General features: G+C 34.3%; 8 protein-coding genes across 14 annotated transcripts; 4 read left to right on the top strand and 4 right to left on the bottom strand.

Annotated features, from left to right (window-relative positions):
- Positions 1-24,218: 24,218 nt before the first annotated feature.
- Positions 24,219-53,336, top strand: LOC142239694 (odorant receptor 45a-like). The gene is made up of 5 exons (XM_075311478.1): positions 24,219-24,564; positions 24,621-24,807; positions 52,410-52,887; positions 52,952-53,107; positions 53,171-53,336. Exons 1-5 carry the CDS (start codon positions 24,219-24,221, stop codon positions 53,228-53,230), a joined length of 1,227 nt encoding a protein of 408 aa, XP_075167593.1. The 3' UTR covers positions 53,231-53,336.
- LOC142241057 (uncharacterized) lies at positions 27,840-30,013 on the bottom strand. Its single transcript, XM_075312799.1, has one exon. The coding sequence runs from the start codon at positions 29,060-29,062 to the stop codon at positions 28,211-28,213; it is 852 nt and encodes a 283-aa protein (XP_075168914.1). The 5' UTR covers positions 29,063-30,013; the 3' UTR covers positions 27,840-28,210.
- Positions 53,337-128,877: 75,541 nt separating the features above from the next.
- On the bottom strand, positions 128,878-193,044 carry Ack (activated Cdc42 kinase). 2 transcript variants are annotated; one of them, XM_075313675.1, is made up of 7 exons: positions 192,898-193,044; positions 191,913-192,641; positions 141,167-141,675; positions 140,442-141,112; positions 139,384-140,385; positions 131,043-132,359; positions 128,878-130,023 (listed from the first exon to the last, which is right to left on the bottom strand). In XM_075313675.1, exons 3-7 carry the CDS (start codon positions 141,620-141,622, stop codon positions 129,924-129,926), a joined length of 3,546 nt encoding a protein of 1,181 aa, XP_075169790.1. In that variant the 5' UTR covers positions 141,623-141,675; positions 191,913-192,641; positions 192,898-193,044; the 3' UTR covers positions 128,878-129,923. The 2 variants fall into 2 exon arrangements, with proteins under 2 accessions (XP_075169790.1, XP_075169791.1); XM_075313676.1 differs by lacking the exon at positions 191,913-192,641 and having other exon boundaries at positions 192,898-193,021.
- On the top strand, positions 134,553-136,648 carry LOC142241847 (uncharacterized). 2 transcript variants are annotated; one of them, XM_075313678.1, is made up of 5 exons: positions 134,554-134,837; positions 134,999-135,162; positions 135,225-135,581; positions 135,645-135,778; positions 136,248-136,648. In XM_075313678.1, exons 2-5 carry the CDS (start codon positions 135,058-135,060, stop codon positions 136,519-136,521), a joined length of 870 nt encoding a protein of 289 aa, XP_075169793.1. In that variant the 5' UTR covers positions 134,554-134,837; positions 134,999-135,057; the 3' UTR covers positions 136,522-136,648. The 2 variants fall into 2 exon arrangements, with proteins under 2 accessions (XP_075169792.1, XP_075169793.1); XM_075313677.1 differs by having other exon boundaries at positions 134,553-135,162.
- Positions 193,045-194,828: 1,784 nt separating the features above from the next.
- sotv (exostosin glycosyltransferase sotv) lies at positions 194,829-197,423 on the top strand. Its single transcript, XM_075310193.1, has 3 exons — positions 194,829-196,444; positions 196,501-196,660; positions 196,728-197,423. Exons 1-3 carry the CDS (start codon positions 194,989-194,991, stop codon positions 197,227-197,229), a joined length of 2,118 nt encoding a protein of 705 aa, XP_075166308.1. The 5' UTR covers positions 194,829-194,988; the 3' UTR covers positions 197,230-197,423.
- A 1,716-nt stretch (positions 197,424-199,139) lies between these two features.
- Positions 199,140-210,881, top strand: bgcn (benign gonial cell neoplasm). Its single transcript, XM_075313918.1, has 4 exons — positions 199,140-201,266; positions 205,119-206,081; positions 209,755-210,481; positions 210,554-210,881. Exons 1-4 carry the CDS (start codon positions 199,328-199,330, stop codon positions 210,696-210,698), a joined length of 3,774 nt encoding a protein of 1,257 aa, XP_075170033.1. The 5' UTR covers positions 199,140-199,327; the 3' UTR covers positions 210,699-210,881.
- Fak (protein tyrosine kinase 2 Fak) lies at positions 210,776-226,699 on the bottom strand. Of its 3 annotated transcripts, none has more exons than XM_075313921.1 (19): positions 226,676-226,699; positions 225,583-225,761; positions 225,083-225,510; positions 220,980-221,257; positions 220,810-220,919; positions 220,476-220,747; positions 220,120-220,396; positions 217,293-217,517; positions 217,087-217,219; positions 216,888-217,020; positions 215,460-215,601; positions 215,185-215,389; positions 214,983-215,125; positions 214,764-214,915; positions 212,923-213,374; positions 212,755-212,865; positions 212,560-212,674; positions 212,348-212,497; positions 210,776-211,287 (listed from the first exon to the last, which is right to left on the bottom strand). In XM_075313921.1, the coding sequence occupies exons 2-19, from the start codon at positions 225,602-225,604 to the stop codon at positions 211,126-211,128; spliced, it is 3,510 nt and encodes a 1,169-aa protein (XP_075170036.1). In that variant the 5' UTR covers positions 225,605-225,761; positions 226,676-226,699; the 3' UTR covers positions 210,776-211,125. The 3 variants fall into 3 exon arrangements, with proteins under 3 accessions (XP_075170036.1, XP_075170034.1, XP_075170035.1); XM_075313919.1 differs by having other exon boundaries at positions 226,459-226,689; XM_075313920.1 differs by having other exon boundaries at positions 226,488-226,689.
- Positions 226,700-245,120: 18,421 nt separating this feature from the next.
- alpha-Catr (alpha-catenin related) lies at positions 245,121-265,269 on the bottom strand. 3 transcript variants are annotated; one of them, XR_012722979.1, is made up of 8 exons: positions 265,093-265,247; positions 263,870-264,041; positions 263,594-263,774; positions 257,578-259,160; positions 257,175-257,486; positions 256,907-257,113; positions 253,417-253,483; positions 245,459-245,581 (listed from the first exon to the last, which is right to left on the bottom strand). XR_012722979.1 is itself a non-coding variant. In XM_075311079.1 (7 exons), the coding sequence occupies exons 2-7, from the start codon at positions 263,894-263,896 to the stop codon at positions 245,465-245,467; spliced, it is 2,427 nt and encodes an 808-aa protein (XP_075167194.1). In that variant the 5' UTR covers positions 263,897-264,041; positions 265,192-265,269; the 3' UTR covers positions 245,121-245,464. The 3 variants fall into 3 exon arrangements, 2 of the variants coding, with proteins under 2 accessions (XP_075167194.1, XP_075167193.1); XM_075311079.1 differs by lacking the exon at positions 253,417-253,483 and having other exon boundaries at positions 245,121-245,581; positions 265,192-265,269; XM_075311078.1 differs by lacking the exon at positions 253,417-253,483 and having other exon boundaries at positions 245,121-245,581.
- Between the last annotated feature and the right edge of the window lie 4,005 nt (positions 265,270-269,274).

The following is a 269,274-nucleotide window of genomic DNA, read 5'->3' as shown; positions in this document are numbered from 1 at the left end:
TTTCGTATAAACATACATATGTTTAGAAAAGTCGAGAGAGCGAGAGAGAATAATTCTATTCTCTCTCTGATCGAAATCGCGTCGAAAATAGAAAACGAAACAAATCTAAAGATATGTAAAACTGTAAGTTTAAATATGACATATAAAAGTATAGTTTGGTGAGCAAGCATTCATGCACGCGGAGAAGGAATATGATCACCTCAAACATGTTTCAAGAGCAAAATGTTATTTTTGTATGGTGACCATGTAACATATTTGTCACTAAAATTTTTTATTTTATTGTCAAATATAACCTGCTTGCCGAAACCAGATACATGATTTCCGAGAAAATAACATGGTTGCGAAAACCATGTTAGATGGTCATCACCCAAAAATAAGATTTTGCTCTTAAAACATGTTTGAGGTGATCATATTCCTTCTACTAAAGACTGTCTTCCACAAACGAATTACTTGGGTTGTGGTAAAACATGCCGATGGCACGACATCTTAAAACTCCTTAATATCGTCTTCTAAATTGGAAGTTAGTCCATACATGGTATATATTCGGCAAAAAGGCAGATTAAAAACCTACATAATTCAGTTCTTGACCGGTATGCATTTTTGCGCGATAAGAGAGAGGCAGAAGTGAAATATGGAGATAAATACAATTATGAACCTAGTGGTCCAATTTTTGTGTAATAAGTACCAAATTTTAACAAGATCAAAAGAAATTTGCTTATGCTGGAAGAAGTAAAATCTAGGGATCGGCTTATCTGGGGGATATATATAACTATGGATCGATATGGACAATAGTTATATATATATATATATATATATATATATATATATATATATATATATATATATATATATATATATATATATATATATATATATATATATATATATATATATATATATATATATATATATATATATATATATATATATATATATATATATATATATATATATATATATATATATATATATATATATATATATATATATATATATATATATATATATATATATATATATATATATATATATATATATATAATCCCTCATATAAGCCGATCCCCCGATTTCGCTTCTCTAAGCAAATTTCATCCGATCCGGCTGAAATTTGGTACATGGTGCTAGTATAGTATTGGTCCATATCGGTCCATAATTATATATAGCCCCCATATAAACCGATCCCCAGATTTTACCTCCGGAGCCTCTTGGAGGGACAAAATTCATCCGATCCGGTTGAAATTTGGTACATTGCGCTAATATATGGCCGCTAACAATCATGCCAAAATTATAGTTATATACACCCAGAAAAAAGTGACCCCTTCTTTAAGTTAAAATGAACTCATTGTGAAGAAAGTTGAACTTCGTATAGCGCCAAAGACATTTTTATTTGTTTGAACGATGTGATTTTCGTAGAAATTAGGAATAATGCATTCCATATATTAGTTAACATTTTCCTATATTTATATACCACTATACTACAGAATGAAAAAATTTAACTAATTTGAATTCATATATGGAATGATTTTATTGAAATTTTTTCATTCATTTCGACAAATCTTACACATTTGTGGTAAAACTTTTACTTCATAATTAGAACTGCTTACCTTTTTAAATACAATTTTATTTATTTCTATAAGCAATTTTATCTTCAATAAAAGACATGTTTTATTAATATATTGAATATATTTATTAAGAATCAACAGCATCGAATCTCTTTGAAATATTAGTTTATTATTCCACTATTTCCAATTTCCGTGTGATATTATCAACTGTAAAACGCACTTTTTCTTCTTCTTGTACTTTTCACTTTTAATAAGTTGCTGCCTAACGATTTTGTCCTCCTTTTACAATTTCAATACCTACAAATATAAAAAATCATAAAACATTTTTGTTGCAAAAGGTTAGCGTCACTGAATATTACCTGATAATTGAAGATTCCAAAATGAAGACAAATGAAAGGGTTGTTATTCTGCTGGTGTTTTCTTTCTTTATACACTATCACGAACATTGATAGATTTATTTAAAAAAACGAAAATTTTTCTCACTAATTTAAAATAACAAATATTTTATATATTTTATTTGTTATTTATTATATTATTTTACCATATTATTTTTTAACAATCTCTCCGTATACCAAAACAACGCGATTCCAACTAAAAAAACAACCGACGCGCAAATATATCGATTACACCCACGCGCAAACACATCGATTACGATGACAGGTATCGATTACAGGTAGACAATAGAAATTTAGGAAAATTTCCTATATTCTAACAAGTGTGTTTCCTTAAGTTTTGAAAGGATTGCATACTTCTTAGTACGAATGAACTAAAATATTTTTCTATGCCAAGTGTTGTTCGTATGTATGAAAAACTTTCTATTATAAAGGAAGTCGCAATTATCATTTTATAAGAAATTTTACTAATTTTGAGGAAACTTGGTTTTAGTTCGGTTTTTGTTTATTTTTACGAATGCTTTGTTATCGGTGAATAAAATTTTCTTTTTCAGTAGTAAATTCTTATACCCAGCGAAGAAAATAGTATGAGTAAAATTCCATGCCTTATTCTAGTTAATGAACTATTCCTAACTGCTTACAGTTTAGGATTTTTTTACTGAAACGAGTAAATTTTATTATTTTTCATAAAAATTTACCTTAATGGAAATAAAATGGATAAACTATATTGATGAAAATTTTTTCCTTTAGTTTCGAAGGCACTTTTTTCTGGGTGTATAGCCGATCCCCAAAAATAATCTACCAAAAGTTTATTTATATAGAAAATTTTGTCAAAATTTTATTACTATACTAAATTTTGTCAAGGTTTTATTTCTTTAGAAAATTTGGTCAAAATTTTATTTCTATAGAAAATTTTGTCAACATTTTATTGCTATAGAAAATTTTGTCAAAATTTTATTTCTACACCCAAAGAAAATTGGACTTCTAAAATCAAGTTTCAAATTCTTATTTTTAGCCTGAATTGGCACTTAAAATTTTAAGTACGCAAATACTAAGTTATACTCATATTAAGCACAAAGTGTGCTTGTTTGTGTAATTCAAGTACTTAAAGTGTGCATTAAGCTTGTTTTGGATTAAAACAAGAAAATTGTTACTTAATATGCCTCACTGACTTAGCTAATGAGAGCACAAAAAAGAGTTTTGTTCTCCTCGATGCTCTCACCGATTTTCAACCCCCAAAAACTTTTTTGCTTGTAATGGTAGTGGCTTCCATTTCGTTTGCTATCTTAAGTCGACTATGGCTTAAAATAAGAAAAGTTTAACTTGATATTTTTATCGTTACACGTTCAGAGCATCGTCTGTGTTTGGTTGCTTTTGATTTGCTATCCTAAGCCGAATCTGGCTTAACATAAGAACATTTTTACTTGATACTCATTTATGAGCACATTGGAATGCAAATTAAAGTTTTACTCTCCTTGTTACTCTTACAGATGCTTTATCATGTATGAAACATTGTGGGTGTATATTAGTGTAAGTTTTGATTTCGAATTTGTGTTTTTGGCGTCGCTTGCATTATATATGCCAAATTATTTTAGTATTATTGTGTGCTTAGACCCTAAGTGACAGTTAAGTAGCTTTATAAATTATGAATAAAAAAAAGTTGAGACAGCATACAAATATTTAAAAGGTAAGTAAAAATTAAGTTTACACCCTCAAAAAAATCGCTTCTCTAACATATGTTCCAAACATATTTTGCAGGAAGCACATATATTATTGGATACTGCCGAAACATTAATATGTTTGTTTTATGTGAGCATATTATATGTTTGGAAGCATTTTGAATCCAAAAATAGTATATGCTTGGAAGAATTCCTCAAAGAAGATTGTGCTCATTTCCTCAGATAATTTTCACTTCCACGAAATTTTTGAGTTCTTCGCATCTTTTTCTGTAATACAAATATGCTGTTTTTATACCCACCACCATAGAATGGTGACGGGGGTATAATAAGTTTGTCATTCCGTTTGTAACACATCGAAATATCGATTTCTGACTATATAAAGTATATATATTCTTGATCAGGGAGAAATTCTAAGACGATATAACGATGTCCGTCTGTCCGTCTGTCTGTCTGTCTGTTGTAATCACGCTACAGTCTTCAATAATGAAGCAATCGTGCTGAAATTTGGCACAAGCTCGTCTTTTGTCTGCAGGCAGGTCAAGTTCGGAGATGGGCTATATCGGTCCAGGTTTTGATATAGTCCCCATATAAACCGACCTCCCGATTTGGGGTCTTGGGCTTATAGAAATCGTAGTTTTTATCCAATTTGCCTGAAATTTGAAATCTGGAGGTATTTTATGACCATAAAGAGGTGTGCCAAAAATAGTGAGTACCGATGCACGTTTTGGTATAGCCCCCATATAGACCGATCTCCCGATTTTATTTCTTGGGCTTATAGAAACCGCAGTTTTTATTCAATTTACCTGAAATTGGAAATCTAGAGGTATTGTAGGACCACAAATACGTGTGCCAAAAATTGTGAGTATCGGTCCATATTTTGGTATAGCCCCCATATAGACCGATCTCCCGATTTTACTTCTTGGGCTTATAGAAACCGCAGTTTTTATTCAATTTACCTGAAATTGGAAATCTAGAGGTATTGTAGGACCACAAATACGTGTGCCAAAAATTGTGAGTATCGGTCCATATTTTGGTATAGCCCCCATATAGACCGATCTCCCGATTTTACTTCTTGGGCTTATAGAAACCGCAGTTTTTATTCAATTTATCTGAAATTGGAAATCTAGAGGTATTGTAGGACCACAAATATGTGTGCCAAAAATTGTGAGTATCGGTCCATATTTTGGTATAGCCCCCATATAGACCGATCTCCCGATTTTACTTCTTGGGCTTATAGAAACCGCAGTTTTTATTAAATTTACCTGAAATTGGAAATATAGAGGTATTGTAGGACCACAAATACGTGTGCCAAAAATTGTGAGTATCGGTCCATATTTTGGTATAGCCCTCATATAGACCGATCTCCCGATTTGGGGTCTTGGGCTTATAGAAACCGTAGTTTTTATCCAATTTGTCTGAAATTGGAAATCTAGAGGTATTTTAGGACCATAAAGAGGTGTGCCGAAAATGGTGAGTATCGGTCCATATTTTGGTATAGCCCCCATAAGAACGATCTCCCGATTAAACCCCTTGGGTTTCTAGAAACCGTAGTTTTTATTTGATATGCCTGAAATTGTAAATATTCTGGTATTTTAGGCTCACAAAAACGTGTATCGGATTAAGTTTTTATCGGTCCATTTGGTAATGCCTCCATATAGACCGACTTCACTTCTTGAGGGTGTAGAAGGTGCACTGATCATGAAAATTGCTTGAAACTCAATGTAAAATTTCCAGATTTTACTTCTACAGATTTAAGATTTCAAATCAAGACGTTATTTTATAATTTTCTTGCACACTTACAAGAGATGTTAATGATTCCTCTAAAACTCAAACAAAAATGGTTCTTATAAATCCAGAATCTGATATAGTCTTCATAGTCTTCATACACACAAAAAATTTTTTTTCTGATTCAATCACCAAATTAATTGATCCAATTAAGTTTTTAATTGAAATGTCTTCAATCACGAAAATGATAGTATCAATCACAGTTTTAATTGGGCATAGAAAAAATTCTTGATTAAAAAATTAATTGATTTTTTCAGCAAATTTCAATTAATTTTTTAATGATTCAATTAAAAATTTAATTGATGTTGATCGCAAAACTCAATTAATTTATTAATTAAAAAAGGTAACTATTTTTAATTACTTTCTGAATTGACTTAGAGTTTTTATGTGGATTAACAAATGATTGTTTGAAATACATTTTTAATTAAAAATTTTAAAAAAAATCAGCAATTTTTTTAAACTGAATTAGTCTTCCGAATTTGATTAAAAAGTTAATTGTATCAATTAATTTTTTAATTAAAAATTTTAAATTTTTCAATCATTGGCTTAATTAACGTAATGTTTCTATCATGATTAAAAAGTTAATTGTATCAATTAATTTAATAATTGAAAACATTTTCAACTTCAATTAACTTTTTAATTGGAAATATTTTGGTGATATTTTTTTCTGTGTAGGTGAAATCTTTAAATTTATCTTCGGGAAGTGTCCTCAAGTCCTCAAGCCCTCATGAAATTTCAAAGGAAACCCTAATATTTGGTTCATGGTGGTGGGTATTTAAGATTCGGCCCGGCCGAACTTACTGCTGTATATACTTGTTTTTTTTCAAATGTCTATTCTCTGGGTTCCGAATGTCTATTTTCTTTATTCCGAATACTCATTCTAATATTCAAATTAAATAATATTTAGACTTAAGCATATTACATTTTTGGCCTTATCATGAAACAGTTTTCCGAAACTACATACAAGCGGTTTCACAGAAATTGCTCTCATTTCATTCTCGCTGCGTTATGTTGATTTCTTTTTATTCAACCCTCCTGGTTTCCATCTCTATTTCTTTCTCTATGCTAACTCTCTCTCTCTCTCTGTCGCTCTCTGAATAAAGTATCACAACATATATATGTTTACTCGAAATTTGTAAATTTATATATGTATACATTCACACATATTATTTTTATGAAACATTCATGCCCCAAACATAATATATTCTAACATATTAACATATGTGTCCCAAACATTTTGTGTTAGTTTAGGAACATTACATGTTTGCACTTAAATATATTGTGTTTAAAAATTGTGCCCGAAACACATTTTGTTTATATCGGAACATATGAAAAACATATTTTTCTAACAGTGTATCAGTTTAAAATGGCTACTTGTCAATAAATATGTATTTCATCATATTTAAATTGATTCTGCATACATCTATTAATAAACGTAGCGTCTATATACTAACAAAAAAATGTTTGTCATGCCGACTCAAAAGTCATCACATCGTTTTATAGAAATAATTATTTTATGTTTTGAAATATATTTAAATATACAATAAAGGGTGATACGGTCAAAATTTGGTCAAGGGAAAACGCGTGTAAATCGGTGAAATCGTTTATTTAAAAAATCAAATTAAATTTCTTTTTCAAGTTCAATTAGTATAAAATTCAGCAAAAATATTCAGTTAGGCTTTCGCTTTTCCAAATCCGAATTGCCGGGCCTCACGCTTGACACCTGCCATCAGATTTTGTACAGCCACCTTGTCCACCTCCTTCGCCGCAGAAAGCCAGTTTGCCTTGAACTCCTGCTCGTCCTTAGCAGTTTTTTTGGTCTTCTTTAGGTTCCGCTTGACAATAGCCCAGTATTTCTCAATTGGGCGGAGCTCTGGGGTGTTGGGAGGGTTCTTGTCCTTGGGAACCACCTGCACGTTGTTGGCGGCGTACCACTCCATGGCCTTTTTACCGTAATGGCAAGAAGCCAAATTCGGCCAAAACAGTACGGAACAACCGTGTTTCTTCAGGCAAGGCAGCAGACGTTTATTCAAACACTCTTTCTCGTAAATTTCTTGGTTGACAGTCCCGGAAGCTATGAAAATGCTGCTTTTCAAGCCACAGGTACAGATGGCTTGCCAAACCAGATATTTCTTTGCGAACTTTGACAGTTTTATGTGCTTGAAAATATCTGCTACCTTTCCCCTTCCTTTTGCCGTATAAAACTCCTGTCCCGGAAGCTGCTTGTAGTCGGCTTTGACGTAGGTTTCGTCGTCCATTACCACGCAGTCAAACTTCGTCAGCATCGTCGTGTACAGCCTCCGGGATCGCGCTTTGGACGTCGTATTTTGTTTATCATCGCGATTTGGAGTCACTACCTTCTTGTAAGTCGATAATCCGGCTCGTTTTTTGGCTCGATGCACGGTTGTAGACGATACACCCAGCTTATTTGCGGCATCTCGGAGAGAGAGGTTAGGGTTTCGCTTGAAACTACCGGCAACTCTCTTTGTCGTCTCAGCGGCTTCCGGTTTTCGATTTCCCCCTGATCCAGACTTCCTGGCTGTCGACAAACGTTCCCCAAACACTTTAATTACATTTGTAACGGTTGATTTGGCAACTTTTAGCGATTTTGCCAGCTTAGCGTGTGAGTAGCTCGGATTTTAGCGATGCGCGAGCAAAAGTTTGATACGCTGCTCTTCTTGCTTGGGCGGCATTTTGACAACTGAAGAGTGAATTCCAAAATCAAAATAGGAGCAACATTCTACACACACACACACCTTCAAAATGAGGGGTGTTCAGGTTTTTTAAATGCAAAATTGAAATTTTGACCGTATCACCCGTTAATACTTCTTGTTTTACAACCTGTACTTAATACCAAGGTCTGGAAGTGGACATCCATGCGGAAATTTGTGATAATAGGACGACGCAGCTCCCAAAAGTTAAACAAACGAAACATCAGAAGTTATCAAATTGACAATTTCGTAAAAGGAGTGCTTGAACAGAGCGCCAAAGGGTTTGGTCGACATATGTAATAAGTGGAGGAAAACTTACAATTTAAAGCGACAAAGACTACAAAAGTTGAATTCCTCTGAGTTTCTTGCTTCCTGGCCCAAGTTTACTCCATGCATGAACTGCTGATTTTGTAAATAAAAAGACATAAATATATATTTTTAATATTTTATATTATTTTGTATATATTTATTTTTATTAATAACATGTATTTTATACTTGAATCAATTACCTATATTATAAATCTATGTAACTACTTCTTCACCTAGGTGTATTATTTGTATAATGCAGTTTCTTATTTTACATATTTTACTTTTCATTACAAATGTACACGCTCACAAAAAATCGCTTCTGTAACATATACTCCCAAACATATTTTGCTTCAAGCATATATATTTTTGGGTATTGCCCAAACATTTATATGTTTGATCTCTTCCAATATATAATATGTTTGAAAGCATATTGGTCTAAACAATATATGTTTGGGTAGTCTAAGTTCCAAACATTTTGTATTTTTGCATCCAAATTCAATAATGTTGTCTTCCAAAAAACAATATGTTATTATGTGACCACATAATATTTTTGGAAGCATTTTGCACCCAAAAATATTATATGCTTAAAAAAATTCTCCCAAACAATATTGTGCTCAAAATTTTATTTATATATTTACAATCATAATGAATTATGAAAATAAACAGGTAATATAGGTGCTAACAACATAGGTTTTCGACCTGAATGCTCAAAATTTTGTTTCTGCACAATTGTATATTCCCCCACATCTTTCTCACTTCCACGAGATTTTTTAGTTCTTAGCACCTTTTTCTGTAATACAAACATTGTAGAAGAAATTATTCAATTGTATAATTTTTTTATTTTAATTTTACCTTTTGCCGGACGGGGATTCGAACAGCGGACCACACAGTTTGTAAGGATCAAAGAAGTAGCTGATCAATTGCCCAAGGAAAAATAAAATGTTAATTTTGTAATAACAAGCAACAACCACCAACTTAATTCAATATCGCTCCCTGTTAAATAGCGCTCCCTGTTAAATAGCGCTCCAAGCTACTAAACACATATATGTTTATAGGCTATTTCTAAATTAATATATGTTTGCATCCAAGCATATTATATTTACAAACATTTTATGTCCCAAACATAATATGTTCTAACATATTAACATATATGTCCCAAACATGTTATGCTAGTTTATGAACATTATATGCTTGCACTCAAAAATATTGTGTTTAAAAATTTGTGTTCCAAACATATAATATTTATAGCCAAACATATGCAAACCCGTCTTTTTCATCCGTGTATGTATCGATATAAAAAAGAATAATAAAAAATATTTTAAAAATAAATGAACAAATTTTTACTTAATGGGATTAAGCGCACATTGAGATTAAAACAAGTACAAATCACACAAAAATCAAGCGCATACACGCTCACAAAAAATCGCTTCTGTAACATATACTCCCAAACATATTTTGCTTCAAGCATATACATTTTTGGTTATTGCCCAAACATTTATATGTTTGATCTCTTCCAATATATAATATGTTTGAAAGCATATTGGTCTAAACAATATATGTTTGGGTAGTCAATTTCCAAACATTTTGTATTTTTGCATCCAAATTCAATAATGTGTCTTCCAAAAAACAATATGTTATTATCTGAACATATAATATGTTTGGAAGCATTTTGCACCCAAAAATATTATATGCTTAAAAAAATTATCCCAAACAATATTGTGCTCAAAATTTTATTTATTTATTTATATATTTACAATCATAATGAATTATGAAAATACACAGGTAATATAGGTGCTAACAACATAGGTTTTCGACCTGAATGCTCAAAATTTTGTTTCTGCCCAATTGTATATTCCCCCACATCTTTCTCACTTCCACGAGATTTTTTTGTTCTTAGCACCTTTTTCTGTAATACAAACATTATAGAAGAAATTATTCAATTGTATGATTTTTTATACCCTCCATCATAGGATGGGGGTATATTAACTTTGTCATTCCGTTTGTAACTCATCGAAATATAGCTCTAAGACCCCATAAAGTATATATATTCTGGGTCGTGGTGAAATTCTGAGTCGATCTAAGCATGTCCGTCCGTCCGTCCGTCCGTCCGTCCGTCTGTTGAAATCACGCTAACTTCCGAACGAAACAAGCTATCGACTTGAAACTTGGCACAAGTAGTTGCTATCGATGTAGGTCAGATGGTATTGAAAATGGGCCATATCGGTCCACTTTTACGTATAGCCCCCATATAAACGGACCCCCAAAATTTGGCTTGCAGACCCTCTAAGAGGAGCAAATTTCATCCGATCCGGCAGAAATTTGGTACATGGTGTTGGTATATGGTCTCTAACAACCATGCAAAAATTGGTCCACATCGGTCCATAATTAATTATAGCCCCCATATAAACCGATCCCCAGATTTGGCTTGCGGAGCCTAAAAGAGAAGCAAATTTGATCCGATCCGGCTGAAATTTGGTACATGGTGTTGGTATATGGTCTCTAACAACCATGCAAAAATTGGTCCACATCGGTCCATAATTATATATAGCCCCCATATAAACCGATCCCCAGATTTGGCTTGCGGAGCCTAAAAGAGAAGCAAATTTCATCCGATCCGGCTGAAATTTGGTACATGGTGTTGGTATATGGTCTCTAACAACCGTGCAAAAATTGGTCCACATCGGTCCATAATTATATATAGCCCCCATATAAACCGATCCCCAGATTTGGCTTGTGGAGCCTCTAAGAGAAGCATATTTCATCCGATCCAGCTGAAATTTGGTTCATGGTGTTGGTATATGGTCTCTAACAATCATGCAAAAATTGGTCCACGTCGGTCCATAATTATGTATAGCCCCCATATAAACCGATCCCCAGATTTGGCTTGCGGCGCCTCAAAGAGAAGCAAATTTCATCCGATCCGGCTGAAATTTGATACATTATGTTGGTATATGGTCTCTAACAACCATGCAAAAATTGGTCCACATCGGTCCATAATTATATATAGACCCCATATAAACCGATCTCCAGATTTGGCTTGCAAAGCCTCAAAGAGAAGAAAATTGCATCCGATCCAGCTGAAATTTGGTACATGGTATTGGTATATGGTCTCTAACAACCGTGTAAAAATTGGTCCACATCGGTCCATAATTATATATAGCGCCCATATAAACCGATTCCCAGATTTGGGTTGCGGAGCCTCAAAGAGAAGCAAATTTCATCCGATCCGCCTGAAATTTGGTACATGATATTGGTATATGGTCTCTAACAACCATGCAAAAATTGGTCAACATCGGTTCATAATTATATATAGCCCCCATATAAACCGATCCCCAGATTTGGCTTGCGAAGTCTCCAAGAGAAGCAAATTTCATCCAATCCGGTTGTAATTTGGAACATGGTGTTAGTATATGATTTTTAACAACCGTGCCAGAATTGGTCCATATCGGTCCATAATTATATATAGCCCCATATAAAACGTTCTCCAGATTTGACCTCCGTAGCCTCTTGGAGGAGCAAAATACATCCAATCCGGTTCAAATTAGGAACGTGGTGTTAGTATATGTTCGCTACCATACCAACCATACCAAAATTGGTCCAATCACACAAAAATTGGTCCTATCTGTTCATAATCTACCAAAATTTTATTTCTATAGAAAATTTTGTCAAAATTTTATTTTTAGAGAAAATTTTGTTAAAATTTTATTCGGTTCACAATAAAATTTTCATCATTATCAAAATTTTATTTCTATAGAAAATTTTGTCAAAATTTTATTTCTATAGAAAATTTTGTTCAAATTTTATTCGGTTCATAATCGTGGTTGCCACTCGAGCCAAAAATAATCTACCAAGATTTTATTTCTATAGAAAATTTTGTCAAAAGCTTATTTCTATAGAGAATTTTGTTAAAATTTTATTTCTGTAGAAATTTTTGTCAAATTTTCTTTCTATAGAAAATTTTCTCAAAATTTTTATTTCTATAGAAAATTTTGTGAAAATTTTATTTCTATAGAAAATTTTGTGAAAATTTTATTTCTATAGAAAATTTTGTTAAAATTTTATTTCTGTAGAAAATTTTGTCAAAATTTTATGTCTACTTTGTCAAACTGAATTTTATACGTATTGGATCGATCTTTTTTGATTTAATATATACCACGTATGGACTTACATTCAATTTAGGAGATGGTGTTAGGAGGTTTTAAGATACCTTGCCATCGGCAAGCGTTACCGCAACTTAAGTAATTCGATTGTGGATGGCAGTGTTTAGAAGAAGTTTCTACGCAATCCATGATGGAGGGTACATAAGCTTCGGCCTGGCCGAACTTACGGCCGTATATACTTGTTTTATTTTAATTTTACCTTTTGCCGGACAGTTTGTAAGGATCAAAGAAGTAGCTGATCAATTGCCCAAGGAAAAATAAAATGTTAATTTTGTAATAACAAGCAACAACCACCAACTTAATTCAATATCGCTCCCTGTTAAATAGCGCTCCAAGCTACTAAACACATATATGTTTACAGGCTATTTCTAAATTAATATATGTTTGCATCCAAGCATATTATATTTAAAAACATTTTATGTCCCAAACATAATATGTTCTAACATATTAACATATATGTCCCAAACATGTTATGCTAGTTTATGAACATTATATGCTTGCACTCAAAAATATTGTGTTTAAAAATTTGTGTTCCAAACATATAATGTTTATAGCCAAACAAATGAAAACAAGCTTTTTCATCCGTGTATAAAATAACATCGAATACGGTTCGGGATTAAATCAAGTACAGATCGTTCCTGAATCAAGCATAGTAGGATTATATTCAAGAATAAAAAGATTGATCCAAGCCTTCAATCCGCTTAAAACAAGTTCATTTTGGCTCAAGTTAAGCGCTATTGGGTTTAATGTAAGCTTAAATGCGGATTGAATCAAGTACAGATGAGGATTAATCCTTTCGACCCCGAATTTTTATAGGTACCGCAAATTTTTTTTTCTTTTAATCATGTTGAAGTCATTTAAGAAGCGTCTAGCCAAAATTTCGGGTCGCCACGCCCATTCGTTTAGGCGGTAGAGAATGTTGCCTGTGGGCAACTTTGGGCAATTATGACTACAAAATAGTTTGTTTTGTAATGATAAACGTATTATGTTTTATTGGATTTTTGTTAAGTTTTTTGTTATTTTACAGTAAATATATACTTAGATGCGCGCGTGAGTGGAATTTCAATCACGCTCAAACACATTCACGAAGAAATATTTTACTCACGCACGCCATGCGGGTAGGAACTCACGGTCACGAAATGAATTCACGAAATGAAAAGTCATACTCATGCACGATCACACATGAACAACGTTTATGTCTCACGCTTTCGCACGATTCACGACAATTTTCGTAATTCACGACAAATCTCGTGAGTCACGAATATTTTCGGAACACGACAATTTTCGTGGCTCAATAAAATTCTGGTTATTAACGAAATTTCTCGTGACTCACGCTATTGTAATCTTAAGCGTGATTAAATAAGTAAGGGTGATTAAAATCTGTGTGCTTGAATTTAATCGTGAAAGTGAATTTGTTCGTGATTGTGACTTTTTGTGTCTGTTTTACCGTGAGTGTGAATTTTATCGTGAATATGAATTTTATCGTTAACGTGAATTTTATCTTGAGCGTGAGTTGGATCGTGAAAGTAAATTTTTATCGGGAGCGTGATTTCGGAGAAAGTTTACTCACTCACAATCACGAACACAATTTGATTTTTACTCACGCTCACGCGCCACACATTTTTCTTTAATCCCGTTCACGCATATTCACGAGATTTCGTTTAAATTTCATTCACGGCTTCGCGTGAATCACGCGTGACTCACGAAAATGTTTTGTTTTTTTTTTTTGTTTTTAACCCATGTGAATTTAACTGGCGGTGTAAAAAACCAAAGTAATATAAAGCGCCAATATTCGTGGTAATCGACTAGTATGTTGCCAAGAAGTGGCTTCCTCCCTTTTTACGATTCCTTCCAAATTCCCCACTGCACTGCAGATATGTTTTCCACATCATCGCCGCATTTCTCGTCACTGGGACATCCCAATTGAAGTTCAAAATTTTTTCAAAATCATTGTTTTTCAAACCTTTTTTCTCCAGGCCTTATGTTCAAAAATATGTAATTTTACTACCACAATTGCCCAAAGTTGCCCACAGGCAACTTTTCAATTTTAAAAATTTCTCATCTGTTGTTTTTTTACAATTCTAAGATTTGACTTCCAGAAATATTTTATTTGACATGAACTACAATAGATTTAATAAAAACTTTCAACATTTTAGTTGTAATTTTTGAAAAAAGTCACATGTATAAAAACCTCTTTTTAAATTCGCAAATATTTTTTTTTTTGAGGTACGTGCGTATTAATGAAATTTTTTTTGGTAATTGACAACCAAATTAGCTGATTTTTCATTCAACTTGAAGAAAACACTTGTAGCTTTCGATACCGTTACAGTTTTATGAACAAAAACAAAAACAACGCTGACAGTGAGTCTCAAAACACAAAAAGTTGCCCACAGGCAACTTTAGGGTCGAAAGGGTTAAATAGAGTTTCACTAGGCTTCAATCAAGCACTTCCCGTACTTAAAACAAGCACAAACACGATTGAAAATTTCTAAAATTAAGAAATCTGTACTTAATATTTTCGGGATTAAATTAAGAATTTTCTTCTTGCATTTAGAAAATCCGTACTTACCGTACTTTTGACACCGCTACGGCTTGAATCAAGTAAACTTTTCTCTATTAATTTTTTGGGTGTATAGAAAATTTTGTCAAACTGAATAATATACGCATTTAACTTACAATTTAGAAGACGGTGTTAAGAAGTTTTAAGATACCTTGCAATCGGCAAGTGTTACCGCAACCCAAGTAATTCGATTGTGGATGACAGTCTTTAGTACAAGTTTCTGAGCTATCCATGGTGGAGGGTTCGGCCTGGCCGAACTTACGGCCGATATACTTGTTGGTAATAAAAAATATGTATTGAAACCTATATAACTTTTGAACTAATTATGATATCGTTCTGGGTTTCATTGCTTTTTGCAGTGAAAATTATTTGAAGAAATATTGCTGAATATACCATTCCCAAAATTTGTATCAAAAATCACAAAAAATCCCCAAAGTGGGGGCCATATGTTAAAAAAGCGCCATTTTTGTAATTTGAATATTTCCAGAATCGAATTACTTGGGTTGTGGTATCTTAAATCGTTTTCTAAATTGTGAGATAGTCCATACGTGGTATATATTAGACAAAAAAGGTATGTGTAGGTAAGTCTACAAATAACATAATTACGAATCGATATGGACTTTTGCACGGTACGTAGGGAGCCAGAATTGAAATATGGGGGTCGCTTATATGGGGGCTATATACAATTATGAACTTGATATGGACCAATTTTTGTGCGATTGGGGATCGATTTATCTGAGGGCTATATGTAACAATAGACCGATATGGACCTACACACAAAAAATTATCACCAAAATTTGTTCAATTAAACACTTAATTGAATTTGGAAACGGATTCAATTAATATGTTAATTGATTCAATTAATTATTTAATCAAATTCGAATAAAAACCAATTAAAAAAGTGATTGATATTTGTTACGTTCCCAATTAAAATATTAATTGATTCAATCAATTTGTTAATCAATGCGGAAATAATTTTCAATTACAAACGTGATTGAAATTTTTTCCGTTTCCAATTACACATGTGATTGATCCAATCACCTTTGTGATTGAAACTGAATAATTTTGAGCAATGGAAAGAGCGAAAAGAGAACAAGAGAATGGGTATTTATTTAACAATGTATGATGGAGAGATCAGTCTGTGGAAGTAACTCGTAATGAACGGTTGGGTTTTTGTTTTTCGCGTAAATTGAAAAACATGATTGGCGACATTCTGTCTGCTGCATTCAAAATGTGTGCATAAATATTTTGAACGCAACAACAAATCATAGCAAAGGGTTGAAATAAATAAAGTGTGCACAACAAACGATCACGTGGTAAAGGTGTGAAAAAAATATATGAGAGAACGCATTTGAAATTACCTGTGTTTGTGTTTTGTGGTATTGTAAAAATGGAAAACAATCTACGTTTATTGAAGGTAAGAAATTGTGAAATGTGAATACGGGTTTCCATTGAAGCCTGTTTACATTAAACGGACTAAAATAATATATTTTTTTATTCATTTCTTTTAGTGACCAATTTTATTTTGTGAAATTTACCAATCAATCCCATCAACTCCATCATTTTATCAAATATATAAGAATATGTTTGCAACAAAAAAGTGGGTACCGTCTTGATCTTTTAAAATTATAAATTTTTTTCACTCCTAGTTTTCTTAAAACCAAGAGCGGTATGGGTTTGTTGGAAGATTCACCTTGAAGTTGAGAAGTGGCGTTGGCATTAAATTGCATTTTTGTTTTACCTGCCTTTTTCAGTTTGAACCCAAGTAGAGAGCAGTATATCTGATATATAAACTAATGAGCTGAATTATGTAATGGTAAAAAAGTTCTTTCTTTTGGATTTAAAAATATGAAAAATATCCGAAAATAATAAAAATATGTATTTTCCATTTATATTTTTTTCTATTTCCAGAATTTACAAAGTATCATCAATATAATACCAAATACTACATTGTTTTCCCATTATTTTTGTCTTTCATTGGTTCAAATTTTAATAGACGATTTCAATGTGTGGAAATTTTTGAAAGGAATTGTTACTAAAATTAAATTACCGAGCTTCTTAATACACCTTTTTATGCTAAAAGACTACAACTGCAAAAGAAGATTATAAATCTGTAACCTGGAACTAAGAATTGAACTTGATATTCTAAAATTAAATTCGAATTATTCTAATTTAGCTTACAGGCTGCTGAATTATTGGAAATCTAGGCGCATCTACATATTAGAAGGAACATGTTAACATGGTTATTATTATAAGGAAGATAATGATTTATATAATTTATTTTTTCACCCTATAGTTGTTATTGATAGTAATTGTATTTGTAAGTTATGTTAGAACAAAACATAAATGACAAGAACCTAATTTATTTGTCTATTGCATAATTCAAAAAATAATAAAATATTGAATATGTTTTATAAGAAACACATATTTTCTTTTATTTCAAATAAAACTAAATACGATTTTGGGGTCGCAATATATAAATTTTTTGATCGAAATTTATAGCCAATTTCAATTAATTATTTAATTGAATGAATCAAATAATTGATTGGTTTTTGTCGCGAAATTAATTAAAGTTTTAATTGATTCAATTAAAACTGTGATTGAATTTTATGTTAAAAATCAATCACGTTTTTAATTGATTCAATCACACAATTAATTGATTCCGTGACAAAAGTCAATTAAATTTTTAATTGAAAATCGTGTTGGTTTTCAATCAAAATGGGTGATTGATACTATCATTTTCGTGATTGAAGACATTTCAATTAAAAAAATGATTGAATCCGCAATTTTCGTGATTGAAATCAAATTTTTTTTTTTTGGGTCGCAATATATAAATTTTTTGATCGAAATTTATAGCCAATTTCAATTAATTATTTAATTGAATGAATCAAATAGTTGATTGATTTTTGTCGCGAAATTAATTAAAGTTTTAATTGATTCAATTAAAACTGTGATTGAATTTTATGTTAAAAATCAATCACGTTTTTAATTGATTCAATCACACAATTAATTGATTCCGTGACAAAAGTCAATTAAATTTTTAGTTGAAAATCGTGTTGGTTTTCAATCAAAATGGGTGATTGATACTATCATTTTCGTGATTGAAGACATTTCAATTAAAAAAATGATTGAATCCGCGATTTTCGTGATTGAAATCAAAAATTTTTTTTTGTGTGTAGTTAGGCATGGTTGTTAACGGCCATATACTAGCACAATGTAGAGGCTCCAAACCCAAATGTCGGGATCGGTTTATATGGGAGCTATATATGATTATGGACTGATATGGACCACTTTTGACATGGTTGTTAAATATCATATACTACCACCACGCAAGGCCGTATTCAGAGGGGGGGATGAGGGGGATCAAACCCCCCCGAAATGAATGAATATTTTTATATAAATAAATATATATTTTTAGCTGCATAGAAAAATCTTATCGAAGATGTTGAAGAAAAGCTGGAGGTTTTATTTTGAAAAACGCTTACCTATAAAACTTGCACAAATCATAGAATACTAGTTGAAAAGCCCGTCAAACGACGGTCGAAAAAAACAACTTGTTTTTCTTCTCGCACCACAAATTTCATTTTTGGAAAATGTATTTCTGCTTTTTATGTGTGTTTGTTGTTCTTTTTTTGTTGGCGCAAAACCTGCGAAAAGAACCTGCCTAATTCAGCGATGGAAGCACTTGGAGAGTGCAATAAAGAGATATTTCCAAACGTGCATATTCTTTTAAAAATTTTGGTCACTTTGCCAGTTACTCAGGGATGGAAAATACAATTTTTAAGAAAGTACAAAAAAGGTTTTTTTTGAGCGGAAAGGTACTTTTTGCTAAATTTCAACAAAAATTTCACTGGAAGATTATTGTCAAGAGACTAAATTTTAAAGAAAATAAAATTTTGACAAAATTTTCTATATAAATAACATTTTGCAAAAATTTTGTATAGAAATAAAATTTTGCAAAAAAATCTGTAGAAAAAAAATGTTGCAAAATTTTTTCTATAGAAATAAAATTTTGCAAAAATTTCCTATAGAAATTAAATTTTTACAAAATTTTCAATTGAAATAAAATTTTGACAAATTTTCTATAAAAATAAAATTTTGCAAAAATTCTATATAGAAATAAAATTTTGACAACATTTTCTACCGAAATAAAAAATCGACAGTATAGAATCGCATTCTTTTTTCGACTAAAACATTCTTGAGGTTCAATAAAATCCTGTTTTGACTATTAGCAAATAAGGTTGATAAAGAGTTTCGCAAAATTTTAAAATATTTTGTCAAAGCTATTGTACCATAAATCTGATATCGACTCAAAAATGTCTACACAAAAGGTACTAAATCATTGGCGGGGGTACTACGGTACTGACCGGGGTGAAAAAGTATTGAAAAAAGTACTATAGTACTGCATTTTCCATCCCTGCAGTTACTACGTGAATGAAGAGATTAAAGACGTGTCTTAGAAATTCGACTAGCGAGAGTAGACTCAATGGATTGGCATTAATGTCGGTTCATCGCCGAATAAATGTGCCGACTGAAGAAGTCATTGTTTTATTTGCTGCCCCAAAAGCCCGTCGGCTCAATTTAATATTATAAAACAAGTAAGGAAAGTCTAAAGTCGGGCGGGGCGAAAGATATATATGGGAGCTATATCTAAATCTAAACCGATTTCTTCCAAAATCAATAGGTATTAGAGGTGTGCACGTGACACGAAATTGTCGTGACTCACGAAAATTTTCGTGACTCACGCGTGAGTCACGCTCATGGCAACGGCGTGAGTGTGCGTGAGCGTGATTAACAAACCAAAATGTCGTGCGTGAGCGTGAGTCACGAAAATATTATCTTCGTGAGTGTGCGTGAGTAAAGATTTACGCTCACGAAAATAACCCCGCTCACCAACATAAAACGCTTAAGAGTTAAATTCATTTACAATTTTAGTGACACTTGGGATGTTAAGTGTGTAATAATGCTCTCGATTTTAATAATGCTCATGTTTTCAGACACGTCGCTAAGGTAAATTACTCAAAAAATTGTTCGTGAGTCACGGCATTTTTCGTGAGTCACGATATTTTTCGTGAGTCACGGTATTTTTCGAGAGCCACGACAATTTCGTGCGTGAGTGTGCGTGAGTACAAAGTTTCTTTTCGTGAGTGTGCGTGAGCGTGAGTCCTCCCAAACAATATCGTGCGTGAGTGTGCGTGAGTAAGATTTTTCCGTCGTGAGTGTGCGTGAGCGTGAGTAAACTGTTACTCACGTGCACACCTCTAATAGGTATCTATTCTGGGCCAAAACACATACTTGTGCCAAATTTGAAGTCGATTGGACTAAAACTGCGACCTAGACTTTGATTACAAAAATGTGTTCACGGACAGACGGACACGGCTATATCGACTCAGGAGCCCACCCTGAGCATTTTTGCCAAAGACACCATGTGTCTATCTCGTCTCCTTCTGGGTGTTGCAAACATATGCACTAACTTATAATACCCTGTTCCACAGTGTGGCGCAGGGTATAAATATTGTATACATACCTATGCATAAATAAAATTTTCTACACATGAGATTATATGAATATTTTTTTTTTAGTTGAACCCCCCCCCCCCGAACTAAAATCCTGGCTACGGCCTTGCCACCACGTACCAAATTTCAACCAGATCGGATGAATTTTGCTTCTCCAAAAGGCAACGGATGAATTTTGCTTCTCCAAAAGGCAACGGAGGTCAAATCTGGGGATCGGTTTATATGGGGGTTATATATAATTATGGACTGATATGAACCTGCATGGTTGTTGGATACCATATACTAACATCACGTACCAAATTTCAACCGAATCGGATGAATTTTGCTCTTCCAAGGGGCTCCGGAGGTCAAATCTGGGGATCGGTTTATATGGGGGCTATATATAATTCTTGACCGATGTTGACCAATTTTTGCATGGTTGTTAGAGACCATATACTAACACCATGTACCAAATTTCAGCCTGATCGGATAAAATTTTCTTATCTTAGAGGCTCCGCAAGCCAAATCTGGGGATCGGTTTATATGGGGGCTATATATAATTATTGACCGATGTGGACCAATTTTTGCATGGTTGTTAAAGACCATATACCAACACCATGTACCAAATTTGAGCCGGATCGGAAGCAATTTGCTTCTCTTAGAGGCTCCGAAAGCCAAATCGGGGGATCGGTTTATATGGGGGCTATTTGCAATACCATCCGACCTACATCAATAACAACTACTTGTGCCAAGTTTCAAGTCCATAGCTTGTTTCATTCGGAAGTTAGCGTGATTTCAACAGACGGACGGACAGCTCAAATCGACTAGGAATTTCACCATGACCCAGAATATATATACTTTATGGGGTCTTAGAGCAATATTTCGATGTGTTACAAACGGAATGACAAAGTTAATATACCCCCATCCTATGGTGGAGGGTATAAAAAAGTATATAAATAAAATTGTGACGACAAAAAAATGTAGGTACTTTTTTCGAAAAAAAAAAATCAAAATTCTGTATTTTTCCGAAATTCCAAATTGTGTAGTCCACATCTTTTAATCTAAAGCACCTAGAGACACAATTTTTATACCCTGCGCCACACTGTGGAACAGGGTATTATAAGTTAGTGCATATGTTTGCAACACCCAGAAGGAGACGAGATAGACACATGGTGTCTTTGGAAAAAAATGCTCAGGGTGGGCTCCTGAGTCGATATAGCCATGTCCGTCTGTCCGTGAGCATATTTGTGTAATCAAAGTCTAGGTCGCAGTTTTAGTCCAATCGACTTCAAATTTGGCACAGGTATATGTTTTGGTTCAGAATAGAACCCTATTGATTTTGGAAGAAATCGGTTCAGATTTAGATATAGCTCCCATATATCTTTCGCCCGGTATGGACTAATACGGTCCCAGAAGCCAGAGTTTTACCCCAATTTAGTTGAAATTTTGCACTAGGAGTACAACTAAGAGTGTAGTCAAGTGTGCCAAATTATGTTGAAATCGGTTCAGATTTAGATATAGCTCCCATATATATCGTTCGCCCGATTTACACTCATATGACCACAGTGGCCAATCTTTTACTCCGATTTAATTAAAATTTTGCACAGGGAGTAGAATTAGCATTGTAGTTATGCGTGCCAAATTTGGTTGAAATCGGTTCAGATTTAGATATAGCTCCCATATATAGCTTTCGCCCGATTTACACTCATATGACCACAGAAGCCAATTTTTTGCTGCGATTTAGTTTAAATTTTGCACAGGGAGTGTAATTAGCATTGTAGCTATGAGTGCCAAATTTGGTTGAAATCGGTTCAGATCTAGATATAGCTCCCATATATATGTTTTTCTGATTTCGACAAAAATTGTCAAAATATGACTCTAATTTTCCTAAACTTCTAATACATATATATCGAGCGATAAATCATAAATAAACTTTGGCGAAGTTTCCTTAAAATTGCTTCAGATTTAAATGTTTCCCACATTTATACCCTGCGCCACACTGTGGAACATTACTACACCCTCAAAAAAATCGCTTCTCTAACATATGTTCCAAACATATTTTGCAGGAAGCACATATATTATTGGATACCGCCGAAACATTAATATGTTTGTTTTATGTGAGCATATTATATGTTTGGAAGCATTTTGAGTCCAAAAATAGTATATGCTTGGAATAATTCCCCAAAGAAGATTGTGTTCATTCCCTCACATATTTTTAACTTCCACGAAATTTTTGAGTTCTTCGCATCTTTTTCTGTAATACAAATATGCTGTTTTTTTTCAAATGTCTATTTTCTTGGTTCCGAATGTCTATTCTCTTTATTCCGAATACTCAATCTACTATTCAAATTAAATAATATTTAGACTTAAGCATACCAAATTTTTGGCCATATTATAAAACAGTTTTCCGAAACAACATACAAGCGGTTTCACAGAAATTGCTCTCATTTCATTCTCTCGCTGTGTTATGTTGATATCTTTTTATTCAACCCTCCCGGTTTCCATCTCTATTTCTTTCTCTATACTAACTCTCTCTCTCTCTCTGTCGCTCTCTGAATAAAGTATCACAACATATATATGTTTACTCGAAATTTGTAAATTTATATATGTTTACATTCACGCATATTATTTTTATGAAACATTCATGCCCCAAACATAATATATTCTAACATATTAACATATGTGTCCCAAACATTTTGTGTTAGTTTAGGAACATTACATGTTTGCACTTAAATATATTGTGTTCAAAAATTGTGCCCGAAACACATTTTGATTATATCGGAACATATGAAAAACATATTTTTCTAACAGTGTAACATTGTGTTCCACCCTAGTGCATTAGCCGACTTAAATTTTGAGTCTATAGATTTTGTACAAGTCTATCAAATTCTGTCCAGATGGAGTGATATTTGAATGTATGTATTTGGGACAAACCTTTATATAACATATAGCCCCTAACACATTTGACGGATGTGATATAGTATCGAAAATTTAGATCTACAAAGTGGTGCAGGGTATAATATAGTCGGCTCGCCCGACTTTAGACTTTCTTTACATGTTTCTTCTAAAATGTGTAGAATTTTGTAGGAAATGCTGTTAAGAAAATCAAACATGATTTCCATGATCACGATATAAATACAAGAATTTATTAAGCTATGGAAATTATTCCATTGGCATAATCCTCCGTTAAGGTAGTTTGGGATCACACTTTGCACCTAAGTTTCTACTCGAAGGATTTTTTTTTGAGGAGAAACTAAATGCTTTCCAATCTATAGTAATTCCAATAACCTTGTATCAGTTAGACAAAACGTATATTTCTACAAAACTATCAATGACAATAGAATGGGAGGATTGTCAATACAGTCATTATAACTATAATAACTATTTGTGGAAAATCATTTATGGGAGTTGCCGGAAATTATCCCTTTTAGTAAATAAAAGAAATATCCAAATCGCTCAATTAGACAATAATTGTTTCCTTTATAAATAATGGACAGAACTCTTATATAAATGTTGAATAGATATGGAATAAAATTTAGTTGAATTTAAACTGCATTGTACTACAATGGCTTCATCTTTAGCAACGGATACTCTGAAACCAAATCCAGCCATTAAAAATTATTTTCATATACAAAGAATAACTTTACAAGCCGTAGGAGTTAATTTGACTTCTATTAAAAATCCTGTATTTAGTAGATTTTTACTTTGGGTTCCAAATATGATTCAGCTCATTTTATGTTGGCCCATGACTCATTATGCCCTACAACATTTGGATGATTTGAACAAATTTACCGATGCTTTAGCCCCTGTTTGGCAAGTGGTTATGGCTGTCGTATTATTACTTCATTTCATTTGGAATATGGAAAATGCAATTAAATTATTAATTAAAGTTTGGATGTGGAATTTTCAAGGTATTTCAATGACAACTGAAAAAAAATAAAATATCTGACCGTTTGATTTCTTACAGTATCTGATGAAGAATTGAAAATAATCCAGAAAGAGAATCATCGGGATTATCTCCTTTCTCTTACATTTTACTGCATAGTTTGCACGACGGGAATAATGGCATTGGTAGCTCCATTTGTAGTAGCTTCTTACTATAGCTGGCAAGGTTTTGGTTTCTGGGAGTATCTTGATACACCACTAAAAGCAGTGTAAGTTTTCAATTGAATAATGTCTTCAATGGTCGATAATATGACCTACAATTGTGCACTTCATTCTAACGATTTTAGGCTATTCGACATTTGCAAAAGTAGATTTTTCGACGATTAAAAAATGGGGTACACAGAAAGAAGAGTTTTCTTTTCTGGGGAAAGAAATTTAAGACAAAACGAGTTTTCTACACTGAAAAAAACAGTGAACCCACCAGGAAGAAAAATTTCGGTTAATATTAGAAAATTTTGAATATTTTTAGAAAATTTTAACTAAACAGTATAACAAACGCTGGCATCACGCCGATGTCATAAAAATAAGTAAATATTTTGCGACAAATTCAAGAAAATTTATTAGACATAATTAAGTTTTTTCACTTGTTAAAGAAAATTTTGTAGTTTGAAGGAAAAAATTGGAGTTCAAAATTGCAAGAATACGAAGTTCATGATGAACGCATTTGCAGTAAAATTTACAAATTTCAAGAAATATTGAACTATTTTGTGGAAGACACGAATTTAGTTAATCTTTATCCTTCATTTGTGTATATTTTTTTCCTCGGTTTTAGTTAATTTAACTAACGTACACAAAAAATTATTAGAGTAGAGGAAACTTTCTCCAAACATAATAATTCCATGAACTAAAAGAATGTTAAATTGGCTTTAGTGAAATAGAGAGTTCACTTTTTTTTGAGTGTAGTTAATTTTTAGTTAATTTTAGAAAAATTAGATACATTTTAGAAACCTTTAACTAAACTTTATTAGAAATGCAGATGTCACGCCGATTTCACAAAAATATGTTAATAATTTTCAACAAATTAAAGAAAATTTATTAGACATTATTTTTTATACCCTCCATCATAGGATGGGGGTATATTAACTTTGTCATTCCGTTTGTAACACATCGAAATATTGCTCTAAGACCCCATAAAGTATATATATTCTGGGTCGTGGTGAAATTCTAAGTCGATCTAAGCATGTCCGTCCGTCCGTCCGTCCGTCCGTCTGTTGAAATCACGCTAACTTCCGAACGAAACAAGCTATCGACTTGAAACTTGGCACAAGTCGTTGTTATCGATGTAGGTCGGATGGTATTGAAAATGGGCCATATCGGTCCACTTTTACGTATAGTCCCCATATAAAGGGACCCTCAGATTTGGCTTGTGGAGCCTCTAACAGAAGCATATTTCATCCGATCGGGCTGAAATTTGGTATATGGTGTTGGTATATGGTCTCTAACAACCATGCAAAAATTGGTCCACATCGGTCCATAATTATATATAGCCCCCATATAAACCGATCCCCAGATTTGGCTTGTGGAGCCTCTAAGAGAAGCATATTTCATCCGATCCGGCTGAAATTTGGTACATGGTGTTGGTAGATGGTCTCTAACAATCATGCAAAAATTGGTTCACATCGGTCCATAATTATATATAGCCCCCATATAAACCGATCCCCAGATTTGGCTTGTGGAGCCTCTAAGAGAAGCATATTTCATCCGATCCAGCTGAAATTTGGTACATGGTGTTGGTATATGGTCTCTAACAACCATGCAAAAATTGGTCCACATCGGTCCATAATTATATATAGCCCCCATATAAACCGATCCCCAGATTTGGCTTGTGGAGCCTCTAAGAGAAGCATATTTCATCCGATCCGGCTGAAATTTGGTATATTGTGTTGGTATATGGTCTCTAACAACCATGCAAAAATTGGTCCACATCGGTCCATAATTATATATAGCCCCCATATAAACCGATCCCCAGATTTGGCTTGTGGAGCCTCTACGAGAAGCATATTTCATCCGATCCGGCTGAAATTTGGTACATGGTGTTGGTAGATGGTCTCTAACAATCATGCGAAAATTGGTTCACATCGGTCTATAATTATATATAGCCCCCATATAAACCGACCCCCAGATTTGGCTTGTGGAGCCTCTAAGAGAAGCAAATTTCATCCGATCCAGCTGAAATTTGCTACATGGTGTTGGTAGATGGTCTCTAACAATCATGCAAAAATTAGTCCACATCGGTCCATAATTATATATAGCCCCCATATAAACCGATCCCCAGATTTGGCTTGCGGAGCCTCAAAGAGAAGCAAATTTCATCCGATCCGGCTGAAATTTGGTACATGATGTTGGTATATGGTCTCTAACAACCATGCAAAAATTGGTCCACATCGGTCCATACTTATATATAGACCCCATATAAACCGATCTCCAGATTTGGCTTGCGAAGCCTCAAAGAGAAGCAAATGGCATCCGATCCGGTTGTAATTTTGAACATGGTGTTAGTATATGATCTTTAACAACCGTGCCAGAATTGGTCCATATCGGTCCATAATTATATATAGCCCCCATATAAAACGTTCTCCAGATTTGACCTCCGGAGCTTCTTGGAGGAGCAAAATTCATCCGATCCGGTTCAAATTAGAAACGTGGTGTTAGAATATGGTCGCTAACAACCAACAAAAATCACACAAAAATTGGTCCATATCGGTTCATAATCATGGTTGCCACTAGAGCCAAAAATAATCTACCAAAATTTTATTATATAGACAATTTTGTCAAAATTTTATTTCTATAGAAAATTTTGTCAAAATTTTATTTCTAGAGAAAATTTTGTTAAAATTTTATTCGGTTCATAATAAAATTTTCATCATTGTCAAAATTTTATTTCTATAGAAAATTTTGTTCAAATTTTATTCGGTTCATAATCATGGTTGCCACTCGAACCAAAAATAATCTACCAAGTTTTTATTTCTATAGAATATTTTGTCAAAAGTCTATGTAAATCTGCAGGATTGGTAAGGGTTCTAGAGAAATGGAAAATGGAAGCTGGTGAATCTGGTTCCCCAAAAGATTGTACCCAAAGGTATAACTCAGCAAAATCCAATCCAATGGTCGAAATATGGAACGGAAAAAATGTAATCGAATAAAGGCAGGATTAGCACGGGAAGCAAATTCTCGATATAGTAGTTGAGCGGTTCTAGGATTTCTTACCAGTGTTGTAGTGAAAGACGGATAAAAGCGAAGGTTTTTTCAGCAAGACGGAATTCAACTTTATTGTTTGAAGGTGTTAACAAGATTGATTTAGTGATACTTCAGTACGCCATTTCAATGTATTGTACATAGGTAATTTAACGAAGTAGATAAGTTTTTTCTTACGAACTAAACGACCTCTGCAGGTGAGGTTTTTTACAGAGATGGGAAACGTTTTTCACATGAACATTTCCGCCTCCTCTTGCAGTAATGCAATTCTTAAAACAAAAATTAGGATATATTACTTTACTTCAATAGTTGAAATTAAAAAAAAAAAAACTTAAAAAATTGATTTATGCGTTAATGAAATTCAATTTGCAAATTTGGTAACTTATGAGACATGTGAGAAATGGTAAATAAATTGATCTAAGCGGAACAGGAACCGGAAAGGACCCATCCAAAAATGGTGTTTAACGCAACGGGTAGACCCGAGTTACTGGTGATTAATCCAGGCTGAATTATTTTAGAATATATATCTGCGCCAAAGACCAGCGCAAAGGGTCCACTTTTGTAGAATTGAGGGTCGGCTAATGTCAAGTTGGGAAATTTAGATGCGGTCGATTTTGGCAGAGATTTCTTTGGGGTGTCCATAGAAATTCGATTGTTGACAATCATCATTGCTTCCACGGATATGTAAGGAGGTTGCCGAGATCGAATGGTTACGGGGCATATAGTTTCCTCACCGAGTGTCGTCTTCGGAAGATTGAGATCTTCAACTAGGCGGTATGAAATTTTGCTAACGGAAGTACATTGGTCTATAACTGCCCTGACTGGGTGCCGTTTGGTGCCATGTAAAACTTCGACTATTGCGGTAGGAAAAAGCGTTGTTGAGTTGGGGCTAGTTATAGACTCAAGACTGAGAGTTTTCGGAATAGTTGAAGATGACTTCCTTCTTGATGTAGATCGGTCAACACGTAACTGTTTTTCACTATGGAGGGGAATCTGAGTATGGCCTTTTTGATGGATATGCAACGAGGAATGATGATTGCCACCACAGTGTTTGCATCCAAGTGATGAAAAACAGGATCCGGAAGAATGTTTATGGGCAAGGCAATTGGTGCAATAATTGTGTGAAATGACAACTTGCAATCGTTTCTCAACCGACATCTTCTGGAACTTTTGGCATTTGCTTAGACCATGGACACCCTTGCAAATCCTACATGAATATTGCCTCTTAACATGGTGGATCTTCGTAACTCTGCTTTGGACGGAAGACATTCTGTAATGATAGGGATTGATATTATACGAATTTTAACATGGAGGAAGAAGTACAATTTTCACAAGGGGACGAGTAATTATTCCTTTTGCCGTCAGAATATCTACTACTCGAACTAAATTATCTTTCCCTGGATATATTTTCGAAACTCTTCCCAATTTCCATTCAGTCGGAGGTAGGCAGTCGTCGCGGATAACAACCATGGAACCTACTTCGATATTTTTCTGAGGTGTTTGCCATTTCATGCGTTTATGCATTTCCTTTAAGTACTCATGCTTCCATCGAATACTGAATTGTTGGCACAAAGCTTTTACTTTACGCCACCGGTTCATAACGGATAGATTAGTTTCAGATTCAGATGGCTCACATACGGAAAGGATCGGACCACCAGTTAGGAAATGTCCTGGTGTTAAGGAGAGCATATCGTTTGGATTTTCAGACATTGGGGAAATCGGTCTAGAATTCAGGCACGCTTCTATTCGGGCTAAAATTGTCGAGAATTCTTCAAATGTAAATCGATGATCCCCCGCTATCTTTCGGAAATGCTGTTTAAAACTTTTTACCCCAGCTTCCCAAAGACCGCCCATATGCGGAGCTCCAGGTGGAATAAAGTGCCATGAAATTTCTTGATGAGAGAAATGAGAAGAAATAGATTCTCGCGAACATCGGATTACATTTTGTGCAAGTTCTCTGGACGCACCCACAAAATTTTTGCCATTGTCTGAGTAAAGATTTTTCGGACAACCACGGCGTGAAACAAAACGATGAAATGCTGCCAGGAAGTCTGGAGTCGAAAGGGTGGAAGTAATTTCTAGATGAATGGCTCGAGTTGCGAAGCACACGAAAATGCAAACGTACCCTTTTGAAATGAGACGTGAACGGCCAGCATATGCCTTGATGTCGAAAGGACCAGCAAAATCTAGTCCTGTATTTGTAAACGGCCTGGAAAGCGTTGTTCGCTCAGGGGGTAGAGTGCCCATTAACTGCTTCTGGAGTTTGTGTTTCGAAATGACACATATTTTGCAGTTATGGATTGTGGACTTTAAAAGGTTCTTAGCTTTTGGAATCCAGAACTGAAGCCTTAGCATTCGGAGCATTAAATTATTTCCTCCATGTAATGTGATCTGATGAATGAATTTGAGCAACAATCTCGAAAAATTGGAATTATATGGTAATATTATTGGATACTGCTCGTTGTATGTTAGACTTTCAGATCCAGCAATTCGACTACAAACTCGCATAAGGCCAGTGGAGTCTAGGAACGGATTGAGATTCGAAATCGAACTGGACGGAGGAATGACTTTTGATTGTGTTAGATTTTTATACTCATTCGGATATGCATATTTTTGTGCCAGCATGATTAAACTATTCCTAGTTTTTTCAATGTCTTCTCTTTTCAATTGAATGGGGTCGGATGAGGGAGATATTTTGCGAATTTTGGAAATAAATTTGTAAACGTATGATAATACTCTTAGCGCTCGTCCGAAAGAAGAAAATCGAGCTAGAGGATCATCGTATTCACGAAAGTAGGCGAAATGAGAAGAAATCTTTTTCTCCAGAAGATTTTCATCGATTTCTTCGGTTATTGAATTCGGCCATAGGCTTGCGGAAAGTTGTAACCAGGAGGGACCACGCCACCATAATTCGTTCTCGAACATTTCAGACGGATATGCTCCACGGGATGCTATATCAGCCGGATTGTGCTTGGATTCGACATGAAACCAATTGTCAACATTGACTATTTCGGATATTCTAGAAACACGGTTTGCTACGAATGTCTTCCAAGAAAAAGCAGGCTTTTTTAACCAGGCCAGAACAATCATAGAATCGGTCCAGCAAAAGATTTTAATATTAGGGAAGGGAAAAATCTCCATCAAGGACTCAATAGCATCAGCAAGCAAAACTGCTCCGCACAGCTCAAGACGTGGAATGGAAATAGTCTTGAGAGGAGCAACTTTTGATTTTGCCGTGAGCAAGTGTATTTGAACGACACCATCAGGTGTTTCAGATCGAATGTAGATTGCAGCGGCATAAGCTTTCTCGGATGCGTCGCAAAAACCATGCAACTGCACCTCGCAACCGGGTTGGTATTGAACCCAACGAGGAATTCTTATTCTCTCAATGGACGGATAGTTTTCTAAGAAATTTTTCCATGTCGCTAGTAATTCACATGGTATAGGATGGTCCCAGTCGACCTTGGACGACCATATATCTCGCATCAACAGTTTGGCTGTAACGATATAGGGACACAACCACCCTGCAGGATCGAACAATTTCGATATCTCGGATAATATTTGTCTTTTCGTCGGGGATTTGGAGGATTTAATTGCCTGAGCGTGGAAATAAAAGTAGTCGTTCTTGGCGTTCCACCTTACACCTAAAGTTTTCGCCAAACTACTATCGTCAAACTGAAGGAAGTCTTCGTTAAGCAAATATTCCTTTGGTATAGTGCGGAGGAATTCTGTGGAATTTGAAGTCCATTTCCTCAACGAAAATCCAGCGGAATTTAAAGCGGATGTCAGTTCTGTCTGTGCCCGAATGGCCGAAGAAATATCATGACTTCCGGCTAGGATATCGTCCACGTACATGGAAGACATAAGGATTTGACTGGCCAATGGAAAAGTATTTTTCACATCAGTAGCCAGCTGCTGTAAAGTGCGAAGTGCCAAGTACGGAGCACAATTCAAGCCGAATGTTACCGTTTTCAATTCGTACTCACGTAAATCTTCGGTCGGATTATTTCGATAAATAATTCTTTGAAAGGGAGTGTGTTTTGGAGCCACGGAAATTTGACGATACATTTTTTCAATATCGCTGTTAAAAACGATTTTGAAAAATCGCCATTGAAGCAAAAGACTCGTTAAGTCAAGTTGCAAGGAAGGGCCACAATGAAGGACGTCATTCAGACTGATTCCATTTGAAGTCGGATTTGAAGCGTTAAAAACCACTCGAAGCTTCGTTGTAACTCTGTCGGGACGGATTACGGCATGGTGAGGCAAATAGTATCGATCGACATTTTCAAAAGGATGGGAGAGAATTTCTTTCATATGACCTAGTTGCAAATATTCACTAACAACTTCGTCATATTGATTTTTGAGTTCAGGGGTACGAAGCAAACGATTCTCATTACGGAAATACTGTGCAATTGCATTTTTCTTCGAGTATCCCAGTTTTAAAGTCTTTTGAAATTCTTCCTTGAATGGTAATTGAACGATATAGCGCCCAGACGGATCCCTTTCTGTTGTTTGGGAATATAAGTTTTCGCAAAACCTATCTGCTTCGGACATATACTTCCTTTTAGGAAGGTCTTCCACCTCAAAAAATTTAGAAATTTGTTTATCCAAAGCCAATTCATTGAAATAGGAAACGATTGTGCGAAAAGACGAAATGTTTTCGGATTGAATTGGCATTGGACCAGTCAAAATCCAACCAAATATCGTTTCTTGGGCCATAAGGGACCCACAAACTTGCCGCTTTATTCCGTCAAGCATGACTTGTGGAATGAGATCGGCGCCAATTAGAACATCGATATAAGATGTTTTGAAAAACTCCGGATCAGCTAATTCGATATTTGGCAGATGGGAAAACATTTCCATGTTTGTCGAAAAGGTTGGTAACGATGAGGTGAGTTGTGGAAGTACAATGGCAGTAGTGTTAATAGAAATTTGGGAGTTAATTGGAGAACTTATACACAGATTGCATATTTTTTGAGAACGTGCTGAAATAGAACCATTGAGTCCAGAAATATGGGCCGATATTTTGTTGGCATTGAGCTTGAGAAGTTGGAAGAAATGCTCGGAAATGAAGGAGGCCTCAGAGCCCGAATCGAATAATGCTCTTGCCTTGAAAATATCGCCTTTGTGTAGAACATGAATAATAGCAGTCCCTAGCAACACTTGTCTAGAACTTGTAGCCGCGAACGACTGAACAGATTCTTCTCCGTTTTGGTAAGAGGATTCGGAAGTGGACTGTATAGCTTGAACGGAAGAACCGGATGTCGAAGCGGAAACGGAGTCGGTTTGAGGATTAGTTGAGGATGTACACAATAACGTATGATGTCGTCGCTTACACTTAAGACAGTTAAAAGCGCTTTTGCAATCCTTCACCGCATGATTCTTTGCAAAGCAGTTCAAACAAAGTTTGTATTTTTTTATTAAGCCCATTCTGTCGTTGTAACACATGTTTACGAATTTCGGACAAAGTCGGATGGAGTGTGATTGATTTGGACAAAGTTTGCATAAAGGAACTGCAAGGCTATTTTGATACGAATTCACTCGTTTTGGAGCGGAAACCTTTGGGGCTGTCACTTTCGGCACATTTTTGGGAAAATCGTTTGGCTGCGAATTAGATGGATGATCACTTAGATCGAGCACCGTCTCCAATGTTTGATAACGACGAGTTAGGAATTCATCGAGCTCTCTCCAAAACGGGCATTCTGTCTTATTAACCACAGATTGTTCCCATAAGGATAATGTGGTTTCTGGAAGTTTTGTACAACACAGATAAACGAATATCGGATCCCAAGTCTGAATGTCTATATTGTACAACTTTAAGGCCGATATAATCCCATTAATTGTATTTTGGATTGACTTTATGGAATCTCCGGACTCGAGGGGAATTTTCTTTAAATTGAATAGGACCCTTAGCTGACTATTAATTAATAACCTTTTGTTTTCATAACGGACTTGGAGAGCCTTCCATGCGATGTCAAACCCCTCATTGGTCAACGGAGCCTTCCGAACAACTTCTCGAGCCTCATTCCTTGTTTTATTGTTTAGGTGAAAAAGCTTTTCAACAGGAGATAATCGTGAATTTCGGATATATATGGCCGTAAAGAGGTCTCTAAAAGATGGCCAAGAGAGGTAATCACCGTGAAATAATTCTGTATCGCACGGAGGAAGATGTAAAGTGGATGTCTCATGTCGGACTGAAGATGATTTGGAAAGTGATTGCAAGGATTGCTGAGATTCAATTGCCTCCCCTATTTTGGACATACATTCCACATAAGTCATATAAGTAGTCCGCTGTCGTGCTCTAATAGTCTCAAGATCGGCTCTGGCATCCTCGTCTTTAGAAGCCATCAGTTCTTGAACACTTTCTTCGTATTGAGGCTTAACTTGTCGCCAAATGTCCCGAAGTTCCTCCCTGTGAACTTCTAAGGTGTGGATCGAAGATGTGTTAAGAGATTCACCACAAATTTCAGCATTGAATATAATCAAGGCGTCCGAAATTTGGGTGAATTTGGTTATAGCGGACATTTCTAATCAGAAACAAGTAATACGAAAATGGAACCTCACAAATAAAGAAATATGAGGGAAAATTTAGAACAGAATTAAAAAAAAAACAAAAATTATGGAAAATATATACGAAGAGTGGATAAGAACCCGTTTCTTTTATATAAAATCGAAAGTTACAATTGAGCACCTTTCCAAAACGATAACTGTGACAAAGTTTAACAGAGTTGAAGGACTTCAAGGGTATTTTTGATGTTCGATGACAATTATGAAATAATCCGAAAGTATTTTTTAAAATAATAATTGACTATTGTGTATGAACAGGCGAAAGAAATCCAATATAAACTTTTTATCCCCCGATCATAAAAAAAAAAAAATTAAATTCTCTTTTTTTGATCAGAAGATTTTAATTTCAATTTCCCGAAAAATATTTGATTTGTTTGATCCGACGATTTTATATTAATTTCACAAAAAATAGTCAATTTTTTTGTTTTTTAATTATTAAGGATTTGTTATTTTTTTTCCAATCAATTTTAGTAGATTGAACTCCCACAACGGGTACGAATTACATTGGTTTCTTTTCCTCACGTGATATCTGGAAAATTTTGCTGAAATTTTGAATCGCATTTCACGATGAAGGAATTAATTCTGGAAATATTTTTTCATTTTTGAATAAAAAATGAAATAAAAACTCAACGCCGGACGTACGTATTGGAATATTTCTATTTCCTATATGTTGAATATCAATTTTAATTGGGAAAAGAAACGTTTGCATAGGCAATAGGATATGAGAGACGAAAAAAAAAAAAAAAAAAAAACAAACAAATATCGAAACCTCTATCGAAAATTCTAGACTCTTTTCCTTTGAGTGTCACACACGGAATTGATTTTATGGCACAAGCCAATAACAGCTTAGTAGAACTTTGGAAATTTAAATGTTTCACTCGAACTTGGGTTGGAAATTTTCCTGATGTGGAAATGTTATTCCATTTGGCGGAGTAAACCCTTAATATGGGACGGACGTTTTGGAGTAGGTCAGGTATTAAATATGAAATTTCATTCGCAGAAAAAAAATTCGAGAATGAACAATAATAACATAAGCAATTGTGGGTTAGGAGTAAAAAAAGATTAGGTATCAAATCTTCCACACGAATTTTAAATCATCATTAGCTTTTTCGAAATAGTTTTTCTTTGAGTTTCAAAACTCAAATTTTAGCAAATTTCAAAAATTTTAAATTTCAGTTGAATAGTCCATTAGAAGTTCATGTATGCCACATACAATAAAAACAATTTACATCCAAGTCGGAATTAGGTATTATGTAAACAAATTTCGAAATATATTTCCCCTTTTTTTTGGCTAGAAACTGTTCCGTATTAGGGTTTCGAAGCAAACCAAAACCGAAAGAAATAACAATATTAGAAATTGTCACTAGGTTTCATTACCAAATTTACTTTCACTTCTCGGAATTACACAGTGTAGGAAGGGAGCAAACTACCATACATGAAGCTGGATGTAACTTGATAGTTTCTCTTTAGGTGCCGACAAGGAGGCCCCTCGTAATAACAATTTGGGAACCACTGCTTTTAAAAAACTATTCTGTATATTGGCAAATTAAATTTTCATAGCACGATCTTTCTAGTCAGACAAATATATTGGGAATTAAATTCGCAGATTTGTTCAAAAAACTCACTCCTTATACATTCACTTCACCTTCACTGGGACCCTTTTAAAGCAGATAATTTATGTTAGAATTCGGGACCAATGTTTTTTATAATAAATAAACTTAAAGAAAAAGACCAAACAACATATAATGCAGTTTTTTTTCTCTCACTGACAATTCGTGCCTTATGATCCAGTTATGCTGTAAATTCAGCTCGTGTTCCCAATTTCACTGCAAATTATTCACAAACCGTCGAATTTGTCGTATTTCTGCTCTATTCACTTTTGGGCGATTATCACGAATTTCTCCGGATTTTTGTAGAATATTTATCTTATTGTTATTTCTCTTTTAATAAATACAAAAATTAATTTCTTCCATCACCTTCACAAAAAACGTGACATTATCGTTCTCTCGGTATTACTTAATGAGATTAACTACGCTGCTATATTTGCTACCAGAAGTATGGAAGGGGAACTTGCGAGAGGTTGAAGTGTTATACGGATCAAGAGAGCTACTTATAACATAAATATCCCAGTGAGCAACAAATTAAGGGGCAACGAATAAACTGTGATACATATGTTCTCTGTGGAGGGGAAGTCTATTGCTGTGTAGTGATACCGTATGACGCTTCTCGCTTGAAGCTGTAGCTAGCATACGCGTAGGGGAGTAGCAATGGTATGACACCTTTGTTTCTCACTGATTGGGCAATGGTTTGCGGAGAATGTTATACCTACTGCATGTTTATATAGCAGTTTTAACACCAAAAGGTATCGAAGGGGAAATGCATGTGGGGAATTCGAAACGAACACTGCGCGATCAGTGGAGAAAACTAGAAAAAAAAAAAAATCAAAAAGGGGAATTGCTAGAATTTGAGTTAGGGAAATTTGAAATTTAGTGAGAGCGGACAATATGATCTATATGTATATATAGATTAATGAAGTAACGAAAAAAAACTTGAGCAATTTTACATGTGATTTCTAATGATCGTTTTGGTTTTATTTTCCCTTATTTAATATTTGTATGACAAACCTCACCTTTTTCAAGGTGAACTTTAACGGAGGAGAAATTTAAGTGTGGATAACCTAAGTCTTGGATTTCTGACACAAAGCACTTATTGAAACGAAGATTGAATCCTTATCGAAACACGGAATTAAATAATGGACAACAATAGAAAGTTGGGAAATAGGTTTGAGTTTCTGACGGACTTTTTTTTTATTGATTTTCCTTATGAAAATTTTAAAGAGCACTTTTCCTTTAACACACAAAATGGTATGGTACTCACGGAAATTTTCCTTCTCTTTCGTTTGGGCGAATTTTACCTTTACAGCAATGGAATCAAATTGGACAGGATTACTTAGTTTTCTTTCAGGATATCCAAATCCGGCTCGAAGGACCTTGTAAATCTGCAGGATTGGTAAGGGTTCTAGAGAAATGGAAAATGGAAGCTGGTGAATCTGGTTCCCCAAAAGATTGTACCCAAAGGTATAACTCAGCAAAATCCAATCCAATGGTCGAAATATGGAACGGAAAAAATGTAATCGAATAAAGGCAGGATTAGCACGGGAAGCAAATTCTCGATATAGTAGTTGAGCGGTTCTAGGATTTCTTACCAGTGTTGTAGTGAAAGACGGATAAAAGCGAAGGTTTTTTCAGCAAGACGGAATTCAACTTTATTGTTTGAAGGTGTTAACAAGATTGATTTAGTGATACTTCAGTACGCCATTTCAATGTATTGTACATAGGTAATTTAACGAAGTAGATAAGTTTTTTCTTACGAACTAAACGACCTCTGCAGGTGAGGTTTTTTACAGAGATGGGAAACGTTTTTCACATGAACAGTCTATTTCTATAGAAAATTTTGTTAAAATTTTATTTCTGTAGAAATTTTTGTCAAAATTTTCTTTCTATAGAATATTTATTTCTATAGAAAATTTTATTTCTATAGAAAATTTTGTTAAAATTTTATTTCTGTAGAAAATTTTGTCAAAATTTTATGTCTACTTTGTCAAACTGAATTATATACGTATTGGATCGATCTTTTTGATTTAATATATACCACGTATGGACTTACATCAATTTAGAAGATGATGTTAGGAGGTTTTAAGATACCTTGCACGCGTTACCGCAACTTAAGTATTTAATTCGATTGTGGATGGCAGTGTTTAGAAGAAGTTTCTACGCAATCCATGATGGAGGGTACATAAGCTTCGGCCTGGCCGAACTTACGGCCGTATATACTTGTTACTTATTAAAGAAAATTTCGTAGTTTGAAGGAAAAAATTGGAGTTCAAAATTGCAAAACTTTCTTTAGTGCCCTACAAAGTTCAAGATAAAAATGTACAAATTTTAAGAAATTCTGAACTATTTTTTGTATAATTTGTATACCCTCCACCATAGGATGGGGGGTATATTAACTTTGTCGTTCCGTTTGTAACACATCGAAATATTGCTCTAAGACCCCATAAAGTATATATATTCTGGGTCGTGGTGAAATTCTGAGCCGATCTGAGCATGTCCGTCCGTCTGTTGAAATCACGCTAACTTCCGAACTAAACCAGCTATCGACTTGAAACTTGGCACAAGTAGTTGTTATTGATGTAGGTCGGATGGTATTGCAAATGGGCCATATCGGTCCACTTTTACGTATAGCCCCCAAATTTGGCTTGCCGATCCTCTAAGAGAAGCAAATTTCATCCGATCCGGCTGAAATTTGGTACATGGTGTTGGTATATGGTCTCTAACAACCATGCAAAACTTCATCCACATCGGTCATTAATTATATATAGCCCCATATAAACCGATCCCCCGATTTGGCTTGCCGAGCCTCTAAGAGAAGCAAATTTCATCCGATCCGGCTGAAATTTGGTACATGGTGTTGGTATATGGTCTCTAACAACCATGCAAAAATTGGTCCACATCGGTCCATAATTATATATAGCCCCCATATAAACCGATCCCCAGATTTGGCTTGCGGAGCCTCTAAGAGAAGCAAATTTCATCCGCTCCGGCTGAAATTTGGTACATGGTGTTAGTATATAGTATCTAACAACCATGCAAAAATTGGTCCACATCGGTTCATAATTATATATAGCCCCCATATAAACCGATCCCCAGATTTGACCTCCGGAGCCTCGTGGAAGAGCAAAATTCAACCGATTCGGTTGAAATTTGGTATGTGGTGTTAATATATGGCCTCAAACACCCATTGGTCGAAATCGGTCCATAATTATATATAGCCCCCATATAAACCGATCCACAGATTTTACCTCCGGAGCCCTTTGGAAGAGCAAAATTCATCCGATTCGGTTGAAATTTGGTACGTGATGTTAGTACATGATTTTTAACAACCATGCCAAAAGTGGTCCATATCAGTCCATAATCATATAAAGCGATCCCGAGATTTGGTTTTGGAGCCTCTTGGAGGAGCAAATTTCATCCGAGTCAGTTGAAATTTGGTACATTGTGCTAGTATATGGCCGTTAACAACCATGCCTAACTAGGTCCATATCGGTCTATAGTTATATATAGCCCTCAGATAAATAGATCCCTAATCACACAAAAATTGGTCTATATCAAGTTCACAATTGTATATAGCCCACATATAAGCGACCCTCATATTTCAATTCTCGCTCTCTACGTACACGCAAAAAAATAATTCTTTCCTCCCAAACGAAATTTTAGACAAACAAAGTTCGTTTCTCATTTGCTTTTCGCTGTAAGAAAGTGTATTTGGAAGAAAAGTATATGCTTTTGGTGATAAACGTTTATTCTTTTCCACGATTTCATAAAGACAAACTCAAAACATTGGTTTCTTGCTAATTGCATTGTTTTCTTGCTAATTGCATTTTCCCTTACATCTTTCTCACATCCACGAGGTTGTTTAGTTCTTAACACCTTTTCCTGCAATACCAACAATGTAGAAGAAATTATACGATTTTATAAATTTTAAAATTTTTTTTACCTTTCGCCTGGACGGAGAATCGAACCGCGGACCATGCACTTTGTAAGCCAACACACTAACCACTGAGCTATGTACCTGTTATGGACATCAATAGATAAATATCCATATAAGTTATATTTATATAGCATAGCTTGCGGCGCCCACGAACCAAATAAACAAAGTTTATTTAACAGAAACAAACATTTAGTTTGACACCGTGGAGCAGTGGTTGCTACGTCCGACTTGCATGCCAAGGGTCGTGGGTTCGATCCCTGCTTCGACCAAAGTTTTTTTATTTTTGTTTTTTTTTTTAACATATATTCCAGATATGTTCTGAAGATTCCGAAAAAAATGTTCAACATTACATTGTAGTATATTAAATTTTGAACTGTAAAATGTGTCTTATTAAAGACCTAAAGTCAGAAAAGAACAGTGTTTGATATAAACGAAATGGACTGTGTTGTTGTTTCCAAAATAACTTTTTTTATTGAAAAAATAAAAATTTTGTAACAAACGAATTTTTTTGGTGATAAAAGTTTAAAATTTTCGAAGCAATTCAAAAAACCCTAACAAAAGAAAAACGTTTTCGGTACACGTTTTCCAAACTTTTTTTTTTTGCGTGTACCGTGCAAAAGTCCATATCGATTCGTAATTATTTGTAGACTTACCTATACATACCTTTTTTGTCTAATATATACCACGTATGGACTAACTCACAATTTAGAAAACTATGTTATGAAGTTTTAAGATACCACAACCCAATTAATTCGATTGTGGATGACAGTCTTTCGTAGAAGTTTCTACGCAATCCATGGTGGAGGGTACATAAGATTCGGCCTGGCCGAACTTACGGGTGTATATACTTGTTTCCTCTGTCTTACTTAAGTAACGTACGCAAATAAAAATATTAAAGTCATAGAAACTTCCTTAAAACGTAATAATTCCATGAACTACAAAAGAATTAAATCGACTTTAATAAAATATAGGGTTCACTTTTTTAAGTGTGTATATAGTGTAATGAACCAATCAAATGTCGACTTGAATCGATTTTCAAAAAAAATCCAAAAATTAATTTGCCGATTTCAAACAGAGTCTACGAATAAACTGAAAGGGTCTTTTGGTTGCGCTTGTTGTCCGGAATGAGCAGTTTTCTTACGCCCAAAAACTTATGCAGGAAAAATTACGCAAAGAAAAAAACGTTTGGGAAACCTGTATAGAAAGCGTTTTTCTTTTGTTACAGTTTTTTGAATATCTTCAAAAATTTCAAACTTTTATCACAAAAAAAAATTGTTACAATTTTTTTATTTTTGCAATAAGAGAAATAATTTTTGATCCTAATCAAAGACCATTTCGGAATATGTGTAAAATTCCATTATTTCCGTTTCCAAAAGTTGTATTTATACCCTAAACCACATAGTGGTCAGGGTATAATAAGTTTGATCGGCCAAAAAATGTGCCTACCAGAAATATTGATTTTAGACCCCATAAAATATATACCGATCGACTCAGAATCACCTCCTGAGTCGATCTAGCGCTTGGTGTCCCTCCGTCCGTCCGTCCGTCTGTCCATGTATTTGTTGTTCACAGGATTCCGGTCGCAATTATTAACCGATTTTGATGAAATTTGGTACTTGGAACGAACGCTATTGAATTTGGAAGAAATCGGATCAAATTTAGATATATCTCCCATATATATGTATCGCCCGATTTCGACAAATGGGGTCACGTTGCGCGTTTTTTTCAAACGGATCGTCACCAAATTTGCCAAAAGGTAATCTTTTCCATCGCCCTTCAAGTCTACAAAATTTTATCCAAATCGGTTCAGATTTAGATATAGCTCTCATATATATGTATCGCCCGATTTTCCCAAATTTGGCCACAAAACCTTTATTTATCAACCGATCTTACTCAAAGTTGGCTAAATATAATCTTCTATAGCACTAACTATATGTACAAAAAATCATCGAAATCGGTTCAGATTTAGCTATAGCTCCCATATATATGTACCGCCCGATTTTTCTATATTTGGCCATAAAACCCTTATTTATCAACTGATCTTACCCAAATTTGGCTAAATGTAGTCTTCTATAGCACTAACTATATGTGCAAAAAATCGTCGAAATCGGTTCAGATTTAGATATAGCTCCCATATATATGTATAGCCCGATTTTCCCAAATTTGGCCATAGAACCCTTATTTATTAACCGATCTTACTAAAAGTTGGCTAGATCCAGTCCTCTATAGTACTTACTATATGTGCAAAATTTCATCGAAATCGGTTCAAATTTTGATATAGCTCCCATATATGTATCGCCCCATTTTGAAAAATTCGCCCTTATAACCTTATGTTTGACCATACAGGCCTCATTTCGTAAATGATCTTACTCAAATCTTGCTCAAGGTAACCTTTTGTGGTATTAATCAAACCCGCAAAATATTATGCAAATTGGTTAAGATTTAAATATAGCTTCCATATATATGCATCGCTCGATTTTCCCAAATTTGGCCATAGTAATCTTGTTTATTAACCAATGATACTCAAATTTCAAATTTTGATGTACTAGCCGATCGTACTTATACGTACTTGTAGCTCTTACATAAGAATATTGCTCGATTTTTACAAATTTGTATTTATTACCCACACTAATTTAACGATTTTCTCTTTTTTAATAATGGGCTCAATATTAGTGGCATACTAGCTCCGTAGGCGCAATATATACACATCCAGTGTTGCTAGAAGTAGGGGAAATTCCCTATATGTAGGGTTTTTCTAATATTTAGCGTCTTTAGCGTAGGGCCACAGTGTAGGACATTTTCACTCAACACAATTTGTAATAATTTTAACATTTTGGTGGCTCTAGAGGAGGAAATTAGAAGCCGGCAAGGCTTGATCTTTGACAATGTGTGGTAAACTTTATTCCTGTAGAAAATTTTGTCAACATTTTATTTCTATGGAACATTTTGTCAAAATTGTATTTCTATAGAATTTTTTTCAAAATATTATTTCTATAAAAAATTTTCTCAAAATTTTATTTCTGTGGAATTTTTTTCTCAAAATTTTATTTCTATAGAAAAATTAATTACAAAAATTTGTTTATAGAAACTTTGTCCACAATTTTGTTTTTATAGAGATTGAACAAAAAAGATTACTAATTTGGGTAAAATTCTACCAACTGTGGCAACCGTGGTGGTAATACAAATTTATATTCTAAGTTATATACGATATAATAAAGTACTTAGAACCATTTTTGTTTTGTAAAATTTTTTAAATTTAACGAAAAATATAGTAGGGAAAATTGTTTGGGAATGTATAGGAAAGTAGGGAACTTTTTTTGTCCTTGTAGGGTAAGCCGAACATTTTCCCTGGACACATTGACTATGAGCTATAGTCAGATTGACACAAAGCACCCATAGACATGTACCCCTTAATTTTCTTAAATATGCAACTGCGGTTTATCTCCCAGACCTATATGTTACCCCACAAATGCATATGATTACTAATTCTGTAATGGTGGTTTAGGGTATGATATAGTCGGCCCCGCCCGACTTTCTACTTTACTTACTTGTTTTAAAAATGTATTCAACTAAAGGTACGTTTGTTCTAGATAAAGTTTCTTTATATCGGCACGTGGTCGCCAAAAACTATACTCTATAAATATAACTACTTGAATGTATACGTTACTTGTGTGTTGATGGCTATATCGATATTTGTCTGTTGATGACGGCTACAAAGCCAGTGGATAGCTTACAAACTGTAAGGTCCGCCATTCGATTCTCTGTCCAGGCGAAAGGTGAAACTTAAAAAAATTATCAAATCAAAAAAGGGTGCGAGGGAATATGCAGAAAAATAAAAACATATTTTTGAGTTAGTCTCTATGAAATTGCTTTCACATACTGTAAAAGAATCAACGTTTATCACAAAATGTATACACTTTTCTTCTAAACAAACCTCCTTCCAAATGGGAAACGATATTAGTGTGTCTACAATTATTTTTTTTACGTGTGGATATTTTGAAGAGTCTAATTCCCAGCTATCCTGCCGCACCTTCACTGCACGGCCTTATACACTGTTAGAAAAATATGTTTTTCATATGTTTCGATATAAACAAAATGTGTTTCGGGCACAATTTTTAAACACAATATATTTAAGTGCAAACATGTAATGTTCTCAAACTAACACTAAATGTTTGGAACACCTATGTTAATATGTTAGAATATATTATGTTTGGGGCATGCATGTTTCATAAAAATTATATGTGTGAATGTATACATATATAAATTTACAAATTTCGAGTAAACATATATATGTTGTGATATTTTATTCAGAGAGCGACAGAGAGAGAGAGAGAGAGAGAGAGAGTATAGAGAAAGAAATAGAGATAAAAACCGGGAGGGTTGACGAAATATATCAAATTAACACAGCGAGAGAATCGAAAGAGAGCAATTTCTGTGAAACCGCTTATATGTTGTTTCGGAAACTGCTTTATAATAAGGCCAAAAATTTTATACGCTTAAGTCTAAGTATTATTTAATTTAAGTCTAAATATTATTTAATTTGTGTATATTATAAAATTATTTATGTATGTTTATACTCGACCCCACTTTCTTCCTTTGTTAGAGTTTTTGAATTCCTTCCAAAATATCAAACTTTTATACCAAAACCAGTTTTTTATTACAAAATTGTTATTTTTGCAATAAAAAAATAATATTTTATCCAAAAGCTCAGTCCATTTCGTTTATATCAAGCACTGTTTCTGCACTGTTAGAAAAATATGTTTTTCATATGTTTCGATATAAACAAAATGTGTTTCGGGCACAATTTTTAAACACAATATATTTAAGTGCAAACATGTAATGTTCTCAAACTAACACTAAATGTTTGGAACACATATGTTAATATGTTAGAATATATTATGTTTGGGGCATGCATGTTTCATAAAAATTTTATGTGTGAATGTAAACATATATAAATTTACAAATTTCGATTAAACATATATATGTTGTGATATTTTATTCAGAGAGCGAAAGAGAGAGAGAGAGTATAGAGAAAGAAATAACTTATAACGATAATTGTCTTCTGGTGACTATAACAGCTACGTAGCTCAGTGGTAGTGTGTTGGCTTACAAACTGTATGGTCCTCGGTTCGATTCTCCGTCCAGGCGAAAGGTAAAATTTAAAAAAAAAATTATAAATTTGAATAATTTCTTCAACATTATTTGTATTACAGAAAAAGGTGCCAAGAACTAAAAAATTTCGTGGAAGTGAAAATTATGTTAGGGAATGAGCACAATCTTCTTTGGGGAAAATTCTTCCAAGCATATAATATTTTTGGGCTCAAAATGCTTCCTAACATATAATATTTTCTCATATAACAAACATATTAATGTTTCGGCAGTATCCAATAATATATGTGCTTCCTGCAAAATATGTTTGGAACATATGTTAGAGAGGCGATTTTTTTTGAGGGTGTATACATTGCGACTTTTTGTTACTTTCACATCCTTTTTCGTGGCATCTGGGCAAGGTTGATCAAAATTCGATATACGTTCTTTCTAGTTAAACCAATTTTTGGCAGGAAAAAATTTCGATGCCCTTTCCATTTTTCTAAAAAAATGTATGGGAATGCAATCAAAGTGGTGCAATAGTCAGCATGGCCGTCTAGCATATAAATGATCCTGGATTCAATCCCAAGTTCAACCGAACACTAAAATGTTTTTCAGCGGTGGTTTTTGCCCTCTCAGTAATGCTGGCAAAGCTTCTCGAAGTTGTTTTCTTGTAATGTGAAATACCGTTCGGACTCGGCTATATTGAACTCCTTGACATTGAACTAAACATGGAATCCGGCAGCACCCAGTGAAAAGAGAGAAATTCACCACTGTGGTACAGCAATGGATTGAATAGTCTAAGTGACCCTGAAATAGCGTTTTGCCGCAATACCTAACCTAAGTTATTACATGATTGCTTGATAGGTTAGGTTAAAGTGGCAGCCCGATTAAGATTCAGGCTCACTTAGACTATTCAGTCCATTGTGATAGATAGATGATTGCTTGATACTTTCACATCAGGCGCCTTAGACAAATTACTTATCTTCGATACACAGTGGAACAACAAATTTGGTTGGAACGACGGAATTCATTACCAAACTCCTTAGTAACAGTAAGATCCAAGTTGTACCAATAGAATAATCCGATCAATCAGATTGTGAATGAGACAACCAAAGTAACAATTGTGTTTTATGGTGTCTGTTATACTCTCAAACAAATATTCTTCTCAAAATTCTATAAACGCAAAAATAATACGTTGTTCCCAAATTAAATTTCAGACAATTAATTGTCTGGCTAATTGCATCTTCCTTCATATCTTTTTCACTTGCACGTGATTAATTTAGATCTCACTACTGTTTTATGTAAACAAAGCAAGCAATTAGAAACCACCCAGCAAAAAAAGCGTCGCCACAAAAGTAATGAAAATGTTCTTTTTGGATCCGGAAGTGGTGCAAAATTGACGCAGAAGCGATGAATTTAACATGGGTTTGTCATAGGGCGGAAGTCCTCCATTTCAACAGCCGTTGCACTGAATTTGCACGACTTCTTTAGGTGTGATCCGAATTCAATGGTTTGGATGTAAATTAAAAAATTCTGTGATATTTTGTCAAATAAATAATTTTTATAATTTTTTATAATTTTGACCTCAAATATTTTCAAAACTTCATAATTTTTTAGCATTTTTTCGACAAAATTTAAATGATTTGTACCATTTTATGAATTCTTACTCTGTTTTTAACCTATTTGAAGCAAAAAAAGGTAAAATTACCCATTAAAAGTATGAAAAAACAAGTTAGAAAAATTTTAATCAAAAGAACTTCCTGGTTAGTTAAAATAAAGAACATCATTGGAAGTGCATCTCCTGGAAGTGCTTTTAAAGTTGTGCCTTTGGAAGAACTTCCAAATTTTTTGCTGGGCAATATTCGATTTTATAATTTTTTTTCAAAATTTATCTTTTATCCAGACAGAGAATCGAACCATAGACTATACAGTTTGTAAGCAAACACACTATCCTCTGGACCATGTAGCTCTTATTGTTATCAACATACTACGAGTACTATCGCTGTACCCACCCTACGGGAAATGGAACAACCATAGGACCTGTACAGGACTAGTCCCTGGTATGTATGGACCAGTCCCAGTTCTGGTCAAAACGTAAGGAAGGGACCGGTCACTTTAACACGGGTTTGTCATTGACGGGATAAATTTACACTTTAGGACACGTCTTGGACTCATTCCAAAGGACATGTCCTGGAACAATTTAGCAGGAGCTCCCCATAGACAGGTCCTCAGAAACCTCTTACGGACAAACTCTTAGAAATCTGTTTTATTTTGGGCAGCCGAATCGCATTCGAAATGAAAATAATTTTTGAAATATGTCGCACAATAGGTTATTCTGATAATTTTATTTCACTAAATGTGTAGATCCAATAAGATTTTAATATCAAGCGAGTACGGGAATCAATAAATTACGACTATTTCAAAATAGCAACTAACTGGAGCTGCGGTACCAGTTCTGCGATAGGTCTATCAGTGGCAATTTGCACCAATTTCCCATAGTGCAGTTATATTTATAGACCAGATTTTATAGATCAGATTTTGATTTTTAACTTCATGAACACATTTAAAAAAAAAGAGATCGGAAAAATATCAGTGGGTATAGAATTATAAAGCAATTTAAATTAAACAAGTATATACGGCCGTAAGTTCGTCCAAGCCGAATCTTATGTACCCTCCACCATGGATTGCGTAGAAACTTCTACGAAAGACTGTCATCCACATTCGAATTACTTGGGTTGTGGTATCTTAAAACTTCTTAACATCCTTTTCTAAATTGTGAGTTAGTCCATATAGGTAAGTCTACAAATAATTACTGATCGACATGGACTTTTGCACGGTACGTAGAGAGACAGAATTGAAATATGGGGGTCGATTATATGGGGGCTATATAGAATTATGGACTTGATATAGACCAATTTTTGTGTGATTGGGGATCGATTTATCTGAGGGCTATATGTAACAATAGACCGATATGGACCTAGTTAGGCATGGTTGTTAACGGCCATATACTAGCACAATGTATCGAATTTCAACTGACTCGGATGAAATTTGCTCCTCCAAGAGGCTCCAAAACCAAATCTCGGGATCGCTTTATATGGGGGCTATATATGATTATGGACTCATATGGACCACTATTGGCATGGTTGTTAAATATCATATACTACCACCACGTACCAAATTTCAACCAGATCGGATGAATTTTGCTTCTCCAAAAGGCACCGGATGTCAAATCACGTAGCAAATTTCAACCGAATCGGATGAATTTTGCTCTTCCAAGGGGCTCCGGAGGTCAAATCTGGGGATCAGTTTATATGGGGCCTATATAAAATTATTGACCGATTTCGACCAATTTTTGCATGGGTGTTTGAGGCCATATATTAACACCACGTACCAAATTTCAACTGAATCAGATGAATTTGGTCTTCCAAGACGCTCCGGAGGTCAAATCTGGTGATCGGTTTATATGGGGGCTATATATAATTATGGACCGATGTTGACCAATTTTTGCATGGTTATTAGAGACCATATACTAACACCATGTACCAAATTTCAGCCGGATCGGATGCAATTTTCTTCTCTTAGAGGCTCCGCAAGCCAAATCGGGGGATCGGTTTATATGGGGGCTCTATATAATTATGGACCGATGTGGACCAATTTTTGCATGGTTGTTAGAGACCATATACTAACACTATGTACCAAATTTCAGCCGGATCAGATGGAATTTGCTTCTCTTAGAGCAATCGCAAGCCAAATTTGGGGGTCCGTTTATATGGGGGCTAAACGTAAAAGTGGACCGATATGGCCCATTTGCAATACCATCCGACCTACATCAATAACAACTACTTGTGCCAAGTTTCAAGTCGATAGCTTGTTTCGTTTGGAAGTTAGCGTGATTTCAACAGACGGACGGACGGACGGACATGCTCAGATCGACTCCGAATTTCACCACGACCCAGAATATATTTATTTTATGGGGTCTTAGAGCAATATTTCGATGTGTTACAAACGGAATGACAAAGTTAATATACCCCCATCCTATGGTGGAGCTTATAAAAATAAAATTCACGAAAATAGCGAAACTATATCACTAAAAAATTCCGTAGGTGTATTTGAAATTGTATTTGGCATTGTGGATCTGCCTTTAACGTCAAATTTGATGTTTTTCAGCGTTACGGAGTAGTGAGTGTCAGAAAAAAACGTGTTCGCGTTATGCGGTGTTCACGTTGCCGCGAGTGCACTGTATTCCAAAAATTTTCACAAGATTTCGAGGGAATATTGACATTGCATACACTGAAAAAAAAGCATACTCGGTTCCAAAGATTTTGTCTTTACTTTAAAAAATTTGGTATTGATTCCGAGCCAAAGAAGCGGAGAATACAAGTAAGGATACTTTTAAGACACAATTCTCTTTTAAATTTAGGTTTTGTGTACTTGCTTCTAGGAAGCAAATTTTAATTTTTCGCTTTCTCAGCTTTTTTTTTCATATGCTATCAAAGTCCTTTAAAAACGAGTTAACGGCAACTTTATTTTCCAAATTAGGACTCGACTTCCAGTTGAAATTATGCTATGTTTGAAGTAAAAAACTTCTTTAAAATAAAGATTTGAAAAACATGTCCTATATTTGAACGATTTTTTGCTTTGTAGTCAAGATGCAAAAAGACAACAAATTTAAAGACAATTTCATTAAATTTAAAGATCTTTTCTGAATTATTAAAGTCAAGTTGACCTTAGCCCATAAATTTTTTCTTTCATGTTAAGATACCCATTTTTAAGTCAAATCACTTAATTATAAGGTCAATACGACTTCATTGAAAAGTTTATCGACTTTTGGACAAGGAAAATAACTTTATTTTAGAGAAATGCGTCTTCTATGCTAAGCAAAATTTGTATTCGTATTTTAAAGACATGAAATCTTTGACCTCACGACAATATTTTTTTCAGTGTAGTATTATATTAGATTTTTAGTACGAAATCTTATAATGTGTTTTATTTACGGCGTGAAGCCAGAAAAGAACAGTGTTTGAGATAAACAAAATTAACCGTGATTGTGAAATAAAAATATTTTTTTTAATTGTAAAAATTAAAATTTTTAAACATTTTTTTTGTGATAGCATTTTGACTTCTTCCAAGACATTCAAAAAACATTTTTTTACAAACGCCGATATCAAAAAATACAAATACAAAAACAAAAAATATTAAACATAACTAATTTTTTCACTTGTTAACCCTTAAATGCACAAGATCACCAATTCCTCCGAAAAAAATATATAATATGCAAAATGATAAAACAAGAACATTTGCATACCACATTTTTTTTTTTTTTTTGAAAAAAAATATGTGGTTTTTTTTTAAATAGTGGTTGTATCTTCAAAAAAGGGTTAAAGAAAATTTCAAAAGAACAAATTGGAATTCTTAATTGCAAAAAGTCCTTAGTGCCATACGGAGTTCAAGATGGGCACATATGTGATAAAACAAGTATATACAGCAGTAAGTTCGGCCGGGCCGAATCTTAAATACCCACCACCATGAACCAAATATTAGGGTTTCCTTTGAAATTTCAGGAGGGCTTGAGGACACTTCCCGAAGATAAATTTAAAGATTTCACCTATGAGGACTATATCAGATTCTGGATTTATAAAAACCATTTTTGTTTGGGTTTTAGAGGAATCATTAACATATCCTGTAAGTGTGTAAGAAAATTTAAAATAACGTCTTGATTTGAAATCTTAAATCTGTAGATTTTCACCCGAGAAGTAAAATCTGGAAATTTTACATTGAGTTTCAAGCAATTTTCATGATCAGTGCGCCTTCTATACCCCCAAGAAGTGAAGTCGGTCTATATGGAGGCATTACCAAATGGACCGATAAAAACTTAATCCGATACACGTTTTTGTGGGCCTCAAATACCAGAATATTTAAAATTTCAGGCAAATCGGATAAAAACTACGGTTTCTAGAAACCCAAGGAGTTAAATCGGGAGATGGACCGATACTCACCGTTTTCGGCACACCTCTTTATGGCCCGAAAATACCTCTAGATTTCCAATTTCAGGCAAATTGGATACTTCGGATTCTAGAAGCCCAAGAAGTAAAATCGGCATATCGGTCGATATGGGGGCTATACCAAACCATTGAACGATACGGACCATTTTCGGCACACCTTTTGATGGTCCTCAAGTACCTCTAGATTTTCAATTTCAGGCAAATTGGATAAAAACTACGGTTTCTATAAGCCCAAGGCCCCAAATCGGGAGGTCGGTCTATATGGGGACCATACCAAAACATGGAGCGATGCTCACCATTTTTGGCACACCTCTATACGGTTCTAAGGTACCTCTCGATTTCCAATTTCAGGTAAATTGTATAAAAACTGCGGTTTCTATAAGCCCAAGAAGTAAAATCGGGAGATCGGTCTATATGGGGGCTATACCAAAATATGGACCGATACTCACAATTTTTGGCACACGTATTTGTGGTCCTACAATACCTCTAGATTTCCAATTTCAGGTAAATTGAATAAAAACTGCGGTTTCTATAAGCCCAAGAAGTAAAATCGGGAGATCGGTCTATATGGGGGCTATACCAAAATATGGACCGATACTCACAATTTTTGGCACACGTATTTGTGGTCCTACAATACCTCTAGATTTCCAATTTCAGGTAAATTGATTAAAAACTGCGGTTTCTATAAGCCCAAGAAGTAAAATCGGGAGATCGGTCTATATGGGGGCTATACCAAAACATGGACCGATACTCACCATTTTTGGCACACCTCTTTATGGTCATAAAATACCTCTAGATTTCAAATTTCAGGCAAATTGGATAAAAACTAGGATTTTTATAAGCCCAAGACCCCAAATCGGGAGGTCGGTTTATATGGGGACTATATCAAAACCTGGACCCATATAGCCCATCTTCGAACTTGACCTGCCTGCAGACAAAAGACGAGTCTGTGCAAAATTTCAGCACGATTGCTTCATTATTGAAGACTGTAGCGTGATTACAACAGACAGCCAGACAGACAGACAGACGGACATCGTTATATCGTCTTAGAATTTCTCCCTGATCAAGAATGTATATACTTTATATAGTCGGATATCGATATTTCGATGTGTTACAAACGGAATGACAAACTTATTATACCCCCGTCACCATTCTATGGCGGTGGGTATAAAAAATATGTTCTGAACCATTTTATTTGTGTGTATTTTTTCCTCCATTTAACTAACGTATAAACAATTATTAAAGTCAAAGAACTTTCTTATTAAGGATAAATTTTAACTAAAACATAATAATTTCAACGAACGAAAATAAAATAAATTTGGCTTTAGTGCCCTGGAAGGTATACGTTTTTGTGTGTAACAATAATTTGTTCAACTTTCAATGATTGTAATATTCCTTTATTTTAGATATTTTATGGATCCAAAAGCATCCTTATTGGGATACATGGTTGCTTACTTATGGGACGCTATTGCTGTTTATGCAGTTTTCTATTGCACTCTTGCTGTAGACACGTTGTTTTCATGGCTTACTCATAATATCTGTGCTCATTTTCGCATACTAGACTGTCGATTCAAATCAGCAGCAGCCATTATTACTTCGATGCAAAATTCGGATTCGTTATCTGACTTGAATTTCCGTAAAGCTCTCTCCAATTGTGTGAGCTATCATCAAAATCTCATCTGGGTAATGGATCAATTCAATGATGTCTTTAGGATGATGGTATTTGTGAAGTTTGCCATTAGCTGTATACAATTGGCATTTTTAGCTTTTCAATTTGCCCGTGGAGGCGATTTGGCTGGACAAGTGTTCCATCTATTTTTCCTACTTTCAGTTTCATCTCAATTAATGTTGTATTGCTATGGTGGTCAAAGGCTTAAGGATGTGGTGAGAAATGTTATAAAACTCGTGTTTTATGAGTCAATTGTTATGAATTCTCTTACAATTGTAGAGTTCAGATGTGGCTTCTGGTATTTATGAGTATTTCCAATGGGAGGAATTAAGCATTAAATACAAAAAGTTATTGTTGATACCTTTGGTGCGAGCTCAAAAGCCTTGCGGATTAACAGGAATATTTTTTGTAGCTGATTTGGAATTATTTTTATGGGTTAGTATGGTAATAAACCGTTTATAATATTTCCTCAATAATTTTTCCAAAATTCTATTACAGGTTTATCGAACTGCAGCATCCGTTATCACTATGTTAATGACCTTAGCCGATGAAGAATAAGAAAAGGACTATGAATATTTATGAATTTGTTGCTGAAGTATTCAACAATCACACTATTCCCTATAAAAAATAAAAAAAAATGACAGTCAGCAAGATTTCAATGAAATTCTAATGTTTTCATTCAATATTTTACCACACAGAAAAAAAAGTGTCTCGTAAATTTAAGAAGATTTTTACAATAATTTATTACAAGAATTTTCCAGAATTTTAGTTCATTTTTCGTATCTTCAACGAAAATTAACTACTCGAAAGGAAATTTTACAAATTCTAAATAGCAATCGTTTAGTTCATGGCCTACAAAATACGATGGAAATTTCCTTAAAAAATTTCTTAACTGGTAGTTAAAAATTCGTTTGTCATGCTATAAAACTACTTGTGAAATGTAAAGTATTTTCTAAATAATAAGTGCAATTTACTATAAGATTTTTTTGTATGAGAAAATATTTTTTTACGAAAAATGAACTTGAAAGTGGATAGGAATTTCTTACTGACAATTCCTATAGTTAATAATTGTTGGTAAAAAATTACCCAATGAAATATTTTTCGTTCACATGTAATTAAATTTATAGACATTTTCGTCAAAAATGGTAGATAACATCTCATGAAAATTTTGCAAATTTTAAGTTAAACGTTTCATCGTTCATAAACTGGTGTGCCTTTACGAATATTATTCTTAGAGTAAATTGTCAGCAGATGCTATGAACTAATGCATAGTACAGAGATCTTTATCGGCATAGTGGAATGTGATTAATGTAAAGATGATGTTACTTGAGTTTTGTTGTGTATACATGAGCGTGGGGTTGTTTTTATCAAAGATAATAAAAGAGGAAGATGGGAGATTGGCTACTGAGCACATCAAACCATTTACCACATTAGTTTAATACTCGAACCAAACGCGTATACGACAAGTATTGACATAGCATTAAAATGCAAATAAAAAGAAATTAAGAGTACGAAATAAATTTCCATAAAGGGGAAAATGTAATTTTCTTTGTTGTTGCCTAAAATTTATTATCATTCAATTCATTAATTCAATTTCATTAATTTCATTAAGAAGAATTTCATTAAGATTCATTCAATTTCATTAAGAAGATTACATTTTTCATTTAAAAAATAAAAACGAAAAACAGCTAAAAGATTACAAACATGTATTAAACTAATCTGGCAAATGCAACATTTGGTATGACGCAAGCCAATCTCCCATCTTCCTCTTTTATTATCTTTGGTTTTTATTTTTGTCCATTTAGTGGTTTGTGTGTGTGTGTTTGATATTCGCGGATGGTTTATTTGGCTGGATGAGGTGTTGTTTTCAATAAAGGCACATGTGTTTTTGTTGTTGTAGGAATGTTTTGGCTTTGCTTGGTTTTGTTTGGCATGCTTCAGTTGTATAGTTGGCGTTGGCGTGGGCTGTTGCATCTTTTTAGCTGGTATGCAACAAGGGAATATAAAGACATGGAATATTTTGGATTTTTGAGACATATATTGGTGTTTGTTAATTAAACCTTTTAAATGTAAGTTATATTATAAGTGTTATATTTTATCAGTAGTTTAGAAAAAAGTTATTAAGAATATTTAGGAAAATATGTTGAAAGTGTATTGAAATTTTTATTATTCTATGTAAAAAAATAATATTCAATTCCAGATGAATTTGGAAAATTTTTGTTATATCTCAGCGTATAGTTTATTCATAAATTGGTAAGTATTTTTTAATATGACTTTCTTTTAAAAAGAATTTTGGAAACCAGTTTAATGTTTTTCTTTGTTGTAAAAACAATATTTAATTTCAGAGCAACTCCAGATGGATTCGAACAAATTTACAAAAATAGAGAATTGGTAAGTTTTCTTTTAAAAATTGGCTTTATTTCAACTAGAATATTTACGTTTTTGTGACCTTTTTATTATCAAAATTACAGGTTTTTAATACCTTATTTTAGTATTTCTTTAATCAAATTTTTGGAAACCAATGTAATATTTTTAATGTTAAAACAAATATTTAATTTCAGAATAACCCCTTAAAAATTTGGACGAATTTTTAGTACTCCTTTGCCTGTAATTTAATAGTGAATTAGTAAGGATTCTTTAACTTTCTTCTAACCCTCGACAGTCATCCTTATTTTTTGTACATTAACGTCATCCTTCGTCATTTTGACTACGGCTGATTTCAAGACGCTATAATTTTCATCGTGAGCGAAAAAGTGAACCAAACTTGAATTTATTTTCTTATTCAATTTGATTTAAGTAGTGTAAAACAAAAATTCATAAAACGGTCGAATTAGTATAACTTAAATTTACCATTTCCCAATAGACTAAAATGTATTTTAAATTGAAAATGAAATTACGTGTCGTCATTTTGGCGAATGATGACTGTTTAGGGTTATCAAGAATATTTGGTTTTTTATGCATAACTATTATTTTTTTTTCATTAGATTTTTTGAAAATCTATTTAATAATTTTATTTAATGTAAAAAATAAATATTTAATTTCAGAGTAACCCAAATAAATTTGGACAACTTTTTATATTTTCCCTCAGCGTACAATTTAATAGAGAATGGGTAAGTTTTATATTAAAACTTTGGTTTTCTTTCAACTAGAATATATATTTTATTATATCCTTCACATCGATAACAACACAGTTTTATGAGTTTATATAGAATACTCCATTATTTTTCTATTTGTTTCAGGTACAAATTTTATGAGATACGTTTTCCAAAGAAAAGTTGAATTCTTTACACCATTTGATAAAATACCCCCAAATATGGTAAGTTACAATCTAAAATGAAGAATTAAAAATTATATTTCATTACATGGTGTTCATTTTTAACAATTTTCATTATTGTTTCCATTTTTTCCAGCAAGATATGTGAAAAAATTACCTACGATGAATAAAAAAAGGATAAGTCAAAATGTCCAAACAGCGGGTTCAAATGAACTACTCTCTGTTCCACGTGGTCATAATTTTTATTCACAAAAAACATTGTATTAAGAACTTTCATCATAAGTTTTTATAATAAAGTACTTTTGCTTAAAGAAAGTTTAATTTTAATATATGAAAATTTTCATAATAGTAAAACGGTTTGTTGTTCCTTTAATTATTTAATTTCTCTGTACTGTGGAATGATTGATTTATTTATAGTTTAGTCGTCGACATTTTAAAGAGACTGTTAACCAATTTTTATTATCGTGTTTCCCACAAAATAAGCAAGTAAACCAAAATAATACTGACTTTTTAACTTGGTAGGGGTATATATGTAGAAATGAACTAAACTACAATGTTATAGATGAACTAAAATTTCAGAGAATTATAAACTAGACAAGTTGAAAAAAATCTTAAGGGCTAAATCATGGTCAATATTACTACAGTTTAGTTCATTTTGCATTGGAAAAGGGTTCACTGTTTTTTCAGTGCAAGTTTACACAATGCTCCGAAAATTGCAGTTCGGGCAATTCTTAAATATCCACCACCATGAATCAAAGATAATATGTCAGTTTCCTTTCAAAACTCCTCATCGTATCGGCTTACTTGAAAATATATATAATTTCAGAGAGTTTGATGTCAGATACTACGTTTCCAAATCAAAAAAAAATTGCGATTTCTACACTGTTAGAAAAATATGTTTTTCATATGTTCCGATATAAACAAAATGTGTTTCGGGCACAATTTTGAAACACAATATATTTAAGTGCAAACATGTAATGTTCCTAAACTAGCACTAAATGTTTGGGACATCTATGTTAATATGTTAGAATATATTATGTTTGGGGCATGAATGTTTCATAAAAATCATGTGTGTGAATGCAAACATATATAAATTTACAAATTTCGACTAAACATACATATGTTGTGATATTTTTTTCAGAGAGCAACAGAGATAGAGTATAGAGAAAGAAATAGAGATGGAAACCGGGAGAGTTGACGAAAGATATCAACATAACACAGCAAAAGAATCAAAAGAGAACAATTTCTGTGAAACCGCTTGTATATTGTTTCGGAAAACTGTTTTATGATCAGGCCAAAAATTTGATATGCTTAAGTCTAAATATTATTTAATTTGAATAAAGAGAATGGACATTCGGAACCAAGAGAATAGACATTTGAAAAAAAGCCTGTGTTTTCGCCTTGAGAGCAGCATTTTATGTATGTGTGGACATGTGTTTTGTTTATCATTTTGGCACTATGGGCACAATTTTTCGTTAAAAGAAAAAAGGGGTCTTCATAAAAATAACAAAAGGGCACTATACTCTTTCTAGAGTTGGGACAGTAAAATAAAATAAGGAGGAAATAGTGAAAAATTACAAAGTAAAATGTATAACAACAAAGTTTAGTTCCTCCTTATTAATAAGTAGTCCACGAGGAGTTGACGGACACCTTCAAATATAAAAGCGGGCATTAAGTTCGAGTTTTGCAGCTAAAACAATTTAAAAAGTTTATTTTCTTTAAAATGAATTATTAAAGAAAAATAAAAGGCATTTTAGAGCGATGTTGTTAAATGCTAGTAAAAAAGTGTTCACGCCTAAATAAATTTATGTTTATATTATAAAATTTTTTATGTATGTTTATACTCGACTCCACGTTCTTCTTTTGTTAGAGTTTTTGAATTCCTTCCAACAGATTTTGTTACAAAATTATTATTTTTGCAATAAAAAAATAATATTTTATCCAAAAATCAGTCAATTTCGTTTATACCATGCACTGTTACTGACTATAAATCTTTAATAACCCACATTTCGAAGTTTCATTATAAAAATTTAATATAGTATAAATATAAATGTGTAAATTAAAAAAAAAAAACAAAAAAAGTGTTCGGTCGGAGTAGGGATTGAACCCACGACCCTTTGCATGCAAGGCAGACATGCTAACCACTGATCCACGTAGCAAACAAATGTATGTTTCTGTTAAATAATGTTATGTTTGCATGAGCTCGTGGGCGCTGCAAACTATGCTATATAAATGTAACTTATAACGATAATTATCTACTGGTGACTATAACAGCTACGTAGCCCAGTGGATAGTGTGTTGTCTTACAAACTGTATGGTCCTCGGTTCGATTCTCCGTGCAGGCGAAAGGTAAAATTTATAAAAGTGAATAATTTCTTCAACATTATTTGTATTACAGAAAAAGGTGCCAAGAACTAAAATATTTCGTGGAAGTGAAAATTACGAGTATGTTAGGGAATGAGCACAATCGTCTTTGCGAAAAATTCTTCCAAGCATATAATATTTTTGGGCTCAATATGCTTCCAAACATATAATATGTTCACATAAAACAAACATATTAATGTTTCGGCAGTATCCAATAATATATGTGCTTCCTGCAAAATATGTTTGGAACATATGTTAAAGAAGCGATTTTTGAGGGTGTAGAAGAACAAGAATTCAAATCGTGAGATCGATCTTATGGGGGTTTAGCAAAAGATAAACCGATACACACAATATCTTACACATACACATAAACATTGGGATGTCTACACCCTCAAAAAAATCGCTTCTGTAACATATACTCCCAAACATATTTTGCTTCAAGCATATACATTTTTGGGTATTGCCCAAACATTTATATGTTTGATTTCTTCCAATATATAATATGTTTGAAAGCATATTGGTCTAAAAATATAATATGTTTGGGTAGTCTAAGTTCCAAACATTTTGTATTTTTCCATCCAAATTCAATAATGTTGTCTTCCAAAAAACTATATGTTATTATGTGAACATATAATATTTTTGGACCCAAAAATATTATATGCTGAGAAAAATTTTCTCCCAAAGAATATTGTGCTCAAAATTTTTTTTCTGCCTAATTGTATATTGCCTCACATTTTTTTCACTTCCATGAGTTTTTTTAGTTCTTAGCACCTTTTTCTGTAATACAAACATTGTAGAAGAAATTATTAAATTTTATAATTTTTTTTCAATTTTACCTTTTGCCGGACGGGGATTCGAACAGCGGACCACACAGTTTGTAAGCCAGCAAACTAACCACTGGGCTACGTAGCTGTTATGATCATCAAGAGATAATTATCGTTATAAGTTATATTTATATAGCATAGCTTGCGGCGCCCACGAGCCGATGCACACATAACATTGTTTAACAACATAACATTGTTAAACATACATTTGTTGGCAGCGTGGAGCAGTGGTTGGTCGTCCGCCTTGCGTGATAGGGGTCCTGGGTTCGATCCCTGCTTCGACCAACACCATTTTTTTTTAAATATATTTTTTAACATATATTCCAGATTCGTTCGGAAGTTCCCGAAAAGGTGTTCAGCATTACATACTATTATATTAAATTTTTACTACGAAATTGTAAAGTGTGTTTTATAAAAGACTTAAAGTCAGAAAAGAAAAATGCTTGATATAAACGAAATGGACTGTGTTCAAATCAAATATTATTTTTTTATTACAAAAATAAAAATTGTATAACAACTAAAGGTTTTTGTATACAAGTTTAAAATTTTCGAAGAAATTCAAAAACTCTTACAAAAGAAGAACGTGAATTCGAGTATATAAAAATATTTTTCCATCGAATCCTAAGGTTAACGATAACCATTCAAAAGCACATTATATTTAAATTCTAAACAGTAATTTTACAACAGCACATACATTTATTTTGGTGTGAACAATTGTTTGCTAGCATGTAACACCATTAATTTAGAAATACAAATAAATATGAATTTTTATTAACGAATAATTTTGTACTTAATTTAATTCTTAAGGCCGGTATAAATTGGTATTATCGTCTTAAAATGGCCACACCCAGAAAAAAGTGCCTTCGAAACTAAAGGAAAAATTTTTCATCAATATAGTTTATCCAATTTATTTCCATTAAGGTAAATTTTTGTGAGAAATAATAAAATTTACTCGTTTCAGTAAAAAAAATCCTACACTGTAAGCAGTTAGGAATAGTTCATTAACTAGAATAAGGCATGGTATTTTACTCATACTATTTTCTTCGCTGGGTATAAGAATTTACTACTGAACAAGAAAATTTTATTCACCGATAACAAAGCATTTGTAAAAATAAACAAAAACCGAACTAAAACCAAGTTTCCTCAAAATTAGTAAAATTTCTTATAAAATTATAATTGCGACTTCCTTTATAATAGAAAGTTTTTCATACATACGAACAACACTTGGCATAGAAAAATATTTTAGTTCATTCGTACTAAGAAGTATGCAATCCAATCAAAACTTAAGGAAACAGACTTCTTAGAATATAGGAAATTTTCCTATATTTCTATTGTCTACCTGTAATCGATACCTGTCATCACAATCGATGTGTTTGCGCGTGGGTGTAATCGATATGTTTGCGCGTGGGTTGTTTTTTTAGTTGGAATCGCGTTGTTGTGGTATACGGAAAGATTGTTAAAAAATAATATTGTAAAATAATATAATAAATAACAAATAAAATGTATAAAATATTTATTATTTTAAATTAGTGAGAAAAATTTTCGTTTTTTGAAAATAAATCTATCAATGTTCGTGATGGTATATAAAGAAAGAAAACACCAGCAGAATAACAACCCTTTCATTTGTCTTCATTTTGGAATCTTCAATTATCAGGCAATATTCAGTGACGCTAACCTTTTGCAACAAAAATGTTTTATGATTTTTTATATTTGTAGGTATTGAAATTGTAAAAGGAGGACAAAATCGTTAGGCAGCAACTTATTAAAAGTGAAAAGTAAAAGAAGAAGAAAAAGTGCGTTTTACAGTTGATAATATCACATGGAAATTGGAAACAGCGGAATAATAAACTAATATTTCAAGGAGATTCGATGCTTTTGATTCTTAATAAATATATTCAATATATTAATAAAACATGTCTTTTATTGAAGATAAAATTGCTTATATAAATAAATAAAATTGTATTTAAAAACGAAGGTAAGCAGTTCTAATTATGAAGTAAAAGTTTTACCACAAATGTGTAAGATTTGTCCAAATGAATGAACAAATAAAATCAATTCCATATATGAATTCAAATCAGTTAAATTTTTTCATTCTGTAGTATAGTGGTACATAAATATAGGAAAATGTTAACTAATATATGGAATGCATTATACCTAATTTCTACGAAAATCACATCGTTCAAACAAATAAAAATGTCTTTGGCGCTATACGATGTTCAACTTTCTTCACAATGAGTTCATTTTAACTTAAAGAAGGGGTCACTTTTTTCTGGGTGCATGTTTACCCTTTTACTTTTCTTTAATCATTTCTTTTAAAGAAAATAAACTTATTCAATTGTTACTTTGGATCTTTCCCAACCATGTTATAATATAATTTACCGGAAAAAATTGTAATGTAAAATGAGAAATAATTTTAGCGGCAAAACTCGAACTCAATGCCCGCTTTTATTTTCGAAAAAATCCGTCAACTCCTCTTGGACTATTCATTAATAAAGAGGAACTAATCTTTGTTTATATAGATCTTTAAAATTAATGAAACTGTCTTTAAATTTGTTGCATTTTTGCATCTTGAGTACAAGGCAAAAATCATTAAAAAATAGGATATGTTTTTCAATAGTTTATTTTAAAGACATTTTTTACTTGAAACATAGCATAATTTCTACTGGAAGTCTTGTTTTTAACGGACATTTTATAGCATATGAAAAAAAGCTGAAAAAACGAAAAATTGAAATGTGCTTCGTAGAGTCAAGAACACAAAACCCCATTTAAAAGAGAATTGTGTCTTAAAAGCATCCTTACTTGTATTCTCCGCTTCTTTGGTTCGGAATCAATACCAAAATTGTTAAAGTGGAGAGACAATCTTTGGAACTGGACATGCTTTTTGTTCAGTGTATAGTGCCCTTTCGTTAGTTTTTATGAAGATCCCTTTAATTACCTTTGTTTGAATATATTGACTTACTCGTCCTACGTTCCGATTTGTTTTGACGAAACAAAAAAATTGTGCCCGTAATGCGAAAATGATAAACAAAACTCGTGCTCTTTTTTTTTCAAATATATTTTATCTTGGTTCCGAATGAATTTTCTCTCCGAATACTCATTTTAATATTTTACTTAAGCATATACAATTTTTGGCGAAGTCTTATATCACAACATATATATGTTTACTCACAATATGTAAATTTATACTTGTTTATATTCACACGTAGTATTTTTCCTATATTTAATGAAATTTTCTTTGTGTATATATATTTGTAATGCGCCAATTGGTTATTTTCATTATTTTACTTCCAGCATACACTTTGTCTTTCTTTGTAAACACATATATGTTTATGGGCTATTTCTAAATTAATATATGTTTGAATCCAAGCATATTATATTTACAAATATTTTATGTCCCAAACATAATATGTTCTAACATATTAACATATATGTCCCAAACATATTATGCTAGTTTATGAACACTATATGTTTGCACTCAAAAATATTGTGTTTAAAAATTTGAGTTCCAAACATATAATGTTTATACCCAAACATACGAAAAACAGTCTTTTTCGTCCGTGTAAACGCTCATTAAGTCAAATTGGCAGATCGGTCGCTTAAGTGGGGGCTATATACAATTATGAACTTGATATGGACCAATTTGTGTGTGATTGGGGATCGATTTATCTGAGGGCTATATATAACTATAGACCGATATGGACCTAGTTAGGCATGGTTGTTAACGGCCATATACTAGCACAATGTATCAAATTTCAACTGACTCGGATGAAATTTGCTCCTCCAAGAGGCTCCAAAACCAAATCTCGGTATCGGTTTATATGTGGGCTATACACGGATGAAAAAGACTGTTTTTCATATGTTTGGCTATAAACATTATATGTTTGGAACACAAATTTTTAAACACAATATTTTTGAGTGCAAGCATATAATGTTCATAAACTAGCATAACATGTTTGGGACATATATGTTAATATGTTAGAACATATTATGTTTGGGACATAAAATGTTTGTAAATATAATATGCTTGGATGCAAACATATATTAATTTAGAAATAGCCTATAAACATATATGTGTTTAGTAGCTTGGAGCGCTATTTAACAGGGAGCGATATTGAATTAAGTTGGTGGTTGTTGCTTGTTATTACAAAATTAACATTTTATTTTTCCTTGGGCAATTGATCAGCTACTTCTTTGATCCTTACAAACTGTGTGGTCCGCTGTTCGAGTCCCCGTCCGGCAAAAGGTAAAATTAAAATAAAAAAATCATAAAATTGAATAATTTCTTCTACAATGTTTGTATTACAGAAAAATGTGCTAAGAACTAAAAAATCTCGTGGAAGTGAGAAAGATGTCGGGGAATATACAATTGGGAAGAAACAAAATTTTGAGCATTCAGGTCGAAAACCTTTGTTGTTAGCACCTATATTACCTGTTTATTTTCATAATTCATTATGATTGTAAATATATAAATAAATAAATAAAATTTTGAGCACAATATTGTTTGGGAGAATTTTTTTTTAAGCATATAATATTTTTGGGTGCAAAATGCTTCCAAACATATTATATGTTCACATAATAACATATTGTTTTTTGGAAGACAACATTATTGAATTTGGATGCAAAAATACAAAATGTTTGGAACTTAGACTACCCAAACATATATTGTTTAGACCAATATGCTTTCAAACATATTATATATTGGAAGAGATCAAACATATAAATGTTTGGGCAATACCCAAAAATATATATGCTTGAAGCAAAATATGTTTGGGAGTATATGTTACAGAAGCGATTTTTTGTGAGCGTGTATAAAGGGTGATTCTTTTGAGGTTAGGATTTTCATGCATTAGTATTTGACAGATCACGTGGGATTTCAGACATGGTGTCAAAGAGAAAGATGCTCAGTATGCTTTGACATTTCATCATGAATAGACTTACTAACGAGCCACAACGTCGAATTTTCAGTGAATGGGCCCTAGAAAAGTTGGCAGAAAATCCGCTTTTTTATCGACAAATTTTGTTCAGCGATGAGGCTCATTTCTGGTTGAATGGCTACGTAAATAAGCAAAATTGCCGCATTTGGAGTGAAGAGCAACCAGAAGCCGTTCAAGAACTGCCCATGCATCCCGAAAAATGCACTGTTTGGTGTGGTTTGTACGCTGGTGGAATCATTGGACCGTATTTTTTCAAAGATGCTGTTGGACGCAACGTTACGGTGAATGGCGATCGCTATCGTTCGATGCTAACAAACTTTTTGTTGCCAAAAATGGAAGAACTGAACTTGGTTGACATGTGGTTTCAACAAGATGGCGCTACATGCCACACAGCTCGCGATTCTATGGCCATTTTGAGGGAAAACTTCGGAGAACAATTCATCTCAAGAAATGGACCGGTAAGTTGGCCACCAAGATCATGCGATTTGACGCCTTTAGACTATTTTTTGTGGGCCTACGTCAAGTCTAAAGTCTACAGAAATAAGCCAGCAACTATTCCAGCTTTGGAAGACAACATTTCCGAAGAAATTCGGGCTATTCCGGCCGAAATGCTCGAAAAAGTTGCCCAAAATTGGACTTTCCGAATGGACCACCTAAGACGCAGCCGCGGTCAACATTTAAATGAAATTATCTTCAAAAAGTAAATGTCATGGACCAATCTAACGTTTCAAATAAAGAACCGATGAGATTTTGCAAATTTTATGCGTTTTTTTTAAAAGTCATCAAGCTCTTAACAAATCACCCTTTATGATTATGGACTGATATGGACCACTTTTGGCATGGTTGTTAAATATCATATACTACCACCACGTACCAAATTTCAGCCAGATCGGATGAATTTTGCTTCTCCATAAGGCACCGGAGGTCAAATCTGGGGATCGGTTTATATGGGAGCTATATATAATTATGGACTGATATGAACCAATTCCTGCATGGTTGTTGGATACAATATACTAACATCACATACCAAATTTCAACCGAATCGGATGAATTTTGCTCTTCCAAGGGGCTCCGGAGGTCAAATCTGGGGATCGGTTTATATGGGGCCTATATATAATTATGGACCGATTTCGACCAATTTTTGCATGGGCGTTTGAGGCCTTATATTAACACCACGTACCAAATTTGAACAGAATCAGATGAATTTTGTTCTTCCAAGAGGCTCCGGAGGTCAAATCTGGTTTATATGGCGGCTATATATAATTATGGACCGATGTTGACCACTTTTTGCATGATCATTAGAGACTATATACTTACACCATGTACCAAATTTCAGCCGGATCGGATGAAGTTTGCTTCTTTTAGAGGCTCCGCAAGCCAAATCGGGGGATCGGTTTATATGGGGGCTATATATAATTATGGACCGATGTGGACCAATTTTTGCATGGTAGTTAGAGACCATATACTAACACCATGTTCCAAATTTCAGCGGGATCGAATGAAATTTGCTTCTCTTAGAGGATTTGCAAGCCAAATTTGGGGGTCCGTTTATATGGGGCTATACGTAAAAGTGGACCGATATGACCCATTTACAATACCATCTGACCTACATCACTAACAACTACTTGTGCCAAGTTTCAAGTCGATAGCTTGTTCCGTTCGGAAGTTAGCGTGATTTCAACAGACGAACGGACGGACATGCTCAGATCTACTCAGAATTTCACCACGACCCAGAATATATATACTTTATGGGGTCTTAGAGCAATATTTCGATGTGTTACAAACGGAATGACAAAGTTAATATACCCCCATCCTATGGTGGAGGGTATAAAAAAAAAAAAACTTTAAACCAAAGATCCAAAATTCCCATAATAAGTATTGGCTTATTCTTGAAGTTTTTTAAGCCATAGATTCAATATCTCAGGAAATTCAAAGATTATTTCTTTAAATCAAATATGTTTTTTTTTTACTTTTATGAAAATTTGTCTTACTTCAAAGGCATAGGATTTTAATGAAGGGATGGACGATAATTTCAAAGTTTCGTAACCCAAATTTAAACTATACAAATTTTCATCTAACATTTTCCAGTAATTTAAAAATTATTTGAAACAAACATAGCCCAAACAAAGCCTGCCCGGTTCCAAAGATTTTGTCTTGGGTCAAATCGGTCCACTTTTACGTATAGCCCCCATATAAACGGACCTCCAAATTTGGCTTGCAGACGCTCTAAGAGAAGCAACTTTCATCCGATCCGGGTGAAATTTGGTACATGGTGTTAGTATATGGTCTCTAACAACCATGCACAAATTGGTCCGCATCGGTCCATAATTATATATAGCCCCATATAAATCGGTCCCCCGATTTGGCTTTCGGAGCCTCTAAGAGAAGCAAATTTCCAATCCGGCTGAAATTTGGTACATGGTGTTAGTATATGGTCCTTAACAACCATGCAAAAATTGGTCCACATCGGTTCATAACACTAGCCAACAGTCGTTTTGTGAATTGGTTCTAGCATAATTTTTCTCATTGATATTGACCTACTAAACACAAAAATGAGTTTTAAAAAATTTTCTGTCGATTGGTTTTCGAGATACAAATTTTTTAATTTTTGGAGGTACACTTACAATTTTGAGCATATCTTTCGTCTTCTTTGGCCTATTTGATCCTACTACTACTCAAATTAAAGAAAATTGAGCCGTCTACAACTCGTTCTCAGAAAATTTTCAAATCGGGTAAGTAGTTTGGATGTTGGCGGCTTAAAAAGTTAAAAAACGGCGTTTTTTTAGTAAAATGTGGCAGAAAAAAACATATAAAAATTCATATAAAATATGAAACCCGATGCTAACAGCAATAGGTCAAAATCAATAGGAAAAAGTATGCTAGAAACAAATCACAGAGAAAATTTTGTTATTTGTGACCTAGTGTAATTATATATAGCCCCCATATAAACCGACCCCCAGATTTGGCTTGCGGAGCCTCTAAGAAAATAAAATTTCATCCGATCCGGTTGAAATTTGGTACATGGTGTTAGTATATGGTCTCTAACAACTATGCAAAAATTGGTCCACATCGGTCAATAATTATATATAGGCCCCATATAAACCGATCCCCCGATTTGGCTTTTGGAGCCCCTTGGAAGAGCAAAATTCATCCGATTCGGTTGAAATTTGGTACGTGATGTTAGTATATGGTATCCAACAACCATGCAGGAATTGGTTCATATCAGTCCATAATTATATATAGCCCCCATATAAACCGATCCCCAGATTTGATTTGACCTTCGATGCCTTTTGGAGAAGCAAAATTCATCCGATCTGGTAGAAATTTGGTACGTGGTGGTAGTATATGATATTTAATAACCATGCCGAGATTTAACAACGATCCCGAGATTTGGTTTTGGAGCCTCTTGGAGGAGCAAATTTCATCCACGTCAGTTGAAATTTGGTACATTGTGCTAGTATATGGCCGTTAACAACCATGCCTAACTAGGTCCATATCGGTCTATAGTTATATATAGCCTTCAGATAAATCGGTCCAAGATCACACAAAAATTGGTCCATATCAAGTTCATAATTGTATATAGCCCCCATATAAGCGACCCCCATATTTCAATTCTGGCTCCCTACGTACCGTGCAAAAGTCCATATCGATTCGTAATTATTTATAGACTTACCTACACATACCTTTTTTGTCTAATATATACCACGTATGGACTAACTCACAATTTAGAAAACGATTTAAGATACCACAACCCAAGTAATTCGATTGTGGATGACAGTCTTTCGTAGAAGTTTCTACGCAATCCATGGTGGAGGGTACATAAGATTCGCCCTGGCCGAACTTACGGCCATATATACTTGTTTTTTCTCGAATAGACATATTTCGTATTCTCGGGGTTTATATTTGAAGCTGTCGGTTTAGCTCGGTGATATGATGTACAATACCTTAGACTCAGCCCTCCTTTAGGCCTAGCAGATTAGGATGTGATTTCTTCAAATGTATTATATATTAACATGGTCTAAGTAGAAGACATGATCAAATTCTCCATTAAATTCCTCGGGGGTTTATTAGAATAACTTTGCCTGGAACTGCAAAACAATCGTCATACCTAACATGAGTTACCATGGTATCACTTCTCGTTCTATGGTCTTCAGGCTCGGAAAATTTGGTGTTACCATGGTTAGGTTAGGTTACCAGGTATTAACCGATCTTTTTAACTTGTAGCACAGGATTAAGGGTTCTCCTTAAACCATCAAAATATTTGATACCATAAATGCACGGCCATGCTTACATTTTTAAAGCAGCATTGAATGGTATTTCAATTTGAATTAAATTTGGCGATAAAAAAGTAGAAGTTGTTAATATTAATATAATAAATTTCAAAGAAAAACCTAAAGAATTCCCAATCACGTTCTAGTTAATGAAGGCCTACCAGCTTAGTTAAATATTACACATACCAATCGCAAAGAGAACAATATTGGGGGTACACGCAAAAAAATAATTCTTTCCTCCCAAACGAAATTTTAGACAAACAAAGTTCGTTTCTCATTTGCTTTTCGCTGTAAGGAAGTGTATTTGGAAGAAAAGTATATACTTTTTGTGATAAACGTTTATTCTTTTCCAGGATATAAAAACAATTTCATAAAGACTAGCTCAAAAAAAAAAACATTATTTTCTTGCTAATTGCATTGTCCCTCACATCTTTCTCACATCCACGAGGATTTTTAGTTCTTAACACCTTTTCCTGTAATACCAACAATGTAGAAGAAATTATACGATTTTATAAATTTTTAACATTTTTTTTTACCTTTCGCCTGGACGGAGAATCGAACCGCGGACCATGCACATTGTAAGCCAACACACTAACCACTGAGCTATGTACCTGTTATGGTCATCAATAGATAAATATCCATATAAGTTATATTTATATAGCATAGCTTGCGGCGCCCACGAACCGAATAAACAAAGTTTATTTAACAGAAACAAACATTTAGTTTGGCACCGTGGAGCAGTGGTAGCTACGTCCGACTCTCATGCCAAGGGTCGTGGGTTCGATCCCTGCTTCGGCCAAAGTTTTTTTTTTTGCTTTTGTTTTTTTTTTTTACATATATTCCAGATATATTCGGAAGATTCCGAAAAAATGTTCATCATTACATTGTACTATATTAAATTTAGAACTGTAAAATGTGTCTTATTAAAGACCTAAAGTCAGAAAAGAACAGTGTTTGATATAAACGAAATGGACTGTGTTGTTATTTCAAAAATAACTTTTTTTATTGAAAAAATAAAAATTTTGTAACAAACGAATTTTTTTGGTGATAAAAGTTTAAAATTTTCGAAGCAATTCAAAAAACTCTAACAAAAGAAAAACGTTTTCGGTACACGTTTTCCAAACGTTTTTTTTCTTTGCGTGTAGTATCCGACATTACTGGAATTAATGAGGTTGTTGGGTATTTTGATTTACTAGCTTAAGTGCGTTTTGAAGCCACGAGTGCTGGTGGTGATTGGGTCTTAAAAATTTATTACAACGTTTCATATTTAACCGAAGCGATTTAATTAACAAGCTATCGATCGATTTATGTATGACTTTTTGTGCTAGTCTGTGCTAGTCGTTCCTAAAACATAAACGCACTTTTTATTGAAAAGCTCTATTTACCAGTTATAATGGCATTGGCTCGCTTAGGCTTTTTTGTTTTTCCTTTTTTACTGCACAGTGGAGTCCAATGGGAAATCTCCCGATAGAATTAGAATGGAAAACATTGAAAGCATCATAAAATTGTATTTGCTTTAACACTTTGGCAACCGACGTCCATTACAGGGCACATTCTAAAACGACACAAAACCGTTTTTCGATGTTATTTTAAAGTAAAGTTGTAATCTAAATACAAAAAAAAAAAACAATTTTTATAAACTTTTTTAACAATTAACGAAAAATACGCAATGTTGAAACCATTATTTTACTATACGTCTCTAGTAAATGGACATTCCTACAAAAACTATAGCTGATATTAGATTCGTTTTTGTATTTTTTCTCAAACTTCGGCGGATGTTATAGGCCAAAAGACGTTGTTTTTCGTAAGGTCATTTAGTCACAATTCAAGAATCCAATTTTCAAAACAAACACACAAAAATAGTCTTCTGATTCAATCACGAAATTAATTTATCCAATTAATTTTTTAATAGAAATGTCTTCAATCACGAAAATGATAGTATCAATCATAGTTTTAATTGGGCATAAAAAAATGATTGTTTGAATTGAATTTAAAAAAAATGTCCATCACTTTTTTAACTGAATTAGTCTTGATTAAAAAGTTTTTAATTAAAAATTTTAAAATTTTCAATCATTGAATTAATTAACTTAATATTTCTATCTTGATTAAAAAGTTAATTGTATCAATTAATTTATTAAGTGAAAAATTTTCAACTTTTTAATTGGAAATATTTTGGTAATATTTTTCTGTGAACTCAGATAGATTTTTAAATAATTGAGATAGGCCCTCAAAATGAAATTTTTTTCTACATGCTATTACTACAAGTAAAGAAAGAAAAAACATCTAAGTTTTAAAGAAAAAATTATAGCAACGATATATATATTGCTTGTTAATTTCAACCATTTAAGCTTTGAAAGAATACACTTGTTGTAATGACCAGCATCTGACTTTAGTTTTCTGTCTAATTTTACTCAACAATGTTTTAAAGGCTACTTTTTCAAAATCAATTCAATTTCTGATTTTATAGACTAGGTTCCACTGTACGATATTCACCCGTCATTTATGCCGGTGGTGTTCAATTTAGCTACATGGCCTGATAAAAATGGTCATCAAGACATTTTAGACGCGGACGAATGGACAGACTACGTTATGTGCGTACGTGCTGATGAAGTACGGTTCAATCTTGACAGCCATTGCCACCATAGCCACAGTCATGGAATATGGTCAACAAAGAATGTATTGTCCAAGTATTTGGTCAGTGACTTTTAGTCATTGATTTTCGTTATTTAGTTTTCCTTCAGTATGTTCGTCCAATGACATGTGCACAAACAGACACATATTCACCATGTAGAGATTTTCAATTGACTTTTTGCCCTGCCTTCTACCAAATGGCGAAAAGCCCAAATAAATCATCGATAATAATTATCAGGGGTACGGTGTTGAAAGTTTTGTTTTTTGTTTTAAGTTTTGTAATGACAACAAACAACCGAGTACGACAACTAATTGTGGACACTGGTGATAGGAAAAAATCTTTGATGTTCTAACTTTGAGGATTGCATCATAGATGTATACAAGTTTTAACATTGGAGACTGAGGGAAAGAGACGAAAGGAATCTCAAGTGTTCAAAAATTGTTGCTTAAGAAAAATTCTTAAAGTTTTGGGTAGAACGTGTAGACATTTCTTAATTGATTGACCCAATGACCATACTCAGTTTGTTGCTTAAGTCTTTTGTTTCTTCTTTTTAATTTAGCAATTTAATGATAATTGTTCAGCTGTGCAGAGAAAATGCTTTTATGCTACAATTCTTACGAGTATAGTATAAATAGCTAACCTACATTTTAAAGTTTTTTTTTAAATTTATTTGTTTTTGATGCTGAAAACCCTAAACATGAATTGAATGATATCACTCTTGATATACGTAAGCGACATACTACATAGAATAAGAGCAACATGAGAATATCGCTAAGCCCTAGCAGTCCTGTTGTCTCAAAATTTGCTGGACAATTAGGATCATATCAACAAGTAAGTAGTCTACGACCACATCAGGGCCGGCTCTGGGTGTTAACTACGAGTTTTTATGTCGGAGAGACGGTTGCAAGCTATTGAAACCACAGAACATATTTCACACACACACAATTGTTATACAGATGGTTCACGGATGTGAAAGAGGATAGGTTGGAGTATATGCGTGTTGTACCCATACACCGAAATTCTACTACATCTGTCGGACCATGCGCACAGGCAAAAGGATTATCAACTGTTACACTTACCACTGTAGGATTTGAATATTGTGGGTTTCATTAAATCGCAATCTAGTATACTGAATGTCAGTCAGGCTTTCGTCGTGGTCATAGTTGCGTGACTGCACTGGTTGAAGTTTCGGAGAATATAAGAAGTAATCTGGATGATAGTAAGGTCAACATTTTGGTATTTCTAGACCATTCCAAATCATTCGACGCGGTGGACCATCCAATGTTTTGTATGAAACTACAGAATTTCTTTAGTTTTCTCCATCAACCACACGATTAATTGGGTCATATTTGGCGGATAGTTCTCCATCAGTATATACGGGGCAGAGGTGTCCCACAGGGATCAATTCTTGGTCCTTTTTTTCCTATGCATCATTGTAAGATTAAAATGTATACAGATTATGTACAAGTATATTTGCGAAGTCCGAAGGATAAGATACACGAAAACGTTGCGAGACTTAATGATGATCTCAGAAGGATACATTGATGGGCTACTGCTAACGGACTTCTTTCAAACCCTCAAAAAAACAAAATGTCTTCTAATTTAGAAAAGATCGATTAATATTACACAAGATTTTGATATACTCATAGCTAGTCGGAAGATTGAACTAGTGAAACGAGCTAAGAACCTCGGCGTAGTCTTTAACGATAGTTTAACCTGGACGGATCATAGTAAAGTACCATAGGGCAATTTTACGCGAAATTGAGGCCTTTATGGCATGCACAGTTTTACACTCCAAAGGGAATCAGGATACTGCTTGCGAAGACTTTTCTTTTGTCCATCCTTCTTTATGCTTGTGAGATTTTCGCTAATTGTGACACAGTCAGCCATCGTAAGTTGATTATTACGTTTAATAGTGAGTCCCCGGTCTGACACATAGATGGCGTCGCTAGTATTAAATGTATATTATTTTTATATAGTACCAACCTTCAAATGATTCGTGTCAAAATTTGACGTCTGTAAGTCAATTAGTTTGTGAGATAGAGCGTCTTTTGTGAAGCAACTTTTGTTATTGTGAAAAAAATGGAAAAAAGGAATTTCGTGTTTTGATAAAATACTGTTTTCTGAAGGGAAAAAATACGGTGGAAGCAAAAACTTGGCTTGATAATGAGTTTCCAGACTCTGCCCCAGGGAAATCAACAATAATTGATTGGTATGCAAAATTCAAGCGTGGTGAAATGGTTCGTCGGTAACCACATCATTCAAAAAAATCCACAAAATTATTTTGAATGACCGTAAAATGAAGTTGATCGAGATACCTTAAAGATATCAAAGGAACATGTTGCTCATATCATTCATCAATATTTGGATATGCGGAAGCTCTGTGCAAAATGGGTGCCGCGCGAGCTCACATTTGACCAAAAACAACAACGTGTTGATGATTCTGAGCGGTGTTTGCAGCTGTTAACTCGTAATACACCCGAGTTTTTCCGTCGATATGTGACAATGGATGAAACATGGCTCCATCACTACACTCCTGAGTCCAATCGACAGTCGGCTGAGTGGACAGCGACCGGTGAACCGTCTCCGAAGCGTGGAAAGACTCAAAAGTCCGCTGGCAAAGTAATGGCCTCTGTTTTTTGGGATGCGCATGGAATAATTTTTATCGATTATCTTGAGAAGGGAAAAACCATCAACAGTGACTATTATAAAGGGTGATACGGTCAAAATTTGGTCAATATAAACTTGACGTATTTCTTTCAATTTTGCATTAAAAAACCTGAACACTCCTCATTTTGAAGGTGTGTGTGTAGAATGGTGCTCCTATTTTGATTTTGGAATTCACTCTTCAGTTGTCAAAATGCCGTCCAAGCAAGAAGAGCGGCGTATCAAAATTTTGCTCGCGCATCGCGAAAATCCGAGCTACTCGCACGCAAAGCTGGCAAAATCGCTAAAAATTGCCAAATCAACCGTTACAAATGTAATTAAAGTGTTTGGGGAACGTTTGTCGACAGCCAGGAAGTCTGGATCGGGGGGAAATCGAAAACCGGAAGCCGCTGAGACGACAAAGAGAGTTGCCGGTAGTTTCAAGCGAAACCCTAACCTCTCTCTCCGAGATGCCGCAAATAAGCTGGGTGTATCGTCTACAACCGTGCATCGAGCCAAAAAACGAGCCGGACTATCGACTTACAAGAAGGTAGTGACTCCAAATCGCGATGATAAACAAAATACGACGGCCAAAGCGCGATCCCGGAGGCAGTACACGACGATGCTGACGAAGTTTGACTGCACGGTAATGGACGATGAAACCTACGTCAAAGCCGACTACAAGCAGCTTCCGGGACAGGAGTTTTATACGGCAAAAGGAAGGGGAAAGGTAGCAGATATTTTCAAGCACATAAAACTGTCAAAGTTCGCAAAGAAATATCTGGTTTGGCAAGCCATATGTACCTGTGGCTTGAAAAGCTGCATTTTCATAGCTTCCGGGACTGTCAACCAAGAAATTTACGTGAAAGAGTGTTTGAATAAACGTCTGCTGCCTTTCCTGAAGAAACACGGTTGTTCGTACAGTTTTGGCCGGATTTGGCATCTTGCCATTACGGTAAAAAGGCCATGGAGTGGTACGCCGCCAACAACGTGCAGGTGGTTCCTAAGGACAAGAACCCTCCCAACACGCCAGAGCTCCGCCCAATTGAGAAATACTGGGCTATTGTCAAGCGGAACCTAAAGAAGACCTAAAAAACTGCTAAGGACGAGCAGCAGTTCAAGGCAAACTGGCTTTCTGAGGCGAAGAAGGTGGACAAGGTGGCTGTACAAAATCTGATGGCAGGTGTCAAGCGTGAGGCCCGGCAATTCGGATTTGGAAAAACGAAAGCCTAACTGAATAGTTTTCCTGAATTTTATACTATTTGAACTTGAAAAAAAATTTAATTTGATTTTTTAAATAAACGATTTCACCGATTTACACGCGTTTTCCCTTGACCAAATTTTGACCGTATCACCCTTTATGGCGTTATTGGAGCGTTTGAAGGTAGAAATCCCAATTCTATATCTGTTTTCTTGTCCTCATATACCGGAAAATTGTATGTTAATTTAAGACCTTGTGTTGTTGTGCATGTACACAAACTTCCTTAGAGCGAAAAACAAGAGGTGAATGAGGTTTGTTTGTCTAAAATTTAGTTTGAGAGGAAAGATTTTTTTTGTACAAGAACACTACAGAGCAATTCGAACGAGACCAAAATATCTGGTACCAACTTGATGTCAGGTAGGAGCTACAATAAAAACCAATTTTCGCATTGTTGTGAGAGAGCCAAATTTCAGCCTCCGGTACTTAAAGTTTACTGTTTTATCCTCAAAAAATAGAAAATTTTGCCTCAATGATATTAACTCCGTTAGATATTTTTAGCAAATGAAATGAAATCATTAGACTCTGAGTTTAGGGAGTTAAACTTGTTAAATTTTGAAGAAATTTTTGATTAATTCTACTCCCAGCCCAAAATTTCACATAACTCGAAGTACAATTTTTGACTCTGCGGTCATATGAGTGAAACCCTTGCAAAAAATATATATAGGAGCAATATATAAATCTGAACCGATCGCAATCAAATTTCGCACATTTTACGTTACTATTAATTAAACTCTTTGAGCAAAATTTGAATCGAATCAAAGCGAAACTCTGGCCTCTGGAGACAATTAAGTACGCGTCTGGCGAAGGATATATAGGGAAGCTATATCTACATTAGAAGTGTACACGTGAGTAATATTTTACTCACGCTCAATTTCGTGTCACGTGCACACCTCTAATCTACATCTGAACACATTCCTTTTAAAATCAAAGAGTTTCAATCCTGATCCAAAATATGTACTTGTGCGCAATCTGAAGTCGATTGTACTTAAACTGGGACCTAGACTTTGATTACAAAATTGTGTTCACAGATAGATGGACGGACATGGCGGGATCAACTCAGAGGCTGGGCCTGAGTAATATCGCCAAGGACACCATGTTTCTATCTCGTCTACTTTTGGGTGTTGCAAACATATGGACTAACTTATCATGTTCCGCTAAGTGGTAAAAACAGCCACATACATCCGATAAACCATCAAAAAAAATAATTTTCTATTTTTTTACGAGTATTAAACAAATAGTTTTGTTTAGTTTTTACCAAAAAATACGTTTTATTTTTATATTATTTTCATTTTCCGATTTTTCTGAAAAAAGCGATAATCTTTCTTGGAATTTTATTGGCATCCTCTGCTATAAGTGGTTCGATATGGCACATTTACAATACCATCCGATCAACATGAATAGCAGACACTTGTGCCAAGTTTCAAGTCTATAGCTTGTTTCGTTTGGAAGTTCAACAGACGGCGGATGGACAGATATCGCTACACGGATGAAAAAGACTGTTTTTCATATGTTTGGCTATAAACATTATATGTTTGGAACACAAATTTGTAAACACAATATTTTTAAGTGCAAGCATATAATGTTCATAAACTAGCATAACATGTTTGGGACGTATATGTTAATATGTTAGGTTAGGTTATGTGGCAGCCCGATGTACCAGGCTCACTTAGACTATTCAGTCCATTGTGATACCACATTGGTGAACTTCTCTCTAATATGTTAGAACATATTATGTTTGGGACATAAAATGTTTGTAAATATAATATGCTTGGATGCAAACATATATTAATTTAGAAATAGCCTATAAACATATATGTGTTTAGTAGCTTGGAGCGCTATTTAACAGGGAGCGATATTGAATTAAGTTGGTGGTTGTTGCTTGTTATTACAAAATTAACATTTTATTTTTCCTTGGGCAATTGATCAGCTACTTCTTTGATCCTTACAAACTGTGTGGTCCGCTGTTCGAATCCCCGTCCAGCAAAAGGTAAAATTAAAATAAAAAAATCATACAATTGAATAATTTCTTCTACAATGTTTGTATTACAGAAAAAGGTGCTAAGAACTAAAAAATCTCGTGGAAGTGAGAAAGATGTCGGGGAATATACATTGGGCAGAAACAAAATTTTGAGCATTCAGGTCGAAAACCTATGTTGTTAGCACCTATATTACCTGTTTATTTTCATAATTCATTATGATTGTAAATATATAAATAAATAAATAAAATTTTGAGCACAATATTGTTTGGGAGAATTTTTTTTAAGCATATAAAATTTTGGGTGCAAAATGCTTCCAAACATATTATATGGTCACATAATAACATATTGTTTTTTGGAAGACAACATTATTGAATTTGGATGCAAAAATACAAAATGTTTGGAACTTAGACTACCCAAACATATATTGTTTAGACCAATATGCTTTCAAACATATTATATATTGGTAGAGATCAAACATATAAATGTTTGGGCAATACCCAAAAATGTATATGCTTAAAGCAAAATATGTTTGGGAGTATATGTTACAGAAGCGATTTTTTGTGAGGGTGTACATGGACTGAGAATTTCACCACGACCCATAATGTATTCGATATATTTCGATATGTTACAAATCGAATGACAAAGTTAATATACTCCCATCCTACACTGAACGAATAGTTTTCTTTTCTGACGAATGAAATTTTAGACAAACAAAGTTTTCGTTGAACGCTAAAAATTTTCTTTAAAGACGAATAAAAAATATTAGAGGGGATCGTTTTTATAAATTCAGGTTTATTTACTCTTAAAGAAAACAATTTTTATGAAAAGGCAATTTCGTTTGTCTTAAAAATCATTCCCGAGGAAAGTATGTTTTCTTTGGGTGTATGGCGGGTATACAAAACCCAACCGAGAAACTACTGCTCCCTATATTAAACTGCATACATTTTGACGTACTTGCACATTATTCATTAACATTCAAATGTCCTAATATTTAGTTAATTATATAAAGTCAATGTTCATTGTACACGCAAAAAAATAATTCTTTCCTCCCAAACGAAATTTTAGACAAGCAAAGTTCGTTTCTCATTTGCTTTCCGCTGTAAGGAAGTGTATTTGGAAGAAAAGTTTATACTTTTTGTGATAAACGTTTATTCTTTTCCAGGATGTAAAAACAATTTCATAAAGACAAACTCAAAAAAAAACATTGTTTTCTTGCTAATTGCATTTTCCCTCACATCTTTCTCACATCCACGAGGTTTTTTAGTTCTTAACACCTTTTTCTTGTAATACAAACAATGTAGAAGAAATTATACGATTTTATAAATTTTTAAAATTTTTTTACCTTTCGCCTGGACGGAGAATCGAACCGCGGACCATGCACTTTGTAAGCCAACACACTAACCACTGAGCTATGTACCTGTTATGGTCATCAATAGATAAATATCCATATAAGTTATATTTATATAGCATAGCTTGCGGCGCCCACGAACCGAATAAACAAAGTTTATTTAACAGAAACAAACATTTAGTTTGGGACCGTGGAGCAGTGGTTGCTACGTCCGACTTGCATGCCAAGGGTCGTGGGTTCGATCCCTGCTTCGGCCAAAGTTTTTTTTTTTGTTTTTTTTTTTTTTACATATATTCCAGATATGTTCGGAAGATTCCGAAAAAATGTTAAACATTACATTGTAGTATATTAAATTTTGAACTGTAAAATGTGTCTTATTAAAGACCTAAAGTCAGAAAAGAACAGTGTTTGATATAAACGAAATGGACTGTGTTGTTGTTTCAAAAATAACTTTTTTTATTGAAAAAATAAAAATTTTGTAACAAACGAATTTTTTTGGTGATAAAAGTTTAAAATTTTCGAAGCAATTCAAAAAACTCTAACAAAAGAAAAACGTTTTAGGTACACGTTTTCCAAACGTTTTTTTTCTTTGCGTGTATCACGTGTTAACATTTTCATATATATATATATATTTTCATAATTATGACTATAATTAAATCAACTCACCAAACACCCTGTTTGTGGACCGTATTAATTTAAAATTTGTAGCACTTAATTCATGGTTATACTCGAAGCGCATCCGACAAACAAAATAAAGTTACGAATTGCATTATATCATTGACATTGGGTCAAGGGGTTAATCTTTCTTGCACCTCTTACCACAAAACAACATCAATGAGTTTGTTTCTTAAGTCTTTTGTTTTTGGTCAATAGTCAGCAACGCTTGTCACATTATTACAATAGCAATACAATTTTACTTACGATTCGTGTGATTATTATTTAAATATATTTCTTTTGATAAACAATATGATTTGTTATGTCACCCAAGTCGTGAAGATGGAAAAAATGTAGCAAACAGATGTAGATAAAAGTTGAAGTTGGGCAACGTGAGAAAACTTAATACACATTTGTATTGCTCGATGCCACTCATACACAAATGAAAACGATATCAAACATGTTGTATCGAACGCAAGAACTCCCTAGCAAAACTCTTTTCGCGAACCATGCCAAATGTGCTTCAACGATATTAAGAAAAATGCATACAATTACAACGATACATGCATGTTGATTTTTGTTACACTTGAACTATTTGTGAAAATATCCATTGACCATAAAGGCTTGATTATGAGGAAAATATGGAGCTCCAAAATCGAGTTTAATCAATTTCAATTTTCACATCCATAAAATCTTGGCATGCCAGTTGATGATTTTTCTCTCGTATACGCATAAAATACGTAATACTCGTAACATTGAATTACAAGCAATTCCATGATTCATTGTCATTCAGGAAAAGAGTGAGTGGTCGTTATGATGTTGCTTTCGTTTGTTTCTTGTCTTTCACTATGCTACAATGAGTTACTTGCCCCAGACTGATGGTTACGAGTTAAAAGATTGATGTTATACAATAACCAACAGCAGAAGTTATGGCAGTTGCCAAATAGTTATGGGTACTAGCATGAGAATGGATGCTGAAGAGGGTCAAAAAGTAAAACATAAATATGGGAAAAATTAATTCATATAGGGTTAGGTTGATAAGAGGAACCAGATCTTCTATGTATTTGAATTAAAAATTTATTTATTTATTGTTTATTTTAATCATACATTAATTACGTTAATTATTCAATCATAATAAAAATCAATCAATTTTTAGTTGGACCGATCACTTTTTAATGTTTTGTTGGTGATTGATAATTTCTGTGATTACAATATCAATTAAATATTTATTTTAAATTAAAAATTGATTTTAAATTAAAAATTACCGTGATACTGGCAGTTTTCCATCGCGTCCAAATGAGGGCGAAATGAAACCATAACAACACCAGAAATGGTCCGAAAAGGAAAGGCCAGATTTGATCGACATCCTGCCGCAGTGGTAGAAAACACATATGTTAGATGAAAATATCACGAGAACGGATGGAACACATATTGAAAAATGAGCTTGGTGTAAAGTCATTGAAGTTCCAAAAAGTGCAAGGGCTCACCGATGTACAAAACAAGTTAGACTGGAAATAGCCAAACGAAGGCTTGCACGAAAGTGGTCAGTTACCGAATTTAGTTTTCTGTTATGAGAATCCATTTCAGTTTGTGAACAAACAAAACGATATGATTTACTTGCCAAAGAGGTTAGCTAAAAATGTACACCTTTGGATTGGCCAACAGATCTCAAACAGACAAACATTTCGGCCGCAGGACTCAGCACACGTCAACCAAAATGGCGTTAAAAGGAACTTCCTCGCTTCATTTCTACCGCGAAATGGTCACAAAAACCTCCGGATCTCAATCCGTTGGACATTTGCGTCTGAAGCGGTTTGGAGAGTAAGATTAACACTCAAAAATATTAAAGTCTTGATCATCTCAAGTGGCGCTTCGCTGGGAAAGATCCCAAATGCTGCAGAGCCACATTCGTGTAGCGTGTGATGGCTTCGTCGGCCGTTCGAAGGCCATAAGTCGTGCCAAAAGTAACCAATTCGAATAAATCTAAACTTATTCTAAAATTTGATGTTATTTTGATTTAAACAATAAAATTTAAAAACAAGTATATACGGCCGTAAGTTCAGCCAGGCCGAATCTGAAATACCCACCACCATGAATCAAATATTAGGGTTTCCTTTGAAATTTCAGCGGGGTTTGAGGACAAATCAAGCAGAGCAGTTAAACCAATACACTTTCCGGAGATAAATTTAAAGATTTTACCTATGAAGACTATATCAGATTCTGGATTTGTAAGAACCATTTTTGGGTTAGAGGAATCATTAACATCTTTTGTAAGTGTGCAAGAAAATTATAAAATAACGTCTTGATTTAAAATCTTAAATCTGTAGATTTTCACCCGAGAAGTAAAATCTGGAAATTTTACATTGAGCAATTTTCATGATCGGTGCGCCTTCTATACCCTCAAGAAGTGAAATTTCAGGCAAATCGGATAAAAACTACGGTTTCTAGAAACCCAAGGAGTTAAATCGGGAAATCGTTCTTATGGGGGCTATACTAAAACACTGAGCGATACTCACCATTTTCGGCGTATCTCTTTATGATCCAAAAATAATTCTAGATTTCGAATTGGATAAAAACTACGGTTTTTATAATCCTCTTTATTGTCATAAAATACTTCTAGATTTCGGGCAAATTGGATAAAAACTACAGTTTCTATAAGTCCAAGAAGTAAAATCGGGAGATTGGTCTATATGGGGGATATACCAAAACATGGACCGATACTCACCATTTTCGGCACACCTCTTTATGGTCCTAAAATACCTCTAGATTTTCAATTTCAGGCAAATTGGATAAAAACTTCGGATTAAAGAAGCCCAAGGTAAAATCGGGAAATCGGTATATATGGGGGCTATACCAAAACATTGACAGATGCTCACCATTTTCGGCACGCCTATTTGTGGTCCTAAAATACCTCTAGATTTCCAATTTCAGGCAAATTGGATAACAACTACGGTTTCTATAAGCCCAAGACCCCAAATCGGGAGGTCGGTTTATATGGGGACCATACCAAAACATTGCCCAATGCTCACCATTTTTGGCACACATGGTTCTAAAATACCTCTAGATTTCCAATTTCTGGTAAATTGAATAAAAACTGCGGATTCAGAAGTCCAAGAAGTAAAATCGGGAGATCAGTCTATATGGGGGCTATACCAAAACATGGACCGGTACTCACCATTTTTGGCACACCTCTTTATGGTCATAAAATACCTCTAGATTTCAAATTTCAGGCAAATTGGATAAAAACTACGATTTCTATAAGCCCAAGACCCCAAATCGGGAGGTCGGTTTATATGGGGACTATATCAAAACCAAACAACAAATTTCAGCATGATTGCTTCATTATTGAAGACTGTAGCGTGATTACAACAGACAGACGGACATAGTTATATCGTCTTAGAATTTCTCCCTGATCGAAAATATATATACTTTATATAGTCGGAAATCGATATTTCGATGTGTTACAAACGGAATGACAAACTTATTATACCCCCGTCACCATTCTATGGTGGTGGTGTATACAGTGTAAAGAGCCAACCAAAGTATTTTTGGTTCAGAAACGAGACAATTTAAGTTCTGGGATTCAAATCTTCGATACAACTTAATCCTGTTAAAGAGCTCTAGGACCTCCTCATGTTAGCAACATCATTGTGTCCCGTATGGAAACACCTATAGAAATATTATGTCCAGTTATTTGCTGCAACATTTATTTATTTTTGACCACAAATGTAAGAGTCTTTTTACTGGCCACCATTATATGCAGCATCTGATGCAGCTCCAAGCAAAATGTGTAGTACTGATACCCGTCTCGAAACCAGTTTCTAACGCACTTTTTTCCAGAAGATGGATGGATGACATCAACTACCACTAATCGTATTTTACCGGTAATAATGTTTACAAATAATGACTGTGCATCAAAAAACTTTGGTATTGCATGATGTTGGAGTGGCAAACAACACCATGCGCGGTTAAACTGTTCTTGAGTATATGGTTATCTAACTAAGAAGACAAATGAAAATGAAAGAAACAACTTTCCTTTTAAATTGAGGAAATAAACTAAGAAAGAAGTTTTGTATTTCTCATTATCAGAAAAGTGCTAAAATTATTCTAATCAAAAGAAGGAAATTTTACATCGAACACATTAACGAAAATAGATGGAACTGAAAAGAATTCATTATTTTAAAATTAAAACTGGCCAATAGTACGAGAAGAAATATTATAACCCCAAACCTGTTTCAAGAGTATAACATTCTCTGGGTGTACATTTCAGATTCAATTAATCAGAAATAAAAACAAGTAAGTAAAGTAGAAAGTCGGGCGGGGCCGACTATATCATACCCTAAACCACCATTACAGAATTAGTAATCATAAGCATTTGTGGGGTAACATATAGGTCTGGGAATAAACCGCAGTTGCATATTTAAGAAAATTAAGGGGTACATGTCTATGGGTGCTTTGTGTCAATCTGACTATAGCTCATAGTCAATGTTGCCACGGAAAATGTTCGGTTTACCCTACAAGGACAAAAAAAGTTCCCTACTTTCCCATACATTCCCAAACACTTTTCCGTGCTATATTTTTCGTTAAATTTAAAAAATGGTTCTAAGTACTTTATTATCTTAAAACATGAATATGCAACGTATATAACTTAGAATATAAATTTGTATTACCACCACGGTTGCCACAGTTGGTAGAATTCTACCCAAATTAGTAATCTTTTTTGTTAAATCTCTATAAAAATAACATTTTGGAAAAAGTTTCTATAAACAAATTTTTGTGAGAAATTTTTCTATAGAAATAAAATTTTGACAATAAATTCTATAGAAATAAAATTTTGAGAAAAAATTCCACAGAAATAAAATTTTGAAAAAAATTTTTATAGAAATACAATTTTGACAAAATGTTCTATAGAAATAAAATGTTGACAAAATTTTCTACAGGAATAAAGTTTACCACACATTGTTAAAGATCAAGCCTTGCCGGCTTCTAATTTCCTCCTCTAGAGCCACCAAAATGTAAAAATTTTTGCAAATTGTGTTGAGTGAAAATGTCCTATATTGTGGCCCTACGTCCCTACAAGACGCTAAATATTAGAAAAACCCTACATATATGGAATTTCCCCTACTTCTAGCAACACTGGCTGTGTTGATATTGTACCTACGGAGTTAGTATGCCACTAATATTGTGCCCATTATTAAAAAAGAGAAAATCGTTAAATTAGTGTAGGTAATAATTACAAATTTGTAAAAATCGAGCAATATTCTTATGTAAGAGCTACAAATACACTAGCGATCAAAACCGAGTGCATGTTTACGATATTTTTATTTAGGGTGTCAAAAAATTTTGAATAATAGACGGATCATTTTGAAAATTTCAGGGAATGCTATTTATTATGTTAGTAATAAAATTTAGCAAGCAGAAAAAAATAAACTTAACTAGAACTAACAAATTCACAGGAAAAAATAAGGCAGCAGTATTCACTCAGTTTTGAACGTATTATTAGTAAGACAGTATATGTTTGGTATCAGTACGGAATCCACAATCCTTTGTTTTTAATCACTTTTTTCATACGTCTAGGCATGCTTTCAACTATGTTTTGTATGATTTCACTTGGAATATTTTGCCACTCTAATTGTACTCGGCTCCAAAGTTCTTCCATGTTACTTGGCGCTCGTTCATACTGCGCCAATCGCCTCTTGACCACAGCCTATAAATTTTCGATAGGGTTGAGGTCTGGGCTTTGTGCTGGCCACTGCATTAACTCAAAGTTTTGTTCCAAGAGCCAGCGTTGCACAATTTTCGCTGTATGCTTTGGGTCTCCGTCTTGCTGGAAAACCACTTCCTCTTCAGTGTAGGCGCTTCTATCCACAAACTCCTGTAAATTTGTTTGGAGGATACGGAGATAGCTCTCCTTGTTCGTTATCCCTTCAATTTTTACCAGTGATCCCAAATGCCAGATAGAGCTGGCTTTTTCTTCTTAACTGCTGTTTTGCAGCTTTTGTTTCGTATTTGACGTAACATCAAACGGGCATCTGAGTCATTTAACAGCCTTGGGCGACCACCAGAATTCGGCACAGGAGCAACATTTCTTCGTTTCTGTACAGCTATTACGGTGCGTTCACTCACGTTCAGTTCTTTAGCAACAACACGTGACGATTTTCCACTATTAGGCAAGGTGAATATATTATTTTCCACATCTATTGCGATTTTTCTCATTTTTTTAATTACTTTATTTTAACGCACATTAATCTCCAAAATTAACGAACACAATAATACCGAAATTCACTGAAGAATACTACAAGCAATCAAAATGCCCTACATTTACCTAACGGTACATTTCCATATCTTTGGAAATGCGTAACCTACTTATCTTTCAATTTAACAAAGCGTTCAAAACTGGGTTTCCATATATTTTTGCTGCAATTCGCTGGTGTTGCCATGTTTATTTTTTTTCTTCGTACATTATTATGTTGCATATGTAATGAAGTATAAGCGCTGAAAATTTCAACGAAATCCGAAAATTATTTAAAATATATGACACTAGAAGTAAAAATGTTTAAAATATGCACTCGGTTTTGATCGCCAGTGTACGTATAAGTACGATCGGTACAAAATTTGAAATTTGAGTAACATTGGTTAATAAATAAGATTACTATGGGAAAATCGAGCGATGCATATATATGGAAGCTATATCTAAATCTGAACCAATTTGCATAATAGTTTGCGGGTTTGATTAATACCACAAAAGGTTACCTTGTGCAAGATTTGAGTAAGATCAGTTAAGAAATGAGGCCTGTATGGTCAAACATAAGGTTATTAGGGGCGAATTTTTCAAAATCGGGCGATATGGGAGCTATATCTAAATTTGAACTGATTTCGATGAAATTTTGCACATATAGTTAGTACTATAGAGGACTGGATCTAGCCAACTTTTAGTAAGATCGGTTAATAAATAAGGTTCTATGGCCAAATTTGGGAAAATCGGGCTATACATATATATGGGAGCTATATCTAATTCTGAACCGATTTCGATGATTTTTTGCACATATAGTTAGTGCTATAGAAGACTACATTTACCCAAATTTGAGTAAGATCGGTTGATAAATAAGGGTTTTATGGCCAAATTTAGAAAAATCGGGCGGTACATATATATGGGAGCTATAGCTAAATCTGAACCGATTTCGATGATTTTTTGCACATATAGTTAGTGCTATAGAAGATTATATTTAGCCAACTTTGAGTAAGATCGGTTGATAAATAAAGGTTTTGTGGCCAAATTTGAGAAAATCGGGCGATACATATATATGAGAGGTATATCTAAATCTGAACCGATTTGGATGAAAATTTTCAGACTTTAAGCGCGATGGAAAAGATTACCTTCTGCCAAATTTGGTGACGATCCGTTCGAAAAAAAAGCGCAACGTGACCCCATTTGTCGAAATCGGGCAATACATATATATGGGAGCTATATCTAAATTTGATCCGATTTCTTCCAAATTCAATAGCGTTCGTCCTTGTGCCCAAAAAACTCCCTGTACCAAATTTCATCAAAATCGGTTAATAATTGCGACCGGAATCCTGTGAACAACAAATACATGGACAGACGGACGGACGGACGGACGGACACCAAGCGCTAGATCGACTCAGGAGGTGATTCTGAGTCGATCGGTATATATTTTATGGGGTCTAAAATCAATATTTCTGGTAGGCACATTTTTTGGCCGATCAAACTTATTATACCCTGACCACTATGTGGTTTAGGGTATAAATATACTTGATTGAAAACTGTAATTGTAAATTCTACACTCAAAAAACAGTGACCTCGCCAGAAAGGAAAATTTTGGTTAATTTTAGAAAAATTTAACTAAACTATATTATAATCGCAAATGTTACCCCGATTTCACAAAAATAAATGAATATTTTTTTCGAGAAATTCAAGAAAATTTATTCGACATAATTTTTTTTTACTTGTAAAAGAAAAAACACACAATTTTTAAACACAATATATTTAAGTGCAAAACTGTAATGTTCCTAAACTAGCATGTTAATATATTAGAATATATTATGTTTAGGACCAGAATGTTTCATAAAAATAATATGTGTGTATGTAAACATATCTAAATTTACAAATTTCGAGTAAACATATATATGTTGTGATATTTTATTCAGGGAGCGACAGAGACAGAGAGAGAGTATAGAGAAAAAACCCGGGAGGGTTGACGAAAGATATCAATATAACACAGCGGGAGAATCAAAAGAGAGCAATTTTTTTAAACTGCAATTTTGTGAAATTGCGGAAAACTGTTTAACGTGTTCATTTGTGTTGGCTATGCGCCAAAAATTGGATATGCTTAAGTCTAAATATTATTTAATATGAACATTAAATTGCGTATTCGGAGTAAAGAGAATAGACATTCGGAACCAGGAGAATAGACATTTAAAAAAAACAGCATGTGTTTTTGCCTTGAGATCACCAATTTAAATATATGTGGACATGCGTTTTGTTTATCATTTTGGCGTTATGGGCACAAAAAAATCGGAACGTACGACTAGTAAGTCAAAATATGTTAGTATGTTCGGCCAGGCCGAATCTTATGTACCCTCCACCATGGATTGCATAGAAATTTGTACTAAAGACTGTCATCCACAATCGAATTACTTGGGTTGCGGTAACACTTGCCGATAGCAAGGTATTCTAAACACCGTCTTCTCAATTGTAAGTTAGTCCATAAATTCAACCGTCGAACGGAACGGACGTTTTTTCAATAGCGGTTAAACTCATCGTAATAGGTACCTACTAAGAATTTCAAGTGTGGTGGGATATTAAACCACCATGCAGCGAAATTCCAAGTCATCCACCTGGTTGCTGACTTCAAGGCCCAGTGGACGGGTATCGACTGGAATTATAAATCTGGGCAATGACCAAGAGTTAGGCCCAATTAGTCGACCTGTAGACGGGTCGACAGGTGGCGACACTCTGACAAGTCGAACTTTTTCTAAGGTAACGACATCAAAAGGAGGTAATCCCTCACGAAAGAGATTCAAGAAACGCAGCAATGCTTTGTTTATCCTAAAGAAGTTAGGATCAGTCGACCCAAGCACGCTGTCGGCTAAACAAAGCGATTCCTTAAAATGGGCTCAAGGAATTCTTGAGACTGGAAAAAGGGAACGATCGCCGGATGAGCTGCCATCCTCCAAAGGGGATCAACGATCGTTTGCCTCAGTTGCTAAAGACAGCCTTGTGATGGCTATCATTAATAAAGGAGGATAGGACGGTATGCTTCCAAAAAAGGGGGGAAATTGAGAATGCTCTGTCTGTAGTTGACTCACAGGTGCTGGAAAAGTTTCCCGGCCCAGATCCTCGACACCAAGAGGCTGGTTGGTATCAAGGACGATTTAAGCTAGTCGCATTTGAGGACCAGAGGTCTATAGAATGTTTTAAAGCTACTCTGATACTAATTGGTGAAGTTTGGGAAGGAGCTGCTCTAGAGTTAGTCGAGAAGAAAGACATACCGGCTAGACCTAGAGCACATGCGTGGGTACCTGCAAACCCTTCTGACCCTGAATGAATTTTAAATAAGCTGAAACGATGCAATCCAGATCTTCCAACAGCTGATTTGAAGGTTGGCCGTTTGGATGAAGTGGATGGACCTAGACGGCATGCAGTGTTTATATTGAACACTCAGTCTTTGCCACATCTAGCAAAGTCTCAGTGCCGTGTATGTTATGGCTTTCATTATATCCAAATGTAGGCATATAAAAACGATCAGCTAAAGAAATGGACAAGCCTCTGTCTGAATCAGAAGTAAGCGGATACTCTTGCAAAGTCGAGGGAGATACCAAAGTTGAAGACATGGATAGATACCGTATGCGTGAGGAGGCTTCTACTGCCTCAGAACTAACCAAAGTTGAACCTATGGTTATTGCGAGAGTCACCGAGATCTCTGAAGAGGACATTCTTGATGACTCAATTGAAGCGGCTGATGTGACGGTTGTTGAAAATTTCGATGGTCCTACGGATCCTCCAGATAAATCTTCATCATTGTAAGGATGCATGTGCTGCCTTAAAAGTTCTCCTGATGAAAGGGGACATAGACATAGTTCTTATTCAAGAACCATATGTTTATAGAAACAAAATATGTGAATTAAGTACTCCGGGGTTCAAACTATTGCAGTATACTGGTAATGATGTAAATCGAGCCTGTATAATTGCTAAAATCCAGCTTAAATTGTTTCTGCTTCCTTCAATGTGCAATGCAGACACTGTCGTTGCCAATTTAGAAATAGCCAAATGCAAATATTGGGTATCTTCGGTCTACATGGGACATGACAGGGAGATGCCTCCATGTGCCGTTAAGACCTTAGTTGAGGAGTCACTGAAAACAAAGACGAAACTCATTATGGGATGCGATGCGAATGCGCATCATAGTATATGGGGAAGTAGTGATACTAATGCAAGGGGAGAGTCGCTAATAGAGTTCATTTTGCGTACTAATCTGGTAGTTTGCAACAAGGGAGATGCCCCAACCTTTGTCACTAAAAACAGGCAAGAGGTTTTGGACATCACCTTGGCCTCGCAAGAACTGAATGAAATGATATCTGAGTGGCAGGTTTTAAGTGAACACAGCTTCTCAGATCATCGCTACATCAGTTTCAAATTTGATGTTCATACCACCAAGACCATATTTCCGACAAATGTTAAGAAAGCTGACTGGAATAGGTATAGGGAATCGTTCAATATGATGATACCGGAAATACCAGAGACAAATACGAGCACTGTGCAAGTTATCGAACACGCAGTGGAGAGGATTACTAAGGCCTTCAACATTTCACTGAAAGCTGCATGCCCTAAAGGAAAGCCAAGGGGGAAAAATCGACCACCATGGTGGTCTACGGAGTTAGGTAATATGAGGAAATCGTGCAGGAAGCTCTTTAACAAAGCAAAGTCCACCAGAACTCCTGTGGATTGGGACGCTTACAAGAAGAATCTGAAAGGATACAAGCGAGAACTGAGAAAGGCTCAGCATAACTCTTGGAATGATTACTGCAGCAGCATTGAGAATACGTCCGAGGCTTCCAGACTACGGAAGGTGCTAGCATCCACGAGCTCCGCTCCAGGTTTCATTAAAACATCGGAGGGCAATTGGACAACGTCCAGTGAGGAGACGCTGGAGGTACTATTGGACACACATTTTCCCGGAAATCAGACGGTTGAACCATGCACTGGCGGTGCCACAGTGGCTCAGCGGTCGTTTCCTATCGAGGAAATGTGTTGGTAAGTCCAGGTATCTTTCTCAGCACTGCGGAGATCTTGATGAACTTAACAAGGCCTTCGTTAATGTTCCGACCATACCAATTGATGTTTCCTTTTATGGTAATAGTAATAGAACAGCGGACGTTTCTGATATTTATGGCTCTTTTGAATTTCGATGTGTCTCATATGATGAGGTGGTTATTAGCTTCTCCAAAGTGAAGTCTAACGCCGTCGGTCTTGATGGTATTGATCCAAAATTTATTAGGATCATACTTCCAACGATTTTGCCTTTTGTTACCCATTTTTTAATACGATTTTAACCACAAGTATGTACCCCACTATGTGGAAACATGCGAAAATCATTCCGGTTCCCAAATCTAATTTGGATTTCCGTCCCATATCTATACTCAGCTACTTGTCTAAGGTTTTCGAGAATATATTGCACTCTCAGATGTCAGAATATCTTCACCGGGAGTCACTGTTGACTGGTAGGCAGTCTGGGTTTCGCCCGGACCATAGTTGCATCACTGCCCTGGCGGAGGTTTCAGAATCGTTGAGAGGAGATATTGATGACAACAAAGTTGGATTTCTTGTACTTTTGGACCACTCAAAAGCGTTTGATTCTGTTGATCATCAAAATCTGGCCATGAAATTGAGACGTTTCTTTAAATTCTAATCAATCGCATTGGACCTGATTACGTCGTACCTTAAGGACAGGATTCAAACAGTTTATAGTGGAGGCGATAGAACGGGACCTCTACCTGTATATAGGGGTGTACCACAGGGGTCCATTATAGGTCCGTTATTATTCTCACTATATGCCAACGATCTCCCCCTACAATTAGAGCATTGCAAGACTGTCATGTATGCTGATGACGTCCAGGATTTCCTGAGCGGCAATGTTAGCAGTATCAGGGACACTGTAGAGAGGCTTAACTATGATCTTAACCGTGTATTTAATTGGGCGAAGGCTAACGGATTATTGCTGAACCCTACTAAATCGAAATGCCTTATAATACACAGGAACAAGCATTTCCACCCACATGCGCCGGATATTATTATAAATGGTCAGAAGGTAGATGTTGTCACCAGAGCGAAGAATTTAAGAGTAATTTTCAATAGTTCACTTAGTTGGACAGATCATGTCAATTCTGCTGCGGGCCAGACTTATGCTAGGTTAAGAGCGCTGTGGTTTAGCCATTCCTATACGCCACTGAACATACGAATTCTCTTGGCGAAAACTTTACTAGTACCAGGACTGATTTATGGCTGTGAACTTTTTGCTAATTGTGACTCGGGGAGTCTACGGAGGTTAAATGTTGCCTTCAATAGCATCATCCGTTATGTGTATGGACTGAATAGGCGACAACGGGTCGCACATCTAGCGAATTCTCTGTATGGTTTCAGTTTTCAGACTTTCCTCAATTCAAAGGCTTTGATATTTTTGCAGAAACTTATAGTAAAACGGACACCGGATAACTTGTATTACAAATTGAGATTCGCAAGATCAACCAGAGGAAGAAAAATAATACCATTTAGGCGTCGATGTCTTGTTTCCGAATGGCATTTCTTTATCAGTACAATCATCATCAGCATCAGCAACCCCCTTATTTTTAAAAAGCGAATACTACAATTGTATCGGAATTAATTTACATCTATCTTGTCCTTCATAAACTTCTATTTATATACTATCACGTCTTTGCATTTAAATGTTAAATTTTTCTTCGATATTATTATAAATACTAATAACATATTACTTTTCAAAAATTATTTATTATATAAATTATTAATATTTAAAAGAAATGTTTTTCCTCAATTTTTTTATAAAATTTCCCATAATATGAATTATTGTAATCCTAATTAAGATGGATATTATTTCAACTATTGAAATCTGCACTATAATTATAAGACATTGTCTTGCTGTGTAGAAATATACAAATAAATAAATAACACTAGGGGCGTTCAATAACACTAGGGGCGTTCAATAATCCGAGCTCGATATTAAATGGACTGACAACTCTGAATGTTGATCCAGGTATACTTAGGCTGTTAGACGAACTTCTAAGGAAGAGACGCATTTCAGCCACACTAGGACAAGCAAACATACAAAGGTATGTGAACAGAGGCACTCCTCAAGGAGGAGTTCTATCACCTCTTCTTTGGAATGTTGCTATAAACGACCTTCTGGTTTCCCTAGAAAAAGAAAGGATACAAGTGGTGGCATACGCAGATGATGTGGCGCTAGCAATCATGGGAAAATTCCCATCAACAGTTAGAGATATTATACAGAGAGCCCTCCGGATGACTGAGAAATGGGCGAAAGATAATGGTCTTGGGGTAAATCCTGCAAAGACAGAACTAGTCATGTACTGCAAAGATCGCAAAACTCCCACGGTTAGGCCCATTTCCTTAGGGGGTATTGAAATTCCCTTTGGTGAGTGTGCAAAATACCTTGGCGTTATTTTGGACAGGAAGCTGAACTTTAAGCTTAGTATTGAAGAAAGAGCGAGAAAAGCAACGGTAGCTTTGTACTCGTGCAAAAAGGCAATATGAAAAAAGTGGGGACTAAAACCAAAAATTGTGCATTGACTATACACGGCAGTGGTTAGAACTATAATGCTATATGGTGTTGTAGTCTGGTGGCCGGCACTTCACCAGCCGACAAGTTTAGACAAAGTTCAGCGTATGACGTGCTTGTGTATCTCAGGCGCATTCAGCAAGATAGGAACAAATTCCCTTAATGTCATGCTGCATCTATTGCCTTTAGACATTTTGGCCAAACAGTCAGCTGTAACAACGGCTGTGCGGTTGCGCGAGCTATCGCTGTGGTCGGAAAAAAGTTACGGTCACAGTTCGGTCCTCAAAATAATGCCAGATGTGCCTAACGTAGTGGATTACACTTTGGCGAGTCCACTTTTCGACAAAAAGTTTGAGACTGTGCATCTCCCCAACAGTGAGGCGTGGTGCACACAGACCCCGGGGAATAAAATATATAAAGATTTCTACACTAATGGCTCCAAATTGGATGGACAATTAGGTTTCGGAGTATATTCTAATGATCTGGAACTTCGAATAGCGAAAAGATTACCTAATCACTGTAGTGTTTTTCAGGCTGAAATATTAGCAATAAGAGAGGTGGCGAATTGGCTGATAAGTAATGTTCCAAAAAATGTGGCATTAATATATATTCAGACAGTCAACCTGCAATAAAATCCTTGGACTCTGTGTTCCTCAACTCGAAAACGGCCATCGACTGCCGCAAATCTCTCAATGAGATGGCTGAGCAGTACAATATTCACCTAATATGGGTGCCTGGCCATAGGAACATACCGGGGAACTGCGAAGCGGATGAGTTGGCAAGGCTAGGGACTACCTTACATATTCCAGGGGAACTAGAATTTGTTGGTATGCCCCTAGCTACCTGCAAGCTCATGCTGCGTGAGAAGGCTGTTATGATGGCAAATGTTCGATGGGAGAATTGCAAGGGTTGTAACGACACCAAGCAAATATGGCCCCATTTCAACTTAAACCGCACACTAGATATGCTAGTGTTCTCGAGACGTCAGATATCACTCCGGATATCTGCTATAACGGCTCGCTGCCTGATAGGCGATTTTGCAAAAACTATAGGCGGGAAGTATAATGACTATTGTATTAGCTGTCATGATGCGGAGGAAAAGGAATCAATTAAACACCTCTTGTGTGAGTGTCCTGCATTTTGTGTAAGGCGCAAGCAACTTTTAGGAGCATATAGCTTCAGATTACTGGCGGATCTGGAAAACGTTAACTTAAGCAGTCTGCTAATGTTTTTGGAACAATCTGGTTGGTTCAACAAAGAAAAATAATCAAGAAGGTTCAGCAGTTAAAACTAGAAGTGCCCATATGTAATAGGTACTTTTAGTTAATGTGGTATCACAATGGACTGAATAGTCTAAGTGAGCCTAAATCTTAATCGGACTGCCACTTTAACCTAACCTAACCTTATAATGTTTGCTTCAAAAATTGTTTTTATTAAATTTAGGACACAAATTTTGAAAATTTGCGCCCCTCCTTTAAAATCGTATATCTTTGAACTAAGGTCAATTTTTTTTGGGAGCCACCGTGGTGCAATGGTTAGCATGCCCTCCTTGCATACACAAGGTCGTGGGTTCGATTCCTGCTTCGACCGAACACCAGCGGTGGATTATCCCACCTCAGTAATGCTGGTGACATTTCTGAGGGTTTCAAAGCTTCTCTAAGTGGTTTCACTGCAATGTGGAACGCCGTTCGGACTCGGCTATAAAAAGGAGGTCCCTTGTCATTGAGCTTAACATGGAATCGGGCAGCACTCAGTGATAAGAGAGAAATTCACCAATGTGGTATCAAAATGGACTGAATAGTCTAAGTGAGCCTGATACATCGGGCTGCCACCTAACCTAACCTAACCTAATCTAAGGTCAATTTTCTTTAAAGTAAAGCAACACATTTTTTATGTAAATAAATCGTCCTTAAATTAACTGAAATATTGAATCTTTAAATTGAAGATAGAAACGCTTCAAATATAGGCTAAGACTTATTTTGAGGATTTTATAATTAAGAAAATATTTTGTATATTGATGTATCCGTTATAATTTGGATTTTTACACTCAAAAAAAAGTGAACTCACTATTTCACTAAAGCCAATTTAACTATATTTTAGTTCATGAAATTATTATATTTGGAGAAAGTTTCATTTATTCTAATAATTTTTGCGTACGTTAGTTAAATGAACTAAAAGATGGGAAAAAATTATACACAAATGAAGTAAAAAGTTTTACTAAATTCGTACTTCTCACAAAATAGTTCATTATTTCTTTAAATTTGTAAATTTTACTACAACAGCGTCCATAATGAACTTCGTATGTCACTAAAGACATTCTTGCAATTTTGAACTCCAATTTTTTCCTTCAAACTACAAAATTTTCTTTAAAAAGTGAAAAAAATTATTTATGTCTAATAAATTTTCTTGAATTTGTCGAAAAATATTTACTTATTTTTGTGATATCGGCGTGATGCCAGCGCTTGTAATACTGTTTAGTTAAAAATTTCTAAAACTATTCAAAATTTTCTAAAATTAATCAAAAGTTTTCTTCCTGGTGGGTTCACTGTTTTTTCAGTGTAATGTGTCATTTGTTTGTACGTGAATAGCTTTATTAATATACCACGAGAAGAGAATGAAAATTCGATAAATGGATTCTCTATCATAATTTTAATTTTATTGATCCTATGTTAGATTTAAAGCAACATAGATCGCTAAAATGTCTTTATTTTAAAGAAGCCGCATCTTTGGCTCGGATTCAATACCAAAATCCTTAAGGAAAGATCAAAATCTTTGGATCGAAGTAAACTTTTTTTTTGAGTAGCCTTTGGCGAGTAACTATAAATGTGTGCACTGTTTGGAGCCACCGTGGTGCAATGTCTTTGATTCCCATTTTTTAATTAAATGCTTCACCTTTTTTATGTAATAGTTCTTGTGCATTACAAGAACCTCGAAACAAAGCTCTGGTAGCTTCTGGCGACACAAAAAGTACTTAAATATTTTTTTTAATCGCTATCCTAATTATTCTAATAAATGTATCCTAATTTTTCTATTCTCCTTTACAGCAGCATTTATACATAATGTAATGAAAGCAGAGGACACTGACTTCTGTATTGTTTAACAGATACTTTCACCTCAACTTACTGTTGGTTTGGGCAAAATAATAAATAGCTCCAAATAACAAATATCTGCTCAATTACAGCGAGATCCCTATTGAATCCAACTGTAACATTGTCAATGATTCAATAACCCGGCAGTCCTGGGATATTTTTACCATTCTCAGGATTATGGTAATGGTGAAAAAGCTGATCTTCTTCATTTGATCGTTATTTAACCTAATTTTCGAGATCATATTTGTTTTTAATTATTTTTTACATTTAATAGAAAATTATATTGTACCAAATGTTATTCTTGTGTCCTAACGATTATCTGCTATTCTACGTAACATTATGTAAAAAGGAATACAAACCGAAATAATAGCAAACTCTTGGTATGTGCACCATGACCTCGAATTGGCGTAATTATCACGAGTTTCAATCGATTCAATATCAATGTCAATAATTCGATTTAATCACATTAGCATGCACCACAAACGCACACAAAATGTTTACTTAATTTGGCAAAAGAAGAATATAAACATTGCATATATCGATGGACAATCTTTAAAATTGTCACCGTTTGAATACATAAAATATGCTACAAACACTGAAAATATGTGGTTCGGAATTTATAAAAATATTTGTGAAGGCATGATGTCGCACTAGCAAACTTTACTATATTAATGCAAACCATAATATTTTTTACCTACCCCAAAAAAAAACTTCCGTAGTTAAACTAACGATAAATGTAACTTAATTTTATTTCAAAAATATTATTTGCAAAAGAACATTTTCGTACGATTCCCAAAAATTTAAGAATGTATATGGTTAAAATGGTCATTTGGCGCCAATGATTTTGTTCTTTGCTTTTATTCATTTTTTTATTCCTATTTATTTATTTTCCTATGAGAGGGTTGTAGTTAAAAATTATTCCAAGACATTAAATTTTCCTGGTTTGAACAACGCTTTGTGGAAATATCAAAATGTGAAGTATAAATTATTTCAATTTTCGAACGAGTTGGTTCATTATTACTAATTTTATTAAATTTACCCCAATTTTCATGAAGTTCCGTTAGTGCTACGTTAGCTAACTAATTTTTAAACCGATCTATGGACATATCTGTCATCTTGTCTATACATTCAATATGCCAGTTAAGAGCTTAACTGCTAGAATTTTCAGTTAAAGTTAACTGGAGAAAAGATATTTGCAATTTATTTTCTGTTAACTGACAGTTAAAGCCTAACGGAGCTACATGAAAATGGCCGTTAATTAATTTAAAAAAATATTAATCATCAAAATCACTTTCTTCGGTATCTAATTCTATTTCCGTCCATCTGTTCTGTTTGTTGTTTGGAGGAGTCCGGTCACAATTATTAACCGATTTTGATGACATTTGCTACAACGTGTTTTCTTGACAAAAGGACGAACGCTATTGAATTTGGAAAAAAGTCGGATCAAAGTTAGATATAGGCCCCATATATCACCCGATTTCGACAAATGAGATCATATTGCGCTTATATACTAGCCGATTCTTCCCAAATTTAACACAAAGTAGTGTTTACTCAAATTTTGCAAAATGTAATCTTCTATAGTAATACACGCAAATAATTCTTTCTTCCCAAACGAATTTTTTGACAAACCAAAGACCGTTTCGCATTTGTTTTTCGCTCTAAGGTAGTTTATTTGGAAGACAAGTATATAATTTTTGTGACAAACGTTTAGTCTTTTCCAGAATGTAAAAACAATTTCATAAAGACTAACTCAAAAAAAAAAACAATCTTTTCGAGATTTTTTAGTTGTTAGCACCATTTTCTGTAATATAAACAATGCAGAAGAAATTCTTCGATTTTATAATTTGTTTTTTTTTTTTTTAATTTTACCTTTCGCCTGGACGGAGAATCGAACCCCATGCACCGCAAACTATGCTATGCCCATGAGCCGTTTAAACAAATTTTATTTACCAGAAACATACATTTAGTTAGGCGCCGTGGAGCAGTGGTTGGTACGCCCGCCTTGCATACGAACCAAGGGTCCTGGGTTCGATCCCTGCTCCGGCCGAACACCAAAAAGTTTTTTTTGTTTTTATACCCACCACCATAGAATGGTGACAGGGGTATAATAAGTTTGTCATTCCGTTTGTAACACATCGAAATATCGATTTCCGACTATATAAAGTATATATATTCTTGATCAGGGAGAAATTCTAAGACGATATAACCATGTCCGTCTGTCTGTCTGTTGTAATCACGCTACAGTCTTCAATAATGAAGCAATCATGCTGAAATTTTGCACAAGCTCGTCTTTTGTCTGCAGGCAGGTCAAGTTCGAAGATGAGCTATATCGGACCAGGTTTTCATATAGTCCCCATATAAACCGACCTCTCAATTTGGGGTCTTGGGCTTATAGAAATCGTAGTTTTTATCCAATTTGCCTGAAATTTGAAATCTAGAGGTATTTTATTACCATAAAGAGGTGTGCCAAAAATGGTGAGTATCGGTCCATGTTTTGGTATAGCCCCCATATAAATAGACCGATTTCCCGATTTTACTTCTTGGGCTTCTAGAATCTGAAGTTTTTATCCAATTTGCCTAAAATTGGAAATCTGGAGGTATTTTTGGACCATAAAGAGGCCGAAAATGGCGAGTATCTGTCCATGTTTTGGTATATCCCCCATATAGACCAATCTCCCGATTTTACTTCTTGGACTTATAGAAACTGTAGTTTTTATCCAATTTGCCTGAATTTGGAAATCTAGAAGTATTTTATGACAATAAAGAGGTGCGCCGAAAAGGGCGTGTATTGATTCATGTTTTGGTATATCCCCAATAATGACTGATCTCCGGATTGTATTTCTTGGGATTATAAAAACCGTAGTTTTTATCCAATTTGTATGAAATTCGAAATCTAGAATTATTTTTGGATCATAAAGAGATACGCCGAAAATGGTGAGTATCGGTCAGTGTTTTAGTATAGCCCCCATAAGAACGATTTCCCGATTTAACTCCGTTGTTTTTATCCGATTTGCCTGAAATTTCACTTCTTGAGGGTATAGAAGGCGCACCGAACATGAAAATTGCTTGAATCTCAATGTAAAATTTCCAGATTTTACTTCTCGGGTGAAAATCTACATATTTAAGATTTTAAATCAAGACGTTATTTTATAATTTTCTTGCACACTTACAAGAGATGTTAATGATTTAATGACAAATCCAGAATCTGATATAGTCTTCATAGGTAAAATCTTTAAATTTATCTCCGGGAAGTGTATTGGTTGAACTGCTCTGCTTGATTTGCCCTCAAAACCCCCTGAAATTTCAAAGGAAACCCTAATATTTGATTTATGGTGGTGGGTATTTAAGATTCGGCCTGGCCGAACTTACGGCCGTATATACTTGTTTACATATATTCCAGATATGTTCGGAAGATTTCGAAAAGATGTTCAACATTACATACTGCTATATTAAATTTTTACAATGAAACGGTAAAATGTGTCTTATTAAAGACTTAGAGTCAGAAAAGAACAGTGCTTGATGGACGTTTTCTATACCCGTTTTCCAAACATTTTATTATTTTGAGTGTAACCAACTATTATCATAAATTTGAGTTGAAAAACAAAAATATTTTTTAAAGTGTTTACAACATTTTGAACTACTTATGTCGTCTCTTAGAGACCACAATTAAAAGTTTTCTCTATAGCGGAAAAATTAAGCACGAAATTTTTCAAATTTTGTTCTTTTTGATTACACGCAAATTGTATAAATTTTGGTAAACATTTACAGCTTTTTGCTCATGAACAGGTTTGCCAAGTTTTAAATTTACTTTCCATTTGTACTATCCAAGATGTTCTAAACTAATTTCAATTGAAACATCTAATAATTTTTCATTTTGATAATTTTACTTTCTGCCGCTGTTTTACGATTTCCGCCCATAGTGCATGATCAAAAAAAATGTTGAGAATATAAGAACGTTTTCTATAGCCGTTTTCCAAACATTTAATTGTTTTGCGTGTAACCACTATTATCATAAATGTGAAATTTAAAATTCAAGGACCTACATCGAAAAAAAAGTAAACTGTTTTATAGCAAGAATAAACTAACTCGTACGAAAATTGAACTAAATTTTACTCCACATTTTGAGATTTCCACAAAGCGTTGTTAAAACCAGGAAAATTTAATGCCCCGTTGTACTTTTTAACTGCAGTTCTCGAAATTACACCATCTCATAGAAGAAGAAATTAACTAAAATTAAAAAGAAAATCATTTTCGCCAAATCATGACCATTTTAACCATACAGTTGTTCATTCTTACTATTTTTGGGAATCGTGCGAAAATTTTCATTTGCTTTAGTTCATATTGAACTTATGTGTACGGTCATTGAACTTTATACTCACGTTTAGATCTTAAAATGTTTGAGACATACTTAAAAAAACACATTTTCATTGGGCTGTGGAAAATTTCTAAAAAAATAATAAAATTTAACTACAAACAAATAATTTTTTTGCAATAAAAATAAGTTTAATTTAGCGTTAGTTTAACTACGAAATTTTTTTCTGTGTCGAATCCAAAATAAATATTGCCACCATTTCAGTTTTAGCACTAAAATTATTTGAATAGTGGTAGATTTTTGGAATGCTAAACACATATTTCTTTGATTTTTTACTTCCTCATTGGTTTTAGCGCTCGTGATGTTGATGCAAAAGACATCGATGGTTGTAGCACCACAGAAGTCCTTTTGTTCATCCATTCATCAGGAATGTATGTATGTAGCATATTACTCTGAAATAATAAAGGCATAACTTATTTTCGATTGCAGACTTTTAATTGCAAAATATTGATATGCTCTTGTATCAGTGCATAAAAATCGAAAAGTGTACACACATGTGTCTATATTGAGTTGCTCCAAACGTATAATTACTGCAAATGTATGTTTGTGTGTGTGAGTACTTTTATGAGGCAACTCCAATAAACTCAATTGCGACCAAACAAAAACGAAAGTACATTGATTATCGAAAATGCACCCAAGACCCACTTGGGTTTTCGGCATGTCATACCACCCAACGAAATGCTTGATTCGTTCCATGAATGGGAGAATTGGTAGAAACTGGTTGCTATTCTCTTGTAAAATGGGTACTTGCAACCTGCATTGTTCATTTATTTCGTTTTACAACTATTTACCATTTGAAATAGTTTTGTTTTTCTAAATTATTATCTTTGATAGAAAAAAAACATTGAAATTGCATTGGTCTGCATTTCTGTCCATTCATTCCAGCCCCATAACTTGATGTCAGATGCACTATAATGAATATATTTCGAAAAAAATTGCAAAAGTCACTAGGCCTTTGTTGGGTTTGGGACAACTTCAACAACATTTGTGATATTACTGCGTATGTTAAAGTGCATCAATATATCTCAAGTAAGAGAAGGAGAAGTGGACCAGGTGTTGTATCAGACTTTATAATGGAAGCAATAGTCATACCACACTAATCCACAGTCACTTTCAATAATACATTAGATTTCAGTGGATGCCAAAACCTTCTTACGCCATTATTTTCAATAGGGCTTGCGTAAGGCCTTCGAAATATGTCTCAGAAGAGAACAAACACTATATATTATAACTTTTCATTTAATTGTAAACTTAATTTAGCATATATTTAAGAAGAAACCATCCATACATCGAAAAAAGCATTGACCCGATGTGGAAGAGTTTGGAATTTTAGGACATGCAGACACTGTTAAGGACAAATTTCTTTACAACAATAAAAAAATGAAACATAAATTCATAATCTTTGAATTAAAGCTTATTTTTATTAAATTTAGAACATCTGCAATGAAAACAAGTACATACGGCTGTAAGTTCGGCCAGGCCGAATCTTATGTACCCTCCACCATGGATTGCATAGAAATTTGTACTAAAGACTGTCATCCACAATCGAATTAATTGGGTTGCGGTAACACTTGCCGATGGCAAGGTATCTTAAAAATTCTTAACACCGTCTTCTCAATTGTAAGTTAGTCCATACGGGGTATATATTAAGCAAAAAAGGCCGATTAAATACGTAAATAATTCAGTTTGACAAAATAGAAATAAAATTTTGACAAAATTTGCTATAGAAATAAAATGTGGACGAAATTTTCTATAGAAATAAAATCTTGACAAATTTTGTAGAGTAATACAATTTTGACAAAATTTTCTATAGAAATAAAATGTTGGTAGATTATTTTGGGATCGGCCATATATAACTATAGACCGATAGGGACCAATTTTGGTATGATTGTTAGCGGCCATATACTAGCGCAATGTACCAAATATCACCACGTACCAAATTTCAACCGGATCGGATTAATTTTGCTCCTCCAATAGCTCCGGAAGTCAAATCTGGGGATCGGTTTAAATGGGAGTTATATATAATTAAGGCCGGTATGGACCAATTTTTGCATGGTTGTAAGAGACCATGTTCTAACACCTCATACCAAATTTCAACCGGATCGGGTGAATTTTACTCTACCAAGGGGCTCCGGAGGTCAAATCTGGGGATCGGTTTATATGGGGGCTACATATAATTATGGACCGACATGGATCAATTCCTGCATGGTTGTTAGAGACCATATACCAACACCATGTACCAAATTTCAACCGAATCGGATGAATTTTGCTCATCCATGAGGCTTCGGAGGTCAAATCTGGGGATCGGTTTATATGGGGACTATATATAATTATGGACCGATGTGGACCAATTTTTGCATGGTTGTTAGAGACCATATACCAACACCATGTACCAAATTTCAGCAGGATCGGATGAAATTTGCTTCTCTTTGAAGTTCCGGAAGCCAAATCTGAGGGTCCGCTTATATGGGGGCTATACGTAAAAGTGAACCGATATGGCGCATTTGCAATACCATCCGACCTACATCAATAACAACTACTTGTGCCAAGTTTTAAGTCGATAGCTTGTGTTGTTCGGAAGTTAGCGTGATTTCAACAGACGGATGGACGGATATGCTTAGATCGATTCAGAATTTCACCACGACCCAGAATATATGTGTTTATATGTCCAAAAAAACTCTAATTTTAATTTTTGATACGACTCGACAACAAATCTCAGCATTTTAGGAATATAAAGAACTCTACATTCTAATTTCAGGCCAATGAATTAAAATACGACACAAGACTATATACACGGATGAAAAAGACTGTTTTTTATATGTTTGGCTATAAACATTATATGTTTGGAACACAAATTTTTAAACACAATATTTTTGAGTGCAAGCATATAATGTTCATAAACTAGCATAACATGTTTGGGACATATATGTTAATATGTTAGAACATATTATGTTTGGGACATAAAATGTTTGTAAATATAATATGCTTGGATGCAAACATATATTAATTTAGAAATAGCCTATAAACATATATGTGTTTAGTAGCTTGGAGCGTTATTTAACAGGGAGCGATATTGAATTAAGTTGGTGGTTGTTGCTTGTTAATACAAAATTAACATTTTATTTTTCCTTGGGCAATTGATCAGCTACTTCTTTGATCCTTACAAACTGTGTGGTCCGCTGTTCGAATCCCCGTCCGGCAATAGGTAAAATTAAAATAAAAAAAATCATACAATTGAATAATTTCTTATACAATGTTTGTATTACAGAAAAAGGTGCTAAGAACTAAAAAATCTCGTGGAAGTGAGAAAGATGTGGGGGAATATACAATTGGGCAGAAACAAAATTTTGAGCATTCAGATCGAAAACCTATGTTGTTAGCACCTATATTACCTGTTTATTTTCATAATTCATTATGATTGTAAATATATAAATAAATAAATAAAATTTTGAGCACAATATTGTTTGGGAGAATTTTTTTTAAGCATATAATATTTTTGGGTGCAAAATGCTTCCAAACATATTATATGTTCACATAATAACATATTGTTTTTTTGGAAGACAACATTATTGAATTTGGATGCAAAAATACAAAATGTTTGGAACATAGACTACCCAAACATATATTGTTTAGACCAATATGCTTTCAAACATATTATATATTGGAAGAGATCAAACATATAAATGTTTGGGCAATACCCAAAAATGTATATGCTTGAAGCAAAATATGTTTGGGAGTATATGTTACAGAAGCGATTTTTTGTGAGCGTGTAGAGACCATCAAAGTATGGGTAGATAACAACAATCTCCAGAATATGAATTTATAAAAACACAAAATTTCAAAAAATAAAAATTAAGCTTCCAGATGTTTAAGAAGTGAAAATCTTGGTATTGGTCTATATAGGCATTTTATAAAAAATAAATCTATAAAAAAAGAACAAGTATATACAGCAGTAAGTTCGGCCGGGCCGAATCTTAAATACCCACCACCATGAATCAAATATTATAGTTTCCTTTAAAATTTCAGGGCGGTTTGATGACAGATATTCTCCCAAGCAGAGCCGTTCAACTAGTACACTTCCCGAAGAAAAATTTGAAGATTTTACCTATGAAGACTATGTCAAATTTTGGATTTATAAGAACCATTTTTGTTTGAGTTTTAGAGGAATCATTAACATCTCTTGCAAGGAGATCTTAAAATCTGTAGATTTTCACCCCCATTATTTAAATGATTACGAGAAGTAAAATCTGGAAATTCTACATTCAGTTTCAAGCAATTTACATGATCAGTGCGTCTTCTATACACTCAAGAAGTGAAATTGGTCTATATGGAGGCCTTACCATATGGACCGATAAAAACTAAATCCGATACACGTTTTTGTGAGTCTAAAATATAATTTCAGGCAAATCGGATAAAAACTACGGTTTCTAGAAACCCAAGAAGTTACATCGATAGATCGGTCTTAAGGGGGCTATACTAAAACATGGACCGATACTCACCGTTTTCGGCACACCTCTTTACGGTCCTAAAATATTTTTAGATTTAAAATTTCAGGACAATTGGATAAAAACTACGGTTTCTAAAATCCCTAACAATAAAATCATTTCTTGCATACCTATTTATAGTTCTAAAAATCCTCTAGATTTTCAAATTCAGGCAAATTGGACAGGTCCAAAAAGTAAAATCGGGACATCGGTCTATATGGGGACTATACTAACATTGATCGATACTCTCCATTTTCGGCGCACCTCTTCGTAAAACAATTCTAGATTTCAAATTTAGTGCAAATTGGACAAAAACTACGGATTCTCGAAGCCCAAAAAGTAAAATCGGGAGATCGGTCTATATGGGGCTATATCAAAACATGGGGCGATACTCATCATTTTTGGCATCCTTCTTTATGGTCCCAAAAAATACCTCTAGATGTCAAATTTCAGGCAAATTGGATAAAAACTACGTATTCTAGAAGCCCAAGAAATAAAATCGGGAGATCGGTCTATATGGGGACTATATGAAAACATGGACCGATACTCACCACTTTCGGCACACCTTTTTATGGTCCTAAAATACCTCTTGATTATCAATTTGAGGCAAATTGGATAAAAACTACAGTTTCTATAAGTCAAAGAAGTGAAATCGGGAGATCGGTTTATATGGGTGCTATACCAAAACATGGACCGATACTCACCATTTCTGGTATACCTCTTTATGGTCCTAAAATACCTCTAGATTTCAAACTTCAGGCAAAGTGGATAAAAACTACGGATTCTAGAAGCCCAAGAAATAAAATCGGGACATCGGTCTATATGGGGGCTATACGGAAACATGGACCGATACTCACCATTTGGCACACCTCTTTATGGCCCTAAAATACCTCTAGATTTCAAATTTCAGGCAAATTGGATAAAAACTACGGTTTTTATAAGCCCAAGACCCCAAATCGGAAGGTCGGTTCATATGGGGACTATATCAAAACCAGGACCGATATAGCCCATCTTCGAACTTGACCAGCCTGCAGACAAAAGACGAGTTTGTGCGATATTTCAGCACAATTGCTTCATTATTGAAGACTGTAGCGTGATTATAACAGACAGCCAGACAGACGGACATGGTTATATCGTCTTAGAATTTCTCCTTGATCAAAAATATATATACTTTATATAGTCGGAAATCGATATTTCGATGTGTTACAAACGGAATGACTAACTTATTATACCCCCGTCACCCTTCTATGGTGGTGGGTATAAAAATATACAAAAATCAAAATGTCGGGCTAATCAGATGTTAATGTAATTTGTCGGATATATATGTTAAAACAAACATAAACTGCCATAAATGGGGGCGGACGGAATTTTAAATAACCACTATCATACAACAGATGACAGGAATAGCTGGACAGTTACGAATATTGTTTCTATAGAAGTAACATCTATTTATAAATGGTCTATCAGTTATGGACATTAGAGGCCATTAATTTAATGTAAAGAATTTCGAGTGGGTTTAATAAACAAACTTTCTTCCAAAAGAACGGCTCAGATGGCACGTTGGCAGAGGTTTAATTTAAAATTACAGCTTCCAAGGACATCGGGTGTATATGGAGATTTCTCAAGTAATTATCTCCATATACAAAATCTGGGCCGATAGGAAATTTCCGCATTTATTTATGGACCTCAAATAACTCAAAATTTCTGACAAATCTTACGAAAATTTTAGACTGGGTAAAATTTCTTGAAACAAATCGGAGATGGGTTTTTATGTAGGTGCTATATCACAAAATTGTTCGGTATGACCCATCTTCGAACTCATCATGCCTGCCAAAAATTCAGAACGTTAGGTTCTATTATTGCCTTAAAATTGTGCCTTTATCAAGAGTATGTTAAAAATGGACTATGTTAAAAATGGACTATACAATTGATCAATTCAGCCCATATTTTAGTAAAACCTACTTTTTATATTACCGTGAAATTTCTCCCATATAAATACAATTTGAATGGCCTGAAATCCAGTACTTTGTTTTTCGTTCTTCGATTAAAAACCCCAATCGAATCTAATTTGTCGAAATATATCTTTTGTTACAATTTAGTTGATATGAAGTGTTTTTCAAATTTTGTTTCGCCGGAGTCGGAGTCGAGCAAAATTTATACGACTCCGGCTCCGACACCGACTCCAGCAAAATCTTCAGACTCCAACTCCAAGACTCCGACTCCACAGCCCTGGTCAAAACTCCCTGTAAAGATCACACACTGAAAAAATATTTACGTGATATTAAAGATTACACAACCTAAATTTGGGGATGCGCAATTTACAAAATATTACGGACAATTTTCTTTAAAATAATTAAATTTTAATTAAAATAAAGTTTATAATATTTGCTTCAAAATTTTTTTTCGTTAAATTTAGGACACCAATTTTGTAAATTTGCTTCCTTCCGTTAAAGTCACATGTCTTTGAACTAAGGTAGATTTTCCTTAAAGTAAAGAAAAATATTTTCGATTTAAAGAAATCATCCTTAAATTAACTGAAATATTGAAGCTTTACATTTAAGATAGAAACGCTTCAAATATAGGCTAAGACTTATTTTGAGGATTAAGCATCTTTGGTTTAAAGTTTTTTTGGAATCAAGAAAACATTTTTTACTTTGAAGTATCCGTCATAATTTGGATTTTTAAACTGGCATTTTTGTACGTGAATAGCTTTGTTAATATACTGCGAAGAGAGAATGAAAATTCGATAAATGATATCTGTATTCTAATTCTAATTTTATTGATCATAGTTTTAAAACCAGATAGGTCGCTAAAAATGTCTTTATTTTAAAGAATCAATACCAAAATCCTTAAGGGAAAGTCGAAATCTTGGGATCCAAGTAGACGTTTTTTTTTAGTGCACTGTTTGCTTTTGAAAACGAACATAAATGTGCAACACTAATACAAAATCCAAACAAAAATCTCCCTTGTCCATAGAGCTCGACTAATAATTAATTGTAAATTAAAATCATGCATTTGGACATTAATAGTAAAAAACAAACAAGTGGCAAAATGAGTTACATTTTTGCTCTTTCGATGGATTACCCCGTCAATCAAACGGGCACATTTTGGGTAGGCTGCACTGGATTTTCCAATCGAACAAAAAATTTCGATTTATGGTGGTAAGTGTAAAATATGCAACGCATTTTTTACCCATCGAAATCACTATAAGACACAATTTCTTCTTAAATTTTGCGTACTTGTTTCTAGGAAACAAATTTTAATCAAAGTCCTCTAAAAACGTGTTAACGACAACTTAAATTTCAAAATTCATACTCGTACTCGACTTCAAGTAGAAATTATTCTCAATTTCATTAATTTTGAAAATTTTTTCAGAATTATTAAAGCGACATTTACCTTAGTAAAACAACATTTTTGCTTTCATGTTAAGATACCCATTTTTAAGTTCAATCACTTAACTTTGAAGGCGAACGACTTCATTGAAAAGTTGATGTACTTTTTAAGAAAGAAAGGAACTTTATATCAGAGAAATGCGTCTTCTATGCTAAACAAAATTCGCATACGTATTTTAAGGACGCAAAATCTTTGGCCTAACGACAATATGTTTATCAGTGTTTGAAATTTGTTTCATTCCATTAAAGTCGTCTGTATTTGATTTTCCTTAAAGTAAAGAAAAACATCTTTGATTTCAAGAAATAAGTTTTAAATTAACAGAAATACTCAAATAAGGATAAATGTCCATATGCAAAACAAAGATTCGGCCACCACCATGGGTACGAAAGACTGTCATCTACAAATTTCAACTCACTCGGATGAAATTTGCTCCTCCAAGAGGCTCCAAAACCAAATCTCGGGATCGGTTTATATGGGGGCTATAAATGATTATTGACTGATATGGACCACTTTTGGCATGGTTGTTAAATATCATATACTACCACCACTTACCAAATTTCAACCAGATCGGATGAATTTTGCTTCTTCAAAAGGCACCGGAGGTCAAACCCTGCGATCGGTTTATATGGGAGCTATATATAATTATGGACTGATAGGAACCAATTCCTGCATGGTTGTTGGATACCATATACTAACATCACGTACCAAATTTCAACCGAATGGGAAGAATTTTGCTCTTCCAAGGTGCTCCGGAGGTCAAATCTGGCGATTTATATGGGGCCCATATATATGGGGCCTATATATAATTACGGGCCGATATCGACCAATTTTTGCATGGGTGTTTGAGGCCATATATTAACATCACGTACCAAATTTCAATTGAATCAGATGAATTTTGGTCTTCCAAGAGGCTCCGGAGATCAAATCTGGTGATCGGTTTATATGGGGGCTATATATAATTATTTACCGATATGGACCAATTTTTGCATGGTCATTAGAGACCATATACTAACATCAGGTACCAAATTTCAGCCGGATCGGATGAAATTTGTTTCTCTTAGAGGCTCTGCAAGCCAAATCGGGGGATCGGTTTATATGGGGCTATATATAATTATGGACCGATGTGGACCAATTTCTGCATGGTTGTTAGAGACCATATACCAACACCATATACCAAATTTCAGCCGGATCGGATGAAATATGCTTCTCTAAAAGCAATCGCAAGCCAAATTTGGGGGTCCCTTTATATGGGGGCTACACGTAAAAGTGGACCGATATGGCACATTTGCAATACCATCCGTATGGCCATCCGTATGGCACCGATATGGCACATTTGCAATACTATGATGATATTGCAAATGGGCTATATTGGTCCACTTTTACGTATAGCCCCCATATAAACGGACACCCAAATTTGGCTTGCCGATCCTCTAAGAGAAGCAAACTTCATCCGATCCGGCTGAAATTTTGTACATGGTGTTAGTATACGGTCTCTAACAACCATGCAAAAATTGGTCCACATCGGTCCATAATTATATATAGCCCCCATATAAACCGATCCCGAGATTTGGTTTTGGATCCACTTAAAGGAGCAAATTTCATCCGAGTCAGTTGAAATATTCAATTAAAAATTTAATTGATTCAACAAATTTTTAATTAAAACCAAAACCAATCACAAAAATTAATAGTATCAATTAATTTTCTAATTGGATCAATTATTTTTTTTTTATTTACTTCGGTGATTGATACTTTCATTGGGAGCCACCGTGGTGCAATGGTTAGCATGCCCGCCTTGCATACACAAGGTCGTGGGTTCGATTCCTGCTACGACCGAACACCAAAAAGTTTTTCAGCGGTGGATTATGCCACCTCAGTAATGCTGGTGACATTTCTGAGGGTTTCAAAGCTTTTCTAAGTGGTTTCACTGGAATGTGGAACGCCGTTCGGACTCGGCTATAAAAAGGAGGTCCCTTGTCATTGAGCTTAACATGGAATCGGGCAGCACTCAGTGATAAGAGAGAAGTTCACCACTGTGGTATCACAATGGACTGAATAGTCTAAGTGAGCCTAATACATCGGGCTGCCACATAACCTAACCTAACCTGATACTTTTATTTCTGTGATTGAAGACATTTCAATTAAAAACTAATTGGTTCAATTAATTTCGTGATTAAATCCAAAAAAAAGATTTTGTGCGTGTTTGACTGTTTGCGTTGATGTCTATAGTTATAATTGTCTGTTGTAGGGTCCGCGGGTCAAGTCTCCCTCCAGGCGAAAGATAAAATTTAAAAAAATTATAAAATCAAATAATTTCTTATCCATTGTTTGTATTACAGAAAAAGGTGCTAAGAACTAAAAAAACCTAGTGGAAGTGAGATAGATGCAAATAGCCTGAAAATTAAAAAAAAAATGGAGTAGTCTTTTGGAAATTGTTTTAAATCCTGTAAAAGAATAAACGTTTATCACAAAAATAATGTACTTTTCTTCCAAACAAACTTACCACGAAAAGCAAATGGGAAACGATATTTGTTTGTCTAAAATTTCGTTTGGAAGGAATGAATTATTTTTTTTTTGCGTGTAGATAGCTAAATACTGGATTAAAGCTTTTTTTGTAGGGATACAGAAGTCGAAAATCGACTAATCGACTTTTTGTCCAATAAAAGCTAAAGTAGAAAAAAATCATCAAAATCGGGTTTCGGCTTTTATTCGAATTTTAACTAAATAGCTGAAAAGTCTAATTGAGAAAAGTCGAAAAATTTACTTTTTACCATTTTGAAAATTTTTAGAAAGTGGAAATTTCCAAATTTAAAAAAAATCGGAAAATAGACTTTTCCATTCTCATTATACTGAAAGAAGAGCTTTCTTTTCTTGAGGAACAAAATTTTAGCCAAGAAACATTTCTTTTGACACAAAAACTTGTTCTTTCAAAGCAAATAAAAAAGATCACAGACAATCGTTGCCTCGCTTTTATTTTATTTCTTTATTTATTAACGAAAATACTAAGAAAATTTCATTTCACGTTATTATGTTCAAAAACGTTACACTATTTCTCATACAAAAAACCTACGAATTAAATCCTTTTATATAACTTTCTGTGGAGAATTTAAAAATAATTTTTCACAAAAAAATACATTCCTCCTAAATGAAATTTTTGAACAACGAAAATCATTTGGAAATTTGTTTCATGGTAGAAAATATTTTTTTAAAGCATATTATATTATTTTTAGTAATAGTAATTCGTTCTTCAAAAAAAATGAATAAAAATGTTTTTATTTTAGGCAAAATTTCTTTTGCCGATAAAATTTTGAACTTTTCGAAGTTATACAAAAACTGTAATAAAAGGACAACGTTTGCTACATCTATTTGCAAATTGCACGCCATGACAAAACAAAATTGGTTCAAAATGTCACATAACAAAAGACATCGCTTGGAAAAAATTATCTCTAAAGAAGTACAATGGTAACACTGATCAGTGTACAGGACAGGCTTGATAAAGTTGACACATTTGTGCTTTTTTGGAACATTTCGACTGCCAAAAGCATCGTGGCTCGACCGCGAGCCATTTGGTACTTTTTCATCATATACACTGAAAAAAATATTGTCGTGAGGCCAAAGATTTCATGTCCTTAACATACGAATACAAATTTTGCTTAGTGTAGAAGACGCATTTCTCTAATATAAAGTTGTTTTCCTTGTCCAAAAGTCGATAAACTTTTCAATGAAGTCCTGTTGCCCTTATAATTAAGTGATTGGACTTAAAAAATGGGTATCATAACATGAAAGAAAAATTTGTTGGGCTAAGGTCAACTTGACTTTAATAAATCAGAAAAATTCTTTAAAATTAATGAAATTGTCTTTAACTTTGTTGTCTTTTTGCATCTTGAACTACAAAGAAAAAAATGTTCAAAAATAGGACATGTTTTTCAATACTTTATTTTAAAGACGTTTTTTACTTGAAACATAGCATAATTTCTACTGGAAGTCGAGCCTGAATTTGGAAAATAAAGTTGTCGTTAACTCGTTTTTAAAGGACTTTGATAGCATATGAAGAAAAAAACTGAAAAAACGAAAAATTAAAATTTGCTTCCTAGAAGCAAGAACACAAAACCTAAATTTAAAAGAGAATTGTGTCTTAAAAATATCCTTACTTGTATTCTCCGCTTCTTTGGCTCGGAATCAATACCAAAATTTTTAAAGGGCATGCTTTGTTTTCAGTGTAGAGTTATTCTGCCCTAAATGAGAACGTTACTCAGATAACAACCCAGCAAAAAAATTTGGAAGTTCTTCCAAAGGCACAACTTTAAAAGCACTTCCAGAAGAGGCACTCCCAATGATGTTCTTTATTTAACTCCACAGGAAGTTCTTTTAATTCAATATTTTATAACTTCGATTTTTAAAACTTTTAATGGGTGATTTTAACTTTTTATACCCTCCACCATAGGATGGAGAAATATTGCTCTAAGACCCCATAAAGTATATATATTCTGGGTCGTGGTGAAATTCTGAGTCGATCTGAGCATGTCCGTCCGTCTGTTGAAATCACGCTAACTTCCGAACGAAACAAGCTATCGACTTGAAACTTGGCACAAGTAGTTGTTATTGATGTAGGTCGGATGGTATTGTAAATGGGCCATATCGGTCCACTTTTACGTATAGCCCCCTTATAAACGGACCCACAAATTTGGCTTACGAATCCTCTAAGAGAAGCAAATTTCATCCGATCCTGCTGAAATTTGGTACATGGTGTTAGTATATGGTCTCTAACAACCATGCAAAAATTGGTTCACATCGGTCCATAATTATATATAGCTCCCATATAAACCGATCCCCCGATTTAGCTTGCGAGGCCTCTAAGAGCAGCAAATTTCATCCGATCCGGCTGAAATTTGGTACATGGTGTTAGTATATGGTCTCTAACAACCATGCAAAAATTGGTCCACATCGGTCCATAATTATATATAGCCCCCATATAAACCGATCCCCCGATTTGGCTTGCGAGGCCTCTAAGAGAAGCAAATTTCATCCGATCCGGCTGAAATTTGGTACATGGTGTTAGTATATGGTCTCTAACAACTATGCAAAAATTGGTCCACATCGGTCAATAATTATATACAGCCCCCATATAAACCGATACCCCGATTTGGCTTGCCGAGCCTATAAAAGAAGCCAATTTCATCCGATCCGGCTGAAATTTGGTACATGGTGTTCGGATATGGTCTCTAGCAACCATGCAAAAATTGGTCCACATCGGTCCATAATTATATATAGCCCCCATATAAACCGATCGCCCGATTTGGCTTGTGGAGCCTCTAAGAGACGCAAATTTCATCCGATCCGGCTGAAATTTGGTACATGGTGTTAGCATATGGTCTTTATCAACCATGCAAAAATTGGTCCACATCGGTCCTATATTATATATAGCTCCCATATAAACCGATCCCCAGATTTGGCTTGCGAAGCCTCTAAGAGAAGAAAATTTTCTTCCGATCCGGCTGAAATTTGGTACATGGTGTTAGTATATGGTCTCTACCAACTATGCAAAAATTGGCCCACGTCGGTCAATAATTATATGTAGCCCCCATATACACTGAAAAAAAAGCATACTCGGTTCCAAATATTTTGTCTTTACTTTAAAAAATTTGGTATTGATTCCGAGCCAAAGAAGCGAAGAATACAAGTAAGGATACTTTTAAGACACAATTCTCTTTTAAATTTAGGTTTTGTGTACTTGTTTCTAGGATTTTTCGCTTTCTCAGCTTTTTTTCATCATCTGTTATCAAAGTCCTTTAAAAACGAGTTAACGGCAACTTTATTTTCCAAATTAGGACTCGACTTCCAGTAGAAATTATGCTATGTTTTAAGTAAAAAACTTCTTTAAAATAAAGTTTTGAAAAACATGTCCTATATTTGAACGATTTTTTGCTTTGTAGTCAAGATGCAAAAAGACAACAAATTTAAAGACAATTTCATTAAATTTAAAGAATTTTTCTGAATTATTAAAGTCAAGTTGACCTTAGCCTATAAATTTTTTCTTTCATGTTAAGATACCAATTTTTAAGTCAAATCACTTAATTATAAGGACAATATAACTTCATTGAAAAGTTTATCGACTTTTGGACAAGAAAAATAACTTTATTTTAGAGAAATGCGTCTTCTATGCTAAGCAAAATTTGTATTCGTATTTTAAAGACATGAAATCTTTGACCTCACGACAATATTTTTTTCAGTGTAAACCGATCCTCCGATTTGGCTTGCGAAGCCTCTAAGAGAAGAAAATTTCATCCGATTCGGTTGAAATTTGGTACTAGTATACGTGATGTTAGTACATGATATTTAACAACCATGCCAAAAGTGGTCCATATCAGTCCATAATCATATATAGCCCCCATATAAACCGATCCCGTGCAAAAGTCCACATTGATTCGTAATTATTTGTAGACTTACCTATACATACTTTTTTTTATAATATATACCACGTATGGACTAACTCACAGTTTAGAAAACGATGTTAAGAAGTTTTAGATACCACAACCCAATTAATTCGATTGTGGATGACAGACTTTCGTAGAAGTTTCTACGCAATCCATGGTGGAGGGTACATAAGATTCGGCCTGGCCGAACTTACGGCCGTATATACTTGTTTTGTTTCAAATAGGTTAAAAACAGAGTAAGAATTCATAAAATGGTACAAATCATTTAAATTTTGTCGACAAAAATGCTAAATCCAATCTGAAAAAAGTGTGAATTTTTGAAAATATTTGAGGTCATACGTTTCAGACAAGCGTTAGAATCCATTAAAAAATTATAAAAAATTATAAAAGTTATTTATTTTACAAAATATCACAGAGTTTTTAATTTACATCCATAACATTGAATTCGGATCACACCTAAAGAAGTGATGCAAATTCGGTGCAACTGCTGTTAAAATGGAGAACTTCCGTCCTATGACAAGCCCATGTTAAATTCATCGCTTCTGCGTCAATTTTGCACCTCTTCCGGATCCAAAAAGGACATTTTCATTACTTTTTTGGCGACGCTTTTTTTGCTGGGAATATAGAAATAAAATTTTTTCAAAAATTTCTATAGAAATCAAATTTTGACAAGATTTGCTATAGAAATAAATTGTTTACAAAATTTTCTATGAGAATAAAATTGTTCCTATAGAAATACAATTTTGTCAAAATTTTCTATAGAATAAAAAATTTAACAAAATTTTCTATGGAAATACAATTTTGACAAAATTTTCTACCATTGTTGCCACAGTTGTTAGAATTCTACAAAAAAATTTGTAGATTGGTAGAATTCTTGATTTTGATAAATTTTGCAAGGAGGTACTTCTTCAAAAATTTTCTATTGAAATAAACTTTTGACAAAATTTTCTGTAGAAAAACAAAACTTGTCAACATTTTCTATAGAAATAAAATTTTGGCAAAATTTTCTATAGAAATAAAATTTTGTCAAAATTTTTATAGAAATAAAATTTTGTCAAAATCATCTATGGAAATAAAATTTTGACAAAATTTTGTATAGAAAGAAATTGTTGACAAAATTTTCTATAAGAATAAAATTTTTCCTATAGAAAAATTTTTCCTATAGAAATTTTCTATAGAATTTTCTATGAAAATAAAATTTTTACAAAATTTTCTATAGCAATACAATTTTCAAAAAATTTTCTATGGAAATAAAATCTTTAAAAAAAAAATTCTATGGAAATAAAATTTTGACAAAAGTTTTATAGAAATAAAATTTTAACAAAAATTTGTATAGAAATAAAATTTTGACAAAACTTTCTATGAAAATGAAATTTTGACAAAATTTTCTATAGAAATAAATTGTAGACAACATTTTCTATAGAAATAAAATTTTCAAAAAATTTTCTATGGAAATAATATTTTCACAAAATTTATTATAGAAATAAAATTTGACAAAATTTTCAATAGAAATAAAATATTGACATTTTCTATAGAAACAATATTTTGACAAAATTTTCGATAGAAATAAAATTTTGACAAAATTTTCTGTGGAAATAAAATTTTGACAAAATTTCCTATAAATTGTTGACAAAATTTTCTATAGAAATAAAATTTTGACATTTGGAAATTTCCTATAGAAATAATATTTTGAAAATGTTTTCTATCGAAATAAAATTTTTACAAACTTTTCGCAGAAATAAAATTATTACAAAATTTTCTGTAGAAATACAATTCTAACAAAATTTTCTGTAGAAATAAGATTTTGCAAAATAAGATTTTTTTAGAAAATCTAAACAAATCCAAATCGGTCTAGATTTAAATATACGTTTACTTTTACAATAGCCTTTAAAGTTGATATTATGTAATTTTAGCACCTTTTGGCTTCGAAAAGTACATTTTTAGTATTTTTTCGTCAACATCATTTATCATCCCTGGTACAGAATATCAATTTTTCTAAAAATCCTGGTAGAATTACGAAATTTAAATTATCATAATTCGTATTATCATTAGTCTCTAATTAGGGAGCCACCGTGGTGCAATGGTTAGCATGCCCGCCTTGCATACACAAGGTCGTGGGTTCGATTCCTGCTACGACCGAACACCAAAAAGTTTTTCAGCGGTGGATTATCCCACCTCAGTAATGCTGGTGACATTTCTGAGGGTTTCAAAGCTTTTCTAAGTGGTTTCACTGGAATGTGGAACGCCGTTCGGACTCGGCTATAAAAAGGAGGTCCCTTGTCATTGAGCTTAACATGGAATCGGGCAGCACTCAGTGATAAGAGAGAAGTTCACCACTGTGGTATCACAATGGACTGAATAGTCTAAGTGAGCCTGATACATCGGGCTGCCACATAACCTAACCTAACCTAGTCTCTAATTAAAGCACAGAAAATTGATGAATTTACCATATGCTAGTGTATAGTCCAAAAATCTGCTCAAAATAAAAAATCTTCTAAATTAAAACACACAAGAACAATGTAATGACATGTTTTATAAACAACACCACTCTACACGGTTGAAAAAGACTGTTTTTCATATGTTTGGCTATAAACATTATATGTTTGGAACACAAATTTTTAAACACAATATTTTTGAGTGCAAGCATATAATGTTCATAAACTAGCATAACATGTTTGGGACATATATGTTAATATGTTAGAACATATTATGTTTGGGACATAAAATGTTTGTAAATATAATATGCTTGAATGCAAACATATATTAATTTAGAAATAGCCTATTAACATATATGTGTTTAGTAGCTTGGAGCGCTATTTAACAGGGAGCGATATTGAATTAAGTTGGTGGTTGTTGCTTGTTATTACAAAATTAACATTTTATTTTTCCTTGGGCAATTGATTAGCTACTTCTTTGATCCTTACAAACTGTGTGGTCCGCTGTTCGAGTCCCCGTCCGGCAAAAGGTAAAATTAAAATAAAAAAAAATCATAAAATTGAATAATTTCTTCTACAATGTTTGTATTACAGAAAAAGGTGCTAAGAACTAAAAAATCTCGTGGAAGTGAGAAAGATGTCGGGGAATATACAATTGGGCAGAAACAAAATTTTGAGCATTCAGGTCGAAAACCTATGTTGTTAGCACCTATATTACCTGTTTATTTTCATAATTCATTATGATTGTAAATATATAAATAAATAAATAAAATTTTGAGCACAATATTGTTTTGGAGAATATTTTTTAAGCATATAATATTTTTGGGTGCAAAATGCTTCCAAACATATTATATGGTCACATAATAACATATTGTTTTTTGGAAGACAACATTATTGAATTTGGATGCAAAAATACAAAATGTTTGGAACTTAGACTACCCAAACATATATTGTTTAGACCAATATGCTTTCAAACATATTATATATTGGAAGAGATCAAACATATAAATGTTTGGGCAATACCCAAAAATGTATATGCTTGAAGCAAAATATGTTTGGGAGTATATGTTACAGAAGCGATTTTTTGTGAGCGTGTACATACCAGTGAGCCATTAAATGCATATTTCGTTTCGCAACTTGTAGTCCATTTTATCGAATGTGTGTTTGGTAATTTAACTGTAACCGGACAACAATTACAGCATAAACAGCTAATATCTATTAATGTAATACACCGAATAAGTTTTGAGCTTTTCGACACAAATGCTTAGGGTGGTACGAAAAGTATTTGGGTTAGATTTAGTGACATTCCTTTATTTGAAGCTCGCTTAGACTCTTCCTCTGTGATACCGTAAATGTCGCATGAAATCTTATAAAATTACAATATTTTATCTTTTTTTTAAATAAAACAATAAACAATTGATTGCTTCAATAGATTTATTGAGTTTTGCTATCATCAAGAAATCCGAAGAAATCAATGATGATTATTTTTAATGCAATATTATTTAAAAATTTTGGATCAATTAATTTCCAGATTGATTGATGACCCACGTCCTGGTGTCTCGAAAAATGCCACCACGGAGGATAATATGACTTAAATCTACAATTTCGCATTGGCAAAACATCGATTGAAGATGCGCGAGATAACTGGGACAGTAAACACATGCGAGCCTCAGACCAATATTTCCATGTGTTACAAATCATGGAACAAACTAAATGTATTCCCATTTTTTCTAAAGCATTACAAAAAAAAAACTGAGAGTGCTGGGCTGCATTTGTCGTGTAGTGACAAAACTTTTGTCTCAAGAGTTTAGATTGTAAAAGGAAAAACAAACCCAACTACTTGGTTAATGGGATAATGGGAGCAGTTGGAACTAAATGCGGTAGTAGCAACTTTTAGCGATTGCGTACAACATTGCAGCCAATTTGTGGATACTAGATCTCCCATTTACCCATACGTAGTACTCAAATCATGGTTGCACTATAAAATCATACTTTTTGTAAAAAACACCAATCGATATACAAGTCTTTTGGAATTGTTGTGCATTTTAATAAAAATAAAAACCTCTTTTATGCTCTCTATGGTGTTACCAACACAAAACCATAAATTTAGGCCAAATTTCTTGTTTCGTTCATATCACATTGTTGGTGTGGGGATACCACCAATGTTTGCAACCAACGGTTTGAGAGATATTTTTCTCAATTTTTGGATACTAAAAAAATGCACACAACCTACAGGCTAAGAAGAATTGTCTATGCAATGCAGTGGCCAATGAAAATATTGCCAGTTTGCAGCAGCACCTCCACTCATTTTTTTAGCATCCAACCGGCATAAACCTAAATAGCAATGATTTTGCGTGTTTGATTGCTTTCGAAAAAAAAACTGAATTGATCAGACCTTAACTACAAATTTTTAACATGCACGCAGATTTTTCTTTTAATCTGAATGAGGCGTTTAACTTAAGCAAAACTTCAATCATAAATGATTTTGACATGAATGTGTTCAGTGCCTTGATTGGTAATTGCCACAAAGGTTTATGAACTTTTTTGTTTTGCAAAAATAGTTTCTCTGAAGTGAAGACGAGAGAAAAAAGAAAATTTCAAATCGTTAAATTACCCATGTTGGATACGTGGGTTGTTAAAAAGACATCAAGCAAGGGGTAAACAGATTTCGTTTGAACATCATTTCTGTTTAGGCGTAAAATTCATCAAGTGAAATGCAATTTTCGATTGTTTAGTTTGGCTTTCATTTAACCATTCGTTAATGGTTCTTCAAATGTATGTCAAGTTGTATTAGTCCTCACATGGTGAGGTCTTCACTTCATATTTCCTTGTTTTTGAAATAATTTCTACATCTTTGGAAATTTATTTATGTTATTTTAATTTGTTGGAGTTTTGTTTACTTCACCATGCTTACCACCATGTTATGAAAGTCTTACATTTGATTTTATTCTGTTTAAACTTTCTTTTATTGATTTGGAGTGACAAGCATCACAAGTTATTGCTGTTGTTATACTTTACAAACAAAAGACTTAAGAAACAAACTACAATCAATGGTCATCTTTTGAATGGGGTGATCAATGATGTTTTATGGAGGTCTCATAATTCGAAGACTTTATTGTAAGAATGTAATTTAATTGATTTATATCATTTCAATAAGTGTTTAGGCGAACATATAGCAGTTTTATTTAATTATACAATGGAGTGTGGAGGTATTTTTTTATTGTAAGTTTATTTCTACATACATTTAAATTCATTCTTTTATTGGCCTCAGCGTCAAGTAGGCATTATAGAGGCAAGCGGCAACATTAATATACATAATAAAAGAAAATAATTATAGTATTAAATAACTGATTGATATAATATATATTATATAAGTACACTCAAAACAAAGTTTACTTGGATCCAATGATTTTGACCTTCCCTTAAGGATTTTGGTATTGATTCTGAGCCAAAGATGCGGCTTTTTTAAAATAAAGACAGTTTTTATGGACCTCCCTGGCTTTAAATCTAGGATCAAATAAATTAAAATTGGACACAGATCTCATTCATCGAGTTTTTATTTTCTTTTTGCGATATGTTAATAAAGGTATTTATGTACAAACAAATTCCAATTTCAAAATTCAAATTATGCCAGGTACTTCAAACTAAAAACAGTTTTCGTAATGCTAAAAAAAAGTTTTCGTAATGCTAAAAAAACCAACGATGCAAATCCTTAAAATAAGTCTTAGCCTATATTTGAAGCGTTTTTTAAGCGTTTTAAATTTAAAAATTCAATATGTCAGTTGAGTTAAAGACGATTTCTTTAAATCAAAAATCTTTTTCTTTATTTAAAGGAAAATTTGCCTTACATCAAAGATCTACAACTTCAGCAAAGAGACGCAAAATTTCAAGATTTGTGTCCTAAATTTAATGAAAAAATTTTTGAAGCAAGGATTTTAAACTTTCTTTTAATTAAAATGTCATTGTTTTAAAGAATTTTGTCCTTAGCATTGAGTCCTAAAATATAAGTTGCATAATCTTCCATATTAGGTCAATACTTTTTTCAGTGTAATTACAAAATATTTATTTCTTTCCTTAATATGCTTTTTTGTATGCTGAGATTCTGGTAATGGATGTTATACTCTGTGGTAGATTATTATACTTGCAGTAAAATCTATTCTTTGTTTACTTTTCTCCAATCTGCACAGCGGAAGTCTGAGATTCTATTGATTTCATGTATTGCAAAGTGTCTGATTTTGTATAAAATTTATTGTATGATGACCCAATTTATGAATGCATTTATACACGAAAACTAGAAACTGATATTCATGAATTCCATAAATGGTTAGAATATCCTTCGCAGCTGTTGTGAACAAAAGATTTGTTGGGTAGTTCAGTGGTAATTATAAATAACTTTCAATGCCCTATTTTGACTGCATTGTAGCGATCTTAAAGCATTACTGTTGTAGCCATAAACACTAGCTATGTTTCTTTTTATAACATCCACCATAGGATGGGGTATATTAACTTTGTCATTCCGTTTGTAACACATCGAAATATTGCTCTAAGACCCATAAAGTATATATATTCTGGGTCGTGGTGAAATTCTGAGTCGATCTAAGCATGTCCGTCCGCCCGTCCATCCGTCTGTTGAAATCATGCTAACTTCCGAACGAACCGAGCTATCGACTTGAAACTTGGCATAAGCAATTGTTATTGATGTAGGTCGGATGGTATTGCAAATGGGCCATATCGGACCACTTTTTCGTATAGCACCCATATAAACGGACCTACAGATTTGGCTTGCGGAGCCTCTAACCCTCTAGGTTAGGGTCCATAACCCTCTAGGTTAGGTTAGGTTAGGTTATGTGGCAGCCCGATGTATCGGGCTCACTTAGACTATTCAGTCCATTGTTATACCACAGTGGTGAACTTCTCTCTTATCACTGAGTGCTGCCCGATTCCATGTTAAACTCAATGACAAGGGACCTCCTTTTTATAGCCGAGTCCGAACGGCGTTCCACATTCCAGTGAAACCACTTAGAGAAGCTTTGAAACCCTCAGAAATGTCACCAGCATTACTGAGGTGGGATAATCCACCGCTGAAAAAACTTTTTGGTGTTCGGTCGTAGCAGGAATCGAACCCACGACCTTGTGTATGCAAGGCGGGCATGCTAACCATTGCACCACGGTGGCTCCCTCTAACCCTCTAATGCCCAAGCTTCATTTAATAAGGAAGCTTTTAGTAAAACACACCTTAAGACAACAAAAATGGGCAAAATAAAAAGAAAACTAATTTGAAACTATTCAAGAGGATTTGCAGCATATGCAAAATTTTACCGTATAAATTTTTTTTTGCTCAGTTCTCTTGTTTTAGTGTCTTTAACATTGAAAATTTATAGAAGCATGGTAAAGTAAAAAAATTGTCGTTAACATTGAAAAAATGCCCCAAAAATTTGGGGCATTAGAGGGATAATTATATATAGCCCCCATATAAACCGATCCCCAGATTTGACCTCCGGAGCCTCTTGGAGGAGCACAATTCATCCGATCCGGTTGAAATTTGATACGTGGTGTTAGTATATGGTCTCTAACAACCATGCAAAAATTGGTCCATATCGGTCTATAATTATATATAGCCCCCATATAAACCGATCCCCTTTTGCCGGAGCCTCTTGGAGGAGCAAAATTCATCCGATCCGGTTGAAATTTGGTACGTGGTGTTAGAATGTGGTCTCTAACAAACACGGAAGAATTGGTCCATATCGATCCATAATTATATATAGCCCCCATATAAACCGTTCCACAGATTTGATCTCCGGAGCCTCTTGGAGGAGCAAAATTCATCCGATCCGGTTGAAATTTGCAACGTGGTTAAGGCCGCTAATACCCATGCCAAAATTGGTCCATATCGGTCTATAGTTATATGTAGCCGATCCCCAATCACACAAAAATTGGTCCATATCGGTTCATATTCATGGTTGCCACTCGAGCCAAAAATAATCTACCAAAATTTTATTTTTATGGAAAACATTGTCAAAATGTTATTTCTATAGAAAATTTTGTCAAAATTTTATTTCTATAGAAAATTTTGTCAAAATTTTATTTCTATAGACAATTTTGTAAAAATTTTATTTCTATAGAAAATTTTTCAAAATTTTATTTCTATAGAAAATTTTGTCAAAATTTTATTTCTATAGAAAATTTTGTCAAAATTTAGTTTCTATAGAAAATTCTTTCCAAATTTTATTTCTATAGAAATTTTTTTCCAAATTTTACTTCTATAGAAAATGTTGTCAAAATTTTATTTTGTCAAAATTGTATTTCTATAGAACTTTAAACTTAATTATATACGTATTTAATCGGCATTTTTTAGTTTAATATATACTACGTATGGACTACCTTGTAATTTAGAAGACGGTGTTAGGAAGTTTTAAGATACCTTGCCATCGGCAAGTGTTACCGCAACCCAAGTAATTCGATTGTGGATGACAGTCTTCAGTAGAAGTTTCTACGTAATCCATGGTGGAGGGTACATAAGATTCGGCCTGGCCGAACTTACGGCCGTATATACTTGTTTATTGTTTGAAACAGAAACATACGAGTATATAAACATCAATGAAGAATATAGTGATGACGACGATGGTGATGACGAAGAAACTGATGCGCAGCAACCGATATGAACCAATTTCCGCATGATAATTAGAAGACCAAAAGTCAAATCTTGAACGGTCGGTTTATATGGGTGCTATACATAATCATTCTCCCATGTAGACCAAGTTTTGCATTGTTGTTACACTGAAAAAACAGTGAACCCATCAGGAAAGAAAATTTTAGTTAATTGTTGAAAAATTTGATTAATTGTAGAAAATTTTAACTAAACAGTATTATAAACGCAGATGTCGCTCCGATTTCGCAAAAACAAGTAAAAAATTTTCGACAAATTTGAGAAGATTTATCAGACAAAATTATTATTTTTCACTTATTAAAGGAAACTTCGTAGTTTGAAGGAAAAAATTGGAGTTCAAAACTGCAAAAATGTCTTTAGTGCCATACGAAGTTCATGATGGACGCATTATTGGTAAAATTTACAAATATTAAGGAATTCTGAACTATTTTGTGGGAGACACGAATTTAGTTCATCTTTATACTTCAATTGTGTATAATTTTTTCTTCTGCTTTAGTTAAGTTAACTTACGTACGCAAAAAATTGTTAATGGCATGGAAACTTTCTTAAAACGTAATAATTCCATGAACTAAAAGAGAATTAAATCAGCTTTAGTGAAATATAGGGTTCACTTTTTTTTGAGTGTATAGAGCATATACTGACATCACTTACCAAATTTTAACCTGATTGGATGCAATTTGCTTTTCCAAGAGGCTCTGGAATCTAAGATGTATAAGGGGCCTATGTATATAATTATAGGCATATACTAACTTCAAGTATCAATTTTGGGGGTTCTCGTGACACACGTGAATCACGTGAGTCGTGAACAAAATCCAAAGCAACTCTCGTGAATGTGCGTGAATGGGACTAAAATAAATATGTCGTGCGTGAGCGTGCGTGAGAAATAAAATCGGTTCGTGAATGTGCGTAAATAAAATTCCTGCAAAATCACGCTTACGAAAATAATCAAGATTTAATTCACACTCGTATGTTAACTGAAATTAATTTAGCTCTCGAACTGTATTCTATTTTTGAATTTTGTTACCTTTGCTGATTTCCTTTGGAAAATATCGTGAGTCTCGTGAATTTGTCGTGAATCACGTGAATTGTTGTGAATCGTGCGTGAACATGAGTCTTTAAAAGTAGTTCGTGCGTGAGTACTGGTTTTCATTTCGTGAATGTGCGTGAGTGGGATTGGCTACCACACGTATCGTGCGTGAGCGTGCATGAATAAATATTTTGCTTCGAGAATGTGCGTGAGTGTGAGTGAAATTTCAGTCACGTCTATCCCTGAGGACCTTGTACTCCGTATAAGGGCAACGGATGACTCAACCGTTGGAAAGTTAAGGCTTCCTAATAAATTACTTATACCATGAAGTTTTCGACATTTCGATATCAAAATTTGGAGAAGTCTATTTTCGACTTCTGCAAAAAACACCAGTCGATGTTTGCTGTTATATTATTATAGTACAACAAAGTGTAAAAGGGCTACCCAAAGCATCCCAACAAAAACAAATATATAAGGCCGCAAGTTCGGCCAGGCCGAATCTTATGTACCCACCACCATGGATTGCGTAGAAACTTCTACGAAAGACTATCATCCACAATCGAATTACTTGGGTTGTGGTATCTTAAAACTTCTTAACATCGTTTTCTAAATTGTGATTTAGTCCATACATGGTATATATCAGACAAAAAAGTTATGTATAGTTAAGTCTACAAATAATTACGAATCGATATGGACTTTTTGTACGTAGAGAGCCAGAATTGAAATATGGGGGTCGCTTATATGGGGGCTATATACAATTATGAACTTGATATGGACCAATTTTTGTGTGATTGGGGATCGATTTATCTGAGGGCCATATATAAGTATAGACCGATATGGACCTAGTTAGGCATGGTTGTTAACGACTATATACTAGCACAATGTACCAAATTCCAACTCACTCGGATTAAATTTGCTCCTCTAAGAGGTTCCAAAACCAAATCTCGGGATCGGTTTATATGGGGCTATGCACGATTGTGGACTGATATGGACCACTTTTGGCATGATTGTTAAATATCATATACTACCACCACGTACAAAATTTCAAGCAGATCGGATGAATTTTGCTTCTCCAAAAGGCACCGGAGGTCAAATCTGGGGATCGGTTTATATGGGAGCTATATATAATTATGGACTGATAGGAACCAATTCCTGCATGGTTGCTGGATACCATATACCAACATCACGTACCAAATTCCAACCGAATGGGAGAAATTTTGCCCTTCCAAGGGGCTCTGGAGGTCAAATCTGGGGATCGGTTTATATGGGGCCTATATATAATTATGGACCGATATCGACCAATTTTTGCATGGGAGTTTGAGGCCATATATTAACACCACGTACCAAATTTCAACTGAATCAGATGAATTTTGGTCTTCCAAGGGGTTCCGGAGGTCAAATCTGGTGATCGGTTTATATGGGGGCTATATAATTATGAACCGATGTGGACCAATTTTTGCATGGTTGTTAGAGACCATATATTAACATCACGTACCAAATTTCAGCCGGATCGGATGAAATTTGCTTCTCTTAGAGGCCTCGCAAGCCAAATCGGAGGATCGGTTTATATGGGGGCTATATAATTATGAACCGATGTGGACCAATTTTTGCATGGTTGTTAGAGAGCATATACTAACACCATGTACCAAATTTCAGCCGGATCGGATGAAATTTGCTTCTCTTAGGGGCCTCGCAAACCAAATCGGGGGATCGGTTTATATGGGGGCTATATATAATTATGGACCGATGTGGACCAATTTTTGCATGGTTGTTAGAGACCATATACTATTACCATGTACCAAAATTCAGCCGGATCGGATGAAATTTGCTTCTCTTAGAGGCCTCGCAAGCCAAATTTTGGGGTCCGTTTATATTGGGGCTATACGTAAAAGTGGACCGATATGGCCCATTTGCAATACCATCCGACCTACATCAATAACAACTACTTGTGCCAAGTTTCAAGTCGATAGCTTGTTTCGTTCGGAAGTTAGTGTGATTTCAACAGACGGACGGACGGACATGCTCAGATCGACTCAGAATTTTACCACGACCCAGAATATATATACTTTATGGGGTCTTAGAGCAATATTTCGATGTGTTACAAACGGAATGACAAAGTTAATATACCCCCCATCCTATGGTGGTAGGTATAAAAATTGAAGTTCTTCCAAAGGCACAACTTTGAAAGCACTTCCAGAAGATGCACTCCCAATGATGTCCTTTATTTTAACTACCCAGGAAGTTCTTTTAATTCAATTTTTATAACTTGGTTTTTCATACTTTTAATGGGTAATTTTTTGGTTTTTTTGGTTTCAAATAGGCTAAAAACAGATTAAGAATTCATAAAATGGTACAAATCATTTAAATTTTGTCGAAAAAAATGCTAAATCCAATCTGACAAGAATCCATAAAAAATTATAAAAAATTATAAAAATTATTTATTTGACAAAATATCACAAAATTTGTTTATATACATCCAAAACATTGAATTCGGATCGCACCTAAAGAAGTGATGCAAATTCAGTGCAACGGCAGATGAAATGGAGGACTTCCGTCCTACTTCCGACAAGCCCATGTTAAATTCATCGCTTCTGCGTGAATTTTGCACCACTTCCGGATCCAAAAAGAACATTTTCATTGCTTTTTTGTGACGCCTTTTTTGCTGGGATATTTAAGAACCGTATATTTTGTATATTCCTGCACTCTAATATCCTTAAAAACTCATAATCTATTACCAGCAAACATTTTGTGTGAAAAAAATTTACATAAGCAGATATATGCATATCTTCTTCGTGGTAATTTGTTATCTGAAAGCCAGTCCGGTTTCCGCAGAGATCACAGTTGTGTGAGTGCACTGATCAAAGTATCAGAATCAATTAGGAGAAATATTGATGATTTCTTGTCGTCTTACATCACTCAAAGGCTTTCGATACTGTTGATCACACAAAGGCTTTCGATACTGTTGATCACAAATGTTTCGATACTGTTGATCACACAATGTCTGAAACGTCAAAGATTTTTCAATTTCTCACCTACTGCTTACACCGGAGATACTTTTTCATTGCCAAGGAGCTGCGAAAGGAGTTCCACAGGGTTCTATAAGAGGACAAAGACAACACTAATGCTGCGTATACAATAGCAATCATTTATTTTAAGTTCAATCATCTGTGATCGTAGCCATAAGAAAAAAGCTCTGCAAAAAAAGGCAGATTAAAGACGTATATAATTCAGTTCTTGACCGCTATTAATAGGGAAGCCCACAAATAATTACGAATCGATACGAACTTTTGCACGGTAATTAGAGAGCCAGAATTGAAACATGGGGTCGGTTTATATGTGGGCTATATACAATTATGAACCGATATGGACCAATTTTTGTGTGATTGGGGATCGGTTTATCTGAGGGCTACATATGAGTATATCTATAGACCGATATGGACCTAGTTAGGCATGGTTGTTAGCGCCCATATACTAGCACAATGTACCACATCCCAACTGAATTAGATGAAATTTGCTCCTCCAAGAGGCTCCAAAGCCGGTTTATATGGGGGCTATATATAATTATGGACCGATAAGGACCAAGTTTTGCATGGTTATTAGAGACTACACACAAAAAAATTTCACGAAAATTTTTCCAATTAAAATTTTAATTGAGTTTTAAAAAATATTCAATTAAAAATTTAATTGATTCAACAAATTTTTAAATTGAAACAAAAATCAATCACAAAAATTAGCGTGATATCAGCAGACGGACGGACGGACATGCTTAGATCGACTCAGAATTTCACTACGACCCAGAATATATATACTTTATGGGGTCTTAGAGCAATATTTCGATATGTTACAAACGGAATGACAAAGTTAATATACCCCAATATATAATATACAAAGTTAATATCCTATGGTGGAGGGTATAAAACCAATCAAGATCATACAAAATCCAACAATTTTCCCTTTTGTTTTTTCTGTTGTTGCCAGATTTCAATAAAATGCATCCCAGAAGAAGTTGGAAATTACCAACGAAACGTCGGATAAAAATATGAAATAAAGTCTTTTTATTTGCATATTTAGAGACCTTAAAATCCCGATTTATATAGCACCCGGGGTGCTTTTTTGTCAGATCTCTTTTGAAACCGATAGGTTATAAACATGACCAAATTCTAGTTCCAAGCTTTCTCCATTTTCCGTGACAACCACGTTTACTTTACTTACTTTTACTATTTACTTTACATTATATTTCATTACTTAATTTATTTTTTATGGAAGAATCAAATTCATACGCATAAAGTTCAAGTTCATTTCATTTTATTATTTTCATATTTGTTCGTCACATTAAATTTTGCTGTTATCATTTTAAAAAAGTATTCTAACAAAGCATAAACAATCAACAAAAATATACATACATATAATTATTGTTGTTTTCATTATCCATTACTGTCATAAATTCGCTCACATTCAGATACTAATATTAAATATCTATAAGCATACTTAAGATGACTACTACATTACGCATTAAACAGTTATTCGATAGCCTTGCATTTTATTGTGATATATAATAACAATGCAAAGACATTCTCTTGCATTCATATAGAAAAAATTATAATAATTTCTTGTTTAAAATCAAATAATATAAAATAAAAAATCGTTTAAGGAGAAACTAACTTAAAAATATATGTATGTATGTGTCAATTGGGAGGCGTGATTGTTTGTTATGTTTAAAAACAAATTAAATTTCTGGTTTGTTTGTTTTGTCCGAATTTCTAATATAAAATTAAATTAAAATTAGCATTAAAATTATATATACTATAGCTTTTAAAATATTTATATTTACATATAAAAATTAAAATCATTTAAAGCATGCAAACAATGGGCAGAAATTTAAGGAAATTTTGTGATTTTGATAGGTAAATTTAAAAAGGCCATTGGTATATTTTAGCCCTTTTATCGATACTGGGATGACATAGTATTCATTTGGTAAAATATTTTGCGATACATTTAAATCTATCTACATCAAGAATGGATGTGTGGATACTACTACACAACCCTCTTCAACCTTGATTGTTATAATAAATTTACAATAACTACTTTTTTATATATCAAGTTTGATTGAATTTAAAATCGCTATTTAGTTTTGTGTTTTCGTATTGTACTGTTCGATCACAAATTGGAAAAGTGGGCTATCAATTTCGTATTGAAACTTTTCTTTTCACTAAAAGAAAATATTAATAAACAAAATAGGAATTATGTGTAGTGGATAGGATTATGGAATGGTATGGATATGGATGTTGGTGTTAACATTGATGATAAAATGTGTAGCTAATTTCAAGGGTTTCCTTAAGATGTTGATTCTAATAGCACTGCAGCTGCAAGTTCCAAACTCCAACCTGTCTTTTGTAAAGCTTGTTCGCATTGCGGTCGATTAGCAACACCCAGTCTGAAAAGATAAACAAAAACACTGCGAATGAAATTCATGTATAAGACATTATAATCCAAGCCCTTTCCAATGAACCTAGTCTCTATACTGCATGCGGCTTAGTTCTTGCATAATAATCAAATAGAAAGAAGCAAAATTCAAATTTGAAATCCCATATTCCAAATAGAAAAACTAAATTCATATTTAAGGTGATGGTTCGTGACTCGGCTAAATTTTCGAAATTCGAATTTATTTTCACACACATTTTCACTGAGAGGTGTGCGGCATTTTATAGCTATTTGGCATAATAAGCCATTTAGTAAAAATCCAAAAACGTAATTCGTAATTAACCATGGACAGTCATCCTTATTACGGCCAATATCAAGGCGCTTTAAATTGCATCATGAGCAAAAATGAGAAAATTTAGATTAGTTTTTTATTCAGTTCATTTTTAATTAGTATTAAACAAAAATTTATAAAATCTTTGAATAAAAATACCTTAAATTTGCCATTTACAAATCGACCAAAATACAGTTTAAATCGAAAATAAAATTTAGCGTCGTCATTTGGACGAATGAGGACTGTCCAGGGTTAAGCACTGGTTCGTGGTTGGACTAAATTTTCTGCTGCAAATTTCGATTTTATCTTCACACAAAGTTTCCCTGAGAGGTATACGGCTATCTATAGCCATTTTCTAGAGACACTGTGTTCACAGTTGGGTATCCGAGTTTATGTCAAAAAAGCGGTATAAAATCTGTTGTAGGCGTTTCTATTATCATTATCTTGAGAACCGTTGTCACACCGCAGTGTTGCTGCAGTTGACTTTTATGGTAATATCATATGTCTGCTGACTATAGAAGCAACATGAGAACATGTGCCTTTCGTACAAAATGACCCTGAGGTTGCAATTCGCTGAACTTTGTCAGCAATAAATGTCCACGCTTCTTCTCCGTTGCCTAATACCACAATTCGGTTTGTCCGTATTAAAAGAAAATGTAACCCTATATAAACTTTTGGTAATTAGATTTATTTCTTCTTACCTTGACAATTGATCGATTTTATAATGTCTGATGGCTTGTGTTGTATCACCACTTGCTGCTCGCAGAGCATTGCGTACATCAAGTTCTTGTGCATTTGGTCCTAAATCTTGCATCATCTGATGCAACTTTTGTTGTTCTCTTTCAAATTCAGAGGGGACAGGAGCATACAAATTACTGCTGCCCTCCATTTGTGTTTCTTGTTGTCTTTTCAGTTTCTCCAAACGTCTTTGTATTTGTTGTGCTGACAGCTGAGGCGGCGCAAGTGGTGCCGGGCGATGAGGCCGTAGATAATCGTCCATTGCTACTTCATCATAAATAGCCGGCTGTGAAATAACACCACCACCACCGATAATAGAACCATTTGAATATATTTGTCCATTTGACATATGGTTCAATGGTACTTGACCATAGTACGTGGAGGGAGTTGGTGCCACAGTGTCGTATATACCTGGACCCGTTACACTACCATAGATAGATGCCGCTGAGGCATACACTTGATTAGCAGTTTTAGGAGGTACAACACGATTTGAAATAGCGACGAAACTATGATTCGCCTCACTGGCAGTAGCTGTATTGGCAGGAGTGGCTTGGTATATTCCCTGATTGGAATAAAGATTTTCACCTGTAGGTTGAGCATAATACTCTGATTGATTTGCGACACGTTCATACCAAATTCGATTCACTACACTCTGGGTACTTGATGTAGCGACATTACTGGCAGCTGCATTTTCTAAATTGTTTGGTTTTTGAGCTTCTTGTGCGGTCGCATAGTTACTGTTGCCATATTGCCCTTGCCGCTCAACATTATGCATTTTTGGTGATGCACCATTATTGGATGAGGGACTTGATTGGTTTGAGTGGGGGCCAGAATTTTTGAGTGGCGTTAAATTTTGTTTATTTGCGTACACAGCCTCTTTGTTTGCATACATTTGTGTCGAATTCCGCTCAAAATCATTTTGACCCTTATTCGAGTACATATCCTTTTCCAATTCCGCTATGAAATTTTTATCTAATACTACTTGGGGATCATTTACAGAAGTTGGTGTGGGGGTTTGCTTCTCGAGTGATAGGGTGCTTAGGTTTTTCTGTAGCGCAGAGTCTTCAGCTGCAGAAATGGCCGTCGTCTGTGTGGACGTGGCCTCATATAGCCTATGATGACATTGAAGAGTTTTATTTGCTTCGGATGTCATTTGCGGTATATTTTCCTTGTTACCCGTTAAGGAAATATTCGAAGCAGTTGAGGTAGGTCCGGGGGCACCGAATAGGCTTTTTCTCGCAGATGGACTATTGTAATTGGAATTTTGTAGGGAAGTGTTTCTGAAAAAGATAAAAGATGAAAATCAGCAAAAAAATAGCAAAAGATCTTGAGTGAATCAACGGTGATATTAAATACAGTAATAGCCCATTCACATTAGACTCAAAATCTACTAAAAGTAGATCTGAAATCTCTTTTTTATAAGGCAAGTGACAGTTGAAATCTACTTAAAGTGGATCTTGGATGTGTAATGTGTATGAGGTATAAGATTCACATCATCTGGATATAAGGGCATATGTGCAGCATAATATGTTAGGTTTACGATATGGGTTTACATGAAATTCTTTTTGTCCACATTTTTACACAAGGACTTGAAGAAGTACATTTGGACTAGAAATGGACACGAGCGCTAATTTACATTTTACTCTGCTTGGCAAAGACATTTTACCACTATTGTCAAATCATTTCGTGAGGACTCATGTCGAACTGTTTCCCATAGGCTAGAAATATAGGTATGATAAATAACAGGTTGGCTGATAAGTCCCCGGTCTGACACATAGATGGCGTCTCTAGTATTAAATGCATATTATTTTTATATAGTACCAACCTTCAAATGATTCGTGTCAAAATTTGACGCCTGTAAGTCAATTAGTTTGTGAGATAGAGCGTCTTTTGAGAAGCAACTTTTGTTATTGTGAAAAAAATGAAAAAAAAGGAATTTCGTGTTTTGAAAAATACTGTTTTCTGAAGGGAAAAAATACGGTGGAAGCAAAAACATGGCTTGATAATGAGTTTCCGGACTCTGCCCCAGGGAAATCAACAATAATGAGAACGGAGGACGGTGAACGCAGTGGACGCCCGAAAGAGGTGGTTACCGACGAAAACATCAAAAAAATCCACAAAATGATTTTGAATGACCTAAAATGAAGTTGATCGATATAGCAGAGGCCTTAAAGATATCAAAGGAACGTGTTGGTCATATCATTCATCAATATTTGAATATGCGGAAGGTCTGTGCACACATTTGACCAAAAACAACAACGTGTTGATGATTCTGAGCGGTGTTTGCAGCTGTTAACTCGTAATACACCCGAGTTTTTCCGTCGATATGTGACAATGGATGAAACATGGCTCCATCACTACACTCCTGAGTCCAATCGACAGTCGGCTGAGTGGACAGCGACCGGTGAACCGTCTCCGAAGCGTGGAAAGACTCAAAAGTCCGCTGGCAAAGTAATGGCATCTGTTTTTTTGGGATGCGCATGGAATATTTTTTATCGATTATCTTGAGAAGGGAAAATCATCAACAGTGACTATTATATGGCGTTATTGGAGCGTTTGAAGATCGAAATCGCAGCAACACGGCCCCATATGAAGAAGAAAAAAGTGTTGTTCCACCAAGACAACACACCGTGTCACAAGTCATTGAGAACGATGGCAAAAATTCATGAATTGGCTTCGAATTGCTTCCCCACCCACCGTATTCTCCAGATCTGGCCCCCAGCGACTTTTTCTTGTTCTCAGGCCTCAAAAGGATGCTCGCAGGGAAAAAATTTGGCTGCAATGGAGAGGTGATCGCCGAAACTGAGGCCTATTTTGAGGCAAAACCGAAGGAGTACTACCAAAATGGTATCAAAAAATTGGAAGGTCGTTATAACCGTTGTATCGCTTTTGAAGGGAACTATGTTGAATAATAAAAACGAATTTTGACAAAAAAATGTGTTTTTCTTTGTTAGACCGGGGACTTATCAGCCAACCTGTTATGTTTCATATCGGCTCATTTTGAAATCAGAAAAATTGCTTATATTGGACGTACAAACAGTATAACACTATACAAAAATTCCAAAGCAAAAATCACATCCCAGCCGAAAGTACTCGATGAGATGAGAAATGTAATTTGTAGATTTTGCTAGATTGGTAGCCTTTCGTCTTTTATGAGCATCTATAGTTTTTTTTTTGCCAAATTCGACTTTGAGCACTTTTTTGCAATTTTCTTTCTGCAGTTTTCAGCAAAGTTGTAGTTCTTGACTCGGCCAAAAATGATGAATAATTAAGTTGGAATGCTCAAAACCACAAAAATGTAGAAAAAACTTCCGCAAAAATTTCGCTATAAAAACAACATTTTTGTTTTCTAAATGTCAACAGTATTTTGTGCAAATTTCAACAATGAAATAACTTAGTTCGGTGTTGTCGTACAAGTGACACTATTGACACTTGTCCTACTTGTGTATCAATATAGAAATTGTCAAACTACATATACAACTTTTATTATTTTTCTTTATAAATTGTTTTTCTTCGTTTTATGTCACGTGTATTTCACAACATTTATTGAAAAATCCTAGACTCTCGAAGAGCCTCTTTTGAAAATGCTGGATAAAAATTAAAAAGTGCAATTTGTAGATAGCTACAGTTCAAGAGAAATACAACCAAATCAAATATTTCTAAACCGATATTTACGGCACCTTCAAGTTTTCAAAGAAGCTTTTGCTCCATTCAAACAAACTCCGCAATCAATACAGGAAAATCTTACGGTCAAACAGGTAAAAGTTCGCCCTCCCGAAAAAATCTATATCACAGATGGATATGAAGCCATTTCATCATCATGGGCCCTATATACAAAACAAAGGATATCCACAAACATCAGATCATGACAAATCGCTAATGATTAACCCTAACATTCCTAACAAACAAACTTCTTTAGTTCATAAACTGTTTGATTATGATAGCCTGGAATATGACCAGGCACAATATAAATCTCATATGGCCAATATAAGATTTTTTGTCGCAGTTCTATTGATAATGTGGCGTAGACGACGTAATGATGTAAAACGCTTAGTGCAAGAGGTGGAGGATCTTAAAAAAGGAGTAAGTGATGGTATAAGACAAAATTGTATAAAGCAAATATTTGTAATATTTTTTCTCCATAGGCAATTAAAGCTCGAAATAAATTACATATTTTCAATACTCTCCTTAGTGTGGAACAAAAACGTAATGATGAACTTAATTTGAAACTGAAACAATCTGACCAGGATAGCAATAGAGTGAAATCGACATATGAAGGCATATCCAATTCTATTAGAAATATGAAAATTGAAATTTCACTACTCGAACATGAAAACCAAACCAAAAATAAAGAAATTGAAATCCTTAATCAACTTCTATCACAATCAAAAGATGACCTTTTAAAGATGTCTATTATACAAAGACAACTGCAAGATAACCTATCAATGGAGCAGAGTAAAATTGAAAAACTTATTAATGAAAGAGGTCAACTCATTAAGGAAGTAAGTCGTCATAAGATAGAAGAAGCCTGTATCAACGAAATTTTAACAGAAAAGTTGTTTCAGACAAATGAAGTGAAATTGATGTCAGAGCAAATTGAACAGAAACTGCGTATTGAAATAGCAAAATATCCATTAGAGATTGAAGTTTATGAAGGCCAGATCGAGGATTTACAAAAACAAATTACAATGCTAGAAAGGTAATGTCCAAATTTTGCTTCCCATTACGATCCCTCTTCTCCTACCAGAAATTCCAGTGACATTCCAGATATTAGGTTGCCACCAACTTAAAAAATTGTTGCTAGATTAATGGCATAAATTATCTTAATCAATATCCTTGTAATCCAACACAAAGTAACAAGAATAAACAAATGTAAAATTTTTGGATCGAATTATGTCAACGGATTTCTCTAAGGATTACAGAGGCTCAATGTTTATTAGATGGTTTAGTTTTATACAAATGTTGTCGCTTAACAAATTGGAAATTAGTTGGAAGCTGTAACGTAAATTTATTTAAAGCTCTAACAGGCAGTTATAAAATAAATTTTTCTCAAATCAATTTAGGATGAACATTTTTAGTAATCTTGTGTGAAGTAGTTGAGAAACTTGATTCTACTCATTTAATAATAGTTAATTAAATCTTATACAAGTTTATTTCTCTTCAACCAGTGTCCAACAGCAACAAATATCAGAAGCCAGAGCACGAGCAGAAGATTTGAACATAGAAATTGAAAGGCTTGAAACAGAAGTCAAGATATTAACCGAATGTTTGCAAAGAACTTTCAGCAAACGTTTGAAGAAATGTGGATACATTATATGCAACTATTCCCAGCAGAGTTTACATGTTTTTCATTGGATGATCCATTTCTTATTGCCTGCAACACCACCACCGAAATCAAGTATATTTCCAAAAACATTGGAAAAAAATGTTAAAATTTCTTAAGTTTAGATATCAAAGGTATCAGGCTTTATGCAGCCATATCATTGGATTGAACTTCTATTTATGAATATTTCGTATTTTAGATGTATTTTTAATCTTGTATTGGAATAAAAACGTATTGAAATACATACTTGGCAATTTTTTAAAGCCTCGAAGAGAAAATTGGCTGATGAATGAATAAATATAGGGGCTGCATCTTGAAAAGCATGTGTCATTGGTATATTTTAATATGCAAAGGTAGATTTCTATCTAGGACATTTTATTTATTTATTTCCGTTTATTTAATCAATTCAAAGCCTTTAAAAGACGAATTGTGCGAATTATGTACACATTTGCACATAAGTTCCTAGGGATAGAATTTCATTTATTTTAGACTTGTAGTACGTACAAAACCCTTCGCGCCCAATTAATATATTACCCAGAATTCTTAAACCTAGCTATACATATGTGGTAAATAAAAGAATTTAATATACAATGGAATGACAACTTATTTTAATATTAACAACAATAGCAGCACTTCAGACATAACAAACGATAAGAATCTACAAAATAGCAGGAAGTATTAGAGATAAAAGTTGTTCTGAATGCATTAAAAAATAAATAAAATATGACAAAGCGCCTGGTTCAACGCCAGTAACAGGTTGGCTGATAAGTCCCCGGTCTGACACATAGATGGCGTCGCTAGTATTAAATGCATATTATTTTTATATAGTACCAACCTTCAAATGATTCGTGTCAAAATTTGACGTCTGTAAGTCAATTAGTTTGTGAGATAGAACGTCTTTTGTGAAGCAACTTTTGTTATTGTGAAAAAAGGAATTTCTGAGGGGAAAAAATACGGAGGAAGCAAAAACTTGGCTTGATAATGAGTTTCCGTACTCTGCCCCAGGGAAATCAACAATAATTGATCGGTATGGAAAATTTAAGCGTGGTGAAATGAGCACGGAGGACGGTGAACGCAGTGGACGCCCGAAAGAGGTGGTTACCGACGAAACCATCAAAAAAATACACAAAATGATTTTGAATGACCTAAAATGAAGTTGATCGAGATAGCAGAGGCCTTAAAGATATCAAAGGAACGTGTTGGTCATATCATTCATCAATATTTGGATATGCGGAAGCTCTGTGCAAAATGGGTGCCCCGCGAGCTCACATTTCACCAAAAACAACAACGTGTTGATGATTCTGAGCGGTTTTTGCAGCTGTTAACTCGTAATACACCCGAGTTTTTCCGTCGATATGTGACAATGGATTGAACATGGCTCCATCACTACACTCCCGAGTCCAACCAACAGTCGGCTGAGTGGACAGCGACCGGTGAATCGTCTCCAAAGCGTGGAAAGACTAAAAGTCCGCTGGTTTTTGAGATGTCCATGGAATAATTTTTATCGATTATCTTGAGAAGGGAAAAACCATCAACAGTGACTATTATATGGCGTTATTGGAGCGTTTGAAGGTCGAAATCGCGACAAAACGGCCCCATATGAAGAAAAAGAAGGTGTTGTTCCACCAAGACAACGCACCGTGCCACAAGTCATTGAGAAGATGGCAAAAATTCATGAATTGAGCTTCGAATTGCTTCCCCACCCACCGTATTCTCCAGATCTGGCCCCAGCGACTTTTTCTTATTCTCAGACCTCAAAAGGATGCTCGCAGGCAAAAAATTTGGCTGCAATGAAGAGATAAAAACGAATTTTGACAAAAAAAATGTGTTTTTCTTTGTTAGACTGGGGACTTGTTATTAGGCTAATTGTACACTGCTACTCGTTCTTTCCGTGGCACCCTTACGTTGTTCTAAGAATTCTTTAACGAATGCCTTAATTTATTTCCAGTCTCTGTTTCGTAGATAGTCCCTGTCTCGTGAAAACAAGGCAGGACTCCAAGATCTATAAATCCTCGTAACACGTACGAAAGTTTACTCACGATCATACACATACACGAGGGAAAATGACTACTCACGCACGCACACGGACGATATATGTAGTAGAATATCTTTTAAAGACTCACGCATGATTCACGACAAATGGACTTTTAATATACAACCAGAAAAAAATTCCTACGTCTTAAAATTTTGACCGAATTCTACGAAATCAAGTTTGTTGCACTTAAAAGATCACAGAGCAGATTAAAAGAATAATTGTTTTCCGCAAAATCTATTATACTTTTTTGTGATCTGAAACCAAAATTGAAAATCAAAATTTTGCCTGAAAATTCAAAAACCTACAAATTGGAAGATATATAATATTTACCAGAGATAAAAAAATGTTGGTAAAAAACTTTGTAATGTCAGCTTTCATACCCACAAAACTCTTCATTAGAAAAGTATTTGTGAAAAGCGCAATTTGGAAAATACTTTTTCAACATATTTTTACTATGGGGCTCACTGTACCAAAACTAAGCCGCGTGCGATATAGATACTAGGTTCATTGGAGCGTGAATTTGCAAAAATTTTATTCACGTACATGAACGAACTGATTTTATTTTTCACTTATGTACGACTCGGTCCGCGAAGCCGCTGTCGCTTTTGCATCCTTTAAGTTCAATCCATTTTGTGTTCTAAATATTATCGGCAGTTTAATTGCTGGATACAGTGGCATATCAGGGAACTGCAACGAATACTACTAAGGAGAAGGAAGCAATCATACGAACATATTAGATCGTCAACATCAAAACGAGAATCTACCCATATTATTAAGTCCTGAGCCAATAAAATGTAATATCCCCATCCTATGAACGAGGATATTGAAAGAGTGTTACCATGTCATTAAAACAAAAAAACTTAAGTAATTCTGTCAAATGCCACTACTTAATTGTAGTGGTTTACGCTGTACTTTAGGATGCTGCATTTCATTATTCAAAACATACCTCAAGGGAGTATCCTGTTGTTGCTGTGATTGTTGCATTTTCATCACATTCGAGTATAAAGCATTAATATCATCGCTGGTAGTAGCATCATTCACATTTATTTTACTTGTATCGAAGGGATCACGTTGTTGCTGCTGTTGATTCTGGGAAATTTCCATTGTATTAGAATATGTGGGTGGCATTTGATAAGGTGGTGGTTGTAGTCGTGAGGGGGAAGCACCGTATTCAAACTGTGTCTGAGATTGCATATGTGTCGTTAATGTTGGCGTATGAGGCATAACTGCCGAGTTGTCATTTTCCAGAAATTCCTCACCCTCTGTAGGGACATCTATGGGAGCATCTAGTATACAGAAAGAACTATCGACATGCATCGAAGAGCTTTCTCCCAAGTGCAATAGAGGCTGTGGATTTTGAGGAGGCGGCCCAACACCTCCAAATTCTGGTGAAATATCGATGAGTAAACCTTCTTGCTGTTTTTGTTGGGGTGGTGGTGGCCTTTGGGGTCCTGATTTTTTCTTATTTCCGCCCTGTTGTTGGCGTTGTTGCATTTCCACAGCCCTCTCATTGACCAATTTATTATATGAAAATTGTTTACTAACCACCGACTTTCTTTCTTTTGCATGATGGAAATTCTGCATTGATTGTGGTTGTAGTGAGGCTGTTTTGCGTGCTCTCTCTGCATGCATTTCACTAGCACTTGTGGCCATGGTGCCAGCACCACCCCAACAGAAACCGAAGGGTGAGCCCGAGTGACCTGTGGCTCTGAGGTTTTCGTGTGTATGTCGTATGAGATCACTATTCGTTGGTTTACTTTTCTCAAGAATTTGACGAGGAAAGATGCCAATTTCGAAAGTTCTTTGGTTTTGTCCCTTAATAAGCTTCAGTTCAGGCCGGCCATCGATAATGGCAATACTGTCACCAGCCTCAATACCCAAGCGATTTGATTCGTTGAATGTCTTAGCAGCCTTGACTATTTGAGGTGAGGCTCCAACCAAAAATTCTCTATAATAAAAACAAAAATGGTTAACATGGTCCACACAATTTAAGCAAGTACTTACTTAATAGCAGCAAATGTTGGTCTTTCAGCTGGTGTTTTATCCCAACACTGAAGCATCAGCTCGTACACATCTGGGGGACAAGCTTCGGGATGATGTAGACGTTCTCCTTCTCTATCAATTTTCCGTAATATCTGTGACCCATTCAACCCCACCCAAGGATCTTCACCGAATGTAAACATTTCCCATAGAGTAACACCAAACATCCATGTGTCAGATGCATGAGAAAATTGGCGAAAACGCAATGATTCAGGAGCACACCAGGGAAAGGGAACCTTTTTATGTTCTGACATAACATAACAATCGTCCTCTTGAGGTAAAGCCCTCATTAAACCGAAATCTCCTATTTTAATTTTATTTCCTGAAGCTAGCAAAACATTTCGGCAGGCCAGATCACGATGAAGGAAGCGTTTATGTTCCAAATAAGCCATACCCGTAGATATTTGTACAGACCAATTCCAAATTGTGGTCAAAGGTGTTTGTTTTAGCTGTTTTCGCAATGTATCAAGCAAGGAGCCTCTTTCGGCCAATTCGGTTATCATCATCATAGGTTGGGATAGCACCACTCCATATAAACGCACCAGATTTGAGTGATCCAAGGCATGCATAGCTTGCACTTCACGAAAGAAATCTTCAATAATACCAGGCTGTGTAAGATTGTCTGCTTTTAAGACCTACAAAAGAAAGCTATTGATCATTCTATACGGTCGGGGGATACAAACACATACCTTTACTGCGACAGGAAGCACCTTTCCATTGGGAGCTGTTAACCATTCTCCACGACGCACCACTCCAAAAGAACCATCACCTAGTTTGTTTCCCAATGTTATATCCTTTTCGTGTATCAGACAGGTAAGTTGTGTGTTTTGTTGGTCTTTATTGGCGTTATTTGAAGACTTCTTCGAGGAAGGTTGCTTGCCACCCCCAATTAGTTTGGAAAGAATATTCTTACGCCATTGATGGGCTTTTTTCTTTCGTACCGCTTCCATAAGACGTCTAATGGCTGGTTTACCCAAACCACAACGTTCCAAATCCTCCGGCTGTACATAATCGAAATGTGCTAGGCGTGTTACTTGCAACTCATCCCGTATACGTTCTAGGAACTGTTCTAATTGGACCTCTTTGAGGAGATCTTCTAACCATTCGGTATCTGTGACACTATCTAAATGACTAGAAGATGACATGGTGGCAGATTGTGGCGGGCGGAGCTTGGAATACAGGCAATTAATTTAGGAATCTGGAAAGGAATACCACAGCAAAAAAAATTAAATTATTAATAAAAGCTTTGGATGCGATTATTTTTAATCAAGATGGACAAGTGTGTTACAATGTTGCAAACGGGAAGGCTTTAGATAAACCAAATACAACAAAAGAACTCATTAATTTACTTAGTACGTCTTAGATTTAGGCTTTGTCATAAGAGATAAATAAGAGATTTAATTTGGAACTCACAATAAGAGAGTTGTTATAGCATTTGATTGCTCTTCAAATCCATTGCCAGTCTCTCTTATTCTCTATTGACACATAATTTTTCTCTACCGATTTGCTATGGGAAACCCCTCCGATTCGTAAATCGCTTTGTTTTTGTCCACTCTATTGACCCAAAAATAAAACAAATTCCAAGCCTTCAAAAAAGAGTAAACAAAAACTAGAATTCAACAAAACAAAAATGAACATAAAAAGAAAATAAACAAAAACCAATAAATAGCAGGGCACGACATACTATAAAAATGGTATTGGATACCAAATTCAATTTGTTTATCACGTATTGACAACCTCTGAATAAATAAATAATGACGGCAGCAATCAATGAGATATAATGACGATACGATATTGTTCATTAGAACTGGAGCGAGTGACAAATTTCTTATCGTTACAAAAGGCGCAAAGTAATAGTTACTATATTAAACCATTGGAGGCATTGAAATTCTTTTTGGTGAGTGCGCAAAATATCTCGGAGTTATATTGGATAGGAAATTTGACTTTAAGCTCAAAGGGCGAGAAAAGTTAAGAAACACAAAAAAGAATTTCTCATTCAATCACGAAATGTATTGTTCCTATTAATTATAACCTAAACCATAGGATAGGGGGTATATTAACTTTGTCATTCCGTTTCGAAATATTGCTCTAAGACCCCCCAGGGTCGTGGTGAAATTCTGAGTCGATCTAAGAATGTCCGTCCGTCTGTTGAAATCACGCTAACTTCCGAACGAAACAAGCTATCGTCTTGAAACTTGGCACAAGTAGTTATTATTGATGTAGGTCGGAGGTATTGCAAATGGGTCATATCGGACCACTTTTACGTATAGCCCACATATAAACGGACCCAAAGATTTGGCTTGCGGAGCCTCTAAGGGAAGCGTATTTCATCCGATCTGGCTGAAATTTGGTACGTGGTGTTAGTATATGGTTTGTAACAATCATGCAAAAACTGGTCGATATCGGTCCATAATTATATAGCCCCCATATAAACCGATCCCCAGATTTGATCTCCGGAGCCTCTTGGAGGAGAAAAATTCATCCGATCCGGTTGAAATTTGGTACGTGGTGTTATTATATGGTCTCTAACAACCATGCGAAAATTGGTCCATATCGGTTCATAATTATATATAGCCCCCATATAAACCGATTCCCAGATTTGGCCTCCGGAGCATCCAAGAAGAGCAAAATTTATACGATCCGGTTGAAATTTGATACGTGGTGTTAGAATATGGTCTCTAACAACCATGCAAAAATTGGTCCATATCGGTCCATAATTATATATAGCCCCCATATAAACCGATCCCCAGATTTGACCTCCGGAGCCTCTTGGAGGAGCAAAATTCATCCGATCCGGTTGAAATTTGGTCTAACAACCATGCAAAAATTGGTCCATATCGGTCCATAATTATCATATAAATCAATCCCCAGATTTGACCTCCGGAGCCTCTTGGAGGAACAAAATTCATCCCACTCGGTTGAAATTTGGTACATAGCACTAGTATATGGCCGCTAACAGCCTTGCAACAATTGGTCCATATCGGTCTATAATTATATATAGCCGATCGCCTATCACACAAAAATTGGTCCATATCGCCAAAAATAATCTACCAAAATTTTATTTCTATAGAAAAATTTGTCAAAATTTTATTTCTATAGAAAATTTTGTCAAACTGAATTATATACGTATTTAATCAGCTTTTTTGTTTAATATATAGGTCCCGTATGAACTAACTTACAATTTAGAAGACGGTGTTAAGAAGTTTTAAGATACCTTGTCTTCGGCAAGTGTTACCGCAACCCAAGTAGTTCGATTGTGGATGACAGTCTTTAGTAGAAGTTTCTACACAATCCATGGTGGAGGGTACATAAGATTCGGCCTGGCCGAACTTACGGCCGTATATATTTGTTTTTTAATTGAAATGTCTTCAATCACGAAAATGATAGTATCAATCACAGTTTTAATTGGACATTATTTGCACTAAACTTTTATTAAAATCACAAATAAAAATAAAAAATCGAACTTATTAATCATATTAAAAAATACCGTCAATCAAGAAAATGAATAAAAATTTGTATATTTTTAATTAAAATATTAATTATCCTAACTATCATTTAAACATACAAATATTTCCAATTAAAACAAAACAATCATACATTTCTTTCATAAATAGTAGTGTAAACTATTGTAAAATTACAGGAAAATTATTTCATCTAAAGGAAAAATAAAACAAACAATAATACAATAAATAATTGATCGCCTTAATGAGTGTTTCGACACAAATAAATTAAATATTTAATTGAACCAATAAAACAATAATTTAAAATTGCCGGAAGGAATTAATTAATTTTTTAATGAGTATATTTTTTATTTCTAATTAATTCCGTGATTGAAGAAATTTCAATTCGATCAATATTCCAACAAAAGCTTATGCCCGTGAAAATAAAGTTAACTTTAAAATTTATGTTAACATTACCTACTGAACATAGCTCTGTTAACATTAACAGAGCATTAATAGACCTCAGTAAGTACTTAACAGAGGAAAAAATAAATTTAACTTTAACAAAAATAAAAGTTAAATTGGAAAATCCAGAATACGAGATATTTTGACACAAAATTCCGATTAAGCTAATGCCAAATGTGACTATTATGCAAAAACTTCTGGCAAAAAACCTGCTGAAACCATTTCAGAATTAGATTCATCGATGTATAGTTTTGCACGCTTTCCTTATTTAACTTTCACTTTTTATCTCACTCACGAACATCATGGCGCCTTAGAATCGCAAATATTTTTTGATTGCAATTTTTATTGAATATAAAAACATATTCATTTGAAGAATTTTAATTGGCTTCGGTTTTTGTTGTCATTTCCGTGATTGAAGAAATTTCAATTAAAAATTAATTGGATCAATTAATTTCGTGATTAAAAATAGTTTTTTTCTATGTAGAATATAAAAATAAAAGCGAAGAAATAAGTTACAAAACTGCATACTACCCGATTTTTCATAAAAAATATAAATATTAGTTGTTTCACACAGGTTTAAAATAATATGTTGCACTATGTAATCAGCGTAGAATATTTGCTACTGAGTTTTAAAAATATAATTAAAAAATATAATTTAAATAAAATATCTTGGAAGAATTTATAGTGCATCGTCGCAACTAGTAACTTTCATCGACTATATAAGCGACACAAATGTTTACTGACTTTTCAAAACCTCTTCAACTCACGTATTCATCAAAATATTTACTGAATTCACAATTATCCCTCGTATATTAATATAAAATCGGACTTTTATCTACAAACAAACAACCAAGTACTTATGGAGTGACCATTACGTCAATTTGTTTTCGACCGCAATCAAGATATTGACGTAAGACTTTATGTTTCTGCAAATGGAATACAAACAATTGCATTCTACTTATAATCGGTCGCACAGTTCTGTATTTGGGAAACATAGTCTACGATTCACGGTCTCACAGTGTCTTCATAAAGATAAAACATTTTAGTATAAACTATACTACAAAGGTCTAACGTTGGACGAGTACTACACTGCATATGATAAGAAATGGTAGAAAAAAATATTTACAATATTTTTCGAAATTGTAATTAAAACAAAATTCATTCAAAAAAAAAAATACTAGAAACAATTAAATTTTTTATTGGATCAATTAATTGGCGTCGGTGATTGATATTATTAATTAACAATTAAACATGAAATGGATCATTTAACCCTTCGTTACATGATTTAATTTGAGCAAGGATACAAATTTTTTGGTATATTAGAATTGTTCTATATGGAGTTATGGTACCGTAAATTGTTTTCTCGCCAAACATAAAATGTTTGCCAAAATCAGATAGTATGGTTGCGTCAAACATGTTACATACACTGTTAGAAAAATATGTTTTTCAAATGTTCCGATATGAACAAAATGTGTTTCGGGCATAATTTTTAAACACAATATATTTAAGTGCAAACATTTAATGTTCCTAAACTAACACTAAATGTTTGAGACACATATGTTAATATGTTAGAATATATTATGTTTGGGGCATGAATGTTTCATAAAAATAATATGTGTGAATGTAAACATATATAAAATTACAAATTTCGAGTAGACATATATATGTTGTGATATTTTATTCAGAGAGTGACAGAGAGAGGGAGAGTATAGAGAAAGAAATAGAGATGAAACCGGGAGGGTTGACGAAAGATATCAACATAACACAGGGAGAAAATCAAAAGGGAGCCATTTCTGTGAAACCGCTTGTATGTTGTTTCGGAAAACTGTTTTATGATAAGGCCAAAAATTTAATATGCTAAGTCTAAATATTATTTAATTTGAATATTAGAATGAGTATTCGGAGTAAAGAGAATATACATTCGGAACCAAGAGAATAGACCAAGAGGTGTTGACGGACACCTTCAAGTAGAAAAGCGGCCATTAAGCTTTAGGGAGCCATCGTGGTGCAATGGTTAGCATGCCCGCCTTGCATACACAAGGTCGTGGGTTCGATTCCTGTTTCGACCGAACACCAAAAAGTTTTTCAGCGGTGGATTATCCCACCTCAGTAATGCTGGTGACATTTCTGAGGGTTTCAAAGCTTCTCTAAATGGTTTCACTGCATTGTGGAACGCCGTTCGGACTCGGCTATAAAAAGGAGGTCCCTTGTAATTGAGCTTAACATGGAATCGGGCAGCACTCAGTGATAAGAGAGAAGTTCACCAACGTAGTATCACAATGGACTGAATAGTCTAAGTGAGCCTGATACATCGGGCTGCCACCTAACCTAAGTTCGAGTTTTGCAGCTAAAACAATTGAAAAAAGATTGTTTTCTTTAAAATGAATTATTAAAGAAAAGTAAAAGGCAAAACATTTCCATTTTACGGCCATTTTCATGTAGCTCCGTTAGGCTTTAACTGCCAGTTAACAGAAAGTAAATTGCAAATATCTTCTCTCCAGTTAACTTTAACTGAAAAATTTTCGTCAGTTAAGTTCCTAACTGGCATATGGAATATATATGCAAGATGGCAGCTTCGTCCATTATACGGTTCAAAAGTTGGTTAGTTAACGAAACACTAACGGAGCTTTATGAAAATGGGGGTTAGAGTGATAATGCCAATTTAATACCGGCCTTAAAGGTAAAAATGAAATTAAGTACACATGTGTAAATTAAAAAAAATGGTGTTCGGTCGGAGCAGGGATTGAACCCACGACCCTTTGCATGCAAGACAGACATGCTAACCACTGCTCCACGTGGCCAACAAATGTATGTTCCTGTTAAATAATGTTATGTTTGCATGGACTCGTGGGCGCTGCAAACTATGCTATATAAATGTAACTTATAACGATAATTGTCTACAGGTTACTATAACAGCTACGTAGCCCAGTGGATAGTGTGTCGGCTTACAAACTGTATGGTCCTCGGTTCGATTCTCCGTCCAGGTAAAATTTAAAAAATTTAAAAAATTGAATAATTTCTTCAACATTATTTGTATTACACAAAAAGGTGCCAAGAACTAAAAAATTTCGTGGAAGTGAAAATTATGTGAGGGAATGAGCACAATCTTCTTTGGGGAAAATTCTTCCAAGCATATAATATTTTTGGGCTCAAAATGCTTCCAAACATATTATATGTTCCCATAAAACAAACATATTAATGTTTCGGCAGTATCCAATAATATGTGTGATTCCTGCAAAATATGTTTGGAACATATGTTAGAGAAACGTTTTTTTTAGGGTGTAGAGTTGGAGGCATATCTGTGCCGAGTAAGAGCAGCGGATGATTGTGTATGCAGCCGTATTTTGACGAAAAGGATACTTTGGAACTCCGTTTATGGCCAATGCTACGCTTATATCGGTATTGTTCCATTATACCGAATCATATCTTCGGTGTGATGGAGCAAAGAAGTTGGAGCGTACCACAAGCTGAAAACTGGTTTTGGTATATGTCAGCTTATATGATACACGTAAACCTGGACCCTCGTTTTTACTTAGGTTAGGTATAATGGCGAACCAAAACTTAATTTTCGCTTAGACTTTTCAGTTAATTATGTACCACAATATTGACCTTCTGTTTATCACTGAGTGCAGTTCGATTCAATATTAAGCTCTATAACCGAGTTCGAACGGTCTTTCGCCATGAGGAAGCTTTTAAACACCTAAAATTGTCACCAACATATTGACAGGGGATAGACCACCGCAAAAAATTTTTGAACCCATTTAACCTATTTATCTCGACGATATACGTGTAACAATTACAACCCAGCAGCTTGTATGTTATACGATTCTCCAACAATGTAGGCCAACGATCAACTCGAATCTTCTCCTACATCTTGTGCTTCTTCTACGACTTCGATTAATATCAAACTCCGTGTTTAAATCTCCATCATCATCAAAATACTTGGTTTTATATTCATATTTGACACTAAGTGCCCTAGTAGTAACAAAAATTGATTGAATGCATGATATTGCACATATGCAATTATATGGCATATATGCAATGAGAATTCATATCAGCTAAAACGCATGAAATTGCAGATATGATATCATTCATCGTAGAGCACTTGTAAATGTAATTTGTATTATAAAACTATATACGTAGCGTTTAGAATAAACTTTTCATTTTATATTAACATTTAAAAAATTTTTAAGAAAGTTTATTAAAACAAATAAGTTAAACATCTCGAGGTACTCAAAATGCTTATTTTAATTTCGCTTTATTTAAATGAAATTGTTACGATACTGGACAAAATCCTTATCAAATATAATCTAAGGCTTCCAAAATGAGAATAACAAAAAAATTATTGTAAAATATGTAAAAGAATAGGAGCTAGATAGGCAAGAAACAAACATTGCATATATGCAATGTCATGCAACGAAGGGTTAATATCCTGATTGAAACCAAAAAGTATTTTTTCTGTGAACTAATAATTTTGACACAATTAATTAAAAAAAATTAAGACATTTAAGAAACTGATTGCAATTGTTTACGTTTTTGACAAAAATATCTCAATCAACACTTTGATGAAATAAACAAATATTTCCAATTAAAATTTTTATTGAATTGTTTGGGAAATAATTATTTCTATATACACACATAAAATACAACACCAAAATGATGGTTAATTAATGGAATAACTGATACAATATTTGTTATTTATTATATTATTTTTTAACAATCTCTTCGTATACCATATGTTAACAACGCAATTCCAACTAAAAAACAACCCACGCGCAAACATATCGATTACACCGATGACAGGTATCGATTACAGGTAGACAAAAGAGATATAGAAAAATTTTTTCGTATTTTCTAACAAGTATGTTTTCTTAAGTTTTGAAAGGATTGAATACTTCTTAGTACGAATGAACTAAAATATTTTTCTATGCCAAGTGTTATTCGTATGTATGATACGCTTTCTATAATAAAGGAAGTCAGAATTATCATTTTATAGAAATTTTACTAATTTTTACTAATTTGAGGAAACTTGGTTTTAGTACGGTTTTTGTGTATTTTTACGAATGCTTTGTTATCAGTGAATAAAATTTTCTTGTTCAGTAGTAAATTCTTATGCCCAGCAAAGAAAGCAGTATTAGTAAAATTCCATGCTTTATTCTATTTAATGAACTATTCCTAACTGCTTTCAGTTTAGGATTTTTTACTGAAACAAGTAAATTTTATTATTTCACACAAAAATTTAACTTAATGGAAATAAAATGTCTAAACTAAATTGATTAACATTTTTTCCTTTAGTTTCGAAGACACTTTTTTCTGGGTGTAGTATTGGCAAATCGGCGGTTGAAGTTGCCCGAGATGGCTGTGACATTATGCATCTCATAAGATCACAAGGTTCATATCCCCATAAAAAAATTTCCGTGAGTCATTTTGGCGTGATCGGTGACACGTTGATTTTTCCAAACATCTTGTATGTCGACTTAGTCCACTATGAAATTAGGGGAACAACATGTATGTATATCTATTGTAATTGATATTCATTGCATGTGATAAAAGGGGGAATTACTACACAGAAAAATAATAATAATAATAAATTATTATACACGTACGTACTATACTATTTTTCTTGATTTTCGTTTATATTATTATTTGTGCAATACAAAAACAATTACAAAAAAATAAAAAAAAATATACTATTCATCCCTATAAGTGATGGACATACAACTGTCATGGTTGTGGAAGTCCATACAAATGCAAACCGGTACAATGCATTTCAGTTGGAACAAAAAAAAGTGCGCCAACAACAGACAACCTTTGGATTACTTATTCGGTATGTCCGTGTCCGTATTTATAGTCGCACGAGTTATTGTTGCTGAATATTAGCATTTTGTAGAGATGTCTATGGAAAGTATAGTGGTGATTGCATTACAAAGAAAAGAGATTTTCAAGATCAAGTGCACGTTGTGTTGCCTTATATAAATCCTATTACCAGATATAAACTAGCGAAAGGGGGGCGACTCAAACTGATGCTTGCAATCAAAACTTTTCTTTACAAGCATTCATATGATATAATGTCAACATCTGGAGAATAACAAGCAAAGAGTTTTAAGAATTATAGACAAGTGATTTATGAAATTGTTAACGGGGATTGAGACTGTTTTGTTTTTCTAAACTTCACCAGATAATGGGATTCCAATTAAATGTGGTCGCAGAAACCATTTAATATTTGATAGACATTGCGTAAATGATTGAATTGGGAGGTTGGGAAAAAAAGAGTGGTGGAACAGTGCAGTTCTCAAAATAATGTTCGATCTTTCAATAATAGTGAACTATTGAAGTACTGTGAAACCCCCCGTCTTGAGAAAGTGGGGTAAACATAAACCTACGGGGAAAATTTTTTTGATTTTACTTAACCGTAGAAAATTTTCTTTAAAATTGGTAGACATTTTCTGTACTTTGTAAAACAATTTGAAATTATTGGAGGTAAAATTATCATAAGGGCCAACTCAATGCCATTTTAACTACCATTTAGGAAAAACCTCATTAAGATTATGCTTATCGATCGCAATAAGTGGATAGATCTTCCCATTGGAGTGTTTCCATATATTTTATTACGGATTTTGCAACATGTGATCCAACGATGCTCGGCTCAAACGCAGCTTTTCGCAAGTAAAGTATAGGCCGTTTACTTCTCTTGGCTTCAACTCTTATGGTGCCTAATTTCCTTGTTTTTGAATCATTGTCGTGTATGTTAACGATTTGGCAAGTTTTTCTTTTGTATGACAACCTCCAATTCAGCATCTTCAAACTTATTCGGTTGTCCTAGTCGTTCTTAGTTTTTCACATCAAATTCACCACTTTTCTCCTTTTATAATTTTCTCCAAATTATAGAAGTAAATTAAAACTGCCCGCAAATTTTTCACATCAAATTCACCACTTTTCTCCTTTTATACTTTTCTCCAAATTATAGAAGTAAATTAAAACTTCTTTGTGGGCACGAAACTTGGCATATTGAGGGTGAAAAACCATGTTCTTAGGTTAGGTTAGAGATACCACAGCGGTGAACATCTCTCTTGACATTGATTAGTGCCTGATTCCATGTTTAGCTCAATGACTAGGGACATTTCTATTCGAGTGCGAAGAGCCTTTCACATTATGGTGAAACCACTTAGAGAATCTTTGAAACACTTAGACATGTCACCAGCATTACTCAGAGGTGATAATCCACCGCTGAAAAGCTTTTTGGTATTCGGTCGAAACTGCGATTTCCGGTGGAAACTGGAAATGACATGAAGAAAGTTTATTAAAACAAATAAGTTAAACATCTCGAGGTACTCAAAATGCTTATTTTAATTTCGCTTTATTTAAATGAAATTGTTACGATACTGGACAAAATCCTTATCAAATATAATCTAAGGCTTCCAAAATGAGAATAACAAAAAAATTATTGTAAAATATGTAAAAGAATAGGAGCTAGATAGGCAAGAAACAAACATTGCATATATGCAATGTCATGCAACGAAGGGTTAATATCCTGATTGAAACCAAAAAGTATTTTTTCTGTGAACTAATAATTTTGACACAATTAATTAAAACAAATTAAGACATTTAAGAAACTGATTGCAATTGTTTACGTTTTTGACAAAAATATCTCAATCAACACTTTGATGAAATAAACAAATATTTCCAATTAAAATTTTTATTGAATTGTTTGGGAAATAATTATTTCTATATACACACATAAAATACAACACCAAAATGATGGTTAATTAATGGAATAACTGATACAATATTTGTTATTTATTATATTATTTTTTAACAATCTCTTCGTATACCATATGTTAACAACGCAATTCCAACTAAAAAACAACCCACGCGCAAACATATCGATTACACCGATGACAGGTATCGATTACAGGTAGACAAAAGAGATATAGAAAATTTTTTCGTATTTTCTAACAAGTATGTTTCCTTAAGTTTTGAAAGGATTGAATACTTCTTAGTACGAATGAACTAAAATATTTTTCTATGCCAAGTGTTATTCGTATGTATGATACGCTTTCTATAATAAAGGAAGTCAGAATTATAATTTTATAGAAATTTTACTAATTTGAGGAAACTTGGTTTTAGTACGGTTTTTGTGTATTTTTACGAATGCTTTGTTATCAGTGAATAAAATTTTCTTGTTCTTGTTCTTTTCTCCAAATTATAGAAGTAAATTAAAACTTCTTTGTGGGCACGAAACTTGGCATATTGAGGGTGAAAAACCATGTTCTTAGGTTAGGTTAGAGATACCACAGCGGTGAACATCTCTCTTGACATTGATTAGTGCCTGATTCCATGTTTAGCTCAATGACTAGGGACATTTCTATTCGAGTGCGAAGAGCCTTTCACATTATGGTGAAACCACTTAGAGAATCTTTGAAACACTTAGACATGTCACCAGCATTACTCAGAGGTGATAATCCACCGCTGAAAAGCTTTTTGGTATTCGGTCGAAACTGCGATTTCCGGTGGAAACTGGAAATGACATGAATGTTTGTTGTCAATCCCGCATTTTCGAGATAGTTGTAAATGTTGTAAACTGAAGTTTAAAACTTACTATAAATTACGACTAACACTTTTTTTCTGTTTATGAACTAATAAAAGCCATACAAGTGTTGCGACTATGCTAGAGAAAATCAAAATTTCAACAATCTTCGTAACCCTATTAAAATATTAATTAACCTTAGTGTCTTCAATTACAAATCATACATTGCTTATGCTTCCTTTCGTCATATTGAAGACGTTGCAAGTTCGAGGAATGATTGCATATCATAGAACAACGACTTCATGTTCACTTTACATCTTCATAGTTATTAAAATTTACTCTTTGTAGCCCTCAATAAATATAATAAAATTACCCTTGATTCATTTCATTCTGTTGCACATTTTATGCCTTGATTCCAAGGCAAACTACAGCCATATAATGCATAAATGTACACTGAAAAAAACAGTGAATCTACCAGGAAGAAAAATTTTGGTTAATTTTAGAAAATTTAGATTATTTTTAGAAAATTTGAACTAAACGGTATTACAAACGCTGACATCAAATAAGTAAATATTTTTCGACAAATTCAAGAAAATCTTTTAGACAATATTATTTTTTTCCACTAGTTAAAGAAAATTTTGTAGTTTGAAGGAAAAACTTGGAGTTCAAAATTGCAAGAAAAATTTCCAAATTAAAAAAAAAAAATAATGAACTATGTTTGAGAAGTAAGAACTTAGTAAATCTTTATGCTTCATTTTTGTATAATTTATTTCCCGTGTTTAGTTAATTTAACTAACGTACGCTAAAAATTATTAAAGGAAAGTTTCTCCCAACATAATAATTCCATGAACAAATTGGCTTTAGTGAGATAGATGGTTCACATTTTTTTTTAGTGTAATATTTGCTTAGCATTTTGCAGCACTTCCAATAGAAAGACTTATGAACCGGCCAATGAATTAAGAAGGATGCAAATGTATGTTCATTCTGCAGTAATTCCGTGGAAAAGTGACCAGCTTATTGTGCAGCCTCAATATGTGTGACTATACTGCCCTTTGTTCTGGTTCATGATTTTGTTTCCCCTTCAGTTTAAGTGCAATCTCGATACATACCACAAAGCCAACAGCCCCATGAAAATATCATCATCATCCATTTCTAAACAAACGGAGTCAACAGAGCGAGTAAAAATTAATCCCACAGTTGGGTGAAGAGAATCAGCAGAAACTTAATAAAAGCTCCACGAGAAATGTTCCATTCATTACTTCAAAAATCTTAGGTTCTATATCAAAATAGAGCTTGTCTATGGAAAAAGTACAGTATACACACAAAACAAATGTTTGAGATTCAATCACGAAATTAATTGATCCAATTAATTTTTTATTTGAAATGTCTTCAATCACGAAAATGATAGTATCAATCACAGTTTTAATTGGGAATAAATTTTCTTGATGAAAAAATTAATTGGTTTCAATAGCAAATTTCAATTAATTTTTTAATTGATTCAATTAAAAATTTAATTGATGTTGATTGCAAAACTCAATAAATTTTTTAATTAAAAAAGGTTACTATTTTCAATTACTTTCTGAATTGACTTAGAGTTTTTATTTTGATTAACAATTGATTGTTTGATATAAATTTTTAATTAAAAATTTTCATCACTTTTTATACCCTGCGCCACACTGTGGAACAGGGTATTATAAGTTAGTGCATATGTTTGCAACACCCAGAAGGAGACGAGATAGACACATGGTGTCTTTGACAAAAATGCTTAGGGTGGGCTCCTGAGTCGATATAGCCATGTCCGTCTGTCCGTGAACACATTTTTGTAACCAAGGGATTAGGTAGTAATTTAAGGCCAATCGACTTCGAATTTGGCACAAGTATGTGTTTTGGGTCAAAATAGAACCCTATTGATTTTGGAAGAAATCGGTTCAGATTTAGATATAGCTCCCATATATATCTTTCGCCCGATATGCACTTATACGGCCCTAGAAGCCTGAGTATTACCCCAATTTGGTTTAAATTTTGCACAGGGAGTACAATTGGTAGTATAGTCAAATGTGCTAAATTTTATTGAAATCGGTTCAGATTTAGATATAGGTCCCATATATATCTTTCGCCCGATATGGACTAATACGGTCCCAGAAGCCAGAATTTTACTCCAATTTGGTTGAAATTTTGCACAGGGAATAGAATTAGCATTGTAGCTATGCGTGCCAAATTTGGTTGAAATCGGTTCAGATTTAGATATATCTCCCATATATAGCTTTCGCCCGATTTCCACTCATATGACCAAAGAGGCCAATTTTTAACTCCGATTTAGTTGAAATTTTGCACATAGAGTAGAATTAGCATTGTTGCTATGCGTGCCAAATTTGGTTGAGATCGATTCAGATTTAGATATATCTCCCATATATATGTTTTTCTGATTTCGACAAAAATGGTCAAAATACCAACATTTTCCTTGTAAAATCGCCACTGCTTAGTCGAAAAGTTGTAAAAATGACTCTAATTTTCCTAAACTTCTAATACATATATACAGAGCGATAAATCATAAATAAACTTTTGCGAAGTTTCCTTAAAATTGCTTCAGATTTAAATGTTTCCCATATTTTTATACCCTCCATCATAGGATGGGGGTATATTAACTTTGTCATTCCGTTTGTAACACATCGAAATATTGCTCTAAGACCCCATAAAGTATATATATTCTGGGTCGTGGTGAAATTCTGAGTCGATCTAAGCATGTCCGTCCGTCTGTTGAAATCACGCTAACTTCCGAACGAAACAAGCTATCGACTTGAAACTTGGCACAAGTAGTTGTTATCGATGTAGGTCGGAAGGTATTGAAAATGGGCCATATCGGTCCACTTTTACGTATAGCCCCCATATAAAGGAACCCTCAGATTTGGCTTGTGGAGCCTCTAACAGAAGCATATTTCATCCGATCCGGCTGAAATTTGGTATATGGTGTTGGTATATGGTCTCTAACAACCATGCAAAAATTGGTCCACATCGGTCGATAATTATATATAGCCCCCATATAAACCGATCCCCAGATTTGGCTTGCGGAGCCTAAAAGAGAAGCAAATTTCATCCGATCCGGCTGAAATTTGGTACATGGTGTTGGTATATGGTCTCTAACAACCATGCAAAAATTGGTTCACATCGGTCCATAATTATATATAGCCCCTATATAAACCGATCCCCAGCTTTGGCTTGCGGAGCCTCAAAGAGAAGAAAATTTCATCCGATCCGGCTGAAAATTGGTACATGATGTTGGTATATGGTCTCTAACAACCATGCAAAAATTGGTTCACATCGGTCCATAATTATATATAGCCCCCATATAAACCGATCCCCAGATTTGGCTTGCGGAGCCTCAAAGAGAAGCAAATTTCATCCGATCCGGCTGAAATTTGGTACATGATGTAGGTATATGGTCTCTAACAACCATGCAAAAATTGGTCCACATCGGTCCATAATTATATATAGACCCCATATAAACCGATCTCCAGATTTATCTTGCGAAGCCTCAAAGAGGAGCAAATTGCATCCGATCCGGCTGAAATTTGGTACATAGTATTGGTATATGGTCTCTAACAACCGTGCAAAAATTGGTCCACATCGGTCCATAATTATATATGGCGCCCATATAAACCGATCCCCAGATTTGGCTTGCGAAGTCTCCAAGAGAAGCAAATTTCATCCAATCCGGTTGGAACATGGTGTTAGTATTGGTCCATATTGGTCCGTGCCAGAATTGGTCCATATCGGTCCATAATTATATATAGCCCCCATATAAAACATTCTCCAGATTTGACCTCCGGAGCCTCTTGGAGGAGCAAAATTTATCCGATCCGGTTCAAATTAGGCACGTGGTGTTAGTATATGGTCGCTAACAACCATACCAAAATTGGTCCAATCACACAAAAATTGGTCCATATCGGTTCATAATCATGGTTGCTACTAGAGCCAAAAATAATCTACCAAAATTTTATTTCTATAGAAAATTTTGGCAAAATTTTATTTCTAGAGAAAATTTTGTTAAAATTTTATTCGGTTCATAATAAAATTTTCATCATTGTCAAAATTTTACTTCTATAGAAAATTTTTTCAAAATTTGATTTCTATAGAAAATTTTGTTCAAATTTTATTCGGTTCATAATAATGGTTGCCACTCGAGCCAAAAATAATCTACCAAGATTTTATTTCTATAGAAAATTTTGTCAAAAGTTGATTTCTATAGAAAATTTTGTTAAAATTTTATTTCTGTAGAAATTTTTGTCAAAATTTTCTTTCTATAGAAAATTTTGTCAAAAATTTTATTTCTATAGAAAATTTTGTGAAAATTTTATTTCTATAGAAAATTTTGTTAAAATTTTATTTCTGTAGAAAATTTTGTCAAAATTTTATGTCTACTTTGTCAAACTGAATTATATACGTATTGGATTGATCGTTTTTGATTTAATATATACCACGTATGGACTTACATACAATTTAGAAGATGCACTGAAAAAAAAGAATACTCGGTTCCAAAGATTTTGTCTTTACTTTAAAAAATTTGGTAGTGATTTCGAGCCAAAGAAGCGGAGAATGCAAGTAAGGATACTTTTAAGACACAATTCTCTTTTAAATTTAGGTTTTGTGTAGTTGCTTCTAGGAAATTTTAATTTTTCGCTTTCTCAGCTTTTTTTCTTCATATGCTATCAAAGTCCTTTAAAAACGAGTTAACGGAAACTTCCTTTTACAAATTAGGACTCGACTTTCAGTAGAAATTATGCTATGTTTGAAGTAAAAAACTTCTTTAAAATAAAGTTTTGAAAAACATGTCCTATATTTGAACGATTTTTTGCTTTGTAGTCAAGATGCAAAAAGACAACAAATTTAAAGACAATTTCATTAAATTTAAAGAATTTTTCTGAATTATTAAAGTCAAGTTGACCTTAGCCTATAAATTTTTTCTTTCATGTTAAGATACCCATTTTTAAGTCAAATCACTTAATTATAAGGACAATACGACTTCATTGAGAAGTTTATCGACTTTTGGACAAGGAAAAAAACTTTATGTTAGAGAAATGCGTCTTCTATGCTAAGCAAAATTTCTATTCGTATTTTAAAGACATGAAATCTTTGACCTCACGACAATGTTTTTTTCAGTGTGGTGTTAGGAGGTTTTAATATACCTTGCCATCGGCAAGCGTTACCGCAACTTAAGTAATTCGATTGTGGATGGACGTGTTTAGATGAAGTTTCTACGCAATCCATGATGGAGGGTACATAAGCTTCAGCCTGGCCGAACTTACGGCCGTATATACTTGTTTTTTACTAACATTGTGTTCCACCCTAGTGCATTAGCCGACTTAAATTTTGAGTCTATAGATTTTTTAGAAGTGTATCAAATTCTGTCTAGATCGCGTGATATTTAAATGTATGTATTTGGGACAAACCTTTATATATAGCCCCCCAACACATTTGACGGATGTGATATGGTATCGAAAATTTAGATCTACAGAGTGGTGCAGGGTATAATATAGTCGGCCCACCCGACTTTAGACTTTCCTTACTTGTTTTAACTGACTTAGTCTTCCGAATTTGATTAAAAAGTTAATTGTATCAATTATTTTTTTAATTTAAAAATTTTCAATCATTACCTTAATTAACTTCTTGTCTCTATCTTATATCAATTAATTTATTAATTGAAAATATTTCTACTTCAATTAACTTTTTAATTGGAAATATTTTGGTGATATTTTTTTTCTGTGTAGTCCTTAGAATTAAAATCTTCACAAAAAATTAACCATCCAGATTATTAGATTAGATTATTAGAAACAATTATTTTGTTAAATAAAATTTCTTAGTTTGAAGGAAAAAATAGGCGTTCAAAAATGTTTTTAGTGCCATACAAAGTTCAAGAAGGGCGCATTTGAGGTAAAATTTACAAACATTAAAAAATTCTGAACTTTTTTTTGTGAGAGACACGAATTTAGAAAATCTTTTTGCTTCATTTGTGTATAATTTTTTCATTAATTTAACTACCCAACGCAACAAATTATTAAACTAACTAAAATAGAGTTAGAACTAAAATAGAGTTAAATTGACTATAGGGCCATAGAGGATAGACCCCATCATATAGACTGATCTCCCGATTTGCAGTCTTGACACCTCAATTTATATCCGATTTGCTTGAAATTTAAACTAAAAATATTTTAAAACCACAAGCAGGTGTTTAACCCCATATACACGCACAGAAAAAAACATGTTTGGACATGGTTGCCGCATCCATTTAATGCTTATGTAGAGCACGTAATTGTCGCGAAACCCATGAATTTTGTTTTTGTGAAAAGAATTTTTTAGCCGAGAAAAATGTTTGCTGGCAATAAGCATTTAAATGGTTCTCAAATGCCGAAAACATGTTCTATAGTTTAAATGATAGAATATGAGACCATTACATGGTCAGGGAAATCATGTACCTAACCATTAATTTTTTTTTACTTTTTCCAGGGGAAAAAAAGTATTTTTATAAATTACGTATAGATATGTCTAGGACCATTACATGGCCATAAAGACCATGTACATTTTTTCGTGACCATTTATTTTTTTTTTTACTTTTTTGCAGCGAAAAGAATTTTATAAAAACGTGAGCAGGTACACACGATTTTCATTTTGCGCGTCAGTCGTGTGTTGATTGTTGCTCAGAATGGCCGGCGAATACGGAATTATTGTGTTTTGTGTTAATTTATTTATTCAGAAGTGGCACGTGGTTTTATGTGAACACAAAAGTGTAATTGAAAAAATGTACATATTTTTTGTTCTGAATTTTCCTATATGGTATAATTTATTTTTATTTGCAGTTACAGGATGGAATGATTACTTACTTATTGTTGAAATTTAACCAAAATAGTGTGTGTAAAAATATGTTATGTTTTCTTACACGACATTGTAAATACAAATAAACAATGAATAAGTTTATAAATAATATAGAATAATAGGGAGCTAACGTGGTGGTTACAATTGTTAGCATGCCCGCCTTGCATACACAAGGTCATGGGTTCGACTCCTGCTTCGACCGAACACCAAAAAGTTTTTCAGCGGTGTATTATCCCACCTCAGTAACGCTGGTGACATTTCTGCGGGTTTCAAAGCTTCTCTAAGTGGTTTCACTGCAATGTGGAACGCCGTTCGGACTCGGCTATAAAAAGGAGGTCCCTTGTCATTGAACTTAACATGGCAGCACTCAGTGATAACAGGTTGGCTGATAAGTCCCCGGTCTAACAAAGAAAAACACATTTTTTTGTCAAAATTCGGTTTTATTATTCAACATAGTTCCCTTCAAGAGCGATACAACGATTATAACGACCTTCCAATTTTTTGATACCAGTTTGGTAGTACTCCTTCGGTTTTGCCTCAAAATAGGCCCCAGTTTCGGCTATCACCTCTTAATTGCAGACAAATTTTTTTCCCTGCGAGCATCCTTTTGAGGTCTGAGAACAAGAAAAAGTCGCTAGGGTCAGATCTGGAGAATACGGTGGGTGGGGAAGCAGTTCGAAGCCCAATTCATGAATTTTTGCCATCGATCTCAATAACTTGTGGCACGGTGCGTTGTCTTGGTGGAACAACACTTTTTTCTTCTTCATATGGGGCCGTTTCGCCGCGATTTCGACCTTCAAACGCTCCAATAACGCCATATAATAGTCACTGTTGATGATTTTCCCTTCTCAAGATAATCGATAAAAATTATTCCATGCGCATCCCAAAAAACAGAGGCCATTACTTTGCCAGCGGACTTTTGAGTCTTTCCACGCTTCGGAGACGTTTCACCGGTCGCTGTCCACTCAGCCGACTGTCGATTGGACTCAGGAGTGTAGTGATGAAGCCATGCGTCCATCTGCGTTCACCGTTCTCCGTGCTCATTTCACCACGCTTGAATTTTGCATGCCAATCAATTATTGTTGATTTTCCTGGGGCAGAGTCCGGAAACTCATTATCAAGCCAAGTTTTTGCTTCCACCGTATTTTTTCCCATCAGAAAACAGTATTTTAACAAAACAACAAATTCCTTTTTTCCATTTTTTTCATAATAACAAAAGTTGATTCACAAAAGACGCTCTATCTCACAAACTAATTGACTTACAGACGTCAAATTTTGAAACGAATCATTTGAAGGTTGGTACTACATAAAAATAATATGCATTTAATACTAGCGACGCGATCTATGTTTCAGAACGGGGACTTATCAGCCAACCTGTTAAGAGAGAAGTTCACCAATGCGGCATCACAACGGACTGAATAGTTTAAGTGAGACTGATACTGCCACCTAAGTTTATAAATAAATAAAAACAAATAAATAATGTTAATTTTGTGTTTTCTTTTCCCAAGTGGCGTCCTTTTTCCGACGACGAAAAAAGTTTTTCATAAAGATCATTGTTGTAGTTTTTGATTTCAGCTGAAACCCATGCATTGACTAAACTACAAGTGTCGCTTAACCAACAGAGGAAAATAATGTCAAATTTATTTGTGACCATGTTCTTTTAACTGGAAGAAAAACATTTTTGACGAATACCATAACATTTTAGATCGTGATCATTGTCTTTTGATTCAAACAAAATTATTTTTATCAATATAATAGCGCCAATTTTATTTTTCTTAGAACCATGTTCACTGAGCCAACACGGTTGCAGTTGAAAATGTTACATGGTCGATGCAAAAATAGCTCCTATCATATTATTTTGCTCTTTGAATATGATCGTGACAAACATGTTTCTTCTCTGCGTGCACAAGCAGGTGTGATGAAAGTGGTGTGCATCGGCCCTCGTTTTGATTTAACCCCATATAGACGGAGATCTGTCGATTCGACTTCTGGAGCGCGAAGACGCCAAAATCCGATTTGCCTAAAATTCAAAATCTGGAGGTGTGATAGCTCAATAAATGGGTGAGTTGTATATGGCATGCATCGGTCCATGTTTTGGTAAAGCCCTATATAAACTGATATCCTCAATTTTATTTCGATTTGCCTGAAATTAAGGGTATTTTGCGAATATGGTGTCCATGGTTTGGCATCTAGCAATCATTTTGTCGTTTTGAGAACCACATTGAATCATTAATTGTTAAGATAGATATCCATCAGCCTCTCCAGCTATTTAAGAAAGAATGAGCATAAACTTATTGGACTGAAATCCTTTGTATCCCGAATGAGAGGGTTGTATTTTACAAGTGCATACAACAAAACAATGAATAACTTCTTCTCACTTAAAAAAAAACGCCTCTGTAACATATATAGTGTAACCTCTCAAACTTGGACACTCTGAAAACCGGACACCTCCCAAAGCTCGACAGTTGTTCGGGGACGTTTGCTATATTAAAACATTAAAATTAACCTCTCGTAAGTGGACACCTCCCAAATGTGGACAAAATATTGGCGACCGTGAATGTCCACCTTTCAGAGGTTTCACTGTAGTGCTTCAAGCATATATATTTTCAGAATTTGTTCAAATAAAAAAATGTTTGTACTGTGCAAACATACTAAGCATATAATTTTTAATGGCCAAATAGTTAATTACAGTTTTCATAAACAACCTTTATTATGTAGGTTGCTGAAATTTTAGAATTTATAGCTATTGAATAGCGTAAGTGAGAAATGTTTCATAGATTTATCCTTTGGACTTCCTTTATTAATCACTGACAATGTTTTTATACGAAGAAATAGAAAATAAATATCTTTTTTCTCCGATCGTTTGTTTTCGGGTTCTCTCTCACTCTCTCTATGACGTTTCTAAACATATATACATATGAAATTTTTAAATTAATATATGTTTGCATCCAGAAATATTATACTTAAGAAAATGTAAAGTGTCAAATATAATATGTTCTAACATATGAATATATATGTCCCAAACACGTTATACTAGTTTATGAACATTGTATGCTTGCACTCAAAAATAGTGTGCTAACAATTTGAGTTCCAAACATATAATGTTTACATCTAACCTTATGAAAAACAGTGTTTTTCATCCGTGTATAAGGATTATTAAACGCATAAATCAAAATAGTAAATAACTTCTCACTATAAAGTAAATTTTCTAAAATTATGAGCACAAATGTACACGATGGCATTATCCAACTGATGCATTTCATTTGTTTCGTTTGTTGCTTTTCATCGCACGAGTTGAGGAATGTGTGTTATGATACAAAAAATCATGAAATCATAGACAAACGAGGTGTGTTGGGAAAGTTATCGAAAAAAGAGAACGAAATTTTTATAGTCAATTTAACTTTATTTTAGTTCATGAAAATTGGTTGTCGGATGATTAAATTTTGAAAAATGTTAGACATCTCTTAGACCCTCAAAAAATCGCGTCTCTAACATATGCTCCCAAACATATTCTGCTTCAAGCACATATATTTCCAGCAAACATATTATGTTTCACCCTAAGCATATATTTTTTAAAGTCCCAAATAGTTAAATGCATTTTCTAAACATTTATTTATTTATTATGTTGGAATACAAAAAGCCCATAAGCAAGCATAGGTTAGGTTAGGTGGCAGCCAGATGTACCAGGCTCACTTAGACTATTCAGTCCATTGTGATACCACATTGGTGAGCTTCTCTCTTATCACTGAGTGCTGCCCGATTCCATGTTAAGCTCAATGACAAGGGACCTCCTTTTTATAGCCGAGTCCGAACGGCGTTCCACATTGCAGTGAAACCACTTAGAGAAGCTTTGAAACCCTCAGAAATGTCACCAACATTACTGAGGTGGGATAATCCACCGCTGAAAAACTTTTTGGTGTTCGGTCGAAGCAGGAATCGAACCCACGACCTTGTGTATGCAAGGCGGGCATGGTAACCATTGCACCACGGTGGTTCCCATAAGCAATCATGGTCGCCCTACACTTACCTAGACTCTACACTTTTATTTGTTGTAATTAAACTTTTTTACATATCTTTAAAAGTATTTCGCCATCTATCTATGTCGCCATCTATATCTTTACCCTCTATTCTACCCCGCTCTCTGTCTCTCTCTTATGTTTCTAAACACATATGCGTTTATAAGAAATTTCTAAATTAATATATGTTTGTATCCAGGTAATACGTTCTAACATACATGTCCCAAACATGTTATACTAGTTTATGAACATTATATGGTTACACATAAAAATAATATTCTACAAATTTGAGTTCCAAACATATAATTTTTACACCGATACATTTTCGTCCTTGCATAAGGCTATCACATTTTTCGGTTAATATTCCATCCATTTTGAAGGCATCCACTAGGGCCTCGTAAAAGTATTCCAACAAATTAATGTTAATGATTGCATGTAAAATGCGAGTAGAAAAATGCAGACAGTAATGTACAAAGGGGGAAATTACAATCAAGTTCCATTTGTTGACTGAGTAATGCGGCAGAAAGTGGCGGCGATCCAGTGCCAAGAGTTTCTTCTCTTCTACTGCAATATTTGAAGTTAAGCGTTTCGGTTACACTTCTTACAGAATTGAAACCACAAGGATAGGAATAAATTCACACGTGAATTGAAAACGCATTGATATTTCTGCTTGAGTCGTAGAGTCAATGTTGAATGAATTATTAGTGGCTATAGCTAGCTGGATGTCTCGGCCGGGTATTTTTTTTTTCTTTTTTTTTATTTGTTACATTACCCCTATGCATTTTAAAAGTGAAATAAAATGTAAAAAATTGTAACACATTTAAAAAAATAACCTGGACAATTTGGAAAAGATGAATTTTTCTATTCAATTTATTTTGTATGTTATCGTCATGTCACACGTGGAAAATTTACACACACTCAAAAAAAAAGTTTACTTTGATCCAAAGATTTTGACCTTCCTTTAAGGATTTAGGTATTTATTCCGAGCCAAAGATGAGGGTTCCTTAAAATAAGAACATTTTTTGCGACCTAACTGGCTTTAAATCTAGGATCTATAAAATTAAAATTAGGATACAGATCTCATTTATCGAATTTTCATTCTATTTTTCCGTTATATTTATTAATAAAGCTATGCACGTACAAACAAATGCCAGTTTAAAAATCCAAATTATGACGGATACTACGAAGTAAAAAATATTTTATTAATCCCAAAACAACTTTAAACCAAAAACGCTAAATCCTCATAATAATTATTAGTCTATACACAGAAAAAAATTCGCGAACATTTTTCCAAATAAAGTTTTAATTGAGTTTTAAAAAATATTCAATTAAAAATTTAATTGATTCAACAAATTTTTTAATTGAAACAAAAATCAATTACAAAAATGAATAGTATCAATTAATTTTTCAATTGGATCAATTAATTTTTTAATTGGATCAATTAATTTTTTACTTGAAGACATTTCAATTAAAAAATTAATTGGATCAATTAATTTCGTGATTGAACCAGAAAAAAATTTTTGTGTGTATTTGAAGCGTTTTTATCTTAAATCTAAAGATTCAATATTTCAGTTAATTTAAGGACGATTTCTTTAAATTAAAAATGTGTTTCTTTACTGTAAGGAAAATTTGCCTTAATTTAAAGACATGCAACTTTAACGAAGGGACGCAAATTTTCAAAATATGTGTCCTAAATTTACTGAAAAAGATTATAAACTTTCTTTTAATAGAAATTTCATTATTTTAAAGAAATTTGTCCTTACTAGTGTGTAAATCGCGCATCCTAAAATTGAGGTTGCATAATCTTTAATATCACGTAAATTCAATTCTTCAATTCAGTGCAATTCTTAAAAGCATTTGTCCTCACATAAACTTTGGTATGAAGTAAATTTTTTGTTATCGTGCGCGCCTAGCAACCCCATTTTTTATCCGATTTACCTGAAATTGAAAATCACGAAGTATTTTAGGATCATAAAAAGATGATATGAATACAGTGTCTATCGGTCAATAGTTTGGTATCGAGAAAGAATTATGTCGTTTTGAGGACAACATTGAATCATTATCCCTTTCACTATCGATGTCCACTGTAGAGGACATTCGAAAACGATTCCAAGCTCTAACTCCCCACATAGTTTCGATTTATTTCTCGATGATATTTTAAAGTAGAGGCTCTTATCTAAATAAGCTATAAATATTTTCCATATTGCTGGGCACTAAAATGTATTTTCATAACATTTCTTGACAATAAACTAAGAATACAATTTTTCTCTAGTAATTGGATATTCATATAAAAACTATAGCCGATATTATTTCAAATAGCGTTTAGTTTCGTTTGATCATTTGGTCACATTTCAAGAATTAAATTTTCAGAAGCCTTTTCAGTAGGCCTTCCAAATTGTAATATTTTTTCTACATCCTGTTAGCACAAGTAGAAACAGAGGAAAAATTAAAGTTTTTAACATAAGGTTTAATTCGGTAGTGAAAGGGTTAATTCTTTTAAGATACAGTGAAGATAACCCTAATGGACGGTAATCCTTTGCATCCCGAATGAGAGACGTTGGTTTTACAAATGAGTACAACAAAACAATGAATAACATCTTCTCACTATAAAGCAATTCACAGTTTATTGACATAGAGGTTCAAAACCCTAAATCTAGTAATTAAAAAAAAAAAAACAATAATTTATAACGCATTATTAAAATAAACGCTCAAATACATATTTTTACACAAACTTTGGTAAAATAGCAGCATTTTAGCGAGATACAGATAAATGACAGCATCTATTTCAAAAATAAAGGATTTCTGTTGCACTTTTTTAATTATTTACTTAAAAGTTTACTTTTTACGTAAAAGTATTTTTTTTTAAGAATTTTTTTCCCCAAATTTTAGTACATAGATATTTGGATCACATAAAATCCCAGCAAAAAAGCGCCGCCAAAAAAGTGAACATTTTCTTGATGCAAGTGGTGCAAAATTGACGCAGAAGCGATGAATTTGACATGGGCTTGTCATAGGACGGATGTCCTCCATTTCAACAGCCGTTGAACTGAATATGCATCACTTCTTAAGGTTTGATCCGAATTCAGTGTTTTAGATGTGAATTAAAGAATTCTGTGATATTTTGATATATAAATATGATCTTTTTATGATTTTTAATGCATTCTAACGCTTGTCTGAAACGATTGACCTCAAATATTCCCAATTTTTCAAGAAGGGTTTCAGCATTTTTTAAACAAAATTTAAATAATTTATACAATTTTATTAATCCTTATTCTGTTTTTAACCTATTTGAAACAAAAAAGTTAAAATTACCCTTTAAAAATATGAAAAAAACGAAATATAAAAAATTTAATTAAAAGAACTTCTTGAGTAGTAAAAATACAGAACATCTTAAAAAGGAAGTTCTTTTAAAGCTGTGCTCTTAGAAGTACTTCCAAATTTTTTTGCTGGGATGGGCTTGTCATAGGACGGATGTCCGCCATTTCAACATGCGTTGCACTGAATTTGCATCACTTCCTAAGGTGTGATCCGAATTCAGTGTTTTGGATGTGAATTAAACAATTTTGTGATATTTTGTCAAACATATAATTTTTCTAATTTTTTATCATTTTTAATGCATTCTAACGTTTTTGAAAAAAAGCCGGTTATAAAAACTCCAATTAAAAAAATGTCTAATTATAATAAAGAACATCTTTGGAAGGACATTTTTAGAAGTGCTTTTAAAGTTGTGCCTTTAGAAGAACTTCCATTTTTTTGCTGGGTTTCGGTACGAAGTAAATTTTTATTTTTTTCTGTAATCTAACTTAAATATAAAATACAAAACATGCACAAACACAAATTGCGCTCATATTAAAAAAAATTAACAAAAATATCATACTGGTCTACTGTATTCAACGCCTATATGATACACCCTTCTTCATCGACAACTCTGAAGACTTTGTTATGATTTGCAGAAATATTTAATTATGGAATTAACCATCGTCTCACACATAGTTGGAAAATATTAAATTACACCATTTCCGCTAATCGAAGTAGTATAATATGCCATAAAAATATCAATGTATTGAATACCACCATTGGTTATAGATTAATTATGGGCTATTCAAAGTCTTTGAGTATAACTGATTTAGATTCCATAATGAAGATTAAAAGGCTATCGCAAAACATTTTTTATGGTAATAAAAAATAATTGATATTATTGCTCTATCTTTTAGCACTGATATAAAACAAACGCTCGGAAAGTTTTGACCCAAACTTTGTTCTTTTTTACAGTTTTTTAAGTTTCTTTGAACAGTTCAAAGTTTTTACTTTGGGATAAAAACAAATATTTTAATTCCAATATTACCAAACATCTCGTTTTTATTATTCACTGTTATTTTCTGAAAACATATGCCTTTATGCCAAAAAATGAAACATTTTTTCCCACACTTCCTAAATTGACCCGAAAACTTTTGAAATATACGTAAAATTACAGAAGTTCCAATTTTGTTTTAGCCAAAAGTTATATTTGGTACATAGTTTACATAAAATCGAGCATCAGACAAAAAAAGTTCTTTGTTTTCTTTAAACGAAGTTTCTTCAAATGTTTGATTGTGTTTGCATTACATTTGCTTCCTGCTTATCCGAATGCACAAAGGAACGTATTCCACAGATGTTGCTACAATGAAAAATTGTTAAGAATTGTACATCACTTTCTTTAAGTGTTCGGTTTAAAAACACAGGGGAATATCTATATCTAAACGTGTTTAGCATTTTTATGTGAGATTTACATCAAATTAAATAGCAAAGTAGGTAAATGTTTGTTTGTTTCCTATGAACTGGGTATTTACTAGATTCCAGTAACTGAATCTCGTAAAAAGGTGAGAACATCACAAAATAGCATTTTAGCTGTAATTAAAACCCTAAGTAGTGGTGTAAACTTAAGTCGTGGTAAAACCCATAAGTAGTGGTGTAAACATTTACGACTTATGAGTGATAGCAGCAACAAGTAATACTGCTTCAAATAAGCATACACTAAGAAATGTTTTTACATTTTTAGCTAAAGGTGCACGGACGAAAAAGACTGTTTTTCATATGTTTGGGTGTAAAAATTATATGTTTGGAACTCGAATTTTTTAACACAATATTTTTAAGTGCAAGCATATAATGTTCATAAACTAGCATAACATGTTTGGGACATATATGTTAATATGTTAGAACATATTATGTTTGGGACAAAAAATGTTTGTAAATATAATATGCTTAGATGCAAACATATATTAATTTAGAAATAGCCTATAAACCTATATGTGTTTAGAAAGAGAGGCCTAGAGAGTGCTGCAAGTAAAATAACGGAAGTAACCAATTGGCGCCTTAAAAATATATCCACACAAAGAAAATTTCTTAAAAATGTTTTCTAACAGTGTATGCTCTAAGGTGAAACATAATATGTTTGAACAATACAAACAATATTTTGTTTGGACCAATTCTGAAAATATACATGCTTGAAGCAAAATGTGTTTGGGGTATATGTTACAGAAGCGATTTTTTTGAGGGTGTGGGTACTACGTTCGATTTTCGAGTTGAAAATCACTTTATTCTCGTGATTACTTTTCCTGAAATAATCAAAATTATAAATGAAAACAAATATGTTTTCCCATAATGTTTTGCCGAAATTTAGAGGAACAAAAAACTGCGCATCAATTGAGTTAATTTATCTGCTTTATATTTAACTGTTTTAGTAAAGTAACCGTGAAAATTTCAACTCGAAAAGCGAACATAGTACTCACCTTAAGGTATGAAATAAGATAGGAGAAGAATGTGTGTCCGCACTGAAAAAATCTTACACATGTATTGCGGTACAATAATTTGAAGACTGTTCATAAAAATAACAATTCTAAAATATATATGTTATTAACATTAAATAAAGTTGTGTTTCAAATTAGATTTGTATTTAACATAGTGTCTTCAAATACATTTACTTTTTATATATTTAAAAAAATCATCACCTTCCTTCTGTTGGCAACAAATTTAACAGAACAGGCAAGGAGAACTTCTCCCATACTAATGAATGCAGTCCGATACGAACGACAGTCATAGAAATTGTGAGTAAAATGCAAAAAATAGACAAAGTCTACCTATTCGAATTATGGATATACAAAATTCGACTTTTCCAATAAATATCCATAAAATGGGTATGGAAACCAAAACCATTTGTTGGAGGTATTTGAAGTAAAATAAAAAAAGGTGCATTTCTACCTTTCAAATTTTTTTAACATTTGTAATAGTCGATTTTTCCATTTTTAAATTTTTAAACATTTGGAAAAGTCGACTTTTGCGATTACTAAAAAATTCGAACTTTGAGGACAACTTTTAAGTAGTTAAGTGAGAATCAGATCTTTGGCCTACAAACTGAAGGGTATAATTTGCAAGTATGATAATTACCAAAATTTTTACATTAAATTATACAAAGAAAAAATCTGTTGCGAAACTAATGCTAAATTTAACTTATTTTTATTGCAAAAATATATTTTGTAGTAACTTTTTATAATTTTTTTCGATATTTGAAAGAAATTTGCCACAGCCCAATGAAATTTTCGTTATCCCTAATGAACTAAATGTGAGTAGAAAGTACACATAACTATACCCACATAATGTAAGTATTATGTGGGATAGTTTAAATGGTCATGAATTGGCGCCAATGATTTTTTCTTTAGAATAATTTCCTAATTTGTAGTTGAAAAATATTCCAGATCATAATTTTTTTCTTCTTTTAACAAAGGATTGGAGTACGATTTAGTTAAATTTTCGCACGGGGTAGTTCATTATACCCTGCGCCACACTGTGTACCCAGGGTATTATAAGTTAGTGCATATGTTTGCAACACCCACAAGGAGACGAGATAGACACATGGCGTCATTGGCAATAATGCTCAGGATGGGTCCCTGAGTCGATCTAGCCATGTCCGTCTCTCCGTGAACACATTTTTGTAATCAAAGTCTAGGTCGCAATTTAAGTCCAATCGACTTCAAATTTGGCACAAGTATGTGTTTTGGCTCAGAATAGAAGAACCCTATTGATTTTGGAAGAAATCGGTTCAGATTTAGATATAGCTTCCATATATATCTTTCGCCCGACATGGACTTATATACAATTTTGCACAAAGAGAACAATTAGTACTATAGTCAAATGTGCCGAATTTGATTGAAATCGGCTCAGATTTATAGCTTCCATATAAATCTTTCGCCCGATATGGACTTATATGGCCCCAGAAGCCAGAGTTTTAGCCCAATTTGGTTGAAATTTTGCACTAGGAGTACAATTAGTAGTGTACTCAAGTGTGCTAAATTTTATTGAAATCGGTTCAGATTTCGATTATTTATTGTGAAAAAGTTAAGTATGTTTTATTTACACAATAATAAGAACAACTTTCCTTAAAATAATGAAATTTTGATTAAAAGAAAGTTTATAATCTTTGCTTCAAAATTTTTTTTCAAACCGTTAACGTCGTATGCCTTTGAACTAAGGCGCATTTTATTTGAAGTAAAGATAAATTCGTTTTGTTTTGTTATTGTTGGTTTTTTCCTTCAATCATTGTTGTTGTTTTTGATTTCAGCCTAAAACCATGCATTGACTAAACTACAAGTGTAGCTTAACCAATAGAGGAAAAGAATGTTTGTCAAATTTATTTGGACAAAGCCCTATAGACTGCAAGATGGTTGGATGGACGCACGTTTCGGAATTACCACATTCCTCATCAGCATCCTCTACTTGCAGCAAAACTATCAATCAATTATCAGAATAAATTCAGGCAGTTCACTGGTAATTCGGAAACGTGCGCCCATCCACAAATTTGACAAACATTCTTTTCCTCTGTTGGTTAAGCTACACTTGTAGTTTAGTCAATGGTTTAAGCTGAAATCAAAAACAACAATAAAGATAAATATTTTTGAGTTGAGATGAAATCGTCCTTAAATTAACTTAAATATTAAATCTTTAGATTTAAGATAAAAACGTTTCAAATAATGGCTAAGACTTATTTTGAGGATTTTGTATCTTTGGTTTAAAGTTTTTTTTAGAATTAAGAAAACATTTTTTACTTGGAAATATCTGTTATAATTTGGATTTTTAAACTGGCATTGGTTTCTACGTGAACTGCTTTATTAATAAATCGCAAAAAGAGAATGAAATTTCCGTAAATTAGATATGTATTCTAATTTTAATTTTATTGATTCTAGATGTAAATCTACAAAGGTCCCAAAAAAAATTACCTTATTTTAATGAAGCCGAATCTTTGGCTCGGAATCAATACCATAATCCTTAAGAGAAGGCCAAAATCTTTGGATCCAGGTAAACTTTTTTTGAATAATAATCTATTATAAGGACGATTTCAATAATATTTCAAATAACTTTTTCGCATTTATTAAGGTTAAATTTATTTCCTTTTATTTTGAGACACATATTTCATATCCAAATCATGTAATGTTATACCTCATTCTCATTACACTTCCAAAATCCAATTTAACCAGATATCAACTACCATTTGTTTTATAAAAAATGGATTTCAATTCTACTTTTAGTAGATTTCGAGCCTATTGTGAATGGGCTACTAAAAAAGATTATAAGAAAAGTAACAGACTTATCAAGAATGTGTTTTTCTATGTTATTATTTTAAAGACAAAAAATCTTTTCGCTTATGACAATATTCTTAAACAAATGAATCGAAAATAAATTCATTGGACACAGTTAAATTGAACCAATTTTTTTTTATCAAATACAGTAACTGTAGAACATGGGGGGAACATAAGTCAATAACCTACTACTTGCAGTGTATGTCTGACTCATGATCAGTATCAAATATGGAAAGTTCAATGGTATGAACAAATTCAATTGTAACAAAAATAATTTAATTATGCAAATACAATGTGTTAAAAAATTCGATCGAGAAAAAAATTTGATCATTAAATCACAAAAGTTATCAATGATTTGATAAAAAAAAACTGTAGTCATGATAAACAAGGGTGTACGCAAGGGGAAAAAATCCTTATATGAATATTCGTTTCAGCGCCACCTTTGTGTGAAACATGAGTTATATAAGAATAAAAAAATCGATTTAAACCGTCATAGAAATTGACATTAAACGGGAACAAATGGAAAAGATAAAACACATAAATCTGGATGTCAATCTATTTCCATACCATTGCCAACAATGGTTACATTTCCCTCGAGGAGAAAAGCCTCCACTTCCAAATTTTTAAAAGGGTCACTTTTCAAATATAAATTTTGAAATTTCGGTAAGTTCATTTTGAGATTCTGTTTGCAACTGCTAGAGTATTATATAGTATCCATTGGATTATATGGTTATGGTATTTTGCATTTCCTCAATGGAATATTGTGTGACAGAATCAATGAGAGCATTCATGTGGATTTCGAATATAATATTAGTCATTTTGTGCAAATTCGGCCGGCCAATCACCCAGCAACTTGAAGATCAATTTAAGTTACTGCGTGGACGCAGGCAACATTCAGTCAGTAGACATTCAAATAATTTTCTATTATCGTAGGTGGGGAGCATTTGACAAAGAAACCAAGTATAATTTGTATGATTTTAATTGAATATGGAAACAAATCTATTTATTTATTGATTAAATTGACCTTTTCGAAAATAGTATGTGTATGTGATAATAGTATTTAATAAGGCAAACATACAATTTCCCCTATAGAAGCAAATAAAGTCTCCCCTTGTATGAAAACAAAACCTTGACAAATTCTAAATATTCTAGGGCTATTGACAAATTTAATAGAAGGACTATATTTTACATTAAAAATAGAAAAAACACAAATAATGGTTCAGTTTCTAGTAGACCTATGCCAACAAAAAAATAGATTTCGATTTGTTGGTAAATTAGTGTAGTAACAAATCGAAATCTAAACATAAGATTAAGGGATTGTAAGTTATAAGAAAAGATGATGCACAATGCGGGTGAAAAAATGGTTAAATTTGGGAAGAATAATTCTCGTATGTAAATTTCATAAGAAATTAACATAAAAGAACCAAATTAAATCATCTCACACGGCCAGATCCCGCTAAAGACTATGGAAATGTGTAGTGGCCAACACTGAAACATACATGCATAGTCAGGCTTGCGAGATGGGTATCTGGCATTTTCTTTTCAATAAAATGAAAAAAATGAAATAAATGATTTGGACATTGAACCAGCCTGTAAGTCTTAGATCCCTTGCTGCGAATACCAACCCAGCAAAAAAAGCGTCGCCAAAAAAGTAAAGGAAATGTTCTTTTTGAATCCAGAAGTAGTGCAAAATTTGTGCAGAAGCGATGAATTTAACATGGGCTTGTCAGGATCCGGAGAAACATTTAAAATGTAGACTGATAGGATTAAATGTCGTGCATATACGAGATTGGGTAAATTACAGTGATTAATTAATGGTATTTATTCGAAATAATGAAAATGATAAGCTTCGAAAGTTCAGGTTCCAGATTAGCAAAGAATGAAGAAAGAAGAAATAATTTTTGAGTGATCCTTGGTTATAGGTATATATGAAATAGCATGCCCCATATTTATATGGCGATGAACTTCAAAATAATGTGCATGCAGTGATGTCAATTTGGTGCTTTTAGCACCAAATTTAGTGTTTTTGGATTTCCAAAAAGCACCCAATTGTCTTTTTAGTGTATATTCAAAAAAAGAACCATTGGTGATTTCTGGCATTTTCATTTAGTGCTTTTGGTGCTTTTTTTCAATTCGAACATTATAAAGTTTAATTGACGATATCTTTTTATACAAAAATTTTGATTAGAATTTCAAAAGCTTAAAGGTAGAATTAAGGTGGAATTACATACACATCAGAATTCCACCTCTCACCACCACCGGTTCCAAAACAAAAAAACATATCAAAAAAGCGGTTCCAAAGCAAAAAAACGGTTCCAAAACAAAAAAGCGGTTCCAAAACAAAAAAACATATCAAAAAAACATATGAAAAAAAACATATCAAAAAAGCGGTTCCAAAACAAAAAAAAGGTTCCAAAACAAAAAAAAACATATCAAAAAAACATATCAAACAAGTAAGGAAAGTCTAAAGTCGGGCGGGGCCGACTATATTATACCCTGCACCACTTTGTAGATCTAAATTTTCGTTACCATATCACATCCGTCAAATGTGTTGGGTGCTATATACAAGGATTTGTCCCAAATACATACATTTAAATATCATTCGATTTGGACAGAATTTGATAGACTTTTACAAAATCTATAGACTCAAAATTTAAGTTGGCTAATGCACTAGGGTGGAACACAATTTTAGTAAAAAAATATGGGAAACATTTAAATCTGAAGCAATTTTAAGGAAACTTCGCAAAAGTTTATTTATGATTTATCGCTTCGTATATATGTATTACAAGTTTAGGGAAATCAGAGTCAGTTTTACAACTTTTCGACTAAGCAGTGGCGATTTTACAAGGAAAATGTTGGTATTTTGACCATTTTTGTCGAAATCAGAAGAACATATATATGGGAGCTATATCTAAATCTGAACCGATTTCAACCAAATTTGGCAGACATAGCTACAATGCTAATTCTACTCCATGTGCAAAATTTCAACTAAATCGGAGCAAAACATTGGCCTCTGTGGTCATATGAGTGTAAATCGGGCGAAAGCTATATATGGGAGCTATATATAAATCTGAACCGATTTCAATCAAATTTGGCACGCATAGCTAGAATGCTAAATCTACTCCCTGTGCAAAATTTCAACCAAATTGGGCCAAAACTCGGGCTTCTGGGGCCATATAAGTCCATATCGAGCGAAAAATATATATGGAAGCTATATCTAAATCTGAACCGATTTCAATCAAATTTGGCACACATGACTATACTACCAATTGTACTCCTTGTGCAAAATTTCAAGCTAATCGGGATAAAACTCTGGCTTCTGGGTCCATATAAGTGCATATCGGGCGAAAGATATATATGGGAGCTATATCTAAATCTGAATCGACTTCAACCAAATTTGGCATACATAGCTACAATGCTAAATCTACTCCCTGTGCAAAATTTCAACCAAATTGGGTCAAAACTCTAGCTTTTAGGACCATATTAGTCCCTATCGGGCGAAAGATATATATGGGAGCTATATCTAAATCTGAACCGATTTCAATCAAATTTTGCACACTTGACTATACTACTAATTGTACTCCTAGTGCAAAATTTTAACCAAATTCGGCCAAAAATCTGGCTTCTGGGGCCATATAAGTCCATATCGGGCGAAAGATATATATGGGAGCTATATCTAAATCTGAACCGATTTCAATCAAATTTTGCACACTTGACTACACGACTAAGTGTTATGTTAATACAATATTTCAAGCAAATCGGTATAAAACTCTGGCTGCTGGGTCCATATTAGTGCATATCGGGCGAAAGATATATATGGGAGCTATATCTAAATCTGAACCGATTTCAATAAAATTTGGCACACTTGACAATAGTACTAATTGTTCTTCTTGTGCAAAATTTTAAGCAAATTAGGGTAAGACTCTGGCTTCTGGGGCCATATAAGTCCATATCGGGCGAAATATATATATGGGAGCTATATCTAAATCTGAACCGGTTTCTTCCAAAATCAATAGGGATCTATTCTGAGCCAAAACACATACTTGTGCCAAATTTGAAGTCGATTGGACTAAAACTGCGACCTAGACTTTGATTACAAAAATGTGTTCACGGACAGACGGACAGACGGACATCGCTATATCGACTCAGGAACCCACCCTGAGCATTTTTGCCAAAGACACCATGTGTCTATCTCGTCTCCTTCTGGGTGTTGCAAACATATGCACTAACTTATAATACCCTGTTCCACAGTGTGGAGCAGGGTATAAAAAGCGGTTCCAAAACAAAAAAAAACATATCAAAAAAACGGTTCCAAAACAAAAAAACATACCAAAAAAGCGGTTCCAAAACAAAAAACAATACCAAAAAAACATATCAAAACAACGGTTCCAAAACAAAAAAACATATCAAAAAAGCGGTTCCAAAACAAAAAAACGGTTCCAAAACAAAAAAACATATAAAAAACGGTTCCAAAAAAAAAAACATATCAAAAAAACATATCAAAAAAAAACATATCAAAAAAGCGGTTCCAAAACAAAAAAACGGTTCCAAAACAAAAAAACATATCAAAAAACGGTTACAAAACAAAAAAACATCAAAAAAACATATGAAAAAAAACATATCAAAAAAGCGGTTCCAAAACAAAAAAGCGGTTCCAGTACGTTATATGATATTGTCAAAAAAGTTAAAATGTGGGAAATATTATTGTTTGAGTTACACGATAAAAGTAACGTATGCATATTACGCATAAAGTTGACGAACTTTAAATTTCGAGTGCGTTGACAACATTAAACAACATGTAAACAAATCAACAAACGAAAAACAAAAAAGAAACTCAACTATATTGGCAAATATAGAATTTGATTGTTATGAAGGTACTATTGATTCTTCTTTTAATCAATATTGGTATTTAAGGTATTCTTTAGAAATGTCTGGCGGCGAGTGTCGTATTTGACAACTTGATAAAAATGTCATTAAAAACGCTTGTATTAAATTCACAAAAGCACTAATAACTGAAATAAGAAATAGACTCCCTCCAAATATAAATATGTCCAAATTTAATGTCGAAAAAATGTTTTTCTCCTCTGAAAAAAATATTTTGAAATTTGAAAGACGTTACTGAATGAATTGGATGAGCATTCAAACTGATCAAGTTGTACAGTAGGGGTTCATAAAATTAAAAATGCGTCAAATCAATACGCAAGAGTTCTATAATACGTCTTTGGAAGTTTTTATTTTTTTATTTTTAGTAGAGCGTTGAATTTTAGCTGGCTTTAGTAGTTTTTGTGATGGGAGGTGGTAATGTTACAATTTATAATATAGTTTTGGTGCGTTTTGCCTTTCGGGACTTGGCATCACTGTGTGCATGCAATTATTATATAGGGATGATTCTTCAGAATGTAAATGTGTCCCATTCAATATATTCGGTTGTTCAATACTGATTTCAAAAAGAATAATATTTGAATAAGAATCGTCTTCAAGCTTTTCTCAAAAGTTGGACAAAATGAATATTAAACTCTTTGGTGATCAGGGTTGAGAAAAGGTCCCCATGAATTGAAAGCGGAGCGAAATAAACACAAACTTAAGGATTATATCCATATAACAACAACAATATATCTCTAACATTGCTCTTGTCTATTTCTGAACTGGTTAGGACGGTATTTGCATTGCTCAATGACGGGATCATACATACATTTTATTTGCACTTAGTAATTATTCCAAAATAGATACAGTTTGCTCTTTAATGATTTCCCCCCGATTCTATATTTAGCTCAATGACAAGGGAACTCCTATTATAGCCGACCCCGAACGACATTTCACATTACGGCGAGACCACACATATGTCACCAGCATTACTAAGAGGGGATAATCCAACGCTAAAAATATTTTTACGCAAGGCGAGAATGCTAATCATTGCTCCACGAAGACTTCTTACAACCATCATACTTTATGGGAATTTTTATTAACTGGAGGTCATAATGCAACGCTAAAAATATTTTTAAGCAAGGCGGGAATGCTAATCATTGCTCCACGAAGACTCCTTACAACCATCATACTTTATGGGAATTTTTATTAACTGGACGTATTATTTTCAAATGTTAAGTACTAACATTTGGTGCAATGGTTAGCATGCCCGCCTTGCATACACAAGGTCGTGGGTTTGATTCCTGCTTCGACCGAGCACCAAAAAGTTTTTCAGCGGTGCATTATCCCACCTGAGTAATGCTGGTGACATTTCTGAGGGTTTCAAAGCTTCTCTAAGTGGCTTCACTGCAATGTGGAACGCCGTTCGGACTCTGCTATAAAAAGGAGGTACATGGACAGTATTTATGAGGGCTACATTCAAATATTAAGAGATACGTCTGATTCTGTATGCATGCTAAAACAAAAATTTGAATCCGAGCCAATGTGGGCTACGTTTATTTTAAAAACCCAAGGGATGTTATAATGCAATCTCTTGACCCCATTTTAAGAACAATAGAGTAAGAAATATAGAAAACGATGTCTTAAATGGAAATAATAACAGTCTATGTAAAAAGTATTTATTGAACGCTTCTATTCTTGGAATTGTGTTGAATCTTTTGAATACATTTTTCAATGGCAACCCATATCGATGAATATGTGATGTGACAATAAGCAGATGCATCAAAATATGCACCGGTCATACAACATTAATGGAAAAACATGACAACTACGCATTTTCAGGTCTGTCCCATCCATCCATATATAATTACAGTAAAAACACACACACACAAACTCGGCCAGATGTAGTGTCAACTTCATTGAAAAGTGGCGATAGTGGCGTAGTTGTTTATCAGATTTGTAGGCGAACAAACTAAGCTTGTCAGCTAGAGTTGAGTTAGTGGGATATTTGTTGTTTTCTTCTTCATCTGGATTGCACTTGCTTTGTGCTCTTAATTTTGCTTGGTTGATGTGGAGACTAAAGTTATACGCGTCTGACAACAGCATTTTTCAAATCAATAAACGAGTCGCTCGCTTACTTTCATGCAACAATACAAAAAATAAACATTATGACGCGTCTGACAATAGTAATTTTCAAATCAATAAACGAGTCGCTTACTTTCATGCAACAATACAAAAAATAGACATTATGAATGATGACAACAAATGCATTGTCACCAAGAAGATCCATGCAACTCACTTTCTTTTATACCTTAAATGGGATATCTTTTTGAAATGAATACAATGGAAACGAACTGGATCAAGATGATGGTTCACTGTCAGTTTTTATAGTCTAAGATATCAGTCCGCCTGTCCATCAACTTGTTTACAAGATGCTGTTCGAAATTTTTTATAGGTTTTCATGAACATTTACTTTAATTTTGATCACTATAGTTTCGCTTTATTGGGACGGAACTATCGGCAAAGTCGGAAAAGAGCGGCTTGATTGGTTGTACAAAAATGATTTTGATAACCGATTGAAATTATTGCAAGATACTCTGGAGTCCGTGTCCATTATTTATTCTATATTCTTTTATTTTAGTGCAGAACAAATACGTTATAATCATTTCAATTTCACTTTCAATTTATTTTGAAGTTTCACCTACACATTTCTTGCAGTATGTAATTTCTGATAGTAGAACCCAACAGGTTTAACTAAAGTCCTTTTTCTTATCGATTGATATAGTAACGAAAGTAATGAAATTTCCTGTACTATTCATTTTCTTTATGAGTTGCTTTAATGGGAATATGTATAATGATGGCATAAGTAAACATCCGGAAGTAATTTGTATGTGCTTTAATATCGCCTCATTGCTTCTAATAACCCCAATGGCTTTTTCAATTAAGAACACTTCATTGTTGGCAAAATGCACTTAGTAACGAAAATATATCGGGCAAATTAGCACTTGTGAGCGTTCCAAGAAACTATGATCTTTTTTTTAGTTTACATTTTTATCTTTCCTGGAATGACTTCACGTCATGGAATTTTAACATAAACGACGTGACCACAGCTTTGGTTAGCGACACATGGATTTGGAAAACGGCCAAAGTGTGTAATATGGATGGGGATATATATGATGGTGTCGGTAGGTATTAATACCACAATTATGTGATAAGATTGTGGTTATAACTTGGAAAATATCTGTGGTATTCTTGTTTTAGGAAGTTTAACATGAAAAAGTTGTGAACACATGCAATCATAGTTTTTGCAAATCACATTTCTTTTGTGGAAATTCACTTGATGTATTGTGTCCATTTGCAGGCTTAATTTCATGTTTAACTCGTGTAAGTATTTAAAATAAAAAGAAATACCCCTGAGCTTAGTGAAAACTAATTACATGTTGGGATTGCAGAACATCTGGAATATTTTGCAGTTACATCTGCCCATATTTTTTCTATTATTTTCTTCATCGGGTGGTTATTTTGAAACGACAAATTCGAATATTATTCGTATCTCACCTAATAATAGCTACACTTGGCCAAGTGTTCTGGTAGCTAGTGGCCGATAGCAACGGGCATTTAAGTCATTACTTTTATAATGGAGATAAGCGTATATTCATAATACGCCAAAGAAATATTGACAATGTTTTCTATTGAATAGCCAATTATTTCTAAGAAAAGAAAGGGATTTTGTTTATAATCACAAATGATTTACAATTCCGTCTGTTTAAGAGATTTCAATTAATGAAAAAAGGAGGAAAATACCAAACCCATTTATAGATCCCTTCGGGTATCTGGAAACCGTTTATATGTGAGTAAATTCTACGGAGGCATAACCAGGGCTGTGGAGTCGGAGTCGGAGTCTTGGAGTCGGAGTATGAAGATTTGGCTGGAGTCGGAGTCGGAGTCGTAAAAATTTTGCTCGACTCCGACTCCGGCTAAACCAAATTTTTTAAAACACTTCACATTTTTGTAACTAAAAAAGTTTTTACGCAAATTAGTTTCCAATGCGTTATGCATTCGATCAATGTACACCACGATTGGAAATAAAAATCAACTTCCAATTACGGCTATCATTTTATGTTTCCTAGAATGTTAGACTAGCAAATGGGCTGGATCGATCCATTTTAATCCCCATATCAATTTATTTGAAATAATTCGAACAATAATTCGAATTTATTGTTTTTAATTTTATTTTAAGGCTATATACCTACACACATATGACAGAAAAAATTGTCAAAGTTGTTTTTTATAGAAAATTTTGTCACTATTGTATTTATATGGAATGTTTTGTCAAAATTTAATTTTCCATAAAAAAAATTATTCGAAATATTATCTATATCCTATAGAAAATTAAGTCAACATTTATTTCTATAGAAAATAAAAAATAAAACAAGTATACACAGCAGTATGTTCGTCCGGGCCAAATCATAAATACCCACCACCATGAATCAAATATACTAATTTCCTTAGAAAATTTCATGGGGGTTTGATGACAGATCAGTTTAACCAGTTCGCATCCCGAAAATAAATGCAAAGATTTTACCTATCAGATTCCGGATTTATAAGAACTATTTTTGTTTGAGTTTTAAAGGAATCATAAACATATCCTGTAAATGTGCAAGAAAATTAAGAAAAAATACCTTGATTTGAAATCTAAAATCTATAGTACACCAACTGTTTTATGATTACGAGAAGTAATATCTGGCAAATTTACATTTATGGTAAATGCACCTTCTGTACCCTCAATATCTGAAATCGGTCTATATGGAGGCCTTACCAGCGTTGCAACAACGAATTTTTATTTTGGACCAAATTTTTCCAAAATTCGTACCAGGGGACCAGTTTTTAATTTAAATTAAAATAATTTAAAAGTTACAATTTTTCTAAAATTTTTCTTCGAAAGAAAATTTTTTCAAAATTTTATTTCTATATAAAATGTTGACCTCATTCTATTTCTATCGAAAATTTTGTCCATGTTTTATTTCTATAGAAAATTTGGTCCAAATTTTATTTCATTAGATTTCATTTTAGCCAAAATTTCAATTTAGCCAAAATTTAATTTCTATAGAAAATGTAGCCAAAGTTTAATTCTATTGAAAATTTAGCCAAAATTTAATTTCTGTAAAAAATTTAGCCAAAATTTTATTTCTTTACATATTTAGCAGAAATTTGTACAAAATTTTTGCATAATATTGTATCCCAAAATTTTTAAGAAGCTTATTTCTATACAAAATTTTGTTAAAATTTTATTTCTATGATAAATTTGTTAAAATTTTATTTCTATGAAAATTTTGTTAAAATTTTATTTCTATAGAAATTTTTGTCCAAATGTTATTTCTGCAGAAAAATTAAATTTGGTCTGACCATCGGACCAACTTCAATAATTTTTTGGGTCTATTTTGGTCAATCGGACTAATGGGGCTACGCCAAAAACATGGAAGGATACGTACAGTATTCAGCACATCTATTGTAGTTCTAGAATATAGACCCCAAAACGGAGGGCCGGTTTATAAGAGGACTATATCAAAAACTGGACCGATACACAATATATTCGGCACACCTCTTAATGGTCCTAGAATACCTCCAGATTTCAAATTTCAGGATAAAACTACGGATTGTAGAAGTCCAAGAAGTAAACTCGTAACATCGGTCTAAAAGGGGGCTATATCAAAACTTCGTCCGATAGTGACCATCTTCGGCACGCCTTGTAATGGTCCTATAATACCTCTAAATTTCCAACTTCAGACAAATTGGATAAAAACTACGGATTCTAGAAGCTCAAGAAATAAAATCGGGAGTTTTGTCTATATGGGAGCTATATTAAAACATGGTCCGATAATCAACATTTTCAGCACTCCTCCTTATAGCCCTAGAATACCTCTAGGTTTCCAATTTCTGGCAAATTGGATAAAAACTACGGTTTTTATAAGCCCAAGACCCCAAATCGGGCGATCGGTTGATATGGGAGTTATATCAAAACCTGGACCGATCTAGCTCATCTTCGACATGACAAACTTATTATACCCCTGTCACCACACAGAAAAAAATATCACCAAAATATTTCCAATTAAAAAGTTAATTGAAGTTGAAAATTTTTTCAATTAATAAATTAATTGATACAATTAACTTTTTAATCATGATAGAAACATTAAGTTAATTAAGTCAATGATTGAAATTTTTAAAATGTTTAATTAAAAAATTAATTGATACAATTAACTTTTTAATCAAATTCGGAACACTAATTCAGTTAAAAAAAGTGCTGATTTGTTTTTTTACTTTTTTAATTAAAAATGTATTTCAAACAATCATTTGTTAATCCAAATAAAAACTCTAAGCCAATCTAACTAAGTAATTAAAAATAGTTACCTTTTTTAATTAATAAATTAATTGCGTTTTGCAATCAACATCAATTAAATTTTTAATTGAATCAATTAAAAACTTTGAATTTTGCTTAGCCAAGACACAAACCACGAATTTAACTCGCGAATTTATGAAGATAAATTCGCGAGTTAAATTCGTGGTTTGTGTCTTGGCTAAGCAAAATTCAAATTTGTGGAACGAATTTAACTTTGTGGGACGAATTTAACTTGTGGAACGCATTCCAAAACACATTTTTTTCTTAAAAAGAGGAAATTTAGTGGTGAAAAAACTGGCAAACACTGTCAATTATTTAATATGTAAGAATACCAAACATTCGTAGTTTTATATCGTAGAAAAATTGAGCTATAAGAGATAACTCTACAGTCGCACAAAACAGTCAGTATATCCTTATGTAATGGTGGTGAATTGACCAGACAAAATGCCAGTGGAACATACCGACGAGGACAAAAAACCAAAATTAAAAAATCAAAAGTCTCATGTACAGTATTTGAGATATAGCGTCACCAGATATCGGCTATATATAGCCCAGATATTGGATTGCCCATATCTGGGAAACCGTTTTTGGTGAATTGACCAGACAAAATGTCAGTGGGACATACTGACGAGGATAAAAAACCAAAATTAAAAAATCAAAAGTCTCATGTACAGTATTTGAGATATAGCGTCACCAGATATCGGCTATATATAGCCCAGATATTGGATTGCCCATATCTGGGAAACCGTTTTTGGTGAATTGACCAGACAAAATGCCAGTGGAACATACCGACGAGGACAAAAAACCAAAATTAAAATATCAAAAGTCTCATGTACAGTATTTGAGATATAGCGTCACCAGATATCGGCTATATATAGCCCAGATATTCGCTCGCCCATATCTGGGAAACTGTTTTTGGTGAATTGACCAGACAAAATGCCAGTGGAACATACTAACGAGGATAAAAAACCAAAATTAAAAAATCAAAAGTCTCATGTACAGTATTTGAGATATAGCGTCACCAGATATCGGCTATATATAGCCCAGATATTGGATTGCCCATATCTGGGAAACCGTTTTTGGTGAATTGACCAGACAAAATGCCAGTGGGATATACTGACGAGGATAAAAAACCAAAATTAAAAAATCAAAAGTCTCATGTACAGTATTTGAGATATAGCGTCACCAGATATCGGCTATATATAGCCCAGATATTGGATTGCCCATATCTGGGAAACCGTTTTTGGTGAATTGACCAGACAAAATGCCAGTGGAACATACCAACGAGGACAAAAAACCAAAATTAAAAAATCAAAAGTCTCATGTACAGTATTTGAGATATAGCGTCACCAGATATCGGCTATATATAGCCCAGATATTGGATTGCCCATATCTAGGAAACCGTTTTTGGTGAATTGACCAGACAAAATGCCAGTGGAACATACTGACGAGGATAAAAAACCAAAATTAAAAAATCAAAAGTCTCATGTACAGTATTTGAGATATAGCGTCACCAGATATCGGCTATATATCGCCCAGATATTGGATTGCCCATATCTGGGAAACCGTTTTTGGTGAATTGACCAGACAAAATGCCAGTGGGACATACTGACGAGGATAAAAAACCAAAATTAAAAAATCAAAAGTCTCATGTACAGTATTTGAGATATAGCGTCACCAGATATCGGCTATATATAGCCCAGATATTGGATTGCCCATATCTGGGAAACCGTTTTTGGTGCATTGACCAGACAAAATGCCAGTGGAACATACCAACGAGGACAAAAAACCAAAATTAAAAAATCAAAAGTCTCATGTACAGTATTTGAGATATAGCGTCACCAGATATCGGCTATATATAGCCCAGATATTGGCTCGCCCATATCTGGGAAACCGTTTTTGGTGAATTGACCAGACAAAATGCCAGTGGAACATACCGACGAGGACAAAAAACCAAAATTAAAATATCAAAAGTCTCATGTACAGTATTTGAGATATAGCGTCACCAGATATCGGCTATATATAGCCCAGATATTCGCTCGCCCATATCTGGGAAACTGTTTTTGGTGAATTGACCAGACAAAATGCCAGTGGAACATACTGACGAGGATAAAAAACCAAAATTAAAAAATCAAAAGTCTCATGTACAGTATTTGAGATATAGCGTCACCAGATATCGGCTATATATAGCCCAGATATTGGATTGCCCATATCTGGGAAACCGTTTTTGGTGAATTGACCAGACAAAATGCCAGTGGGACATACTGACGAGGATAAAAAACCAAAATTAAAAAATCAAAAGTCTCATGTACAGTATTTGAGATATAGCGTCACCAGATATCGGCTATATATAGCCCAGATATTGGATTGCCCATATCTGGGAAACCGTTTTTGGTGAATTGACCAGACAAAATGCCAGTGGAACATACCAACGAGGACAAAAAACCAAAATTAAAAAATCAAAAGTCTCATGTACAGTATTTGAGATATAGCGTCACCAGATATCGGCTATATATAGCCCAGATATTGGATTGCCCATATCTAGGAAACCGTTTTTGGTGAATTGACCAGACAAAATGCCAGTGGAACATACTGACGAGGATAAAAAACCAAAATTAAAAAATCAAAAGTCTCATGTACAGTATTTGAGATATAGCGTCACCAGATATCGGCTATATATAGCCCAGATATTGGATCGCCCATATCTGGGAAACCATTCGTGGTGAATTGACCGGACAAAATGCTAGTGGAACATACTGACGAGGACAAAAATCGAAATTTAAAAATCGTTCGGTGGCGCACAAATAGCTAGTGTTGCTGAATCACGAAAATAATTGTTTTAACTAATCAATTATTTTTCTATAAATATCAAAAACTCAATTAATTTTTTTAATTGATGCAGTTATTTATTTTGTTTAACCTCTACTCACATTTTAATTAATTTTTAGATTGATCAAATTATGATATTAAGTGACATTAATTGCAAATTACAGTTGACTTCTCAATTAATTCAATAATTAATCAATTGGTACGCCCTCAAAAATCAATTATCTGTTTTACTCGTAGTTTTAAACATATAATTGACTATATAACGTCATGCCGAAATATATTTTTATTTTTTGATTCCATAAAATAATCAAATGAATCAATTAATGTTTTATTTGAATTCCATTTCCAATTACTGTATACCATATATTTACAGTTGGATATATTTATTATACAAATTTTTACTGATCTTGAATGTAGAATAATTTTAAATTCGAGCATTTTGTTGAAGTGCAATGGGTTATGGATTGCATATTTAAATTTAAAAATCCACTATATCACCTACAACTTCGTTATTTGGATGGGGTCGCCATTATTTTCTTCCACACTTTACCGCCGCACTTGTGCGTACTTCAAACATTGCGAAGTTTATACCTGCATGCAGAAATTTATGTCAGACACAATCCACATACTGCACAATATCGAATCTTGATGAAGTGCAATGGCTAATGGATTGCATATCGAAATTTCAAAATCCACTATTGTATACCATCAGTACGTTATGTTGGGTAGGATGGTCACTATTTTCTTCCACACTTTCTTACTATTTCCAAATGAACTTGGGCGTACTTGAAACCTTGTGAAGTTTTTACCTGCATGCATAAATTTATGTCAGATACAATCCACGTATTGGACGATAAGGAATTCGTTTGTGTTGTACACACAATGGTGACTTGTGTAAAAACTATGTATAAACATCTGATCTACTCTTTCTCCAAGATATGGGCGATCCAAGATATGGGCGATCCAATATCTGGGTTATATATAGCCGATATCTGGTGACGCTATATCTCAAATACTGTACATGAGACTTTTGATTTTTTAATTTTGGTTTTTTATCCTCGTCAGTATGTTCCACTGGCATTTTGTCTGGTCAATTCACCAAAAACGGTTTCCCAGATATGGGCGAGCCAATATCTGGGCTATATATAGCCGATATCTGGTGACGCTATATCTCAAATACTGTACATGAGACTTTTGATTTTTTAATTTTGGTTTTTTGTCCTCGTTGGTATGTTCCACTGGCATTTTGTCTGGTCAATGCACCAAAAACGGTTTCCCAGATATGGGCAATCCAATATCTGGGCTATATATAGCCGATATCTGGTGACGCTATATCTCAAATACTGTACATGAGACTTTTGATTTTTTAATTTTGGTTTTTTATCCTCGTCAGTATGTCCCACTGGCATTTTGTCTGGTCAATTCACCAAAAACGGTTTCCCAGATATGGGCAATCCAATATCTGGGCGATATATAGCCGATATCTGGTGACGCTATATCTCAAATAGTGTACATGAAACTTTTAATTTTTTAATTTTGGTTTTTTGTCCTCGTCGGTATGTTCCACTGGCATTTTGTCTGGTCAATTCACCAAAAACGGTTTCCCAGATATGGGTGATCCAATATCTGGGTTATATATAGCCGATATCTGGTGACGCTATATCTCAAATACTGTACATGAGACTTTCGATTTTTTAATTTTGGTTTTTTATCCTCGTTAGTATGTTCCACTGGCATTTTGTCTGGTCAATTCACCAAAAACGGTTTCCTAGATATGGGCAATCCAATATCTGGGCTATATATAGCCGATATCTGGTGACGCTATATCTCAAATACTGTACATGAGACTTTTGATATTTTAATTTTGGTTTTTTGTCCTCGTCGGTATGTTCCACTGGCATTTTGTCTGGTCAATTCACCAAAAACGGTTTCCCAGATATGGGCGAGCCAATATCTGGGCTATATATAGCCGATATCTGGTGACGCTATATCTCAAATACTGTACATGAGACTTTTGATTTTTTAATTTTGGTTTTTTGTCCTCGTTGGTATGTTCCACTGGCATTTTGTCTGGTCAATTCACCAAAAACGGTTTCCCAGATATGGGCAATCCAATATCTGGGCTATATATAGCCGATATCTGGTGACGCTATATCTCAAATACTGTACATGAGACTTTTGATTTTTTAATTTTGGTTTTTTGTCCTCGTCGGTATGTTCCACTGGCATTTTGTCTGGTCACTTCACCACCATTACATAAGGATATACTGACTGTTTTATGCGACTGTAGAGTTATCTCTTATAGCTCAATTTTTCTACGATATAAAAATACCGATGGTTTGGTATTCTTACATATTAAATAATTGACAGTGTTTGCCAGTTTTTCCACCACTAAATTTCCTCTTTTTAAGAAACAAATGTGTTTTGGAATGCGTTCCACAAGTTAAATTCGTCCCACAAAGTTAAATTCGTTCCACAAATTTGAATTTTGCTTAGCCAAGACACAAACCACGAATTTAACTCGCGAATTTATCTTCACACCCTTTTATTTCTTTAGAAAATTTTGCAAAATTTTATTTACTACACAAAAAATTTTCCAAAAATTTCTATTGATATTTTTTTCAAAATTTTATTTCTATAGAAAATTTTGTAAAAATTTGTTTACTATAGTCTTTTTATAGAAAATTTGGTAAAAATTTATTTATATAGAAAATTTTCTCAAACATTTATTTATATAGACAATTTAGTTCAAATTTTGTTTCTATAGAAAATTTTGCAAACTTTTATTTACTACACAAAAATTTTTCCAAAATTTCTATTTATATTTTTTTCAAAATTTTATTTCTACACAGAAAAAAATTTCACGAAAATTTTTCCAATTAAAATTTTAATTGAGTTTTAAAAAATATTCAATTAAAAAATTAATTGAATCAGCAAATTTTTTAATTGAAACAAAAATCAATCACAAAAATTAATAGTATCAATTAATTTTTTAATTGGATCAATTAATTTTTTAATTGACCTTCAATTAAATTTTTAATTGATACTATCATTTCTGTGATTGAAGACATTTCAATTAAAAAATTAATTGGATCAATTAATTTCGTGATTGAATCAGAAAAAAATTTTTTTGTGTGTATAAAACAATTTGTCAAAATTTTATTTATGTAGCAAATTTTCTCAAATTTTTTTCTTACTGATACTCACTGCTAAGTCGAAAACTGGTAAAAGTGACTCAAATTTTGCTATATAAAAAATTATGAATGTTTCCCAAATATTGCACGAGATTTTGTAGAAGTCTGATTTCAGATTTTATCAAAATGTTGATCTAAATACAAAGTTGTGCAGAGTATGTTACAATCGGCCCGCCCGACTTTAGACTTTCTTTGCATTTTTATTTTTTGCTATAATTGTGTTACGTCCCATAACGTTAGATTTAAATTTTAGGTTGAGAGATTTTCTAGAAGTATATACAATTTTGTCTAAATCGATTCAGATTCAAATTCATGCATATGGGAATATAACCCTTTATAATAATTTTCGTCCACAAATACATATACTGTCGGTATCTTCTCATATTATGATGGGTATTTATATCATTATTTTATTTATTAAACATTGCCCTAAATTTGAAATAAAGAGTTTAATTGGTATAAATGCGAAATTAAGACCTTTCTTGCACACATAAATAAATGCGATACTTTATATCGATCCATATATATACCCCATATATATCCCCTCAATAGAACTACAAATTAGTGGTACTAAAATGAGATTTAGTTATATTACCCGGAGTCGACTCCGGAGTCGGAGTCGGAGTCGAGCTGATGAAAAATGCTGGAGTCGGAGTCGAGCAAAATTGGCTCGACTCCACAGCCCTGGGCATAACTTCCCACCAAAAAAAAATTTGGAAGTTCTTCCAAAGGCACAACTTTAAAAGCACTTCCGAAAGATGTACTCCCAAAGATGTTCTTTATTTTAACAACACAGGAAGTTCTTTTAGTTCAATTATTTACAACTCGCTTTTTCTTATTTTTAATGCGTAAATTTAATGTTTGCATGTTCAAAAAGGTTAAAAACAGAGTAGGCATTAATAAAATGGTACCAATTATTGAAATTTTGTCGGAAAAAAATCTAAATCCATTCAAGAAATATTGCGAATTTGTATACCCTTCACAACTACTGTGGTACAGGGTATAATAAGTTTGTGCATTTGTATGTAACGCCAAGAAATAGTGGTTAGAATACCGATCGGCTTAGAATTAAATTCTGAGTCGATTTAGCGATGTCCGTCTGTCTGTCTGTCCGTCCGTCTGTCTGTATATATAATTTTGTGCACAAAGTACAGCTCGCAATTTAAGTCCGATCGTCCTCAAATTTGGCATAGGGCCGTTTGGTTTTGGAAAAAATCGGTTCAGATTTAGATATAGCTGCCATATATATTTATCCCCGATTTGGTCATAGTTAGCGTGTATATCAACCGATTTTCTTGAAATACCGTACATCCAAATATTTTATGAATCTCGAAAATCTTGCAAAATATCAGACAAATCGGTTCACATTTAGATATAGCTCCCATATATATCTTTCGTCCGATTTAGACTCATATGACCACGGAGGCCAAAGTTTTCTACCGATCTTCGTGAAATTTTGCACAGAGGGTAGAATTGACATTATACCAATGCTTGGTAAATTTGACTGAAATCGGTTCATATTTAGATATAGCTCCCATATATATCTTTCGTCCGACTTGAACTTATATGGTCTCAAAAGCCAGAGTTTTGCCCTGGCTTACTTCAAATTTTGCACAAGCGTTACTTTTAACGATACTATTGTATGTGCCAAATATGGTCAAAATCGATTCAGATTTAGATATAGTGCCCATATATATTTTTCGTCCGATTTGAACTTATATGGCCTCAAAATCCAGGGTTTTGCCGTGATTTGCTTCAAATTTCGCACAATATCGGTAATTGTGCCAAATTTGGTTGAAATCGGTCCAGATTTAGATGTGGCTCCCATATATATCTTATGAGCTCACGAAAATTAACTATGTCCCGTACACAAAAAATTGCCCTGCTTCAGATTGCATATGACATAGTTCTTCCAAATATTGATAGAAAAGGACATATGCCATAATTTCCAACGCTTAAGCTTGGCACAATCACAAAATCTCATGTCCCATAAAATTGCAACATTTGTGAGAAAACAAGCTGGGCTAAACAAGTGCACAGATGTTGTCTTAATTATGTAGATCCGCCGTATGGGGGATGTTTTCCAACTTATTAATGTGGTGGTGGCGATAAAAGATACGCGGCGACAGCTTGAGAACAAAGTTTTTGTTGTTTGGTCCACAAAGAATATGATGATTCAAGACAAATAGCCAAAAAATACAGTATATCATCACATCGTCTCATCTTACCTTTAGTTTTGCTTGTGGGAAGCTGTAACAGCTGTCAACACGTAGACGTCGTAAAAATACGCCAGCAGAGAAACAACCAACAACTCCGTTGTTGTTCAATCAAAAAGAGCAGCTGATAAAATTTGTATTGTCGTTCTACGTCTCTGAAGAGAACACTGACAGGAAAAAAAACAAACTGGTTTATAGTTGTTGTTAGCACAAGACGAGTGGGGGTGGGGGCAAAATACAGCTGTTATTGTGTTTGTAGGGGGGTTGACGTCGAGTAAGAAAACACAACAATTAAATTTTGCAATTGACGTTGTTTTTGCTTTTTATTTGTTTATTGCCCCCAAAAATGTTGTTAGATGTGTATATTATTTCTGCGTATTCTGGTATTATACTTTTTTGTGGTTAATGCTAGTAAACACTTGAGGAACACTTGTAGGCCAAAGGCAACTGGTTTTTTTCATCTGCACACAAGTTTGTTATTGAGGCCACGAGACTCATTTTTTCACTTGGGAAGACATTAGCACACAACTTTTTCCTGTCTGGTTACCGGCAGCTTGATATTAATTACACCAAATCCTGTTTTATTCTTCTTTCTAAGTGGTGTGAGTTACGAAACGGGCACTTCCTTTGTTTGCAGCACGATGTTTTCTTGTTATTTTCACTTTTTTGATATTAGTTTTGGTATTTTGCACTTGATTTTTCTTTCAATTAGCACCAACACACACACCACCACAAAGCCAGCTGGGAAATAAGAAAAACGAAAAACCACAAAACAATTAACAACCTATGAAAAAATATGCATTATTATATGTATAAACATTTCCGCCGTTATTTTCCCAGCAATCTCACAAAGATTTCAACACTAATAATTTTTTTAATCTTCTTGCTATATTTTTCCAGAGACTATAATCACATTTCACCTTGTTACTTAAATCGACCTCTATGACAGAAACGACCCATTTTTCAAATTATATTCTTGTTATCCTATAACACCTACCCGTATTCAGTTCACAATATTTTATATTTTGATATCAAACAGCAATGGAAGATTTTTTGAAAACGTCAATATGCCGTAACAATAATTATTTGTTGGTCACCGTTGACGTTGACTGAACTGCTTACTACCCATTACGATATCGTATGCATATCCAAAATCAAAAGCGTTCCATCAATAATCATCATCAAAAAAATTCGAACCTGCAAAAGGCGGTCAAACAAAAATTGACGCCTTTCAAAGTTGTTACGCCGTTTATCAGTGATGCCAACTCCCGAAATGCAAAAAGCACCAAATATATATTATTAACTGTTGGGAAAGAAAATATTATTAAAAATTATACAAATGGTCTTTTTTGAATTTTTTATTAAAGTAACGAGTAGTAACGAGTACTCAATTCAAAAGTAACGAGTAGTAACGAGTAGTCAAAAGTAATCAAAATTTCCAACATTAGACTGAACTGCTTACTACCCATTACGATATCGTATATCGATAAAGTTTGCGTATTTCGAATTCATATGTAATGCCTTTCAAATTTCACGAAATTTTTTTCAGGCGAGAAAAACACTTGTTCGACATTAAATTTGGAAATATTAATATTTGGAGGGATTCTATTTCTTATATCAGTTATGAGTGCTTTGTGAATTTAATATAAACGTTTAAATGACATCTTTATCACGTTCAGAAATTCGTCACTCGTCCTTTGACATTTCTAAAGAATACCCTAATATATAGTTTCTCAAGCTTTTGAAAGTCTATTCTGAATTTTTGTTTGAGAAGATATCGTCAATTAAATTTAATACTTTTCGAAAGAACCAAAAGCACTAAATGAAAATGCCAGAAAGCACCAAGTTGGTGCTTTTTTTGAAAAGGCACTAAAAAGACAATTTGGTGCTTTTTGGAAATCAAAAAGCACTAAATTTGTTGCTAAAAGCACCAAATTGGCATAACTGATTAATATCAAAGCTGGATGAACCGAAACCAACGCTTCACTTAATGACATATTGCGCTTATTGTATGCGAACTATAGATGGTGCTGTGTGTTTTTACGTGTATCAAAGTTCCATTCATCCTCATCGCTACCACAGACTCGTAAGTGACACTGCAAAAATCGCCAACTGTGATAGTATTTTGCCATCACTATTGTTAGAAGAGCAATTTTATACTTTTTGTGAAACACCAAGCACAACTAGCTTCTTACAATTTATTTAAATAAAAAGAGTAATGAAGTGCTGAAAACATAGTTATTTCGCTTAAAATTGTGAAAGGTATATTGGTGAACAATATTTGACTTTCCAAATGGAATAAAGTGATAGTTTTTCAAATATTTTTCCAGACACGCTGCCTCCATCAATACAAACACAAATCCTATGTGGTCACGCACAAAGACAATAAACTTGAGGAAGATAGGAAATTGGCTTGCGTCATACCAAATGTTTACCATGTTATGCGCTTTACAGACTATCAGTTATTCCGGACGACAGTGCTCGTGTCGAATATATACCATATATTGTGCACATTATAAAAAACTTATGCGCTTTACTGACTATCAGTTATTCCGGACGGAATGTCGGTGTTTGTAAAGAATCTTACAGTGTGTCGGATCGATACGACTTGTCGGTGATGACTAAAGAATCGGTAAATGTGTTATCGATACCATAAACATGCAGCAGTATCGATTATGCCTTCGGACTTAACTTATAACGTGGCCAATGTATGGGACATGTTCGACACGAGCAATGTCGTCCGGATAAACGTATAGAATGCACGGCACATTATACGAGCAGATTTGTCGTAGGAATGTGTTGTGTCTTTGTGTACATCGGATTTATCCGACCATGTAAGGTGCCCTTTATTTGCAAGACACTACCTGCAATATATTTGTTATTTGCTCAACAATCGATAATTTTGTTATCAATTGATTTGTTATTAGGTTACACACACCAACAAACGAGAAGGCCGTCAGTTTTCGCTGTTATTCCAAAAAGTTTACCACAAACAACAACGATTAACAATAATTATGTTGTAAAATCATGTCGAGATTCCTGAAGCGATAACAGTCTGAAGTTGGAAAGAATAAAAGCATAAACCGAAATGCTAAATAAATTTGCCCTCATACGAAATGAGTGCCAGCAAAATTTGTATTTCATACTTTTTGTATCGGCCATAATATTGACGGGCATCTCACTCTACAATGCTCTCTACAAATCAAATCATTTGCACAATGAGGGCAACTTCAATCGAATATCGCTGGATATTAATGAAATCAGTGAAGTACGACTTACGGATTCAATTGATCGTTCGAGGGCTCGTCGCACTAATTGCACCATTTGGACATGCATGGATCCTTATCGATGTGGTCATGATCGAATTACTGTGTATGTGTATCCTTTGCATGAATACATTGATGCAAATACCGGAATAGAGGCTGCTCCTATTACCAAAGAGTTTTATCAAATTTTGGAGACTGTTGTCAAGAGTCCCTATTACACCTCAAATCCCAATGAGGCATGTCTGTTTGTTCCCAGTATAGATCTAATGAATCAGAATTCCATAAATATTGATTTGGTTAATAGAGCATTGGCCTCGTTAAATTACTGGGACGATGGGAGAAATCATATTTTGTTTAATATGCTTCCCGGAGCATATCCAACATTCAATACTGTCATTGATGTGAATTCAGATCATGCCATGATAGCTGGGGCGGGATATGACTCATGGTCATATCGCCATGGTTTTGACATATCCATCCCAGTATGGAGTCCATTGCTACACAAGCATCCCAAGACGACTTCATACAGTGGAGGTTCAGCAGATTACCTTCTGGTGGTGGCTCAAATGAATCTAATGCCTAAAATGACGTGGTTGCTTCAAGGATTAACCGAAGAACATTCCAAGGATGTCTTATTACTGCAGCAATGTCCTAAACCCTCGCGAAAAACTCGTTGTACAGGTAGCGATACTGGACATGAAATATCCTATCCCAATGTTCTATTGAAAGGGACATTTTGTTTACTGGGACCAAGTTTAAGATTGGGAAATCCAGATCTCTTGGAAATGTTGGCTTTCAATTGCATACCTGTGGTAGCTATTGACAGTTACATTTTACCTTTCGAAGATATGATTGATTGGTCTTTGGCCTCGGTGCGTATACGTGAATCCGACCTTCACCTGGTCGTGGAGAAATTGAAAAACATATCATTGGAAAAAATTGAGGAAATGCGGCGTCAAGGTCGTCTCCTCTACGAAAGTTATTTTAATAGCATACGAACATTGACATTAACCACATTGGAGTATATACAATGTCGTCTATTCCCTCATGGTGAAAAAAATAAGAAACATTGGAATTTCGTAGACAGTTCTAATGGTATTGCATTGAATCCTCTATTCCTGTCCCGAGTTGTAAGTCGTTCGGATGGATTTACAGCAGTTATACTGACCTACGACAGGGTTGAAAGTCTATTTTTGTTAATAGAGAAATTATCGGTAGTTCCATCACTTCATGGTATACTAGTGGTATGGAATAATCAACAAAAATCCCCACCTTTATGTGAGTAGCAAACATTTCACATAAAAGTCATGCAATAATTTGCGTTTGGTTTTTAGTATCAAGTTTTCCTGCCATATCCCGACCAATCAAAATTATTCAAACTAGTAATAACCGACTTTCAAATAGATTCTATCCCTACAAGGATATAGAAACCGAAGCCATACTTACAATTGACGATGATATAAATATGCTAACCGAGGATGAAGTGGAATTCGGGTATGATCTGTTTAAACCCCCTAATAATATTTGACGATTTCAACTTTAATAATAATTTTAATTTTAGATATGAAGTCTGGCGAGAATTTCCCGATAGAATTGTGGGCTTTCCCAGTCGTCTTCACGTCTGGGAGAACATAAGCTCTCATTGGCGTTACGAATCGGAATGGACAAATCAAATATCTATGGTATTAACTGGAGCCGCATTCCATCATAAATATTGGAGTCATATGTATACATATCGTATGCCCGATGTCATTAAAGACATTGTAGATGGGCGAATGAATTGCGAGGATATTGCCATGAATTTCTTGGTGGCAAATGTCACGAACAAACCACCTATAAAAGTAACACCCAGAAAGAAGTTCAAGTGTCCCGAGTGTGCCAATAATGAAATGTTATCGGCTGATTTGAACCACATGAGGGAGAGATCAAGATGTATAGATGAATTTACACAAATTTATGGTAGAATGCCATTACGGTCTGTTGAATTTAGAGCAGATCCGGTATTGTTTAAGGATAATTTCCCAGAAAAGCTAAAACGTTTCAGCGATATGGGGACACTTTAAAGCCAAAGAAGCAAATAGTAGTTTTAGTAAAATTAATTACATTAAATTTCGAATAAGGAAACATTCTTAGGGCCGTTTTCTCAATCTTCGGTAATATTTCCAATGGGATATGCCATTCGGATGATGAAAAGGCCATTACTCATTAAAAAAAAACAAATGAATTGAATTCATAATAAAACATAGTCTACTTAAAATCATGAAGACGATCTTAATTTCACACATTAAGGGCAGTTTATCTTTTGTAATTATATTTGTTGACTAACATATTATTATTATTATATTATATAATTATTAATTATATAATTATTTACGAGTCACAATTCGGAACCAAGAAAAGAGAAACATGCCTAATGCTATGGTTATCTTAAGGCCTGTTTTCTTTTTGCACTGGATGCAACATTTGTATGAGCTATCCAGAACATCGTTTCACTGGTGTTCTATCCAGAACATCTAATCAGCGCAAGTCGCGCCGATGTTGCCAGATTTTATTTTGATAAAGGGACGCTTCATCGATTCACAATAGCAATTTATTGTGACTAATTTGTCGAAAAACATAAAATTCAAAGTGGTACAGTGTCATAAATAATCGCAGCATTGAATATTTATTACTAATTGGAGCATTTCATACATTAAAAATGCAAGATTTCACTTCTTTTCTGTGATTGTCATAGACCAAGGAAGGTATAGACATCTCAAGTGAATTCACAGCGCTGTAGTTTGTCTGCACATCGTAGATGGCTCTTTTTCGTCTGCAATTGAGTGGTTCTTTAATTTGTTTTCTTTCCTTTGTTCTCTCGTTGAAACACCAAATATTGTGAAAGTTTATAAAATACTATTCATCTACACCTTTTTTGTAATGCAAATTTACTAATTTATACGGTTATTCTCGTTTTCCAAAAAGAAATTGAGTCACTTGACTGCGCAATTGAGTGGAATGACTGCGCACTGCAAATAAACAAAACCATGGTGAATTATCAAGGTATGTCTATATTTTCTTGGTCTATGTGATTGTTTTTAAACAGCTGATTTCAGTGTTGCATATTTTTGGAGATGTCCTGGATAAACGAGTACTCTGTTTTCTTTTAGTCCTTCATGGCTTAGCATATCCAGTGCTAAAAGAAAACAGCCCTTTAATTTGAATATAAACTGCGTCACGTTACGACATACACCATAGACCAAGGAAGGTATAGACATCTTTAGTGAATTCACATCGTTGTAGTTTGTCTGCACACCGTAGATGGCTTCTTTTCGTCTGCAAATGAGTGATTTTTTAATTTGGCTTTAATTTTTTTCTTTCCTTTGTTTTCTTGATGAAACACCAAATAATGGAAAAACATGTAAAATTCTATACATCCAAACTTTTTTTGTAATGCAAATTGACCGTTTTGTACGGTAATTCTCGTTTCCGTGAATTTATTGTGAATTATCAAACGATGTCTTTATATTTTCTTGATTTTGTTTATTTGCAGTGCGCAGTCATTCCACCATAGACCATTAAAGCGCTTTACAGACTATCAGTTATTCCGGACGGAATGTCGGTGTTTGTAAAGAATCTTATCGTTGGGGGCTATTTTACGTCTGCAATTGAGTGATTTTTTTATTTGGCTTTATTTTTTTTTCTTTCCTTTGTTTTCTTGCCGAAACACCAAATATTTAAAAGCTTATAAAATTTTATCCATCCACACCTTTTTTGTAATGCAAATTGACTGATTTGCACGGCAATTCTCGTTTTTCAAAAAGAAATTGAGTCACTTGACTGCGCAATTGAGTGAAATGACTGCGCTCTGCAAATAAACAAAACCATGGTGAATTGTCAAGGTATGTCACTATTTTAATTGGTCTATGGTAAACAAAACCATGGTGAATTATCAAGGTATGTCTCTATTTTAATTGGTCTATGGTCACTACCTTTTTTTACTTATGTGCCCTGTGATCATAGAACGTTTAAATGAGCTTTGTGTCACCCTGTTGACACATTTTTGACATTTGAATTCTGCAAAGACTAACGGATCATTTCTGCATAATCAAATTATTGTGTTATTTGAAGCGGTAAAGACGCTGAATTTTTTACGTGGTTAAGAAGAAAAAACAATCCATCATGCCGAACGATATTTTGCAATTATACGTATCAGAGCAATTAACAAACTTTAATCGTGATAAAAGATGTTGTATGAAGTTTATGGGACAGCTTTTTACTCTGGATCCCAGATATTTTGTGAAAATTTGTCAAGCATTTGGAATGCGCATGCGTCCTTGCATGGATAAGGGCCAAGAATCGATGATTGTGTTCAAGGAAGAATGCTGTCATGTACCAGCAGAAGTTTTGGAATTGAAACTATGTCCCGAATCATTAAAAGATTTGTTTATGTTCAATTGTGGCTCGGATTTCGGTGGAAGTGTCCAGGAGTTTCAAATGTCTCCAAATGTTGCAAGTCCAAGTACTAATGTTCCGCCAGTAGTTCCACCACATCGTTTTTCACTAGGCCCATTGAAGCAATCGATCGCACGTTGCAACGGAGTAGGACATCAGAGTTTCCAAAAACAATGCCCCATGCAACCATACAAAGAACTAATTCTAAAAGCCTTGGAACGTAGTAGAGTCTTGGTAATAAATGGTAGTTCCACTCTTGGTAAGTCCACATCTATACCCATGTATATAATAGAAAAATGTGGCGAAGAGAAGCGTCATTGTAAAATAATTTGTGTGGAAAGGGAGCAACTGGTGGCCATACATAACAGTGAAGTTTTGGCAGGTCACCTCCATGAAAAGGTAGGTGAAACTGTGGCCTATCAAGTTCAACTACAAAGTCGTATCAGCGATTCATCTAATCTTGTCTACACCACATCAAGTTTTTTATTACGTGTACTCATGGGTCAGTCTATAATGGATAGCTTTCGTCATATATCCCATGTTGTGGTGGTGGATGCCCATTTGCATGAAGCATACGCTGATTTGTTATTGCGCGAATTGAAAGTAGCTCTGATGTATCATCCTTATTTGAAAATAGTATTATTGTCGAATTTTTCAAAAAATTACGAATTTCTGGAATACTTTGGCGAAGGGGAGGAGATAAAACTTGAAGGATACCACTATGAAGGTCCTAAGTCCGACATTTTTTATTTGGAAGATATAATCAAAATTTTGCCAGACTCGCGACCATCTAAACAAATTGCAAGGGCTTTTAATACTTTACCCATAACAAATCCAAATCTAGTCACAGCTGCAGCACCATCATCGCCATATGTGGGAAAAAACTCAAAATGTTTGGATAAAATACTGGAAGCCTATGAAAGAACGGCATCAGATCAAAATTTTGATACGTTCATGTACATGGTACAAGGCGAGGATGCCGATATAAATCATCGAAATTCCATAACGGGTAGAACTATACTCAATATTGCCTCGATGTTGGGTAAAGCTGAACATGTGAAACTTTTACTAGAGTTTGGTGCTAATCCATATATCATTGATAAATTTGATGTTGACGCCTTGAAAATGGCATATTCCAAAGGTCATTTAGAATGTGTGGAAATATTGAAAGAGGAATGCTTTGAGAAACCACATTGTCAAGCAAAAGATATACAGAGTCATTATCGTGTAGATTATGCCCTAATTGTGGATATTATATATATGTTAACAACCAAGAATGATCTCTGGAGGAGAGGTAATATCATAGTATATCTACCCTCCTACCAGCACCTCATACAACTGAACTATTACATACTCAAACAAAAACTCCTGGGTAATGTTCCAGATCAAATCTCCATATTCATGTTACATAGTCACACTGAAAAATCTCACTTGGATATAATACTTCAGCCCAATAACAGTATTATCAAAATAATTCTAACCACTAATATTGCTGAGAATCTTCGATGTTTTGACAATCTACTCTATGTGATAGATACAGCTCTAAATTATCGTTGTGTATTCAATAATTTAGCCCAAAACAAGGAAAACGTTTATGAATGGGTCGCAAAACAAAGCATGGAAAGTCGTCATTCATTGTTGGCATCAAGCACTGGCATTATTGGGGGTAAGTAAATATTAATTTATTAGTGTTCAGTGATATAGTGATATTCTGGTGAAAATAAATGAAAATATTTCATTTATTTTATTACTGTTTATTTATTTTATTATACCCTCCACCATAGGATGGGGCTATACTAACTATGTCTTTCCGTTTGTAACACATTAGTCTCAGACCCAACAAAGTATATATTTGTTTGTATGTCGTGGTGAAATTGTGAGTCGATCTAGCGATGTCCGTCTGTGGAAATAACCCTAACTTCCATACTAAACACGCTAAAGACTTGAGACTTCGTATAAGTAGTTTTTATTGATGTAGGTCTGATGGTATTGCAAATGGACCATATCAGATCTCTGTTAGGTATAGCCCCCATATAGACCGACTGCCAGATTTGACCTCCCGAGCCTTTTCGAAGAGCAATTTTCATCCGGTCCTCTAAAAACTATGCAAAAATTGTCCACATATAAACCGATCCCCAAAGAACCTTTGGAGTCTTTTGGAATATCAAATTTCAATCGATCCGGTTGAAATTTGGTACGTGATGTTAGTATGTTTCTCTCTAACAACCTTGCAAAATTGGTCTATATCCAGATTTGTCTTACGGTGCCTCTTGTAAGAGCAAATTACACCCGATCCGGTGAAATTTTGAATGTGATGTTAGTAATACCCTCTAACAACCGTGCAAAAATTTGTCCCATTTTGTAATGAGATTTGTTGAAACAAATACAGTGCACTCGCGGTAACGTGAACACCGCATAACGTCAAGGCAAGTGCATCCGCCTCAATTCCTACTTATCAGTGATTGATAGCAGCGTAGCTGACTTGTGTGACATCTGTAATCAGGGGCCACATGACACTCGTCACCTTTTCGCTTGCCCAGCTAAGTCCACCCACCTAAGCCACCGGATTACTCTGGACACACCCCATCCTTGTCGCAGAGTTCCTTGATCTGGCTACTAGTTGAACTACACAGGCATAGAACAAAATGGATGAAACTACATTAAAACTGTTACAACAACAACAACCGCCTAACGTGAACACGCTTTTTCTTATTCCTACTACTGCGTAACGCTGAAAAACATGAAATTTGACGTTAAAGGGGCAGATTCACAATGCCAAATACAATTTCAAATACACTTCAAGAATTTTTTAGGGATCTAGTTTGGCTTTTTCGTGAATTTTAATTATTAATTTAAAATTTATAGTTCCATACCCACTGATATTTTTCCGATCTCTTTTTTTAAAATTTTTTTCATAAAATGAAAGTTTTTAATATAGCTGATAACAAAAATAGAAGACTATTGCGCTAGAACGTATACAACTCCCGAATATGGCTATGTTTTGTTCTGAAATTCACTAACTTGAACATTTTCGCTAACGTGAATTCTCTTGGTTTTAATTAGTTCTCATTACCGCGAGTGCACTGTGAAAGGTTGGCTGATAAGTCCCCGGTCTAACAAAGAAAAATACATTTTTTTTGTCAAAATTCGTTTTTATTATTCAAAATAGTTCCCTTCAAGAGCGATACAACGATTATAACAACCTTCCAATTTTTTGATACTATTTTGGTAGTACTCCTTCGGGTTTACCTCAAAATAGGCATAAGTTTCGGCGATCACCTCTTCATTGCAGCCAAATTTTTTCCTTGCGAGCATCCTTTTGAGGTCTGAGAACAAGAAAAAGTCGCTGGGGGCCAGATCTGGAGAATACGGTGGGTGGGGAAGCGATTCGAAGCCCAATTCATGAATTTTTGCCATCGTTCTCAATGACTTGGGGCACGGTGCGTTGTCTTGGTGGAACAACACTTTTTTCTTCTTCATATGGGGCCGTTTTGCCGCGATTTCGTCATCCAAACGCTCCAATAACGCCATATAATAGTCACTGTTGATGGTTTTTCCCTTCTCAAGATAATCGATAAAAATTATTCCATGCGCATCCCAAAAAACAGAGGCCATTACTTTGCCAGCGACTTTTGAGTCTTTCCACGCTTCGGAGACGGTTCACCGGTCGCTGTCCACTCAGCCGACTGTCGATTGGACTCAGGAGTGTAGTGATGGAGCCATGTTTCATCCATTGTCACATATCGACGGGAAAAATCGGGTGTATTACGAGTTAACAGCTGCAAACACCGCTCAGAATCATCAACACGTTGTTGTTTTTGGTCAAATGTGAGCTCGCGCGGCATCCATTTTGCACAGAGCTTCCGCATATCCAAATATTGATGAATGATATGACCAACACGTTACTTTGATACCTTTAAGGCCTCTGCTATCTCGATCAACTTCATTTTACGGTCATTCAAAATCATTTTGTGGATTTTTTTTGATGTTTTCGTCGGTAACCACCTCTTTCGGGCGTCCACTGCGTTCACCGTCCTCCGTGCTCATTTCACCACGCTTGAATTTTGCATGCCAGTCAATTATTTTTGATTTCCCTGAGGCAGAGTCCGGATGAAACTCTAGAGAGTAGTCCATTGTAATTATTTTATTTTGGCCAAATAGGCTCTGAATGAATAAATAAAAAAAAACTCATTATCAAGAAAACAGTATTTTATCAAAACACGAAATTCCTTTTTTTCTCCATTTTTTCACAATAACAAAAGTTGTTTCACAAAAGACGCTCTATCTCACAAACTAATTGACTAACAGACGTCAAATTTTGACACGAATCATTTGAAGGTTGGTACTGTATAAAAATAATATGCATTTAATACTAGCGACGCCATCTATGTGTCAGACCGGGGACTTATCAACCAACCTGTTATGTCCAATTTTGGTGGACCACCTTATGCCATTTTTCTGCTAGAAATATTCCATCAGTGTACAACTTTTATGTTTTCTAGGCTAAAAATAGTTGCTTGTTCTGTAACTTTTGCAATGGTGACATCGCAGACTATAATGTGCATGCTTCGAAACTTCCCAGTCAAGCTGTCCCATTTGTTGTCGAGTCATCAACGATGTGTGTGGTGTCCAGATTGAAGCCGAATCCCTTTCTATTTCTGGTTGTTTTTTCTTCGAATACTACTTTTAATTTCATCATAGAACCAATCATTAGACCAGGCTTCTCACTTGAATGAATTTTTTCCATTCCAACCAAATACTCAATATAATCTTTCGATGCGTCAATCCTTGTTTTACGACTATTTTGTTGGCCTTCATTCCACTGTCATCAGGATCTTTTTCGCACATTATTGTCGTATTTGATTCACTTTTCGCCAAAAAAAAGCCAAAAGCCATTTTTTATTTATATACACTACAGATAAACTGAAAAAAGACCTTTCGAATGGTATAGGCACGGTTTGCCAAAAATCATGCTGTTCTCAGTAAAAGGCAAATACGCAATAGCGTTCCTTGAAATAAATTTGTCCGCTATGGCAATTTGGAAGAAGATGGGCATCCATACACATACGAAATATTGATATATTGGTCTCTATTCGATTGTAAAAAAGGACAAAAAGAAACTAGAGAGAAATGTTTCCACTCTCGCCAATTGGTAAAAGATGGCGATCCATAATTATATGCGAAATATACAATTAAGTCCTCGAATATTCAAAATATATTTACGATTTGCAATATATGGCCTGCAAAAATGACGGGGGGAGATCCTCGAGAGAAATGTGTCCACAAGGCCTAATGGAAAAATATATACATCCAGACTCGTATGTGAATGATAAGTCTTTGCAATGTATGGCGTCTTTCGTTATCATTTTCACTGTCTTCTTCTTCAATTTGAATTTTATTGTTCATTTAAGCTAACAGCAGCACAGGTGATAGAAAGATCCAATGATATCTATTGACAAACACGAAAATATTTTTTCAACAACCTTTTTGTTTTTCTCTTTTTATTTATTTTATTTAGGAGGCTGTTGTTTTCGTTTGCTGCCTGTCGATATCTACAATAAATTACACGAAGTGCAAACACCAGATTTACTAACAGTTCCATTGGATCGTATATGCCTTTCGGCTAAGCTTTTAGCTCAACATAGCATGGTATCCGAATATTTACAGGAAACTATTATTAAGCCTCCATTCATGCATATCTATCGCGCTGTTGAAAATCTCAAAAAAATCAGTGTATTCACAGAGCTGGAAGATATAACGTGGTTAGGCTGTCGCCTAATTGATGTTCCTGTCGAATGCCAGTTGGGGAAACTCTTAGTATTTTCCGTACTTTTACAATGTCTTGATCCGGTCTTGACTATAGTCAGTTTTATGACAACCCTGGATCCATTTGAAACATCACACTTTATGGATGATCTAATTGAACCCTACAAGGAGTTTATACGTTCCAAAATCAAAGAAGAACGCATTAAATTTTCAGAAGGCCTGTACTCGGATCATCTAGTATTCTTGCGTTTATATCAGGATTGGCAAAACGATTTGAGGGAGGACAACACTGACAATGTTCCAAATAAATATAATTTCATGTTGAATGGTTTGTTAGAACATGTATGCAATGTTCGTACCACCTTGGTGGGTGCTCTTCGATCTTCACAATTGATACACAACAAAGGCAATTTGAGTATGCATTATATAAATCAGAAATCTCATTGTTGGCCCATAATAAAAGCTGCTTTAGCCGGAGGATTATATCCATCCATATGTGCTTTGGATCGCCAGTGTAATCGTTTAAAGTCGCCTGGCAAATCGGAAATAGTTGTACATCCCAATTCAGTTTTACGTGATTTGAATGTGGAATCTATGAAAAATATGAATTTCCCATCACCTTGGATTATGTATGGCAAGTCGTCAAGAAGTTGGAATTGTAATAGCATAAGCTGTAATACAATTGTGGCTGGTATAAGTGTGGCCTTGTTTGCTGGTAAGTAGAAGATCGAGTTTTCATACAAATAAAAAAATGTGTCGGTTATATTAACCCGTTTTACCTGTATCGCTAAAAATTTGGTTTCACTTTTAACCATGTTAAAGTCATTTAAGAAGCTTTTAGCCTAAATTTCGGGTCGCCATGTCCATTCGTTTGGGCGGTAGAGAAAGTTGTTATTATTAGAGTAAAGATCTACTTGTTTGTGCGCGAGAGTGAAATTTCACTCACGAAGAAATAGTTGTACTCACACACAACGCAAAATTGTCTGAATCGTATTTCGCGGTGGACGGATCGTAATTCATTGGTTCTAAATCCTCGTAAAACTAAGGCTATAAGATTTGGAGGTCGACATGATTTAGATATTTTCGTGGGTGGAACAAAGATTGATTTTGTTGAGTATCACAAATGCCTAGGCATTATAATTGATAGCAGGCTTAGTTTTGAGACGCATGTGAATATGGTGAGAAGAAATATTTATTCTGTTCTGCGTAGGCTTTATTCTGTAAATATATATCTCCCTTTATGGGTGAAGACTAGATTGGCCCGAGTTCTCCTTATGCCACATGTTCTGTATGGGCTTGAAGTTGTGTCAGGTACGTTTGATTACGTTCTGTTGAAGTTGCGGCGGATAGTTAATGATGTTGCGCGATTTGCCTTTAATCTGAGGCGACGGGATCATATATCTGAGTATATTGGGCGTTTCCTAGGCACTTCTTTTGATGACTACGTTCGATTAAGAAATTTACTCTTTTTTTTATAAAGTAGTTAAGAGTGGAGTTCCTATCCTTGTTCGTACGATGTTTAATTTCTCGATGTCTAGTCGTAATACGCAGATAGTAATACCCAGAATTTTTAACTCTAAGTTGGAGAGGTCATTCTTGGTACGTGTTTCTCGATTATGGAATCAGTTACCTGTGGATCTCAGCATATTTTCACATACCAACAACGCGTTTCGTTTGAAGGTTTATAATTACTTTTTGCAAGGTTGATCGCATGTACATAGGGAAAATGACATGTTGCTAATCTGGACGTACTATTAATAATATGAAACTTACTATTCGAGGTAATTATGGTGGGGAACCAAAGAAAAATCAAAAGACTATATTAAATATAATATAATTTTTAGTTTTATATTTTTATCATTATATATAAGTTAGATCTTGGGCTATGTTTATTACCATGTAATGCATTTATTGGCCTTGTAGGCTTACGTGTTACTAATTAATGAATAAATAAATAAATAAAATGAAAGTCATATTCGCTAATGAAAAACGTTTAAAGCCTCACGCTCCCGCACAATTCACTACAAATTCGTGATTCACGAAAATTTTCCACACAACAATTTTCATGGCTCACTAAAATTTATATAATTCACGAAATTTCTCGTGACACGACAATATTCTAGATTCAGAAAAATATTCGTGACACAACACTAAGCATGATTCACGAGAATTCTCGTTATTCGTTATTATTATGACTCGCTGCAATAATAATAATAATAATAAATAATAATAATTATAATAAAATAATAAATAATAATTATAATAAAATAATAAATAATAATATGGTTTACTGTCAAACAATGGACGCTATTGAAATCATAAAATTGATCAAAACCGTGAAGGTTATGAAATCGGTGAGCCTGAGTTTATTAGTGAATGTTCATGAGGGTGATTTTTATGTGCCTCTGTTTTATCATGAATATGAATTTTATCGTGAGCGTAATTTTGAAAAAAAAAAAAATACTTATACTGTTAGACAAAGTGCATTTTAAGATAGTTGTAAAAGAATCATTGTGGTCAAGTAAAATACGATTGTTTAGATGTTTATTAATTTGAATAAAAATGTATAAATCATTCGAGGTATGACATACGAATAAAAACACAGTAAACATTGTCTTAAAGGACTTATGTTGATTTATAAGTTGCAATTCTGCTATATTCGCCTGATGCTCCAGCGTCTATCAGTTTTCAAAAACTATCACTTTATTCCATTTTGAAAAGTCGAAAATTGTTCACCAATATACCTTTCACAATTTTAAGCGTAATAACTATGTTTTCAGCACCTCATTTTCGTTTTTATTTAAATAACACAGGGCAACAAAATTGAACTTTTGTGTTGATTTGAATGGCCTTTCGAGATATACATTTATGTTCAAAATTAAGGCACTTCCGCTACATATATTGGAAAATCTTGAAAACGGTTCACCATACTAAATTAAAAAAAATCCGAAAATCTCAAACAATATTCTCTTTAAGACGTGCTTACATTGTTTTTAAATTTTCCAAGTAGTTTTAGAGATATTTTTGAAGTTTTGAAAAAAATTGAAATTTTTAACAAAAAAAAAATTGTTCTTTAAAAATTCCTAAAAAAATACAAATGGGACAGAAATCCATAAACAGTTAGTTAAATATATTTCGAATAAAATGGGTTCTATTTCATTATAATCGGTGCACAACTTTTGATTTTGTTCACGATTTACTGAATTGATATAAATCGCGATTTCCGTACAAAAATAACATTTTCTAATTGTAATAAGTTAGTTTTTTTTATAGTTTTGTTGATGGAGAACTGAATATTGTTTTTAAGGTTATTTGCGACGCTGAATCCAAATCTGCACTTGTTTTTTTTTTTTCCTATCAGCTCGACTTTTCGAGATATACCGTTTTGTTAAAAATTAAGGCACTTCCGCTACATACGAGTATATTGGAATAACTCGAAAACGGTTCACCATATTAAATTAAAAAAATCCAAAACTCCCAAACAATATTATCTTTAAGTCGTGCTTACATTGTTTTTTAAATTTTGCACTCAATTAAATTTTGACAAAATTTTCTAAAGAAATGAAATTTTGAAAAAATTTCCTTAGAAATGAAATTTTGACAAAATTTCCTATAGCAAAAAAATTTTGAAAAAATTTCCTATAGAAATAAAATTTTGCAAAAATGTTCTATAGAAATGAAATTTTACAAAATTTTCTATAGAAATGAAATGACGAAAAATTTTTTTGACGAAAAATTTTTATAGAAATTAAATGTTGAAGAAAATTTCTTATAGAAATGAAATTTTGAAGAATTATTTTAATAAATAGTTAAAATAGTTTGATTTGAGGAATACATTTTAGGTAGATTTCGTTAAGATTTAACAGGGATATTTTTTCATTTATAATTTTGATTAGTTTTTTCTAAACGTAAATTGCTTTCAATTCGAAAGCCGAACATAGGACCGACCTTTGCACGATTATTTTACCGAAATTATATAAATCCATATACAATTTTGCAATATAGATAAATTAGCAATGTTCTATAGAAATGAAATTTTACAAAATTTTCTATAGAAATGAAATGACGAAAAATTTTTTTGACGAAAAATTTTTATAGAAATTAAATGTTGAAGAAAATTTCTTATAGAAATGAAATTTTGAAGAATTATTTTAATAAATAGTTAAAATAGTTTGATTTGAGGAATACATTTTAGGTAGATTTCGTTAAGATTTAACAGGGATATTTTTTCATTTATAATTTTCATTAGTTTTTTCTAAACGTAAATTGCTTTCAATTCGAAAGCCGAACATAGGACCGACCTTTGCACGATTATTTTACCGAAATTATATAAATCCATATACAATTTTGCAATATAGATAAATTAGCAATATTTTTCGTATTTAAAGGTCCCACAAAAATATCCACATCAAATATCCAAATTATATCTATGCCCTCCGCTTCCGAAAGTAGTTCACAATGTTATTTCAATATTGACGAATGGATTACATTGAAAATGGACTATAGCGAAGCATTACTTCTTCTCAAGACACGGCAACATTTTTACAATATCTACACGAATTATTTACAACGTTGTGGTGTGACGGAAAAATTCAAACGACCAACTATGGCATTCTCTCAAAATACTCTACTTTTCGATTGCATCGAGAAAATATTAATACAAGAGGATACAGCAAATGGTTTTCGGCAACCCGAAAGAATTGGCCTAAGACCAAAAGCAATACCAACCAAATTAATGATGACGTTGAATAGCGGCATGTTTATGACACCATGTTTGTACAGAACACCTCAGTTAAATGTGAATGCCAACTCGGCGTCGGGCCCCATAAATCCGACCATCTTCCAAGTTCGAAATAAACAATATTTTATGGTTTATCGTAAGGAGAATGAAATCAATGATACATATAATCATCCAAACACCTATCGCAATAGTGAATGGTTTCATGTTCTGACCACTCTACTAAACGCCAAAACGGAAGCAACAAAACTTACTTTCATTATATTTTATACACGCCATCCGGACTTGCTGAGAAGTGTTTCTATAGCCGAATGGTCGAATGGCTATTTAGAGCTTAATCATTGCTTTAAATATAACATTAATCTACATAATATCTTGTAAGTAAGACTTGTAAGGACATTTCTATGAATTTTACTAATAAATTTTCTTTCTATATTGAAATGTTCTAGAAATAATGGAAATGCTAATAATGCAGCCTTAACATTGGCTTTAAGTCAAAAAAGAACTGTATTTGCTTTGGATCAAAATATCGGGCAATTCATTTTGAATATGTTTGCTTATCGTAATAATTGGTTGCACAATAATCATGAGTAATTTGTCACGACCATATTATCCGACCGACGGATCGACGTCTCTGTCACCCATTAAGTTAAGTAAAAAATACATTGAAGTTTTTCTTTTTTAATATGTTTTTGATTTATTTTATTTTTGTATGTTTTTTATATTATTTTGTATTTGGGCCATTAGTGCATACTCAATAAATATGTTAAAATTCTATTCATTATTTTATACGAGAAGTTCGTAGTACTTATAGGGAAAGAGAGAGAGAGAAGGATTAGTAGTAGAAGCCTTAGTAAGGGAAAATATATTCCGCACTATATTTATATTTAGTGCCGCTACAATAGTTTTTCTTTTATGGAGTGGGTTTTTTTTGGGAAGAAGTGAGGATTAGGGGAAATAAGGGAATTGCTTGATTAGAATCTCAAGAGAATGTATTATCTTAAATTACTTTAATTTACTTTTAATGAGTGTTAGTGTCTTCAATAATTTTTAATGGTTGTTGATCGTTTAGAAAATTTGACGATATTGCCATATCGTTATTAAAAGTTGAGTTTCTTCTTAGAAGAAGAATATCATCAGCATTATGGACTAGATTTTGATTAACTATAATATTGTGAGCTTCCTGAAATGATAGAAAAAAATAAATATTAGTGATTTTTTTTTGGAAATGTTATTATTTTTTATAGAAGTAAAAAATCCTATAGAAAGGAAAATTTCAAAAAAAAAAAAATCTTATTGAAAGGAAATTTTGAAAAAAAAAAACAAAAAAAAAAATAGAAGTTAAATTTCCTGAAAATTTTCTATAGAAATAAAATTTTATTTTTCTATAGAAAATTTTTACAAAATGTATTAAAAAACTAAATATTGACAAAATTTCTTATAGAAATTAAATTTTAGTTATGAAAATTTCCTATAGAAATGAAATTTTAGTTCTGAAAATTTTCTATAGTAATGAAATTTTATAAAAATTTCTTATAGTAATGAAATTTTATAAAAATTTCCTATAGAAATGAAATTTTATAAAAAATTCCTATAGAAATGAAATATTCTGAAAATTTCCTATAGTAATGAAATTTTATAAAAATTTCCTTTATATATGAAATTTTATAAAAATTTCATATAGATATGAAATTTTATAAAAATTTCTTATAGTAATGAAATTTTATAAAAATTTCCTATAGAAATTAAATTTTATAAAAATTTCCTATAGAAATGAAATTTTATGAAAATTTTCTATAGAAATGAAAATTTCCTATAGAAATCAAATTTTTTGAGAATTTCCAATAGAAATCAAATTTTTTGAGAATTTCCAATAGAAATTAAATTTTCAGAAAATTTCCTATTGAAATTCAAATTTCAGAAATTTTCCTATAAAAATGAAATTTTGACAAAATTCCTATAGAAATGAAACTTTGATAACATTTTCTATAGAAAACTTCCTATAGAAATTAAATTTGCAGAAAACTTCCTATAGAAATTAAATGTTCAGAAACTTTCCTATAGAAATGAAATTTTCTAAAAATTTCCTATAGAAATTCAATTTTATGAAAATTTCCTATAGAAATTTTAACGAAAATTCCCATTAAAAATTAAATTTTTAGGAAAATTTCCTATAGAAATGAAATTTTATGAAACCATCCTATAGAAATTGATTTTTTTTTAGATCACTATGTCGTACTTACGGTACTATTTGAGTAAAACGGTTCCATTGTATGATTTTGCATTATTTGATAGCCATCTTCATTTAAAACTTCACCTGTACCCGAAGAAATATTTCCACTTGTTGGAGGCGGTGTCTTATTACTACAAATTGCAGATGATGTCGAAGAATCCTACGAAAACGAATAAATAAAAAAATATTATGTCCATTTTCCGTTTCATAGGAAGGGCTTACATTTTGTTCGAAATATTCCATAAATAAAGATTCATATCTATGTCTTATGGTGTCAACAACATCCAATAGATTTTTAGCATCCATTGCTAAAACATGAGCTGCTGAAAGCATGCCTCTGCAAAATATGAAAATCATTTTAAATTCAATTTAGTTATAAAAAAACATATTGCCTTAAAAACAACAACAAACTCTTACTTTTTATACTCTACATCTAATGTAGTATCATTGTACTGTTGGGCTAATTTCATGGCAGCTACCAGTTCATGCATATCCTTTGGCAAAACTTTATGAGCCATTTCCACTTCTCTATATAGGGACGAAAGTATTACTTATACTTATTTATTTGCGATGTGATAAACTTACTTATATGCTTCTGCTGGTATTAATGGTGATAAATAATCCACCGATTGTAATAGTTTTCTCAATTCAAAGCCTATATTTTTAACTAATTCCAAGAAATTATTACTCTTGTGTTCTCCCACTTCTTGAGAGAGGGTAATAATGGCCTTAACGACATTGGTTGTGGCTATATAAACGGTATCCTTACTACGATTTAAATTGGGCTTAATACTATTTCTATGCTGCTGACCATCGGGGGGTACATGTGAATGTCGTGGATCTATTGCTGTACTCAAACGTTTGGAAGCATTGGTGATTTTCACATTCGTATTCGATGCGGGATAGTTATTAAGTTCGCTGAGACTGGAAGAACTATTATTGGTGATATTATCGTTTAACGATGAACACAGAGAAGGCGAAGTATGGTGACTATTTGGTTCCACCACGTCACGGCTCGTAGATGTTTTGCGGGATTTCTAAAGAGAAAATATAAGACAAATCCGATTTTATATGGGGGGGAAAATAAACTGGGGCTATTTAAAAAAAGAGGACCAATATACAACTCAAATCATGGCACACACTAAAAAAGGACTAATAAAGGATACAAAACAACAACAAAAAAAAAATCAACTTAAACATCAACAACAACCACAACAAATCATAAGAGAAAATCGGGAATTTTATTCATTTCGTCAAACCTCCGCCATGTGCAACATAGATATACTATTTTTCATCTCGGAATCGTTCGTCATCAATCCTCCTCCTGCTGCTGCTGGTGCTGTTGTCGTTTCTATTTCTGAGAATGGTTGTGGATTTGGTGTTTGCTGTTGTTGCTGTTGCTGGGGTTGGCCTACTACCGCAGCATTCATGCTCTGAACCATTTGTAGTCTTTGTGTATCATAACCATAAACAAATCCATTGCCTGGAGCCATGGGTGTATAGATTTGACCTGGCATTATTGCTTGTGTTGCTGGTGGTTGTGCTATTGGTTTATTATTAATATTGGCCACATTGTTTGCTGGACAAACATCATAAATTTCCTCTTCGAATGCTTTATACTCGGGAGTATTTTTCATGTGATTCTTAAAGGCTAAAAATGAAGAATAAGCTTCTAAACTACCCGAACGTGAATATGATTTGGGAAAATCTCTACTATTGTGAGCCGAACGTTCTAAGCTAGCACTGCGAGGTACACATTTCCTTGGAACATTTAAGGGATTAATCAAGGATTTGTTACGTTCCAAGGAGCCACCAATGGAACGATTACAATTAGTATTCTGAAAATGTGGTACTACAATATTACGCTCCAGACTGCCACATGCTGTGGGAATATTGGGTGTCACCCTATTATTAATCGGTGGATTCCTGCCAAAATCATAGATCATTTGAGTTCTTTCTTCTTGACCCAGGGAGGCTGATTTACAAGCACTAGATGGCTGCATATGAATCATAGTATTATCAAAATTTCTACATTCTGGCATAATTACAAATTGATGGGGCATTGTGGTAAAACGAGGATCAAAGGAACCTAAATGAACATTGGAATCCATCACACCACCACCACCAATTTGTCGAAAAAAATGTTGCCTAGGAGCACAAGCATTTACAAATGAAGATGTTGGTGTCTGTTGCGTTGTTTGTGACTGAGGAGTTTGTTGTGATTGACCTTGTAAGGTCATTGCTTCGGTTGCATTAATTAAAGATTTCTCCTGCTGAAGCCTATGTAAAACCGATGCCTTTTCTTCTCTGGTTATTGTATTGTCTAACTTTAAAAATTCCGAAACAGGAAGTTTACTTGTCTTTAAAGCTATATCATTATTGGTGGTCTTAGTAGGATCTACTTCTACTGCTAATGTATTAAATACCGAGGCAGGTGTTGTATAGGCTGCAGGATTAATGATGCGATTCTCATTTTCCTTCATAAGCCGAGCTAAAATTTCGGGATTTTGTGCTATTATATATGTTTGGGGACTGAGGGCCGTTTTATCTCCACCTGGGCCAGTGAATTTCGAGTTATCTATAACGAAAAAAAAGAATAAGAAGGAATATTGTGTTGCGAGCATTTGGTTTAAAACTACACATACCTCCAATCAATTGAGGAGTTTTCGAAGGTTTCGAAGGTGGCATATCCATCATATCGCTATTGCTATTGGCCATGGAGAAAAATCCAGAATTCTCTTTATTTATTGATTCAAAGCCAGCGGCTCTTTCTTCGATTAAAATCTCACTATAAATAAACACTTATTACGTTTGTTTTTTGGAAATATGGCAAATATCGAAACTTACTATAACGTCTCTTTGATCCGTTTAAAATTTGGCCTTTTTGATGGTTCATATGTCCAACATTGCGATAATAATGAATACAGTCTTGGTGGGCAATTATTTGGGAATGGCAGCCTTTCTCCATTTTCTAATTTGGCAATAATATCGCTATTTTTAATACCTTGGAAAGGTTTAACACCTAACATCAATATCTCCCAGGCACAAACGCCTAATAAATAATAAACATTGAAGCAAAATAAATTAATTCGTTTTTTGAATTTTGTGAAATCAATATTTACCAAACATCCAGACATCGCTGGCTATGGTAAATCGGCGAAAATTAATTGATTCGGGAGCCATCCATTTGATGGGTAGCATACATGTACTGGAATGATAATACGATTGCTCCGATACCCAACGGGATAAGCCAAAATCAGCCAACTAAAACGAGAAAAAGAGGAATACAGAGAAAAATGTAAGTAATTTCAATTAAACATTTTTTGAACCAATTAATTTTCTGATTAAAGACAAAAAATATCATAGTTGCCTCGCCAAAGAAAAACGAAAGGAAAAATATTGGTAGACGAAAAAGGATTTTTCATATTAGGGGTGCCAATTAAAATGCAGGATTATGTTAGACACTACTTTTTCCTATCTTTTTTGCCACATACGGATACGGCGACTACAAAACGACTATTGACTTAATTCGCAAATCGATCCAATAATAAATATAAAAATATTGATCAATCAGGGATTGTTTGGGATTGTCGTAGTCGATCCAATTTTCATTACCAATAACGATGTGAAGAAAAAGTAATTTCAATTTGTTATACTATGGAATAAGGTTATGGCATGAATATAGTTTCAGAATTATATGATGCGTATATCCCGAATTAATCCATCTATTGTCAATCCCGTATTACTAATTTGCGTATCCAATATTTTGTCAATAGATGACGTTTATATCGAGCGAATGGTCAAAGCAGACAAAAAGTTAATAAAAACGACAATAATGTGCGAAAACATCAAGCGTGGCGAGGCTCAATAAACGGTGGCAAAAACAGATTGGGATTGAAAAAGAATCATCCACTATGAGTTGCTCCAACCTAGTCGATCGATTGACTCTACACTTTACTATCAACAACTGATGAGGTTTGAACAATAATCACAAAACATATAAAAATAGCCAGAAAAGAAATGAGGAAAATTCGTCTTCAATAGAGTCTGTGAATATTACTTGTCACAGTTTTTCGCAGAGAAGCGACGACAATTTTAAATTAATGGAATAATGTCTTTAGAGAGAAAAATGGTAAAAGGTGATCGAACAAAATGGTACATAATTGGCGCAAAAAAGTTCATTATAAATATAAAAAGTGAGGTGATCCAACATTTAGGTATACGACGGAGAATGTAGACGTAGTAGGACCCACGAGCAGTGCGATATTACATTTGCTGATATTTCAATAAATATATGTGCCTATGGGCTTTGGAGAGGAATATAGATGTCGTACCACGAGCTGTTTGATCTATATGGCGACATTAATATAGTCAGCATGGATGAAAATGATCCAGCCAAGAAGTCATTTAAATATAAGACTAGTAATGACGAGGAGAAGTCAATGGCTCCGAATGTAGAAACCACTTAAGGAAGCAATTTGAAACTTGTTTGATCCTAAATCCCATATATCATCCTATTGACTGAAGTTAACTTTTAATTGTGATCTTACCTTTATACAATTTGGCGAACTGACTAAAACATTACGTGCTGCTATATCTCTGTGTACGAATTTCTTTGATTCCAAATAACTGAGAGCTGTTGATAGCTGATAACAATATAGCAATAAAGTTTCTCTTCGTAATCTAAAATAAAATGCAATAACATAAATTATTATTATAAAATTAACCCTATTTTGCCACCAAATATACTTTTCTGCATTCGATTTTAGATAGGCTCTCAATTCTCCATATTCAGCCAATTCCATAACAATCCAAACAGGATTTTCACTGCAGATACCAATTAATCGTATTATATGGGGATGATCAAATTTTTGCATAACATCTGTGAAAAGATCAGTGTTTTACAAAGTTTAGTTTTTTTTCTAATTCATTATTGGCTCATCTAAACTACTTACAAGCTTCTTCCAAAAATCTTTCCATCTTTTCGGGATCATCATTGGCTTTACATGTCTTCACTGCTACTTGTATTATTGCAGAATTTGCATCGTTTTTATCACCTTTAGTGCTGGCACTGCATTTCAATTTGGTATGATAGGTGCCAATGTACACATCACCAAATTGCCCCACACCAATGGTATTATTCAAGGTAATTTCGGATCGATCGAGTTCATAGTTTCTTACTAATAAACAAAATTATAAAAGAAAAATGTAATATGGGATATTTGATACATAAATGTCAATGCCATAAACTAAGCGTTTTCTTTTCTGTGAAAAGGTTTTGCGCTACATTTTCCCTCATTCCCAAAGCTCTGATAATGTCGTTTATATTTTGGGATCAATTTTGAAAAGTTTGCACATTTTATATAATCGCCATAAGAAATATGTCGTTGCTGTCATATTGATCATTTGGAAATTCAGGAACCCTATGGTCAATGAAGGAATATTAGGAATTTAAATAAGGGGGAATTTTTAATCACCTTTTGATACAAGATTTCCGGGCAATACTACACATCCACAACGAAAACTCACGTTTCCAAATGATCTTGGGGATAACCTTGGTCGAAATTGGTAAGCAATTACTATTACTGGAAATTTTGTTTTTGTCATTGATCATGTACTATGATGAGGAAAGTACTTCTCTGTACCATTACCAAGATCTAAATTGTAGGCGTGGACGAGATATGAGCAAACAACGTGGTCTGCGAGAATAAAAAAAAAAACTACACAACAAATGTATTTAGTACGTGATAATACTCATGAAAACCCGATGGAAAGGTTTTTGCATCGATTATCGGTTTTGTTGGAAATTCCCCTTGTGGAGGACCGTTAGAACCGAGGTTTCAAGGCCTCAAACGCCGGTTTCGGTTTTTGTGATTTCAATGTAAAATTGCAAATTGAATGCCAGGAGGCGTAGAATACACAACTCGACCTTTTGATGAAATTCTGAGTCGATCTAGCCATATCCGTCCATCTGTTGAAATTACGTTAACTTCAGAACGTGATGTCAGTATATGCTTTCTACTAATTATATACAGTTGTTATTTTTGAAGATTTTTTATTATGTACACACACATACATACATAAATGGACTTAGGAATAAGTATGAGCAATTTTTAATTCGGTTTACGTCGTTTCGATTAACGTCGTCAAATTCCGGAACCAATCACGACGTAAATCGAGGGATTACTGTATAGCCCCCATATAAAGTGACCCTCAAATTTCACTTCTGGAGCCTCATTGAGGAACAAATTTTATCAGATCCGGTTAAAACTTGGCTCTCTAATTAACCCTTTCACTACACAGAAAAAAATATCACCAAAATATTTCCAATTAAAATGTTTATTGAAGTTGAAAATTTTTTCAATTAATAAATTAATTGATACAATTAACTTTTTAATCATGATAGAAACATTAAGTTAATTAAGTCAATGATTTAAAATTTTTAAATTTTTAATTAAAAAATTAATTGATACAATTAACTTTTTAATCAAATTCGGAAGACTAATTCAGTTAACCCTTTCACTACCGAAATAAACCTAATGTTAAAAACTTTAATTTTTCTTATGTTTTTACTTGTACTAACAGCATGAAGAACAAAAATTGCCATTTTGAAAACCTACTTCAAATACTTCAAGAGCTATATGAGCTTGTTTTGGAAATTTGATTCTAGAATTGTGACCAAGTGGCCTTACGAAAATAAGCGCTATTTGGCCTATAATGTCCTTCAAAGTGTGAGCAAAAATACAAAAAAGAACCCGAAAAAGTGTCAGCTATAGTTTTCTTATGAAAAAACATACAGTAGAAAAATTGTCTCAAATTTTCGTATTTTTCGTTTATTTCTAAAGAAGTTTACAAAAATTTATTTTGGACCTCACCAATATGGAAAAAATTTATAGGTTATTTAGATTAAAGCCTCTACTTTAAAATAACATCGAGAAATAAATCGAAACTAAGTGGAAAAATAGAATTTGGTGTCTTTTTCGAATGTCCTTCAAAGTGGACATCGGTAGTGAAAGGGTTAAAAAAAGTGCTGATTTTTTTTTAATTTTTAATTAAAAATGTATTTCAAACAATCATTTGTTAATCCAAATAAGAACTCTAAGCCAATTCAGAAAGTGATTAAAAATAGTTACATCTTTTTAATTAATAAATTAATTGAGTTTTGCAATCAACATCAATTAAATTTTTAATTGAATAAATTAAAAAATTAATTGAAATTTGCTGAAAAAATCAATTAATTTTTTAATCAAGAATTTTTTCTATGCCCAATTAAGCTGTGATTGATACTATCATTTTCGTGATTGAAGACATTTCAATTAAAAAATTAATTGGATAAATTAATTTGGTGATTGAATCAGAAAAAATTTTTTTGTGTGTACCGATGTCCAACTAGGAGGACATTCGAAAACGACACCAAAAGCTATTTCCCCTCTTAGTCTCGATTTATTTCTCGATGTTATTTTAAAGTAGAGGCTTTAATCTAAATAAACTACAAATATTTTCCATATAGGTGAGTCGAAAGCCGCGAAAGCAGCTTTCGACTTCTGACATTTCTATTTTAATACTTTCATAAAGAGCTACTTCCAAACATTAACTTTCCGGTATTTGATTTTATGTCATTCGTAAAAAGCAAATACGTTCAAAATTGAATTTCTATATTTTCGCGGTTTTGGTCGCAATTTTTTGAAAAATAAGTATTGGAATATACTCTCTAGTAAGTACTCATTTTCAATATATGGTTCCTATTCCTAGTGTAAGAAATCATAACATAATGTCATTTACCTGCAGGTGTAGAATAATCTCCTTCATCATCGGCCAAACCAAGTTCTGCATAATCTTCACTCAATTTTGGTTTGGAATTTTCCGTTGAGTTAATATCCCCACTGGTATTATTGCTACTACCGCCACCGCCATTATTTAATGAACATGGTGCACTATCGTTCGATTTATCGCCACCACTGTTTTTCGCATTAGCTATTGGATTCCATACTGTGCATACTTGATTATTGCTTATTAAGAGGCAATAACCTTCGATAAGATCAGCAATACTTGTTGCAGTCTGTGTGATGAAAAAATAATAATAAAATATGGAAAATAATTAAAAACATTTTCCCAGTTCCATTAACTCTACTACTCACATTATAACCATTGCATGTTATCACCAAATCTTCATCATTGCTTGTGGTTGTTATTTTAACTTGCGTTTTCATTTCGCGGCACCTGCACGGTTTGCTACTGTGCTGACTCAAGTTGTCGTCAATTGTTGGTGTCAGTGATTTGAGTAGATTACTCTTCTCTGTATTGGAATGTGAATCTTCTTTGGGTAGGAATAAGGTCGTTATACGACTAATGTCTTTGAATGTTGCCACTTGTATCATATTTGCTTGTGGATGTGTTTGATAGGAAAGACCTAGGTCAAAAAAAGTTACACACAAATATCGTATATATCATTTTTGATTCACAAATATTTACCAATTTTAGGTCCAACATATAGATACCCAGATATGTTCCATGCTGAACTTAGCATTACCGAAAACTTTTCATATTCTGTTTCGTAAAAGTTTTTCAATATATCAAAATACCTGAAAAAAAAAAAACAAAATAGAAATAGAAAACTAGTCGCGATACATACAGGTACATACTTCGTTATGTATTCGATATCTGTTAAATTGTACAACTTTTTGTAGGTTGCAAGTATCACTTTTTTCAGATTCTTTGGCTTTGTTGAAGATATCACAGTTTTTGGTAGAAATTGATTGAACCCCACTTCTTTGTCTATGTGGTCGACATGTTGCTGTTTTTTATCCGGTATTGTGACATTCACATTACGAAAATAATGCAGCATACTGAGACAACACAATTGAATTGCATTGTCAAAGTCTATGGTTGTCGAATTCGATTGAATAAAATCTTGTTTTACCTGAAAATAAAAACAAAAAAGAACAAATCTTGCAATAATAAGGCAAGTTATTTTATTTTAAAAGTTTTAGGTATTAATAAGATTCCAGTGGAGAAGCATCATGATGAAATTATTAACACTTGCCTCCATTGAATACCAAGGGACATGGCGTTTATCTTATGGCTAATTCGACTCTAATAAAAAGTGCAACATTTTCGAAATTAATTGTAAAATATATAGATTTTGAATTTAGGATACTTCTTAACATCATGAATAAAAAATTTATTTGGAATGACACTACAATGAGGGAAAAAGACGAGTAACATCTTTTCCTCGAAACAAAATCGTTCTTAATTTGTTATTATTAAGATTAGTATAAAATTAGGAACATTTTGGATGCGAGAACTCCATACCGTGAAATTAAATCTTCTTTATGTTTTGCATCTAATTAGTAATGAATCTAATATTCGTGTCTGTTCTGGTACAAAGTTAGAAGATTTTTAACACAAATGAATAACAGATTATGAATCTTTAATGCGTTTTTAAATATTTTGCACATTTTTTTCAATTCGATTTTAAAAAACCATCTACACATCGAACAAAAATTTCGTCTGACTGGTGTATGTGTTCCATGTCTTCTGTAATTTTAACCGCAAAATAAGGTTAGTTTATAGTTCTGTCTCCAAATCAGCTTGCAGAAAAAACCATCTGTTTACATTTTTCGATCAAAAGTCGAAAAAGTTCTCACACGTGAGAATTTTTTTTCAGAACAACTATGTTTTTGAGAGGTGTAAAGAATTTGTGTTGTGAGGTGTATAGGGCTGTGAGTTTCAGAACAGGCATGATTAATATTGCTATAGTAGAGTGTACTCTCTTTTTCAAAAAAAAAAAAAAAAATGCCCCCGACCTGTGCTTTCCACAACATACATGAAAAAAATATCACCAACATATTTCCAAAAAGTTGATTAACTTTTTAAACAAATTAGAAACTAAATTAAATTAAGAAAATGATTGAAAATATCAATATTTTTAATTAATTTAATAACAAATTAACATTTTATTTAAAAATATATCTAATTGAACTGTAATTGAATATTTTGGTCGGAAATAATTTCTTTGATATATAAAGGGTGATACTGTCAAAATTTGGTCAATATAAACTTGACGTATTTCTTTCAATTTTGCATTTAAAAAACCTGAACATCGCTCATTTTGAAGGTGTGTGTGTAGAATGTTGCTCCTATTTTGATTTTGGAATTCACTCTTCAGTTGTCAAAATGCCGTCCAAGCAAGAAGAGCAGCGTATCGCGAAAATCCGAGCTACTCGCACGCAAAGCTGGCAAAATCGCTAAAAGTTGCCAAATCAACCGTTACAAATGTAATAAAAGTGTTTGGGGAACGTTTGTCGACAGCCAGGAAGTCTGGATCGGGGGGAAATCGAAAACCGGAAGCCGCTGAGACGACAAAGAGAGTTGCCGGTAGTTTCAAGCGAAACTCTAACCTCTCTCTCCGAGATGCCGCAAATAAGCTGGGTGTATCGTCTACAACCGTGCATCGAGCCAAAAAACGAGCCGGACTATCGACTTACAAGAAGGTAGTGACTCCAAATCGCGATGATAAACAAAATACGACGGCCAAAGCGCGATCCCGGAGGCTGTTCACGACGATGCTGACGAAGTTTGACTGCGTGGTAAACTTACGTCAAAGCCGAGTAAAAGCAGCTTCCGGGACAGGAGTTTTATACGGCAAAAGGAAGGGGAAAGGTAGCAGATATTTTCAAGCACATAAAACTGTCAAAGTTCGCAAAGAAATATCTGGGTTGGCAGGCCATCTGTACCTGTGGCTTGATAAGCAGCATTTTCATAGCTTCCGGGACTGTCAACCAAGAAATTTACGTGAAAGAGTGTTTGAATAAACGTCTGCTGCCTTTGCTGAAGAAACACGGTTGTTCCGTACTGTTTTGGCCGGATTTGGCATCTTGCCATTACGGTAAAAAGGCCATGGAGTGGTACGCCGCCAACAACGTGCAGGTGGTTCCCAAGGACAAGAACCCTCCCAACACGCCAGAGCTCCGCCCAATTGAGAAATACTGGGCTATTGTCAAGCGGAACCTAAAGAAGACCAAAAAAACTGCTAAGGACGAGCAGCAGTCCAAGGCAAACTGGCTTTCTGCGGCGAAGAAGGTGGACAAGGTGGCTGTACAAAATCTGATGGCAGGTGTCAAGCGTGAGGCCCGGCAATTCGGATTTGGAAAAGCGAAAGCCTATCTGAATATTTTTCCTGAATTTTATACTAATTGAACTTGAAAAAGAAATTTAATTTGATTTTTTAAATAAACGATTTCATCGATTTACACGCGTTTTCCCTTGACCAAATTTTGACCGTATCACCCGTTAGGACCCATACCATTCATTGATTCATAAATTTTGCCGCAAAAAAGAAAAATCAAATTAAAATTTAGTCGAAAAATACATAAAAGAGTACTAAATCGGGTACGCTTTTATAAAATTACCTAAATTTTATTGATTTTCGAAGATTGAAAAATTAATTTAAAGTGCTGAAGACATCAATAACATAATTAATCATGTGTATTTTTCATTTATAATTAATTTTTTGATTGATACCATAATTTGTAATTTTAATTGCTAAAAAGGCCATGAAGGCTTTGTATTACTGAATAAAAACTGTTAAATAAATAGATAAAAAAACGGGATGTTTGAAAATCTCTCAGATAGTGATGCTATCCTAACCTAAGTCAATCACTTGATTTCAGGAGGAGTTCTTAGCAAATTTGTGATGGGAAAGATTCTGAGGATCGAATGAGTTGTAATTTGTTTTTTTTCCGTATTTTAAAGTTCGTTTCGTATTTATGAATATACATTGATTATGAAAAATTTGTGATGGGAAAGATTCTGAGGATCGAATGGTTTGTAATTTAAATATTTAAACAAATTAACCGCAAGATCGCCATGTAATGATGAGACTTGATCTTAAAGTAGAATGGTATGAATGAATCATTCCTAGTACCCTGTACATCATTCGAAAGAAAATAAATTACTCGAATCCGCATGAATTTGATTTTTTTTTCATATTTTAAAGTTCGTTTCGTATGTATGAAAATACATTGATGATGAAATATAAGTATTTTCAAATTTTTGGTCTGAGGAGAATTCATTCAATTTTTAAAAATTTAATTAGTTTCTTTTTTGGCACGTAGTGTATACGTTAGACATCTTCTCAACAACAAAATTTGGAGTGGCTTGTCCGTCGAAGGAAGGAACAAAATCAATTTTCTTTCGTTTGGAAAGAAAGCATTTGTATAAGATAGGTGAACTGCGCATAAATAAATGAAATTGAACGATCTCTAAAAATTTCTAGGCAATACTTCTCATATTATCCCTCTGTAGCTGATGTCGTAGTCTGACAGACACCGCAAAATAAATTTTTGTGCGTATCTTCGTAAAGTACAAAGCGCCAATGTCTCCGCTCTCAGTACCTTTTCTTTTTATTTGAAGTTTGTTAGATTTGTTTGCTTGATATGTTTTTATGGAAAATGTGGCCAAAAACTTTTTGAGCAGAAATGTTAACGTAGTTTAGGAATGAGGTCTGCTGGATCCCACGACAGGAATCTTATTAAAATTATACCACCTCAGCTACAGAGGGTTATAAATAGTACAGTACATTCCATATTATCTTTCTTAATTGTAAGTAATAACTATGCAAGATGTTTTTTTTTCTAACAGCGAGCAAAGCATCCTATAAAACGAATATGAGCTGATAAAAACTTTATCTATTCACTTATCTTTTAATCTCCATATACTAACAGGGATTTACATAGAAATTTACCTGATCAAAATAGAAATAACATGTGATTTTATCTTCATTGAAAAGCTCCCTGAGGCTATGGGGCAAGTATCGTATGCGCAATTCAGGCCTCCAAACGCTAAGCTTATCATTCACATTCACTGTTGGTGGTATATGTTGAGACTTTTGTTGGGGACACTCGGTATTGGGACAAGCAGAATTCCAAATATGTTCAAGTAGCTTTTGTATCTTTGTTGTTTTGTTCATCCATAGAGTTTCTTTTGTGACCATATTCTGCAGACGCAAAGCATAGTAACGAGGATTGGGTTTCTTTGCTGCGGGTACCATGGCCACAGTCTTCTCAATAATGTCCTGGACTGTATCCGTTTGTTCATCCACACTAACCGCATGATGTAGATTATTGGGCCAGTAGACATTCAAATTAAATACATTCGAGGACAATATATTACCTGGATAAAATATAATTAATGAGACGTTAGAATAAATATACAATTTAAAAAATCCAATTGCAGTCTACTTACTTTGGTTGGAATTTTGAGACATGCTTCCTTTGATTGATGGTCTCTGCGATCAATATTTATTAGATCAGATAGATAGATCTTGTTCGACTAATTAACTCATTGAAGCATTTATTAAATAAACCGATCTGAATCTTTGTTCTAAATCGAATATAAAATAAAACTTTTCACCACTCTTTATGCTGCAAAAGAATTTCAAAGATATATTTAGTAAGTCCCCTCCATATTTTTACATTTATATCAATAATTAATTAGAGATGATGAGATGTTGTGTGTTATGCTCTTGATAATTATGTTGATCGGCTTATTGTGTTGATGATTCTTGCGTGAGACAAATATGTACACAAAACTCATGTGAATCTATTTACGAACGCATATGTCCACATATTGCCTGGGCTACACAGGTTTTTACACAACTATTGGAAACTTTATAATAATCTATATCAAAATTCATCAAATAATTGGTGATGTAAACAAATCCCCATAATTTAATATTATTTAAGTTTGCGGTTGGTTTGCTTTTAATGTAATATGAGTTATTCGTATATACATAAGCAATAACTAATATAAATGAAATGCATGGGGGAAAAATTACAAGCAACCAACAATTGCGATTGAAATAAAAAAAAAATTTTTGCGTTGGCCGAGCACTAGAAAAAATGAAAGATGGGCTTGTCAAGTAGAAAACACAGACAGACGGGGTACCGACAGACAAACTAAAATTTTCAGTGCCCCATTTTCTCCCATGGAGACACTACCCACTGCCCAATATCCACTACTATTTTCATATTAACAGTCATTTATGGTGTTTGTAAATTTGCTCTAATTCACATTTTTAACTATTACACGTTATTCTGCAAAGAAATCGCATAAATTTACCATAAATATGTAAAAAATCTTTTTGGTACCGTATGAATGTAGGAAATTTGAAACTACTACACAAAGATTTTCAGAGAAATTTGTTTGCAAATTTCCGTTGACAAGTACGATTTGTCCACAAGCCAAAGCATTAGATGATGATATTCATAACTTATTCCAATTTAATTTGATATTTTATTTCGTAAACTTATTTTATTTTGCAATCAAAAACAACCACCTCCGCAAAAATATATATTTGTCAACGACGGGCTAGTGTTGGGAAAGTAACGAGTATTTGATTACAAATACTCGTTACTGACTAATTTTTTGAGTACTCGTTACAATTAAAAGAGTACTCAATATCTTCAATACAATCCAATTAAAAAATTGATTGAGACTGAAAATATAGTCAGTAAACAAGTATATACGACCGTAAGTTCGGCCAGGTCGAATCTTATGCACCCTCCACCATGGATTGCGTAGCAACTTCTACAAAAGACTGTCATCCACAATCGTACTACTTGGGTTGTGGTAATACTTACCGATGGCAAGGTATCTTAAGCCACCGTGGTGCAATGGTTAGCATGCCCGCCTTGCATACACAAGGTCGTGGGTTCGATTCCTGCTACGACCGAACACCAAAAAGTTTTCAGCGGTGGATTATCCCACCTCAGTAATACTGGTGACATTTCTGAGGGTTTCAAAGCTTCTCTACGTGGTTTCACTGGAATGTGGAACGCCGTTCGGACTCGGCTATAAAAAGGAGGTCCCTTGTCATTGAGCTTAACATGGAATCGGGCAGCACTCAGTGATAAGAGAGAAGTTCACCACTGTGGTATCACAATGGACTGAATAGTCTAAGTGAGCCTGATACATCGGGCTGCCACATAACCTAACCTAGGTTAGGTTAAGGTTAGGTTAAAGTGGCAGCCCGATTAAATTTCAGGCTCACTTAGACTATTCAGTCCATTGTGATACCACATTTAACTAAAAGTACCTATTACATATGGGCACTTCTAGTCTTAACCACTGAACCTTCTCTATTATTAACTTTTGTGGAACCAACCAGATTGCTCCAAAAACATTAACAAACTGCTTAAGTTAACGTTTTCCAGGTCAGCCAGTAATCTAAAGCTATATGCTCCTAAAATTCGCTTACGCCTTACACAAAAAGCAGGACACTCACACAAGAGGTGTTTAATTGATTCCTTTTCCTCCACGTCATGACAGCTTATACAATAGTCATTATACTTCGCACCTATAGTTTTTGCAAATTCGCCTATCAGGCAGCGACCCGTTATAGCAGATATTAGGAGTGCTATCTGACGCCTTGAGAACACTAGCATATCTAGTGTGCGGTTTAAGTTTAAATGGGGCCATATTTGCTTGGTGTCGTTACAACCCTTGCAATTTTCCCATCGAATATTGGCCATCATAACAGCCTTCTCACGCAGTAAGAGCTTGCAGGTGGCCAGAGGCATACCAACAGATTCTAGTTCCCCTGGAATATGTAAGGTAGTTCCTAGCCTTGCTAACACATCTGCTTCACAGTTCCCCGGTATGTTCCTATGACCAGGCACCCATATTAGGTGAATATTGTACTGCTCAGCCATCTCATTGAGAGATTTGCGGCAGTCTATGGCCGTTTTTGAGTTAAGGAACACAGAGTCCAAGGATTTTATTGCAGGTTGACTGTCTGAGTATATATTAATGCCAATATTTGTTGGAACATTACTTCTCAGCCAATTCACCACCTCTCTTATTGCCAATATTTCAGCCTGAAAAACACTACAGAGATTAGGTAATCTTTTCGCTATTCGAATTTCCAGATCTTTAGAATATACTCCGAACCCCACTTGTCCATTCAATTTGGAGCCATCAGTATAGAAATCTATATATCTTTTATTCCCCGGGGTCTGTGTACACCACGCCTCACTGTTGGGAATTAGAGTTTCAAACTTTTTGTCGAAAAGTGGTTTTGCCAGGGTGTAATCCACTACGTTAGGCACATCTGGCATTACTTTGAGGACCGAACTATGACCGTACATTTTTTCCGACCACAGCGATAGCTCGCGCAACCGCACAGCCGTTGTTGCAGCTGACTGTTTGGCCAAAATGTCTAAAGGCAATAGATGTAGCATGACATTAAGGGAGTCTGTTCCTGTCTTACTAAATGCGCCTGAGATACATAAGCTCGCCATACGCTGAACTTTATCTAAACAAGTCGGTTTCTGAAGTGCCGGCCACCAGACTACAACACCATATAGCATTATAGGTCTAACCACTGCCGTGTATAGCCAATGCACAATTTTTGGTTTTAGTCCCCACTTTTTCCCTATTGCCTTTTTGCACGAGTACAAAGCTACCGTGGCTTTTCTCGCCCTCTCTTCAATATTAAGCCTAAAATTCAGCTTCCTGTCCAAAATAACGCCAAGGTATTTTGCACACTCACCAAAGGGAATTTCAGTACCCCCTAAGGAAATGGGCCTAACCGTGGGAGTTTTGCGATCTTTGCAGTACATGACTATTTCTGTCTTTGCTGGATTTACACCAAGACCATTATCATTCGCCCATTTCTCAGTCATCCGGAGAGCTCTCTGTATAATATCTCTGATTGTGGATGGGAATTTTCCCCTGACTGCTAGCGCCACATCATCTGCGTATGCCACTAGGTTAAGTTAGGTTAGGTTATGTGGCAGCCCGATGTATCAGGCTCACTTAGACTATTCAGTCCATTGTGATACCACAGTGGTGAACTTCTCTCTTATCACTGAGTGCTGCCCGATTCCATGTTAAGCTCAAACAAGGGACCTCCTTTTTATAGCCGAGTCCGAACGGCGTTCCACATTCCAGTGAAACCACTTAGAGAAGCTTTGAAACCCTCAGAAATGTCACCAGCATTACTGAGGTGGGATAATCCACCGCCGAAAAACTTTTTGGTGTTCGGTCGTAGCAGGAATCGAACCCACGACCTTGTGTATGCAAGGCGGGCATGCTAACCATTGCACCACGGTAGTAGCGTATGCCACTACTTTTATCCTTTCTTTTTCTAGAGAAACCAAAAGGTTGTTTATAGCAACATTCCAAAGAAGAGGTGATAGAACTCCTCCTTGGGGAGTGCCTCTGTTCACATACCTTTGTATGTTTGCTTGCCCTAGTGTGGCTGAAATACGTCTCTTCATTAGAAGTTCGTCTAACAGCCTAAGAATACCTGGATCAACATTCAGAGTTGTCAGTCCATTTAATATCGAGTTCGGATTTATATTATTGAACGCCCCTTCGATGTCTAGAAACGCCACGATTGTGTATTCTTTGACAGATAGTGAGCTTTCAATAAAGCTGACCAGTTCATGCAATGCGGTCTCAGTAGACCTGCCCTTCGAGTATGCATGCTGTCGTTTCGAGAGCAAACCTGAATCCACGGTAGTTCTAAGATACATGTCTATCATCCTCTCCAGGGTCTTAAGTAGGAATGAGGATAAGCTGATTGGTCGGAAATCCTTCGCACTCGAGTGAGAGGCTTTTCCTGCTTTAGGTATGAAGACGACTTTTGTTTCCCTCCACTTTTCTGGAATATATGCTAAGTTTACACATTGTTTATATATCACCGTCAACCAGGGGATAATTCTTCCAGCCACTGCCTGTAACTCCGCCGGAGTAATTCCATCAGGTCCGGGGGATTTGAATGGTCCAAAGCTATTTAAAGCCCATTTTATTCTAGATTCCGACACAATTTCCTCGATAGGAAATGATCGCTGAGCCTCTGTTACACCGCCGGAACATGGTTCAACCGTCTGATTTCCAGGGAAGTGTGTGTCCAAAAGTACCTCCAACGTCTCCTCACTGGACGTTGTCCAATTTCCCTCCGATGTTTTAATGAAACCTGGATCGGTGTTGGTGGATGCTAGTACCTTCCGTAGTCTGGAAGCCTCTGACGTATTCTCAATACTGCTACAGTAATCATCCCAAGAGTTTTGTTGAGACCTTCTCAGTTCTCGTTTATATTCTCTCAGATTCATCTTGTAAGTGTCCCAATCCTCCGGAGCTCTTGTGGACTTTGCTTTGTTAAAGAGCTTCCTGCAGGATTTCCTCATATTACTTAACTCCGTAGTCCACCATGGCGGCCGATTTTTTCCCCTTGGCTTTCCTCTAGGGCATGCAGCTTTCAGTGAAATCCTGAAGGCCTTAGTAATCCGCTCCACTGCGTGTTCGATATCTTGCACAGTGCCCATATTTGTCTCCGGCACTTCCGGTATCATCAAATTGAACGATTCCCTATACCTATTCCAATCAGCTTTCCTAACATTTGGCGGAAATATGGTCTTTGAAGTACGAACAGCCAATCTGAAACTGATGTAGCGATGATCTGAGAAGCTATGTTCCCTCAAAACTTGCCACTCAGATATCTTATCATTCAGTTCCGGAGAGGTCAACGTTACGTCCAAAACCTCTTGTTTGTTCCTGGTGACGAAGGTTGGTACATCTCCCTTATTGCAAACTACCAGGTTAGTACGCAAAATAAACTCTATTAGCGACTCTCCCCTTGCATTAGTATCACTACTTCCCCAAATACTATGATGTGCATTTGCATCGCATCCCATAATGAGTTTTGTCTTTGTTTTTAGTGACTCCTCAACTAAGGTCTTAACGGCACAGGGTGGCATATCCCTATCATGTCCCATGTAGACCGAAGATACCCAATATTTGCATGTGGATATCTCTAGACTGGCTACGACAGTGTCTGCATTGCTCAATGAAGGAAGCAGAAACAAGTTTAGTTCGTTTTTAGCAATTATACATGCTCGATTTATATCGTTACCGGTATTATGCAAAAGTTTGAAACCCGGAGTGCTTAATTCACAGATCTTGTTCTTATATATGTATGGTTCTTGAATAAGAACTATATCTATGTCTCCTTTCATCAGGAGAACTTTTAAGGCAGCACAAGCGGCCTTACAATGGTGAAGATTTATCTGGAGGAACCGTAGAACCATCCAAATTTTCAACCACCGTCACATCAGCCGCTTCAATTGAGTCATCAAGGGCTTCCTCTTCACAGATCTCGGTGACTCTCGCAACAATCCGCGGTTCAGCTTTGGTGAGGCTTGGGCCTGTAGAAACTTCCCGCATATGATTTTCGCCATAGTCTGTAGGTTTTGTGTCTCCTTCGGCTTCGCTAGGAGATTTTTTCACTGCTGACTCTACCGGAGGCTTGTCCGTTTCGGTATCCTTTGGCTGATCGCTTTTGTATACCTTCATATGGATATCATGAAAGCCATAACTTACGCGTCCTTGGGTCTGGGCTAGATATGGCAGCGACTCTATGTTTAATATAAACACCGCATGTCGTCTTGGTCCATCCACCTCATCCAAACGACCAACCTTCCAATCGGCGGTTGGAAGATCTGGGTTACATTCTTTTAGTCTCTCTAGTATTGACTCAGGATCAGGAGGGTTTGCCGGTATCCATGCATGTGCTCTAGGTTTAGCCGGTATGTCTTTTTTATCGACTAACTCCAAAGCGGCTCCTTCCCAAACTTCACCAATTAGCATCAATGCAGCTTTAAAGCAATCCATAGACCTCTGGTCTGCAAAAGCTATTAACTTATATCGTCCTTGATACCATCCAGCATCTTGCCGTCGAGGACTTGGTCCGGGAAACTTTTTTCGCACCTCTGAGTAGACACCAGACATCGCGTTCTCAATTTCCCCCCATTTTTGCCTTGGAATCATACCGTCCAATGCTCCTTTATTAATAATAGCCATCACAAGGCTGTCTTTTGCAACTGAGGCAAACGATCTTTGATCCCGTTTGGAGGATGGTAGCTCATCCGGTGATCGTTCCCTTTTTCCAGCTTCAAGAATTCCTTGAGCCCATTTTAAGGAATCGCTTTGCTTAGCCGACAACGTGCTTGGGTCGACTGATCCTAATTTCTTTAGGATAAACAAAGCATTTCTTCGTTCCTTGAATCTCTTTCGAGAGGGATTGCCTCCTTTTGATGTCGTCACCTTAGAAAAGGTTCGACTTGCCAAAGTGTCACCTAACCTAACCCAAGGTATCTTAAAACTTCCTATCATCATCTTCTAAATTGTAAGTTATTCCATACGTGGTATATATTAGACAAAAAACAAGTAAGGAAAGTCTGGCGGGGCCGACTATATTATACCCTGCACCACTTTGTAGATCCACATTTTCCATACCATATCAAATCCATAAAATGTGTTAGGTGTTATACATAAAGATTTTTGTCCCAAGTACATACATCTAAATCTGACTCGATTTGGACACAATTTATTAGGCTCCTACAAAATCTACAGACTTAAATTTTAAGTAGACTAATGCCCGGGGTGCAACACAATGTTAGTAAAAAATATTGCAAACATTTAAACCTGAAGCAATTTTTAGGCAACTTCACAAAGGTGTATTTATGATTTATCGACCGATATATGTATTAGAAGGAAAATTTAAGTCAGTTTTACACGTCTTCGATTTTACAAGAAAAATGTGGATATTATGGCCATATTTCAAATCGAAAAACATATTTATCTGAAATGATTTCAACCAAATTCGGCACACTTTACGAAACTATAAATTGCACTCCTTGTGCAAAATTCAAAGCAAATCTGCCTGAAATTCTGGCTTCTGGGCCTCCTCCTGGGTGTTGCAAACACATGACTAACCTGGAATCGGTTGCATATGGTTGTTAGAGGCCATAGACTTACATCACGTATTTAAAATTTGCTTCTCCAATAGTCTTAGGCTATACGATGTCATATTTGCAATACTTGTAAAAATTTCAATTGACATTTTCATCATCATATTTTTATTATACAATTAAGGCCGGTATGTACCTCTAGCGAAATTTTCCGTAGCAAAAATTTATTTAAGTCTACAACAAAAAAACAGGGCTGTGTACACAAATTTTAAACCAGCTAATCGCTTTTAAAAATTGTTAATATATGTTCCAAATATTCCTCAAATAAATTGTTTATTATTTACAGACCTTTTAAAACTTTTACGCACACAATGATTGTAATATATTAAATGTTTACTGCCAAAATATGCTTTTGACAACCCTGCTATTTTCATTAGAGGTGCGTACCAGCTTACGAAATTGAACGCTACCGAAAATTTCGTTAGCATAAATAGCAATGCATTTCTTATGGGAATGAAATTTTTCGCTAGAGGTGCATACCGGCCTTTAAAAGGTAATTTATTCTCTATAAAATTAAGCTTACTTTGAAATGAAATACTCATACATATGAAATGATACACATACATAATACATGAACCCAGTGGTGTTTGTCTACAAGACATCCTCAACCAATCGTGCATGACCGTTTAAAATCCTTGAAGACATACTGTGGACACTTCACACAAATCGTTGACGACATTTTCACACAAATGTCGAAAATTCTAACACGATATTATAAGCGTCAATGTTACCATGTCAATGACGAAAACGTCGCTTACAGGTTCGTCTACTTTGTCGTAAATGATAAGCTGGGAGACGCAATCTTCCACGGTTTCGTCGAAGACACAGTCATAAACATTTTCGGTGATGACTTAAGGCCGGTACTATGTTCATTCTTGCGAAAAATTTTTATGGAAACCATTATTTCGCACATAGAAAGCGGCGTTTTTTTAGGTAGCTTGGAGCGCTATTTTACAGGGAGCGATATTGGATTAAGTTGGTGGTTGTTGCTTGTTTTTACAAAATAACATTTTATTTTTCCTTGGGCAATTGATCTGCTATTCCTTTGATCCTTTGTATAGTTTCGGAACAAAAATATGGTCCGTGTTTGATTTATAAACCCGCACAAATAGTTTTTAATAAATGAATTATTTCTTAATTCACATTGCAAATGGCGCCGTGCTATAAACGTCAGTTTTTCAACACGAAAAAACAAAGTATCACAAATGGAAAAAATTTCGCAAATTTTTCGCATTTTTTGGTTTTGTATGGAGTTTCAACGCGAAAACCGAACAGAGTACCGGCCTTTAATAGGGACAGAATCTTCTATGTTCTCGTCGATGATAATATTAACAACAATTTGTAGCACTGATAGCATTTGCTTTGTTTACTTATAAGTAAGTTTTTAACCGGTAAACAATTGACGCGTTTCAAAATTGTTACGCTGTTTATCAGTGATGTCAACTCCCGAAATGCAAAAATATTGTTACGAATTTGATATTTCTAGATTTAAGTTTATTTAAATTAGTTTACGTTAATTTCAATTTCAAATTGTAACGATAAAATTACGTCATAACTTGTTAGAGTCATTTCTTTATTTTCTAGTACTTTCTTAAACATCTTTTGTGTTTCCAATCGTTCATTGTAAAAGTAACGCCTTTTGTTTTACTTATTGACTTATGTTATACCTGCACGACATCTACCTAATCTAGTAGAATGCACTAGATTATTAGCATAAGCCTAAAAGTATGTGTGCCATATCACCTGTAAAATAACGCCGATAGAACATTCCAGATGGCTGTAGGGAATGAAGATAACCAGTTGAATATGTGGTGTTAGATAAATTGTATCAAGATAGTTCTAGATGGTTGTAGGCCAGACTATCCAGAATTTTCGAAATCGTCAAATCACGGTATATAAGCCCCTGGCGGAGGGAGCAGTGAAGTCAGTCGTAAGCTAAAGTTTATACAGTACACATCGTAGAGCAAATAAGTGAAACCAATCAGTTAAACAAATAAATTGTAGATTGTCGTTATTTGAAAAGAACTGTGTTTTAATTATCGGGTAATTAAATACGCCTCAATATAAAAACGTAACAATATATATTATAAGATGGATCCTTCTTCTTAAATGTGAGTACTAAATTCGAGTTTAGCCGCTAAAGTGAAAACTAAATCAGCAAAATAAGGCATGAAAATATACATATTTGTTGCAAATTTTATTATAACTTGATGAGTTATATCCAAAAGCAACTTTTTATAAAGTTTATATTCCTTAAAATGCATTAATAAAGAAAAGTAATCGTGAAAAAATCGTGATTTTAGCGGCTAAACTCGATCTTAATACCCACCTTTACTCTTTGGAAAGAAGAAAATATTATTAAAAAATACATAAAATGTCGCGTTTTGAATTTTTTTTATTAAAGTAACGGGTAGTAACGAGTACTCAATTCAAAAGTATAGGGTAGTAACGAGTAGTAAAAAGTAATTAAAATTCAGTCCAGCTGTCGCAGTGATGGTATGATTAACCGACGTAACTAATTTGGTGCGCATTGCTTTGCGAATCAATGCAAACCGTAGAGCTGCCATTCTCTTTTTAATGGCTTTAGGAAAAGGTCGGTATGCACCTCTTGCGAAAATTTTCCTCGCGATAAAAATGCATTGCTACTTATGCTAAGGAAGCATTAAATTTCGCAAGCTAGTACAAGCCACGCGGGGTCGTGGGGTTGATTCAGGTTTGTCTCTCATAAGTTTCGCGATGCCTACTTGGTCGGATTGCCTCAGTCGAAGGGGAAAAGCTCGAGGAAACTCACTATGGCTGCTTCAAAGAGGGTCGTTTTTGTTTCTCGTTTTTCACCGGAGACGACGGCTGAGGATATTGATTGTTATAATAGGTCTAGGGTCGGTGGTATATCGCGTTTTAAAACTATTAGGTTGAAGTCTCAGTTCTCTGTGAATAGGTCTTCATTTAAGATTATTGTTGGTGCTGATCTCTTCGATACGCTGTGTAATCGTGATTTTTGGCCTCCTAGGGCATTCGTTATGGAGTTCGTTGATCGGTCGGATAACTTAGCTAGATTACCAAGCACGCCTCCTCCATCTCCAAAAAAACTGAGTGGCACGTTTTCTATTGTTTATCAGAATGTCAGAGGGCTGAATACGAAATTATCGAGGCTGTACACTAGGGATGACAGACGTACTCTTTTAAAGAGCACATGTGCTCTTTTTTTTACAAAATGTGCTCTTAAAACAAGATAGGCCAAAAGAGCACGCAAAAGTGCTCTATTCTTGATTAAGTACTCTTTTTGGGCGCTTTGTATGCAGCACAACAAATATTACTCCAACGCGATTCAATAAATGGTAAAAGTAAACTGAACATACGTAAATGTCACAATACGAGATTTTCCTACGCCTTTATTTTCTAATTAAATAGTGTTTTACTTTATATATCAGAGTCGAAGAAGAGCCCGTCGATATTGCTTCTTCACTTTGTACTCTGTTCTAAATGTAAACAAACTTCTTTCAATAACATTTTTCACAAAAACACCAAACAAATGGCTTGCAAAGTATTATAAGAAAATTAGCTTGAGTTGTATATGTTATGAACCTTTTTTATGTTTAAAGGTGGGTATTAAGTTCGAGTTTAGCCGCTAAAAACGTAATTTTTCACGATTACTTTTCTTTAATAATCCATTTTAAGGAATACAAACTTTGTGAAAATTTGCTTTGGGCTTTTCCCCATCAAGTTATAATATAATTTGCAACAAATATGTATAATTTCATGCATTTTTCTTACTGATTTAGTTTTCACTTTAGCGATTTTAGCGGCTAAACTCAAACTTAATACTCACCTTAAGTGAATTATTATGGAATTAAATGTTTTTATTTTATTTGAAAAGTGTGCTCTTTTTTTCGTATGTGCTCTTTTTGCCTCTTCAAAATCTGGCATCCGTACTGTACACTAATAGAAAAAGTTTCGTTATATTAACGAAATATGTCGTTAAAAGTCATTCAAATTCGTTAATACAATGAATTTTTTCGTTATTATAACGAATTTTCTGTTAAATAACGTAACGTTTCGTACTATTAGCGAATATTTTCATTGTATTAATGAAAATGTTTCGTTATATCAATGAAAATAACGTTGGCTGAGTTTTAATGTTCTTTGTGTATATATTGATAGTTTTGATTTGGAATTTGCAGTTTTGGTTATGACTGAGACTTGACTCAGGTCATCGGTATATGATTCTGAGATTCTTTGTGGTCGTTACTTGGTGTACAGGAAGGATCGTATGGGTGGGATTGGTGGTGATTTACTTATTGGTATCCTTAGCACCTTCCCCTCTGAGCGAATTGTTCTGGACGATGTTAATGATATTAAATTCTTTGCGATCAGGTTTTCTGGGATTTAGGTTATTCGTCACATGCTCATATATTCCTTCGGCTTTGGAATATTCTATCTATGAGCGTCATTTTGTGGCAATAAATAGTATTATGTCTGGAATGAGTGATTCTTACAGGATCGTAGTTTTTCGCGATTTTAATTTGCCTATGGTGTCTTGGCTTAGCTTGACTGATACGGAGGCGTTGACTCCACTGACTACTTCTGGTGGTTCGGAATGGGTGACGACTTTTTTTGAATCTTTTTTTTTTGATGCTGGTTTGGGTCAGATCAATGGAGTTTTGAATTTCTTTGGAAATATTCTTGATTTGGTCTTTGTAGGCGATCCTTATAATTTTGATTTGTCCAGATGTAATCCTGTTTCTTATCCCGAGGATAGGTATCACCCTGCTTTCTCTCTTTGCCTCTTGGATGTTGCTCATGGGTCTCAAATGGTTGCTGCTCGGGATGAGGTATTTTCACTATATTTTATATGTTGAATTCGCTTCTTTCAAGTGTTGACTGGGGCTCTGTTTGTAGGTGTGATCGGTTGTCCGATATCGATGTGGCTGTTGATAATTTCTACAGTGTTTTGGATGGTTTTGTGTCTCGAACTGTCCCTAGGCGAAGGGTGGATTTCCCTAGGAATCAGCCATGGTATTCTCCTGAGTTGACGAGACTCAGGAATGAAAGGAATAGATGTTTTAGACGTTATAAGAGGACGGGATCTGATTTTGATTATGCTCGGTACTCTGTCGCTATTTATAATATGGAATCAAGGGCGTGTTATGTTCGTTATATTGACAAGGTTAGGAATGACATTCATTGTAACCTGAGGTCTTTTTATGATGAAACGTAAGTCATCGACAATGCCATCGAAGATCTGGAGGGAGGGTGTTGACTTTTATGGTGACCAGTCCATTGCGGACTGTTTCGCGGGCTATTTTCTGTTTATAGGAATGGTACTTATGATGCTGATGGTTCATATCCCTATTTTATTAGGTGTCTGGGTACTTGCGTGGGGTTAAGGCGTCCACCAGTGGTGGTCCAGATGGCATTCCTGGGATAATTCTGAAGTTTTACTCCGAATGTCTCTCTGCTACATTGTCGATGTTATTTAATAGCTTATTGAAATTCGGTTATTTCCCTCTAAGATGGAGGAGTTCTTTTGTCGTACCACTTCATAAGTCAGGGAGCCCCTTAGATGTGAGTAATTATAGGGTGATAGCAAGATTGAGTGCTATTCCCAAGGTTTTTGAAAAGATCGTGACGAATGTTTTGTCGCATAGCCTTTCTTCGATATTGGTTCCTTGCCAGCATGGTTTTCGAAATGGCCTATCGACTACTACGAACTTGGTGGAATTTACTTGTCATGTTATTAATCACCTTGTTGTTGGGAATCAGACACATGTTATTTATACGGATTTTAGTAAAGCTTTTGACCGGGTGAATCATAAGCTGTTGTTGTATAAGCTGGATAGGATTGGATTGGTCAGTACACTTTTGGCTTGGATTTCCTCGTATCTTGAGTGCCGTACGCAGATTGTGTCTTTTGGTGATTCCTATTCGAGGTGCTTTGATGCTCCATCAGGTGTGCCTCAGGGTAGTCATTTGGGGCCTGACTTTTTTTTGTTATTTGTAAACGATTTACCTCAGTCCGTAGTTACCAGTTTTTTTCATTGATATTCAACATTCGAATTATGCTTCTGTGGAGCCTATTCGTAGGATGTGCATTAATTTTAACAATCTACCATCTAGTTGACACTAACTTAAGTATTGAAATGGTGAAGTCCAGAATTTTAGCATATTTGGATAACTAATACATTTGTTTTAATATAATAAAGAATAACCTAATATTTTGCCTTGTTTTGTAATTTATCCGGCTGATGATAACCCAGAAGATACTGCTTTGAAAACATATACACCTATACAAAAATTATTACCATACGGGCTCAAATCGATACCGTACGTAATTGATAGTTAGCCAACCCCGTATGGTACAATATCAATACCGAACGGTACAGGCGGTACGCAAATAATAATACCGGATGTAAATGATTTGATATAAAGTGGTATCAAAATTGAAAGGTAACGTGAACCAATCTATTAATACCAAACGGTAATGGCCATGTAACGCTGTTTTTCTACCAGTATATACTTGTGTCTACGCACCGGGATGATCTTGGTCTCCACATGAAGGAGTATACTGCATAGATATCCTGCCGCAATTCTAAGGCTATCGAATGTGACCCCGAGAATTTTTGGGTAATTTATAGTCGGAATTTTTCGCCGTCGACTCCGGCATTCAGCCGCCTGCTTACCTCTGCCGCACATTTAGTGAAAAGGTTTTGGTGGTGATATACTCATATTTCTTGTAGTGGAATAACTGTTTAGACGTTTAATCGATCGCATATGTCAATAAGAGTGTGCCCGGATGCCATGATTGTACAGTCGTCTGCAATACAATTTCTACACCGTCCGGAAGGGGTGGAATAGAGGATAGGTAGAGGTTGAATAGTGCCGGAGGTATAACCCCACCTTGGAGAACACCCTGTTTTTCTCTAAGGGGTCTTGAATATCCCTAATTATTCGTAAATCCCACATACGACTGGCGCCGTACAGATAATTTAAAACCCAACACTTGATTCCTGCCGGAAGGGACATAACAGTCTGACATGGTTGACCGTATCGAATGCCTTCGATGGATCAAGCGCCATTATGACAGGACTTGAGCTGGTTGAGTCCTCTATTTATATAAGCTGAAATGGCATGTAAAGCTGTCATGGTGTTATGTACTTTGCGGAATCCATGTTGATGGTTGGCAGCTGGAAATTTCTCACGGAATACCGTGACGGCTAGTGGCGAGTCCCCAAATTAAAATTTATTTTAACTATATAATTGTGACCATATATTGGCCACATTATAAGTCATGTTCGAAAACATTAACTGCAGCTTGTTAATGTGATCAATAGCACATTTATCAAGATCCTGAAATATTCTTTACAAAACAGACATTTTGCCGGCAAGTTTGTTTTATTTGTTCATCCCGGAAAAATGTTTCGCCTATCGCTAAGGTTATATTTACGCAATATATGCTTTGTTTAACATCACTGCATTTCATTAGATTTAGTGTGTAAATATAGCGATATGTGGTAGGTGAAACATTTTTTCCGCGACGAAAAATACAATAAGCTTGTCGTCAAAAATTTCATCTTTTCTTGTTTCAATGTCAATAATAGCATGATTTTATTTGATAATGGAGATGTATAAGAACATGTAATATCTTTTAATTTGTTGAGTTATTTGAAGGTAAAAGATTGTCCACGTGGCCAGGCAAAAACAATACCTAGTAAAATTTGATAAGCGATTGCAACACTAAATCCTATTCCGCCAAGGAATTAGAATAGATTGGATAGAATAGATTTAATTTGGCGACACGCCGCTAGCCGCCACGGTATTCCTTCGCGGATTTTGGGCTTCCCATATGAAATACACGTAAACAAGTGTTCGCCTATCGCTGTGGTTATATTTACACACACGCTCACAAAAAATCGCTTCTGTAACATATACTCCCAAACATATTTTGCTTCAAGCATATACATTTTTGGGTATTGCCCAAACATTTATATGTTTGATCTCTTCCAATATATAATATGTTTGAAAGCATATTGGTCTAAACAATATATGTTTGGGTAGTCTAAGTTCCAAACATTTTGTATTTTTGCATCCAAATTCAATAATGTTGTCTTCCAAAAAACAATATGTTATTATGTGAACATATAATATGTTTGGAAGCATTTTGCACCCAAAAATATTATATGCTTAAAAAAAATTCTCCCAAACAATATTGTGCTCAAAATTTTATTTATTTATTTATATATTTACAATCATAATGAATTATGAAAATAAACAGATAATATAGGTGCTAACAACATAGGTTTTCGACCTGAATGCTCAAAATTTTGTTTCTGCCCAATTGTATATTCCCCCACATCTTTCTCACTTCCACGGGATTTTTTAGTTCTTAGCACCTTTTTCTGTAATACAAACATTGTAGAAGAAATTATTCAATTGTATGATTTTTTTTATTTTAATTTTACCTTTTGCCGGACGGGGATTCGAACAGCGGACCACACAGTTTGTAAGGATCAAAGAAGTAGCTGATCAATTGCCCAAGGAAAAATAAAATGTTAATTTTGTAATAACAAGCAAAAACCACCAACTTAATTCAATATCGCTCCCTGTTAAATAGCGCTCCAAGCTACTAAACACATATATGTTTATAGGCTATTTCTAAATTAATATATGTTTGCATCCAAGCATATTATATTTACAAACATTTTATGTCCCAAACATAATACGTTCTAACATATTAACATATATGTCCCAAACATGTTATGCTAGTTCATGAACATTATATGCACTCAAAAATATTGTGTTTAAAAATTTGTGTTCCAAACATATAATGTTTATAGCCAAACATATGAAAAACAGTCTTTTTCATCCGTGCACTTAAGGTGAGTATTAAGTTCGAGTTTAGCCGCTAAAATAGTAATTTTTCACGATTACTTTTCTTTAATACTACTTTTTAAGGAATACAAACATTGTGAAAACTTGCTTTGGGCTATTCCCCATAAAGTTATAATAAAATCTGCAACAAATATGAATAATTGTATGCCTTTTTTTTACTGATTTAGTTTTCACTTTAATGCCGGTATGCAACTCTAGCGAAAAATTTCATTCCCATAAGAAATGCATTGCTATTTATGCTAACGAAATTTTCGGTAGCGTTCAATTTCGTAAGCTGGTACGCACCTCTAATGAAAATAACAGGGTTATCAAAAGCATATTTTGGCAGCAAACATGTAATTTATTACAATCATTGTGTGCGTAAAAGTTTTAAAAGGTCTGTAAATAATAAACAATTTATTTGAGGAATATTTGCAACATATATTAACAATTTTTAAAAGCGATTAGCTGGATTAAAATTTTTGTACACAGCCCTTGTTTTGTTGTAGACTTAAATACATTTTTGCTACCGAAAATTTCGCTAGAGGTGCATACCGGCCTTTAGTGAAAAAACTCGAACTTAATACCCAACTTAAAGGCCGGTATGCACCTCATGCGAAATTTTCGGCAGCAAAAATGTATTTAAGCCTACAACAAAAAACGGTTTGTGTATAGATTGTAGAGAAACATAATGCACACAAATTTTAAACCTGCTAATCGCTTTTAAAAATAGTTAATATTTGTTCCAAATATTCCTCATATAAATTGTTGATTATTTACGGACATCTTAAAACTTTTACTCACACAATGATTGTAATAAATTAAATGTTTGCTACCATGAATTGTCAACATCTCTCCAAAATATGCTTTTGACAACCCTGTTATGAACAAAAATTTTCATTGGAGTTGCGTACCAGCTTACGAAATTGAGCCCTACCGAAAATTTCGTTAGCATAAATGGCAATGCATTTCTTATGGAAAGGAATTTTTTCGTAAGAGTTGCATACCGGCCTTTATATTGCAGATACCATAAGGATGCCGTTGCTTGGAATATTTTTGTTGGAGATTTTATATAAAACACATGGCGACGCTGGCTTGAATTAATTTAAATCAGTTCTTTTTTTAAGTACTAGATGTAAAAGAACATCATTGCCCTTGTATCCTATCCAGAACTTGTCATGAGTTCAAATCTCATCAGTGTTGCTACAAAGGGACGTGTTTTCGATTAGCAATAACTATTTATTATGATTAATTTATGCAATAAGACGAAATTAATAAATTGTCGTAAATATAGCAGATAAATTATTTATCATTAATTGTCAAAGGCTGAGCCCTTGAGCCTACACAGAAACAAATTTCACCAAAAATTTTCCAACTAAAATTTTAATTGACTTTTAAAAAATATTCAATTAAAAATTTAATTGATTCAACAAATTTTTTAATTGATACAAAAATCAATCACAAAAATTAATAGTATCAATTAATTTTTTAATTGGATCAATTAATTTTTTAATTGACCTCCAATTAATTTTTTAATTGATACTATCATTTTTGTGATTGAAGACAATTTCATGATTGAATCAGAAAATTTTTTTTGGTGTGTATGTGGCCGGCGGCGGGCGAACGCCAAATATTTGCTGTTACTAGCAATATGAGGGAGCCACCGTGGTGCAATGGTTAGCATGCCCGCCTTGCATACACAAGGTCGTGGGTTCGATTCCTGCTTCGACCAAACACCAAAAAAAGTTTTGCAGCGGTGGATTATCCCACCTCAGTAATGCTGGTGACATTTCTGAGGGTTTCAAAGCTTCTCTAAGTGGTTTCACTGCAATGTGGAACGCCGTTCGGACTCGGCATTAAAAAGGAGGTCCCTTGTCATTGAGCTTAACATGGAATCGGGCAGCACTCAGTGATAAGAGAGAAGTTCACCAATGTGGTATCACAATGGACTGAATAGTCTAAGTGAGCCTGATACATCGGGCTGCCACCTAACCTAACCTACTAGCAATATACTCTTTATGATTCTGAGACAATTTTTATCTTGCTTCTAGGAATAGGAGTAAAACAGTTAGCACAATTAGTGCCGGGCATCAGTTATTTAAAAGTATTTTTTTTTAATTAAATCTGTATATATACGTTTTGTTTTATAAATTTCAAATTCAAAGAAAAATTACTAAAGCATGTATAATTTAAATATATTTCAGAGATTGTTAATATGCAAATAGAGGATAAAAATTAGCTCGATTTCTAAGAAGACATGCAAAATACTACAAGTGATTTCATTTTGAGAATACAATATTCTTTTCTTGATTTGTTTTTGTTTTCTTTAGCATTTTTTCAGTAATATTAGCGTTTTTTTATAAGTTTTATAAGAGAATAATACTCATCAGTAGTAAATAATGAATGAAGCGGATGAAATTTCCAAAAGAAAGAAAAATGGTCTAGAAATACTTCTTACATCTACACACCTTTAAAGGGTGGGTTCTGGAATGGGTCTCAGGGATTTCAAAAATAAATTGGGATTGTGGAGAATGGATGGGAAAGGAAAGGGAAGGGAAGGGTTTACGAGTAATTTTCGAATATAACCGTCTATATCTCTCGTTATTATTTTTTTAATACATACGTACGTTTGTTAGACTTTATGATTATGATTAGCTTTAGCATTACATTTTACATATAACTATGATAATTTATTTTAAACTTAATTAAATGTATACTTTCTATTATAAATTTTAATATTTATTTTTTCTTGTACTCAGGACTACAATTATAAACAACCATTGAGGTAATATTGTTAAGCTCTACGTTCCACAAAAATCTTTAATGTAAATAATACCAAATAAATTTCAGATTTGTTATGATGTTTTTTTTTCAATTCGAAATGTATACTATATATGTATGTATATAGGGAGTTAGATACAGATAGATAGAGAGAGATAGAGACTGAGTGAGAGAAATATAGGGATATATTGGATAATTTAGTTATAGTTGAGTTTTTGTTTTAGATAAATACGTACATAGCTCTTTATGTTACACACTCACACACACATACATATGTAATAATAATAGAATTTAAGAAATAAAACATTCAAATACGAATATGATTTGACAACGATTCTGTAACACTCATATATTTCTTTGACAAAGAACAAACAACACATAGTACAACTCTCCTTCATCAAATGCAATCTAAGTCGAATGTATACGAAAATATAGCTAACACAGAACAGAATTTCAATATCAATATTATTGGAATACTGTTGTGGCTTCTTCAGCTGCGTCTGCGGTTGTAGATGCTGTGATGATATTTCATGCTTCTGATACTTCCGATGTTGCTGGTTTTTTCTAGCTTTGAATGTTGAAGTGAATAATAATCAAAAAAGTAGAAAAGAGACTCGCGTTCGACGCGTATCTCCTTTGGCTCTTCGAGCCATACCATAATGTCACCCAGTTATGTCGGAACTATTACTGGTACCCTTTGAATCCATGGCACCAGCACTGCAGTCATCAAGATTTGAAGATGTTAGACCGCCAGTAATACTATTAAAGTCTAGGTTGTACTGGAATAAAAAAATGGAGAATATACAATATATAAACGTGAATTTTGTAGTCATTAGCATGCATTTCGTTTCCTTAAGGCGGTACAGAATGAATTAATACCAGTCATTTTTGAAAAAAAGTAACTGAAATCAGTTTACATGTCCAACAATAACGTCTCTAATTTAACTAACTATGACATCTCTAATATAACTAACAGACCTACGCAAATTACGCCTGTATTGTCAAGCTTAATTTTAAAAATGTGATGTTTTTGTCGATTCACAATAACCATTTATTGTGATTAATTTAAATAATCAAACTAGAAAATATTTGGTACAATGTGAATAATTATGCATTACGGCCGGTATTAAGTTGGCATTATCGCACTACAATAGAAAATGTTCACGCTTTGTTTTCTATAATAATTAATTTTAAAGGATATAAACTTTTTCTGTTTTTACATATTTATTTTTGTTTTTACCGGCTAAACTCGTACTTAATACTTTCGAATTCAAACAGCTGATGCCTGTTTTGCGCAATTTTGTACATGTTCTGGATAAGCTCTTAATGTGGTTTTTTAGTCTAGTACTAATGTGTTCAATACCAGACTCCTTTACTTGAAATTAAAACCCAAAAATTAGTAAAAATAATATTGTATTCAGAACGAAATTCGAAATCCATGGAAGGTGTGCAGGAAAGTTTTGGCCAACATTAAGAGCCCTCTCGAACGCCGTTACAAGGGGCGACATGACGGTGACTGATCCGAAGAGATATGTGAAGTTTTTCAACCGGCAGTTTATTGAGCTTCCCGAGAGTGATAGAATGAAAAAGAACGTCATTCATCATATCCTTTGTATCCGAGCCAACGACATAACACAATTTACCCCAGCCGAAGTTACCAATGTCATCAACAGAGAAAAACTATCCAGATCATAGGCCCCGAAGGAATTTCTAAGCTAATGCAGAAGCATTTGGGAATTCTGGAAGTTGAGTACTCCTTATACCCGATGTATGGAAAATGGATCGGATGATTCCACTACTCGACTCGAGCAAGGGTGACTCGTACATACCGATCCCTCTTCTCTCGCCAAACCCTTGACGCAATACTCCTCCCCAGCCTTGTGGAGAATTTTCCAGATGTCAACCATCAAGATGGATTCCGTAAAGTACATAGCATAACAACAGCTTTGCATACGATTTCAGCGTACATAAACAGAGAACTCAAACAGGCAAAGTCGCGTCACAGGCGCTTGACTAACAATGGCATTCGATACAGTCAACTATGCCACACTTTTCGAGAGAATATAGCGTTGGATCTGTGATAAGTTAAATGATTCAAAAAATATCGATGCAAAAAAGCCAAATTTAAAAAAAAAAAAAACGTATTTTACAATGGACCTTTTCCGTTAAAAAAAAGTATAAAAAATTGAAAAAACGTCGGGTTTCTTTTCATGGTCGTATAGATGATACTCTAACGTAAGTAATAAGACTAACTAGAGGGAAAACGACCGAAAAATTACAATGTTATAAACAATTGAATGATTTCAAATCATGCAAATATGAGCCACTCCCCCACACAAAAATGCATTTCTCTGTGGCCGAGAGGCATTTTTGTGTGGGTGAGTTGCTCATATTTGCATGATTTGACATAGGATTTGTTCACTCAATTACTTATAACTTTGTCATTTTTCGGTCGTTTTTTCTTCTAGTTGGTCTTATTACTTACTTTAGAGTATAATCTATGCAACCATGGAGAAAAAAAAATTTAATGGTTTATACTTTTCTGGCGGAAAAGGTCCATTGTAAACTACAATTTTTTTTGTTGAAAATTTGGCCTTTCCGCACCGATATTTTTTGAACCACTTAACTTATCACAGATAAGTTAGATGATACTCTAACGTAAGTAATAAGACTAACTAAAGCAAAAACGACAAAGTTATAAGCAATTGAATGATGTCAAATCATGCAAATATGAGCCACTCATCCACACAAAAATGCATTTCTCTGTGGCCGAGAGGCATTTTTTCTTCTAGTTGGTCTTATTACTTACTTTAGAGTATCATCTATACGACCATGGAGAAAAAAAATTTTTAATGGTTTATACTTTTCTGGCGGAAAAGGTCCATTGTAAAATACGATTTTTTTGAAAATTTGGCCTTTTCGCATCGATATTTTTTGAACCACTTAACTTATCACAGATCCAATTACAAACGATTGTTCGTCATCTTAATACATTTCATTTAAGTACCAACAATATATATAATCGGACATTTCTAACTCGTGATATAATTTGTTTAGTGAAAAAAGACCGAAAATCTAAAAATAACGGGATATCTCAAAAACTGTTCAATAGATTTTTTTTTTAATTTTTTTCGAATTTAGCAGATTAAAATACATAAGAAAAGTTGCCTCTCATCAAGTGTACATGAAAAAAAAATTGTAAACTATTGTTATTGATGACGTATGAGATCGATTAAAGATCTACCTTCCTGATCTTATCAGTTATTTCACTGCTAGAAATTTGAGAATATTCGCCACAAAATCCTCAGTCACACTTTTCACTACATGGACGGCAGAAGTACGAAGGCAATGGGATATTGGTCTTTAGTTTTATACCGACATCAGGACGGACTCTTTTGTACAGACAAATACAAATATAGTCGCATATGTTTGACCTAAGGTGCATCGCGTATCAAACATGACATGTGTTGAGGGGTCTATTGTGCATAAACGTGATAAACACTAACAAAGGTAGTGAATGACTGTGAAAAACGAAAATAGTCAATACGTGTGTAAACATTTGGGAAACAAAAGGACAAATTCCAAAATGACATTTGGAGAAGACATAATTATATTTGATAGATAACACCATGTGATCGAAGAAAAGACTTACATATCCTAGACACTATGCTGAAGAGCGATAAGCTCGAATTCGGCCCTCGATCTGAATATTTAATGATGGTGAAAGCAGGGCTGTGGAGTCGGAGTCTTGGAGTCGGAGTCTGCAGATTTTGCTGGAGTCGGAGCCGGAGTCGTAGAAATTTTGCTCGACTCCACCTCCGGCGAAACAAACTTTGAAAAACACTTCCTATATTTGTAACTAAAGAAATATTTCGACAAATTAGATTCCATTGGGGTTCTTAATCGAACAACTAAAAACGAATAAATGGATTTCAGGCCATTCAAAGTGTATTTATATGGTGAAATTTCACGGTGATATAAAAAGTAGGTTTTACTAGAATAGGGGATGAATTAATCAATAGTATTGTCCATTTTTAACATATTAAAATATCGATTTTTGACCCTATATGTACTCTTGATAAAGGTACAATTTTAAGGTAATATAGCAGTAGAACCTAACGTTCTAAAATTTTTTGGCAGGCATGTTGAGTTCGAAGATGGGTCATACCGGACAATATAGCACCTACATATAAACCCATCTTCCGATTTGTTTTAAGAAGTTGTTCCCAGTCTAAGATTTGTCAGAAATTTTGAATTTAGAGTTATTTGAGATCAATAAATAAATGTGGAAATTTCCCATCGGCCCATATTTTGTATATGGAGATAATTACTTGAGAAATCTCCATATGCACCCGATGTCCTTAGAAGCTGTAATTTTAAAATAAACCTCTGCCAACGTGCCATCTGAGCCGGTCTTTTGGGGGAATGTTTGCTTCATCAAAGCCACTCGAAATTCTTTACATTAAATTAATGGCATCTAATGTCCATAATTGATAGACCATTTATAAATCGATATTTCACCATTTTATTTCTATAGCTATTCCTGTCATCTGTTTTTATTTTTTATAAAATGCCTATATTGATTAATACCAGGATTTTACTTCTTAAACATCTGGATGCCTAATTATTTTTTGTTTTTATAAATACATATTCTGGAGATTCTTGTTATCTACACATATTTTGATGTGGTCTCTCGTGTCGTATTTTAATTTATTGGCCTGATATTAAGATATAGAGTTCTTTACATCCCTAAAATGCTGAGACTTGTCGTCGAGTCGTATCAAAATTTAAAATTAGGGTTCTTTAGGACATATAAACACATATGGCAAAATAGAATACTTATATCGGTCTATTTTTGGAACACTACACCTTAAAATTACAATTGGAATACTGTTAAAATGAGATTTAGGTACACCACCTGGAGTCGACTCCAGAGTCGGAGTCGAGGCTAATAAGAAATGCTGAAGTCGGAGTCGAGCAAACTTGACTCGACTCCAAAGCCCTGGGTGAAAGGATGTGTGACTTTACGAATTTGTAACGGTTCCAACAGAATAGCGGTTGTCTTTGTAAAAGCGGAAAGACAGACCTGAGAGTTTGTCAGATACAAGAGGGTAGGATTACATGAATGCCAGGCAAGTTGGCTCTGCATTAAACGAGAGAGAAACCAGAGAGCATGAAAATATTCAAGGAGCATCGGAAAACAAGAAAAGATTTTTAAGTACTATTTGAATCCTTCTACGACATAAAGGACCTCCACTTGTGGGATGGGAAGATACACAACTTGACCCATCTTGACAAAAGGTTCGTTGAGGTTACAAAGTTCCATGAATACGAGAATAAGAAAAGTATACGAGGAAAAGAGAAGTCTACTATAAAAAGGGCATTCAAAAGGCGTGTCAGAATTTCGAAGTTTGAATGGACTCTTTTAAGTAGCACTATAGCGGTAGTCAATTGTGATTGACAAATGTATTTTGTGAAACGCCCATTCTTCAGAAAGAAATCGCGTAGAGGGAAGGCTCATTGGGAGAACGATTTTGTAAATATCAGGACATTCTGAACGTTTAATTGTTTCAAAACAGACTCATAATAAAGATACTCTGACAACAGTCTAATTTAGAAACTTGGAGTGGTACATCTTCCCACCAATGGAGGCTAAGGCGACTGTTAACGCGTATGGTGCAGACAATTTTTTGTTTTTTTTTTTCTTTTCTAGTTGTATCTTAAAAGATACAGTGCGCATTTAATAGTTAAGTATATATTTGGATGTTTTTCCAATCCAATCAAACATACTTACCATACATTTGAACCTAAACTAATACACCGAGTGAATAAAATTTCGTCGGAAAGCTTTTTTAAGGTGGAATTACATATTCACCCTTATTCCTGAAGTCGCCCTCGCCGTCGCTTTTCATCTGTCGCCACTAATTGGTATTCCGTTCGTCGATATATTCTGCTATCGACGAAAATCGGTATCCCTGGTGTCGCTTTTTGTCGCCAATATCGTCGTTTATTGTCGCTGTTAAATTTACCAGCGACGAGTTTAGTAATTAATTTTTGAAGAAGTTTTTTAGACTTTATTAATCGAATAATTCAAAAATAAATTTAATAAATGGAAATTGGTAAGAGGTAAAGTGACTAATCTTCAACAGTTACAAAAAAATGAGAATAAAAGGAACTAGAGATCAGCCAATTAGATGAGCTAGACTGACTCCAACGATTTAAAACCGGTTGGAACAAATGGTTTGTAGTTTAATGTCTTTGAACTTTAGAGAAAAATTGTAACAAATGGTAGAAAAGCTGTAACTATTATTAAAAAGATCTACACTGTTCAAGTATTTATTCCAGCTTCCACTCTTTGAGGAACTCATGTTCTGAGCTGACCACGATAACAAATCTATTGATATAAAAATGCGCTATTTATACCAAATTGATCTGTATATATAGTAGTTATGGCATATCGCATTCACATCATAGAAAAGAAAACTGCATTTCCGGAACAAAAAAAAAAAACTGCACAACTAAAGTAAACGTGTTGATTTTTCCATTTTTTTTTAATAGAAACCCTTCAAGGCCAATGTATTTTATTTAGCACCAAACTTAGATAATGTAAATCATTTCCCGAGTCAAATTTATCATTTATTATTTTTAAAAGCAAATAATTAAAATTAAATTTTGAACATCGGCTAATTGTTTACTTTCACGATGATCCTTGTGCCATTGATTTCAGCGTCGTCGCCATTTTTATAGTTTACTATACTGTCCTTGAATATATATCCACATTTCCTGCGTCAAATTAAATAGTTTTTCTTGCCCACACAGAATTGCGTCAGAAATAAAAATATTTTAAACCGAAAAAAATTAAAATTAATTTTTTGGTACATCAGCTGATTGTTTTCTAGTGATATCGGCCTTTTATTACCGAATATTGTAATTGGTACAAAAAGTAATCGTCTTTTCGCCGTCACCACTTCACAGGAATACCAAATGAATGACGAGACGACTTAAAAGCGACAGACGACAAAAAGCGACGGCGAGAGCGAGGGCGACTTCAGGAATAAGGGTGATTATTATAATTACTTATAACATTACCATGCGTTGATGGAAGGTTTGATTTATGCTATATGAGGCGCTCTAATGTGCTGTTCACATTATATGTTCATCCGTACGATAATGCTCGAGTCCAACTATTGGAGATATATCCCAAATATTGGCCACACTATAATTTATGTTGGAAGACATAATCGATACTACAGCTTGTTAATGTGATCGATAAAAGATTTATCGATATTTTTCTTATCACCGACAGTTCTTAGCGTTTGGCCATATTTTTTTACAAACTTATATTATGAACGTCGCATATCGCTTGTTGCCTTCAAATAGAAAATTCAACTCTTCAATCAACGGACGATTGGTATATAATTCCACTTTTAAATACCATACCTTTCCTTCTGAAACCCCGTTCATAGTATACGTTTTTCGTTGAATGATGTCGCTACCGAACTTTTACATAAAAATCTCACTTATGCCATGTTCCCATTGGTTTTCCTCATTCGTTTTACCAAAACATTTCAACGTTCACACCGAGTTGAGATGTTTTAGTTTGACGGTTGGAAAGTCGAAATTCCCAGTTTCTCTAAATTCAAATATACACACCGTTTGTTCAAATAAATACCGCCATCGCACTGGGAAAACAAACAAAAAACAAGTTATTTTCACGTCCCTATGTTCTTCAAAGCCTTTGTTTATTCGTTTTTTCTATGAAATTTATTTTAATAATTTGTCATATATTTTAAAAAGAGTATGTTCAGTCAGAGCATATTCCAAATTAGGGCGTTTACATTATAAAATTGACGTGTTTTTGAAGAAAATTTGTGTTTTGAACTTATTTGTCTGTATGTTCATTTTGAAATGATCCTAAAGAGAAAGCATTTCAAATCCCAAAACATGCTTGGTGAGAACGCCATATTATGCAATATTCCCACTGACTCGTTTTCCTCACTTGTTTTTCCACAACATTTCACCGTTCATACCTAGTTGAGATGTTTTAGTTTGACAATTATCGTGGAAACTAGTTATTTTCACATCCCTATGTTCTTCAAAGCCTTTGTTTATTCGTTTTTTTTCCATGAAATTTATTTCAATAATTTGACATATGTTTTGAAAAGAATATGTTCAGTCAGAGCATATTCCAAATTAGGGGGGTTTATAATACAAAAATTAAGTGTTTTCGAGGAAAATTTGTGTGTTTGAACTTGATCTTTTGTATGGGGAAAACGACTCGTTTTGAAATGCTTATAAAGGGAAAACATTTTAAACCCCAAAACATGCTTGGTGAGAACGCCGTATTATCCAATCTTAAGACTTGGGCACATTACACGGTAACTTGTTGTTACAAATGGTTAGCCAACAATGTAAAGTACCAAAATACTACCGTGCCCCTAAAATCTGTTAATAATAATTTCAAAAATCAAAAGCCAATACAAATCGAGATTAATGATTTTTCATAGAAGTAGCTTACCATATTCTTATTATCTGATACTTAATTTTTTTTTTAACATAATACATACATAAATTGACTATTATATATCACATGAATTTCAAGGTAAAATATTACCTAAAACTTTTGTTTTGTATTTCGATTTAGGATGACCATCCAGAACATCTCTCCACTATTTCACAATCTGAAAACAATTTAATCAGAACAAATCTCCTTTTAGGCTAATTAGTTTCGCCAAATCAATAATTTGGAAGCTACGAATTCTACGGAAAGCGTATACCCTATAATGATATAGAATGTTTTTAGCCGATGCAAATTAGGTAGAGTTTGCTAATGCGAATCTCAGCGAAAGCAATTTAATTGGGATTGATACATAATTTTATACTGAATAACTAGGAAAAGGCAATAATTTCCTATTTGAGAGATATATAGTATGATATCTTTATATATTCGCTGGAAAATCATAAGTGAATAACATTGGAGTCCTCCTTGTTTGTAGTATCATTGTTCGTTATCGCGATATTTATTTTTTCGTTTTGTTTTTTAGTTTAGTGACAGCCCGATATCTCAGGTTCACATAAATTATTCAGTCCAATGTGATATCACAGTGGTGAAATTCTCTCTTATCACTGAGTGCTGTCCGATTTTATGTTTAGCTCAATGACAAGGGACTTTCTTTTAAAGCCAAGTCCGAACGACGTTCCACATTGCTGTGAATACGCTTAGAGAAGCTTTGAAACACTCGGAAATGTCACTAGCATTACTGAGAGGGGATAACCCACTGCTCAAAAAGTTTTTGGTTGAAACTGGGATTGTATGTAAGGCGGCATGTTAACCATTGCACCACAGTGGCTCCTTTATCCTTATAGTGGCAGAGTTTAGTCGCCTCCAAAAAGTGTAATAAAACCGTAACAACGCCAGAAATGATCCGAAAAGTGAGCTGAACATATCGCGAAAATGGATACAATATATAGTGAAAAATGAGCTTGAACCAAAGTCGTTGAAGTTCCAAAAAGTGCAAGAGCTCACCGATGCATAAACAAAAATTAGATTGGAAAGAGCCAATAGAGTGATTTGCTTGCACGAAATTGGCCAGTTACTGAATTTGGTTTTCTCCGATGAGAACGCATTCCAAATTGAGCAGTTTGTGAACAAACACAATCATCGGGTTTACTTGCCAAAGGGGTCAGATGAAAAATTACACCTTCGATTGGTGACCAGAACTCAAGTGCCACCGATGGTAATGTTGTTGGCCGCCGTAACGGACGATGGAAGTTCCTCGCTTTACTTCTGCTATACAATGGCTACAATCTCCGACCAAAACCTCCGGATCTGGATCCGTTGAACTTTTGCGTTTGGAGCATTGCGGAGAATTAAGTTGGCACTAAAATATATCAAAGTCTCGATCATCTCAGGACGAATGGATCTAACGGAAATAGCATAGATATTCCCGGGAATGTAAAGTCATTCAGCTTTAGCCAACGCATACCGTGAGTGAAGAATGGTGAATTATCTACCGAAGTTTTGCAATGATTCCGAAGACTGAACTCGAATACTGACATAAACTACAACAAATCTGTGCATGAGATGGCTGGGTACCACACAAACCCATGATCTAGAAACTACTATAACATAGTGGAGAACCTCAAAGTGTATGAATTAACACGATTAGGATCTGTCTTAGGTATTCCAGAGAAGCTAGAATATGTTGAAATGACCCCAGCTACCTTCAACTGCATACCAAGTGAGAAGGATGGCGAATTATCTACAGAAGTATTGGAATGGTTCTGAACTCGAATGTGCACATAGAATAACAAATCTCTGGATGAGATGGTTGGGCAAAGCATAATATAGGGAGAAACCTCAAAGCGTACGAGTTAAGAAGACTTAGAACTATCTTAGGTATTCCAAAAAACTAGAGTCTGTCAATTTCAAACCGTGTAATATTGTAAGACATTTTCCAAACTTAACCCAGATGATCTAGATTCTACTGGCATGTATTTGTCAAACTTCATAATACTGGTGTCTGAGATAACTATCAGTTTCATGGACACACGATAAAGGGTGAAAGGGTCAAAATTTGGTCAATATAAAATTGACGTATTTCTTTCAATTTTGCATTTAAAAAACCTGAACACCCCTCATTTTGAAGGTGTGTGTGTGTAGAATGTTGCTCCTATTTTGATTTTGGAATTCACTCTTCAGTTGTCAAAATGCCGTCCAAGCAAGAAGAGCAGCGTATCAAAATTTTGCTCGCACATCGCGAAAATCCGAGCTACTCGCACGCAAAGCTGGCAAAATCGCTAAAAGTTGCCAAATCAACCGTTACAAATGTAATTAAAGTGTTTGGGAAACGTTTATCGACAGCCAGGAAGTCTGGATCGGGGGGAAATCGAAAACCGGAAGCCGCTGAGACGACAAAGAGAGTTGCCGGTAGTTTCAAGCGAAACCCTAACCTCTCTCTCCGAGATGCCGCAAATAAGCTGGGTGTATCGTCTACAACCGTGCATCGAGCCAAAAAACGAGCCGGACTATCGACTTGCAAGAAGGTAGTGACTCCAAATCGCGATGATAAACAAAATACGACGGCCAAAGCGCGATCCCGGAGGCTGTACACGACGATGCTGACGAAGTTTGACTGCGTGGTAATGGACGACGAAACCTACGTCAAAGCCGACTACAAGCAGCTTCTGGGACAGGAGTTTTATACGGCAATAGGAAGGGGAAAGGTAGCAGATATTTTCAAGCACATAAAACTGTCAAAGTTCGCAAAGAAATATCTGGTTTGGCAAGCCATCTGTACCTGTGGCTTGAAAAGCAGCATTTTCATAGCTTCCGGGACTGTCAACCAAGAAATTTACGTGAAAGAGTGTTTGAATAAACGTCTGCTGCCTTTCCTGAAGAAACACGGTTGTTCCATACTGTTTTGGCCGGATTTGGCATCTTGCCATTACGGTAAAAAGGCCATGGAGTGGTACGCCGCCAACAACGTGCAGGTGGTTCCCAAGGACAAGAACCCTCCCAACACGCCAGAGCTCCGCCCAATTGAGAAATACTGGGCTATTGTCAAGCGGAACCTAAAGAAGACCAAAAAAACTGCTAAGGACGAGCAGCAGTTCAAGGCAAACTGGCTTTCTGCGGCGAAGAAGGTGGACAAAGTGGCTGTACAAAATCTGATGGCAGGTGTCAAGCGTGAGGCCCGGCAATTCGGATTTGGAAAAGCGAAAGCCTAACTGAATATTTTTCCTGAATTTTATACTAATTGGACTTGAAAAAGAAATTTAATTTGATTTTTTAAATAAACGATTTCACCGATTTACACGCGTTTTCCCTTGACCAAATTTTGACCGTATCACCCTTTAGATGATATGTAACGTATAGAAAGAAATATTTAAAGCTAGGGCTAATCTGAACTCGGTGACATCACAACATCTGTAAATTTTAACAAGATTGATGTTCTAGATTTGTATTTACTAAGCTTTCTTAGAAATGTCACTACATAAGCCTCTTAGATCTCTCTTTTCATATTACTGTTATTTTTATAATTCTAGCAGAGATATTCAAACTTTTTTTTATAGATAACGGGACAACAAGTATCGGTACTTACCTTGGTAGCACACTCTAGGCACTTTGTCACAACACTATTGATAACACACATGAGGTTTTTCGTTTCCCTGATAACGTGATCCACTTTAACATAGGTGGCCGAAGGACCCACCGTATGATCCTTGACAGTGAACTGCAATGTTTGTACAAATGTGGGAACACGATCTAGGACATTTAACAGATCCTTTTTATGAGGACTAGCAGGGACCTAATAAATGAAGAGAATATAATAGTTTCTAGAGGCAAACGCCGAAAATATTCTGATTTACCTGATAGGAAAATTGTCGTAGTATTTTATATAGGCGATTGGCTTCTTCAGCAAAATATTCAGCTTGCGTAAATAGATCTTGGGTTGTTTTCAATGAACCATTACCTTTGGTAAACTGATACATTAGAAATGCCATAGCCGACAGATTCTTGGCTCTTTTGATAATATCGTTATCGCACAATTCTTCATTCCAACGGGGTTGTAGGTCTCTCTTAACATTTTCCGATTCCAGATCTAATTCTTTGCCAGTCTCTGGCAAATCTTTCTGGAAATTAACACTTTTGACGGGTTTTACTACTTCCGAAGCAGTGGTCTGTAATTGTGACAACAACAAAGACAAAAATTGGAAACCATTTAGTAGACCGTCCATTTGAAAGAATGGAAGAAGCTATAGTTCAACTTACAGTTCCCAAAGTCAGGTACTTAAAATCTTGATCACTTAGAACAGCCATTGACTCTAGGATCTTTTTCGACACAATATTCACTTCTGTCACCAACCATGTCCACATTTCCACGAATGCATCAAAGTTTTCACTAGCCACATTGCTTAGGGGGAACTTGGTTAATATTTTGGCAGCTAATATTACCTGAGGCCCATATATTCTTAGATTAATGGAAACATGACTGGCCTGCTCTTTCAGGGCATCCTGCACGGCTATGTGTCTCAATAATTTGCACACATCCAAAATATGATCGCAATGCTCATGGAACTCATTAACCTTTTGGGTGAAATGTGGCAAGTTTTGCTGCGATATAATAACATTCAAAGAGTTCACCAGGTCCGTGGACATTTTCAAAGCATGAAACATATCTCTTGATTGTTCAGCAGCCGAATTGACCAACTGTTCGGATAAAGTTTTCACAGCAGCCAATACAGTATCGATATACTCCTCATGATAGGGATCCTTGGAAAATTGCTGTTCACCACCACTACCCTGCTTGACGACATTTCGCAAATATTTGTTCAACTCCCGGGTACAGTGGTCACAGTATATTAAAATATTTTCACGCATCTCATGGCTGGTATAGGGCGAATCGGTAAAGTCATGTATATTCTCCAAAATCCTATCGAATGAAATGAGAACTTTCTCAATGAGATCGCCACAAACACAGGATTGATTGATTGTCGTCGTTGATGATGCCGAAGACGGCTTGTATTTGGGACTGCCAGCTGAATACTCGTCCAGACCATAACATTCGTTGAGTAAACGCTCACCTTCAGGCAATCCTGTGGCATCGTAAAGTTTCGTTTTTGTTTTATTGTCAATTGGTTGCCAACGTTTGTCCATTGTTTTCCTCCTATACGAGCTATGATGATTGATTTTGGCATTTAGATAGGGATCGCTGTGTTTGCTCTTATAACGGCAACATTGCATTAGATAGGTGAAGTGTTGGATGGTGGCATGTATGGTGCCACGATCATCGTTGTTATAGTAGGAATACTGTTGTTGTTGTTTCGTCGAATGCCACTCCGATTCGATGATGGTATCTTTAATAATGAAATGTATGTGATCCATGCCACGACGTATTTGGCAAAATACCGTATTACGATTCTCACGAGCTATGACACAATTATAATGGACCATACAAACTTTGGAGGAGGTTATCAAAACTTTGACGGAATGTTCCAAAACTTGTCGAGCAGATAGGATTTCCGAACGTCTACGCTCCTCTTTGGCACAATTTGCATTACTACCCGTTAGATAAGTCATCTCTACCATTTCCGTGCCAAAGGCAGAAAATGCTTGCACGAATTTGGTAAAATTCATCACACACTCCAAATTCTGGGGACACTTACTATCCTTGTACTTAAAGCTGAAGAGTTGTTTCACAACGATAATATCAACCAGTAGGAGGACTCGTGTAATCGATGTAAGTAAAGAGCGAGAAGCCAATACAATGGCAGTGTGATCCACGTATGGTTTGGGAATGCCCGCACTATCGTGTATCAAGTCACCCGCAATACACAATTGTTCAATCGATTTCCCTGAAAAGAAAAATTAATAGATTAACTAGGATTTTCATGAAGCTTTATAGTTTGGACTTCCAGAAAGCTGATGAGCTACCAACAAGGATTAAAAATACGAATTGGAGCAAAGTCAGTTATGGGTACATTAGGTTAGGCTGTCAGTTCTTTGTGGTAATACAGTTGGTTGAACTTCTCTCTTATCAATAGGTGCTACCCGATTCTATGCTTACCTCAATGCCCTTTTGATAGCCGAGCCCAAGGCAGTTATGTTGGCAAGGGGTTCAGATTATGTCAGAAATAAAGGTTTGATCCTTCTATTAGAATAACTGACTGTAACCTAACTACATATGTTATATATTTTGAAATATATTGAGGTTACCGGTATTTAAAGAATTCCGAAGACCAGGGCAGAACTATAAAACGTATCATTTGCCTACACATCCCTTGAATGTAGGAATCAGATTTTTCACTTTCAGCCGATTTGCCTAATTTTGGAACGCAGTCTACTTGATGTAATTCAGATTCCACGGGGTACCATTGCGTACAGTGAGGATACATTTTCCTTCAAAATCATCACATCCCTTCAATGGAGGAATCAGATTTTCTCTTTTTAGGCCGATTTGCTTAATTTTGGGAGACAGTCCTCTTGACGTATTCCCTAAGATTGCACGGGATAAAAAAGCAAACTGAGAGGTTAAGATACTACATAGAGGTACTGTACTCACATTCAGCATTATGAAACAGCAGGGCCATAGAAAATGGTAAGTTCAGACCTGAGCACATCCTTTCAATGGAGGAGTAAGATTTTCCCTTTTTCCTTAAGATTCATTTGGATGAAGTATAGATACACACAAGACATGATTCTCTCTATCCGCATGCCTGGGAATACCAAAGCAAGATGAACTCATAATCATTAGTGAAACGAGCCAGGAGATAAAAGAAATGCCCATATGATTCGTTTGGACTATGTAGGGGTACTGTACTCACATCTGGCCCGTCGGAAATGCTAAGCCCAGAGCTGAGCAGAACTATAACACAAATCAATATCCTACACATCGTTTGAATGGAGGAGTCATAATTTCCATGTTCAGGCGAATTGTCTAATTTTGGAAGATAATATTCAACGTGATATCATAGCTTACTATGGGGATACAAATTTCCTACAAAAAGCATAGCAAAAGTCTGGAATGTAAGATATTGTTCAACGGTTTTTCTGAACAAGACATGATTCTCTCTATCAACATGCCTGGGAATATCAGAATAAGAGAACCCCAGAACCAATATGCGAACGAAGCAGGAGGTAACAGATGAGCGGTTAAGATTCATTTGGATAGAGTGTAGGTACTGTACCCACATTCAGCGTTATGGAACAGCTGACCCCTCGGAAATAGTAACCTGAGCAGATCTATAATACAAATCAATGGCCTTCAACTCCCTTGAATAGGGGAGTCAGATTTCCCCTTTTCAACCGATTTGGTTAATTTTGGAATAAAGTCTACTTGATGTAATCGAAATTCCATGGAGTGCCATAGCTTTCTATGGGGATAACATTTTCCTTCGAAAAGAGTAGCACAAGGCTGGACTGTAAGAGATTGTTCAACAGTTTCTCTGAAGAAGACATGGTCAAACGTTAGTGTTTGCCAGTTCGCCTATCGAAGTCTATAAGGCCTGACAGTCACATTAAATGAATTCTCAATTGCTCAGTCATCTCAATGTTCGATGGGAGAATTGCAAGGGTTGTAACGACACCAAGCAAATATGGCCCCATTTCAACTTAAACCGCACACTAGATATGCTAATGTTCTCGAGACGTCAGATATCACTCCTAATATCTGCTATAACGGGTCGCTGCCTGATAGGCGATTTTGCAAAAACTATTGGCGCGAAGTATAATGACTATTGTATGAGCTGTCATGATGCGGAGGAAAAATAATCAATTAAACACCTCTTGTGTGAGTGTCCTGCATTTTGTGTAAAGCGCAAGCAACTTTTAGGAGCATATAGCTTCAGATTACTGGCGGATCTGGAAAACGTTAACTTAAGCAGTCTGCTAATGTTTTTGGAACAATCTGGTTGGTTCAACAAAGAAAAATAATCAAGAAGGTTCAGCGGTTAAAACTAGAAGTGCCCATATGTAATAGGTACTTTTAGTTAATGTGGTATCACAATGGACTGAATAGTCTAAGTGAGCCTGAATCTTAATCGGGCTGCCACTTTAACCTAACCTAACCTAACCAGTCATCTCAATGAGATTTGAGATTAGTAACGGATGGATATGGAAAGGAATTGTAAAGACACGAAAGATCTAAAAAGATTTTTTGATACCTGATTAATGAAAATCTGTGAATTCGATGACGAACTGCTAGAATAAATTATTATAGCATCATTAGCTCTAAAACTCTTAATGTCACGCAGTTGGCTGGACGTTTACTTCCATACAATCGCAATCCATTGATAACTCCATGGAAGGCGTACTTTAAGAACCTTGACACATCCTGATCTAATTTGCAATATGAGAAACCCGAAGGAGAAATCTATAAAGGGTTTGGGAGCAACCCTGGTGCAATGGTTAGCATGCGTGCCTTGCATACACAAGGTCGTGGGTGCGATTCCTGCTTCGACCGAACACCTAAAAGTTTTTCAGCGTTGGATTATTCCACCTCAGTAATGCTGGTGACATTTCTGAGGGTTTCAAAGCTTCTCTAAGTGGTTTCACTGCAATGTGGAACACCGTTCGGACTCGGCTATAAAAAGGGGGTCCCTTGTCATTCACCTTATCATGGAATCGGGTAGCACTCAGTGATAAGAGAGAAGTTCACCACTGTGGTATCACAATGGACTGAATAGTCTAAGTGAGCCTGATACATCGGGCTGCCACCTAACCTAACCCATAAAGGAAAAAAGTGTGAAAATGAGTGAAATAGAACCCTGTGTGTTTAAGGAGATCTTCGTCTAAACCCACCAAAAGGCTCGAGATGGACGTCCGAAAATACTATTAAATAATCAAACAGTAATGGAGAAGGAAATGCAATAGGAGGTAACTTATATTTCTCAATTAAAATTATTATTACAGATCACCGTGCAATTAGTAGCGATAAAACGAAGCGTTTATTCTGCCGGAAATTGGGAGAAGGTGTGAGTGGATTAATATGGACAGTCCGTAAATATGTAAATACTTGGTCGTTATCTATTTGTATCGTTGAAATGTGAGACAGACCATGTTATTTGCGAGGTTGAGAGCAAACATTAATTCCGCATCAGCATGTTTGCAGACCCTAGCCAGAAGACCGTATAAACAATTAGTGTAACATTATAGAAAGCTCCTCATGGGTTTAAAAGTATTCAGGTGTCACACAGGTGCGAGGCTAAGGCCATTTTCCCTGCTTCACTTCTGAGACACACTGAAATTGTTTCTATTGCATGTGCACGATTATAAACCAACTTTCGTGCATGATCGTTGGTGAGTTTTTTTGTAGTTGTGTTTCTTGTGGAAAATCACATTTTTGTATCGGCTTGTAAAAGCAAGAAATGAAGGTAAATATCCAATGGTTTCTCGTTCTAGTCATCCGAGCACGCCAACAAACGATGAAAATGATTTTGGATAATCGTCGAGTCGTTATCTAACTGCTTCACTGAAAGGAAAGCATTTTTCTACAATTGAGTTGATAATCGCTATACCAAAAAGCCTATTCCAGAAGTCGTTCGAGGATTGGAAAAAACGTTGGAATAAGCGTATTATGTATGAGGACTGATAAATAACTAAAATTATACCTCGTTCACACTACACTTCCAAAATCCAATTTAACAGGATTTCAACTGTCATTTGCCTTAAAAATATTGATTTCCAATCCACTCTTAGTAGATTTCGAGCCTAATGTGAACGGGGTATTAAATAACGATTATTGATTTATCAGACCCCGCACACAACAAACCGAATATTGGCCGACACGAGACGGGGAAACCTGAATCCCTCATACAATGAAACCTAGTGGTTCAGAATCCGAATATGTTTGGAATCAGGACTGGAAAAAATACTTGGAAACTACGTTAACTATAAGGACTTTACAAATAAGGAGTTGTAGGTCATAACAAGCCAAATACTGCCATAGGTTTATGTTATCTCACATGAGAGGAGAAAATCTCGATTTACTTTCAACCAAATATAATCTAACATGCCGAAAACTACTTTTATTCATACAGAATTGTTAATGGGATTACAATTGCTGAAGAACATCCAGTTTATCGACAGAAACTGGTATTTAACTTATTTTCATTTGTAGGCAATAGGGATAAGGGTATTTTTTTTAATCTTTCAGAAATTTCTTTGGAACTATTCCAATGTTGACCCGCAATTATTGATTTTCTATTCTGTTGTTTTGCAGGAAATTCAAAGTTCCTTTTTTTATCGGTTCGCCTATAAACTATGATTTGTTTTGTATGAATACACTTACCCGTATCCCTGGCATCCTTACAACAATCAAACATATCGCCTTTAATATCCTGAAAACCTTCAGCAATGATTTCTCCAATTGTTACCAAACGGTCAACAGCCATATTAACAGCTTGACCTACACGTTTGTAGGCCAATAATTTCTGTTCACCGCTCATTTCCAAATGCCGTGGAGTTGTTAACTATAATGAAGGGGGCCATTCAGAAAAAAAAAAACAAAAAAAGAGAAACAAACTTTCAAAAGTAGAAAACATTAAAGGGAATGAAATGTACTTACCGGCTCCAAATTACTTGACGAAATCATAGTGTTTGCTTTTCTTTGGAGGGGGTATGAGATATTCCTTTTTTTATTTTCTTGTCAATTCAAATCATGTTGACTTTTTCTTTTCTTTGTATCGGGGGATTTCAACTACGCTTGGTTGGATTGACACACCGTGCTGTGTAAGTAACTGGAAAATACAGAGGGGTTGATTTTACACTTTTTTGTTTTATCAAATTAGAATCCTGTTAAAATCTTCAAGGTTAATGTCAGGAGAACCCTTTCCATTATAATGGGTATAGACCCTGGCACTTTTACAGTAGAATGTCAAAATGTGCAATGCATTCATAGAGTATATGTAGTTATCTGTAGTTAGTTATATGTCCGTCCGTCCGTCCATGCGTCGGTTCGTTTGTTTCGACCCCTTCTTCTAATGTGAGTTTTTCGTATACCCTATACACCATGGGAGGTTACTTGTATTCCCTTTTCAATGTATATAACCTTGTGGTGAGAAAATCATACAAACATACTTATACACAAATAAAATACTCTTAACATACAGCCCCTCTCTCGCATATCCATACACACACTTGCATACTTACACGAGCAGACAAAGCCATAAACACTCAATTGCACACACTTGTAAGCGCCTTGATTCAACAACAACAACAGCAGCAGCAGTAGCAATAACACGAACAACAACAAAAACTACAATATCATTGTGAACAATAACTGCCATAATAGCAACAGTACAATTATCATTGACAATTCAGAATATTCCCTCAAAAAACTCGCTATCGAATTGATGGATTTATTATAATTTTATAAAGGCAAGGTGTCACACAATAACTAACCTATCAACAACCCTCCGGCCACGAAAAAAGAACCCCTCATTCCTCCTCACACTTTTTTAAATATCTCACAACTGCAAGAATGATTGTCATCTTTGAGTATATACCATAACCCAATCAGACCAACGACAAAGACCAGTTTGTCAATTTAATTGTTGGCTGCAGGCATATATCACCAGGCCCCTACTACACATCCCCCTCCACTATATCACAAAACAATAGAAGAAAAAAGTGTACAAGTGTATGCGTTTATATACAATTTATATTTAAAAGATCTCATTAGAAAATCCTTGCTACGCAAAAACTATACACATACACACACTCACGCAATGCATAAATTGTTCTCATTCATCACAATATCCTCCACAATATAGTTCACAAAAGGAATACCTGTAGCCCAGGAGCACAATTGATAGTTTTCACAGCACCACAAAACTCTTAACCAAGCGAGTAACAAGCAAACAAATCAAAAAATATTTTCAGCCGTACCGTATAAACAATTTGATGGAATTTTCACAACTTGTGCAGCAGAGTAGATGTTCCCAGGTAAGTGTTTATAGAATTATGGGACATGCGCAATAGCAGCCATATATTATGTTGTTGTATGTTATCGATAACTGCTACTGGGGTTAATGGCTAAATGAGTAGTCAACTTTTAGATTAGAAATCGTTGAATATAATTTAGATTTAAGGACTTACTTCAATTTACCATTTTTTTTGTTGACATGCCATTCTATGCATATGGTAACTCTGATATATTGAATATGCTGTTATCCGTTTCCGGCAATAGGTTTGAATATCATAAAACTGTTACAGGCTATAAATAACCAATCGTTAGACAAATTTTTAACATTGTGGCCACAAATTTGTTATTTTGAAAAATGTATGGAAAATGGTTAAGGCAATGTGGAGAACCCCATTTTCTGCCACATAAGGAACAAACACGAAATTTCAAAAGTTTATAAAAAAAAAATAAAATTGTTCTTATATTTTGTTTTCTTTAGAGAGACTCGTAGGCCCAGCTACAAATTTGAAGAATTAAGACAGTAAAAGCGAATAATGCCGTTAGAAATTGATTGAATAAATACATTAAAAATTTGACGATTCTTTGTATCTTATACTTCCTCTAATAAATGCAAACAAAGCATTTTATGAAGTACACACAGAGAAAAAAATTTTCTGATTCATTCACGATATTAATTTATCCAATTAGTTTTTTAATTGAATCTTCTTCAATCCCAAAAATGATATTTCCTATCACAGAATTTATTAGAAATAAAAAAATACTTGGTTAGGTTAGGTTAGGTGAGGTGGCAGCCCGATGTATCAGGCTCACTTAGACTATTCAGTCCATTGTGGTACCAAATTGGTAAACTTCTCTCTTATCACTGAGTGCTGCCCGATTCCATGTTAAGCAATGACAAGGGACCTCCTTTTTATAGCCGAGTCCGAACGGCTTTTCACATTGCAGTGAAACCACTTAAAGAAGCTTTGAAATCCTCAGGAATGTCACCAGCATTACTGAGGTGGGATAATCCACCGCTGAAAAACTTTTTGGTGTTCGGTCGAAGCAGGAATCGTGGGTCCGAGGCGGGCATGCTAACCATTGCACCACGGTGGCTTACTTGATTAAAAAATTATTTAATCAGTTCAATTAATTTTTTATCGAGGCAATCAATTATTTATTGTTTATGTATTTATAATTATTTTTACTTTAGATGAAATATTTGTCTTGTAATTTTACATCAGTTTTTACTTTCTTATGAATTTTCTTATTATAATTATATTTGGATTTTTCTTTACACTTTTTTTGCGGGTAAGGGTGGAAAAATGCTTTATGCGCCCGACAGCGTGTCCACCCGTGTGCCGGACTCCATCACAATCGATGATACCGGCTAAAACCCATCCCCCTTCCCTCGGGGTAAGATTCGAGGTGGATGCCAAGTGATCCGTGGCCATATCCTTTTAGTCCGCATCTACACTAAAGCTTACATCTTGCTCTAGTTCGTCTCTGTAGGATCGACGACCAGATCTCGCTCCCATAGAGGAGTATACTGTTAGTCATCTCCATGACGGATACCGTCTTCTGCGTGGAAGACGACCTCCTCTATTATCATAGCAACCTTTTCCTATGCATGGAATACGTTAGTTTTGAGTCCAGTCATAGTCCCAAGTACTTGATTGGCTGCTTTGTTGGGATTACCGTGTCGTCACGTTAGTAGTATCAGTTCGGCCGTTTGCATGGCTAATTTTAAGTCATGCGTGTCTAACCAGTCTTTCGCGCGTATCATAAGTTTGCGTTGAGCCTCTTCAGTATTTCTCGCTTTTCTCACAGCGGCTATGTCATCAGCGTAGCCAACAAAGAATGTATCATCTAGCATGGGTATCTTCAGTATCTCATCGTATGTTGCGTTGCCGATATCTGGTCCGAGGATTGAGCCTTGTGCGTTACCTTGATTACCTCCATTCTTCTTGGGGCCTCTCATAGAAGAAAAAATTAACTTGGCGCCAAATCATGACCATTTTAACCATACAGTAGTTCATGCTTACTATATTATTACCCACGTTTAGTTCACAAAATTTTGAGACATATTTAAAAAAGGGAAATTTCATTGGGCTGGGGAAATAATAATAAAATTTAACTACTAACTAATAATTTTTTTACAATAAAAAAAAATAATTAAAATTTATCGTTAATTTAACTACGGACTTTTTTGCCAATTTACTATGTTATGGCCGGTACTATATTCGATTCATTTCCGAATTGATATACGTACTAGGAAAATACTGTAACTCGAATTAAATTTTAATGCTGATTTAGCCACTTCTCTCACGTTTGATTTCAGTTTCGTTTTCGTTAACACTTTCGGTCGCAGCCCTAATAATGAGATCGCATGTCATTGAAAAGAAAAAATGAGCTAACTGCAGTCATCGATTGCAATGAAAATATATGCTCACTAATATGAGAGAAATTATCCACGGTTTACAAATGACCTTGTGGCGAATGATTTATAATTAGAAAATATTTGTACTTAATACGCCCCCCGGTACCGAATCCCAGTGTGTTTATTTTAAGGTCGACACACAATGAACACGCAGCTTAATTCTTCGCTGTTTTCTTTGCTTCGAAAAAAAGTTGAAACGTTCATAATTATATGAGTGTGTGCACAATAAATATAAGCTTGGCGCCGAAGCGTAAAAATAAGTTAAATTAATTTTAGCTTTTTCGGCTTCTATAGGCTGCTTTGCTTTTGACGTTAAAAACATTTGTTGCTTCCAGGTTTGTATATAGAAAAAAGTTTGTTTATGGTTATGAAGCGACAATTATGCTTTTCTATGTGTGTTGAAAAAAGGAAGCTGCTTTAAAGCAAAGAAAAAAACTAAAGCATAATTAAATTAACTGATTTCTGTAATTTGTTTTGTTTAAAACATTAATTTAATCATTTGATTTTGCAATCGATTGTTTTTAATTGAATTAAAATTTTAATTTAAAAAAATAGTGGGGATATTTTGGGATCTGTGTACTTTCTCTATATCGGTTCATTAAATGTTATAATTATAATCAGAAAATACATAAGAAAGTGCTAAATCGTACACTGAAAAAATATTGTCCTGAGGTCAAAGATTTCATGTCTTTAAAATAAGAATGCAAATTTTGCTTAGCATAGAAGACGCATTTCTCTAATATAAAGTTTTTTTCCTTGTCCAAAAGTCCATAAAATTTTCAATGAAGTCGTATTGTCCTTATAATTAAGTGATTTGACTTAAAAATGGGTATCATAACATGAAAGAAAAAAATTTTGAGCTAAGGTCAACTTGACTTTAATAATTCAGAAAAATTCTTTAAAATTACTGAAATTGTCTTTAAATTTGTTGTCTTTTTGCATCTTGACTACAAAGCAAAAAATCGTTCAAATATAGGACACGTTTTTCAACACTTTATTTTAAGGGTGTTTTTTACTTGAAACATAGCACAATTTCTGCACGAAGTCGAATCTGAATTTGGAAAATAAAGTCGCCGTTAACCCGTTTTTAAAGGACTTTAATAGCATATGAAGAAAACAAGCTAAAAAAACGAAAAATTAAAATTTGCTTCCTAGAGTCAAGTACACAAAATCTAAATTTAAAAGAGAATTGTGTCTTAAAAGTATCCTTATAAGTATTCTCCGCTTCTTTGGCTCGGAATCAATACCAAAATTGTTAATGTAAAGACAAAATCCTTGAAACCGAGCATGCTTTTTTTTCAGTGTATGAACTCTTATAACATTAAAAGAAATTTATTTCATCTAAATGTAAAATAACTCTAAATAAATAATAATGCAATATATAATTAATTGCCAAAATTAAAAAATAATTTCACCAAAAATCAATTAAATTTTTAATTAAACCCATAAAAAAATAGTTGAAAGTGTCGAAGAAATCAATTAATTTTTTAGTCAAGTATTTATTTCTAATTAATTCTGTGATTGGCACTATCATTTTCGTCATTGAAAATGATAGCGCCAGAAATCAGAATTTTTTTCTGTGCACCATTTCATTGGTATTTATAAACATGCTATAAATATTTCTGCT

This window comes from Haematobia irritans, chromosome 5 (genome assembly GCF_050003625.1).
Source record: "Haematobia irritans isolate KBUSLIRL chromosome 5, ASM5000362v1, whole genome shotgun sequence".
Classification (NCBI taxonomy): domain Eukaryota; kingdom Metazoa; phylum Arthropoda; class Insecta; order Diptera; family Muscidae; genus Haematobia; species Haematobia irritans.
Note: the sequence above shows the minus strand (reverse complement) of the source record. Positions and strands in the feature narration are given on the sequence as shown.

Coding starts and splice junctions, on each gene's coding strand:
- LOC142239694 (XM_075311478.1), top strand. CDS start 24,219: ATGGCTTCATCTTTAGCAACGGATACTCTGAAACCAAATCCAGCCATT. Junction 52,888..52,951: donor GTCAAAGGCTTAAGGATGTG/GTGAGAAATGTT, acceptor TTACAATTGTAG/AGTTCAGATGTGGCTTCTGG. Junction 53,108..53,170: donor ATTTGGAATTATTTTTATGG/GTTAGTATGGTA, acceptor ATTCTATTACAG/GTTTATCGAACTGCAGCATC.
- LOC142241057 (XM_075312799.1), bottom strand. CDS start 29,062: ATGTCTTCCGTCCAAAGCAGAGTTACGAAGATCCACCATGTTAAGAGG.
- LOC142241847 (XM_075313677.1), top strand. CDS start 134,875: ATGGATATGAAGCCATTTCATCATCATGGGCCCTATATACAAAACAAA. Junction 135,582..135,644: donor GAGGTCAACTCATTAAGGAA/GTAAGTCGTCAT, acceptor AAGTTGTTTCAG/ACAAATGAAGTGAAATTGAT. Junction 135,779..136,247: donor CAAATTACAATGCTAGAAAG/GTAATGTCCAAA, acceptor CTCTTCAACCAG/TGTCCAACAGCAACAAATAT.
- Ack (XM_075313675.1), bottom strand. CDS start 141,622: ATGTCATCTTCTAGTCATTTAGATAGTGTCACAGATACCGAATGGTTA. Junction 140,386..140,441: donor CCAACATTTGCTGCTATTAA/GTAAGTACTTGC, acceptor TTTTTATTATAG/AGAATTTTTGGTTGGAGCCT. Junction 132,360..139,383: donor CAACAGGATACTCCCTTGAG/GTATGTTTTGAA, acceptor TATCTTTTTCAG/AAACACTTCCCTACAAAATT.
- sotv (XM_075310193.1), top strand. CDS start 194,989: ATGCTAAATAAATTTGCCCTCATACGAAATGAGTGCCAGCAAAATTTG. Junction 196,445..196,500: donor ACAAAAATCCCCACCTTTAT/GTGAGTAGCAAA, acceptor TTTGGTTTTTAG/TATCAAGTTTTCCTGCCATA. Junction 196,661..196,727: donor GAGGATGAAGTGGAATTCGG/GTATGATCTGTT, acceptor TTTTAATTTTAG/ATATGAAGTCTGGCGAGAAT.
- bgcn (XM_075313918.1), top strand. CDS start 199,328: ATGCCGAACGATATTTTGCAATTATACGTATCAGAGCAATTAACAAAC. Junction 201,267..205,118: donor AAGCACTGGCATTATTGGGG/GTAAGTAAATAT, acceptor TATTTTATTTAG/GAGGCTGTTGTTTTCGTTTG. Junction 210,482..210,553: donor ATTAATCTACATAATATCTT/GTAAGTAAGACT, acceptor GAAATGTTCTAG/AAATAATGGAAATGCTAATA.
- Fak (XM_075313921.1), bottom strand. CDS start 225,604: ATGTCTCAAAATTCCAACCAAA. Junction 215,390..215,459: donor CAGCGATGTCTGGATGTTTG/GTAAATATTGAT, acceptor ATTATTTATTAG/GCGTTTGTGCCTGGGAGATA. Junction 211,288..212,347: donor CGTTTTACTCAAATAGTACC/GTAAGTACGACA, acceptor CTATCATTTCAG/GAAGCTCACAATATTATAGT.
- alpha-Catr (XM_075311079.1), bottom strand. CDS start 263,896: ATGATTTCGTCAAGTAATTTGGAGCCG. Junction 259,161..263,593: donor TAAGGATGCCAGGGATACGG/GTAAGTGTATTC, acceptor TTTTCTTTTCAG/GGAAATCGATTGAACAATTG. Junction 245,582..256,906: donor GCCTAGAGTGTGCTACCAAG/GTAAGTACCGAT, acceptor TTTTTATTCCAG/TACAACCTAGACTTTAATAG.